We start from the raw sequence: 288,358 nt of genomic DNA on the forward strand, positions 1-288,358 counted from the left end.
AAGACAACATCCGCCCCGCTAAATGTCGTTATAGCCGTCTAATTTATATTTATTTTATTTTAGCTGAGAGAGGGATAGGCTCTATAGCCTAACCTAGGCCTACTAACGACTCAGCCAACTTCTATTTCCCCCTTTTTTATTATTATTTGTAGGAATCATTTGGCCTCCACCATATATAGGCTGTTGATTACGACACATTTACAGACCTAACGAGAAGCTCAATGTGTCAATTTCATGCCTATGGCCTTATCCTGTTGATATTACGTTTTAATAAAAACGAACAACTTATCCTATAGATCCCTCTTAACTTACCCCAACATTTCTGTTTTATTTGGTCCAAACGATTAGCCCTACGTCCTTTGGGGGAGGTATATCTAGAATGGGCTATTGATTTTATTTCCCCCCTCTTTTTTAATGTGGTCTGGACGGGGGCTACGTTGTCACTTACTCAATGCGGGGTGGAGAGGATGAGGCATTTATTTGGTGGGGAGGGGGAGACGTTGTGCGTTGCTAACTGTTCCCGGTTTTCTTTTGTTTTCAGAACACAGAATTGAGACCGAGCGTGGGGGTAATAGAACCAACGGGATATGTTGAGTTGTTTGGGAACTCAGCTGGGGTGTTCAGAGATTGTTCTTTCATGTACACCATTTATTTTTCTTTTATGTGATCACAGCTGTAACTATTATCCACCTTTACCCAGAGATGACTTGCATTAGAGTTCGATTACTGTTCGATGACGTTGACTAGTACCTTAAATATATTTACATGGAACTGCCATGGTCTAGGTCATGCAATAAAACAGAAAAAGATACTATGTCCTCTAAAAAAGGAAAAAGCAGACATTGCGCTATTACAAGAGACCCACCTCTGTGATGCCAAACATGCCACCTCCACAGAGCTTGGGTGGGACAGGTGTATTTCTCATCTTTCAAATCAAACAGTAGAGGTACAGCCATACTTATCCAAAAGAATGTTCCATTCATAATTGACAAAAACATATCTGACCCGGAGGGGAGATTTATTATGATAACTGGGCCACTGTATGGGCAACCAGTTACTATCTTAAATATATACGCCCCTAACACAGATACTCCTGCTTTCATGTCAAAAATGATAACCCTGTTCAATGACCATTGTGTTTCCTTTGGAGTGCTGGCTGGACATTTTAATTGTACCCTCAACCCAACCCAAGACAAATTAAGTCCCCACCACAAATCCTAGATCTGCAAAGATGTTGAAGTCTCTTACTAAAGAGATGGGACTGATATATATCTGGAGAGAGACTAATAGCTTGTCTATGGACTATACATACTACTCTAATGTCCATAACACCTACTCCCGTATAGACTACCTTTTTATCCCAAAGATTTTCATAAATTCAGCCATGTGTACAATCGGACACATAGCACTTTCAGATCACACCTTTGTCCACCTCCGTTTTGACCTCAGCAAAAAATAAACGAGGTCAAAGAGCTGGAAATTCAACACCTCCATGTTATCAAACGAAGCGTTCCATAAATTGATAACTACATGGATAGACAACTACACACAAGACAACAAAGACTCTCCTGTTTCTCCGGCCACAATGTGGGACGCTGCAAAAGCCACACTAAGAGGTCATCTAATTGCATATGCTTCCTCTAAGAAAAAGCAATGGAAGCACACAGGCTAGATCTTGAGAGGGAGCTGGAACGCTGTGAAAAAGTACATAAACAATCCCCAGACAGCACCTCCTGGAGTCAACTTAAAGCAGCCAAAGCCAAACTGAACTTGGACTATACTCGAGAACTTTTTTTTTTCTTTACTAAACAAAAATACTATGAGTATAGCAATAGGCCTAGTAGATTGCTTGCTTACCAATTAAAAAGAGCAGTCAGAGCGTACAATCATGGCCATCCGAACAGCAGAGGATGAGGTCACATATGACCCAAAAAATATACATTTAACTTTTCATGATTTTTACTGCAAACTATATACTTCTGAGAGAAAACATACGGATGCAGAACTTCATTCCTTCCTAGAGGGAATCTCGCTACCTAAACTATCAGGACTATCAACTAGTCATGTCATGCAATAAAATGCAAATTAATTACTTAAAAATCATACAATGTGATTTTCTGGATTTTTCTCTCACAGTTGATTTTTCTCTCACAGTTGAAGTGTACCTATGATAAAAATGACAGACCTCTACATGCTTTGTAAGTAGGAAAACCTGCAAAATCGGCAGTGTATCAAATACTTGTTCTCCCCACTGTATATTTATTTATTTATTTTTCATTTTATTTTACTATTGTTAGTTATTTTTTTAAAGTCTGGAATGTGTTTTGTTGGTTGATTGAAAAACAAGAAAACTTTAAATTGAAAAAAAACTGGACAAATCTGAGGGGGCATGTGACTTGGTGCCCCCTATGGGCATGACACCACTGTCTGTCTGATCCAGGAATGTGTGGCGGAATCTGGGCTATAGTGCAGCAGTATGGGAATTTCATCACCGTGTCAAACATTCTACTTATCTGTTGGTGGGGGAAATTGAAGAGGAAGTGTTTCTTTCCTCTTGTAGATATGGCATATTAGCTCTGACAGTTGATACTATGAGATCCTGAAAGATACATCTGTTAATCTCTCATTCCCAACAGTCTAGCATTTGGATCCCATGATTCACCCCATGATTCTCCCATGATTGTAAACTCTACATTTGGAATAGTACCAAATATTGTTTATGTCTCATTAATGTTATTGTCATACTTCATTTATGTGTGTTTAGTTTACCCAGGAAATGTTGTCTGTTGGGGTGTAATACATGTTGTGGCGTACAGCAGGTCAGCCACCAGGGGGAGACTCGTCGAGGCCTGGTGATAGACGGAGTATACATCACGAGGCGATGGCTCCATCTGCTGGACGTGCCAGGTCTCGACGGGCTCTCCGCCCAGGACTAATTGGGGCTGATTGGGGAGTTGGTGAATAATCAAGGGCTGTTTGCTCACGAGCTGTACAAGCCCCATAAAGCTGCCAGAAGGGACAGGAGAGGACTGGGGGAAGTAAGGTGACTTCCGTGTAGTTGAAGATGGTGCCCGAGCTAAGACGTTTGTATGCCCGACAGGATACAGCAAGACCCGGAGCCCAGAAGACGGTATCCCGGAAAGGGTCTCATGGGGGAGACATATCCTTTTCTTTTGATTTTATTATTTAATAAACACCCTTGAAACCGAGCTAATCATACTCTGTCCGTGTCTGATCTTTGTAAACATCTTGACCCAACCCCCTGGTCTGCCACAAGTGGTGGAGAATGCAGGCATTCTGATAACGTGGTCAGATCAAGGTTGACGTTTACGCAGCATCAGCATGGATGAGTTGATAGCTCAGTTCGTCCGGGCCCAACAAGCACAACAGGCGGTTCAGGAACGAACGCTGGAGGAACAGCGATTACAAAACGTCCGCCTCGTTGAGGAAATCAGGAAGCTGCAAGGAGGAGTGTCTCCTGAATCACATCCCAACCAGTTTTTACTCAAACTAACGGAAGACGATGACACCTCTGTACGTTTGAACGGACAGCTCTAAGGGAAGAATGGCCAAGGCCGAAGTGGGCCAGTCTGCTGGCCCCGTTCCTCTCAGGGAATGCCCAAAAGGCGTATTGGGACCTGAACGACGAACAGGTGGCTAATTACGACGGACTCAAACGGGAGATACTCAGCCGCCACGGGTACAGCCTGGCCCATCGGGCTCAACGGTTCCACGACTGAAGGTTCGTAGCCGACGCATCCCCCCGAACACAGATGCGCGACCTACTGCGCATCACCAGGGCATGGCTCCTAACCGACGTATCCACCCTCTCCATCCTCGACAAGTGGTCCTGGATCGCTTCTTACGGGTGCTACCCTACGACATGAAGAGGGCAGCGAGTCTATGCGCACCCCAGACCTTGGAGGGCCTCCTGGAAGCAGTGGAGACGCATCATAACACGCAGGCCCTGCTGAGTGGAAGCCAGGATGAGTCGGCGACCCGTCCGAGGGGACGGAAGGACAGCCCCACCACGGTGTACCCCGAACCGACAGTCGGCAGGGCCAAAGGACCGCAAACGCGTGGAGAAACGGCTGGGGTAGGGCCGATCCAGGTAGGAGACCAAAGGAGGTGTTTTGAGTGTGGCGCCCGGGGGCACATTGCCTGGAATTGCCCGGCTCGGGAGGAGTCGATGCCATCAGCTAGCCCCGGCGGCGAGGTGGGTCACGCCGTGAACTATGTCACCTCCTGTTGGGCGCACCCTGAATCAACTGCACCCATGGTCCTGGTGAAAGTTGACGGACACGGCACGGAAGCGCTATTGGACTCGGAAGTATGGTTACGCTCGTAACCACGAGCCTGCTGAACCAGGAGACCGAAAGGGGTAGGGAGATGTCCATTTCCTGGCTTCACGGTGACACAAAGCGGTATCCGACCGTATGGACCACCGTGACGCCACAAGGGAGATGCCAGATGACAGTGGGTGCAGTGCCAGAGCTGCCGGTACCTCTCCTAGTGGGACGGGATTGTTCGCTGTTTGCGGCCCTATGGGGCACGAGTTGAGGAAGAAGGTACAAGCCGGCCGAAGAAGAGAGCGGGGACGACCAATAGCCTGTGCGGCCCGGAAGCAACCAGTTAAACAGCATGGATCTACGGCTCCGGAGTCGGAGGGGGCGCCGGAACCCGAACCCCCTGGGGAACCCCTGAAGGAGGAGCCCATCCTAACCCTCCTCGATTTTGAGGGGCCAGTCGAGACCCCCACTGAGGGCCAACTGGGGGACAATTCGGGACAGCCCAGTGGGAGGATCCGAACTTGAAAGCTGCCGCAGCCCAAGTGATAGTGGTGGATGGACAGCTACTTCTGGGGGTGAGTGACTGGCGATACCCACATTTCCAAATCAAGAGTAACCTTTTGTATCGGGTGTCATGCCAACAGGGGTAACTTTGAGAGGTATTGTTGCTGCCCCAACGGTACGTGGGAACCGTTCTTCAGCTGGCCCACACCCACTTGTTGGGGAGCACCTGGGAATGGAGAAGACCCAGGAACGGATCGCCGCCCGGTTCCATTGGCCTGGGATGAGGAGGGCCGTGGAAGACTACTGTCGCAGCTGTCCGGAATGTCAACTCACAGCCCCGAAAACCCACTTCCGAAGCACATTGGTCCCCCTACCAATCATCGGGGTGCCCTTTGAATGCATCGCCATGGACATAGTGGGACCCCTGGTAAAAACAGCACGAGGACACCGGTACATCCTGGTGATAGTAGATTATGTCACCCGGTATCCCGAGGCCATGCCACTACGTGCGGCGGTGTCCAAGGGAATCGCCCGGGAGCTGTTCCACATCTTTAGCTGGGTGGGCATCCCGAACGAGATCTTGACAGACCAAGGTACGGAGTTTATGTCTCACCTCATGAAAGAGTTGTGTGCCCTCCTGCAGATCAAGCAGATCCGGACCTCCGTTTTTCACCCGCAGACGGATGGGCTCGTCGAGCGCTTTAATAAAACACTCAAACAGATGCTGCGGAAGGTCATCAAGCAGGACGGGAAGAACTGGGACCAGCTACTACCCCACCTAATGTTCTCAATCCGAGAAGTACCCCAATCCTCCACTGGGTTTTCCCCGTTCTAACTCCTCTATGGGAGGAGGCCACGCGGCCTACTGTACCTCGCAAAGGAGGTGTGGGAAGCCCAATCGACCCCATTACGCAACGTGGTAGAGCATGTGGAGACGATGAGGGAGCGGATGACAGCCATATGGCCCGTCGTGAGGGAACCAATGCCCAATGCGCCCAAGCCCAGTTCTACAATCGGGGAGCCCAGCCCCGAGAATTCCACGTGGGAGACAGGGTGCTGGTCTTAATCCCCATGGCCGAAAGTAAGTTCCTGGCAACATGGCATGGACCATATGAGGTGGCCGAGAAGATGGGACCTGTCAATTATCGCGTACGGCAACCGGGGAGATGGAAACCTCAACAGACTTACCACGTGAACCTGTTGAAGAAGTGGCACGAGAGGACAGCCTTGGCCGTGTTATGGTCGGGACCAGTGGTCGTCCCGAGCAATGAGGACCTCGACCCGGCCCAGAAGCAAGAGCTCAGGGAGCTTGTCGATCAAAATACGGCGGTGTTCTCCGAGAAGCTGGGCCGCGCAACACTCATTGAACACCACATCCATACCCGGCCCGGCGAAACGGTAAGAAAGAGGCCATATCGGATTCCGGAGGCCCGAAGGAAGGCCGTGAAGCAGGAAGGGGAGGCTATGCTGAGGATGGGGGTCGTTGAAGAGTCCCACAGTGCATGGTGCAGCCCCATCGTATTGGTGCACAAACCGGACGGTAGCCTCCGCTTCTGTAACGATTTCCGGGGAGTGAACGACATCAGCTTGTTCGACGCATATCCCATGCCGAGGGTGGACGAGCTCATCGACCGACACCAGACAGGTTGTATCAGTACCGGGTGCTCCCGTTTGGTCTCCACGGAGCCCCACCCACATTCCAACGGCTGATGAACAAAGTACTTCGACCCCACCAGCAGTACGCAGCGGCCTATTTGGATGACATCATCATCCACAGCCAAGGTTGGGAAGAGCACTTGATGCGCCTCCAGGCGGGGCTGGACGCACTCAGACAAGCCGGGTTGACCGCGAACCCCAAGAAGTGCAAACTAGGTTTCGAGGAGGTGGAGTACCTGGGGTATTTGATCGGACGTCAAGCCCCAGGAGAGGAAGGTTCATGCGGTTCGTGACTGGCCCGTTCCACGCACCAAGACACAGGTCAAGGCCTTCCTGGGACTGGCAGTATACTATAGCCGATTTATCCCCAATTTTGCGGCTATAGCTTCCCCCCTCACCGATCTAACCAGGGCCTGCCTCCCGAAAACAGTGAAATGGACGAACGAGACAGCAGCACCGTTCTGTTCCAGATCCACGATGGGGAGGAGCACCCCATCATGTGCATCAGCAGAAAGCTGGTTCATAGAGAGAAAAGGTACTCCATTGTGGAGAAAGAGTGTCTAGCGGTGAAGTGGGCGCTAAACACTCTCAAGTATTACCTGTTGGGTACCCACTTCACCCTGGTCACGGACCATGCTCCCCTGATCTGGATGGCCAGGGGAAAGGACACAAACGATCGGGTTACCAGGTGGTTCTTGTCCCTTCAACGCTTCTCCTTTTCTGTTGTGCACAGGTCAGGGGCGAAGCATGGATACGCGGATGCCCTATTGATAAGGGAGACGCACTGACGACAGCACCCTCCCCGACAGAGCTATGGGGGGAGGGGGGGGGGGGTGTACAGCAGGTCAGCCACCATGTTGGTCTGCCACAATGTCTTCATAGACAATTTGTCTAATACAAAAGATTTGTGTAGGAAAAGTACCAGTTTAAAGAACTTGTACTCTGTTAGATTCCATTTTAAGGTGTCAAGTCTCACAGAAGTCATTTCCCAGCAGCCACACACCAATTTCTATAAAACAAAGTACATGTAGTACTCACAGAGAGTTGCCATCCCTTTGACTCAGGGAACAAATCAAGGAATATTTGCACAAATATGAATATTATATAATATTTGTACAGTATGTAGCCTAGATGTTAGAGAGGCGGAGGGTTGCGGGTTCGAATCTCTGTGCTATACTGGTGCTGACCATGTGCTCATCTGAATGTGTGTGTGTGTGTGTGTGTGTGTGTGTGTGTGTGTGTGTGTGTGTGTGTGTGTGTGTGTGTGTGTGTGTGTGTGTGTGTGTGTGTGTGTGTGTGTGTGTGTGTGTGTGTGTGTGTTGTCGAGACACGTGGCCCCCAGTATCTAAGTCTGACAGAGCTCATCACAGCCCACGCTGATGTTAATGACTGACAGCTGTATCCACGCAGCATTTCCATACACATTTGCCATATTTCCCTATCAGATAATTGACCATCCACTCATCAGCCATGCCCCGGTGGCTTTAACGAACACCTAAGCCACTTTATGGAGTTAGCGATAAAATCCCTCTTGATTAACCTGACTAATCTGAATGTGTGGGGAGATTAACGCCGCAGTTCATTTGCATGAGTGAGTGCTACCATTTGGCTATCTGCATGGCAGTGGTAAGGTTCCCCCCTTGGCTCCTGGGCCAGTCACTCACTGGGCACTGTGTGGGTGGCACAATGCACTGGGGGCACCAGTACCCTCAGGCAGGGAAGAGAGCTGTCGGTTTATCTGTGCATGGGCTAGTGCCAGCCATCACGGAACAAGAGACGAAGGAAAAAAAATATCTCTGGAATGCACCAAGAATATTTTGGTCAAATGTAATTCCAGAAACAGTTTAGCAACTTCTTTGACAGTGCAGTTGTCAAAACAATCATAACGTAATAGCTGGCAATGGTAGTAGAGATATAGCTGTTGGTCTGTAGCTTTCATTTTCAAAACACTGCTTCTGTATTGCATAAGATGTTTTGTATTGTACGTTGCTGACTTTGAGGTAGTGTGTCATAAGGGTTGGCTTGTGATGTACTGTGAGTATTGTACCTTGGCCTTAGCCTAACATCTAATGTCTGACTCTCTTCAGCCCAATAACCATTATTAGATGAAGTGTTCATCACTACCACATCCTTTAGAAAAATTGATAGAATTGATTGGATAATTAAAAGTAGTAGGCTGCTCCAGCTGGAGACAAAATTCAACACATCAAAAATGATCGAGGATTAAAACACAAAGCCCAGGGCCTTATTTCCATTCTGGTATTCAATTTCCATTGTACCCCATTTATCTTGTTCAATGACTAATCAGATGAACGTAATACTCTCAGACCTCAATAACGCATCATGCTCTCAAAACACATATTGCCTGACTCATTTATTGTACAGTGCCTTTGGAAAGTATTCAGACCCCTTGACTTTTTCATATTTTGTTACGTTACAGCATTATTCTAAAATGGATTAAATACAAAATTTTCCTCAGCAATCTACACACAATACCCCATAACGACAAAGTGAAAACAGGTTTTTAGCAATTAAAAAACAAATACCTTATTTACGTAAGTATTCAGACCCTTTGCTATGAGACTTTAAATTGAGCGCAGGTGCATCCTGTTTCCATTGATTATACTTGAGATGTTTCTACAACTTTATTGGTGTCCACCTGTGCTAAATTTAATTGATTGGACATGATTTGGAAAGGCACATACCTGTCTATATAAGGTCCCACAGTTGACAGTGCATGTCAGAGCAAAAACCATACCATGAGGTTGAAGGAATTGTCCGTAGAGCTCCGAGACAGGACTGTGTCGAGGCACAGATCTGGGGAAGGGTACCAGAACATTTCTGCAGCATTGAAGATCCCTAAGAACACAGTGGCCTCCATTCTTAAATGGAAGAAGTTTGGAACAACCAACACTCTTTCTAGAGCTGGCCCTCCAGCCAAACTGAGCAATTGGGAGAGAAGGGCCTTGGTCAGGGAGGTGACCAAGAACCCAATGGTCACTTTGACAGAGCTCTAGAGTTCCTCTGTTGAGATGGGAGAACCTTCCAGAAGGACAACCATCTCTGCAGCACTCCACCAATCAGGCATTTATGGTAGAGTGGCCAGACGGAAGCCACTCCTCAGTAAAAGGCACATGACAGCCTGCTTGGAGTTTGCCAAAAGGCACCTAAAGACTCTCAGACCATGAGAAACAAGAATCTCTGGTCTGATGAAACCAAGATTGAACACCCTGGCCTGAATGCCAAGCGTCACGTCTGGAGTAAACCTGGCACCATCCCTACGGTGAAGCATGGTGGTGGCAGCATCATGCTGTGGGGATGTTTTTCAGTGGCAGGAACTAGTAGAATAGTCAGGTTCAAGGGAAAATTGAATGGAGCAAAGTACAGAGAGATCCTTGATGAAAACCTGCACCAGAGCGCTCAGGACCTCAGACTGGGGCGAAGGTTTACCTTCCAACAGGACAACGAAGCACACAGCCAAAACAACGCAGGAGTGGCTTCGGGACAAGTCTCTGAATGTCCTTGAGTGGCCCAGCCAGAGCCAGGACTTGAACCTGATCGAACATCTCTGGAGAGACATACATTTCTGTGCAGCAACACTCCCCATTCAACCTGACAGAGCTTGAGAGGATCTGCAGAGAAGAATGGGAGAAACTCCCCAAATACAGGTGTGCCAAGCTTGTAGCGTCATACCCAAAAAGACTCAATGCTGTAATCACTGCCAAAGGTGCTTCAACAAAGTACTGAGTAAAGGCTCTGAATACTTATGTAAATGTAATATGTTTTTTTATATATATAAATTAGCAAACATTTCTAAACTGTTTTTGCTTTGTCATTATGGGTATTGTGTGAAAGCTTGATGAGGGGGGGGGGGGGAACAATTTAATACATTTTAGAATAAGACTGTAATGTAACAAAATGTGGAAAAAGTAAAGGTGTCTGAATACTTTCTGAAGGCACTGTAGACCCACAACTGCGTATGAATGAAAATCTTACTCTGTGGCGCCCATGTGGCCTGACATGTTACAACTGCAATCTTCTGCACTGTCTATAGAGCTTGAGAAAATAAGTATCGTAAGGATGGTGGAATTCCATTCTTCTTTAAAAGAGAAAACAAATTAAATAATATTGTTCGGTCAACACCACATCGGGAATTAATTTGTTCTGTCAATCAATCCCGAATTGAGTCAATTGTCACCCAATGCACATCTGCTCCACCACCACAATCTGCCAACCCCCCTGTATTGGATAACGTTCCCCCTGATCATTGTTTCCACAGCACCCTGGCCTTCCCTTGCAGACTCCATGCAAAGCAGGCAATCAGGAGCCATCTCTCTCCTTTTCCACATGGTCTTCCACTCCCTCCCTCCCTCTCCTTCCCTCCTACCCTCCTCCCTCAGGCTCTCGCCATATGTCAAACATCCCTCAAAATATGACAGCAAAAGTACATGTCACACAACCAAATTGCATGTGGAAAGGGAATGCAACATGCTACAGGTGATAAGTGAACTGTTGTCTGCCCATTGACCTGCAGGCTGGAGGGTTGGTGAGTTGTGGTGGGGTGGAGTGAACATAGATTCCTATGATAATAGGAATCTCAAACCCTCTGAAGGAGTTGTGTAACATTGTAGCAGCAAGGGGCAGGACTTCCAGTGTGACATTATGGGGAAAGAGGACTATAAATTGAGGGCCACCTCTCAGGCACCTGCAAAGAAACAAGCAAGCAGCAGCTGGGATAATTTGCCAAAGTGCATTTAAGGATATTCTACTTCACCGTGAGCTCTACAAACAGACCAACAGCAACCATGACAGCACACACCAGCCTGCTCCTTCTCATCACTGTGTGTGTGTCTATGCAGGAAGGTGAGTACTACAGTGCTATTACTATAATAAATTATCTTAGGAATTGTTATGTCTTCCACAAGCAAAAATAGACTTAATCATGTCATTGAAGTATTGAAAAATAATGGTCAAAAATAACTGATCATTTTCTGAATGCATAACTAAATACAAAATAACATAAAAATATTACTTTGGAGTGACGCACTATAGAAAAAATTATGCAATTCTATTGAGGTTCTGTATCAACAAAACACTGGCTGACTTTCCATTTAAACAAATTAATATCCCTGTACAATGATGACATGGTGCAGCATTGAAAACATGTTTTTATTGTCCAGAGCAATGTAAAGACTTACTCATAAGCACACTCATTATATTCAGTGACAAGATATTTAAAGCAACAATCCAGTGAAAGCCCCGTTCCAACTGTCCCATCATCAATGAAGGTTTATTGTTAACACATTAGGACCAGTGTTACATCTCACTTCAACCTTGCTGACTAGCTCAGGGGTACATATTCTCAAATGTTGATTCTCTGGAGAACCTTCATCTCACACAGCAAATGGATTATATAGTATTTGAGTGATCTTGGTTGTCAAAAGCACCTTAAAACTTCTTACGGCTGAAATCCCGTTAACGGGATCGATTTGACAACATCCAGTGAAAGTGCAGGGCGCCAAATTCAAACAGAAATCTCATAATTAAAATTCCTCAAACATACAAGTATTATACACCATTTTAAAGATAAACTTGTTGTTAATCCCACCACAGTGTCCGATTTCAAAAAGGCTTTACGACGAAAGCATACCATGCAATTATGTTAGGTCAGCACCTAGTCACAAAAACACAGCCATTTTTCCAGCCAAAGAGAGGAGTCACAAAAAGCAGAAATAGAGATAAAATTAATCACTAACCTTTGATGATCTTCATCAGATGACACTCATAGGACTTCAAGTTACACAATATATGTATGTTTTGTTCGATAAAGTTCATATTTATATCCAAAAATCCTAGTGTACATTGGCGCGTTATGTTCAGTAATGTTTTGCTTCCAAAACATCCGGTGATTTTGCAGAGAGCCACATCAATTTACAGAAATACTCATCATAAATGTTGATGCAAATACAAGTGTTTTACATGTAATTAAATATATACTTCTCCTTAATGCAGCCGCTGTGTCAGATTTCAAAAAGGCTTTACGGAAAAAGCACACCATGCAATAATCTGAGTACAGCGCTCAGAGACCAAAACAAGCCATACAGATACCCGCCATGTTGTGGAGTCAAGAGAAGTCAGAAATAGCATTATAAATATTCACTTACCTTTGATGATCTTCCTCGGAATGCACTCCCAGGAATCCCAGTTCCACAATAAATGTTTGTTTTGTTCGATAAAGTTCATCATTTATGTCCAAATACCTCCTTTTTGTTCGTGCGTTTAGTTCACAAATCCAAATTCACAAGGCGCAGGCACTTAGTTTAGACGACAGTTCCATTACAGTAGAATCAATCTTTTGGATGTTTTTATTCAATAATATTCCAACTGGACAAATCCTTTGTCTTTAGAAAGGAAAAGGAACAGAGCTCGTGCTCACAGCCGCGCGAGACTTAGCTCATGGCATTCTGCCAGACACCTGACTCAAACAGCTGTTATTCGCTCCCCCTTCACAGTAGAAGCCTGAAACAAGGTTCTAAAGACTGGTGACATCTAGTGGAAGCCTTAGGATGTGCAATTGAACCAAATTTTACACTGTATATTGGATAGGCAAAGACTTGAAAACCTACAAACCTCAGATTTCCCACTTCCTGGTTGGATTTTTTCTCCGGTTTTGCCTGCCATATGAGTTCTGTTATACTCACAGACATCATTAAAACAGTTTTAGAAACTTCAGAGTGTTTTCTATCCAAATCTACTAATAATATGCATATCTTAGCTTCTGGGCCTGAGTAGCAGGCGGTTTACTCTGGGCACCTTATTCATCCAAGCTACTCAATACTGCCCCCCAGCCATAAGAAGTTAAACTTGAACTTGTGAGAGCATGACAATGTTTGTTTGCTGGTTGTAGACTTATCATTGTACAGTCAGAAAATACCAGAGGCTGTGTTTCTCCATACTCTGGTCATCTCTGTATCGGGACAAATGAGATGTACTGACTCCACTGAAACACTAGTACATATTCCCTTCCTATCGAGGGACCCAATAACTTACTTAACACAGTCAATAAAGAGGTGAAGTCTCCCCAAAATGTCTGTTTGCCTTTCACTATTGGCATTGGCACTCCCTCCAGAATGTTTGAACAGACAGATAACAGAGATTACAGATGATTACTAGCTTTCCACGGAAAGGACTGGTGTGATAGATCAAGGCAAATAGCGGAGTACCGGTAATAAAACATTTGTCTAGTGTCCCTTTATGCTGGTGACAGGGTTGGGGAGTAAGGGATTACAAAAAAACTGTAATCCGTTACATTACCAGCAAAAATATTGTAATCAGATTACAGATACTTTTGAAAAACTAGATGATTACTTTGAGGATTACTTTTAAATTCAAAAAGGATGTTTGCGAAAAAAATCTTTGACACTTCTCTGTTTTCTCAATGACATTCAAATCAGCATTGAAAAAAGGCACGAGTTTAAGTTTGTTCCATCTGAGCGAGTCTGACCACAAGTCAGAGACCACTATGATGACACACCAAATGTGTTTGATGGATCGCGGGAAAAGAGCAGGAACAGGCTTTTGTAGGTTACAATCTAAGCTATGCTTTCTAATGGTGCGACTGCTGTCGGCATCCAAAGATTATCCAACTTGAATAAACGCTTGGAGGTAAGGTTGACAGCAGTGGGTTAGTCTACAGTGATACAGATATCACTTATTATTTATATCTGCATTGATGTAATTGTGAATCACACTTCTGCTCTCTCATTTAGCTTTTTGCGTGTTATGGATTGTGGTTGTTGTGGATGGCTGTTCACAAATCTAAATGTGTATTTGAACCCAATAATGGTTGAATTCAAGAAGTTTAAGCTGCCTATCAATCATAGTGGACAGCCAGTGAAAAATGCGCTCTTGCAACAGCTGCATAGTGCGGATCCCAGCCTATGGAATAAAAGTGGGGCTTTTATTGCTCAATCTAATTCAGGCTGATTTAAAATAAAAAATAAAAAAAATCCATAGGCCTAATGGACACATGCTCAAACTCGCACACTTTTGATAGATTTAAAGGGGCAATCTGTAGTTGCTACATCCATTTTTGGATTTATAAATTATATATATCTATCCATTTATTATTGAGAAATATAACTTATAAATGCCTCATGAGCTTAGTTCAAATGTCACACTCCATGAGAAACCAAAATATAAGCTTGTTTTTCTCCAATGTTTGTAAACATTCTAAATGTAATTAAACACTGTATAGCCTCATAACATGGTTAAAACAATACTTTTAATATCATGGATGGTCAGTCCTTGCATCCATAGCTCTGTCTATTAATCTGAGAGTGATTACATTTCTCCAGGCCCATCCCTCAGCTTTTTACCAAAACAGAGGCGGGGTGTCCGTTTTGTTATTGTTTAATCTGTGGATTTGCCCTTTAAACAGCTGCATATTATCAAGATATCGAAGTGTCACCAACAAAAAGGTAAATAGGCCTATAGAAAATGCAGCATATTGCATTGATTTTTCACATGTAAATACCACTTTTCAGTAGTGCTCAAAACATGCCATTTAATGAGCGCAGCATTTATTTTTCAACTCGAATCAATGAGCACAATCAGTACTCCATGAAAACAAAATCATAAACAACAGAGTAGGTGTAACGTTCGTCATATTCCTCCTCCTCGGACGAGGAGGAGCATGGATCGGACCAACACGCAGCGAGGTATGTAGACATAATGAATATTTATTAAAGCAAAGACGAACATACGAAGAACACTTGAATAGAAACAAAACAACAAAACGACGTAGACAGACCTGAACTTGAGAACTTACATAGACACGAAGAACGCACGAACAGGAAAGACTAGCCAAACGAACGAACAAACGAAACAGTCCCGTGTGGTAGACACAGACACAGGAACAATCACCCACAAACAAACAGTGAGAACAGCCTACCTTAATATGGTTCTCAATCAGAGGAAACGTCAAACACCTGCCCCTAATTGAGAACCATTTCAGGCAACACATTTAACCCAACATAGAAACACATAACATAGACTACCCACCCAGCTCACGTCCTGACCAACTAAACAAAGTTAAAAAACAACAGAAAACAGGTCAGGAACGTGACAGTAGGGCTGGCTAATACGTCCTTAGTTTGTTTTGGGGTTATGCTCAGGTAAAACAATTTGGCTAATCAATAATAACCATGTTTCCAAGTCCTATTCTTGAAGATCAAGGGGTATAACATTTATTGGAATAACTGGAATTCTGATAGACTTTGTTTTTTAATGTAAATTGAATCGTATTATTTGTAGCTGAAAGCAGAAGCCTACATAACGAACCCATAAAGTTAAATGTAACATCCATATATGGCCAGCTATGTAAACTTTAACATTGATTTATCCTGCAATAGATGTCGTTCAATTGGTAACATACATTTTTGTATTCTTCTAATGCCTCTTAAGGGGGAAGTAATCTAAAAGTAATGGAATGTAATCAGATTACGTTACTGAGTTTGGGTAATCCAAAAGTTATGTTACTGTTACAAATGTTGGACAGGTAACTAGTAACTGTAAAGGATTACGTTTAGAAAGTAACCTACCCAACCCTGGCTGGTGGATTGTACGGTCTTGATGCACCAAGATTGGTTTCTTAGCTATATCCTTCTGTCTGTCATGTAGGATTTGGACTTCCACTGTCAGAGAGGCCTAAATCCAGTGATCTGGCTCCACCTCACAGAGTGAGGACCAAACGCTGTGCCTGCAACAATCAGCTGGACTCTGAATGCCACTACTTTTGCCATCTCGACATCATTTGGGTCAACACACCAAGGTGGGCAAACACACCTCACAGAAATATATGCATTCACAGAGAGAAACACATGCTCATACACTTACTTACACTACACACCATCAAAGACGTCAAACAAATACCTACTCAGCTTTGCAGACATATACTTGAGCAATTCACTTATGTGGGTCAATTACGTCACAGTGTGATGATATCAACATTAATATTTGCACCGTTTTTTATTTTAGCTGTGTATCATTGGCATCAATATGACATTATTCTGGCAATCATCCCTGTCTTGCAACACTGCATTTTATTAATGCCAAGGGACAAAGTCTATAAACATTGTGGTTATATCTTGAGGGTGACTGATAAAACTGATATTCCCTTTCTCTCTTTCCCTTTCTGTAGTAAGACCACTGTTTACGGCTTGGGCAGCCCCCTGTCACGTCGCCGTAGGTCTGCCAGTCGCTGTGTGTGTGCCGACTCTGACGACCACACCTGCACCAGCTTCTGTCAGGACAGGTGAGTTGGGGTCAAAACAATGGCCACCATCACACACACACCACCACCACCGCAGACAGACAGATACTCAGAGACTGTGGAATGTTCTCGTTTTATTAGTTAGCCATTTGAGTACACAGAACAAGGACTCTCTGTTGAAGCTCTTCAAGGTGTGGTCTGAGAGCATAGCTCACTTCTCTGGGATGCTATTATTATCTTGAGGGAGTGTTGTTGTGTGTCTCACACAGGCGTTCCCTCTCGTGGTGGAATGAATCTGCACCACAATGTTACGGAGTGCCCAAAGGGGCAGTGTCATCCCAGGCTGTGTAATCCCCACTGCATGTTTTGATTGGCTGAAGGGACAGGGGAGTGAAGTGTCTAGGAGTCTCAAGAATTGAAAGGCTGAGTTTGGGATTAATGGTACCTAAGGATGATAGAGAAACAAATACAGGCACCTGGAGACACCTAGAGACTCATTGCATTCATTGTTCCTCATTGGGAGACAAACAGGGGTCATTTTTCACTTAGGGAGACATAGGGCTCTATTCAATCCGTATCGTTACAGCGGGATTGAAATTGAAAGGCAATGTTCCTGCATTAACGGAGACTGCATTCACAGTAAACGCTGCATACAGAATATCGGCTCAATCACAAATTACCTTTACATTTCTAGCGTGCAATCTGTAACGCCACACACTTGGATAGAGCCGTTAGACATTATATTGTAAAGACATTATTGTTTGGTCTATGACCTTGCAATGATGTCAGTAAAACTTTTAGTGTACAATAAAGTTGTCTTTAGATTGCAAAATTGGCAAAAAAAAAAGAGGCAACAGATCTTTACACACCTGATTCTTTGATCAAAGGTATTGTGAGAATTCACTGATCTTAGTTTGTTTGAAGGGTATCTACAGTGCCTTCAGAAAGTATTCACACCCCTTGACTTTTTCTACTTTTTGTTGTGTTACTGCCTGAATTCAAAATGGATTAAATATTTTTTTTTTTCACACATCTACACACATTACCCCATAATGACAAAGGAAAAACATGTTTTTAGAGAATTGTGCAAATTTATTGAAAATGTAATACAGAAATATATAATTTACGTAAGTATTCACAACCCTGAGTCAATACTTTGTAGAAGCACCTTTGGCAGTGATTACACCTCTGAGTCTTTCTGGGTAAGTCTCTAAGAGCTTTCCACACCTGGATTGTGCAACATTTGGCCAGTATTCTTGTCAAAATTCTTCAAACTCTGTCAAATTGGTTATTGATCATTGCTAGACAACCATTTTCAGGTCTTGCCATATATTTTCAAGTAGATTTAAGTCTAAACTGTAACTTGGCCACATTCCCTGTCTTCTTAGTAACCAACTCCAGTGTAGAAATGGCCTTGTGTTTTCGGTTATTGTCCTGAAGAAAGGTGAATTAATCTCCCAGTGTCTGGTGGAGGGCAGACTGAACTAAGATTTCCTCTAATATTTTGCCTGCGCTTAGCTCCGTTACGTACATTTTTTTATCCTGAAAAAGTCCCCAGTCCTTTAACGATAACAAGCATACCTATAACATGATACAACCACCAGTATGCTTAAAAATATGGAGAGTGGTACTCATTAATGTGTTGGAGCAAATCCAATAACACTTTGTATTCAGGCCAAAAAGTTAATTGCTTTGCCAATTTTCTTTGCAGTATTACTTTAGTGCCTTGTTGCAAACAGGATGCATGTTCTGGGAATATTTTTATTCTGTACCGACTTCATTCTTTTCCCTCTGTCAATTAGGTTAGTATTGTGGAGTAACTACAATGTTGTACATCCATCATCAGTTTTCTCCTACCACAGCCATTAAACTCTGTACCTGTTTTAAAGTCACCATTGGCCTCATGGTGAAATCCCTGCGCGGGTTTCCTCCTCTCCAGCAACTGAATTAGGAAAGACGCCTGTATCTTTGTAGTGACTGGGTGTGTTGATACACCATCCAAAGTGTAATTAATAACTTCACCATGCTCAAAGGGATATTCAATGTCTGCTTTTAATTTTAATTTTACCCATCTACCAAAAGGTGCCCTTCTTTGCGAAGCATTGGAAATCCTCCCTGGTCTTTGTGGTTGAGTCTGTGTTTGAAATTCACTGCTCGACTGAGGGACCTTACAATTATCTGTATGTGTTTGGTACAGAGATGAGGTAGTCATTCCAAAATCATGTTAAACACTATTATTGCACACAGTGAGTCCATGCAACTTATTTTGACTTGTTAAGCACACTTTTATTCCTGAACTTATTTAGGCTTGCCATAACAAAGGGGTTAAATACTTATTGACTCAAAACATTTCATTTTTTCATGTTTTATTCATTTGTAAAAATCTTCACTTCAACGTTATTGTGTGTAGGCCAGTCTGCCCCCATCTATCTCTCTTCTTGTGTGCAGCTCAGATAACTCTTCACCCCAGAGCTCAATTAAGAGCTCCCCAACCTTTTGACTTTCCTTAGGTGAGCTTGGAACAGCTGTTTGCTATTCTGGTTATCAAATGAAGCATAGGCTGTACACAGAATTATTTCATATTGTACCACAAGATGACCTTTGTTATTATGTTGCTGACCAATGTCTCTTTCCTCCAAAGATCTATGGTCAGAGCCTCTGAGAGAGCCAGGGGATGGGCCTTTCCACCCAGGAAGGAAGCAGCCAGGGCCCCTGGGCTTAATGAGCGCTAAACGACATTGTGTGGCAGACGGAGTGAGGAGTGAAGAGCGAGTACCAGAACAAATGACACTCTAACATGGAGAGGAGCAGAACAAAGGGCTGCTGATAGAGAGATGTGTCACATGCAGGAAGGCCGCAGACCGGTGGGACTGCCTGTCTGTTTGTCGGTTTGCACCCATAAAGAGAGGTTGGAAAACAAAATGTGACAGAGGCCTGAAGACAGACGCTAGATCCAAACCTTGAGGGATGGACCAGGCATGATGCATACAGGCTATTTGTGCAGCAAAATGTTTATGTTAGGGGCAGGAGGGACAAGGATGGTCCATGCTACTGGCAGACTCTGGCCAGGTAGCCGTAGAGGAGAGAACAGTTGATGTGTTTATGCTGGTTGTCTGTGTTCAAAACAGTGGCAGACCATTGCTGTCATGATGGAAAGAATGTAACAGGGAGAATATGACTGATACGATCATCAAAATGATGTATGAGATAACCACTGTGTTTTTCTCATTATTTTGCCAAACATATTTAATCTCTCCTTTATTTGATTTGTATAATAACAACATATTATGATTGCTATACAGGTTATTCATCAAGGGAAATGACTGAGGTCATTTAAAGGTGCAATGTTTAGGATTATACACTGAGTGTACAAAACATTAAGAATACCTTCCTAATATTGAGTTGTAAAGTTGACTGGATGTCCTTTGGGTGGTGGACCATTCTTGATACACACGGGAAACTGTTGAGTGTGAAAATCCCAGCAGCGTTACAGTTCTTGACACAAACCGGTGAGCCTGGCACCTACTACCATACCCTGTTCAAAGGCACTTAAATCTTTTGTCTTGCCCATGTACCCTCTGATTGGCACACATACACAATCCATGTCTCAGATGTGTCAAGGCTTAAAAATCCTTCTTTAACCTGTCTCCTCCCCTTCATCTACACTGATTGAAGTGAATTTATCAAGTGACATCAATAAGGGATCATAGCTTTCACCTGGATTCACCTGGTCAGTTTATGCAATGGAAAGAGCAGATGTCCTTAATGTTTTGTACACTCAGTGTAGATGTGTGTATGGTTGGGTGGGTCAGGTGGGTGGGAGTAAAACATACATAACATTGAAACATACGGTATATTGTTGTATTCAATTCTTGACATTTTGATTTCGACCACTTCTGTATTGAGTGACTGTGTGAAGCAGTGTGTAATAATAAACAAATTAATAGTTGAATTATACAAAATACTTGCCTGACTCCTTATTTTACTGCTTTGACTAGATGATGAACTCGACGTTTACCTACAACACAGTGTAATAGTTCCATTACAAATATTCTGATGGGTCAAGGAGTGCAGGCAGAATGGAGTTGTCAGTCTTCTTTGGTTAATAACCCTGCAACAGAACATATTATAAAGGAAATGTGAAGGGACGAGGAATTGCACCCAAGTCATGTGGCCAATTCTCCCGTGTTATTGTTTTATGGTGTGATACAGAACACGTCTAGCCCATGGGATAAGAGACAGGAAGCATATTCAGTCAAACAAGTTGCCTGGATTTAAAAAAGAATCCTGGTGTATACTTAGATCAATAACTGGGACAGAAAGGGAAACACCTAATAAGCAACGACTGAGCACTTTGAATTTACTGAATCATATAAATCATTATCACTCCACATCATACTGTATGTATTGTTAATTGATGAGGTATGTGTGGAAAAGCAAAAGGTAACTTTAGAGTTGTGTGAAGAGTGGACTTTATTATGAGAACTCCCTGCACTGCATGCAGGAATAGGTGAGATTGAATAGGCCATTTCTAAACTATGAATGTACAGTATATGACTGTTAATTTGGCAGTGGTGTAGAACAACATTTTGAACTGTGTCCTGAGACACCAAGCCACTGAATCTCACCAGAATGTGAAACATTGAAAGGATACTATTGAAATTAGCTTATGATGTAATATAGTGAGGAAGAAAATGCTGTAATATTGAATTGTTACGTAAATATGGTACATCTTAGCTCTCCAACAGACCTATACATTAGGATTCTCCATTCACTTTACTAGGAAACAAACTAATAACAATAACTGTTTTGAAAAATACTCTCACATGCTGATGTATGCCACATGGAGCAAATAATCGAGAAATATGATTTTTCTGTTTGTGTATAGTAGTTTCACCTTCTCCCAGTCTCTTAGGCCAATGCAAACACTGATCTTAGTTCAAACAGAGGCCCAAGGTAGATAAATGGCCGAGGAAATCAAAAGCTCAAATTAATAAAAAAAAAAATAGATTTTCCCTTCAAAAGCAGGCCAGTTTCTGTTGTCATAAGGATCTCTTGGCACATTTCCTATGACCAAATGTGTCATTGCGGTAGTGTCCTGCACCACCCATTCTTAGTTACCATGACCCCTCGCTGACCTCTTGGACATAGGCCTATTGCTGAAACGATGAGTAACACTGGGAATCGTCTCACTGGGGTTTTTAATGAGATGACTTTCAAATAATCGATCTCCCCTTTGGCAGTGTGATGCAATCAGCCCCATTCCTGTCATACTTGTTGTCATACATCTAATGCAGAGTACCCCTGCGGCCAGGCTCGCCAGACAGGCCCCAACATAGTCATCCTTCAATCAAGAGCAGGGCCGGGTGCCATTTCCTCATGTCACCACAACGACAATAGATCAGAGGGCAACAAGATCACACCATGTCCCATAATGTACTCTTATACTGTACATTAGGCAGATAATTGTTGATCCACCTACAGTTCTGCAACTGAAATCTATCATTTGCCAAAACCCTGCTCCATTTAAAGTAACCTGCTATGCTCAAACCTGTTCTACTGCAACAAGGGTCACAAAACTCAGATAATTCTAATTCCTGTAATTCTGAAAGTGACGCAGGAAGTGTTTAAAATGTACCCTGGATATTTGATTCCCAGTGTTACTCATCGGCTGGGTAAACCTTCCGGTTTGCTATGTGATGGTGTTGGGTTCTGAGAATATGAAATATACTTATTCATGTCACTGAGGGAGAGAGGGTAATGTATAACGTTTACATTCTGTCCGGATATGTTATTGTTATACATCAGCGATCCGATGGGAGGAGAAAAGACATAGTCTGGTACGAGTCAACATGACAGCCATGAGTTGGGGAGGAGTGAGCACTTTGGGGCAGAGGTCAGGTCGGATGAAGTGAGGAAGAACAGATATCACTTAGGTTCTGTCTAGCAACAGAGATGCATTGGCTGTTCAGATGTGTAGGAGACTCAGCATAGGAGAAAGGGTTAAATATCAGTGATTGTGTGAATATGTATTTTGTCCTATGCAGCTGTATCAATCCAATTGGTGAATAAACTTGGTTTGTGCTTTGTTAAGCATCCGTGAGTTTTAATAGGTTAATTTAGAACCTAACAATGGTCATATTGGTTCTACACAGAAAAACAGGATGCTTTCTCCAATTCCTTTTCATCCAAAGTAGAAATTACAGGAAGTAGCAGGCGAGTTGTTGTTCAATGAGAGGAAGTGATATGAAGTAGCGGAGGGTTGATAATGAGGTGAGTAATGTTTTCTCCCCGTTTGGCTGTTGCCAAGGTGCACATTTGTCATACCCCAATACGATCTGTAAGCAAAAGTACCCAACAATATTTATATGAAAACAGCATGCCACTCACTGGGTATAGTTTATGTTAACCCACTTCTACATTCTATTCATTAGTAACAATGAACAGCTATACTGTGACCTTGTGAAGTGATTTCCTATGAGAACCTGCATTACCCCAGAATGAGATTCTGAAAGAAATTGTGGCATGAAGGTTCATCATGGAAAAATTATGAATGTTTCATGACTGCAATGATGAGTTAGAAAACAGTGACAAACTATTGGTAATCATTTTAGATCCTCCAATATAATCTGGTTTCAAAGCTTGGATAAGGGAGCCTGCAGTAAAAGAAAATTGTAATTTTTTTGTAACAGCTTGTATACTGTTACATGCCAGCGTACATACAATATATGGACACACTAGTTTGCCTGACTGTGAGACTAGTATACAATACACTCAGTATAGAGTGTACAGTTGGCTATCCACCTCCTATCCAACCCCAGACAACCTCTGTAACTCTTTGCCTTTTGTGTAGTGGTCTCCAAAACAGGAGGGGCTGTTTCCTCAACAACCCAAACAAACAAACAGTCACTTTTTCCCCCGTTCTACTCCCCCTGATAAATGCCTCGCACTCCTATTGTCCCCGATTTGGCTGCTTTGCAAAGCGACCCCAATAACCCCGTAGAAAATCTTCTGTAGCTGCACAAGTGCACTTGTTGTCCCTGTGACTGTGTCGACGTTGGCTGAATTACAGTAGGTAAGTCATCAGTGCAGAGTATTTAGAAAGGCGGTATCCAGTTGTTTGCTATGTCTTTCAGATGACTGTGTGATCTCGCTCTCTGTAACCAATGTAAGTAAGACCTTTAAGGTACAGGCCGAGAGAAGGCTTATAAAATTACAATAAAAATTCAAAACAGTTTAATTAAGGCCCTTAACCCCCTACTGTATAATTTCAGTGTTTGACCTGATGGGGATTGGATAGGTGTCGCAATATGGTGATGACTCCACCCAGCTGTATAATGGGCTCTTGGACACTTCTGCCATATTACTTACACAAATCTAGAACCTCCAGATATGCAAACTCCAGATATCACTAAACTTCTGACCCACTGGAATTGTGATACAGGGAATTATAAGTGAAATAATCTGTCTAAACAATTGTTGGAAAAATGACTAACTAACTAACTAGAAACAAATGTCCAATTCCAAACCAACCATGCGCTAAAGTTTGATTTGTAATTGGGCACAAAATATTAATTGCCAGGGAGAAGGGGTTTTAAAGACCAGTAAGGAAATGAACAGTCAATTTCAGTCAATATTTTTTTACTTCCAATAAATATATTTACGATGCAAATGTGAACATTTACAGCCAATTTTTTCAAATATTCACCAGAAAGCAGACTCATTCAACTCAGAAAAAATATACAAATATTTACATACTTGAAAACCTTACTTACAATACAAGACCTGTGCTATATACAGTTGAAATCGGAAGTTTACATACACTTAGGTTGGAGCCATTAAAACTAATTTTTCAACCACTCCACAAATTTCTTGTTATCAAACTATAGTTTTGGCAAGTCGGTTAGGACATCTACTTTGTGCATGACACAAGTCATTTTTCCAACAATTGTTTAGACAGATTATTTCACTTATAATTCCCTGTATCACAATTCCAGTGGGTCAGAAGTTTAGTAAGTTGACTGTGCCTCTAAACAGCTTGGGAAATTCCAGAAAATTATGTCATGGCTTTAGAAGCTTCTGATAGACTAATTAACATAATTTGAGTCAATTGGAGGTGTACCTGTGGATGGATTTCAAGGCCTACCTTCAAACTCAGTGCCTCTTTGCTTGACATCATGGGAAAATCAAAAGAAATCAGCCAAGACCTCAGAAAAGAATTGTAGACCTCCACAAGTCTGGTTCATATTTGGAAGCAATTTCCAAACGCCTGGAGGTACCACGTTCATCTGTACAAACAATAGTATGCAAGTATAAACACCATGGGACCACACAGCCGTCATACTGCTCAGGAAGGAGACGCGTTCTGTCTCATAGAGATGAACGTACTTTGGTGCGAAAAGTGCAAATCAATCCCAGAACAACAGCAAAGGACCTTGTGAAGATGCTGGAGGAAACAGGTACAAAAGTATCTATAGCCACAGTAAAACGAGTCCTATATCGACATAACCTGAAAGGAACAAGGAAGAAGCCACTGCTCCAAAACTGCCATAAAAAAGCCAGACTACTGTTTGCAACTGCACATGGGGACAAAGATCGTACTTTTGGGAGAAATGTCCTCTGGTCTGATGAAACAAAAATAGAACTGTTTGGCCATAATGACCATCGTTATGTTTGGAGGAAAAAGGGGGAAGCTTACAAGCCGAAGAACACCATCCCAACCGTGAAGCACGGGGGTGGCAGCATCATTTTGTGGGGGTGCTTTGCTACAGGAGGGACTGGTGCACTTCACAAAATAGATGGCATCATGAGGTTGGGAAACTATGTGGATATATTGAAGCAACATCTCAAGACATCAGTCAGGAAGTTAAAGCTTGGTTGCAAATGGGTCTTCCAAATGGACAATGACCCCAAGCATACTTCCAAAGTTGTGGCAAAATGGCTTAAGGACAACAAAGTCAAGGTATTGAAGTGGCCATCACAAAGCCCTGACCTCAATCCTATAGAAAATTTGTGGGCAGAACTGAAAAAGCGTGTGCGAGCAAGGAGGCCTACAAACCTGACTCAGTTACACCAGCTCTGTCAGGAGGAATGGGCCAAAATTCACCCAACTTATTGTGGGAAGCTTGTGGAAAGCCACCCGAAACGATTGACCCAAGTTAAACAATTTAAAGGCAATGCTACCAAATATGAATTGAGTGTATATAAACTTCTGACCCACTGGGAATGTGATGAAAGAAATGAAAGCTGAAATAAATAATTCTCTCTACAATTATTCTTACATTTCACATTCTTAAAATAAAGTGGTGATCCTAACTGACTTAAGACAGGGAATTTATATTCTGATTAAATGTCAGGAATTGTGGAAAAACTGAGTTTAAATGTATTTGGCTAAGGTGTTTGTAAACTTCCGACTTGAACTGTACTTGCCAACCAACTTACCAACTTTCACACTGCCAATGTCTGCAAGAAAACACATATTTAAACAAATGAAAAACATTATTATTACAACATGATTAAAGTTATTTACAATAACATGCAAATGACAAGGCATGTAAATGTTGTAAAATACCTATCGCCTTGAGATGGGGAGCCGGCCAAGGAGTGACAACAAGAGTGGGGAAAACAACAGACAAAACAGATTACGGACGACGGACACCATGGACAGACAAATTCATGGACATTGACGACATGAGACAAACAAGACACATGAAAATGCTTGCATCATCTCCTGCACCAGCATAGGCGGTAGATTGATGCAGCACCCCTGATAAATCACAATTTAAAAATGATTCATATTTAAAATAAATGTCCATCAAATTAGTGTAGGGCTTTATTATGCCTGTATGAGCAGAGAAAAATACTCCTCAGCAGAGCAGGGAGAAAAATACCCCCATGGATTTCTGATGGTATCGTGCCATAGAGGGTTCCTCACCTCTGCAGAGAGTAAAACCGTTTCCAATAGCAAACAATCTGTGCCTCCTTTCTGCTGCTGGACGGCCGGCAACATGTACAGTACCAGTCAAAAGTTTGGACACACCTACTCATTCAAGGGTTTTTCTGTATTTTTACTCTTTTCTACATTGTAGAATAATAGTGAAAACATCAAAACTATGAAATAACACATATGGTATCATGTAGTAACCCCAAAAATGTTTTACAAATCAAAATATATTTTAGATTCTTCAGAGTAGCCACCCTTTGCCTTGATGACAGCTTTGCAAAATCTTGACATCCTCTCAACCAGCTTCACCTGGAATGTTTTTTAAGAGTCTTGAAGGAGTTCCCACATATGCTGAGCACTTGTTGGCTGCTTATCCTTCACTCTGCGGGTGAAATTTGGACTCATCAGACCAAAGGACAGATTTCCACCGGTCTAATGTCAATTGCTCATGTTTCTTGGCCCAAGCAAGTCTCTTCTTCTTATTGGTGTCCTTTAGTAGTGGTTTCTTTGCAGCAATCCGACTGTGAACGCCTGATTCACGCAGTCTCCTCTGAACAGTTGATGTTGAGAGGTGTCTGTTACTGTCACGTCTGCTCCCGGTCCCCCTCTCTGGCGCTCGAGGTCGCCAGGCTGCTTATCATTACTTACACCTATCACCATCTTTACGCGCATCCGAGCTTCATCGGACTCACCTGGACTCCATCGCGTTATTAATTACCTCCCCTATATCTGTCACTTCCTTAGTTTCTTTCCCGAGTCAGCATTAATGTCGTTGTGTCCCTTGTCCAGACGCGGTTCGTGTTTTGTATCCTGTCTGTTTATTCATTAAATATTCACTCCCTGTACATGCTTCTCGTCTCCCAGCGTCTGTTCTTACAGTTACTTGAACTCTGTGAAGCATTTATTTGGGTTGAAAATGAAGTTATCCTCTGCAGCAGAGGTAACTCTGGGTCCTCCTTTCCTGTGGCGGTCCTCATGAGTGCCAGTTTCATCATAGCACTTGACGGTTTTTGCGACTACACGAAGTAACTTTCAAAGTTCTTGACATTTTCCGTATTGACTGACCTTCATGTCTTAACCCTTTCACAAGTACCATTCTACAGTGGTCCCTGAACGCAACAATCAGCATTTGAGCTGGCCACACTTTTTTCAGAAACTATTTACACAAACACAGTCCTTACAAAGTTATGTCCAGAATTGAGCAGTTTATTTTTGGATGCAATGTTCAGATATTCACAGAAGTATCTATAGCATAACACAATCATCCAAACTGTAAAAATGTAGGCTACATTTGTCCTAGCGCTAACTGAACACAAGCGATCATATTTGCTAACTCTCGGCTGACATACACTACAATATGAATTAGCTAATAGCAATTACTATATATAATTAATCACATCACGGGTGAGCTCACCATTGATCGAAATAAATGAGTAAAACACTATCTAGAAATCAAAAGTAATCCGACGATGATTAGTTTCAGCGCGCAGCCATGCTTTTTCCACTCAGAAACCAAAGATAATAGAAGACAAGATGAGTTTGGTCTGTTTATAGTATGCATGTTGAAGGGGTGTGTCGTCTACCATCGTTCACATCCCACCATTCACTTCCTGAAGTTCCCAAAAAATGAGTGAACCCTTACTCACCTCATTTTGTTATAGCATCCTTGGTCTGACAGACGATTACGTGAAACCCAGAATGCATTGTATGTCAACAAACATGGCTCCACACAGCTGGAATTAGCTTAGCTCATCATAATCAGTATAACCTTCAAAAACGTATTGTAAACACATACTATGTGCCCATTACAATCTATGCAAGAATCGGAATGCATGATTTAATACTGGTAATTGAAAAACGTGAATAAAATAGTAAATATATCAATAATTACCACAAAACATTTTCTGATAGTGATTTATTGATACAAATGGCGCGTGCAGGCAGTCAATCACGTAACCTCTCACTCCCACTCTCAGCCATTCAGTGTTGTTGTTTATGTGTGTGGCTAGTGAGCTAAACTGGAGCATTAGCAATGTCTTTCAAAAGAAGTCAACTTCTGGAGATTTAAAAAAAAATCTGACAATGAGTCTGAAAGTCAGGAATCAGATTCTGACAGTGAGGAGCTGTCCCCCCAGCCATTGAGAACCCTGAATCTGAGGACCCCTTGTCCACTGACAAAGTCCCAGTTCCCTTTGAAGATGCTGGTGGTGATGGCGGTAGACCGACAGTGGATGAAGTATAGGAGTTCTGTGGTAGCTGGAAGGCTGCCAGCCATTTCACCCCTCCTGGCCCTGCTGTTTGCTTTGATGAGTCCCAGTCTGGAGTGCAACACCCTTGCCATTTCCATCTGAGGCAGAGTGCTTCAAGTTGTTTCTAACAGAGGAGCTGGTGGGAGACATAGCAGAGATCAATGCATTGGAGCTACAGGAATAGAGAGAGCAGCCAGGAGTGGGGGGGACAACCACAATTAGAGAAATGTATACCTTCCTGGTGACAGTCCTTCTCATGGGGATAGTAAAAAAGAACTCCCTAAGAGAAAACGGGAGCACAGATCCTATGTTTGCAACTCCCTTCTTTGCGACCCTTTTTTCCAAAGACTGCTTCCTAGTTCTACTGCAATGACTGCATTTCATTAACAATGCTACTGCCATCCTAAATGACTCGTTATACAAAATAAGAAATGTCAACAGCTGGCAGTGACAAGTGGCATGACAAACGAGACACCCATGTCCTTTCCACTGTCCATACAGCAACCATGTCGGCCACAGGGAAGGTGGACCAGAGAAAAATCAAACCAGACTGCGTACTTGACTAAAACCTCAAAATGGGGCAGTGGATATGGCGGACATGATAAACAGCTTTGTGGAATGCACTCAGAAAACGAACAAGTGATATAAGAAGATATTTTTCTATTTTTCCATGGTAGCTTCAAAATACAACAAGCCAATACTTCTCTGACGCAATTAGCATTGTTTTACAGAGCTAATAGAAGAATGTAGCTAGCTACATAAGCACGATTGAATATAACACCATAAAGGTTATGAAATGAGTAACGTTAGCTTGCGTGTCCTTGGTTATAAGGAATATACACAAAAATATTATGCTACAGTATAAACGACATAACACGACATGCAGAAACTATTATAACGTAATAAGGCACTTACTTTGATAGAAACGCACACATTTCCGAAGTTACTATTGCTAACGAAAATAACTATGACTGCGATGTAGGCAACAGACGGAAAATGTGAACACGTGTGTGCAGGACGAGAGATGAGCAAATGTCTGCAGACTTGAACTGCACAAACAATTGGGAAGTGTTTGGGGAATTTTGTCCGGGTCAGAAATGTCCAAAAAATGTATTGGTCGGCAAAAGTAAAAATGACTACTTTTATGTGAATGAATGAGGTCAATTCAAACTGTTCTTAGAAAATAAACTTGCTAGAAAATAATTTTAAATTGACAAGTTGAAAACAGCCTATAAATAAAAACAGGCTGAGTGCTTTGGTTTGAGGGTAACGCAGATTAAATGTACTGTTGCATAACAATCACATTCTGGAATGGAGAGAACGTTCTAACATCACATGCATAAAAAAACTCACGCTGGGGCGACCGTGAGAGATATTTGGAACTCACGCATGAAAGGGTTAAAGTAATGATGGATTATTGTTTCTCTTTGCTTATTTGAGCTGTTCTTGCCATAACTTGGACTTTGTCTTTTACCAAATAGGGCTATCTTCTGTATACCACCCCTACCTTGTCACAACACAACTGATTGGCTCAAATGCATTAAGAAGGTAAGACATTCCACAAATTAACTTTTAACAAGGGACACCTGTTAATTGAAATGCATTCCATGTGACTACCTCATGAAGCTGGTTGAGAGAATACCACGTGTGCAAAGCTGTCATCAAGGCAAAGGGTGGATACTTTGAAGAATTTCAAATATAAATAGATTTTGATTTGTTTAAGACTTTTTTTGGTTACTACATTATTACATATGCGTTATTTCATAGTTTTGATGTCTTCACTATTATTCTACAATGTAGAATGGTAAAAATAAAGAAAAACCCTGGAATGAGTAGGTGTGTCCAAACTTTTGACTGGTACTGTAAATTACCAACTTTTATTTTATTTATATTTTTTTTATTTAACTTTTATTTTAGAAAACATATTGAGACCTAGGTCTTTTTTACAAATGTGCCCAGTATATACAATATAAATAAATATACACATTATACCCAAACATATACATATTAAAATACCAAAATACAGTCATGGGAAACACAAAAAAACCGTCACAAATCACCCAGAAAAAAAGTGACATTCCTCCACAATCAATATTTAAATTGCCCGAATGGCACCAGAACATCAAGATTAAATGTATTTTGAATTTTGTTCCAGCAATTTGGTGCATTAAAACTAAATGCAGATTTACCTAGCTCGGTGGAGACCGAAGTTTTGAAAATTGGTTGTACAATAAATCCTTCCAGTGATATAATAGTAGGTAACTACTTAAAGTTAACCTGAATTGTGATATTCTCTGCCCCCTTAGGAATGGTGCGCCTCTTGTCAAGATCAGTGGTGTCTTCATAGTACTTCGCCTGGTTGGAAAGATAAAATAAAATCTCCTCGAGGGATGTCATTAAAGTGCAAGCTACATACAAACAGAAAGCTACAATAACAGTTAGCTAGCTAGCTAATGTTAGCTAAATAAAACTGTCTGGCTAGCTAGCTGGCTATGCAAGCTGAGGTAAAAAAAGTATCTAGCAATGTCAATCTAAAATCAACCTAAAAAGAGCTTGAATTATTTATTCCTATTTAACAATATTTTCTTATATAAAGACAAATATATGGTAGTCCTTGGAGAGTGATTCTGAGGTAATAAATTAGTGCGGACCAAGCAAGCGTTTAGGAGGTGAAATAGAACCAGAAATGCCTGCATCCTCCATCCTCCGCGACTGCTACAGGGTAAAATAGAGCCAAGTGACCAGCATAGCAACGGACGCTTTGGTTAATTACGTAGGCCGGTCATAATTTTGCAAGTTCTAGCAACAGCCCTACAGAGGTGAGGGACACACACACTTTTTGGCAAATGGACACAATTTGGCACTATTTGGCACTGCGTGCCAGGTCGGTATTCGGAAACGATTATTAAAGGTTTACAGTAGATAGATGGCTAGACTAACTTATCTATCAAAACATTGTTAGCTGACATGGCTAATTGAGTGACTGTCAGTGACTAACATAACAAGAGAAATACTGCTGATGCACATCCACATTTTGAAATTGCACCTTGTGTATTCTACTATTCTAAATATAAAGAATACATTGAGATTCCGACTGAGTTCCTAAAAATATAAATAAAATGTTTTTGGGTCGGGGGACCCCTAGCGCCTGGGGCCTCTAGGCGACCGCTTATGCTGCTTAAGCCTGGAGCCAGCCCTGGTTGTCCTGCTATCCAGCTGCAACCAGTGATCAAATCCTGTGCAGCTGGCCTGGTCCCCGAACATAGACATTCCTGCCTAGATTATGGCCTAATCCATTCTACCCGCTGCATACTATTATTGGTGCAAGTATGTAGGAGGACCACTGGAAGAAATAATGTCTCATAACATGCAAAGGCAACCTGATACAGCACAAGAACACCTGAAACAACCAACACCAACACATATCTGTCTCTGGCCTTCACTATGTTCTGATGTTTTTCTAACACCAGGGAACCAGATCATGTTTTGTTATGTTGGACAAAACATCTGGCTGCAGTGTTCTATCAACACCTCAGACAGACAGAGTTCTGAAGAAATAAGAAATACAGTAGTGAGCCTAACTCTACTATGCTGTACCTTAATGTTGCTGTTGTTGTTGTTAGGCAAAGAGAGGCATGGCAATGTTATCAGAGCAAAGGGCACATGCTCATATCTAAGGAGGTGTAATACTGTCCAATGCCTGATTACTTTATAATGTCTCAATCTAAGAACAACCATCAAGCTGGAATCAGATTTCTAGACTTAAAAACGCTTCTTGGAAAAGTTGTTGACACATGATCGGGCAATGATTTAGTCAAGTGCATAACGGGTTTCAAAATACTAGAATATGTATTCAAAAAAACGTCCTCCATTCAGTTCTAGCTGTGGAGAACCTATTAGAGAGTACCAACAGAGTAGTACATTTGATCAGATGTGCATGTTGTAAAGGTCAAACATTTTGTTTTCAGTAGTCATCATTGCATTCCTTTGTAAAAACAAAAATGAATAATTTATTTTTAACTAAAGGAAAAACATGTTCACGTACGATCTGTTTTCAATTCAGTGTCCTACCATAAACCTTCCAATAAGAAACATGGCATTTAGGCAAAAAAATATATATATACATTAAATTGTGATTATGGAAAATGATGAGTTCTGTTATGCCAAAAGTTATTCCCTCTGAAATCTATTATGGTCAATAAAAACACTTGTGTATTTGTTCTGCCGCAGTTTCCAGCTGATCCAACACTTTGTTTCATACTCTGTTAGTCCTTCCTGCCTTCCCTTCACATCACATGCCACTGGCACAAGATCATTCCTCGAGTATGACTACAACATCAAGAAAATAAGCAGCATGTTCAGGAGGCAGTAAATTATTTACTACCATTCAGCCACTAGATGAGGCTGTATGTCCAATGTAAATTGAAGCTGAAGCTTGCAGAGAGTTTACAGGCTTTAGCTATTCTGTACCCTACTTGGTCTGATTCAATCCAACGTACCTTCAATCTAAAAATTCCCTTCAATATGATAAACTGACTTAATATATATTTGTTCTATTCATGGCAACAATTAGGCTTTTCCAGTTGATATGACACATTCTGTATATTTGTTACATATAAAACAAGAATACAATTGTTCGACATAAAGTAAGACTTATGCCGACACCTGCACACTCTTAGAAAAATAGTTCAAAGCAGGTTCTGCAGTTGTCCCTGTAGGATAATCATTTTTTGGTTCAAGGTAGAAAACGTTTAGTTCATATTAGTGAAAAGGTTCTACCTGATACCAAAAAGGGCTCTACCCAGCTCAAAAAGGGTTCTATCGTAGAACATCTTATGGTTCTAGTTAGCCCCCTTTCCCCCCATAAGAGTGCAGTACATCGAGAGCTTTGTCTTTTGCTAAAAAAAAGATTTCAAGCTTGAATCATCAAAAGATCTTAAAACACATTTATCTTTAGAGTTGTCCATGCTCCATTTGTGCTTAAGTTGCTCTGAAAGCTTATGAGACCAGTTACCAGCATATCTTAATGGTCATTTGTGATGATAAACATATGAAAGTATTGAATTAAACATCACTGACATTGAAACAAAGAATACTGTCTTGTAACAGTCAGCTGTAATGCATTATTTCATTGAGGAACATCATAATGATTTTAGATTACGAAAACAGTTATAACAGTGCGCTTGGACTGTTTTCCTTACAATGCTTGCTGGGTATTGAAGTCTTTTTAATCCGAGGCAGATTCGATTTGCGACTACCATCCATAGTAGGCCATTGGGATGCCCTGGCTGCGGTTTTACACAAGAACTACTACTACCAAAATGCCCTTCAGGTTGTTTCCGGTCATTCCGGTAAAAAAAAAGTTTCGATGGGGGCCTGGGAAAAAGTGATGAGGAAATGGCTGAGTAGCCTAGCAATATTAAATCGATTGTAACCGATTTCCAAACAAGAGGAGGGCAATTCATGAGTCAGGAGAGAAGGTATGTGAGGTCTAAAGTAACATGGTAGAGTAAACAGAGATGGAATAATTTCCTGCAAAACACAATGAACGTGGTTTTAACTTGGCAATCACTAAGACACTGCCATTGGAAATATAGATTTGTAACAACTTTTTTCCAAATGTAATTTTTTATTAGTTTTCGTACATATTTATTTTGTTTTTACCGCTTAAATCAGTGACGGTGTATTGTCCACCTTGATCTCCATTGATGCTCTTGTTGGCGTTCAAGCACAATGGATGCGCGTGATGATGCTCTCTAGATATTATCAGTGGGATGGAGTGGTGATGTTACACTGGGTAGCAATTAGCAAACCTCTTTTTCCTACAAAGAGGTGAGCTACAGGCTACGGTTTGATTTTTAGATATGTTGTGACTATTCTTCATCCCTGTGGGACTACTGCGTAGTCTATTCAATTCGTTTTTTGGCAATAATATGATAGGCTACAGTTGACGAAATAGCCAGTTGCTAAGTGGGCTACTTAATAGTTCGAAAACAGCCGCTATAGCTATCTATGCGGTTGGTTTCCTAAAGGTCCATCATTTGTTAGATTTGCCCACTGTTCAGCCATAAGCAACAGTTAGAAACGTTGCTGCGGCTTTCTTTGATATGCACAATAGGCTAAACTGAGTCTACGAATAGACTATGCATTTTATTGAACACCCATTTGATGGTTTACCTGTTCCGTTATTCGCGGGAGAATGTTCTCTGCATAGTTGCCTTTACATGTTGCGCTGCAGCAAACCGCTAATCTTTCATGCATTATAACCAACAGTGTTAACGTTGCTTCAATGTTGCATTGTAACAATTCCACCCAACCGCAACAATGAGTACGTTTACATGCACACAATATTGTGGATGATCAGATTCATGTAATATAGTTCGATTAAAACGTGTACATGCTTTGCAAGAATAACGATTTTTTGTATGCGAAAACTACTTCTAAAACGCATACACTCAGTTATTCAGAACTCACTTCACTCGTGCTAAAGATGCTGATGCTAGCACATGCGCAGATAGATCAAATACACCACTGGAACGCCAATTAAGGTGTGTACATGTCCTAATAATTCGAAAGATTTCTCAGAAAACCAGGTGTTTTAATCGATTTATGCTTACTTCGATTTTGACTTTACACAGATTAAGATAAACAGAGTAGGGTGTTTACATGACTATTGCATAATCTGCCTACTGCCATAATCATTAGGATACTAGGGCGGCAGGTAACCTAGTCGTTAGAACGTTGGGCCAGTAACCGAAAGGTTGCTAGATCGAATCCCCAAGGTAAAAGTCTGTCGTTCTGCCCCTAAATAAGGCAGTTCCCCATGCCACGTGTTCATTCAAATACAAACTCTACTGGCTCGATAGCCTATGCATAGACACATTCTATATTTTCAGTGTTGACATTGTTGTTTTCAAAGGATACACAAGCGAAGTTGTCTTACATTATTATTATTATTATTATATATATATATATATATATATAAATATTATAATATTGTTTGTAGCCAAAATATGCGTCCAAACAGAGCAAGATAAACTAATGGGTCATTGTCGATTTGGTTTTGCGAATCGAGAGAGGAATATTAGCATTCCTGTGACCTCAAGTTAGCTTGCATTAACTTGTTTATGCATGATTTATGTCTCTGTGCTAGAGCAAATATGGAGACATGATAGCCTAATATGGATACTACTCGCTCCTGCATCATGGCTCAGCTGTAGGATAGTTTATGCTAGCGCTTGCTTACAATTAGATTATACCGACAGTGTTATTGCGCAAAATGATATTTACATTTACATTTAAGTCATTTAGCAGACGCTCTTATCCAGAGCGACTTACAAATTGGTGCATTCACCTTATGATATCCAGTGGAACAACCACTTTACAATAGTGCATCTAACTCTTTTAAGGGGGGGGGGGGTTAGAAGGATTACTTTATCCTATCCTAGGTATTCCTTAAAGAGGTGGGGTTTCAGGTGTCTCCGGAAGGTGGTGATTGACTCCGCTGACCTGGCGTCGTGAGGGAGTTTGTTCCACCATTGGGGTGCCAGAGCAGCGAACAGTTTTGACTGGGCTGAGCGGGAACTGTACTTCCTCAGAGGTAGGGAGGCGAGCAGGCCAGAGGTGGATGAACGCAGTGCCCTTGTTTGGGTGTAGGGCCTGATCAGAGCCTGAAGGTACGGAGGTGCCGTTCCCCTCACAGCTCCGTAGGCAAGCACCATGGTCTTGTAGCGGATGCGAGCTTCAACTGGAAGCCAGTGGAGAGAGCGGAGGAGCGGGGTGACGTGAGAGAACTTGGGAAAGTTGAACACCAGACGGGCTGCGGCGTTCTGGATGAGTTGTAGGGGTTTAATGGCACAGGCAGGGAGCCCAGCCAACAGCGAGTTGCAGTAATCCAGACGGGAGATGACAAGTGCCTGGATTAGGACCTGCGCCGCTTCCTGCGTGAGGCAGGGTCGTACTCTGCGAATGTTGTAGAGCATGAACCTACAGGAACGGGTCACCGCCTTGATGTTAGTTGAGAACGACAGGGTGTTGTCCAGGATCACGCCAAGGTTCTTAGCACTCTGGGAGGAGGACACAATGGAGTTGTCAACCGTGATGGCGAGATCATGGAACGGGCAGTCCTTCCCCGGGAGGAAGAGCAGCTCCGTCTTGCCGAGGTTCAGCTTGAGGTGGTGATCCGTCATCCACACTGATATGTCTGCCAGACATGCAGAGATGCGATTCACCACCTGGTTATCAGAGGGGGGAAAGGAGAAGATTAATTGTGTGTCGTCTGCATAGCAATGATAGGAGAGACCATGTGAGGATATGACAGAGCCAAGTGACTTGGTGTATAGCGAGAATAGGAGAGGGCCTAGAACAGAGCCCTGGGGGACACCAGTGGTGAGAGCACGTGGTGCGGAGACAGATTCTCGCCACGCCACCTGGTAGGAGCGACCTGTCAGGTAGGACGCAATCCAAGCGTGGGCCGCGCCGGAGATGCCCAGCTCGGAGAGGGTGGAGAGGAGGATCTGATGGTTCACAGTATCAAAGGCAGCCGATAGGTCTAGAAGGATGAGAGCAGAGGAGAGAGAGTTAGCTTTAGCAGTGCGGAGCGCCTCCGTGACACAGAGAAGAGCAGTCTCAGTTGAATGACTAGTCTTGAAACCTGACTGATTTGGATCAAGAAGGTCATTCTGAGAGAGATAGCAGGAGAGCTGACCAAGGACGGCACGTTCAAGAGTTTTGGAGAGAAAAGAAAGAAGGGATACTGGTCTGTAGTTGTTGACATCGGAGGGATCGAGTGTAGGTTTTTTCAGAAGGGGTGCAACTCTCGCTCTCTTGAAGACGGAAGGGACGTAGCCAGCGGTCAAGGATGAGTTGATGAGCGAGGTGAGGTAAGGGAGAAGGTCTCCGGAAATGGTCTGGAGAAGAGATATGTGAAGCTGATATGCAGCATCATCTGGATATGTGTGCAACAAAAGTTCAACATTCACCTTCTGCTACCATTTCTGTCAAGCTGTCTACACATACATTTGCATGTGCACATACATTTGCATGTGAACTACAATTCCGAGGCTGTGTTTTAACATTTAGAAAAGTCACTCATCACTTTCAAACCGGTTTTCAAAACATATGCTGATATGCCGCTTATATTTCATATCAGTGAGAGAATCTTTCAAATAAAAAATCTACACTTACTGTAGTAGCAGTTTTTCACAGATCCACAAGCTGTGTGCGCCACCAGTTGACGAACTACACTTCCTCCCCATTTATGCTTACACGCAGGTGTTCGGAGCATGCAAAATAAATAATTAGCACTATGTCTTCTGTCTGCCTTCCGTAAACAAACAATGTAACATGGCAATATGGCCTTGTGGGAACACTAACCCTATAAAAGGTGTGTAGTAATTTAATCATTTGTTTTCTAAAAATGAATTCTCGCTGATATGAAAGATACATTCCTTATGGTTCCGAAAATGTAACACAAGCGATGCATGTTAATATTTAGAGCAAGCGCCGGGTCCCCGGGCAGAAGATACTATCTTTGATAGGCGCTCAAGCAGTTAGCGTCTATGAATGGAGTAGAGTTGGACAGGCTTCTTGTGTAGATTAAGACACTGCGGAGCTGACACGAGATATGTCTCTGAAAAAGTACCTCAGTCCAGGGATGAGAAATGCATTGTACTTCGAATTGTCCCAGTAGCCCAACTGTTACACTGAGAAGATTGAACGACGGCTAGTTTTTAAGTAAACTAACGTTTTCGTTCTCATTCATAACCCGCGGTTATATCCATGGGGAAGACGGGTTCAGGGTCATGAATTATTGTGTGGATGAAAAGCGGGCGGGTTGAATAAAGAAAGCAATACCTTATATTCATAAATGTATAATTCTTGTGCAGTTTATATTTATAGGCTACATTGAGGTTTTTCTTTCATTATTTTAGGCTAGATATTTGGAATTCGTGCTTAACCCTAAACTGTGGTGCCTAACCAGTGGTGGGAGAAGTACCCAATTGTCATACTTGAGTAAAAGTAAAGATACCTTAATAGAAAATGACTGATTGAGTTGCGTTTTCCGAGTCATATCTCGCGCCATCTCCGCAGTGTCTACATAGGAAGTCTCAGACTCTAGTGCAGCAGTAAGCAAGCGGGTCGGATCTGCTGGCTAAGTCTATACCTGAGTACCATGGGGTGTGCCACAAAATACTGATGAGAATAGATTGTTATGGTACAAAAACTGAATGGGGACATTTGATGGAGGATACATTTTCATGGAATGTTTATGTATGAATATTTAAATTGTCATAATTTTATTCCCTTAACTAAAGGGGATTTGATGTTTTCAAGGTCATGATAAAGTAGAGGACATTGGCACATTGTTTGTGTTTGAGCAGAGTAGTCTGTGTGAGGTAGGTGCCAGTGTTTTTGTAGTTAGGCTATGTTGAATGGAGTTACTTGCAGTTCTCTTAATGCTGGACAGTCAGTAATACCAAAGAAACCACAAACTCTGTGGTAATACAGTAGCAAAAAACCGCTGCCTGTTTTGCCAATGTAGTCCTGTCTTACAGAGACTACTTCAAGCAGGATAGTGCAGAGGTGTTGGATGCATAGTGTATCATTATATCAAATAAAATGAAATGTTCTGTCGCATGCGCCGAATACAACTGGTGCACAGTTAAACAAAAATGAAAAAATACAATAAAATAGTAACACAAGGAATAAAAAATGTGATACACAGTGTATGTTTACAGGGTGTTAAACTGTTAAATCATTTCTGTAACAGAACTATAATATAAAAGCAACATGGAACAATTTCAAAGGTTTTACTGAGTTACAGTTCATACGTATAAGGAAATCAGTCACTTTAAATAAATACATTAGGCCTTAATAAACGCAGCAAAAAAGACACGTCTCTTTTCAGGACCCTGTCTTTCAAAGATAATTCGTAAAAATCCAAATAATTTCACAGATCTTCATTGTAAAGGGTTTGAACACTGTTTCCCATGCTTGTTCAATGAACCATAAACAATTAATGAACATGCACCTGTGGAACGGTCGTTAAGACACTAACACCTTACAGACGGTAGGCAATTAAGGTCAGTTATGAAAACATAGGACACAAAAGAGACCTTTCTACTGACTCTGAAAAACACCAAAAGAAAGATGCCCAGGGTCCCTGCTCATCTGCGTGAACGTGCCTTAGGCATGCTGCAAGGAGGCATGAGGACTGCAGATGTGGCCAGGGCAGTAAATTGCAATGTCCGTACTGTGAGACGCCTAAGACAGCGCTACAGGGAGACAGGACGGACAGCTGATCGTCCTCGCACTGGCAGACCACGTGCAACAACACCTGCACAGGATCGGTACATCCGAAAATCACACCTGCGGGACAGGAACAGGATGGCAACAGCAACTGCCCGAGTCACACCAGGAAAGCACAATCCCTCCATCAGTGCTCAGACTGTCTGCAATAGGCTAAGAGAGGCTGGACTGAGGGCTTGTAGGCCTGTTGTAAGGCAGGTCCTCACCAGACATCACCAGCAACAATGTCGCCTATGGGCACAAACCCACCGTCGCTGTACCAGACAGGACTGGCAAAAAGTGCTCTTCACTGACGAGTCGCGGTTTTGTCTCACCAGGGGTGATGGTCGAATTCACGTTTATTGTCAAAGGAATGAGCGTTACACCAAGGGCTGTACTCTGGAGTGGGATCGATTTGGAGGTGGAGGGTCCATCATGGTCTGGGGCGGTGTGTCACAGCATCATCGGACTGAGCTTGTTGTCATTGTAGGCAATCTCAACGCTGTGCGTTACAGGGAAGATATCCTCCCTCATGTGGTACCCTTCCTGCAGGCTCATGCTGATATGACCCTCCAGCATGACAATGCCACCAGCCATACTGCTCGTTCTGTGCGTGATTTCCTGCAAGACAGGAATGTCAGTGTTCTGCCATGGCCAGCGAAGAGCCTGGATCTCAATCCCATTGTTCACATGTGGGACCTGTTGGATCGGAGGGTGACATTCCCCCCCCAGAAATGTCCGGGAACTTGCAGGTTCCTTGGTGGAAGAGTGGGGTAACATCTCACAGCAAGAACTGGCAAATCTGGTGCAGTCCAATAGGAGGAGATTAGAGGTCGACCGATTATGATTTTTCAATGCCGATACCGATTATTGGAGGACCATCGGCCGATTTTATTTATTTATTAATGAATTCATTAATTTGTAATAATGACAATTACAACAATACTGAATGAACACTTTTATTTGAACTTTATATAATACATCAATCAAATCAATTTAGCCTCAAATAAATAATGAAACATGTTAAATTTGGTTTAAATAATGCAAAAACAAAGTGTTGGAGAAGAAAGTAAAAGTGCAATATGTGCCATGTAAAAAAGCTAACGTTTAAGTTCCTTGCTCAGAACATGAGAACATATGAAAGCTGGTGGTTCCTTTTTACATGAGTCTTCAATATTCCCAGGTAAGAAGTTTTAGGTTGTAGTTATTATAGGAATTATAGGACTATTTCTCTCTATACGATTTGTATTTCATATACCTTTGACTATTGGATGTTCTTGCAGGCACTTTAGTATTGCCAGTGTAACAGTATAGCTTCCGTCCCTCTCCTCACCCCTACCTGGGCTCGAACCAGGAACACATCGACAACAGCCATCCTCAAAGCATCGTTACCCATCGCTCCACAAAAGCCGCGGCCCTTGCAGAGCAAGGGGAACAACTACTCCAAGTCTCAGAGCGAGTGACGTCACCGATTGAAACGCTATTAGCGTGCACCCCGCTAACTAGCTAGCCATTTCACATCAGTTACACCAGCCTAATCTCGGGAGTTGTTGGCAAAATGCACGAAAGTGCTGTTTGAATAAATGCCTGCTGGTGCCTACCATCTCTGTCAGACTGCTCTATCAAATATCAAATCATAGACTTAATTATAACATAATAACACACAGAAATACGAGCCTTTGGTCATCAAAACAAAACGTTCACTGAAAGAACGTTTATTCTTTCAGTGAAAGAAAGTCTAAATATTCCTGTTACATTGCACAGCCTTCAATGTTATGTCATAATTACGTACAATTCTGGCAAATTAGTTCGCAACGAGCCAGGCGGCCCAAACTTTTGCATATACCCTGACTCTGCGTGCAATGAACGCAAGAGAAGTGACACAATTTCACCTGGTTAATATTGCCTGCTAACCTGGATTTCCTTTAGCTAAATATGCAGGTTTAAAAATATATATTTCTGTGTATTGATTTTAAGAAAGGCATTGATGTTTATGGTTAGGTACAGTCGTGCAACGATTGTGCTTGTTTCGCAAATGCGTTTTTGTTAAATCATCCCCCGTTTGGCGAAGTTGGCTGTCTTTGTTAGGAAGAAATAGTCTTCACACAGTTCGCAAACGAACCAGGCGGCCCAAACTGCTGCATATACCCTGACTCTGTTGCAAGAGAAGTGACACAATTTCCCTAGTTAAAAGAAATTCATGTTAGCAGGCAATATTAACTAAATATGCAGGTTTAAAAATATATACTTGTGTATTGATTTTAAGAAAGGCATTGATGTTTATGGTTAGGTACACGTTGGAGCAACGGCAGTCCTGTTTCGCGAATGCGCACCGCATCGATTATATGCAACACAGGACACGCTAGATAAACTAGTAATATCATCAACCATGTGTAGTTAATTAGTGATTATGATTGATTGATTGATTGTTTTTTATAAGATAAGTTTAATGCAGCTAGCAACTTACCTTGGCTTCTTACTGCATTCGCGTAACAGGCAGGCTCCTCGTGGAGTGCAGTGTAAGGCAGGTGGTTAGAGCGTTGGACTAGTTAACCGTAAGGTTGCAAGATTGAATCCCCGAGCTGACAAGGTAAAAATCTGTCGTTCTGCCCCTGAACAAAGCAGTCATTGAAAATAAGAATGTGTTCTTAACTGACTTGCCTAGTTAAATAAAGGTAACACCAGATACTGACTGTTACTTTTGATTTTGAACCCGCTTTGTTCAGGAACACATTATTCAATTTCTGTTAGTCATATGTGTGTGGAACTTGTTCAGTTTATTTCTCGGTTGTTGAATCTTGTTATGTTCATACAAATATTTACACATGTTAAGTTTGCTGAAAATGAACGCAGTTGACTGTGAGAGGACGTTTCTTTTTTGCTGAGTTTGTATGGATTTCACATGACTAGGAATTCAGATTTGCATCTCTTGGTCACAGATACCTTAAAAGAAAAGGTAGGGGCGTGGATCGGAAAACCAGTCAGTATCTGGTGGGACCACCATTTTCCTCATGCAGCGCGACACATCTCACTTGCGTAGAGTTGCTCTTTCTGTTGATTGTGGCCTGTGGAATGTTGTCCCACTCTTCTTCAATGGCTGTACGAAGTTGCTGGGTATTGGCGGAAATTGGAACGCGCTGTCATACAGGTCGATCCAGAGCATCCCAAACATGCTGAAGGGGTGACATGTTTGGTGAGTATGTGGGCCATGGAAGAACTGGGACCTTTTCACCTTCCAGGAATTGTGAACAGATCCTTGCGACATGGGGCCATGCGTTATCATGCTGAAACATGAGGTGCTGGTGGCGGATGAATGGCACGACAATGGACCTCAGGATCTCATCATGGAATCTCTGTGCATTCAAATTGCCGTCGATAAAATGTAATTGTGTTCGTTGTCAGTAGTTTATGCCTGCCCATACCATTACAATGCCTAAATGCAGTCAGATCAAGATCCTGGTGAGGACAACGAGCACAGAGATGACAGTTTGTGCAGAAATTCTTCGATTGTGCAAACTCAGTTTCATCAGCTGTCTGAAATTAACATTAAATTCTTTGGCAACAGCTCTGGTGGACATTCCTGCAGTCAGCATGCCAATTGCACGCTCCTTCTAATCATGAGACATCTGTGGCATTATGTTGTGTGACACAACCGCACATTTTAGTGTCCTTTTATTGTCCCCAGTACAAGGTGCACCTGTGTAATGATCATGCTGTTTAATCAGCCTCTTGATTAAACTTTGCCAAACCTTTCAGGTGGATGTATTATCTTGGCAAAGGAGAAATGCTGATTAACAGGAATATAAACAAATGTATAAACAACATTTAAGAGAAATAAGCTTTTTGTGCGTATGGACAATTTCTGGGATCTTTTATTTAATCTCATGAAACATGGGACCAATACTTTACATGTTGCGTTTTATATTTTTGTTCAGTATATTTCCCTCTTCAGTGCACATGATTTAAAAAAAAAAAGAATCTTATCTATTTTTTTTAAAGAATATTTTTTTACACCTTTTCTTTCACCCCAATTTTGTGGTATTCAATTGGTAGTTAGTCTTGTCCCATTGCCGCAACTCCCGTATGGACTTGGGAGAGTGACAGCGCCACTCAGGAGGCACTTTTTCATATTTTCTACACCTGTTACTAGGCTACTAGTGTTCCTGTGTGTCTGTACTGTCTGTTTTGGCCACCTCCAATACTTGCCCCATAAAACTATCTCATTATCTGATGCTGACTATTTGTTGCCTGAGAGGTCTTGAAGTTCATTTGCCTGTCAGAGAAAACGCTGTCTCAGTGCTCTTGGAGTGCTCGCCACATCCTATTGGAATGCACTGTAATGGGTAATGGGCCATTATAAGCTGAGCAGGATGCTTAACCCATCAGTTGGGCATGATTCAGTTATACCAAAGAGGAGACCGGTCTCTGACAAGCTACTTCAATAGCTCTCAGCCAGGGTTTCCGTCAGGAAAATGTTGCGCCGGACAACATGATCGGGAAGATTTTAATTTACCGGCCATTTTGAGAAATGTACCTGACCCATATGCATTGGGTGCATAACCCATTAGGGTGTCCACACATGGTTCTCAGAATGACAGAAATCACATTTAGATTATGGTAATGCATCTTAACAGAACATGCAACTCATGTAATGAAGCAGCCAATAAAACGTCCTTTACAAAAATTGGCCACAATGCAATTCGCTGGAAAACCCCATTCTAAACGGCACACCAGGGAAAACCCCATTCTAAACAGCGCACCTGATAGCAGTTCCATGTGACAGAGATGAAAATGTCTGTCAGAAACTTTGAAAGAGGTTGAATCTAAAGATACAACAACTCAAATGGGTTGCTAATATGAGTAGGATTGTGCCTTTAAATTGAAAACCAATAGAACTGGAGAGAAATGGCATAGTGGTTGGTCCAATGGGGAAGTAAATGGTAATACAAAATTCAATAATTTCTCCTATCTATACAGGGAAGTGATAAAAGGCATCGCTGATTTATTGAATTGCGGCTGTCAGTAAAAAGCATCTAAAATATGTGTGAAGATAATGTGTCTTGATTATCATTTAAAATGTTGACAAGAAGTGTGTGGCGACGATATAGGCGTCTCTCCAGAATGGCATTCATTGTTTTATTGATTCTCCATTTACATATGTCACCAGTAGTAAATGTACCGTTAATCCCTGTCATTTGGTTGTCACTCTATAGCTAAGGAAGAAGCTAAATGGAAGAGTGATTGGGGAGTTTGTACAGTGCATTCGGAAAGTATTCAGACCCTTTCCCTTTTTCCACATTTTTTTTTACGTGACAGCCTTATTTTAAAATAGATTAAATAATAGTTATTTCTCATCAGTCTACACACAATACCCCATAATTGTCACGCCCTGGCCTTCGTTATCTTTGTTTTCTTTATCATTTTAGTTAGGTCAGGGTGTGACATGGGGGATGTATGTGTTTTGTATTGTCTAGGGTTTTTTGTATGTTTATGGGGCAGTGTCTAGTCTAGGTGTATGTATGTCTATGGTTGCCTAGATTGGTTCTCAATTAGAGACAGCTGTCTATCGTTGTCTCTGATTGGGAGCCATATTTAGTCAGCCATAGTCATTAGGTAGTTTGTGGGTGATTGTCTATGTCTATGTGTAAGTTGCCTGTGTCTGCACTTGTCATTATATAGCTTCACGTTCGTCGGTTTGTTGTTTTGTTTAGTTTGTAAGTGTTCTTCGTCTTCGTTGATTAAATATGTGTTCATTTCACGCTGCGCCTTGGTCCTCCTCTCTTTCACGTAACGACGATCGTGACAGAATCACCTACCAAAACCGGACCAAGCAGCGTGATACAAGGCAGCAGCAGCGATCGCAGGACTATTGGAATTGGGAGGAAATATTAGACGGTGGAGGACCTTGGGCACAACCAGGGGAATATCGCCGCCCCAAGGCAGAGCTGGAGGCAGCGAAAGCAGAGAGGCGCCGGTATGAGGAGCTAGCACGGCAGAGCGGCTGGCACCCCCAAAAATGTATTGGGGGGGGGCTCTCGGGGAGTGTAGCTGGGTCAAGTAGGAGACTTGAGCCAGCTCCCTGTGCTTACTGTGAGGAGCCGAAGATGGAACCAGAGCCAGTCGAGGTGGAATTGGAGGTGAGCAAGGGGAGTGAAGCTGAGACTGTGGATGAATTAATGGGGAAATTGGAGGAGAGAGAAATGAGGGATTTGCTGGTGTGGAGCATAAAGCACCGCATCCGCTTGAAGGAGCGTGTGCGGGATTTGATGTCACCTGAGTCAGCTCTCCATACTCGTCCTGAGGTGCGTGCTAGCAGTCTGGTGAAGACTGTGCCAGCACCACGCACCAGGCCTCCTGTGCGCCTCCCTAGCCCTGCACGTCCTGTGCCAGCTCAGCGCACCAGCACTCCTGTGGCAGCCCCTCGCACTCGCCCAGTGGTGAGTGTTCCCAGCCCAGTACCACCAGTGCCAACACCACGCACCAAGCCTCCTGTACGTCTCCAGAGCCCTGTACGCACTGTTCCTTCTCCCCGCACTCGCCCTGAGGTGCGTGTCTCCAGTCCGGTACCACCAGTTCCGGCACCACGCACCAGGCCTACTGTGCGCCTCAGCAGGTCAAAGTCGGCCGTCTGCCCAGCGCCGCCTGCACTGCCCGTCTGCCCAGCGCCGCCTGCACTGCCCGTCTGCCCAGCGCCGCCTGCGCTGCCCGTCTGCCCAGCGCCGCCATGCTGCCCGTCTGCCCAGCGCCATCTGAGCTGCCTGCCTGCCCAGCGCCATCTGAGCTGCCTGCCTGCCCAGCGCCATCTGAGCTGCCTGCCTGCCCAGCGCCATCTGAGCTGCCTGCCTGCCCAGCGCCATCTGAGCTGCCTGCCTGCCCAGCGCCATCTGAGCTGCCTGCCTGCCCAGCGCCATCTGAGCTGCCTGCCTGCCCAGCGCCATCTGAGCTGCCTGCCTGCCCAGCGCCGTCAGAGCCGCCCATCTGTCCCGAGCCGTCAGAGCCGCCCATCTGTCCCGAGCCGTCAGAGCCGCCCGTCTGTCCCGAGCCATTAGAGCCGTCCGTCAGTCAGGAGCCGCTAGAGCCGCCCGCCAGTCAGGAGCCGCCAGAGCCGCCCGCCAGTCAGGAGCCGCCAGAGCCGCCCGCCAGTCAGGAGCCGCCAGAGCCGCCCGCCAGTCAGGAGCCGCCAGAGCCGCCCGCCAGTCAGGAGCCGCCAGAGCCGCCCGCCAGTCAGGAGCCGCCAGAGCCGCCCGCCAGTCAGGAGCCGCCAGAGCCGCCCGCCAGTCAGGAGCCGCCAGAGTCGCCCGCCAGCCATGACCGGCCAGAGTCGCCCGCCAGCCATGACCGGCCAGAGTCGCCCGCCAGCCATGACCGGCCAGAGTCGCCCGCCAGCCATGACCGGCCAGAGTCGCCCGCCAGCCATGACCGGCCAGAGTCGCCCGCCAGCCATGACCGGCCAGAGTCGCCCGCCAGCCATGACCGGCCAGAGTCGCCCGCCAGCCATGACCGGCCAGAGTCGCCCGCCAGCCATGACCGGCCAGAGTCGCCCGCCAGCCATGACCGGCCAGAGTCGCCCGCCAGCCATGACCGGCCAGAGTCGCCCGCCAGCCATGACCGGCCAGAGTCGCCCGCCAGCCATGACCGGCCAGAGTCGCCCGCCAGCCATGACCGGCCAGAGTCGCCCGCCAGCCATGACCGGCCAGAGTCGCCCGTCAGCCATGACCGGCCAGAGTCGTCAGTCAGCCATGACCTGCCAGAGCCGTCAGTCAGCCATGACCTGCCAGAGCCGTCAGTCAGCCATGACCTGCCAGAGCCGTCAGTCAGCCATGACCTGCCAGAGCCGTCAGTCAGCCATGACCTGCCAGAGCCGTCAGTCAGCCATGACCTGCCAGAGCCGTCAGTCAGCCATGACCTGCCAGAGCCGCCAGTCAGCCATGACCTGCCAGAGCCGCCAGCCAGTCATGAGCTACCCCTCAGTCATGAGCTACCCCTCAGTCATGAGCTACCCCTCAGTCATGAGCTGCCCTCCAGTCATGAGCTGCCCTCCAGTCATGAGCTGCCCTCCAGTCATGAGCTGCCCTCCAGTCATGAGCTGCCCTCCAGTCATGAGCTGCCCTCCAGTCATGAGCTGCCCCTCAGTCCGGGGCTGCCCCTCAGTCCGGGGCTGCCCCTCAGTCCGGGGCTGCCCCTCAGTCCGGGGCAGCCCCTCAGTCCGGAGCTGCCCCTCCGTCCAGTGGCGCCCTCTAGGATGGTCTTCAGTCCGGGACTCGCTGTAAGGGTCCTCGCTCCAGAGGCGCCACCAAAGCGGGTATTGACTATGGTGGAGTGGGGTCCACGTCCCGCACCCGAGCCACCGCCGTAAGAAGGCCCACCCGGACCCTCCCCTTCTATGTCAGGTTTTGCGGCCGGAGTCCGCACCTTTGGGGGGGAGGTACTGTCACGCCCTGGCCTTAGTTATCTTTGTTTTCTTTATCATTTTAGTTAGGTCAGGGTGCGACATGGGGGATGTATGTGTTTTGTATTGTCTAGGGGTTTTTGTATGTTTATGGGGCAGGGTCTAGTCTAGGTGTATGTATGTCTATGGTTGCCTAGAGACAGCTGTCTATTGTTGTCTCTGATTGGGAGCCATATTTAGTCAGCCATAGTCATTAGGTAGTTTGTGGGTGATTGTCTATGTGTAAGTTGCCTGTGTCTGCACTTGTCATTATATAGCTTCACGTTCGTCGGTTTGTTGTTTTGTTTAGTTTGTAAGTGTTCTTCGTCTTCGTTGATTAAATATGTGTTCATTTCACGCTGCACCTTGGTCCTCCTCTCTTTCACGTAACGACGATCGTGACAATAATGACAAAGCAAAAACATGTTTCCCGAAATTTTTTCATATATATTTTTTTTTTATGACAGAAGTACCTTATTATTCATTAAGTATTATTAAGTATTCATACCCATTGCTATGAGACTTAAAATTGAGCTCAGATGCATCCTGTTTCCATTGATCACCCTTGAGATGCTTCTACAACTTTATTTATCCACCTGTGGTAAATTGAGTTGATTGGACATGATTTGGAAAGGCACCCACCTGTCTATACAAGGTCCCACAGTTGACAGTGTGGGACCTTGTATAGACAGGTGGGTGCCAAGAGAAAAAACCAAGCCATGACGTCGAAGGAATTGAGCTCCGTAGAGCTTAGAGACATGATTGTGACGAGGCACAGATCTGGGGAAGGGTACTGAAAGATTTCTGCAGCATTGAAGCTCCCCAATAAAACAGTGGCCTCCATTCTTAAATGGAAGAAGTTTGGAACCACCAAGACTGTTCCTAGAGCTGGCTGCCCAGCCAAACTGAGCAACCAGGGGAGAAGGGCCTTGGTCAGGTAGGTGACCAAGAACCCAATGGTCACTCTGACAGAGCTCCAGAGTTCCTCTCTGGAGATGGGATAATCTTCCAGAAGGACAACCATCTCTGCAACACTCTTCCAGACAGAAGCCACTCCTCAGTAAAAGGCACATGACAGCTCGCTTGGAGTTTGCCAAAAGGCAACTAAAGGACTTTCAGACGTTTAGAAACAAGATTCTCTGGTCTGATGAAACCAAGATTGAACTCTGAATGTTGAGCATCACGTCTGGAGTAAACCTTGCACCATCCCTACTGTGAAGCATCAAGCTGTGGGGATGTTTTTCAGCGGCAGGGACTGGGAGACTAGTCAGGATCGAGGGAAAGATTAACGGAGGAAAGTACAGCGATCCTTGATGAAAACCTGCTTGAGTGCTCAGGACCTCAGACTGGGGCGACCGTTCACCTTCCAACAGGATAACGATCCTAAGCACACAGCCAAGGCATCACAGGAGTGGCTTCGGGACAAGTCTCTGAATGTCCTTGAATGGCCCAGCCAGAGCCCGGACTTGAACTCGATCAAACATCTCTGGAGAGACCTGAAAATGGCTGTGCGGTGGCGCTCCCCATCCAACCTGACAGAGCTTGAAAAATGGGAGAAACTCCCCAAATACAGGTGTGCCAAGCTTGTTAGAATAAGGGTGTCACGTAGCAAAATATGGTCAAGGGGTATCAATACTTTCCGAAAACACTGTATGTTCTTTAATCATGGCTTAAGCAACAAAAGAGGGGTTCTTATTCTTATTGGTAATCAGATTAGCTAATATCCATGTGACTATAGGAGATTCTCACGGGAGATGGATTATGTTAGAAATATCAGTGGACAATTTACGTTTTTTGTCTCATCAACCTCCATGCCCCAAATGTGTACAATTCATTATTCTTTGAGAGGAGACAATACAGAAATTGAAGGATTGTAACAAACAAATTATAATGGTTGGAGATTTTAATACAGTGATAGATTCAGTAATCAATAGAACTGGGAGCCGCATGTCAAATTATCACCTACAAGCTCTTTCAGCAATCAGGGGAATATATCCTCTCTGGATCTAGTAGATATCGGGAGATTTAAAAGTCCCCAGTCAATTAGATATACTTGGCGAATAAGGGAGAAGGCGAGACTAATTTATTATTTTTTTATTTGCTTTTTACTCAGTTCTACGGTATAAAACTGTTATTGCAGAACATTTATGTTCAAAGTACTCTGTTATTACAATCCAACTTGCAGTGAGGAATTCCCAAGAGGTCCAGGGTTTTGGAAGTTTAACCAATCCTTACTGGAGGATGTGAATTTTATTCATAACAATTTATTTTAAACATAATTTCATTATTTAACCACAGTACAGACGCAGATGATCCGCATATTGTATGGGATGCCATCAAATGCGCTTTCAGTGGGCATGTGATAAAACATGCCTCTTGGAGAAAGAAAAGGTTTTTGCCAAGGAAAAGCTTTTTAAACAGAGGACATCATTGCTCTAAAACAACAAATTGACAATTATTTTAAAGATTTAAATTACAACATTACAATTACTCAATGGAAAACAAAGAGAGCTAGAGAGACTTCATCAACAGGTCGTTGGTGGTATCATCTATACTGTAGGTCTAAAACCACGTGGATGGAACATGGTGAAAAATACTCCATATATTTCATGCATTTACAGCAGAGAAATTTTGCCTGAAAAAATATCAACTCATTTTAGAGAATTGCATTATTAATAGAAGGAACAAATTATTTCAAACAGTTGTTCAAACAGAAGCTAGCCCTACAATCTCACAAGCATTCACAGACAAGCATTTCGCTACACCCCCAATAACATCTGATAAATATGTGTATGTGGCCAATACAATTTGATTTGAGATTTTTTTTGTATTGAATATCACCCACCTGAAACGTACAGATGAGCAGCAGCTTTTAGGTGAAGGTTTGATCACAGAGGAGGAATTACATTATGCCATTGAGTCATTCAAAAGGGGGGGGGGGCCCCAATTCCAATTGAGGTAAGGAAAATGTTCTTCACAGAACCTAAGAAACCCTTACTATTCTTTCGATGCTGTAAGCCAATCCGACACCCAACAGGAGGGAGACTCCTCACGTTACTTGGTTGTAATGTCCGTATACTGTCAATGTATTTCCTTGAGAGTTAGAAACTTCAAGTTGTAGAAACATCTCAAGGATGATCAATGGAAACAGAATGCACCTGAGCTCAAGTTCGAGTCTCATAGCAAAGGGTCTGAATACTTTTGTAAAAAAGGTTTTTGTTTTTTTGTTTGTAATACATTTGCAAAAATAAAAAAATAAAAACAGTTTTTGCTTTGTCGTTATGGGGTATTGGGTGTAGATTGATGAGGAAAATATATTTTAGAATAAGGCTGTAACCTAATAAAATGTGGAAAAAGTCAAGGTGTCTGAATACTTTCCTAGTGTACTGTATATCCCAATCCAAACTGGATTTCAGCGAAATGTACTAAATTTTCACACACAACCTCCAACCTTTTCATCAATTTAAACATTTCTCTACCAAAATAGCACAATTTATTTTTAGCATTGCATCTCCATTACTTCAGGAGGCAATGGTTACACTTCCAATTCTATTCTCCCGTATACCCTGAGGAAGTTCTTCAGCAACTTATTTAGTACAACACAAATATTGATATTAATGGCTAACCTCTTTTGTTGGCAATCTTATTGAAAAACATTTTCTAAATGACATTGTGGACAAGGACAGAAAATGGTTTGATTTTGGAACATTGTGTAGAACCTACAGGGATATTTGTACCAATCATACATGTGCTCAATTAGTGTCTGCTATACCCCCCACATGGAAAGTTAAGATGAAGAAAGGAAAGCACAAGTTAACTATGCTGTCCTACTCTAAAAAAACTATAAATGGATACAAAATGATAAATATAACTTATCTGCAATGCCATAAAAATTAGGAAGATATCTTTGACAACCCAATACCATGGAAGCAGGTCTGAGCCTTTCAGTTAAAGGTATTTTATAAAATTCTGTCAACAAAGACAATGTTTTGTATTTGGTTTATTGAGCAAGACTTGAAATGCAGATTCTGTCATAATGAGGAGGACATAATGCATTTGTATTGGTACTGTTTGACAGTAAGCTTATTTTGGCTACAGATTCAAGGCTGGCTTTCCCATCGCTCCATCAAACTACAGTTGAAGTCGGAAGTTTACATACACTTAGGTTGGAGTCATTAAAACTTGTTTTTCAACCACTCCACACATTTCTTGTTGACAAACTATAGTTTTGTCAAGTCGGTTAGGACATCTACTTTGTGCACGACACAAGTTATTTTTCCAACAATTGTTTACAGACAGATTATTTCACTGTATCACAATTCCAGTGGGTCAGAAGTTTACAAACACCAAGTTGACTGTGCCTTTAAACAGCATGGAAAATTCCAGAAAATGTCATGGCTTTAGAAGCTTCTGATAGACTAATTCACATAATTTGAGTCAATTGGAGGTGTACCTGTGGATGTATTTCAAGGCCTACCTTCAAACTCAGTGCCTCTTTGCTTGACATCATGGGAAAATCAAAAGAAATCAGCCAAGACCTCAGAAAAAAAATTGTAGACCTCCACAAGTCTGGTTCATCCTTGGGAGCAATTTCCAAACGCCTGGAGGTACCACGTTCATCTGTACAAACAATAGTATGCAAGTATAAACACCATGGGACCACGCAGCCGTCATACCGCTCAGGAAGGAGACGCGTTCTGTCTCCTAGAGATGAACGTACTGTGGTGCGAAAAGTGCAAATCAATCCCAGAACAACAGCAAAGGACCTTGTGAAGATGCTGGAGGAAACGGGTACAAAAGTATCTATATCCACAGTAAAACAAGTCCTATATCGACATAACCTGAAAGGCCGCTCAGCAAGGAAGAAGCCACTGCTCCAAAACCTCAAAGCCAGACTACGGTTTACAACTGCACATGGGGGCAATGATTGTCCTCTGGTCTGATGAAACAAAAATAGAACTGTTTGGCCATAATGACCATTTTTATGTTTGGAGGAAAAAGGGGGAGGCTTGCAAGCCGAAGAACACTATCCCAACCGTGAAGCACGGGATGGCAGGATCATTTTGTGGGGGTGCTTTGCTGCAGGAGGGACTGGTGCACTTCTCAAAATAGATGGCATCATGAGGTTGGAAAATTGTAGATATATTGAAGCAACATCTCAAGACATCAGTCAGGAAGCTTGGTCGCAAATGGGTCTTCCAAATGGACAATGACCCCAAGCATACTTCCAAAGTTGTGGCAAAATGGCTTAAGGACAACAAAGTCAAGGTATTGGAGTGGCCATCACAAAGCCCTGACCTCAATCCTATATAAAATTTGTGGGCAGAACTGAAAAAGCGTGTGTGAGCAAGGAGGCCTACAAACCTGACTCAGTTACACCAGCTCTGTCAGGAGGAATGGGCCAACTTATTGTGGGAAGCTTGTGCAAGGCTACCCAAAACATTTGACCCAAGTTAAACAATTTAAAAGCAATGCTACCAAATACTAATTGAGTGTATGTTAACTAGAGGTCGACCGATTATGATTTTTCATCGCCGATACCAATTACGCGGACGATTTTCATATATATATTTGTAATAATGACAATTACAACAATACTGAATGAACACTTATTTTAACTTAATATAATACATCAATAAATGAATTCAGTCTCAAATAAATAATGAAACATGTTCAATTTGGTTTAAATAATGCAAAAACAAAGTGTTGGAGAAGAAAGTAAAAGTGCAATATGTGCCATGTAAAAAAGCTAACGTTTAAGCTCCTTGCTCAGAACATGAGAACATATGAAAGCTTGTGGTTCCTTTTAACATGAGTCTTCAATATTCCCAGGTAAGAAGTTTTAGGTTTGTCCCGTTCTGACCTTAGTTCTTTTGTTATTTCTTTGTTTTAGTATGGTCAGGGTGTGAGTTGGGTGGGTTATCTATGTTTGTGTTTCTATGTTGGTTTTTTCGTTTGGCCTGGTATGATTCTCAATCAGAGGCAGGTGTCGTTAGTTGTCTCTGATTGAGAATCATACTTAGGTAGCCTTTTTTCACCTGGGATTCGTGGGTGGTTGTCTTCCGTGTCTGTGTGTTCCACATGGAACTGTTTCGGTTTTTGTTCGTTCAATTTATTGTTTTGTATTTCAGTGTTCAGTTTGTTCTATTAAAGTTTCATCATGAACACTTACAACGCTGCGCTTTGGTCCTCCTCTCTTTCTCCAGACGAGGATTGTTACAAGGTTGTAGTTATTATAGGACTATTTCTCTCTGTACCATTTGTAGTTCATATACCTTTGACTATTGGATGTTCTAATAGGTACTTTAGTATTCCCAGCCTAATCTTGGGAGTTGATAGGCTTGAAGTCATAAACAGCGCAATGCTTGAAGCACAGCGAAGAGCTGCTGGCAAATGCAGGAAAGTGCTGTTTGAATGAATGCTTACGAGCCTGCTGCTGCCTACCACTGCTCAGTCAGACTGCTCTATCAAATCATAGACGTAATTATAATATAATAACACACAGAAATACGATCCTTAGGTCATTAATATGTTCAAATCCGGAAACTATCATTTCAAAAACAAAACATTTATTCTTTCAGTGAAATACGGAACAGTTCCGTATTTTATCTAACGGGTGGCATCCATAAGTCTAAATATTGCTGTTATATTGCACAACATTCAATGTTATGTCATAATTATGTAAAATTCTGGCAAATGAATTACAGTCTTTGTTAGGAAGAAATGGTCTTCACACAGTTCGCAACAAGCCAGGCGGCCCAAACTGCTGCATTTACCCTGACTCTGCTTGCACAGAACGCAAGAGAAGTGACACAATTTCCCTAGTTAAAATAAATTTATGTTAGCAGGCAATGTTAACTAAATATGCAGGTTAAAAAATATATACTTGTGTATTGATTTTAAGAAAGGCATTGATGTTTATGGTTAGGTACACATTGGTGCAATGACAGTGCTTTTTTCGCAAATGCGCTTGTTAAATCACCCGTTTGGCGAAGTAGGCTGTGATTCAATGATAAATGAACAGGCACCGCATCGATTATATGCAACGCAGGACAAGCTAGCTAAACTAATAATATCATCAACCATGTGTAGTTAACTAGTGATTATGTTAAGATTGATTGTTTTTTATAAGATAAGTTTAATGCTAGCTAGTACCTTAACTTGGCTCCTTGCTGCACTCGCATAACAGGTAGTCAGCCTGCCACGCAGTCTCCTCGTGGAGTGCAATGTAATCGGCCATAATCAGTGTTCAAAAATGCTGATTACCGATTGTTATGAAAACGTGAAATTGGCCCTAATTAATCGGTCATTCCGATTAATCGGTCGACCTCTAATGTAAGCTTCTGACCCACTGGGAATGTGATGAAAGAAATAAAAGCTGAAATAAATCATTCTCTCTACTATTATTCTGACAGTGGTGATCCTAGTGGTGATCCTAACTGACCTAAGACAGGGAATTTTTACTCGGATTAAATGTCAGGAACTGTGAAAAACTGAATTTAAATGTATTTGGCTGAGGTGTATGTAAACTTCCGACAGCTGTATATATGAATCCTCAGCTTATCTTTGGTGACCTCATTGTCCACAGTCCTTAAATTGACAGTACAATACTTCTGCTAGGTAAAATATTCATATTCAAAACACAAAATTCTACATGTCTAACACCAACTTTTTAAAAACATTTTGTTAAGACACCGATTCCTCCTTGAAATTATAATTGCTATTAGAAATCAGAAAATTCAACAGCATTAAAGAAAGTGGGAGATGCTAAGCAATGGGAGTATTGAGAAACTCTTTAGGCATATTGTTTTGACCAAGTCGATTAGAGTTCTATTGAACAATATTAATTAAAGCAAATATATGTTATTAGAATGGTAAAATTGTCCAAATGCCATGGAATGTAAGCTACTGTACTTATTTATTTTTGTATTAGGCTACACCATGGCATTGCTAATAACTGTTGTCCAAATCAAATCAAATGTATTTATATAGCCCTTCTTACATCAGCTGATATCTCAAAGTGCTGTACAGAAACCCAGCCTAAAACCCAAAACAGCAAGCAATGCAGGTGTAGAAGCACGGTGGCTAGGAAAAACTCCCTAGAAAGGCCAAAACCTAGAAAGAAACCTAGAGAGGAACCAGGCTATGAGGGGTGGTCAGTCCTCTTCTGGCTGTGCCGGGTGGAGATTATAACAGAACATGGCCAAGATGTTCAAATGTTCATAAATGACCAGCATGGTCAAATAATAATAATCACAGTAGTTGTCGAGGGTGCAACAAGTCAGCACCTCAGGAGTAAATGTCAGTTGGCTTTTCATAGCTGATCATTACGAGTATCTCTACCGCTCCTGCTGTCTCTAGAGAGTTGAAAACAACAGGTCTGAGACAGGTAGCACGTCCGGTGAACAGGTCAGGGTTCCATAGCCGCAGGCAGAACAGTTGAAACACGGCCAGGTGGACTGGGGACAGCAAGGAGTCATCATGCCAGGTAGTCCTGAGGCATGGTCCTAGGGCCAGGTCCTCCGAGAGAGAGAATTAGAGAGAGCATACTTAAATTCACACAGGACACCGGATAAGACAGGAGAAGTACAGACTGACCCTAGCCCCCCGACACATACACTACTGCAGCATAAATACTGGAGGCTGAGACAGGAGGGGTCAGGAAACACTGTGGCCCCATCCGATGATATCCCCGGACAGGGCCAAACAGGCAGGATATAACCCCACCCACTTTGCCAAAGCACAGCCCCCACACCACTAGAGGGATATCTTCAACCACCAACTTACCATCCTGAGACAAGGCCGAGTGTAACCCACAAAGATCTCCGCCACGGCACAACCCAAGGGGGTGCCAACCCAGACAGGAAGATCACATCAGTGACTCAACCCACTCAATTGACGCACCCCTCCTAGGGACGGCATGGAAGAGCACCAGTAAGCCAGTGACTAAGCCCCTGTAATAGGGTTAGAGGCAGAGAATCCCAGTGGAGAGCGGGGAACCGGCCAGGCAGAGACAGCAAGGGCGGTTCGTTGCTCCAGAGCCTTTCCGTTCACCTTCACACTCCTGGGCCAGACTACACTCAATCATATGACCTACTGAAGAGATGAGTCTTCAGTAAAGACTTAAAGGTTGAGACCGAGTCTGCGTCTCTCACATGGGTAGGCAGACCCATTCCATAAAAATGGAGCTCTATAGGAGAAGGCCCTGCCTCCAACTGTTTGCTTAGAAATTCTAGGGACAATTAGGAGGCCTGGGTCTTGTGACCGTAGTGTACGTGTAGGTATGTACGGCAGGACAAAATCGGAAAGATAGGTAGGAGCAAGCCCATGTTATGCTTTGTAGGTTAGCAGTAAAACCTTGAAATCAGCCCTTGCCTTAACATGAAGCCAGTGTAGGGAGGCTAGCACTGGAGTAATATGATCAATTTTTTTGGTTCTAGTCAGGATTCTAGCAGCCGTATTTAGCACAAACTGAAGTTTATTTAGTGCTTTATCCGGGTAGCCAGAAAGTAGAGCAGTGCAGTAGTCTAACCTAGAAGTTAAGCATGAATACATTTTTCTGCATCATTTTTGGACAGAAAGTTTCTGATTTTTGCAATGTTACATAGATGGAAAAAAGCTGTCCTTGAAACAGTCTTGATATGTTCGTCAAAAGAGAGATCAGGGTCCAGAGTAACGCCGAGGTCATTCACAGTTTTATTTGAGACGACTACAACCATCAAGATTAATTGTCAGATTCAACTGTGTTGTATCGTGTGTGTTTGTTTGTCTGAGTTTTGATATGTACATTGTCCTTAGTTCTTATGGTTGTCTTATCCTATCATCATTTTAAAAAATCTGTTAATTTATGTATTAATTACAGGCATTTACCTTTCTCAATCTCGGAGTGGAAACGTTGTTTGCAGAGTTCACAACCTGCTACACTTGTGAGAAACATTGTCTTTTGTTTGGGGTGCTCCATATGAGCATGTGTCTGGTTTCTCTTTCCTGATAATGTTGAGGTAGTGTGTGCGCACCTGAACACGCATAGAAGTACCTGTCCTGCTGCACAGGAAATGTAGGGAAGTGTTTTTTATTTATTTTTTATATCCATTGCGAATTATAATATATTAACTATAGTTCCTCACAGTAAGCTATTTGAAAAAGGTTTTAAGCATGTTTTCAAAATGCATACTGCCTCCAGCTCACATTGTAAAGTGGTGGCTGATGCACTAATAGGTTGTTGCCTGCACTTGAATGTTGAATGGGAGGCGTGCTTCAATTACCAGTTTAGAGGAAACATTTTGTAGCTCTTTTTAGTTGCACTAAAACTGTTTTAAACATGCGATTTGCATTGGGATTTGTGGCGCAATGAATGGGCTTATAAAAGCCCATTTTACTCTAGCAGCAACCAGCTGAGGAGCTGCAGGAGAAATCCCGCTCAAAATATGCTCTGTATGCTGTGCGCGTATAATAGTTGTTGGATAAATAAGATGCATGATGACTAATGAATACACAGGCCAATTTAATTACACAAAATTATTCAAATTAGCCTATAGACCGATAAGCATGACAGTGAATTGTATTTCCATGAACTGGTGTTTCCACCAATGAATTAAAAAGTTATTTTTTTATATTTTTTTTGCCAATTGCCGGCTAACGGAAACCCTGTTGGTTAATGTACTCTGCTCTCTCCTCATCTTAGTCCACTAGCAGGGGGTAGGGTGGAGGGTGCGGAGACTGTGGACTCCATGCATGAGGATGGAAATATGGGATGCAGAGTGCTTGGGAGATGGGTGTGTGAAAATACTGACCATGCAAAAGGTGTGGGTTCAAGCTAGATTATGCTGATACCTGACAGCTGTCCAAGCCAGTGATCTTGTCTACTGTATGTAATCAGGAACTTCACTTCCACACACCACATTGGGTGGAGTCCTTACTTCTGCCTTTAGGACAGAGGATAAAAACACATTCTCATTGCTCATAGTGACCGAAGAACAGTGAGTTTCAAAGGTCCATTTGCACTAGCTTCCTGTTGAACAGTGCTCTAAAACAGGTGGAGAGATTTTTAAAAAGTTTTTCAGAGGAGAGGAGCGTTTTGGGCTCCTTGGGAAAGTGGGCCACAAGTCCCTGCGGTGAGTGGTGCTATTCTGGGGTAGGCGCGGTGATGACGTGTAGCCGACCCGGATTGAGAACAGACTCCCATCTTCTGTCCGTATCCGAGAGGGGGGGCTGAGGAGCGTGCTGATCGGAGAGATTCGCACGAGAGGGACTAGAGAGGCTGTAAGTCTGCCACTGCGCACCCAGCTCCAAGACACCTTTGGCGGGGGAGAGATCTGGCATAAAGACCCTTCTGGAGCAGTGAGTATGGCACTGGGTCCACCTGCTTTAGGCTCTGGTTCTGGACACCTGCAGTGCTTATCTTCTAGATGTGTCGTGCTAGATGCATGTCATAAGCTGAGAGTGTTGTCTTGGTGAAGTTTAAAGAACTGGGGATAACTATTTTTCCTCCACTTTATTGGTGGCTGTTTGTGCCCAAAACCCAAACAGCCCTGCAGTGAGAGGAGGTGGGCTGGGCTGCTATTAAAAGATCCCATAACCAAGCCAGCTGCTCCCGTTTCCGCTCTCATCTTAATTGAATCATTGCTAGTGGAGTGCGCCAGCCAGTGAGAGTGCACTCTACAAATTATTATACAGTAGTGACTCTAGCAACAACTAGTTTGTGATTCCTCCTGACCTGTGCTTTCTGACCTGTGCTTTGTGATGCCTGATCTTTGGTGACTGTGGAGGGGGGGATAGGTGTGTGTGTGATTGGGGGGGGGGGGGGGGTGCAGGCAATAGCAGGACTTAAAAGTACCCTCCGAGGAAGAGTTGTTGTAGGTTTAGTCTGTGTTGGTTGTAAAGAGTTGTTGTGGGTTTAGTCTATGCGTGTCGCCTCAGGTTGTTTGCTACGGCAAGCGAATCTTTCATATCAATCGGAGCTGATCAGAATGAGTTATAAGACGACCACTGACTCTATGTTCATCAGGATCGATTCAATCGGCTACTCACCACAGTGGAAATCATTACGATCTCTAATTAGTCAGGACTATCACTGACCAAGGTGTGTGCCAGGTCTCGCACCCTCCTGCTTGACAGTCAGTGTGAGGTGTTATGTGAGGTCAGGTGTTATCAGCTGTGGTCTGGACTGGAGACTGACATGTTATGATGTGTCAAAGGCAAGTGGAGTGTATATCTGGCATCGCTATGGTGGAAAGGTGAGTGATTGAAGTCTCTGGACTGTTTGACTTTGACACAGTGAGACTTGTGGTGGTGCAGAAAAGCATTGATTGAGCACAGCGGTTTCGCCCAGCAGTGAGACGGTTAAAAACTCAAAAGGGAACTAGGCCATGTACATCCCTTTTTCACAAGCACCATCCAGAGGGTGTGCTGTCAGCATGAGAGGGAGAGAGAGCGAGGGAGGGAGAGAGCACATTTCTTTGAATGCATCACTGCATGTCATTTGAAACAAAGGCTGAGCACAAAGATGAGGGCATGACGAGATGTATAAGATCACAAACACACACACACACACCTTTCTAAGATTGGGAAATGCTCGCCACTCTACTCCAGATTCTGCTGTGACTCACCAAGCAGTGGTACTAGGCAGGTCGGGAGTGTGAGAAACTTATCTGCTGCCTCTGTGGTGTGTGAGCGCTCGCACCTTGTCCAATAATTCAGTGACTACTTGTCTTTCAATGCTCAAAGTCCAGTACATTTAGCCCAGGCTCTGAACTCAAGGAAAGGATGGGGCTTATTTGGTGTCACTGCCACTTGTTCAGTTCGGTTTCATTCCTTTACCCTTTTAGCATTCTTTTGTGGTTGAAAAGCAAAGCTTTGTTCGCACACTCATAAAGCAAGAGAAACTCATAAGTGGTGACGATACTTCTGAAACAGAGCAATCAGTCATATTAAATGGTAGACTGATGATGGGAAGTGCGTGTGTGTTTGTGTGTGAGTGAGAGCAGTAGAACCCTGTGCATAGCTGAGTCCTAGATAGACTATTAGCCTAGGTAATGGCTGTGTGTGTGCGTGAGTGTGTCCATGCATTTATGATTGTGTGTGTGTAATAGAGCAGTAGAACCCTGTGCTTGGCTGTGTCCTGAACAGAATTATTAGGGCATTGATTGGACGGTGTGTATTTATAGCTCTGGTCAATGGGGCCTCTCAGGACAACAGCCATCACATTGTTTTAACTTCTTTAGGGTAGGGGGCACTATTTTCACCTCCGGGTGAAAAGCGTGTCCAAAGTAAACTGTCTGCTACTCAGGCCCAGAAGCTAGGATATGCATATAATTGGTAGATTTGGATAGAAAACACTCTAAAGTTTCCAAAACTGTTGTAATAATGTCTGTGAGTATATCAGAACTGATTTGGCAGGTGAAAACCTGAGAAAAATCCATCCAGGAAGTAGGATTTCTTTATTTTTGTAGTTTTCTATTCAATGCCATTACAGTATCCATTGACTTAGGACTCAAATTGCAGTTCCTACGCCTTCCACTAGATGTGAACAGTCTTTAGAAATTGTTTCACGCTTGTATTCTGAAAAATGAGGGAGTAAGACCAGTCTGAATGACTGGACCCTAAAGTGTCACAGAGCTTTTTCATGCGCAATCCCGAGAGCGCGCCTTTCTTGTTTACCTTTTATATTGACGACATTATTGTTCAGTTGAAATATTATAGATTATTTAGGCTAAAAACAACCTGAGGTTTGAATATAAACATCGTTTGACATGTTTCTATGAACTTTACGGATACAATTTATTTATTTTTTCTGCCTGTTGACTACGTTTGAGCCTGTGGATTACTGAAGATAACGTGTGAACAAAACGGAGGTTTTTGGATATAAAGAGAGACTTTATCAAACAAAACAAACATTTATTGAGTAAATGAATGTCTTCTGAGTTCAACCATATGAAGATCATCAAAGGTAAGTGATTAATTTTATCTCTATTTCTGACTTGTGTAACTCTTCTACTTGGCTGGTTACTGTTTGTAATGATTTGTCTGCTGGGCAATGTTCTCAAATAATCGCATGGTATGCTTTCCCGTAAAGCCTTTTTGAAATCTGACACCGTGGTTGGATTCACAAGAAGTTCATCTTTAAACCTATGTATAACACTTGTATGTTTTCTGAATTTTTATCATCAGTATTTCTATTTTTGAATTTGACGCTCTGCAATTTCACTGGATGTTGGTCAGGTGGGGCGCTACCGTCCCACGTACCCTAGAGAGATTTTAACAGGCTTTTGCCCATGTAGTCATGGGTTAATAACACGGTTCATTAAAGAATAGTGATAGTCATTTGTAGGGCTGGAAATTGCCAGGGACCTCACGATATGATATTATTACGATACTTAGGTGCCAATACAATATGTATTGTGATTCTCATGATTCTATATGTATTGCAATTCAATACTATGATTTTATTGCAATTCAATGTTACAAACATATTGCTCTCCATGTCTGCTGCAGAGACGAGAGCCATGAGAAGTTTTGATCAGTTGCTGAAAACAAATTGGCTCCCTATAAAAAAGAAGATTGAGAACAAGCTATGACGTTTTGGTGCAGGTAAAGCAACTAGCACAAAAATTATATTGTGATATTGTCAAAATGAGGTCTTGACGGATTTGTCCAAAATCATGTCAGAACTTTTCTGGCCTTGCGTTTATGGCAGTGTAAGTTGTTGTTAAATCATATATTAAGCATTAATCAGTTAAATTAGAGATTGAACTTGAACCCTGTAAGAATCCTGGATCTAGCTGTCGGACAGTTTTTTATATAGAGATCTCAAAAATGCAGTCTAAGTAACATTTTGTGTCTCCTTATGTTACAGGGTGAAAAAGGTTTTCATGAGCACACAAATCCAAAATGATGTATGCGATTACAAAATCAAATGCTTCTAACTGAAAGAGTCACCTTACCTTGTATTTGTATTTATTATAGATCCCCATTAGCTGCCAAGGCAACAGCTATTCTTCCTGGGGCCTGGCAAAATTAAGGCAGTTATACAATTTTAAAGACATTACAATACATTAATTACAGAATTCACAATACACTGTGTGCCCTCAGGCCCATACTCCACTACCACATATCTACAACGCAAAATCCATGTGTACGTGTGTGTATAGTGCGTATGTTACCGTGTGTGTGTGTATGCATGTGTCTGTGCCTATGTTTGTGTCATTTCACAGTCCCCGCTTTTCCATAAGGTGTATTTTTATCTGCTTTTTAAATCTGATTCTACTGCTTGCATCAGTTACCTGTTGTGGAATAGAGTTCCATGTAGTCATGGCTCTATGTAGTACTGTGTGCCTCCCATAGTCTGTTCTGCTGCATGTCTTGTGGGGTATGCATGGGTGTCTGTGTGATAGTATTTTAAACAGACAGCTGGGTACCTTCAGCTTGTCAACACCTCTTACAAAAACAAGTAATGAGGAAGTCAATCTCTCTTCCACTTTGAGCCATGAGAGATTGACATGCATGTCATTTAATGTTAGATCTCCGTGTACTTTTAAGGGACAGCCGTGCTGCCCTGTTCTGAGCCAACTGCAATTTTCCCAAGTCCCCCTTTGTGGCACCTGACCACATGACTGAACAGTAGTCCAGGTGCGACAAAACCAGGGCCTGTAGGACCTGCCTTGTTGATAGTGTTGTTAAGAAGACAGAGCAGTGCTTTATTATGGACAGACTTCTCCCCATTTTAGCTACTGTTCTATCAATACGTTTTGACCATGACAGTTTACAATCCAGGGTTACTCCAAGCAGTTTAGTCACCTCAACTTGCTCAATTTCAACATTTTTCATTACAAGATGCAGTTGAGGTTCAGGGTTTACTGAATGATTTGTCCCAAATACAATGCTTTTAGTTTTGGAAATATTTAGGAGTAACCTATTCCTTGCTACCCATTCCGAAACTACCAATAGCTCTTTGTTAAGTGTTGCAGTCATTTCAGTCACTCTAGTAGCTGACGTGTATAGTGTTGAGTCATCCGCATACATAGACACACTGGCCATACTCAAAGCCAGTGGCATGTCTTTAGTAAAGATGGAAAAAAGCAAGGGGCCTAAACAGCTACCCTGGGGAATTCCTGATTCTACCTGGATTATGTTTGAGAGGCTTCCATTAAAGAACACCCTCTGTGTTCTGTTAGACAAGTAACTCTTTATCCACATTATAGCAGGGGGTGAAAAGCCATAACACAAGTTTTTCTAGCAGCAGACTATGATTGATAATGTCAAAAGTCGCAGTGAAGTCTAACAAGACAGCCTCCACAATCATTTTATCATCATCAGCCAATCATCAGTCATTTGTGTAACTGCTGTGCTTGTTCCCTATATGCGTGCTGAAAGTCCTTTGTCAATTTGTTTACTGTGAAATAGCATTGTATCTTTTCCAGAAGTTTACTAAGGGTTGGTCACAGGCTGATTGGTTGGCTATTTGAGCCAGTAAGGGGGGGCTTTACTATTATTGGGTAGGGGAATGACTTTAGCTTCCCTCCAGGCCTGAGGGCACACACTTTCTAGTAGGATTAAATTGAAAATGTGGCAAATAGGAGTGGCAATATCGTCTGCTATTATTCTCAGTAATTTTCCATCCAGATTGTCAGACCACGTTGTCTTGTCATTGTTGACAGACAACAATAATTTCTTCTCCTCTTCCACACTGACTTTACGGAATTCAAAAGTACAATTATTGTCTTTCATAATTTGGTCAGATATACTTGGTTGTGTAGTTTCAGCATTTGTTTCTGGCATGTCATCCCTAAGTTTGTTTCTTGCCAATTAAAAAGTAATTAAAGTAGTTAGCAATATCAGTGGGTTTTGTGATAAATGAGCCATCTGATCAAATCAAACTTATTTATTTAGCCCTTCTTACATCAGCTGATATATCAAAGTGCTGTACAGAAACCCAGCCTAAAACCCCAAACAGCAAGCAATGCAGGTGTAGAAGGCTTGGAAAAACTCCCTAGAAAGGCCAAAACCTAGGAAGAAACCTAGAGAGGAACCAGGCTATGAGGACTGGCTGTGCCGGGTGGAGATTATTTAAAAAAACATGTCCAAGATGTTCATAAATGACCAGCATGGTCAAATAATAATAATCACAGTAGTTGTCGAGGGTGCAACAAGTCAGCACCTCAGGAGTAAATGTCAGTTGGCTTTTCATAGCTGATCATTACGAGTATCTCTACCGCTCCTGCTGTCTCTAGAGAGTTGAAAACAACAGGTCTGAGACAGGTAGCACGTCCGGTGAACAGGTCAGGGTTCCATAGCCGCAGGCAGAACAGTTGAAACACGGCCAGGTGGACTGGGGACAGCAAGGAGTCATCATGCCAGGTAGTCCTGAGGCATGGTCCTAGGGCCAGGTCCTCCGAGAGAGAGAAAGAAAGAGAGAATTAGAGAGAGCATACTTAAATTCACACAGGACACCGGATAAGACAGGAGAAGTACAGACTGACCCTAGCCCCCCGACACATACACTACTGCAGCATAAATACTGGAGGCTGAGACAGGAGGGGTCAGGAGACACTGTGGCCCCATCCGATGATACCCCCGGACAGGGCCAAACAGGCAGGATATAACCCCACCCACTTTGCCAAAGCACAGCCCCCACACCACTAGAGGGATATCTTCAACCACCAACTTACCATCCTGAGACAAGGCCGAGTATAGCCCACAAAGATCTCCGCCACGGCACCACCCAAGGGGGGTGCCAACCCAGACAGGAAGACCACGTCAGTGACTCAACCCACTCAAGTGACGCACCCCTCCTAGGGACGGCATGGAAGAGCACCAGTAAGCCAGTGACTCAGCCCCTGTAATAGGGTTAGAGGCAGAGAATCCCAGTGGAGAGAGGGGAACCGGCCAGGCAGAGACAGCAAGGGCGGTTCGTTGCTCCAGAGCCTTTCCGTTCACCTTCACACTCCTGGGCCAGACTACACTCAATCATATGACCTACTGAAGACCCATTCCATAAAAATGTAGCTCTATAGGAGAAGGCCCTGCCTCCAACTGTTTGCTTAGAAATTCTAGGGACAATTAGGAGGCCTGCGTCTTGTGACCGTAGTGTACGTGTAGGTATGTACGGCAGGACCAAATCGGAAAGATAGGTAGGAGCAAGCCCATGTAATGCTGTGTAGGTTAGCAGTAAAACCTTGAAATCAGCCCTTGTCTTAACAGGAAGCCAGTGTAGGGAGGCTAGCACTGGAGTAATATGATAAAAAAATGTGGTTCTAGTCAGGATTCTAACAGCCGTATTTAGCACTAACTGAAGTTTATTTAGTGCTTTATCCGGGTAGCCGGAAAGTAGAGCATTGCAGTAGTCTAACCTAGAAGTAACAAAAGCATGGATACATTTTTCTGCATCATTTTTGGACAGAACGTTTCTGATTTTTGCAATGTTACGTAGATGGAAAAAAGCTGTCCTTGAAACAGTCTTGATATGTTCGTCAAAAGAGAGATCAAGGTCCAGAGTAACGCTGAGGTCCTTCACAGTTTTATTTGAGACGACTGTACAACCATCAAGATTAATTGTCAGATTCAACAGAAGATCTCTTTGTTTCTTGGGACCTAGAACAAGCATCTCTGTTTTGTCCGAGTTTAAAAGTAAAACGTTTGCAGCCATCCACTTCCTTATGTCTGAAACACAGGTTTCTAGCGAGGGCAATTTTGGGGCTTCACCATGTTTCATTGAAATGTACAGCTGTGTGTCATCCGCATAGCAGTGAAGTTAACATTATGTTTTCAAATGACATCCCCAAGAGGTAAAATATATTGTGAAAACAATAGTGGTCCTAAAACGGAACCTTGAGGAACACCGAAATTTACAATTGATTTGTCAGAGGACAAACCATTCACAGAGACAAACTGATATCTTTCCGACAGATAAGATCTAAACCAGGCCGCAACACTTGTCCGTGTAGACCAATTTGGGTTTCCAATCTCTCCAAAATAATTGGGTGATGGATGGTATCAAAAGCAGCACTAAGGTCTAGGAGCACGAGGACAGATGCGGAACCTTGGTCTGACGCCATTAAAAGGTAATTTACAACCTTCACAAGTGCAGTCTCAGTGCTATGATGGGGTCTAAAACCAGACTGAAGCATTTCGTATACATTGTTTGTCTTCAGGAAGGCAGTGAGTTGCTGCGCAACAGCTTTTTCAAAAACAATTGAGAGGAATGGAAGATTCGATATAGGCCAATAGTTTTTATATTTTCTGGGTCAAGGTTTGGCTTTTTCAAGAGAGGCTTAATTACTGCCACTTTTAGTGAGTTTGGTACACATCCGGTGGATAGAGAGCCATTTATTATGTTCAACATAGGAGGGCCAAGCACAGGAAGCAGCTCTTTCAGTAGTTTAGTTGGAATAGGGTCCAGTATGCAGCTTGAAGGTTTAGAGGCCATGATTATTTTCATAATTGTGTCAAGAGATATAGTACTAAAACACTTGTCTCCGTTGATCCTAGGTCCTGGCAGAGTTGTGCAGACTCAGGACAACTGAGCTTTGGAGGACTACGCAGATTTAAAGAAGAGTCCGTAATTTGCTTTCTAATGATCATGATCTTTTCCTCAAAGAAGTTCATGAATTTATTACTGCTGAAGTGAAAGCCATCCTCTCTTGGGGAATGCTGCTTTTTAGTTAGCTTTGCGACAGTATCAAAAATACATTTTGGATTGTTCTTATTTTCCTCAATGAGGTTGGAAAAATAGGATGATCGAGCAGCAGTGAGGGCTCTTCGATACTGCACGGTACTGTCTTTCCAAGCTAGTCGGAAGACTTCCAGTTTGGTGTGGCGCCATTCCTGTTCCAATTTTCTGGAAGCTTGCTTCAGAGCTCGTGTATTATCTGTATACCAGGGAACTAGTGTTAGGGGTGCAACTGCATCTAGGGTATTGCGCATGGTTAAATTGAGTTCCTCAGTTAGGTGGTTAACTGATTTTTGTCCTCTGACGTCCTTGGGTAGGCAGAGGGAGTCTGGAAGGGCATCAAGGAATCTTTGGGTTGTCTGAGAATTTCTAGCACGACTTTTGATGCTCCTTGGTTGGGGTCTGAGCCGATTATTTGTTGCGATTGCAAACGTAATTAAAAGGTTGGTCCGATAGTCCAGGATTATGAGGAAAAACATTAAGATCTACAACATTTATTGCATGGGACAAAACTAGGTCCAGAGTATGACTGTGGCAGTGAGTAGGTCCAGAGACATGTTGGACAAAACCCACTGAGTCGATGATGGCTCCGAAATCCTTTTGGAGTGGGTCTGTGGACTTTTCCATGTGAATATTAAAGTCATCAAAAATTTGAATATTATCTGCTATGACTACAAGGTCCGATAGGAATTCAGGGAACTCGGTGAGGAACGCTGTATATGGCCCAGGAGGCCTGTAAACAGTAGCTATAAAAAGTGATTGAGTAGGCTGCATATGAGAACATGACTAGAAGCTCAAAAGACGAAAACGTCATTTTTTTTTGTAAATTGGAATTTGCTATCGTAAATGTTAGCAACACCTCCGCCTTTGCGGGATGCACGGGGGATATGGTCACTAGTGTAACCAGGAGGTGAGGCCTCATTTAACACAGTAAATTCATCAGGCTTAAGCCATGTTTCAGTCAGGCCAATCACATCAAGATTATGATCAGTGATTAGTTCATTGACTTTAACTGCCTTTGAAGTGAGGGATCTAACATTAAGTATCCCTATTTTGAGATGTGAGGTATCACAAGCTCTTTCAATAATGGCAGGAATGGAGGAGGTCTTTATTCTAGTGAGATTGCTAAGGCGAACACCGCCATGTTTAGTTTTGCCCAACCTAGGTCGTGGCACAGACACAGTCTCAATGGGGATAGCTGAGCTGACTACACTGACTGTGCTAGTGGCAGACTCCACTAAGCTGACAGGCTGGCTAACAGCCTGCTGCCTGGCCTGCACCCTATTTCATTGTGGCGCTAGGGGAGTTAGAGCCCTGTCTATGTTTGCAGATAAGATGAGAGCACCCCTCCAGCTAGGATGGAGTCTGTCACTCCTCAACAGGCCAGGCTTGGTCCTGTTTGTGGGTGAGTCCCAGAAAGAGGGCAAATTATCTACAAATTCTATCTTTTGGGAGGGGCAGAAAACAGTTTTCAACCAGCGATTGAGTTGTGAGACTGCTGTAGAGCTCATCACTCCCCCTAACTGGGAGGGGGCCAGAGACAATTACTCGATGCCGACACATCTTTCTAGCTGATTTACACGCTGAAGCTATGTTGTGCTTGGTGACCTATGACTGTTTCATCCGAACATTGTTGGTGCCGACGTGGATAACAATATCTCTCTACACTCGCCAGTTTTAGCTTTAGCCAGCACCATCTTCAGATTAGCCTTAACGTTGGTAGCCCTGCCCCCTGGTAAACAGTGTATGATCGCTGGATGATTCGTTTTAAGTCTAATACTGCGGGTAATGGAGTCGCCAATGACTAGGGTTTTCAATTTGTCAGAGCTAATGGTGGGAAGCTTCGGCGTCTCAGACCCCGTAACGGGAGGAGTAGAGACCAGAGAAGGCTCGACCTCTGACTTGCTGCTTAATGGGGAGAACCGATTGAAAGTTTCAGTCGGCTGAATGAGCGACACCGGTTGAGCATTCCTACAGCATTTCCCTCCAGAAGCCATGAGAAAGTTGTCCGGCTGCGGGGATCCTGCGAGGGGATTTATAGTAACGTTACTATCTGTACTTACTGGTGGCACAGACGCTGTTTCATCCTTTCCTACACTGAAATTAACCTTGGCTAACGATTGCATCTGAAGCTGGGCTTGCAGCCCAGCTATCCTCGCCGTAGAGCGATCGTTCTCCTGTATATTATGAGTACAGTGACTGCAATTAGAAGGCATCATGTTAATGTTACTACTCAGCTTCGGCTGTTGGAAGTCCTGACGAACCATGTCCAGATAAAGCGTCCGGAGTGAAAAAGTTGAATGAAAAAAAAGTTGAGTGAGGGACAAACTAAAAATATAAACGGTAATTAAAAAGTAAAAAATGTAAAGTTGTCAGGTAGCAAAGTAAGGTTGGCAACAAAACGCACAGCAGCATGTAAACAAGTCTGCAAGTTGTGACCGGAAATGATGCTATGTCAGATCTCCCTCTAATGAGAGAGTATTCTCTCATTATTCAATGAATGATGGAGCTGAGTTGGCTTTTTTCCCCAAAATGTAATTTAAAGTGCTCCAAAACTTTTTACCATGATTCTTTATATAATTTATCTTTGTTTCATGATTTCTTAATTTGCAGTATGTTTGCCAATCAGTTTGGCTTCCAGACTTATTTGCCATACCTTTTGCCTCATCCCTCTCAACCATACCATTTTTTAATTCCTCATCAGTCCAATGGAATTTAAGTTTTTACAGTCATTTTCTTAGTGGGTTCATGCTTATTAGTAACTGGAATATGCAATTTCATAAATGTGTCAAGTGCAGCGTCTGGTTGCTCCTCATTACACATCACAGACCAGCAAATATTCTTTACATCATCAACATATGAATCCCTACAAAACTTATTGTATGACCTCTTATACACTATATTAGTCCCAGCCTTTGGAACCTTGATTCTTAAAACCTAAACCAATACTGTCATTAACGTGGTTCTTCAATAATTATGCATATTACTTGTTGGATGTGCATTTGGTATCAAGCTGATTTAGTTACGCTGTGATATTTTCATACTCATCATCTTCATCTTCTGATCCAGGAAGGAATTTTCAGAATGACAGTCAAGTGACGAATAGCTGTTGTGATAGTGCAATGCAACAAACGTGCTGGAAAAAAGGTGTTTGCAAGGAATATCCAGAATATTTTGGTGTCTCATTCATTACGCTGGTGAAATCGTTGGATCTAATATCCCTAGCAAATTGATGTTGATCATCTGTTGTTGTCTGCTTGATTAACCGAGAATTTCATGTTTTCATATGTTATTGTGCCTCGGATTGGACACCAAGTCTATCGTGCTCAATTGTATAGGATAGACTATTGCGCAACACCCAACGCTAGTCCTATTAATTATTCTAGATATAATGACAACAAATTACATAGCCTAGTGGGCTTATTCACAATATGATTTGGTAATGAAATAACATTACATACATTTTTCTTTCCATGTTGCACCTGCAATTTGAAACAATACAATGGTGTCACGACTTCCGCCGAAGTTGGCTCCCCTGCCCTTTCGGGCGGTGCTCGGCGGTCGTCGTCACCGGCCTACTAGCCGCCACCGATCCCTTTTTCGTTGTCTGTTGGTTGTGTCTTATTAGTTTCACCTGTGTCCTGTTCTATGTGTTTGATGAACGTCCTTTTTTATAGTATGTGTCCCCGCCCTTGTTTTGTGCGGGATTGTTTCGTGTTACGTGTGTTGTTAAGGTAGAGGTGTTTATGTTCTGGACCTGCACCCTGTGTTTTGGGTGGTCCAATTTATTTAACCGCGCCCTGTGTTTGGGCTTGTGGGTTTTTGTGTGCCATATTAAAGTGCACTTTTTTCCCTGTGGAGCTCTCTGCGCCTGATTCCTTCCTCACCCGCCTAGTCCCTCGTGACAAATGGGCCAGAAGTAGCCTACTTGAATTTGGAGCTCAGAAATTCAGTACTTTAATTTTTCCTGAATTTGGTGCTTGAAATGTCCTTGTAATTTTTGTAGCCAATTTATGTTCCCCTGCTCCTTTATAATTATCCGTGAATTCATTTTTGATCGATTTTGGTGATAAATGTGGCCACTTTCGTTTGTTTCCATTCAAATCCTTCCATTAAAAGGAACCTGTTTTTTTGGTCACGTTCTCATTATAAAAACAGCGATGGTGAGATTAATGCTACCTCTATTCATGGCTTCATTATATGTGCCTCCGTCGGCCACATAGGCAGCAGAAAAATCACGATGCATGCATCCAATCTATTTGTCAGGTAAGGTCCACATTATTGTCACAGATTTTGAAATGTAATAATAATTCAAATATCAATGCATTGGCAAGGCCCAAAAATGTATTATTCTTAAAGTGGTAATGGCCTACTTTTTATTTAAAAAATTATATATACATAATTTTTGGTGGGGGGGGGTCAATATTAGGCCCTGTGTGTACAATTTATATCAAATATACAATTACACAACATTGACGTCCTTGAAAATTACAATTAAGTGCATGAAAATTTCCCTGAAAGTCCTTGAATTTGACTTGCCAATGTCTGTGTGAACCCCGCTTAAAGGATGTATAGTCCTATGTTGTTGTATAGGTGGAGGAGTTATGTACCAATCTGCATATTCACTTTTATTCCTCTAAGTACACATGTGGAAATGCATGAAAATATATATATATATTTTTTTTTTTACCATTTAGAAATATTTATCCCAGTGTCACACATTGGCCCCATTATTAATAGAAAGACCCTTACCCCGGTATACAGTATATTTCAACGCCACTGTTTATACAGAAACGGTTGGACGGTATGAAAATCTGGATACCGCCCAACCCTAGAATGAGTCCTACATTCACCTGTGATGCAGAAAAACAAACTGCACAGCTATTGAGCGCTAGCCCTGCAATGTCCGTTTTTTTTACCGGATTTACAAAAATGACACTTGGATCTAATGTATTCATAGTTAATAAAGTACTTATAGAATACCTGTTTTAAACCATGAAGAACTGCATGAAGAACCTGTTTCAAGGACATATTGGCAGGTTGTTTCTTGATAGCACACAGCTTGTTGGACTCTCAGGCGAAGCAGCGCTGGCTCCCTCGTAGATCAGTAGATTATCTTTTTATAGAATGCTTCAACAGAGCAGACTGATTCAGGGTCAAACCTTTACATTGTTACATACCATAATTACAATCCAAACACCAACATACATTACTGGGATGGAGCATCATTCTTATGTGTCTCTGCCATGAGGTTAATTTTTGTTAACCACTGTACCTGTAACTTTGTGCCTTAGCATAAGTAAAACTTTAGCCCAAAAATTCTCAACTATAAGCAAGTCACAACTATTTCATGGTGGGAGGTTGCAGGAAGTTATCTGATGGTAGTAATATAAGGCCACTGAGTGGGCAGCAAGTTAGGTTGTGTTGTAAGACAGAACGGTTGTAACTATTACTGTCCCTACACCTTTTTCATTACGTTCTCCTTTTACCTCTCGCTCTCACTCACTCATTCACTCACTCTCACACACCACACACAAAGACTTTACGCCTAACGTGGTCCCTGCAAATTCATTTTTGGTACCCTCCCCCAGATTTGTGCCTCGACACAATCCTGTCTCTGAGCTCTACGGACAATTCCTTCGACCCCATGGCTTGGTTTTTGCTCTGACATGCACTGTCAACTGTGGGACCTTATAAAGACAGGTGTGTGTGTGCCTTTCCAAATCATGTCCAATCAATTGAATTCACCACAGGTGGACTCCAATAAAGTTGTAGAAACATCTCAAGGATGAATGGAAACAGGATGCACCTGAACTTAATTTTGAGTCTCATAGCAAAGGGTGTCAATACTTCTGTAATTTATTTTTTATTTTTATACATTTGCAAACATTTCTAAAAACCTGTTTTCGCTTTGTCATTATGAGGTATTGTGTATAGATTGAGGGGGGAAACTATTTCATACATTTTAGAATAAGGCTGTAAACAAAATGTGGAAAAGTCAAGGGGTCTGAGTACTTTCCAAAGGCACTGTACCTTAAATAATATTTCCCCTAATGTTATTACTCTACCCCTTTCTCTTACCTCCTGTTGCGTCATTCCTTCCTCACTTTCAACAGTTAAGCTAAAGGAAATAATTTTTGTTGTTCTTATGTTCATCATTCTAATGACATGCTTGAATAATATAGTACTAGAGTTAGATGCAGATGGCTTTCACTTCCCGTCACAAAGATTGAATGGTTATGGGTCTGAATAAATAACTGCTATAGCCTACCGCCATCACGTGTTCCCTCCTCTTTCAAACTACCCATCAGTTCTGTTGACTGTTGGATTTAACATTCAGCAAACAAGAGCTTGCGTCCCTCTTCAAATAGTCTATTCGTATAAAAAAAAATCAAAAAATATAAAATGTCCTGCAGGCTATTCTAGTCTAGCTTTTCCTGACTGGGACTCCAAGACCTAAGGAGCTTTTTTTAACGGGAGGCCAGCAGAGCACAGGTGCGTGCGTATTGCAAAAGAGACAGTGGCTATAAGTTAGAAGCTTATTATGAATAACCCATCATTCATTAGCTAAATATAAGGCTAATACTGCATTAAATGTATTACCTGAAAGAGGTAGGCTAGGATGTCTTGAACAGGATGATCTATTTTGATGCAATTTGAATGGAATTGATGGAGAGTCTGCTCACGCATGCTCTGATTTAAAGCAACGATATTTGAGTGATAGGCTTTTTTTAAACTCCAGCTGCAATAAAAAAAATCTTTACAATTCAAAAATATGCTTACCCCCGAAAGCCAGGTGGAAATGTGTAAATTAGACGTGCATTCGGACCTTATATTACTGTAGCAATATGCTATGCTGCAGCAAATGTAAGCATACCTGTCACAAGTGAAAAAGTTACCATGATGAGATGATAGGTCCATACCGAAATGGTCTGTCCACACCATGAGCGTTTCTGATTGATCATGCAGAAAGAAGGCCGTAGAGAATCCAGGTTTCGACATTGCATATTAACAGTTCACGTCATGCTGTTAAAATAAATAATTTATTATAATTTATCGGTTTCTCGCAGTTATTTAACCCAGGAAAAGGGAGTGGTTTTGTGTGGTTAATCTTGGTAACCGGGTTCCCGCCATTCAACCCTAACCTTCACCGACACTTTTTCACCTCTCCCTTGACCCTTCACCATCTCTCCCTTGACACACACACACACCATTCCTGTGCTCATCCTTCATTCTCCCTGTTAAAGGTCCCTGTTACAGCAGATCTGCTCGAGTTGGCGAAATGTGCTCACGCTCTGTTCCCAGGATTTAATATTGTCCTCTTGGCTATGACACTGTCACCCCGAGCTGCAGCTAGAGTCAGTGTGCGTGTGTGTGTTTCAGTCAAGATGGACTGTAAATGAGCATGTCTTTTGGCTCTCTTTAATATTTAGTTACCACACACCACAATGTGTTTATTGCAAATAGTTAATAAAAACAATCTTAGAATTTAGATTTGGGTGTAAATCTGAAGAGGAAAAATGCAGTTTTCAAACAGTCGTTAAGACAGTGTGTGTTTGGGTGTCATAACGATGCCATTACCCTTCTCCTCACTCTAAATCCTCTAAATATTTAAGTGTTGTTTTATGTGGAATGTCACTTGAGTTTATCGATCCCCATTAAAACTGGTTAAATGCTCTCCCCTCCCAGCTGTGTGTAACTGACTGTGTGTTTTGCTCTCTCTGGACAGAGGGACTGAGCCGAGAGGGCAAATCCAGGGAGGCCTGAAACCTCTCCCCACAGACCTACTGCTGCTGAAGACCACCACCTCCCAACACCAATGACCTTCTACAGTGTACATCTCTTCAGTTTTTACATAAATACTACTCATGAAAGTTGACCTTTTTGCCATTTACCTCTGCAGGCTAATAAATAAAAATGTTGCCGCTTCTTTTTCAGGAACCGTTGACTGTTGCGCCTCAGACCTTGTAATGGAAAATCGTGGTAAGTTTAGCTTCTTGTTCATTGTGGTTTGTGTAGTAGTGCAACATAGACCTGGGTGTGTTTATGGGGCAGATTGATTTTGCTGCTACTCAGCGCACAGCAGACAGCTATGGCGCCCTCTGTAGGCTAATGAGACAAGCTCCCTCCCTTTCTTGTTAGAACCAGTCTGTGTGTTGAGCTTCAGTTCCATCTGCCTGCTGAAGAGGCCTGGCCCAGTCTGTTTTCCAGGTCGACAGGTTCTGGGCTCATGCGGATTGGCCCAGCTCTCTGTCTCTCCCGCTCTCTGGAAGCCAGCCCATTTTGGAGGCTTTATGTGGGGCAGTGAGAAAATGCCGTACAACTACAGACTCCATCTTTAGAAGCAGAGAAAGAAAGGGAAGAGGAAAAGGGTCATACCTAGTCAGTTGTAAAACTGAAATTTGTCTTCTGCATTTAACCCAAATGGAGGGCTGCCTTAATAGACATCCACTTCATCGGTGCCTGGGGAAGGACAGACTGTTTTACCTTGTCGGCTCTAGGATTCTTTAGCTGTGCTTGATTGAGCTTGCCTGGCACAATGGAACCAATAGAATAGTCCCCAAAGTGACAGCTTTGCAAACCTCGCCCACCTGGCACTCCAGACAGGCTCAATCAAACGCTCAAAGTATTTGAGGGGAAACAACTATTTAAACCCAGGAGCATGTTCAGAATAGAACTTTCAGATACTGTAGGAATGTATTGTGTAGAACCGATATGATTGTCTGTCAGATCATGCCAGCTCGATTCACTCTATTCCTATATGCGATGTCCAGAACGTTTCACATCACTGAATACACCCCACGTCCGTTCAGTGCCCTGTGTTGTCATGTTGCATGTGACCCCAGGTAGTGGGTTTAAACATGCCCTTTGTTCTAACCAAAACAGCCTGGCTGGCTAGCCTTCCTCCTCTTCTGCCGATCTCTCTCTCCACCCTCTCCTATGAGAAGGAGTCGTTTGTGTTGGTCCCTTCACACTCCTTTCTCCCTCTGTCTCTGTATCTTGCCCAAACAGTTTGCCCCTCTCCTTGGCAAGCATAGGTTCAAAGGCATGCTAATCCCTCGGAGCCTGTTCAGATTCCGACAAGGAACCAGGCCCAGGATGGACAGAAAACAGCAGCCAGCCAGCCAGCCAGCCAACCAGCCAGCGTTGAAAATTGAGAAGTAGGGTCGTTCCACCTCAAAAAGCACAAGAAAGAGGATTTCGACACCCACCGTTTCAAATTGTTCTGAAATCTTTTCTGATCAGATTAGCATTCCTTCAACATTATTTTGTCAAAATATAATTTGATCTCTGAGACAATAAGCTGATTGATTGTACCCGAATTGTCCATTTTAAATTAGAGGATTCATATAATATTCAATAAAAATATAGTACGTAACATTCAATTTGGACCCCAACAAAAAATCTTACAATGAGTAAGATTCCAACGATTCCAAGATTCCAGTTTTCTATGTTTGACAAGTATACTGAACAAAAATATAAACGCAATAATTTCAATGATTTTATTGAGTAAAATCATTGAAATTGTTGCATTTATAAGGAAATCAGTCAATTGAAATAAATAAATTAGGCCCTAATCTATGAATTTCACATGACTGGGTAGGGGTGCAGCCATGGGTGGGCCTGGGAGGGCATAGGCCCACACACTGGGGAGCCACGCCCAGCCAATCAGAATGAGTTTTTCCTCACAAAAGGGCTTTATTACAGACAGAAATACGCCTCAGTTTCATCAGCTGTCCGGGTGGCTGGTCTCAGACGATCCCATAGGTATAGAAGCTGAATGTGGAGGTCTTGGGCTGGCGTGGTTAGACTTGGTTTGCGGTTTTGAGGGCGGTTGGACGTACTGCCAAATTCTCTAAAATGACCTCGGCTTATTGTAGAGAAATTAACATTACATTCTCTGGCATTGTTACCGGCCTCAGTCTGTAGCTGAGGTGGCCTGTAATAGTAAAAAGAATGGACACAAGTTTACATCTACAAAGTTCTGGTGTTTTATTTATTCTAAAGAATGTTTTTTTCTCATTTTCAATTGTCTATTTTCTTGTTCGCACTTTTAAAACATTCACATCAAACAAGTGCACACTTTAAATTACACAGCATAAATGCACTTTACCTAAATCAGAATTTAAAAAAATTCCACTAATAACCCTGTCTTACTGTATGATTGCACATGAAAACCACAATGTATTTTACATTCATACAATATAAACACTTTTATATATGAAGACAAAAATAACTGAATGTTTTTCTACATACCACTACCAATAAAGAAAACTGACAACAATACATTCAGCTTTAAGATAGTGGCACCTCCGTAAAATCGTCTCTCTCTCAACCACGCTCCAGACTGAGCGTGCGCGGCCAGTTTACCAGCTCGTGAACACAATTTTACACAAAACCAATAACTTGTAAAACGAACTCAGAAATCCATAACAAATGGATTCTTAATAAAATCTCCCAAACAAAATCCAGTACAAGTAAGCTACTCAGTAAAGTCTCTGTGACTTTTTACCTCAGCTAGCATCAAGCTAACATATACTCTCACTCATTGTAAATCACGTTCTTCTCTCACTCAGTTCGACACAAAACCAACACAAAACCTTTCCTAAAGTGATAATACCTTGACAAAGTTGTTAAATAGCATGTTTTACATGTTCTTTCAATATTAGAAAGTTTGGAAGTTCTGTTACATACCTGCAATAGTAAAAAGAACAGACACAAGTTTACATCTGCAAAGTTAAGGCGCTTTCTTTATTCTGAAGAATGGTGCGCACACTTGGCCAGAACTTTCTGTTTTTTCTACTACCACAGTGCAACACCGCCATCTATTGGCCTGATGGACTACTAACGCATGTAGAATATACACATTTAGATTAATTCAGACAAATATATAAACAAATAGGTTTTTAGTGACTTTGTTTTCAACCCATTACAGCAACAGTTCTGGTGGACATTCCTGCAGTCTGTATACCAATTGCACGCTCCCTCAAAATCTGTGGCATTGTGTTGTGTGACAAAACTGCACATTTTAGTGGCCTTTTATTGTCCCCAGCACAAGGTGCAACTGTGTAATGATCATGCTTTTTAATCAGCTTCTTGATATGTCACACCTGTCAGGTGGATGGATTATCTTAACAAAGGAGAAATGCTCACTAACAAGGATGTACACTAATTTGAGAGAAACAAGCTTTTTGTGCGTATGGAACATTTCTGGGATCTTTTCTTTCAGCTCATGAAACATGGGACCAACACTACATGTTGCGTTGATATTTTTGTTCAGTATAGTATGAAGCTGCGGCTCAGAGTAATGTTTCTTCATATCCTATGTAATGCTAAAAAGTTAGCATTTAAAACAGTGGCCAGGTAAACATGGGTGTCATGGCATGCTGAAATAACATGGAATGAACCAGTACCGTCTCAATGAAGTAGATAGTTGTAGCTCTGTCATGAGTGCTGACTGGAAGTGAATGTGAAGAAGGCTTTTGTGAAGCGTACGTGGCCATTTTGAATGACTAGTCATTGTGTATTCATTTTTCACATTTACATTTTAGTCATTTAGCAAATGCTCTTATCCAGTGCGACATACAGGAGCCATTAGGGTTGTGCCTTGCTCAAGGGCACGTCAACAGATTTTTCACCTAGTAAGCTCGGGGATTCAAACCAGCAACCTTTCTGCTCTTAACCGCTAGGCCACCCCATGACCTCCTCAGCAGTACTAGCGACATCTCTGCTGATGGAATGCTGTGTGGTCTCAGAGCAGACACTTCCTCCTCTCTCTATCTGAACTTCATCTCCATTGATAGAGGACACAGATAGAAATAGATCTCTCTCCTAAAGGACAAGCTAGTAGCTTTGTACCTGCTCTGGTTTTCCGACTTTAAGCAATTTAATTTCTATGTCGGAAGTGAGTTAGAGAAGGTACTACTTTCTATATTTTTTTATTCAATTTTTCTCTCTCGGGCCCCACTGCCCATCCTTTCAGTTCTCTGTGAATACTCACACCTCTCAGCCCTACTGGCAGAGTTGCTGTTAGAAGCCCCGTGCTCATGCTGTACATCCATATGGTGGCTCCATAGAGACAGAATATGAATACCTCAGTGAGTGTCATTATTTAACCTTTGACCTGGATCTGGCCACTGTCAGGTAACATGAGCAGTCAGAGCCCACCGCTGCTCAAGAAACGACTTTCGTTACTGCTGGTTTTGGTCTATTAAGCCTCATTCAAAGTGGAAAGAGATCATGTGCAGAACTGTGGTGGGCATATATGAAGGGCTAAAGCCCGAGAGGTTAGCCAGAGAATGTTGGTAAATTCTGTTGTGGTAAATCTAATCTTCTCACTCACTATAACACACACACACACACGAAAATACAAACACACATTTATACACCACCAGTGCAGCTCAAAGGAATGATTGGCATCCGTCTGTGAATGCTGACCGGAGGGAGGGTCAGTGAGAAAGGGAGAGGGTGGGGAGCACTTCAAGGGAGCAGGGAGGGTAGGTCTTACGGAGACCGAAAGAGGGAGGGAGAGTGGGAGGAGTAACCGAAAGAGGTAGAGGGGAAAGAAAGTTGCAAAGAGTTGCTGGCGAAGTAGACAGAAAGAGGAGACTAGTGAACTTGGTTGAACAAGCTGTGGACCAGGTGTGCTCCTCCTCTGCCCAGCACGGCGTGCCTATTCCTGGGTAGAAAGAGCAAAACAGGCCCCTCTGGGGCTGGATCATGGGACAGAGCCTTCCTCTGGAGACCCCAGCTCAGGACCAACACCAACACATCCACCGCAGCGGTGAGTTTCTAGCTTACTTACTCACTCACTCAGTCACTCACATACACCTGCTCTATAATCAGTCTCACAAGTACACATTTATAAATAAACTCAAACACTTTCACTCACTTATGAAAAGATCCTTAGTGTTCAGTTTTTCAATTTCTTTTCAACATCTTGGCTGCTGAAAAAAAGGAGGGAGGGCAGAGGAGAGGCGGGGGCTGGAGATTGTGTAATCAACAATGTTGCACACTTTATTTATCTCTCTTTACCACAGGGAATGCTAAAAGTCACTGGGACCAGGTGGATGAATATCAGCTGTGTGTGTGCGTGCACCCACATTACTGAGTGCAGGATACCCTTCTGACATTCTGTATGCAAAACAAAAAGATTAGCCGCACAAACACATGTCTCACTGTTTGCGGCAGTAAACTGTGAGATATTGAAACATTTTCTGAGAGATTACTGGAAATAGGATTGTCTGTCTGAATGTGTAGTGTGTTATTATGTGCTTTCTTTGGAGCCATTCCATCCAGCTTTCCCTCAGTATTGTTGTGGTCTGTTATCCCATGGAGGTTAAGCCTACGAGGTTGGGTCGTCTTGCTAGGTTATTGTATAGAGATGAAGTTAGGCAACCAGCGAGTAATCGGCCTAGTGTGCCACTTGTGTAACAAGTTAAACAAGCACACCAGGCAAAAAATGGTCCAGCCCATCTTGCATTTGAAATGCCAGATGGCCAGTTCGACCCTGTGTGTAGGTACTAGTACACAAAACAAGGTTGAGAAATGGCTATCTTTTCAACCGAAAACTTTAGCTATTGGAATTACCTCTCTGTACCACCCACTAGTGACAAATCAAAACTTATCTAGGCTCCATTTCAAAACATGGAAGGTGACTAGTTTAGGGTTGAGGAGGGAAAGGGTTGGCTTTCCTTGCGGAAGCAGACTCGTATGTAAGTGATCAGGCTGCTCGAGGCAGTGGGCTTGCTGCTGAGGCCCTTTAAAACAACACTATCTGCTCTCCACCACATGCTCACCTGACTGCTCCTGCTATGAGTCAATGAGTCATGGGCCTGAGGTTAAACCTGGATCATAGTTAGCTACAGTTTTTTACGCAAGATATGTGATAACTATGTTTCCATACTCAACGTTACAGCTTAGCTTATACAAAACGGCGCCATAGATTTTTCAACTAACCTGTTCTTGGCGATACTATCTTCTAGAGGTTGACCGATTATGATTTTTCAACGCCGATACCGATTATTGGAGGACCAAAAAAAGCTGATGCCGATTTAAAAAAAAAAAAAAAAAATGTATTTGTAATAATTACAATTACAACAATACTGAATGAACACTTATTTTAACTTAATATAATACATCAATAAAATCAATTTAGCCTCAAATAAATAATGAAACATGTTCAATTTGGTTTAAATAATGCAAAAACAAAGTGTTGGAGAAGAAAGTAAAAGTGCAATATGTGCCATGTAAGAAAGCTAATGTTTAAGTTCCTTGCTCAGAACATGAGAACATATGAAAGCTGGTGGTTCCTTTTAACATGAGTCTTCAATATTCCCAGGTAAGAAGTTTTAGGTTGTAGTTATTATAGGAATTATAGGACTATTTCTCTCTATACGATTTGTATTTCATATACCTTTAACTATGGGATGTTCTTATGGCACTTTAGTATTTAGTATTAGTATTGCCAGTCTAACAGTATTGCTTCCATCCCTCTCCTCGCTCCTACCTGGGCTCGAACCAGGAACACATCGACAACAGCCACCCTCGAAGCAGCGTTACCCATGCAGAGCAAGGGGAACAACTACTCCCAAGTCTCAGAGCGAGTGACGTTTGAAACGCTATTAGCGCGCACCCCGCTAACTACCTAGCCATTTCACATCGGTTACACCAGCCTAATCTCGGGAGTTGATAGGCTTGAAGTCATAAACAGCGCAATGCTTGAAGCACAGCGAGGAGCTTCTGGCAAAACACATGAAAGTGCTGTTTGAATGAATGCTTACGAGATTGCTGGTGCCTACCATCGCTCAGTCAGACTGCTCTATCAAATCATAGACTTAATTATAACATAATAACACACGGAAATACGAGCCTTAGGTCATTAATATGGTCGAATCCGGAAACTATCATCTCAAAAACAAAACGTTTATTCTTTCAGTGAAATACGGAACCGTTCCGTATTTTATCTAACGGGTGGCATCCATAAGTCGAAATATTCCTGTTACATTGCACAACCTTCAATGTTATGTCATAATTACTTAAAATTCTGGCAAATTAGTTCGCAACGAGCCAGGCGGCCCAAACTGTTGCATATACCCTGACTCTGCGTGCAATGAACGCAAGAGAAGTAACACAATTTCACCTGGTTAATATTGCCTGCTAACCTGGATTTCATTTAGCTAAATATGCAGGTTTAAAAATATATACTTCTGTGTATTGATTTTAAGAAAGGCATTGATGTTTATGGTTAGGTACAGTCATGCAACGATTGTGCTTTTTTCGCAAATGCGCTTTTGTTAAATCATCCCCCGTTTGGCGAAGTTGGCTGTCTTTGTTAGGAAGAAATAGTCTTCACACAGTTCGCAAACGAACCAGGCGGCCCAAACTGCTGCATATACCCTGACTCTGTTGCAAGAGAAGTGACACAATTTCCCTAGTTAAAAGAAATTCATGTTAGCAGGCAATATTAACTAAATATGCAGGTTTAAAAATATATACTAGTGTATTGATTTTAAGAAAGGCATTGATGTTTATGGTTAGGTACACGTTGGAGCAACGACAGTCCTGTTTTGCGAATGCGCAATGCATTGATTATATGCACCGCAGGACACGCTAGATAAACTAGTAATATCATCAACCATGTGTAGTTAACTAGTGATTAGGATTGATTGATTGATTGTTTTTTTATAAGATAAGTTTAATGCTAGCTAGCAACTTACCTTGGCTTCTTACTGCATTCGCGTAACAGGCAGGCTCCTCGTGGAGTGCAATGTAAAGCAGGTGGTTAGAGCGTTGGATTAGTTAACCGTAAGGTTGCAAGATTGAATCCCCGAGCTGACAGGTAAAAACCTGTCGTTCTGCCCCTGAACAAGGCAGTTAACCCACCGTTCCTAGGCCGTCATTGAAAATAAGAATGTGTTCTTAACTGACTTGCCTAGTTAAATAAAGGTGTAAAAAAATATATTTTAATTTATATTTAAAAAATCGGTGGACACCGATTTCCGATTGTTATGAAAACTTGAAATTATTCGCCCATTCCGATTAATCGGTCGACCTCTACTATCTTCGTTCTCGTGTCAGGTACAAGGTTATCTTCTAAATGTCCGTGTCCAGTTGCTGGTGGTTCTACAAAAAAATATATGAAAACCATGTTTTGTATCGAGCGGGAAATGCCTCTTGCATGTGTGTAGATCTTTGTTTTGCCCGCACTGTGTAACTTGCTGTCATCTACTACTAGAAACAACTAGTTCCTGCAAAGATGCTGGGAAATGCTAGATGTGCGTTGGCGAAGAACCTCCCAGCACGGTACAAAACATGGATTTAATAACTTTCAGATTTTTCCCCCTGATTTTTTTGTAGAATCACCTGCAACTGGACACAAACATTTCTAAGAACATTTTCCCTAATGCCTATTACCCAGGCCTCTTTCTTTTTGTGGTGGGAGACTTGGTGTGAGATAATGATGTGTAGTTCGAAAAAAACAACATATGACAACTCTTTTTATTGACTCAAGTTGACTCGAGTCATGATTCGTTTTTCGGAGTGACTCATTCATTTTTTGTCGTTCTTTTGAACTGCTGGCCGCATTAACTCTATAGCAGGATTAATACGTGCTTTTCCGGCTCATCAAATGTGCGCCGACCAACAACTGTCTGTCATATATGCGTGCTGGAAAATATATCATGCTGCAGGCAGCATAGAGAAGAAAAATACATGTTTAGAACTGATAACAGCCTCTGCGCAACAAACTCGAACTTGAGAACGAATTGTTTGGGGTGCTGCAGTTGACGAACAATATTGTGCTTGTCACCCTCACTGCAGTCAAGCAATGCATTCCGCCAAGAGCCGTTCACAATCTAGTCTGGTTGCGGCCACAACTAGACCTCGTTTCAAGTATATCAATAAATAATATTGTTTGTATTCCTAGAAATCTGGGCGTTACTGACTCAAAATAGTCAAGATTCGTTCTTTTGACTATTTTTTGACTAAGATCATAGTCAGTAAAAATAGCTTAGCTTCCCATCACTAGTCTGAGGTGTGGAAGATGCCACCAGGTGTGGCTATTAGCATTGCTTTGAGGTCATCCCAGTCTGGCGGTTTCCACTAGATAGTAAAGCCACAATGTCGAAATTGGCTATATCGTAAAAATGGGAAATCACATTTTAAGTAGATAAATTGTAGAAATAGGTGGAACTTAGGACTTTGTGGCTGTGGTAACTGTTACAGGCTTTGGTTTTTGAGGTTGGTTCTATTTAGTTGTGGATGCGCACTGATTGGAATTATCCTAGTTGTTCAGGATGTGTTGCACCTGTCGCCTCGTTAGTCAGTCGTTAGTTTCAGGTGATATTTAAGAGCTACAGAGCCAATGCTTCAGTGGGCATCTCTTATGTGAAACAAAGCCTTTTATCATGTCTCACCTGTTTGGTTTGTGCCACATTTATTTGCATTCCCTTACCTAAGTTGGTGTGAGTTGTCTTTTCCTTTAGTTTGTCTGCTATCAGGCAAATCCAGTGGGTGTTTGTTTGGCCAGCACCCAGTCAGTAGGCACCCCCTTGGATGCCTTTTAAAACCCCACCTGTTTCGTTCTGGTTGTCAGAGGCTCATTTGTTAGTTCCCTATTTCTATTGAGCAGCGATTTAAATTTTGGGGGAATGTAACATAACTAGTGACATCCAAGTCTGACCCTGATTCCTTATTGGCAAGCTCTAGATGGGCAGGATTCCTGATTGGACAGCACTGTCTAGCCTGGTATCCTTGCTGTCACTGCATCATTCACTTTGAACTTGTCTTCCAGACCTCTCTAAGGTCTTTGTTTTTACATAAAATCATTGTACACAACACTTAAGGATTCTTCAAGAGGTCTGGGTGATTGATGATTTTTAGAAGGGAGTGATGATGATGGAGGGTTTATGGTATTGTTATACAATGGGTGGGTCTAATCCTTAATACTGATTGGTAAAAACCGCATTCCAGCCGGTGTCTATTCCACAAATTACCACCGGCTAAATCTATGATGTTAAAATGCCTATTTACTCTGTTCCATCTGACTGCACAATCCACTGTCAGCCCAGCATATAAACTTGATCTCCATTATAAAAAGCATCTAGACATTATCTCACTTTTCTTTTACTCTAACATTTAGTTTTCAACAGCAGAGATTTGTGTAAACCTTACAGAACAAAAAGACTGAACAACTGGATCGCGTCTCTAGCAACCGAACCGATAGAACGAACGACCAGCCAGCTTGGGTAGCAACCAGTGGTGGGCCGTCAGGGCCAGCAAGGCCTTCTATGCTGGCCTAAACATAATCAGAATATAAAAAAATTTAAAATATATTTTCCCACAAATATGTATTAAATTATTCCCCAGAGTAAGAGTTATACTCTTCATTTCATAGCTTTCCTCTTGGTTGCACTGCTTCCAGCCCCAGGTTGAGATTTGGAGGGCTGGTCTTTATGTTAGATCTTTTATCCAATCATATTCAGCCATCATGTGTTGCCAGGGGTCTAAAATCTGCCCTCAGGCCTTCAGAATTAACAGTGCGGGCGCTTGTAGCTTAAAGTGAATGGAAATGAAAATTTAGTGTCAACCAATCAGCTTTAGAGTTGGCTATTGTACGCCTGCTGGCTGGCTCCAGTGTTACACAGGAGCCAGCTAGCAGGCGTAGTGCGTGCACGTCTTTTGATTGGATTACCAATATTGAGAGGCAGGTCCTATGGGCAGGTCTATGCAGAACCTCAGAACTAGGAAACTGAATTTGATAAACAAATTAATTTGCGTACTACTAAGCTGTTTTTTCAACCCACAATGGCGGAAGGAGGAGAAGATATCGATTTGGTCGAGGATATAATTATAACGCCATTCTCAAGACTAACTTTTCAAGAAAAGTTAGACATTATAAGGAGAGGTCGCCCGACGCCGACGCTACAAAGCCTGTCACAGGCGGGAAAGGGGTTCGTTCGCCACTTTCAAAGTTCCAACTACGAGCGCTATCAATGGCTCACAGGCTCCGAGAAGCACTGCAAACTGTACTGCTGGGAATGCCTATTATTTGCAAGTGATCGATTTGGTGTTTGGAGCCACACTGGCTTTGCAAACTTGAGTTGTCTAACCAAGGCAGCAACGAGACACCAAAGTACGGCTGGGCACTTACAAGCAATGGTGCTTTTGAAAACTTTTGGGGACACCCGAGTGGATCTACAGCTCAACGAACAAGCGCGCAGGGCAACGGAGCTGCACAATGAAAAGGTGAAGAAAAATAGGGAAATATTGAAAAGACTCATTGATTGTGTCATGTTTTTGGGTAAACAGGAACTTTCATTTAGGGGACACGATGAAAGTGCTGACTCCACAAACAAAGGGAACTACGTGGAGCTTCTTTCTTTTCTTTCTGAAAGCAACACAGATTTACAATACCACCTGTCCACTAACAAAGTGTTCATTGGGACGTCAGGCAAAATACAAAATGACCTAATTTATGCTATTGCTGAAGTGATGGGAGAAGAGATCAAAATGGAGATTAAAAAAGCTCCCTTTGTTGCTGTTATGGTGGACGAGACAACAGATGTGGGAAATGCAGCACAGCTCGCACTCGTCCTGCGTTATGTGACGGACACAGGAGTCAAGGAGCGATTCATCCGATTTGAAGATGTGACAAGCGGCAAGCGAGCTGATGACATTGCCGCTATGATTTTCCGTTTCTTGGAGGAAAATGAATGTAGTCTGGATAAAGTTGTGGCACAGTGTTTTGATGGCGCAGCAGTCATGGCATCTGGACTCAATGGGGTGCAGGCTAAAGTTAAGGAGAGGGCACCGATGGCCTTATTCATTCACTGCTATGCACATCGACTAAATTTAGTACTGTCTCAAGGAGCCTCAAAGCTTAAAGAATGCAAGGTCTTCTTTGCCAACCTCAATGGCCTTACAGCATTTTTCTCACGATCCCCTAAGCGCACGCAACTGCTCGTTGACATCTGCAAGCGTCGTCTTCCTAAGGTTGCACCAACGAGGTGGCAATATACATCTAGATTGGTCAATGCAGTCTTTGAAAAGAGAGTTGCCCTAAAGGAGCTGTTTAACCACTTACTGGAACATCATGATGACCATGACGGGGATACTGTGCTTATGGCTGATGGATTTAATGCACGTTTGGATGATTTTGAGTTTTGTTTTTTGCTTGAAACATTCAATGGGATTTTTAATTATTCGGATGTGCTTTTTGGAATTCTACAGAAACAAACTTTGGATGTACAATTCTGCCTGACAAGGGTGAACGAGTTTTGTGACACAATTGAGCGAGAGAGGCGCAGATTCAGTCAAATCTACGATGACACAGCGCGCATCTCAAGTTCACCCAGCGAACCCAGAGGCCCAGCACAAGGAGACCCTCGCACATACTACCAACAACTCCACAGCAATATTCTGGACAACATTCTTTGCCAGATACGAAACAGGTTTCAAGACCACGAAAAATGTATGTTTCTCTCCCTCCTGGACCCCCAGCACATTCAGACCTACCGGAAAAAATTCCCGCAAACAGACTTCTCCAGCTTAACAGAGAGTCAGGGAACACTGTTCGACCTATCCAAGCTAAAAACAGAACTGACTGAAATGTATGCTATGACTGATTTTGAAGGGAAAAGTCCCTCTGATCTCCTTGATTTCCTTAAGGCATGTGTGACAGTGACTATCCCTGTGTCCACGGCTTCTGTCGAGCGGTCATTCTCGGCCTTAAAGCGAATCAAAACGTATTCCAGAAATGCTACTGGACAGACTTGGCTTTCAGCATTAGCCTCCATGTCGATAGAAAAGGACTTATTGGTGGAACTAAAACGCACAGATAGACTGTACAACAGAGTCATTGAAGTCTTCTTGAGGAAAGAAAGGAGGAAGGATTTTGTGTTCAAATAATCAGTCTTTGGTGAGTAGGCATACAATGCATTTTATTTTTTATTAAATGTGTATGTATGTTTCGCATTTTATTTCGTTAATATTAAATAGCCTATATATTAACAAAATAAAATGGCAAATAGCCTATGTTGCAAATTATTTGTTTTCTTTCTTTTATTTTCAGTGAATAGTTATGTGTCTATCATCATGGTGAAACTGCTTTGGGTGCGACAATGCGCTGTTTAGTGAACACACTGTATTTTATTTTTTTGGGACTTAAAGCTCAAAGTTTGTGGACCAGAAATGGATAGAAGAAGAATATTAATATAACTCTGTTGCACTCGACTATGTTCTTGCCTATTAGTTGAACTGTACTGTATTGTACTCTTCCCCTGCAATTCTCTGAATAAAAATGTCAATTTCAAGGTGACGCAACGCCTGGTTATACTGGGTTTCTGTCTAAATGTATAGTGTCTAGAGCCATGGCATCATAATGATGGTAATAAGAGGTGGATTCATTCAAGTGGGACTGTGTAGGACCTCACTGAAGGCCCAGGCCCACGGCACGCCACTGGTAGCAACCCTAGATTTGTGTCAGGACTATATCTTGTGGAAGGATGAAATGGTATGAATAAATTCATCAAAATAATGTTTTTAATGAAAATATGTCAATCATTATTTGAATATGTTGGTAACCTGTTGTATAAAAGTGATAATGCCCTCGAAGCCGGTGTTTTGAAGGATATATTGGCACAATTTGCTAACACCCCTGCCAATATACCGCCTTCTCTGGCATTATCACTTAATATTATGTCCTGTGTGCTTTATAGCCTACAGTATAGCCTACAGTTGAAACAGGCTCTCTGTTTCCATGTCCAGTACAGTAAGATGTGTGAGTGGTGGAGGTTGACTTTGTTCTCTGTCACAGTAAGGATCAGGGTGGAGTGCCGTTTCCTCCGTTGTTTCCCAGACCCCCTCCCCCCTTTCCTCTGTCCGAGTCACACAGCTGCAGACAGCCTACACACACCGGACCTCCACTCACTCTTCAGGCACGCTTTTGACAAGAAAATGGGTATAGGAAGGATCCATTTGGTCACCTTTCGAATCTCCGGGATAAGATCAACTGTATTTCTTGCTACCAGCTGAATGGAGTGAATGTGCTGCCTTGTGTTTCTGGTAGTATCAGTCAGTCAACCCACTGTGGATCTGGAGTGTGTCGGCCCAGCACAGCCAGCATTTATCCTGCTTGAGTGGATTTTAACTAACCTGCCTGCCTGCCTGCTCTCCTTGTCAGAGGCAAACCGTTCTGCCAGAGGCTGCTGTGTCTGTGTGTAGGAGAACCAGGGGAGTGTATGTGTTACAGACAACTGCGTTTAGCAACTCATTCTTTGGACATCATGAACTGAATCCACTGGTTTTTGTAACTTCCCGAGGAGATGGATGTACATGGTTTGGACCTGGCCTCTGGACTTTGATGTTTTGTCCGTATGTGACTTAGCAGCCTTCTGTGGGTCTCTGCGCTGTCACAGCCAACCCCCGCCCCTCCCTACCTAGGGTGTTGTGATCGACTAGGGACAAGTGTTTGGGTTTTTGAACACAACCTTCTGCTTCCTCATGGCATGCTGCCTCAAGTCCCACCACCATGGAAGCTGGACCCTGACCTCTCACCCAGGTGACTAGCTCTGTAATATAACCTCCACGACCCTGCTTTGGTGCCCATTTCCACCTTTTGACATGTTTCCTCTACATCCACTTCTGGTGTTTTGAAGGAAGGTATTGTATAGTATTATTACATCTGCCCATCAGCAGCTGGCAAATATTATAGCGTTTTTTAAGCGTGCGTTGTTGTGTGAACCGAATTGCTGGGGCAGTGTTATTGTCAGGACATCCTGTGTTTGTGGGACTGGTTGGTTGTTTTGCCCCAGCCCTTCTACACGGTAAATATTATGTCTGCTGAATTAATACCTCAACCTTAGAGGAACCTGGCTCACAGAGATGTGAAGCTCAGCACCTTGTCAGTCAGCCTGTCAATCACCTGAGCTGTTACCATGGCAGCTGGATGTCTGTACGTGTCTCGGAGAGAGACTCACTCAGGCCAAAGAGAGAGTCCTACCTCCAAATATTTTTTAAAGGTGTATGACTCCACATTGTTAGTGAAAAAGCATAAAGAGTGCAATGTGTGTCTGTGTGCTTCCACGTAGCCTGTTGGTGTTGAAAGGCTTATAACAATATTCTCCCAAGGGGAGGAATGTGAGACTCTTGACTGTGGGAAGCTATAGATGGAGGCTAGTGCAAGAGGGACTCTCCCATCTCATAACTGTTGGTTACTTGGTTGTGAATGTGTGGAGGAGTACATGCGCTTTCACCATCACCCTGCCAAAGCACACACAGTCCCAGAGCTCTGAGCTAATGTTAATGGTGGTCCCGTGTGGCTCAGTTGGTAGAGCATGGCGCTTGCAACGCCAGGGTTGTGGGTTCAATTCCCACGGGGGGACCAGGGTTCAATTCCCACGGGGGGACCAGGATGAATATGTATGAACTTTCCAATTTGTAAGTCGCTCTGGATAAGAGCGTCTGCTAAATGACTTAAATGTAATGTAAATGTTAATAGCCTTCCTAATGAGCCTGGCCCTCCCATGTTCTTTAATCACGGTGCATATGGGTGTCAGGCTAGCATAGCTAGGCTAATGTTCCTCTGCACTTTACTCTGTGTGCATATGGGTGTCAGTCTATCTCAGTTAGGCTATAGGTTAATGTTCTAAAACTACACTTTACTCAGAGTGCATGGGCCAGGCTAAACAGCAGCTGGTGCACAAGGTTTTGCTCGCCTGAGTTAGAGCTCAGCTAGGCTACTGTAAAAATGTCTGGGCAAGGGTTACCTCTGCTCTCTGCTGTTGTTATGTTGCAGATGCCCAGTTGTGGTTGTCATATTTCAACAGTGTTTCTTGACTCTCTATTCTTGTCTCTCTGACGCCATTTCTCCAGTTGATGAAGTTGACCACCTGCACACCACGACGGAGGGAGATGGGGACAGCACCCCTCTCCCATGCAAGGGCAAGGGCAAGTTCTCTACCCTTGGCAAGATCTTCAAACCATGGAAGTGGAGGAAGAAGAAAAGCAGCGAGAAGTTTACAGAAACTTCAGAAGGTTTGTCTTCCGGTTTCATTGTGTTTGTTAGTTTTTATGTGTTGCATTCAGTCTTTATCAAACGCCTTTTCAGTGTGTTTTCCTGTCTCCTGCTGATATGGCCAGTTTTCCAGTGTATCAAGTTCAGTCTGCTTTAACAAGACGATTGTTATAGTGGTTAGAATTAAATCATTTTTATTTGAAGATCTGTAAACTTACATCTTTGACTTCTGGAACGTGAAATGACACTAAAATTTGAAGTATTATCTTTGGTTTTATATGCTATCTGGAAGAAATCTGAAAAAAAACATCAGTGCATTAACGCACTGGCTTAAATTCTGTGTGTTGACGGCAGTTCTGGAGAGAAAGATGTCGATGAGGCGACCGAGGCAGGAGCTTATAGAACAGGGAGTGCTGAAGGAGCTCCCGGAGAATGGTAAGAGTGCTGCCACTGGTGATGTCACTCACTCACCTGATCCCCACATGACTCAATCAGCCAGTTCCAGTTGGCTCACTAACCCTTCCACTTGCCCCTAAACTTTGAATGTTTGGCGAAAGATTGCGCCGGAGGGCGAAAGATGGCGCCGAAGGGCAGGGCTGCCGTCTTATCGGCTCTTAACCAACCATGCTATTTTGTTAGTTTTTTCGCGTTGTTCGTAACTTTTTTGTACATAATGTTGCTGCTACAGTCTCTTATGACCGAAGAGCTTCTGGACATCAGAACTGGGAATACTCACCTCAAATTGGTCGAGTCGGACGCGAGGGATATACTACGGACACCCGACCATGCCCAGATCCCCGTGATTCGCTGGAAAAGTAAACGTAGGTTTCACGGAAAGAAATCAGGATGCCTTGTGAGGGTCAGGCGACGAGTGGCTAATCTGCCCTTGCCTTCCGTTCTGCTAGCTAACGTTCAATCGCTGGAAAATAAATAGGAGGAGCTGAAAGCACGTATATCTTACCAACGGGACATTTAAAAACTGTATCTTATGTTTCACCGAGTCGTGGCTGAACGACGACATTAAGACCATAGAGCTGGCGGGTTATACACTCTATCGGCAGAACAGCAGCCTCTGGTAAGACACGGGGCGTGGGCCTATGCATATTTGTAAATAATAGCTGGTGCACAATATCTAAGGAAGTCTCAGGGTTTTGCTCGCTTGTATCTCATGATAAGCTGTAGACCACACTATCTACCTAGAGAGTTTTCATCTGAATTTTTCGTAGCTGTCTACATACCACCACAGACCGAGGCTGGCACGAAAACCGCGCTCAATGAGCTGTATTCCGCCATAAGCAAACAGGAAAACGCTCATCCAGAAACTTGCAAACTATTACAGACTACAAAGGGAAGCACAGCCGAGAGCTGCCCAGTGACACGAGCCTACCAGACGAGCTAAATAACTTCTATGCTCGCTACGAGGCAAGTAACACTGAAACATGCATGAGAGCATCAGCTGTTCCGGATGACTGTGTGATCACGCTCTCCACAGCTGATGTGAGTAAGACCTTTAAACAGGTCAACATTCACAAGGCCGCTGGGCCAGACGGATTACCAGGACGTGTACTCCGAGCATGCGCTGACCAACTGGCAAGTGTCTTCAATGACATTTTCAACCTCTCCCTGTCCAAGTCTGCAATACCAACATGTTTCAAGCAGACCACTGTAGTCCCTGTGCCCAAGAACAGTAAGGTAACCTGCCTAAATGACTACCGACCCGTAGCACTCACTTCTGTAGCCATGAAATGCTTTGAAAGGCTGGTCATGGCTCACATCAACACCATTATCCCAGAAACCCTAGACTCACTCCAATTTGCATACCGCACCAACAGATCCACAGATGATGCAATCTCTTTTGCACGCCACACTGCCCTTTCCCACCTGGACAAATGGAACACCTATGTGAGAATGTTATTATCTATTCTTTAATAACTCTACCTACATGTACATAATAACCTCGACACCGGTACCCCCCGCACAATGACACATTGACTCTGTACCGGTACCCCCTGTATATAGCCCCGCTATTGTTATTTACTGCTGCTCTTTATTTAGTTTTTATTCTTATCATTTAGTTTTTTAGAGATTTTCTTAAAACTGCATTGTTGGTTAAGGGCTTGTAAGTAAGCATTTCACTGTAAGGTCTACACCTGTTGTATTCGGCGCATGTGACAAAAAAAAATGATTTGATATATGTAAAGTGTAAGCAACATGGTGGACGCTCCACCACTACCCTACATATACCTATCCAGACCCTTCAGATCTGCAAACATTTAAGGGTTAGGGCAGCCAAGGGGGAGGGAGCAAATTGAAAATGACTTTATCTTTATCAGACGAAAGTCCAGGGCTATCACACCTACACAGACAGCATTACTGTCGATGACAGTAACAGCTTCAAATTCAGCACACTCAATGGCAGTTGAAGAAAGGCAAATTCACTCTCATGCTCCCTTTTAAACAGTATAACTGTATATTTTGGTAAGAAAATGACATATCGTTTTTCTTGAGCTGGGGAAAGTGGAACGAATTGCACCCTGCAGCGAAATAGCTTTTAAAGTCAGTGTGTTCTGTGCTTTTACTCTGCCGGCATCAGTGTTGCAGAGGCCCGTTTATTAAACATATTTCACTCCATGGGCAGAGCTCTGTTCCAGAGCTGTTGGCAGTTAGGACACCTTTCTCAAACCTTACATTCTGAATAGGGCTGCGAAATCATGTCCAGATGCACCGAGGGAACAAATCCAAAAGTCCATCCTGTGCCCTATTTCAACAAGCCAATTAAATTTGACCATTTATACTCAAATATGCAGAACATTTTGAGTAGAGATGATGGCTTTGTTAGATTTCTGGCTAACCCCTCCCTCACACTTGGTTGGCGACTCAAAGTAGTGTAGTTTATAGATCTTCTCATGTGTGAGTGATGATTGTCTCTGTATGGAAAGTCTCACTGCTTGTATCCATTTTTGTGACAGAAGGGGACGATCCTCACAGCCCCAAACAGCCCTACGTGAAGAATGGCCACACCCTGCCCGTGGGTGGAGGTGGTGGAGGGGGCAGAGGGCAGGAGAACCAGACAAGACCCCCCTCAGACTCTGGGATGAACCCCTCAGACTTTAAGATTAACCCAGCCTGGCTGCCCCAGCCAGAGGACCGCAGGGTCCGCTTCCCCCCGGACGTAGACCGCCATGGGGACCAGGGTGGCCGCAGAGGCTCCGGACATCAGGAGGAGGGACGGCGAGGAGGTGGAGGAGGACTGTCCCAGGGGGAGGGGAAGTCGAACATGGTCTGGCAGGGCCAGATGATGGGCCAGGTGCAGGGGATGGGACAGGAGGAGGGTAGACGTGGGGGCAGACTACACCCTTCTGACGGAGAAAAGCGGCCGGGCCTGCAGAAGGCGCCATCAGAGGACGGAAGGAGGAGTCGCCCCGCTGAGACAGCATGGAAGCCCACCCTCCCCCGGCACGCGTCCGCAGAGGAGGGAAGGGCCCGTAGAGGTGAGCTATTAACACTGGCACATTCTTTTACTTTTAGATTTGTATGTATTGTTGTGATTTGTTAGATATTACTGCACTGTTGGAGCTAGGAACACAAGCATTTCGCTACACACGCAATAACATCTGCTAAATATGTGTATGCAACCAATCAAATTTGATTTGACACACACACACCCTTATTCTGTGGAGTAGGGTGAAGCTGTCCCTAGACACTGATCTAAGGTTTGTGTTTACCCCCTACTACCCTACATTTGAAAAGGATCAGCTGATCCTAGATCTTTGCATAAAGGCAATTTCTACCTGGAGCCTGGTTTTCTGACTGCCCCCCTCCCTCCCTCCTTCCAGTCAGTCTTCCTCCTCTTCAGTCCTCTGGTTTGGGCCCAGATATAGACAGAAGTCTCGGAGCCTCTTTGCTCCCCTGAGTCCTGCTCCAGCTATGCGTCTTATTCAGGAACAGAAGGGAATAGAGGGAATAGCTCATCCTCTCCTCCTTTCGTAATTAATGCGGCACTATCGTTTTAACCATTCCTGCCCTTAAAAGCTAATGCCTCTCAGCTCAACCGTAACCCTGCTGAAGAGCTAAAGCTAATTGATACCATTCCAGCTATTACACACTGAGCTAAATGCCATTTAGTGTCTGCTGTTTCTTTTCGATATTATGCTGTTCCTGATTTATCTTAATCTTCTCGCTTTCTCTTTCTCTCTCTCTCCCTCTATTGTCTATTTTCTCTCTCACTCCTGACACTTCCATTTCATCCCTCTCCCCCTCTCCTTTTCTCCCCTTTTCTCTCTCCCTCGGTTTTCTCTGACCTACAAGTGCCTTCAGAAAGTTTTCACACCCATGACTTTTTCCACATTAGTTGTTACAGGCAGAATTTTTAATTTATTCAATTTAGATTTTGTGTCACTGATCTACACACAATACCCCATAATGTCAAAGTGGAAATATGTTTTTAGAAGTGTTTACAAATTAATAATAAATGAAAAGCTGAAAAGTCTTGCGTCAATAAATGTTCAACCCTTTTGTAATGGCAAGCTTAAATAAGTCACTACAAAGATACAGGCACCCTTCCCAACTAAGTTGCCAGAGAGAAAGGAAACTGTTACAGAGTTTAGAGTTTAATGACTGCGATAGGAGATAACTGAGGATGGCTCAACAACATTGTAGTTACTCCACAATACTAACATAAATTACAGAATGCAAAGAAGGTAGCTTGTACAGGAAACCTGTAATCCAACACAACACACCACGGAGTACCACTCTTCATATTTTCAATTGATTAAACTAATCATGTAAATTTAATTAACTAGGAAGTCAGGGCACCATGGAAAATCTTCAGATTACAAAGTTATAATTTTCAGAATATAACTCTTCAGATATTTTAATATATGATCAATTAGTCTTCTATTAATGAATTATTCTTTACCTCACACCAGTCATCTGAATGTCGTAAATTGTTGGTTATCTGCACAAACCCAGCCTTTACTATAAATCATCCATACACCAATTTGCTTAATCATTTATTTACTAACTAACTAAATAATCACAGAAATGCATAAACAAACAAACCGTAGATATTGGTTACTAACAATGATAGGGAAGATTCCCTAGTGGGCTAAACCGATATGACGGCTTGGTGGACAAAGGGAAGGGGGTGTGAACTGAGAAAGAGCGGGAAAGACAAAATGGATTCATTACACAGTCTATAATTATATACATTGAAATGCTAATCCTTCGCACATGAACGCTCACTCATTTGGGAATAATTGCAATCAATATATATTTACGCCCATATGTCGTTGTGATCTTCTCTGTTGGAATCATCAGTCCGTCTGCGGGAGAGTCAGTTCATCAGAGAGTCTCTGGTTACTCATGGTGGTAGCTCTATCGGCGGCTCCTGATAATGTCGGTTGTAATGGATACATCAGGCGTCCTTTGTTCTTAGAGTAGATGTTTCGGCGGTTGTCGGTATTCGCATCCCAAGTTTACATAATTTCTAGCTGCAGACTAGTAATTTGTATCTAAGATTTGCTCTTATTCTATAGGGATCGATAGTCTCAGAATTTAACAATTTCCAGGCGTGTAGCCAATGCTCCACATGGTATCGTTTTCTAATCTTGGTACTCAAACCTGTGCCACCTCAGCTTACACCGAGGTATGCGTGGTCTTAACTATTCGCAATCAAAGCTCACACTGTGGGTTTGCTTAGTCTGAAGAGGATTTTCTTAGGAGGGGCTTTTATTCGTAACAGTAGAAAAGGCGGTTCCATGACGCCAGATCATGTCTGCGCTCACGGGGGCGTGGCCGCTGACTAGTTAAACAGGGACAGGGAATACAATTCTATCAAAATGAAAGGTTAACATCACATTACATTATTTCACAAAGAGTTTCATCTTTACTCATTCATTTTATACAAGAATTAGATGCAAACACCATAATTGAGAAATGTACGCATTCAGATTAGTAATGTGTGTTTCCTGTACTCCATGAAGTCACCAAATGAAACACACTCAACATAACTGTCCCTTAAGTGTCCATTGACCCTTCCCACATTCTCACAAGTGGACATATAGTTTCATTTTCCCATTTTGGGGATTTAGGAGTTCGGCCACGTGAAATCCTTTGTTCACTCTGTGGTCTCTCTATCTGCATGAAAAGGGGAAGAGAGTCTCCACCAGGAATTTACGACCTGAGATAATAGAACCTGGGTGTAGGAGAGAGTGAGAGAGGGGGAAGCCACTATCTACACCCAGAAAGGGCCACGTCATGACTGAGACAAATTCACCTTTCATCAGGACAATTACCTAAAACACAAGGCCAAAATATACACTGGGGTTGCTTACTAAGACAACATTGAATGTACCTGAGTGGCCTAGTTACAGTTTTGACTTAAATTGGCTCTATGGCGAGACTTGGAAATGACTGTCTAGCAATGTTCAACTTGACAGAGCTTGAATATTTTTTAAAGTATAATGGGCAAATATTGTCCCATCCAGGTATGCTAAGCTCTTAAGAGTGTCAGAGCTGTAATTGCTGCCAAAGGTGATTCTAACATGTATTGACTCAAGGGGTTGAATACTTATCTAATGAAGATATATTGCGGATTTATTTTCATAAATAAAAATAAATAAAAACAATTTACTTTTTTTTCCACTTTGACATTGAGCATTTTGTGTAGATCATTGACAAAAAAAGGACACATTTTAATCCCACTTTGTAACACAACAACATTTGAAAAAAGTCAAGGAGTGTGAATACCTTCTGTGTTTCCTCTTTTCTCTGTGAAATCAGCATGTGATAAAGACTTGTCTATAAATAAACTTCAGCTTTGAGAAATGGCGTGGGATAAGAAGCAGGGTTAGGGGAATGGGGGGAGGGGGGAGGGGGTTTGGTAATTACAGCACTGTTTGTCTACACAGCTGATCCCCTGATAATGACAATACACACCGACACACGCACACACACACACACACACACACACACACACACTAGAGTGGCTGAGTGAATGGCACAAATTGTCTCAGTGCTCCAACCCAAGACTGAAACATTTATGTTTTTTAGGGAGATGCATAATGTGATGAGATAGTATCTTTTCCATTATTGAAAGAAACAAACACGCTCCAAAAAGCCTAGCAGTGTGTAGCGAGTTGCTTTGTGTACGGTCTTTGACACGAATGCGCCCATGTGTCTCTTATGATGATGATTAGTTATTAAATGTATAGTGCTCTTTAACACATGTATGTTATGTAACATATGTCTTGTGTGCTGTGTGTTTTGCAGAATCAGATAGCCATTTTGTTCCTGACCCAGATTCGCTGCGGGATACTCTCCGAGAGTCGCTGCCACCCAAACAGTCCGTTATGCCCCCCAAGTGGCTGATGAGCTCCACCCCCAAGCCCGGCAGCGAAGGGTCACCCTCACCCCACACCCTATCCAACCACCCTGCAACCACATACTCTTCCTCCTCCTCTTCTTCCTCTGCAGTTGCAAAGCCTGCCCGAACTGTCTCCTCTGCAGGCGCCAACACCCAATCTTCAGCAATAGTGTCCCTTGCTCCATCCTCCACCCCCCAGGCGACCAAGCAGCCACCCCTCCCCCTGCCCAAGCCTGTCAACAGGGGCGTTAATGCTGCCATGTTGGGTGAGTAGTAGTACTAGTTGTGGTGGTTGTAGTAGTAGGGGCCTGTTTAATCACAGAATGACAGAATTAGCCAATGAGATGCCAGGGGAGACCAGGTGCAGCTTGCATCAATGCACACACACATTCACTCATGTGCACGTGAGCACATGCACAATCAGTGGAGCTTCCACGTGTAACTTCTAGTCACGTGTCATATGCATACATGTCTGCAGAAGACTCATGTTACATGCATAGGGGTTACTACAAGGAACACGTGTGCACGTTGCACCCATTCTCTCACACACACACACACACACACACACACACACACACACACACACAGACACACACACACACACACACACACACTTTGCCACTCTCATCCTTATAATGATGTTATCCCTGCGGCTCCAGCAGCTGTTCCCCAGCCGATGACTTAATAAGACTGAACTATTTTAGACAGCAGCAGCAGAGCAGATTTTCCCTGGCATTGTACTCTCCCAGGACCCCACTGACTCTGGTGGCTCTGAGCCTGCTGCTGCTCAGCTCCATGCGAAGACAATATTGTTGTTTTTGTTTTTACCAGGGGCATTTCTCGTCAGGGGAGTCTGACTTTATTCACTGTTGTTCTCTTTGAGATCTGATACGCCTATTTCCTTAGGACTGTTTAAACACATTTTTTGTATATAATTCCTGTATCATTATTACATGTAGGTTGGTTGGTTGGTTTAGCCTGGAGCTAGTAGGCTTGGAAGTCATTTGCCGTGCGCTCGTTTGTCACCTGTTCGCCATCTATAGTCTGTCAAGCTATTTCATATGTACGTTCTAGAATGTGTGTAGACATTTCAGCTGTCATATTATGTAAACAATTCCGATGTATTAAACCATGTCGGATATGTTAAAAAATGGGGCATAGAATACTCTGAAAAATGGGGGCTTTTCATGATGTAGTCATGTAGCAGGAAGGAGAAATGACATTAAGAAGTTGCTTCGTTGATAAACTTTCTGCATTCTTAATTTGGTAGAATTACAATACGTTCAGTTATTGTCTACAATTCATTTTAGCCAGTGCATTTTGTTAGGTAATGTTCAAACCAAGGTTATCATAAACTCCTGGGAAAAGATATGGGATACTTGTAGGTTTTGTAGATTTAAAATCTCATCCGGCATGGTACTGAATATGCAATCATTGCTTCCCCAGCTGTTGTTGAAACATATCAAACTGTATATGAATGCTAGCTGAGCCTGTAGTGACTGTTTTCAAAGGTATTTCAAAGGTATTCCACTAGTTAGTTAGGAATATTCCTAACAGTTAGCTAGGTACAGAGTGATTACTTCCAACGGCTAACCTAGAGGGCCCGAAACGGAAGGAGTTTTGATTTCCTCTCTTCACTTTCCCCACTTGGTGCCCCTCTCACAGCCCAGACAAGCCCCTCAGACACTTAGCGTAACACTCTAATTACACAGACCCTCTTCTTCTGGGTGCTGGTAGTGCGTTCAGTGTAAGCATATCCACCTTGGTCGTGTTCATTAGACACCACACGTTTTAAAAAATGTCTGAAACCAGGAAGGACTACCTGGACTGTTTTTAAAATGGTGTGCTACGGTGTGCCCTAATGAACATCACCCTAGTGTATGTGTAGTTATGGTGACCAGATATTGGAAATTAAAATCTGGGATTTTTTTATATGGGGCTAGTTGTGCAAAAATGTAGAAAAAACAATGGCATGGAACTATTGTTAACTATGAATTTTCGAAATATTCCATTCAAATACCTGTATTAATTATAACACAGACATTGATTACCCCTCCACAGTTTTCTTAGGCTAGTCATTTTACAATCACCTGTTTAGTAGCCTGGGCCCTCATTTATCAATGTTGCATACGAACAGAAATGTTTGTAAAACATGCGTGTGATCATTTCTATAATTTCTAAGCAAGGTGTGGGATTCAACAATTTGTACTTAGTTGAAGTCGGAAGTTAGATTGGAGTCATTAAAACTTGTTTTTCAAACACTCCAAAAATGTCTTGTTAACAAACTATAGTTTTGTGCATGACACAAGTAATTTTTCCAACAATTGTTTACAGACAGATTATTTCACTTCCAGTGGCTCAGAAATGTACATACACTAAGTTAACTGTGCCTTTAAACCGCTTGGAAAATTCCAGAAAATTATGTCATGACTTTAGAAGCTTCTGATAGGCTAATTGACATCACTTGAGTCAATTGGAGGTGTACCTGTGGATGTATTTCAAGGCCTACCTTCAAACTCAATGCCTCTTTGCTTGACATCATGGGAAATTAAAAGAAATCAGCCAAGACCTTAGGAAAACAAATTGTAGACCTCCACAAGTCTGGTTCATCCTTGGGAGCAATTTCCAAATGCCTGAAGGTACCACGTTCATCTGTACAAACAATAGTACGCAAGTATAAACACCATGGGACCACGCAGCCGTCATACCGCTCAGGAAGGAGACACGTTCTGTTTCCTAGAGATGAACTTACTTTGGTGCGAAAAGTGTAAATCAATCCCAGAACAACAGCAAAGGACCTTGTGAAGATGCTGGAGGAAACAGGTACAAAAGTATCTATAGCCACAGTAAAACGAGTCCTATATCGACATTGCTCAGCAAGGAAGAAGCCACTGCTCCAAAACCGCCATACAAAAGCCAGACTACGGTTTGCAACTGCACATGGGGACAAAGATTGTACTTTTGGGAGAAATGTCCTCTGGTCTGATGAAACAAAAATAGAACTGTTTGGCCATAATGACCATCGTTATGTTTGGAGGAAAAAGGGGGAGGCTTGCAAGCTGAAGGACACTATCCCAACCGTGAAGGATCGGGGTGGCAGCATCATGTTGCTACAGGAGGGACTGGTGCACTTCACAAAATAGATGGCATCATGAGGCAGGAAAACTATGTGGATATATTGAAGCAACATCTCAAGACATCAGTCAGGAAGTTAAAGCTTGGTCGCAATTGGGTCTTCCAAATGGACAATGACCCCAAGCATACTTCCAAAGTTGTGGCAAAATGGCTTAAGGACAACAAAGTCAAGGTATTGGAGTGACCATCACGAAGCCCTGACCTCAATCCCATAGAAAATTTGTGGGCAGAACTGTAAAAGCGTGTGCGAGCAAGGAGGCCTACAAACCTGACTCCGTTACACCAGCTCTGTCAGGAGGAATGAGCCAAAATTCACCCATCTTATTGTGGGAAACTTGTGGAAGGCTACTCGAAACATTTGACCCAAGTTAAACAATTTAAAGGCAATGCTACCAAATACTAATTGAGTGTATGTAAACTTCTGACCCACTGGGAATGTGATGAAAGAAATAAAAGCTGAAATAAATAATTATCTCTACTATTATTCTGACAATCTGACATGATATACTTGAGAATGTGCGTACATTTAAGCACACCTCTGACCATGTGTACACACAGCACCTTGTGGTAGAAAAGTCAAACTGCTAATGAAATACCATCTGCCAAATGGTGGAGGAAGGATTGACATACTGGACCAAATTATAAACTATGAAGAAAAAAGATAATACATGAATAGTTTATTCATGTATTTCTTTTATAGACACTTACGTTACTAATCGTTTTCTCAGGATGCTATCGAATTCATAAACATGAAACCATTTCAGCCTAATTGAATAATAAAGTCAATTAGAAAGAGTTGAATGTAAGGTTGAAGGCAATTTAGTTAAACCAGTTAAATAACATAAAAGGCAACACTGAGCATTTGTGACTTGTTCAAAACAACAAATCTTGCATTGCTGGAGGATCTGGCACAAGCTGCATTACGCAGGGAGCGTGTTTTCAGTGAGTGTGCAGTTTTTTTTGCTGAGAGCGACGCTTGGCTTATTAGTAGATTTTGTTTTCCAAGGCATATTTTATTGTATCTCTGCAACCAACTCTCTCCAGTATTAGAAAGGGAGACGAAACGCACCAATGCCATCCCAGTGCGTACCCAAGTCCTCTCCACCCTGGGATTTTTGGCCACTGGAACATTCCAACGGGATATTGCGGATCGGTCTGGCATTTCCCAACCAACCATGAGCCGACTATTGCCTGCAGTCCTTCATGGCATTATTTAATTGACCCCACAATACATACAGTTTCTGTACACTGCTGTGCAACAGGCCAGAGTGAAAAGGGATTTCCATACCATAGCTGGATTTCCCAATGTCATTGGAGCAATTGGCTGCACCCACATCGCAATTAAAGCACCATCATTGAGCAAATTCAACATCGTCAACAGAAAAGGTTTCCATTCTGTCAATGTGCAGGTCATCTGTGATTCACATTTGGCTTTGTTGAATGTAGTGGCCAAATGGCCAGGTGAGACACATGATTCATTCATTGTGCAGAACAGTTCAGTCGGCCTTAACCTCCAGGAAGGAGCTGTTGGGGATGGATGGCTTATTGGTAAGTGACTTATGTTTTATTTGCCATGTTAGACCTCTACTGGGAAACAATATCTGAATGTTGTGTTCATAATTGCAGGAGACCGGGGCTACCCATTAAAAACATGGCTGATGACTCCCCTCACAAACCCCTCAAACCAACAAGAGGCAGGGTACAACCAAGCCCACGTACGCAGAAGAACAGTGGAGCGCACCATAGGCCTGCTGAAAGGGTGTTGGCTGTACTTGTCAGGGACAGGAGGCACACTGTAAGATTTGCCGCTGAAGATTTGCCGCTAGCAAGATTTGCCGCTGAAATGATGTGCCTTCAAATGCCATTACGTGAATGTAATACAATGTGCAAATTCCTTTTTAGGTTTGCTACATTGTCAAGGATTGCAGTGTGCTCCACAACATTGCAATCAAAATTGGCATTACACTGAATGATCCACCCAGACTCGATGAGCCCATGCCTGACAGGGAGTGTTTCCCACCACCCATAGCTCTGGCACTGAGGACAAGAGTCAATATCACACAAAGGTTTTAGGTATCTGTTCTTCCAAATATTGTAATCAAATCGACAAGGAAAACATATTTACATTGCACCAGTATTTGTCTCTCAGGCCGTTGCATACATCCTCCATCTGCTGTTTGAATCTAAGAATTGATGTATTGATCTCGTTGTTTCAGGACTGCGTCAGTCAAAATATGCGGCACAGCTGAAGCGCTTGCCAAAGAGGACACCCTTCTTGTAGGCCTGGGGATGGCTGAGGGGTCAGGCAAATCACCCACGTCTGTAAAGATTTCATGTTTTGTAATTTTGGTTATATTCATTTTGTTACATTTATTTTGTTATATTTATTGTCAAGAAAAAATATTTAGATGTGGGCCATGTCTGAATATGGTTGCGAAAATAAAGCTTGACTTACCAGCAGTTGATGTGTCTGGTATTCCTTCAGGGTCTGGGAGAGGGTCCTCAGTATCACCTTCACAAATGATGCCAGACACTGAGGTCTCTCCAATTATGCTGCCAATGCGCTGGACAATAGCAGACAGTGAAGAGTCACTCTACCCTTCTCCTGTTACACTTATATCTTCCACTTCGGTGATGAAAAGTTATATTTCTGATGTTTTTTTTCTTTGTTTTCTTTGATTTCTCCATGTTGGCGGACAAAAATTAGTGACATTTCTTGCAGATTTGAAGGGAAGGTTTGTGACCATAAATTGTTATTTAGGGCGGTTATTTATGTAAATGAGACTTCACGTGCACTAGCAGAGTGTTTTAGAACGTGTCTGATTTATCAAGGCCTACTTACAGGTGTCTGTAAATCAAGCATACGAGCGATTGATAAATACCAACTTTTTTGTATTTGTACGAGTAAATTTAGAAGCTTTTCTACGCAACATTGATAAATGAGGGCCCTGGTGGGCATGGTTGTTCATGCGGTGGTTACATGTTTGTATCAATGATCAAACGTTCTCATGAATGGTCAAACAAGTTTGGTACAGGGAGAGACAATTTGTACATGCAAATCTGACTGGATACAGCATTTTGATTATTGAAATATCAACCTCAATGTAACTTCACAGTTGCATCTTTCTTTCTGAGGGATAATCGGGGATATTTTCAGGGACAGCTCTAGCCGGGGACAGGCCACTAAAGTTGGGGACTGTCCCTGTAAATCAGGGACGTCTGGTCACCTTATACACACTGTATACATTCAGCCAGCCTATATGAGAGCTGAAGGCCTGCGTGTCGTACCTCTCGTCCCCCGCCAGCCTCCACTCTACAGGGGGGTGTGAACCAGAATGACTCCCAACTGCCCCTTTACTGGTCCTGCTGGAAACGCGAGGGCGACTATGACGTCTACCTGTCCCTCCCTGTCTACCTGTGTCGGCGGGACGGCAGAGGCCTGCGGTCAGGTAAAACAAAGGATGCCCACCAATGCCCCTCTTCACTGGCATCGACGCAGCAATGGTGCCCACCCTGTCTCTCTAACGTCTTCCCGAGCCTGCGTTGTGTGTGTGTGGCTGTATGCCCCCCCTGTTTACGTCAACCTTCTGGTCACCTGCGTCATCATATTGCATCATCCTGACTTGAAATGCCTCATGCCAAATGCTACCTGGATGCCACTGCTGGACTAACCTATAACGGCCTGGATTGAGTGCTCTCTTATGATCATGCCACGTAAGGGTAAATGAGAGTGAGGTGTGTGTGTAAGTGGGTTTAAGTGGGTGTATGTGGGTGTCTGAGCACCATATGTGTACTACCACCTCTGGCATGTGAATGGGGGAGTAACTGAGTCTCCCATGATGGCTAGCTGTGGCTGCGCAGCGCAGACAAGGCTGCCCCATAAAGGCTAATCCACACATCTGCTCTGGAGCAAGAAAGGAGAGAAGGGCAGATGAAGGGCTTGACTCTGTTTAAAGCAGATGTTATAGTCCAATCCAGTATACTGCATGCTTCATGTCTGGCGCTTAAATCGGTCTGCTGCTGTGATCTATTGTACTCCAATGCAGTATGTGTCCATGGCTTTGTATTATAATGCTATTTCATGCTGACACATCCGTCAGCAACTGCATCAAGCTTACATATTTAAAGGTTTGCATGCAATCGCAAAATGTCTATTCCAGCTTGGTTGAACAGGTTTTTTTTCATAATTCTCAGTTCAGAGATGCTAAGAAGCGATGGATGCATACTGGCCAAATCAATTTGTGTATGATCTGTGTGTGTTCTAGAGCATGTGTACTCACTGTAACCTTGATGGCCACATGCACCCGTTTGTAATGTAAGACCCTGTCGGATGCACTCATGTGACCTGGGTTTGTGGATCTATGCATTCATGTGGACTCAGTCATGTGATCTGGGTGTGTATATCCATTCATGTGCACTCACCCATGTTACTTGGGCTTGATCTTACATGTAAATGGAGACGTAAACAAGCATGTGCACTCACTTGATCCGCAGTTGAAAGCCCAGATTTAGGTTAATAAAGTAAGTGAACATGTGTTTTTATCAGTGTGTGTGACACCTTCAATAAACTGTGTTTCTCAATCCCACAGGCAACCTCACCCAGGCCGGTACCAGCCTTGTGCCAACTAAGCCCTCCCCACCGATGCCCCCCAAGAGGACCACCCCTGTCACAAAGCGCAACCCGGAGGACCCCTCTGCGTCCACCCAGTCGGTCCCCACCCCCTCCCCCTCCCTGCTATCTCCTGAGGACCATCATAACCACTCAGTCGGCTTCCAGATGCCTCCCCCGTCCCCGCCCTTACCCAACTACATCCCCCCTTCTCCCTCCCGCCAGCATCTGCACGCTCACTACCTCCACCACCAGCACTCCTACCAACATCCCATCCCCCAGCCCTTGCTCTTTGACCCCCCCAGCCCCACCAGTGAGCCCCCCCAGCGTCCGGCCCCCGTCCCCCTGCACATCATGATCCAGAGGGCCCTGTCCAGCCCCGGCCAGGCCCAGCCACATCCCGACGGCTCCCAGCGTTCAGCCCACTCCCTGCTCTTTGAGACGCCGCCCGAGTACCAGGGGGACCGCGGCCGGCCCCTAGCCGTCAGCATCCAGCCTCTGAAACTGTGAGTCCTGTGGATATTTCATCAATGTTCTAGACTTGAGTAAAACACACACCTCAAACATTAGGTGTAAAGTTGGCAAGACCTTGTCTAGGACTTATGAATGAATCTAGCCACACAATGTTTCTGTGATGCCAATTATTTATTATCAGCTCCGTCAATAATATGTGACTGGCGGCTTTTCCTATTTCTGTTGAAAACTCATCTGATCTCCATCGCTCCATTTCTCTCTCTTTCCCTCCTCTCTCTATCAGGGCTGAGGATGACTACTCTGAGGAGGATGACGATGAAGATGATGATAATGATGATGATGATGAAGAGGAGGAGTACGATGGGGAGCTTCCCCAGCCAGAGCTGGAGCCACGAAGCAGGAGGTGCATGGTGGGAGAGCCCTGCATCAACGTCATCCCCGAGGGGCCCAACAGCAGTGAGGAGGAGGAGGAGGAAGAAGAGCAGGACCTGCAAAGGGAAGACAGCGACTCGGACGGGCCAGTGCTCTATAAAGATGAAAATTCAGACGAGGATGAGGAAGATGAGCCTCCACCCAGTATGTATCTCTGTCTCACTTGAATTGGGTTATGGATAAACATTTATACTCAGATACAGCAGCGTCTTTAAAATACTGTCAAAATAAATATGCCACCTAGCAGACTCGGTGGCATATTAGAAGTGACTTACAGTAGAGTGAGCGCATACTTTTTGTATGTGACTATAATCCCTGTGGAAATTTACCCCCGATTTGGCATTGTTAGCACTGCACTCTTACCAATTGAGACACACAGGATACCTACACAGTACCAGTCAAAAGTTTGGACACACCTACAGTGGTTGCTCCACTAAATGTTTTGCGATTATGCTGCCGGATTTAGAGGTAATTTGTGGTTTAGTACGGTACCCTGCGTCACTACTTCATTGCTCCAGACCAGCGCAAGGGGGAGTTAGAGCACTGATTATGCATGAGTAGGTGTGTTCAAACTTTGGACTGGTATTGTATATCTTTGTATACCTGACTACATCTCTCTGTGGTTCTTGTTCAGGTGCTTTGGCCAGCAGGGTCAGAAGGAAAGACACGTTAGCTTTGAAACTGAGTAACCGACACGCCCCAGAGAAACATGCTCGAGAGGACAAGTCCAGCTGTCACACCGAACGACGCACTCCGGGACACACACCAGGTCACACACACCAAGGGTCAACAGGGCTGACATGGCAGAGCAGGGAGCAATGGGAGGCCATACGCACACAAATAGGCTCTGCACTCACAAGGTAATAGATAAAGCCACACAGTCTCACTATCGTTTTCTTCTCGCTCTTTCCTCTTCTCTCCACATATACACACACCAAATCTAACACAAGGTTGATGTGAACTTCTATCCTCTAGGCGTCTCAGCCAGAGACCCAGTGCAGAGGAGCTGGAGCAGAGAAACATCCTTCAACGTAAGTCTTTCCTACTCCCCATCACATTTTTTCTGACCGGTGAAAACTTTGTGGTGGAGGCATGGAGCGCTTGCCTTCACCCGTCCGATCATGTCTAATCAGAGAACTTAAAGGAAGGGAGGAAGGAATAATGCACTTTTATGGAATTAGAATGGGGCCTAGGTTTTCACCTAATCACAGCTCAATCCCCACTGGTATTTCTCTCTCAGTAAGGATTCTTGTTATTTATATAAATGAGGCCACATTCCAAGAGCATGAGGCCACTTCTTATCAACGTGGATTAGATTTTTTTTATCTCAGTCGGTGTACTTGTGTATTTGTACCTAGTACCTTTATTAAATCCCATTGTAAAATCCTATTTTTGTGAAATAGACAGCAATTGCACAATTTGGTTCATGTCTGTACAGGGTTCTAAACATTGGCTTGACTCTCTCCTTTCCAGCCAAGAACCAGGTAGACAGGCAGGCGGAGGTCCGAGAGATCAAACGTAGACTCACCAGGAAGGTAAGACCAGTGACACACACACGCACTACTGTTACCTGTAATAATATATTTCTCTCATTTAACAGAACATTTACGTACAGAGGATTAACGAGTGAATTGATATAAAACAAGCTGAGAGAAGGTAGTCTTCTTCAAGGGAGACTGGCAATGAGGCCCTTTATCTACTTCCCCAGATAAAGATGAACTTGTGGATACCATTTTGGCTTTCAAAACTACCTCTAACTTCTTTCATACAGAACACAAATTCATCTGACTCTGGGGAAATAGATAAAGGGCGTCATCCCTTTAAACTCTTCATTTAACTCCTCCTCTAGCTGAGTCAGAGGCCCACGGTTGCTGAGCTACAGGCCAGAAAGATCCTGCGCTTCCACGAGTATGTGGAGGTCACCACAGCCAATGATTACGATCGGCGAGCGGACAAGCCCTGGACCAAGCTAACACCCGCCGACAAGGTACAATCAGCTGTCAATGCACTTACTTATTGACACCAGTATATCTTATTGCCCAGTAATGGAAGTATATATTTCAGTCTTTACTTTAGCAGTTAGATGCTCTCTTATGCAAGTCTTAACTGTATTAACTTTCCCACCTTCGTCCAGGCTGCCATTCGGAAGGAGCTCAATGACTTTAAGAGCTCTGAAATGGAGGTTCATGAAGACAGTAGGATCTATACAAGGTACTTCCTCAGCCTATGGACAACATGAAGTTACAGTGGGGCAAAAAAGTATTTAGTCAGCCACCAATTGTGCAAGTTCTCCCACTTAAAAAGATGAGAGAGGCCTGTAATTTTCATCATAGGTACACTTCAAAGTGACATACAAAATGAGGGAAAAAATCCAGAAAATCACATTGTAGGATTTTTGATGAATTTATTTGCAAATTATGGTGGAAAATAAGTATTTGGTCACCTACAAACAAGCAAGATTTCTGGCTCTCACAGACCTGTAACTTCTTCTTTAAGAGGCTCCTCTGTCCTCCACTCGTTACCTGTATTAATGGCACCTGTTTGAACTTGTTATCAGTATAAAAGACACCTGTCCACAACCTCAAACAGTCACACTCCAAACTCCACTATGGCCAAGACCAAAGAGCTGTCAAAAGACACCAGAAACAAAATTGTAGACCTGCACCAGGCTGGGAAGACTGAATCTGCAATAGGTAAGCAGCTTGGTTTGAAGAAATCAACTGTGGGAGCAATTATTAGGAAATGGAAGACATACAAGACCACTGATAATCTCCCTCGATCTGGGGCTCCACGCAAGATCTCACCCCGTGGGGTCAAAATGATCACAAGAACGGTGAGCAAAAATCCCAGAACCACACGGGGGGACCTAGTGAATGACCTGCAGAGAGCTGGGACCAAAGTAACAAAGCCTACCATCAGTAACACACTACGCGGCCAGGGACTCAAATCCTGCAGTGCCAGACGTGTCCCCCTGCTTAAGCCAGTACATGTCCAGGCCCGTCTGAAGTTTGCTAGAGAGCATTTGGATGATCCAGAAGAAGATTGGGAGAATGTCATATGGTCAGATGAAACCAAAATATAACTTTTTGGTAAAAACTCAACTCGTCGTGTTTGGAGGACAAAGAATGCTGAGTTGCATCCAAAGAACACCATACCTACTGTGAAGCATGGGGATGGAAACATCATGCTTTGGGGCTGTTTTTCTGCAAAGGGACCAGGACGACTGATCCGTGTAAAGGACAGAATGAATGGGGCCATGTATCGTGAGATTTTGAGTGAAAACCTCCTTCCATCAGCAAGGGCATTGAAGATGAAACGTGGCTGGGTCTTTCAGCATGACAATGATCCCAAACACACCGCCCGGGCAACGAAGGAGTGGCTTCGTAAGAAGCATTTCAAGGTCCTGGAGTGGCCTAGCCAGTCTCCAGATCTCAACCCCATAGAAAATCTTTGGAGGGAGTTGAAAGTCCGTGTTGCCCAGCAACAGCCCCAAAACATCACTGCTCTAGAGGAGATCTGCATGGAGGAATGGGCCAAAATACCAGCAACAGTGTGTGAAAACCTTGTGAAGACTTACAGAAAACGTTTGACCTCTGTCATTGCCAACACAGGGTATATAACAAAGTATTGAGATAAACTTTTGTTATTGACCAAATACTTATTTTCCACCATAATTTGCAAATAAATTCATTAAAAATCCTACAATGTGATTATCTGGATTTTTTTTTTCTCATTTTGTCTGTCATAGTTGAAGTGTACCTATGATGAACATTACAGGCCTCTCTCATCTTTTTAAGTGGGAGAACTTGCACAATTGGTGGCTGACTAAATACTTTTTTGCCCCACTGTATATACACAATTACATAATATAGATCTTGCATTAACATACCAAGACATTTGTTTCGATCCCTTTAATTGGCTGCTCTTACAGCCTTGGAAAATACCTTTTTGATATGTTGAGTTGTTGTGATTGATCAAATTATCATTGATGTTCTTTTCTTTAGGTTCCACCGGCCTTAGCATCCACCCCATGCTGGAAAGCACTTACTTAACCAGTGGCCGGCAGAGTCTCTGGAGAGGAGTCGCGGGGTCTTGGTGCTCCCTAAACAGACTTCCCTTTTATGTTGCTGAATGTACTGTACAGATCATCAAGGAAGGCCCTGGAATTGACTGAACGGAAAACAGGGGGACTGAGGACCAGATGCAGTATTTCTATCGGACAGTAGGGGGTACCAAGTGCCAACAAAGTGAAGAGGTGGCAGAGGGGCTTGACCGAGAGGGCTGACTAGGAGCCACTCTGCAGATGTGTGTTATCCTTCAGGGTTCCACTGACAACGACCTTTTGCCACCTCTTTCGATGTTGCCTTTTTTCTGGTTTTACTCTGTATGGCACAGTTAACCCATGTTGCAGAGATGTAAATGTAATAACATTACAGTAATAATAGTCATAATAATGACAGCTACAATAATAAACACATTAATAATAAATGTTAGAGACGAAGCTGCAGAAAGAGAATAAGGAGGAAGACGACTGTGGGATTTGCCATTCCCAAAACTGGAAAAGCTCTGGGATTTTTGTGTACTTGTGTATAGATTTCTGTTATTTCTTAGACTGAAACTTGAGAGTTCTAATAATGACAACTGTAATGCATAATATTTTGATCACATCAGAAATTACTGCTTTTATTTGAACCTGTTTTATAGTGTGCATTTTTACATTTGAATCATTTAGCAGACGCTCATCCAGAGCGACTTACAGGAGCACTTAGGGTTAAGTGCCTTGCTCAAGGGCACACCGGCAGATTTTTCACCTAGTCCGCTTGGGGATTCGAACCAGCGAACTATTGGTTACTGGCCCAACGTTCTTAACAGCTACCCTGCCTTGCCTGTATTTATATTTGGCTGTGACGTGGGGTGAGCATTTGAGCTTTAACTAGTCATAGGAAAGAACACAATGAGGAGGTAGTTGGTGTGCTATTCTTTTTTTTATTTGTTTCGTAATTTTTTTTGCCAGACTGATCCCCATGCTGACAGTAGAATGCTGTTTTTTCATATCACAGATTTCTTCATTTCGCTGCATGAGCCAACAACACACAGTGCAATTATTGAATCAACACTTTTTTTAATTTACGCTTTTTTATTTGTGTTTTTTGTACTTCTCTACATAGGTCAAACCATGCAATGCTGCAAATAATAGCTGTTTTGAAATGCTAAGATTATGATGATGGCATCTTAAATAAAACAAAAGTTAAAATGTTATAAATCTTTACAGAATGTATCAAAGTGCAGTTAGCGTAGATCAGGATTTGATGAAAAAAACACAATTAGTGGATTTTACGGTTGACAGGGAATCATTTCGGCAGGAAAATACTTTTTTATCTGGAGAAATGTTACATGCGTTGTATTCTGGCCAGTAGATTACAGAGTCCTTTAATGTACAGATGCATTTAGGTTACTGTTGTGTATATATTGTTCTTCCTTATTATTTGAAAATAAATGTTAACTATAATAGTATTATAGGTTGCTATTTTTCTAAGCACAAAATATTACTGTATGATTAAACACTGCAACAATGGGAATCTTTAAGTGTTCGGTTTTACTTCGTTTTTTTACGAAATTTGGAATTTTAGTAACTGCCTGTAAATAGTCACCTATAATTAAAAACCTTAAATCACTCTTTGAGTCTTGTTGTTGGACTTATGCCGCGTTCACGTGCTAGTCGGAACAAGGAAACTAAAAAAATTCCACTTGCTAACTGTTTGCAGTTACACGTGCCGCGTTCAAACAATTAGCAAGTCTAACATCTTTGAGTTTCCTACTTCCGACTAGCACTTGAATGCAGCATTAATAGCTCACTTATGTGAATAAATATATGCGTGCAGGGTAAAGGGATTGTTCACTCCAGAATGAATTGCCTAATTTAGATAGCGTCCCCGTCCCACCTCCCATCTTCAATAGTGAAGATCCAGCTAAATCCTGTAATTCCAAATGAATGGGACAATATCTAATTCACCTGGGATTCAGGCATATAGCTGAATCACAAGAACCTACAAGTTGATCTGGACTAGTTAATATTTAAAAATAATAATAATAATTTCTGGGTAACTAGTACCTTACTGTAGTATATTTCCATTAAAATAGTTTAAAAAAATTACTTTCTAGCAAAACAATATTTCTCAAGCAAGAACATTTTTGCAAGGACTAATCACGTTTCCATCCAGTTTTTATGCGAGTAAGTCATACCGTATAAAAAAAATCACAACGTGTGATGGAAACAGGAAGTTTTGGAACAATTTTATAAATGCTGCCAAAATTTGCAGCAGGTCAGCTTGGTGGAAACACCTCTGTTGGGAAAATGTGCATATTTTCATGATGCGTATTTTAGATATTCACATGAAAATGTGTCTCCAATTTCATGGAAATCTAGCTATTATCTGGGTAAGGAGGGGAAAACTGAAAACTAGCTCTTATTGGCAGAGGTTTGGAACTCTCTTTGTTATTGGTCTATTAACCAATTTACTGCATGGTGATGTCACCATCGAAAGCTGAATCTCCCACTCATGCAAACCTGCTGATTAGAAGGTCCTGTGTAGATAGCAACTATCAGGAAATGACACTGAACATGTTTTTTCACTCTAGTGTTTGTTTCATCAGCTGATAAAATTTTGACAAGCTGGGCCTTTAAACGCCCACAACAGTAAAAATCCACTTTTTCGAGATGAAAGACGATAGCCAGAGTTTACCCATGATGTTGCACAACGATGTAAGTCAATGTTATCGTTTAAGTCAATGTTATCGTTGGGGGGGATAATTTGTTGAACACGGCACGTGATTAACTACAACCAGTTTGCAAGTCAAAAATATCAGTCTCCTAGTTCTGACTAGATGTGAACTCGATGTTATGCAGTAGTGTGGTGGAGGGTATACAGTTGAAGTCGGAAGTTTACATACACCTTAGCCAAATACATTTAAACTCAGTTTCACAATTCCTGACATTTAATCCTAGTAAAAATTCCCTGTCTTAGGTCGGTTAGGATCACCACTTTATTTTAAGAATGTGAAATGTCAGAATAATAGAGAATTATTTATTTCAGCTTTTATTTCTTTCATCACATTCCCAGTGGGTCAGAAGTTTACATACACTCAATTAGTATTTGGTAGCATTGCCTTTAAATTGTTTAACTTGGGTCAAATGTTTCGAGTAGCCTTCCACAAGTTTCCCACAATAAGATGGGTGAATTTTGGCTCATTCCTCCTGACAGAGTTGGTGTAACGGAGTCAGGTTTGTAGGCCTCCTTGCTCGCACACGCTTTTACAGTTCTGCCCACAAATTTTCTATGGGATTGAGGTCAGGGCTTCGTGATGGTCACTCCAATACCTTGACTTTGTTGTCCTTAAGCCATTTTGCCACAACTTTGGAAGTATGCTTGGGGTCATTGTCCATTTGGAAGACCCAATTACGACCAAGCTTTAACTTCCTGACTGATGTCTTGAGATGTTGCTTCAATATATCCACATAGTTTTCCTGCCTTATGATGCCATCTATTTTGTGAAGTGCACCAGTCCCTCCTGCAGCAAAGCACCCCCACAACATGTTGCCACCCCCATGCTTCACGGTTGGGATGGTGTTCTTCGGCTTGCTAGCATCCCCCTTTTTCCTCCAAACAAAATGATGGTCATTATGGCCAAACAGTTCTATTTTTGTTTCATCAGACCAGAGGACATTTCTCCCAAAAGTACGATCTTTGTCCCCATGTGCAGTTGCAAACTGTAGTCTGGCTTTTTTTATGATGGTTTTGGAGCAGTGGCTTCTTCCTTGCTGAGCAGCCTTTCAGGTTATGTCGATATAGGACTAGTTTTACTGTAGCGGTATAACAGCTGCGTGGTCCCATGGTGTTTATACTTGCGTACTATTGTTTGTACAGATTAACGTGGTACCTTCAGGCATTTGGAAATTGCTCCCAAGGATGAACTAGACTTGTGAAGGTCTACAATTTTTTTCCTGAGGTCTTGACTGATTTCTTTTGATTTCCCATGATGTCAAGCAAAGAGGCATTGAGTTTGAAGGTAGGCCTTGAAATACATCCACAGGTACACATCCGATTGACTCAAATGATGTCAATTAGCCTATCAGAAGCTTCTAACGCCATGACATCATTTTCTGGAATTTTCCAAGCTGTTTAGAGGCACAGTCAACTTAGTGTATGTAAACTTCTGACCCACTGGAATTGTGATACAGTGAAATAATCTTTCTGTAAACAATTGTTGGAAAAATTACTTGTGTCATGCACACAGTAGATGTCCTAACTGACTTGCCAAAACTATAGTTTGTTAACAAAAAATGTGTGGAGTGGTTGAAAAACGAGTTTTAATGACTCCAACCTAAGAGTATGTAAACTTCTGACTTCAACTGTATGTATGTATGTATGTATGAGTGTATAACGTGTATTTTTATAATGTATTATACAGGGTACATTTGGAAAAGAGACCTACTGTAGGGTCTCAATATATCTTCCCTGTCAAAATAAAGGTTAAATAAAATAACAAAATAAACCACGGCCAGTAGAGAGGAAAGGAAGAAGGAAAGGAAACTATGAATGGAGGAAAGGGTTAGAGGAAAGAAAAGGAGTTCACATGTTTGTTGTAGGGATTAACCATGGTCAGTAGATGGCAATAGTATTGGTTTTAGTGACAGGCTAGTTTTAGTCACAGGCTGCTGCAGCTGGATACTATTGACAGTGCATCCCCTCAGCTGATTATCAGCTGTTGTCAGACACAGGTGGGTCTTGAAATACCATTCTCTTCCTCAATAGTGTGCACTGAATTCTTACAAAGGTTGTCTATTATATTGACAAGATATTCGACTGACTGCTCTAACAATGGAAATACATGTTCTCAGACATGGAAGACAGACAGGTGGAGGCGAGATCAGGTGGAACCATTCTAGCCAATGAGAGGGCAGATACGCATGTGAACAACAGACCATAGAGATAGATAGAGGACTCATCTTTGTATCTTGTGAGAGCAAATTTGCAACATGATGTTATAATACTGTAATTGCATCAAATGGTTGTTTTATGCACTTATAACTCTATTGTGTCTGTGTGAACTGAAAGAGGGCCTCTGAGAGATTTAACACTGACAGCAAATTTACGATATCTTTGGGTGATACCGCATTCCAGACCATGAGTTAATGTTTCTGTTCTATAAGGTACCAGGGAGAGATGGCTTGGGGCCAGACCCTGGTTTCTACACAATGAGAACAGTTTTTACAGCAGATACTGTCTGCTGGGAATTATAAGTAACTTTCATGAAAATCTTAACCTTGTGACCCATTCCATACATCTGTTGTTCGTCATGTAGACTGAAGGGGGAGTATCTTGCCTATATAAGACCTGTGTACCTTTGTCTCGGGGCTCTCAACAAATCATCTGAGGGTGATTCGTCGACCAGCCATCATTATCGTAGAGCACTCAATCGATTCACTTAATATGTGTGTGTTGTATTGACCTGCTCCTTTATTAATAAGTGAATAAAGATTTAGTTTAAGTATTACTCTGACTTGTGTGATAAGTTTGCTTCTCCTCATTTGATAGTAAAGAAATTAACCAACACAATCCATGCCATCATAGCGTCTGTGACAGCCACAATGGCGCAGCCCATGCCATCTCCATTTTAAAGTAGTACATTTTTCTTCTTCATTGGCTGATGCGCCCAATTCATAGGAAAGGGAAAGGGGATACCAAGTCAGTTGCACAACTGAATGTATTCAACTGAAATGTGTCTTCCGCATTTAACCCAACCCCTCTGAATCAGAGAGGTGTGGGTGGCTGCCTTAATCGACGTCATCGGCGCCAGGGGAGCAGTTGTTGTTGGGGGTTAACTGATTTGCTCAAGGGCAGAATGGCAGATTTTTCCACCTTGCCGGCTCTGTGATTCAAACCAGTGACCTTTCGGTTACTGGCCCAACGCTCTTAACCGCTGGGCTACCTGGCGAAAACCCACCCAGTTGACTACATTAAAATGGTGGAAGCCCATTAATGGCAATGTATATCCATAATGAGTCCTTCATCCATCTCTGACAACTTTGCTGAAATGCCAAATGCGTCCACTTATATCAGTGCATTCGTAACAACCTGACCATTACGAAACTTGTATTCAATCGAATAAGCCTTAGATGCAAATTATCAATAAAACATTTTGTTGACCAAATTCGACACTATCTCATTAGCTAGGTTTCCATCCAATTGGAGGCAGATTTTCATGCGTTCTAAAATCTGTATAAAGAAAAGATGGGCATTTTCCCACCAGTGGTGTGTCCTAACGGACTTGGTGTGAATAAAAATGACATAGTGCACACCCCAAAAGAATTTGCTTCAGTTTTCATGTACGGAAAAAAACTCTAAAGTTCAATGTGTTTCCAGTGCAATTTCCACTCTACAGATCACAAAAACTGTTGCATTATACAATAAATCTATGTTTTGTTCGAAAAATGTGCATATTTGAGGTATAAATCAGTTTTACATTGCAGCTACCATCACAGCTACCGTCAGAAATAGAACCGAAGCAGCCAGAGTAATTACAGACACCAACGTCAAATACCTAAATACTCATCATAAAACATTTCTGAAAAATCGATGGTGTACAGCAAATTAAAGACAAACATCTTGTGAATCCAGCCAAGTGTTTTACAGCAAAAACACAATATAGCATTATATTAGCTTACTACAATAGCCTACCACACTACCGCATTCATTCATCAAGGCACGTTAGCGATAGCAATAGGCACGTTAGCGATAGGGAATAAACCAGCAAAAGATATTAATTTTCACTAACCTTCATAAACCTTCATCAGATGACAGTCCTATAACATCAGGTTATACATACACTTATGTTTTGTTCGAAAATGTGCATATTTAGAGCTGAAATCAGTGGTTATACATTGTGCTAACGTAGCATCTTTTTCCCAGAATGTGCGGATATTTTTATGACACTCAACTATTCTGACCAAATAACTATTCATAAACGTTACTAGAAAATACATGTTGTATAGGAAATGATAGATACACTAGTTCTTAATGCAATCGCCGTGTTAGAATTCTAAAAATAACTTCATTACGACATCCAGCTTAGTTATAGCGAGAGAGTACCCAAAATCTGGGCGCAAACGACTATTTCACATGTTCGACAGATATATGAAATAGCATCATAAAATGGGTCCTACTTTTGATGATCTTTCATCAGAATGTTGTACAAGGGGTCCTTTGTCCAGAACAATCGTTGTTTGGTTTTAGAATGTCCTCTTCTCCAGTCAATTAGCACGGAAAGCTAGCAAAGTAGCGCGAAGCTCTCCTTCCTGAACAAAGGCACACAACGCAACACGCCTAACGTCCCAAATAAATTTCAATAATCTAATAAAACTATATTGAAAAAACATACTTTACGATGATATTGTCACATGTATCAAATAAAATCAAAGCCGGAGATATTAGTCGTCTATAACGGCAGCTTTTCAGAAGGCAAAACCAGGTCCCTTCACGCGCTCTCCAGAAAACAGAAAACTGGTGACACGTCATGCCGAGAGCTTTTATTCGACCCCAGATCAAGTTATACACTCCATTTCTTCTCTCACTGCCTGTCGACATCTAGTGGAAGGTGTATGAAGTGCATGTATACTGATATATATGAAGGCCATTTATAGGCAGGCCCTAGAACAGAGCATCGATTTCAGATTTTCCACTTCCTGTCAGGAAGTTTGCTGCAAAATGAGTTCTGTTTTACTCACAGATATAATTCAAACGGTTTTAGAAACTAGAGAGTGTTTTCTATCCAATAGTAATAATAATATGCATATTGTACGAGCAAGAATTGAGTACGAGGCCGTTTAAATTGGGCACGATTTTCCCCCAAAGTGAAAACAGTGCCCTCTGTCCTCAACAGGTTTTAAATAGCAAACGTGCCTACTCTGGTCTTGGCATGTGAGTTCTAGTCAATAACAGACACAGTGAGAGTAGGCTGTGGGGTTAGGCTAGTCTACATGATGAGATTATTATGGCTAAAAGCAATTCATATTTGCATTTGTCAAACAGCAGTTAAGCATCGATCATCATGTCAACAGAATAAGACCCTCGATAATTATTGGAAAGGAGCATCAAGCTCATTACCTTGCCCTTTCATCACCATGTGAAGTTCATAATTTATTTAATCTGTAGTCTAATAAATTGCACGCTCTCCCGACAAGTCATAGTGGGAGGACCACACATTGCATCACATGACTCCAAGTTTACTTTAATAGTTATTATATCAATATTTGTGCATAAAAGCATTTCCACTAACAATTCTCTCATAATACATTTAACTGACACAAAAATATCCCACCATGTCGAATGAAAGAATTAGCTGTTGACGTTTTATATAAAATCACGTCGTGATTTTTTGAAAATACAGTATGACTTTTTATTCGCATAAAAACTGTGGATCTAAACATGGTTACTAACTTCCATACAAAAATTCCTCACTTTGTTGGCTTATTTTTGTGGATAGATTTTGGGCAGTAAAACCTCTCGCTTCGCCTCTTCCTCTTTGATTCTACTAGATGAAACGTGTCTACTCTTAGGAAAATGGGTTCTTTGGGGTTCTATATAGAACCTTTTGATTCTTTGGATGAGATTAAAGAACCCTTTACTAAGCAAGGTTCTATATACACTGAGTATACAAGTCATAAGGAACACCTGCTCTTTCCATGACATTGACTGACCAGGTGAAGCCAGCTGAAAGCGATGATCCCTTATTGATGTCACTTGTTAAGATCACTACTATCCCCGCCCTTATGAAGAGGCAGCACGAGCTGATTTCCATACTTTTGGAATATTTCATGATAACAATGTTGAATAACAAATATGGGTTTTTGAGCGAACAATGATGGGTGCAGCACACTTAAGCAGACCAGGGTCCAATTTATCGGCTCCTGTGGATTTCTGGTTGTCTATTGCTAGCAAAGCATCTAGGACTTGCATGTATTTTTCTGTAAATAACCTTAAAGAAAAGCTTTGACTACTGTATCATTTATCTGATCATTCATCAAGTTTCCCCTATTTGCATCCAGAAAAGAAAGATGTTTTGCCGAGGCTGAAGACTTCTATATTGGTCTGCTAATACAGGCAGTGGCGACCCATCATTCAGTTCAACTGTTTAGCAACAAAAAATATATATAATAATTTATTCTGTATATATATATATATATATATTTATTATTTTGTATGTTATTTTGGCATTAATACGTGTCACATATTAGTTTGCAAACAATGTAAAAAATTTTTTTTTTTAAATGTAGTTAATAAAGCCGCATACAAACATGGTCTCTTTTTTGATTTCTTGAGTAAGGCAGCTCCAAAATGCAGGTGTTTCAGCCCAGCTCAGTGCTTTCTGTGGTGGTGGGGTAGCCAGCGGAAAATACGGAGCGTAGGGGTTGGTAATGTTTAGTTGCGCCGTGATTGGCTCAGTGTTGTGTCACTCATGGGGACACTACCTCACTGCAAAATCTATGGGGAGAGCTTTAAAATTCAATCTCTAACTGGGAATTCGAAGTAGGGAACTCGGGCCTCTTTCTGGGACTCTGACCTGAAGATAACTGACGTCATGATTCAACCTTGTTTTTTTTCCAGAGTTGCCAGTTTTCTTGAAAGCACCATAAATCCAGAGAATGCCAGACTTTGATGAAAGTTTGACAAAATTTGCCAACAAGGACCACTGCGCCACTTTCCTGTTCAAGTGAGCACTTCACAACAAGGTGAGTTCAAAAATGTATTGTATGCATAAATTATGTAATACGCCAGGGAGATATGTATACTGTAGCTAAGAAAGTAATACTAAGTGTATGTTGTGTAGTAAGCTGTTAGTTGCCCATGTGCCTCACCCTAATAATTTGGTCCCTTTCCCCTCATAACTTAGCTTACTGTTCTGACTTGGTGGTGCTCATGTAGCCTATAGCCTGTTTTGGAGAAATGTAATCATTGAATATTGTAAGAGCTTTCATTGTTTGCTTATTTGCCCTATTTATTTATCCTACGGTTCTGACTTGGTGTACAGGGAGAATACTGTAAGAACGGCCCATGTTCTGAATTCTGTCACTGCATTTCAAAAGTCCTGAACAAATAGTTATATTGATTACTGTCAAGTGTCAGTGTGCAGCGTTGAGGACGGAGTCAGGCGCATGACACAGAACTGAGTAAAATAACGTACTTTACTCGAAAAGAAACAACCATAAAATTCCACGCAGGGAAAACACACCATAACACAGCAGTCTAATAACACTCAACAAGGAACAAACACGCACAAAACATATTGGGAACCAGAGGGTTAAATAGGGAAAATAATTATAACGTAATGGGAACCAGGTGTGTACAATCAAGACAAAACAAATAGAAAAAGAAACGTAGATCGGTGGCAGCTAGAAAGCCGGTGACGACGACCGCCGAACGCCACCCGAACAAGGAGAGGCACCAACTTCGGCGGAAGTCGTGACAATTACGTCCTTCCTAGCTCGCTCATTAATTTCTTAATCAAAATTACGGATTGCCTCTTATCCGCTTGTCGTTCCCTTATGCCATAGTTTGTACATCTCAATTGTCAGTAGAAACCACATTTGTTTAAGCAAGTCAGCCATATCAGCTATGGTTTTTTTAAAGGCAGTAAATGAGGCTGAATGAACTGTTTCGCTGCCAGACAAGGCTCTGCCAGGTGTAGCGGTGGTAGGGATTCACTCCATGGTGCTAAAAAGAAAGCTCTCTCTTGCGACATCTTTATGTAGACCCTAACAGTTTGTGGGCACCGTTTGATGCCTTTATAGTGCAATTAATGTATTGTTTAGTGTTGTGAAGTGGCTTTGCTGGCATGCATCACACATTATTTAATTTTTTTTGCCCCACCATGATTTACATGTTAAAAATCGCCACTGAATACAGGACTAGTAAAGGCCCAGTGCACTACTTTTCTGAAAAAAATATGTGTTTTTACCAGCATTTGTAACTTGGGCTGGGTTTCTGTATAACACTTTGTGACATTGGCTTATGCAAAAAAGGGCTTTATAAATGCATTTGATTGATTATTATCTGTACAAAACAGTTATTAAAAAAACAAACAAAAAACTTTATTTAACCAAGAAAAGCCCATTGAGACCCAGAGTCTCTTTTTCAAGGGAGACCTGGCCAAGAAGGCATGAACAATCAATACATTACATAATTAAAACATACAGTACAACAACATGATCCAGCCTAAAAAAAAAAGCATTTACACTCCTCTGTAACAGAGTCTCCCATCAATATTTTAAATTTGTTCAGTGGCACTAACATATCTAGATGAGGCATGGATTGTAGATTATTCCACGCGTTTGGTTCACAAGAAGAGAAGGCAGTCTTGCCTAATACTGTGAATGTTCTGGGGACTTTAAGTAGCAACCACCTAGCAGACCGGGTATGGTAACTGCTGGTGGTGAAGGAGATCAGACTACAGAGGTAAAGAGGGAGTTTACCCAAAAGGGCTTTGTAGATGCACACATACATTTGTATCTTTCTGCGCATATAAAGTGAGGTCCAATCTACCATTTGGTACAAGGTGTAATGGTGGGTGAGTGACTTGGCATTTGTAATAAAGCGCAAGGATGCATGATAAACAGAGTCCAGTCTCTGTAAGATGGAGGAGGTTGCGTGCATATACAACAAGTCACCATAATCAGTTACAGAGAGAAAAGTGGCCTGAACAAGCTTCTTTCTAGCCATAACCGGGAAGCAAGCCTTATTACGAAAATAAAAACCCAATTTCAATTTAAGCTTTGTCACAAGATTACCGACAGGAACTTTAATAAATCTTCTTCGGGATCGGTGTCCCTTCCACGGGATGGTTGAGCTAACGTAGGCTAATGCGATTAGCATGAGGTTGTAAGAAACAAGAAAATTTCCCAGGACATAGACATATCTGATATTGGCAGAAAGCTTAAATTCTTGTTAATCTAACTGCACTGTCCAATTTACTGTAACTATTACAGTGAAAGAATACCATGCTATTGTTTGAGGAGAGTGCACAATTTTGAACATGAAAAGTTATTTAAGGACAACTTGTCATCCAAACAAATACCTAGGTATTTGTAGGATGACACTTTTTCAATGGATAAGCCACCAGATGTGACAATGCAAACATTCTCTGGCAGAGTTCTAGCTCTGGTAAAGGTCATGAATTTAGTTTTTTGTACATTCAAGACCAGTTTGAGACTGTAAAGGGAGGCCTGAAGTGACTGAAAAGCAGTCTGGAGCTCTTCAACAGCCTGAACCAGCGAAGGAGCACATGAGTATATAATTGTATCATCTGCATATAGATGTAACTTTTCTGGTTGCATCCCATTTCCCAAATCATTAATAAAAATTGAAAACAACAGAGGAGCTAAAATGGAACCCTGGGGCACACCTCTATTAATCTCAAGAAAGCTACAATTGTCAGTATTTACACATTGTGTTCTGTCAGAAAGATCGTTCCTAAACCAATTTACTGAGACCAATGTTTCTGAGTCTAGTTAGCAACATTTCATGGTCAGCTGAATCAGAGGCCTTTGATAAATCCACGAACAGAGCAGCACAATGTTGCTTTTTATCAAGTGCATTAATGATGTCGTTTGCCACGGCCATAGCTGCAGTTGTGGTGCTGTGCCCCGATCTAAAGCCAGACTGAACCCGCTTAGTATGTTTTTTTCAATTAAGAAGTTTTTTAACTGAGTTCACTAGGGATTCATAGACTTTGGCCAGGATAGGGAGTTTAGAGATAGGACGATAGTTATTAGCATCTGAGGGATCTCCACCCTTTAGCAGTGGGAGGACATAAGCTGATTTACAAATGCAGGATAGATATTGGTCAAGAAACTCAAGTTGAAAATGTGAGCCACAGGTTCAGTAATAATACCAGCTGCTATCTTTAAGAGGTAGGGGTCCAGGTTGTCTGGACCTGCAGACTTTTTAGTGTCTATTGCCTTTGGTGCTTTATGGACCTCAGTATAAGAAACAGGCTCAAAGTTCAAATGGTTCACATGAGGGCCTATATCATAGTTGACTGTAACAGAGCTTACATTTGTATCTTGGGCCCCACCATTATCAAAAACTGAACCAGCAGATATGAAGTGCTTGTTAAAAAACCCTTCAATATCAGCTTTATCCTTCACTTAATTTGAATCGATCATTAAATGGTCAGGAAGGCCAGAGGATACGTTAGAAACTGACACTGATTTGATTAGCTTCCAGAACTTGGTAGGGTTGCTTAGGTTCTCTGTGACTGCATTGAAATAGTAATTTGATTTGGACTGCCTGATCCATTTGGTGCATTTTTTTCTTAGCGCTCTGAAGGAGGCCTAGTCAACAAGAGCAGTTGTATGTCTCGCTTGAGCCCAATATATATTTATCTTTCTAATTAATTATGCGAAGTTATCTGAAAACCAGAGATTATGTCCCTTCCACTGATTCTAAATTTCCTCAGAGGGGCATGCTTATCACAAATCGACACAAATGTCATAAAATAGTCCCATTCAGGGTCAACATCGGGAATCAGACTTACTCTGTCAATATTACTGCACAGATCATGTAAGAACGCTTCATCATCAAACTGTCTAAAATGTCTTTTAAAAATATAACGGGGTTTGGCTTTGGTCATTTGTGTATTTCTAACACAAGCAATTGCACAGTGATCACTGACATCATTGCAGAATATCCCAGTCGATGTGTATTTGTGAGGGGTATTCGTTAGAATAATGTCCAATAGCGTTGATTTGTAAGGTGCTCTGGGATTCGGTCTTGTAGGCGGATTAATGAATTGAGATAGATTCAGAGAGTCACACAGTTCTTTAAGAGTCCGATACAGATGTAAGTATGTCCCAGTTCAAATCTCCTAAATAATGAATTCAGAGTAATTTAGCTTGTGTAGGACATCAGAGAGTTAAGTGCGTCTCCCGAAGCCTGTCTGTAGCAGCCGACTAATGTGATGCGGGAGTCCTTATATATGTTCACTTTAACCGCAAGCAATTCCAAATGTTTGGCTATGATATTCTAGAAAATTTCAGAGGTGTTAAACTCGGATTTCACATAAATTGCAACCCCTCCTCCTTTACTCATCCGATCCGTTCTATAAAAAAAACGGGTACCCATCAATAGAAATCGAGTTATTTGACACAGATTTATTTAGCCAAGTTTCTGATAAAACCATTACGTGTGCATTTGTCGTTTTGGCCCATTTTCTAATCATGTCTATTTTTGGAAATGGACTTCTGACATTAAAACATGTAAGAGGCCAAAACCTGCTGTGTTTTTAAAATCCTAGTGAGTCGGTTGAGATTGCATGGTATCTACCATCCCAGGGTTTGGTTGCACATTACCATCAATAAAAGCGTAACAATATATCTCAGTTGCCCAATGCGTGAGGACTTGGTGGAGCCAGCACAATTGTCAATAAAACGAACTGTCTTTCGACACAGAAAAAAAGTCATTAAATAGTTTGAGATTTTGGAAGTATGCTATCAAGTGTAGGTCCAGTTGCGTTTGAGAGTGGTACAAATGTAATTGCAGAGAGACACCAAGTTCCTGGTGGTATTGACATGATGGTATCGTCGGAGTGCTTGCAAATTGTATGGCATAAAGCATTCAGCCTGTTTAATCCAGGATAGCATTGAATAAAGAGCAGGCAACAGTAACCGATACATAATGCCGGTTTTTAGAGGTATTTCAGCACTGGTGTGCAACGACCAGTAGACGTGTAGAACAAGGTAGGTTTTCTAATTCGATAACCGCTTCTCCGCTCCTAGCCTTCAGTGCGCACCTGCGTTCGCGTAGCAGGTATTGCGCGCAGACGACGGTCCTGACACCGCAAACTCCAACTCCAGAAAGGTGAAGAAAAAAATAAAGGCCTTCTCAATCTGAAATATTTGTAGAAGTAAAATAGAGACTGAGATCTAAAAATAATAGTTGTTATATACAGCATCTACCTTCACATAAAAAGTATTTGCTTCTGTAAACAGGATCAGGGTCATTAAAACATGGAAACTCTTAACTCTGATCTCAAGGATCACACATACAAACGGACAGACGGATTGGCTACCAAATCTGATAATACTTTTGGAAAATAATAATACTTGCTTGGTATATGATTTCCAGTCTCTTGAAATACTTTGCAAATGCAACTTATTTCGATGTGAAACTGAAATGGTCCATTCATTCCTTTTCCATAGTCGCTCTTATCCTGAACAATTGCATACATTTTCGTATTGGTCTCATGTTGAATTGAACCCACAACCCTAGCATTGCAAGCGCCATGCTCTACCAACTGAGCCACATCATCACAATCCACTACTTGTCTCAATGTACTCAAATACTGTATTGTGCATTGTTTTTCTTCATGGTGATGGAAAGTCTACATGTACAAACCTAGATGACCAGCCTATGTACAATACAGTAATGTACATTTACATTAAGTGGGTTGTAAGAATGGTAAATTAATACCCTACTAAAGGTGTTTGTTTTCCATGTTATTTGATCAAGAAAAATATTTAATTTGATGTGGATGTTTTGTGTCTTTGCCCATAACTTTTCACCTTTTGATGTAAATGTTTGAGGACAGGGTTTTGTTCTTTCTGGATGCCATTAGAATGACAATTGCAGAGAAAGGAACAGGGCAACAACTTTTACAATTCCAACTATTGAATCCTGCAAGATACTGTTCTAAATTATACAACTACCCTTTTCGCCAAAGCTGAGATGCTGAATTTTTTGGGGGGCCAGCCTTGTTGCCCAAGTCTACATTGGTAGCTAATACTAGTAAAGGCCCAATGCACTACTTTTGTGAAAAAATAAAAAATAATAATATATAGCATTTATCAATATAGCTAATACAGTATATATATATTTGATATCGTTTTTTTGGGGGGTGCTGCAGCACCATCAGCACACTTTCTTCCCACAGCTATGTGTAACGGTCATTCTTCTCCTCTTCGTCTGAAGAGGAGGAGTAGGGATTGGACCAAAGCGCAGCATGGAATGTGGACATAATAATGTTTATTAAAGTAAAGACGAAACACGAAAACACTTCAACAAACTACAAAACAAATAAACGATGTAGACAGACCTGGACTTGAGAACTTACAATATACGAAGAACGCACGAACAGGAACAGACTACATACACGAACGACAACGAAACAGTCCCGTGTGGTGCGACATACACAGACACGGAAGACAACCACCCACAACAAACAATGTGAAACAACCTACCTATATATGGTTCTCAATCAGAGGAAAACGTCAACCACCTGCCTCTGATTGAGAGCCATACAAGGTCAATTAACACTGACACTTAACATAGAACAAACACAGACTGCCCACCCAGCTCACGTCCTGACCCACTAAACACAACTATACAAAAGGAAAACAAGGTCAGGAACGTGACATTACCCCCCCCCCCCCCCCCCCCCCCAAGATGCGGACTCCGGCCGCAAAACTCAACCTCAAGGGGAGGGTTTGGGTGGGCATCTGTCCACGGTGGCGGCTCCGGCTACGGACGCTGTCCCCACACCACCATAGTCACTCCCCGCTTCCGTATCCCCCTCCCAATGACCACCCTCCAAATAAACCCACCTAAAATAAGGGACAGCACCGGGATGAGGGACGGCAGCTCCGGACTGAGGGACGGCAGCTCCGGACTGAGGGACGGCAGCTCCGGACTGAGGGACGGCAGCTCCGGACTGGCTGACGGCTCTGGCTGGTCATGGCTGGCTGACGGCTCTGGCTGGTCATGGCTGGCTGACGGCTCTGGCTGGTCATGGCTGGCTGACGGCTCTGGTCATGGCTGGGCTCTGGCTGGTCATGGCTGGCTGACGGCTCTGGCTGGTCATGGCTGGCTGACGGCTCTGGCTGGTCATGGCTGGCTGACGGCTCTGGCTGGTCATGGCTGGCTGACGGCTCTGGCTGGTCATGGCTGGCTGACGGCTCTGGCTGGTCATGGCTGGCGGACGGCTCTGGCTGGTCATGGCTGGCGGACGGCTCTGGCTGATCCTGGCTGGCGGACGGCTCTGGCTGATCCTGTCTGGCGGACGGCTCTGAAGGCTCATGGCAGACGGGTGGCTTTGAAGGCTCAGTACAGACGGGCGGCTTTGAAGGTTCAGTACAGACGGGCAGTTCATGCGGCGCTTGGCAGACGGACAGTTCAGACGGCGTTGGGCAGACGGGCAGTTCAGGCGCCGTTGGGCAGACGGGCAGTTCAGACGGCTTTGGGCAGACGGGCAGTTCAGACGGCGTTGGGCAGACCAGGCGCCGCTGGGCAGACGGCAGACTCTGGCCGGCTGAGACGCACTGTAGGCCTGGTGCGTGGTACCGGAACTGGAGGTACCGGGCTAAGGACACGCACCTTCAGGCTAGTGCGGGGAGAAGGAACAGGGCATACTGGACCCTGGAGACGCACATTAGGCCTAGTGCGTGGTGCCGGAACTGGTGGTACCGGGCTGGGGACACGCATCTCAGGGCTAGTGCGGGGAGCAGCAACAGGACGCACAGGACTCTGGAGACGCACATGAGGCTTGGTGCGTGGTGCCGGAACTGGTGGTACCGGGCTGAAGACACGCACCATAGGGCGAGTGCGTGGAGGAGGAACAAGGCTCTGGAGACACACTGGAAGCCTGGTGCGTGGTGTTGGCACTGGTGGTACTGGGCTGGGGCGGGGCGGGGAGGTGGTGCCGGAAACACCGGACCGTGCAGGCGTACTGGCTCCCTTGAGCACTGAGCCTGCCCAACCTTACCTGGTTGTATGCTCCCCGTCGCCCGACCAGTGCGGGGAGGTGGAATAACCGGTGCGCCGGGCTATGTAGGCGAACCGGGGACACCATGCGTAAGGCTGGTGCCATGTAAGCCGGCCCGAGGAGACGCACTGGTGGCCAGATGTGTTGGGCCGGCTTCATGACATCCGGCTCAATCCTCAATCTGGCCCTGCCGATACGAGGAGCTGGTATGTACCGCACCGGGCTATGCACACGTACAGGCAACACCATGCGCTCTACTGCGTAACACGGTGTCTGCCCGTACTCTCGCTCTCCACGGTAAGTACAGGGAGTAGGCGCAGGTCTCCTACCTGACTTCGCCACACTCCCTTTTAGCCCCCCCCCCAAGAAATTTTTGGGGTTTCTTTTCGGGTTTCCAGCCACTTCTCCTTGCTGCCTCCTCATACCACCGCTCCTGGGCTTTAGCTGCCTCCCTCTCTTCAAAAGAGCGGCGATATTCCCCTGTCTGAGCCCAGGGTCCTTTTCCGTCCAATATTTCCTCCCAAGTCCACGAGTCCTGGTTTTTTGGCCGCTGCTGCTGGTTCCTCTCACGCTGCTTGATCCTTGTTTGGTGGGTGGTTCTGTAACGGTCATTCTTCTCCTCTTCGTCTGAAGAGGAGGAGTAGGGATTGGACCAAAGCGCAGCGTGGAATGTGGACATAATAATGTTTATTAAAGTAAAGACGAAAAACGAAAACACTTCAACAAACTACAAAACAAATAAACGATGTAGACAGACCTGGACTTGAGAACTTACAATATACGAAGAACGCACGAACAGGAACAGACTACATACACGAACGACAACGAAACAGTCCCGTGTGGTGCGACATACACAGACACGGAAGACAACCACCCACAACAAACAATGTGAAACAACCTACCTATATATGGTTCTCAATCAGAGGAAAACGTCAACCACCTGCCTCTGATTGAGAGCCATACAAGGTCAATTAACACTGACACTTAACATAGAACAAACAACACAGACTGCCCACCCAGCTCACGTCCTGACCCACTAAACACAACTATACAAAAGGAAAACAAGGTCAGGAACGTGACACTATGCCTCAGTTGCCAGTCTGGGCCTAAGCCTGTGTTCCTGGTCTCGACCCAGTATCTCTTTTATGAATGACTTCGGATAATTCCAGAGTGTACCAGGCATTAGATTTACCTTTAACCCTTAATTTTTTTAAGGGATTATCATTATCCACAATAGTATTGAAGACATCTGCAAAGAGGCTCAAAGCTAAATCTGGTTCAGGGACAGCTGACATACAATCAAAGTCACTAAAATAAAGATTGTGTAAAAAAGCCTGTTCACGGAAGTTTTTGAAGTTTCTTTGTGATGACACAAGGCTTAGATTTTTGTATTCTCACATCTCTAACACAAACAACTGGGCAATGGTCACTAATGTCTTGGGGGCGAAGACACCAGTAGAAACATATTTCTCCGAGGTATTCGTTAAAATACAATCAATCAGAGTTGACTTTGAAGGATCTTTAGGGTTGGGCTGTGTAGGCTTAGTCACTAGCTGGCCTAGGTTTAGAGCCTTAATACCTACCACATACATATGTACTCCTCCTTTTATTTCCTAGATTCCTGTCCTCCCATCCTCTCTCCTTTTCTGTTCCTCCTTTTCCTCCTTTCGTAGCGTTCTTTCCTTTCCTACCTTCCTTCCCAATCTAAATGTTCTCTCCCCCTTCCCTATCCTTATCTCCTTACCTTTCCTAGCTCATTTTCTCTGTTCTCTTTTCCTAGCTACCTTTCTTTCACTACATCCCTTTCCTCACCTCCATCCCTATCTACCTTTGCTATATTAATTTAATTATTCATTTTATTTCCTCCTTTTCTTTCCTATATTCCTTTTCTCGCTCTCTTTCCTTATCTCCTTTCCTACCTGCCTTTCCTTTCCTAGCTTCCTTTAGAGAAGCACCTGCTATCAATATGCTTTGTATCCCACATTTACTCAAGTGTTTCCTTTTTTTTGTGGCAGATATCAACCACGACCAGTAGGTGAAAGGAAAGGAAGAAGGAATGGAAGTTAGGAAAAGAGGTAATGAAAAGAAGCTAGGAAAGAAGGAAATTAATATAGGAAAGAAAAGGAGGTCACGTGTATGTGGTAGAGATTAACCACAGCCAGTAGATGGCGATAGTATTTGTTTTAGTGACAGGCTAGTTTAAAGCTGCAATATGTAACTTTTGGGGCAAACTGACCAAATTCACATAGAAATATTAGTTATAGATCTGTCATTCTCTCATTCAAAGCAAGTCTAAGAAGCGCTAGATCTATTTTATGTGCGCTATTTCTATGAGTTTTTGCTTCTTTTACTTTGAGTTTTGTACATCGGCTTCAAACAGCTGACAATACGATATTTTTTTTGTTATGGAAAATATATTTCACAGCGGTTTAGCTCGTACAATGATTATCTACACTAGAAGTCCTTGTTTTGTCACATAAACGTATTAGAACTATTTTAATTTTAGCAACCAGGAAATGGCGGAGCGATTTCTGTGTAGCAGCTTTAAGACCTTGATCAGACTGACAGCCATTGCAGCATAATCGATTCTGCAGTCAAACTGTTTTTAATGGGTATGTGTGCAACAAAAGTTCAACATTTACCCGTTGCTACTATTTCTGTCAAGTCTATGCATACGTTAAGACTGCATTCGTTTTTACTTAACGGTACGTTCTAAATAGTACATACAGTGTGCAGTAATAGGCAAGACAGATGTCTAACACGGCCGCTGTCTCTTTAAAAATTGATGGGGCGTGGTCTGTGTGGAACAGTTGTAGACTGGGATAGCATACAGTACACCGCACGAGTGTTGCTTCGTCTCTGTCAGCTACCAAAGTGATCCACGGTACAGGCAAGTATGTCGGTATTTAATATTTGTACTTGGGGGGAAACGCGTATATCCCGTTTATCTGCGAGATGTTTAGTTATTTTGATTCGTGTTGTCGGATATGTTCATCCATGTACCAATGAATCAGCTAGCAAGCTAACTTTCAGATAGCGTTAGCCAACTCCTGTTAAATGTTTGCTAGCCTTCCCTTTCAAAATGTAGCTAGATAGTGTTAGCCTTGTGTTAAAATAGCGAACATGATAACACACTATGGTTTAAACAAACACATTTTCCAAATGTTAGCCAGCTAACGTTAGCTAGATAAGTTAACGTTGTCATTGCAGTCACTGGCGCTTGTATGCGAACATTAGCTTAGTTCTAGCTGACTAAGTTCTGTATTTACTTTAACAATGTACGTTACACCAGTATAACAAATGTACCGACAATTGAGGTCAGTACTAGCTATAGCCATCACCATATTCTTGGGACATGTATCAACCACATGGCTAAAGTTAACAGGGTGGTTGTTTGCAGCCGGGAACAACTAGCTATATTATTGTGCGCCTTTTCGGTTGTAACGTTGCATACCACCCTACTCTTGTCCAAGTCTCGCTGCACGTACATCTTGTGGAACAGCTGTCCGCACTGGTTAGGCTAGCCATTGAATGAATAATAGATAGTCCCTGACATCTGTTCAAGTCCAAAACCACACTGCCCTCTTTCATAGGTCACATTTATTTTGTAACTGATATCCTACTGCAGCAATATTATTGTACCCCAGTATTGGAACTGTTATCTGGAATAGTTCTTCCTCTAATGACCTTCCTAAAACAACTGTTTGCTATATTAAATGCAGTCATTTTCTGTCCCTACAGGCTTGTTTCCCCCAAGTCTTCTCACACTAGTTTTGTGCAGGGTCTGTTGCAGCCATGCCTGCAAAGAAGGCTCCTAAGAGACAAAAGGAAAGTAAACAAGAGGAAGTAAAGGATCCTAAGAAAGTTAAAGGTAAGCCACTGACTAACTCCATTAAGCCAATGTGAAGTCTATTGTGAGATGTTCGATCTTTGTCAAGCCGACTACTTGAACACACCCTAGTATGAGTCCTTTTGAAATAAAATCTTCATCAGTGTCTCTGCTTGTTCATTTTGCCGGTTTCATAAAGATACTACAGTTTGGATTAAACAATACTGTTAGTGTCAGTTTCCCACAGCAGCCATGGGGAGGAGAAGGGTCTGGTTCTAGTGCTGGGCCAAGGGGACGTAGGACAGCTGGGTCTGGGAGAGGACATAATGGAGAGGAAGAGGCCAGCCCTGGTGACACTGCCTGAGGGTGTGGTGCAGGTGGCGGCGGGGGGCATGCACACAGTCTGTCTCAGTGACACTGGAAATGTGAGTGAAGGCGGCAGATACAACTACAACTGTCAAGATACTGCATCCAATTTCAGTAATCCAGATTAACCATGCTACTGGTCTTTAAAAGCATGCTCAATTGAGAATATTAAGTGCTTTTTAGTTCAGGCCCTGTATTCATGAATTGTCTCAGAGCCATGTTTATTTCTTCAACAATTACAAAAAATACTCGTCAATGACTTATTTTTCCTGACAACCAAGTGACGATAACGAGATGCGATGCCCTGAAGAAAAACAATAACTGTTGAAAAATATTTTTCATTTTAGATGACATTTGTAACGAGATCAGAATTCCACGAAATCTTATGATTGTGTCCAATCATGAGCATGCATGCCTTTGTGGAATTTAATGCAATTCTCTGAGGTCTTTCAGTTGCGCTGGCTGATTTAAGCTGATCTGTCTGTCTCTATCACACACATCTACCAGGAGGTCACTCCAGTCACTTTTCTCTTGAGAACCCTTCAATTGTAACTAACCTCAACTAGAACCACACTCTTACTTTCATATAGGCTATTTTTGCTTTGATCACATCAGAAGCTCTTATTTTGTGCTCTGTTATTCATCTGTGATGCTCTCGCGTGCAGCAAATGCGAGGACCGTTGCTTTTTCCTGATTGGAAATGCTAAGGCTATTTGCTAAAATGTTAGGAGTACATTAATCATTTTGGCATTGTTGGAAAGCTCAGGTTTTCACACTTAAAAAAAAAAGAAGGGGATTACTGTTATTTACCCACATCACAAGGTTGTGATGGGGAGAAAATGTGAGTTGTATGGGCCTAAATTGTTTAACCTGTAGGCAAGGCTTTGTAGCCAATATGATAAATAATGGCTGGCATTGTAACCAATCTGCCACAAGCAACGTTGCCAGCTATGTGGGAATAGTAGGCCTATTTGGACAAGGCTATCTTAATGTGAACATTTATTGAAGTTGGAGGTAAATATGAATTCTTTCATGGGGGAAGAAATGTAGAGTAAAATGTGACAAACTACGAAAGAGGATATTTCTAAACTGCCTGATAGCTAAGACTACAAAGCTAAATCTAAAATGGCTGTCAAAATTAACACTGGCTCATAGTGCTGATCTAGGAAAAGGTCACCTCACTTTTATTTAAAAGGCAAAACTGATCCTAGATCAGTACTCCTACTTGGGAGATACTTTGAATATACATGCTGTACTAAGATTAATCTGGGGCTGGAAACCGTATCTTAATGAAATATGACTTAGTAACAAGATGCTTGTCACTGGTGTAGATCTACACGTTTGGCTGCAATGACGAGGGTGCTCTGGGTCGAGAGACTACAGATGAGGGCTCTGAGATGGTGCCAGGGAAGGTGGCCCTGGACAAGAGGGTGGTTCAGGTGTCTGCTGGGGACAGTCACACAGCTGCACTCACAGATGACGGTGCAGTATACATTTGGGGCTCCTTCAGGGTGAGTAGGGGACAGGGTTTAACCGCTGTCAAACACCCTGGAAACTGTTGCGCCATTCCGTTACTCAAATAATCTTAAATTGACTTGCATTTGCATCTGCCTTTAACTAATCAAATGGAATACAATTTTATTTGTCACATGCTTTGTACACAACAGGTGTGGACTAACAGTGAAATGCTTACCTATGGGCTTTTTTCAACAATGCAGAGAAAGAAATGGAAAAAATAATAGAAATTAACATGTAAAAGTAACAATAAATACACAATGAGTAATGATAACATGGCTATATGCACAGGGTATCTACCGAGTTGATGTGCAGGGGTACGAGGTAGGCATGTACAGTTGAAGTCGGGATGTTTACATACACCTTAGCCAAATGCATATAAACTCAGTTTTTCACAATTCCTGACATTTAATCCTAGTAAGAATTCCCGGTCTTAGGTCAGTTATATCACCACTTTATTTTAAGAATGTGAAATGTCAGAATAATAGTAGAGTGATTTATTTCGGCTTTTATTTCTTTCATCACATTCCCAGTGGGTCAGAAGTTTACGTACACTCAATTAGTATTTGGTAGCATTTCCTTTAAATTGTTTAACTTGGGTCAAACGTTTCGGTTAGCCTTCCACAAGCTTCCACACTAAGTTGGGTGAATGTTGGCTCATTCCTCCTGACAGAGTTGGTGTAACTGAGTCAGGTTTGTAGGCCTCCTTGCTCACACATGCTTTTTCAGTTCTGCCAACAAATTTTCTATGGGATTGAGGTCAGGGCTTTGTGATGGCCACTCCAATACCTTGACTTTGTTGTTTTGCCGCCATTTTGCCGCAACTGGAAGTATGCTTGGGGTCATTGTCCATTTGGAAGACCCATTTGCAACCAAGCATTAACTTCCTGACTGATGTCTTGAGATGTTGCTTCAATATATCCACATAGTTTTCCAGCCTCATGATGCCATCTATTTTGTGAAGTGCACCAGTCCCTCCTGCAGCAAACACCCCCACAACATGATGCTGCCACCCCTGTGCTTCACGGTTGGGATGGTGTTCTTCAGCTTGCAAGCGTTCCCCTTTTTTCCTTCAAACATAACGATGGTCATTATGGCCAAACAGTTCTATTTTTGTTTCATCAGACCAGAGGACATTTCTCCCAAAAATACGATCTTTGTCCCCGTGTGCAGTTGGGAACTTTATGGCGGTTTTGGAGCAGTGGCTTCTTCCGTGATGAGCGGCCTTTCAGGTTACGTCAATATAGGACTCGTTTAACTGTGGATATAGATACTTTTTGTACCTGTTTCCTCCAGCATCTTCACAAGGTCCTTTGCTGTTCTGGGATTGATTTGCTCTTTTCGCACCTAAGTGCGTTCATCTCTAGGAGACAGAATGCGTCTCCTTCCTGAGCGGTATGACAGCTGCGTGGTCACATGGTGTTTTATACTTGCGTACTATTGTTTGTACAGATGAACGTGGTACCTTCAGGCGTTTGGAAATTGCTCCCAAGGATGAACCAGACTTGTGGTGGTCTACAATGTGTTTTCTGAGGTCTTGGCTGATATCTTTTGATTTTCCCCTGATGTCAAGCAAAGAGACACTGAGTTTGAAGGTAGGCCTTGAAATTCATCCAATTGACTCAAATTAGAAGCTTCTAAAGCCATGACATAATTTTCTGGAATTTTCCAAGCTGTTTAAAGGCACAGTCAACTTGGTGTATGTAAACTTCTGATCCACTGGAATTGTGATACAGTGAAATCTGTCTGTAAACAATTGTTGGAAAAATTAATTGTCATGCACAAAGTAGATGTCCTAACCGACTTGCCAAAACTATAGTTTCTCAACAATAAATTTGGAGTGGTTGAAAAACGAGTTTTAATGACTCCAACCTAAGTGTATGTAAACTTCCGACTTCAGGAGTACATGCACTGTATAACTAGGAATAAAGTAACAGATAACAAACAAAAGCAGCAGCATATGCCACCTATCATATACCAATTTCAGGTAACCTGCAATTCTCACTAATTTCACACATTGTCCCATTTGCGTTAGGATAACAGCGGAGTCATTGGTCTACTAGAGCCCCTGAAGAAGGTTACTGTGCCTGTCAAGGTCCCCATGAAAGGGCCTGTGATGAAAATAGCATCAGGTGAGAAAAGGGAGATCTGTCCCTAAGCTTTAACCTTTCTAGGACACACATTCTGCTAGCGAACACCCCCCCCACAACATTCCGCTGAAAAGGCAGTGCGGGAAATTCAAAAATATTTTTTAGAAATGTAACTTTCACACATTAACAAGTCCAATACAGCAAATGAAAGATAAACATCTTGGTAATCTACCCATCGTGTCCGATTTAAAAAAAAATAAAATAATGCTTTACAGCGAAAACACAACATATGATTACGTTAGATCACCGCCAAGTCCAAAAAAAACAGCCATTTTCCCAGCTAAAGATAGCAGTCACAAAAAGCAGAAATAGAGAAAATTAATCACTAACCTTTGATCTTCATCAGATGACACTCATAGGACATCATGTTACACAATACATGTATTTTTTGTTCGATAATGTGCATATTTATATCCAAAAATCTTAGTTTACATTGGCGCCATGTTCAGAAATGCCTCCAAAATATCCGGAGAAATTGCAGAGCCACATCTAATAACAGAAATTACTCATCATACACTTTGATGAAAGATACATGTTTTACATAGAATTAAAGATACTTGTTCTTAATGCAACCGCTGTGTCAGATTTTTTAAATTTACGGAAAAAGCACACCATGCAATAATCTGAGACGGCGCTCAGATATAAATAACATTTCTCCGCCATGTTGGAGTCAACAGAAATACGAAATTACATCATAAATATTCCCTTACCTTTGATGATCTTCATCAGAATGCACTCCCAGGAATCCTAGTTCGACAAAGTGTTGTTTTGTTCGATAATGTCAATTATTTATGTCCAAGTAGCTACTTTTGCTAGCGCGTTTAGTACACATATCCAAAGTCCCGCATAACGTCGGACGAAAACTTCAAAAAGTTATCACAGGTCGAATAAACTTGTCAAACTAAGTAGAGAATCAATCTTCAGGATGTTGTTAATGAACTTATCCAATAACGTTCCAACCGGAGCATTCCTTTGTGTCTGTAGAAGTAATGGAACGCAAGGCGACATCATGTGGAATGCGTGTGACCAGGAACTGGCAATCTGCCAGACCACTGACTCATTCCCTCTCATCCGGCCCCACAACACAGTAAACTTCATTCAACATTCTACAGACTGTTGACATCTAGTGGAAGGCGTAGGAAGTGCAAACAAATCCATATCTTCCTGGGATTTGAATAGGCGACGAGTTAAATCAACCAGCCTCAGAATTTCCATATCCTGTTTGGAAGTTTGCCTGCCATATGAGTTCTGTTGTACTCACAGACATAATTCAAACAGTTTTAGAAACTTCAGTGTTTTCTATCCAAAAGTAATAATAATATGCATATATTAGCATCTGGGACAGAGTAGGAGGCAGTTCAATTTGGGCACGCTTTTCATCCAAAGTGAAAATGCTGCCCCCTATCCCTAAAAAGTTAAGGTTTCTCTGCAGAAGTTCTGCTTTCCCGGAGGTCTTGACCGCATTCAATAAAAATATAATGATTATAACTGACTTGATTCCTTATTCTGCAGGTCAGAGGCATGTTTGTCATACAGCTACCATATAGTTTCTTGCTCAATGCTGCCCTGGTTATAAGACAATATTCATAACCTCTGACCCCCAGGTAATGACCACTTGGTGATGCTGACCGCAAGCGGTGACCTCTACACATCTGGCTGCGGAGAGCAGGGGCAGCTGGGAAGGGTGCCGGAGCTCTTTGCCAACCGAGGGGGCAGGAAAGGGCTGTGTATGTACCAACTGAAACCATTTACTTCTGACAGTATTCATTCAGCTGTAGTTTGGGTGTGAGCACTTGTATGATAAATGGATATCTGCACAATTATTCTCTGTTTTGACTGCTGTGGGTGACAGGACATGTGTTTCTGTATGATTACAGTGCGGTTGCTGATACCTCAGATTGTGAAGGTCCAGTCTAGGGGCAAGGTTCACTTCACAGATGCCTTCTGTGGGGCTTATATGACCATTGCTGTGTCAAAAGGCCACGTCTATGGATTTGGACTGTCAAACTACCATCAGCTTGGTGAGGGTTAGATAAAAATGTATTTGATAACCTTCAGATATACTGTAACAGAACTTGGTTTATCCTTCAAATTTATCATCCAATTTGAGCTTATTTCATCTTCAACTATAGGTTTCCATCCACTTGGCAAGGTTTTCATGGGAAATTTAAAGATCTTTATAAAGAATATGCACATTTTTACTTTATGGTTATATCAGTATATGCGCATAAAGGAATTCCCATTGACATTTTTTTTTTAATCTGACACGATACTTGCATAGAAAAAGGTTGGCTGGAAACCTGGTTATTTATGCACACTGAGTCTCTATGCTCTAGAATTGCAGTTGGGTGGGTTGGAGAGTGTCACACAGTAACCGTTGACCAAAGACTTCTGTACTGTTTCCAGGGACCAAACTCATCAACACATGCTTTGTTCCAATAAAACTTACCTCCTTCAAAAACTCCACCATTAACTGGATTGGCTTCTCAGGGGGACAGCACCACACAGTCTGCCTCGACTCTGCCGGTAAGCGCATTGGGGCCCATCTTTTATTTTAAACACTCCTGATCAACTATGTCAGAACTTGGACTGTTCAAGAATCTGTCAACTGCATAGTGCAGCACAAATTGGGAAGATGTCTCTGTCCCCCTATAGGGAAGGTGTACAGCCTGGGTCGGGCGGAGTATGGGCGTCTGGGTCTGGGCCAGGGGGCAGAGGAGAAGAGCGAGCCAACGCCTGTGGAAGGACTGGATCTAGCCCAGGTGGTGGCATGTGGGGCGTCGGTCAGCTATGCTGTCACCAAACAAGGTGAGGTCATAGCTAGTGTGTTTCTTCTCGTTTATGAAAAAATAAAAGAATTAGCCGGCTGATGCTGTGCATGTCTACGTTATGGTGTGTAATTGTGATGGGAATGACTCCAAGGCCATTGTCTGTATATGGTCCACTGATGTGTGTATCTATTGCAGGGTCTGCATATGCCTGGGGTATGGGCACTAACCTCCAGCTTGGCACAGGTGAGGAGGATGACGAATGGAGCCCTGTAGAGATGACGGGCAAGCAGCTGGAGAACCGCATAGTACTGATGGTGGCCAGCGGCGGGCAGCACACAATCCTACTGGTCAAAGACAAGCAGGAGAGTTGATGTATCCTCAGGCAGGGGAAGGTTGCCCTTGTTGGTCTGTACCAGAAGGATCTGTGTTAAATACCTACATGTGGGGGATGGTTTTTTGGCTGAATCTGACTTCCTGTGTTGAGCCAGGTAAGCCGGAGCGGGAACGTGGTGATGGGAAAGGGGCTAGTCTATGTTAGAGGGCTCTGATCCGTCCCGCTCAGTGCAAAAATCCCCTAATGTATTTGGATGTGGTTCAGTAGATCGTGATCAACAAGCAAGAGAAACCATTATTATTATTTTTTAATCTAGTTTATGCTTAATTTTTTTTATGAGAATCTTTAGGATGCCAGTCTGTATGTTTGCGGGGGAAATAATGGACAAGCCTTTTAATGAAATCCAAGTCACAGCCTTTTAAGAATCCCATTTTTGTTCCAAGCAATAAACCCCTCCACGGCATCCGTAAGATGAGTACTAGTATTTCTTGTCAGCAAGGTCCTTTCATTTGAAAGTCTGGCCTAAGGTGTCTTGAACCATGCAGTTTAGACAGCTGTTCACTGTACCCCCTTGCACAATTATTTGCTGGTCCAATTTGGAAATAAAAGTACAATTTTACTGTTTTGATCTTTCTTTTGATTTGTGTACTGCAATGACAAACTTTGTTCAGGGGTTGGCGCTCGCAATACAGTGAGGGCCCACTTAGTAGATGGCCATAGAGATGACTTGAGTACAACAGCCACACATTTATCAGTCCGCCAACATATATTTCTATAAGGCAGCCAACGTAAATTGAAATCACTTGAAGTTGCAAATGATTGTTCTGGGGCATAGATCAAAGCTACAGGCTACCTTTGTGCTAGTGAGAAGGGAAATGTTGCGTCCTTGGATTTTTCTACTGGCTTTCATCTGACTTAAGAAGTATGTGGAATTTCTTAAAAAGCCCAGGTAGCTGCCATTTTTCTCAAAGCTTTGAAATGCTAAAGAACCTCTTCTATGCACTTAATTGACGAGCATAGCCTCATCCCACTGTTTGTATCAAATGTATTTATATAGCCCTTTGTACATCAGCTGATATCTCAAAGTGCTGTACAGAAACCCATCCTAAAACCCCAAACAGCAAGCAATGCAGGTGTAGAAGCACGGTGGCTAGGAAAAACTCCCTAGAAAGGCCAAAACCTAGGAAGAAACCAGGCTATGAGGGGTGGCCAGTCCTCTTCTGGCTGTGCCGGGTGGAGATTATAACAGAACATGGCCAAGATGTTCAAATGTTCATAAATGACCAGCATGGTCAAATAATAATAATCACAGTAGTTGTAGTCAGTTAAGAACAAATTCTTATTTTCAATGACAGCCTAGGAACAGTGGGTGAACTACCTTGTTCAGGGGCAGAATGACATATTTTACCTTGTCAACTCAGGGATTCGATCTTACAACCTTTTGGTTACTAGTCCAACACTCTAACCCCTAGGCTACCTGCCACCCATATTTAGCTATCATACTCTAATTCCACTGATTTCAAAACTTGATCCTCCAGAAAGTGGAGAACAACACTTATGCAGCTTCACTACACAATACATTTTAAAAAAGCCGTGTTCGACAGGATTACCAACACAGACTGACGAGCTCAAATAGCCAGAAGACTTCTATATGGCAGACCAATCTGAACTCATCTCTCGGCATGTCCAGCCCACTCATTATCTCAGCCAATCATGGCTAGGGGGAAGGTTGCTCACTTTTTCTGTGGCTTAACCAACAAGGCTCTTTAACAATTTTATTCGTATTACTGATGGCATACTAGTTTGTTATTAAGGCACATGAAAGTTCACGTTTGAGAAGGCATTTCTGCCAAATAAAACGCATTTTGATTTAAAAAATGGGACTTGCGACATATGCCTGGGTTCCTGAATCAGGTCACATGCTCTCAATGCAATTTGATAGGAGTGACGCCAAATCCAAAGTGGCTTCCCTTGACACTTTTTTTGGTGAGCCAGGATCATTTGCTGTTGAGCACACTCAGTTTAGCTCAACGCTGATTGGCAATTATTTTATACTTTTTTTTATCAAGGGAGGCCAAATGCTTGCTGACTTCCTTTGCTTTCAATGCTACACGTGGCAACAATGTCATACTCTTTTGGACCAGACAGCATCAGATAGATGGCCTACAGAGACAGAGGGGCACCGTTTTACTCGAATGCTTTCTCCGGTGAGATACAGTACATTCAGCCTCTTGTGAATTGAAGGAAAATTATGAAACACAGAGAGACGAAAGATATTTGTTTTTTTCTCTGTAAATGTTTTGTGGAAGCCTGGCTTCCCTTGGCATCCATGAATACACACCACTGAGGCTATGTGAGAGATTATAGACCTGCAGTCAGTGTCCAGATTTCAGTTTCCATTTAACACATCGGAACAGCAGGCTACAGTTCCCATGACGTGCCATAGGTCTATTTGAAGTCCCCATCTTGTGACTGTCAAATTTGTATAGCGCCTCACAATCATCACACATAACACTGCTATCCGTCTTTTACCACTTCACCAAATCTTTCCAAAACATTACTTTTCTGGCCCTCGTTTTATTTTCCACTCTCTGTATACACCCTGTATTACATGCCTGTATTTTGTTTGCCCACACTAGAGTTGAGCTTACCCCTCTATTCTGCCCTCAGTGATGTCCAGCCCCTAATACACACTCATCGACTTGGTTAGTTCCCACACAGACATGTTAAAACACAACTGAGACTTTTGCGTTAATCATGCATTGATGTAATTTCGAAAGAATTTGAGCTACACGGATTTTAAATTGGGATTAAACCCTTAGACTTCATACTACTAATTCCATTTCCTGTCCTCTATAGATTGCGAGAGAGCAATTTGAGAAATTGAGAGTGAAAACTTGACAAAGACATGTAACTATTGTTGGTGGACAATTTGATGCTTTCAAATACATGTTTCTTAGCTCATGGTTCTATATTTTTTTATTCATTTTTATTTGTGGCAATGATATTCTGCTCGACCAAAGTCACAATTGCAAGCCCTCAAGTTTGGCCTGTCCGCTCGCGGGACACATCCTCTGCTCTCCGCAAAATTTCTGTGCTCCCGACTGGTCTGTATTCTGTCGGCTCTCATCCTCTGCTCTCTCGACTCGAGCACCATTGAGCAAGCAAACACTTGACAGCACCATCTCGCTCACAATAGACAGGCTGCTTTGAGGCTATACATGTAATGTTTATAACTACAAGGGGCTGTAGAAAGAATCTGTGAACAACATGATTTCTTATATTTGGTCTGTTGATATTTCATGTCTGTCTCCTAATCCTGTCATGTCCTGTCAGGCTACCTTCCAATGTCGTACTTAGAATGCATGACTTCATTCTATGTACTGTAAATATTGAAACAGAGCCTCAGTGAATTTGAAAATATTGTTTTTCCTATTAATGATAAGAGACATTACAAAGAGTCAATGATTTAAAAAGCCTAATTTCACATAGCTGGAAACGTAAAAAAGGCCAGATAAAAAGGGATGGATCAAAATGTACATAATGGGTACCTGGAGGAAAATGGGGAGGGTTTAGTAATTTTTTAAATTTCAGTCAATGGGAGGGTTTAGTATTTTTTAAATTATAGTCCAGGGGAGTGTCATGTAACTTGTAATAGATGAATTGTCAATATTTCTCAGTGTTTAAGAATTAGTTGCTTATTAGGTTTTATATAGATGTGTGCCCGATGCCGCCCATTATCTCCGATTCTCAGCTTTGGTCAGCGATGCTATTTAGTATGGCTTCAATCAAATGACCCATAGCCTACAGGCTACAAAGTGCATGCTCGGAGAGGCACAAAGCAAAGTTATATTTCTAAGATTTCTGCTGGGATGGTGTAAATACAACTAGGCTGCATTACATACTGCAATGGATATTTCAACCCTGAGCCCCAGCCTGCTCTGCTTTTGCTGATCAAAAACGTTGTATGCTGCCTAACCAATGGTTGTGCTGTGTAGACCTACGGCGGCAGTTCAGGAGGCGAGTCAAAGGTTCTATATATTTGTTCATTTTATTAGGCCTATTCCAAAAAATGCACGCAGACTAGCCTATAGCCTGTTCAGTTTGAGAAGGAGAGCGCAAAGAGAAGGAGGACCAGAGGTCAACTTTGCCAGCTTGCTACTAGTATAATTGATTTTATTAAAAACAATAGGTTTCTCACCCATGATGTATTTATCAGACATATTGACCTCACAATAAGCCAGATTCAAGTAACTTAAAATGTGGTGCTGAAATGGACAGCTCATGGTGCTGAAAGTAGGTAAATTCGAGTAAGCATAATTACTTTAAACCGTCTTCATTTTAATTAGACTTTACTAACAACAAAAGGGCTTTGTGTTGGAGCCTCCTCCTTCCTATTTAAGAAATAAGAGTTAGGCCTACTTGTTTGACAGATGAAATTAGGCTAGACTGCTATATCCATAGATTTGTCAGTCAATTCCTCTAGCCACCATGTACTCTTTAAATAGCTTACCTCAGTGCCAGTGAAGGGCTGTTAAGTTAAGACTAGAATTGAGGGGGTATGACAGAGTATACCATAGCCTTTCATTAAAGAAAATGGCATAAAGCACAGGCCTACTCTTTGTTTAACTTAAGATTTTGAAAATAAAACTGATCTGATTAAATAAAGTGATCTAAAACAACGCTTTTGTCAGCGATGCTTTGCTAGAAACAAGCTGTAAAATACACGAGAAAGAAGTGACTCCGATGCATGTGGGGATATCATTGTTTAGTTTATTTAACATTCAGAGGCTGATCTACAACCTTCTATAGCCCAGGAGACAACATTTACTTTGCTTGGGAAGTAATCTAATTCTGTCACTATCAATTGATTAAGCTATTCACTTTCCGTACAATAGAAGATGTTTAAACATAGGCAGCTTTTAGGGAAACACTTGTGACCTTCTCTCATTGGGTTGAGCCAAGGAAGAAGAGTAGCCAGCATGTAAAGCTTACATTTTTCTTCATTGGTAGGCCTACTTTGTCTGGGTTGGAAAGGTAGGCTTAACTTTTGAAAGTACCATCCTCAGATTCCAAAGGATATCTCAGATTTAATTATTATTGTTATTATTATATTCATTGCAAACAAGACACACTGATTTGGCATTGGAGAAATACGATAAGATGAACACATAGGCCTAGCTCGGTAATTTGTGTGGTATTAAAGATTCTGCTAATGTGTGAAATGTCTATAAAATGCAATTTTTTTGATAGATTCATGCAATGTTTTTACTATGAAGGAGATCTTTCCACCCCTACTCTTGTCCATGGTGGTCTGCGAACCCACAACCTGCAGCCCTGTGAGCTATCAAAATTCCTGCGATGCCATGGTTAAAGCACAAAGAAAAGTTTCTAAAACTGCATATCTAAAGCTCTGTTCTGTCCAAGAAGTGAGGGTAAACGGTAGACATGTTCTCTGCTATCCACTTTATACTTTAATTATTATTTTGGGTATAGGGGAGGGTCACTTGTTTGTTTTTTTAAGCGTTAAGTAAAATATATTTTGCTGAAGGGCTATCCATTTTCATTTCAGAGGTCCATTTCTCTCCATGTAACCCTCATTATACAGTACCAGTCAATAGTTTGGACATACCTACTGATTCAAGGATTTTTCTTTATTTTTTTACTATATTCTACATTGTAGAATAATAGTGAAGACATCAAAACTATGAAATAACACATATGGAATCATGTAGTAACCAAAAAAGTGTAAACAAATCAAAATATATTTTAGATTCCTTAAAGTAGCCACTCTGCCTTGATGACCGCTTTGCACACTTGGCATTCTCTCAACCAGCTTCACATGGAATGCTTTTCCAACAGTCTTGAAGGAGTTCCCACATATGCTGAGCACTTGTTGGCTGCTTTTCCTTCACTCTGCGGTCCAACTCATCACAAACCATCTCAATTGGGTTGAGGTCGGGTGATTGTGGAGGCCAGGTCATCTGATGCAGCACTCCATCACTCTCCTTCTTGGTCAAATATCCCTTACACAACCTGAAGGTGTGTTGGATCATTGTCCTGTTGAAAAACAAGCGCAAACCAGATGGGATGGGGCATCACTGCAGAATGCTGTGGTAGCCATGCTGTTTAAGTGTGCCTTGAAATCTAAATAAATCTCAGACAGTGTCATCAGCAAAGCACCCCACACCATCCCACCTCCATGCTTCACAGTGGGAAACACACATGCAGAGATCATCCGTTCACCTACTCTGCGTCTGGAACCAAAAATCTCAAAAATTGATTCATCAGACCAAAAGACAAATTTCCACCAGTCTAATGTCTGTTTCTTGGCCCAAGCAAGTCTCTTTTTATTGGTGTCCTTTAGTAGTCGTTTCTTTGCAGCAATTCGACCACGAAGGCCTGATTAATGCAGTCTCCTATGAACAGTTGATTTTGAGATGTGTCTGTTACTTGAACTCTGAAGCATTTATTTGGGCTGCAATCTGAGGTGCAGTTAACTCTAATGAACTTATCCTCTGCAGCAGAGGTAACTCTGGGGTCTTCCTTTCCTGTGGCGGTCCTCATGAGAGCCAGGTTCATCATAGCGCTTGATGGTTATTGTGACTGCACTTGAAGAAACTTTCAAAGTTCTTGAAATTTCCGTATTGACTGACCTTCTTGTCACAACACAACTGATTGGCTCAAAGACATTAAGAAGGAAACAAATTAAACAAATTACCAAGGCACGGCTGTTAATTAAAATGCATTCCAGGTGACTTCCTCATCAAGCTGGTTGAGAGAATGCCAAGTGTGCAAAGCTGTCATCAAGGCAAAGGGTGGCTACTAAATGTTTATATTTTTTTGGTTTACTACATGATTCCATATGTGTTATTTCATAGATTTGATGTCTTCACTATTATTCTACAATGTAGAAAATAGCAAACGTAAAGAAAAACCCTTGAATGAGTAGGTGTGTCCAAACTTTTGACTGGTACTATAAATAACATTCACTCTCTAAATGATATGTCATTTGCAAGTGGGTGCTGTTACAGGATACATTTTTCTTCCTCGCCACTTAGTGGTACAGTATATTGACATTCCATTTCACCTGTTGTTCAAACACAATTTGACAATTACATAATTTGATAAATTAGCATAATTTCAATACTGTTTACTCATTCAATTATGCTGCAAAGCAATACATATGAAAATAACCAACTCCACTTATTCATAAATATTTAGACATTTTAGCTGCTCTTTGAAATGTCAGAGCGAAACCCACAAATGACAAATTGTTTTTTGGTCTTTAACTTATCTAGAAAAATGAATTACAGTAATCCCTCGTTTATCGCGGGGGTTACGTTCCGAAAATGACCCGCGATAAGTGAAATCCGCGAAATAGAATTTTTTTTTTTTTTTACAATTAGCAACTATTACATGTATACAAATACAGTGACTCACGTGTAGGCCGTTTCGTCGACATTATGGGTTTAGGAGATGTTCGAAATTACAAGATAATTTGGCCAACTTAATGTAAATTTGCCAAGCTGTTTTATGTACGTACACATAACTGCACGAGACGACAAAATGGTAGCATGTTTTGATACAAGAAGCGGGAGTGAGTTTTTAGCGAATCAGAATGCAGAGCACAATGCACCAAAAAAAAAAAATCATTATGAAAATCCGCGAAATAGCGAATCCGCGATAAGTGAACCGCGAAGTGGCGAGGGATCACTGTATATTATTCCCTGAAGCCCAAACTGAAGACCAAACGGTGACAATAAAACCTCAGAAGTTGGGGCTTGAGATATTAACAATAAATATGTCTTAATTGAAATGGGTTGCATGATAAGCTTTCATACTGTATTTCTGATTTGTTCTGTGGTCTTTGCAGATTTAAATAGAATATACCCCAAAAAATTAAGATGCATTTTTGTTGTCTGTGAAATTCATAAAAGGCATCTCCTCAGCACCATTGAATTACCTGTGTTCAACTAGGACAGATTAAATGACACAGCCATCAATCTGGAGACTCTCAACAAGTCTCTTACACAAATGTTTTCAACTCCCATTAATTTATCATTATTTTTTAAATGTAAACTTTATTTAACTAGGCAAGTCAGTTAAGAACAAATTCTTATTTACAATGACGGCCTACCCCGGCCAAACCCAGATGACGCTGAGCCAATTGTGCGCCGCCCTATGGGACTCCCAATCACGGCCAGATGTGATACAGCCTGGAATTGAACCAGGAACTGTAGTGACGCCTCTTGCAATGAGATGCAGTGCCTTAGACTGCTGCGCCACTCGGGAGCCCATCTTAAAAAGTCAATTATAAATCGTAAGTATTCATTTTTGTAAAATTACTCATTGCGAAACATTATAACCCTTCATAGAAAAATGTGGTCTGCAACATCGTCATTGGAGCTGGGCCACATCAGCAGAACTGGAATAGAAAACAAATTAATATTAGTAAATGTATAGATTATTTATGTCTGTGGACCATTGTTATGCCTCAGAGACACCACTGTATGTGCTGGGCTATCTGAATTGGTGAGGGAAATGTCTCACCTTCCAGCGGTTCCCGCACTCGTTACACAGAACAAAAGTAGTCATAGGCTCATCAGCGCTGCGGGTCTGCATCTACACACACACCCCAAGAAATACGAAGGCAGCTTTCATACAACAGCATAGGCTGTATCCACTGTATCTCACTGTGTAAAATGGAACTGGAACTGGTGGAGCGAACAAAATAAAACTGATATTGGGTCAGTATGTAGAGCATATGTATGTTTTCAGTGCAGTGAGCAGTGAGCCGTGTGTATCTGTTTAAGTAAAATACAGTATATACTTGGTAATAAGCAGAATAGGGTGTGAATGCAGAGTATGGTAGGTTTACCTGGTTGTAGGTGCAGTTCTTTTTGTTGCACTTGCTGCACTGAAACAGGTCAGAAATGGTACCGCTGGTTTTGGACAGCTGGTGTTCCCTAATGGCCTCCTTAGTCAGATTGTTCCTGAGCTGCTTCAGCTCATCACTAGCCATCTCCTAGATAGATAGATAGATAGATAGAGAGTTGAAGTAAGAAGTTTACATACACCTTAGCCAACTACATTTCAACTCAGTTTTTCCACAATTCCTGACATTTAATCCCAGTAAAAATTCCCTGTTTTAGGTCAGTTAGGATCACTACTTTATTTTAAGAATGTGAAATGTCAGAATAATAGTAGGGAGAATGATTTATTTAATATTTTATTTCTTTCATCACATTCCCAGTGGATCAGAAGTTTACATACACTCAATTAGTATTTGGTAGCATTGCCTTTAAATTGTTTAACTTGGGTCAAACGTTTTGGGTAGCCATCCACAAGCTTCCCACAATAAGTTGGGTGAATTTTGTCCCATTCCTCCTGACAGAGCTGGTGTAACTGAGTCAGGTTTGTAGGCCTCCTTGCTCGAACACACTTTTTCAGTTCTGCCCCCAACTTACTATGGGATTGAGGTCAGGGCTTTGTGATGGCCACTCCAATACCTTGACTTTGTTGTCCTTAAGCCATTTTGCCACAACTTTGGAAGTATGCTTGGGGTCATTGTCCATTTGGAAGACACATTTGCGACCAAGCTTTAACTTCCTGACCGATGTCTTGAGATGTTGCTTCAATATATCCACATAATTTTCCTCCCTCATGTAGCTACCTATTTTGTGAAGCGCACCAGTGCCTACTGACTGCTGCGTGGTCCCATGGTGTTTATACTTGCGTACTCTTGTTTGTACAGATGAACGTGGTACCTTCAGTCGTTTGGAAATTGCTCCCAAGGATGAACCAGACTTGTGGAGGTCTACAATTTTTTCTGAGGTCTTTGCTGATTTCTTTTGATTTTCCCATGATGTCAAGCAAAGAGGCACTGAGTTTGAAGGTAGGCCTTGATACATCCAGAAGTACACCTCCAATTGACTCAAATGATGTCAAATAGCCTATCAGAAGCTTCTAAAGCCATGACACCATTTTCTGGAATTTTCCAAGCTGTTTAAAGGCACAGTCAACTTAGTGTATGTAAACTTCTGACCCACTGGAATTGTGATACAGTGCATTATAAGTGAAATAATCTGTAAACAATTGTTGGAAAAATTACTTGTGTCACGCACAAAGTAGATGTCCTAACCGACTTGCCAAAACTATAGTTTATTAACAAGAAATTTGTGGAGTGGTTGAAAAACGAGTTAATGACTCCAACCTAAGTGTATGTAAACTTCCGACTTCAAATGTAGTTGGATAGACGAAATCTCTGAGGGAAATTTGTCTACGCTACTCAATATTTTGGTAGGTGCTTGACTTTCTTGACTCTCTCTCTTTGATACAACATCTTAGGAATATGTTAGAGGCAGGAGTGGGTCATGGGTTGATATGACAGAAGTTTACAGTACCTCAGCAGACATGATGGCGAAGCATCTCAGCTCGATGCCTCCAGCCAGGACGTTCCTCCGCAGTCCAGGGTTTTTGGGGTCCTTCAGGTTGCTGATGCGGCTCCGCACCCTGTTTTTATACTTCATATCTGTGGATCCCATCTCTGTGTAAATATGTGCAGCGGAGGATAGTTAAGGAAGCTTTCATCACCGTCTGACTGATATATCTAACGGTGACAATAAAATATCAAACAAATATAACATTTGTTATATTCAAAGCCAAGAGAGCAAATGGCAGCTCTGCAAACACACTGCAACCTGAAACCAACCCAAATTGGTAAAATACTTCAGAAACACATGCAGATTTAAAAGGATATGATCTTCAATCTCTGCTGCCATGGAGTCACAGTTTGTCCCAAATTCTTTGAAGTTGTCTGAGGAGATAAAACTGAGGATATTACGTTTCCTCCTTTTCATCTACAAAATCTATCAAGCTGTGTGTAATGTAACCATTAGTAATTTCCATACTGTATGTGTGAATGAATGTGCATTGAATGAGTCACTTAATGTGTAGATTGATCTCTTTTATCTCTGTGAGTGTCTGTACTTGTACTCCGAGTCATTCAGTTAGTGGCTGGTCTTTTCCCCACCATCTGTACGTAGAGCAGCAGCCAGCATCTCGATGCACTTGTCCCTGATGGTTTCTCCAGTGGCAAGGCAAGGGGACAGGGGAACCCCTGCTGAGCTGAAGGAGGGGGACATGGGACTGGTGGGGGTGGAGGGGATCTTTGGCATCTCTGGTTTCCCTCTCCTGGTCATCGTATACACAAGCCAGATAGCATATACGTTAATCAAGAGTTTAAAATCTGATCCATATTGATTTCAGTAGTACAGTAGATAGTATTTTCCAGTTAAAAAGGGTACCGTTCAATACTGTCCGTTGAGGACTTTCTCTGCAGAGGGCCAGGGTGAGAGGACTTGGAGCCATGAAATTCTTTCCTGAAACAAACACAGAGACAGAAAAAGCAATGGAGTGAACTAACATCCTTATCTTAATGTGCTCCATTATGCAATAAATAAAAAGGCCTTAATGAAGCAGTAAAATAAATAAGGAATGGAAATTTGCTTTTCTATCTGCATAAGAAAGGGGCCCTCTTACGTCTCGCTAGAGAGCTTCTTAGCTGAGGGTGAGTTGCTAGTCTTGGAATCCACAGAGTCCCTCCTAAAGAGAGGTAGTAAATGAGGAATGATTTGAAAGTGAGAAAAGGGGGTTACTACCCACTGATTGATTCAATGTAATTTCAACAAATAAAATTAAAAATCCATGTGACAACTTTGTCAAGAATGTGGAAAAAGTACACTTTTTTTTCATCCACATTTTAACTAAAATGCAATGACATGGCTCACTTGCAGTGGTGTAAAGTACTTGAAGGAAAAGTCCACCCCAAAATGTGTCTTTTAGTATTTGTTTCATTAGTCCATTGTTGATAGTCCCAAAATATTTTAATATTTTAATATAATATTTAATAGTCATAATATGACACAGAATGCATCATACAGGCAAGATTGGTTTCAGAATAGAGCAATTCAGAATAGAGCAAATCAAGTTACAGAACTTTCAAAATGCAGAAATGCATTTTGCTTCATATGACGCAAGATTGCTGTATTTTGAAAGTTGCAAAACGCAGCATCACATGATGCAAAAACCATCATACAGGCTAGATTTCTTAGTCCATTGTTGATGTAGACCCAAAATAGTTTGTATGTCAGCAATCAAGATTTCAAGATGCCTGATTATTGTATTTTTCAAGTTACGTATCTTGAAAACTTGATTGCTGACATACAAACTATTTTGGGTCTAGATTAACAATGGACGAAGAAATCTAGCCTGTATGATGGTTTTTGCATCATATGATGCTACTTTTTTCAAAATACAGCATTTTCTGCATTTTGAGTTTTTCTTTAAGTAAAAATACATAAGTAGTTTTTTGGTGGTATTTATACTTTACTATTTATACACTGAACAAAAATATAAATGCAACAATTCAAAATATTTTACTGAGTTACAGTTCATCTAAGGAAATATGTCAATTGAAATGAATAAATTAGGCCCTAATCTATGGATTTCACATGACTAGGAATACAGATACACATCTGTTGGTCACATATGCCTTTAAAAAAATGTTGGAGAGTAGATCAGAAAACAATTCAGTATCTGGTGTGGCAATCATTTGCTTCATGCAGCGGGACACATCTCCTTCGCATAGAGTTGATTGTGGCCTGTGGAATGTTGTGTGGCCTGTGGAATGTTGTCCCACTCCTCTTCAATGGCTGTGTGAAGTTGCTGGATATTGGCGGGAAATGGAACCCGCTTTCGTACACATCGATCCAGAGCATCCCAAACATGCTCAAATGGGTGACATGTCTGGTGAGTATGTAGGCCAAGGAAGAACTGGGACATTTTCAGCTTCCAGGAATTGTGTACAGATCCTTGCAACATGGGGCCGTGCATTATCATGCTGAAACACGAGGTGATGGCGGCAGATGAATGGCACGACAATAGGCCTCAGAATCTCGTCACGGTCATTGATAAAATGCAATTGTGTCCGTTGTCCGTAGCTTGTGCCTGCCCATACCATAAACCCACCACCACCACCACGGGGCACTCTGTTCACAACGTTGACATCAGCAAACCGCTCACCCACACAATGCCATACACGCTGTCTGCCATCTGCCCGGTACAGTTGAAACCGGAATTCAGCCGTGAAGGGCACACTTCTCCAGCGTGCCAGTGACCATCGAAGGTGAGCATTTGCCACTGAAGTCGGTTACGTTGCCGAACTGCAGTCAGGTGAAGACCTTGGTGAGGACGACGAGCACGCAGATGAGCTTCCCCGAGAGTTTCTGTGCAGTAATTCTTCGGTTGTGCAAACCCACATTTTAATCAGCTGTCCGGGTGGCTGGTCTCAGACAATCCTGCAGGTGAAGAAACCGGATGTGGAGGTCTTGGGCTCACATGGTGAGACTTGGTCTGTGGTTGTGAGGCTAGTTTGTTGTACTGCCAAATTCTCTAAAATGACTTGAGGTGGCTTATGGTAGAGAAATGAACATTCAATTATCTGGCAACAGCTCTGGTGGACATTCCTGCAGTCAGCATGCCAATTGCACGCTCCCTCAAAACTTCAGACATCTGTGGCATTGTGTTATGTGACAAAACTGCATATTTTAGAGTGGCCTTCTATTGTCCCCAGCACAAGGTGCACCTGTGTAATGATCATTACTTCTTGATATGCCACATGTCAAGAGGATGGATTATCTTGGCAAAGGAGAAATGCTCAGTAACAGGGATGTAAACAAATTTGCGCACAGAATTTGAGGGAAATAAGCTTTTTGTGTATATGGAACATTTCTGGGATCTTTTATTTCAGCTCATGAAACATGGGGCCAACACTTTACATGTTGCTTTTAGATTTTTGTTAAGTATATTTTTGGCAACTTAATCCACTACATCCCTAAAGAAAATAAGCACTTTTAACATACATTTTCCCTGGTACCAAAAAGTACTTGCTCAGGCAGGACAGAATAATGGTCCAATTCACACACTTATAATGCGTTGTCATCCCTACTGCCTCTGATCTGGCGGACTAACTAAACACAAATACTGCATTTTGTAAATTATGTGAGTGTTGGAGTGTGCCCCCGTCTGTCCATAAAATTAAAAAAATCTACTAGCATTTACTTAAGTATGACAATTGAGTACTTTTCCCACCACTTTTCGCTTGTTATGTAGATTTCATATTGATGTCACGTTATTTGGCTATTCAATCGAATATCAATTAAAACTAGATGCTGACGGATGTACTTCGCCCACTGGGTAGCTCATGGCAACGTATTATGGCATTTAGCAGTAATGACCAGAGAAGTGTCAGTCATAGTATTGAATCTGAATGAGAGCCAGTACCTACCTGTCTGATTTGGAGTCAGTCGAATGACGTTTCACAGAATGGCTGGGCTTCGAGTCAGTGGAGTCCTTTCTACAACAACGAGAGAGAGAGGAAAACATGTCACCTTGTGACACTGCTGTCTGTTCATCTGAGTGAGTGTTAGATATTGAGAGTGACGAGGTAAAGCTTTAAATTATATCCTGTTTTTACTTTCATTTGACCATTTTACTACTACTACTCCCAACTGATCAGCAACAGCAGTGGTAACTCCCAGGTACTGTTCTCTACTGTGAGCAAGCTCCTTAAACCTGTGAACAACTCTGCTACCTCAGCCTCCCCAGAACGGTGCAATCAATACCTTCGCTTCTTCCAAAGCAAAATTGAAAACATCAATGACACCATCCTGTCCTCTCCAGCCCCTGTAGTTGATCTACACAGTCCTACGCTCCCTGAGTCAAGGTTCTCCATGTTCACCACAGTCACTGCAGCTGATGTAACCAAGCTGGTTAGAACAATAAGGCTCATCACTTGCTCACTTTACCCTATCCCCACCTCATTTGTCAAGACCTAGTTACCTGCTCTGGAGCCTTTTTTCACAGACAATCATTAACAAGTCCCACAGCTCAAACTCGCCACAGTCACAACAGTACTTAAAAAGCCTGGATCTGACCCTGACAACCTCCAGAACTACAGGCCTATCTCCAACCTGCCCTTCCTGAGTAAGCTCCTCAAACGTGCTATGTCTAGCCAACTCCAACAACATCTTGCCACTCACAACCTACTCGAGCCCTTCCAGTCTGGTTTCAGACACAGATACTGCCTTGGTAAGGGTCACCAATGACCTCCTCATGAATGCAGACTCTGGGGCTGCCAGCATCCTCATACTGCTGGACTTCAGTGCAGCATTTAACACGGTCAGCCATGCCATTCTGCTGGACCGCATGGAGAAGCTACTGGGCCTGTCAGACACTGTCCTGGACTGATTCAGGTCCTAAGATCACTGATCCGCCAGGGGGATCCCTGAAGGCTCGGTCCTAGGGCAACTACTGTTTTGGATCTACATGCTGCTACTGGGAAACATGGACTGGGCTTTAACTTTTATGCTGATGACACTCAGCTGTATATCTCCACAAACACTTCCAATGCCACTGCATTCCTCGTCAGTTGCCTGTAGGACATCAAAGTGTGGATGCAGCGGCGTTTCCTGCAGTTAAACTGCAAAAAGACAGAGGTCGTCCTGATTGGCACTCGCATCATCGACTAAATAGGCAGCTACAGTCTCAATATTGATGGTGTCAAGGTCCTCCCCTCCAGTGAGGTTTGCAATCTGGATGTGATATTTGACAGTCAGCTCTCGTTTTAGGCCCACACCAAAGTGTTTCCAAAGTTACATTTTTCCATCTATGGAACATTGCCAGGTTACGACCTATACTTTTACAGCCTCCAGCTGAGCAACTCATCCACACCTTTATCTTATCCCGTCTGGACTATTGTAATACCCTGTTTGTTGACAAATCTGACACGTGCCTAAGAAGGCTACAATATGTCCAGAACTGTGCTGCATGCATCCTCACCCACAACTCCCCCATGAGCACATCACTCCAGTGCTGTTCAACCTCCACTGGCTCCGCATATGCTCACACATTGACTTTAGAATCCACATCTACCAAGCTATCCACAACTCTGGACCCAACTATCGGTCTGACCTCACACTCCCTTCGCTCCTACAGGTCCATATCCCTTCAGCAGTCCCACAGCAGACAAAACAACTATGGGTGACAGGGTTTTCAGTGGTGCGGCTTCTCGGCTGTGGAACGCACTTCCAGCTTCCAGTCACTGTCAGGGCTGCAGCTTCTGGCCTTGCTTAAGGCACAGCTAAATAACTGAGCTGTTCACAAAAGCTTTCAATAACCTATGTTAATTCTGTTCACCGGATCGGACGACACCTGTATATAGCATTGATTGTTTTCTGCTTTTATTATAATACTTTTTTTTCAGTGCCTTGGGTGTGTGAAAAGAGCTTTACAAATTCAAATATTTCTTTAATTATTTTCCTTCAAAGTTCACATCATACAGGTTTAAAAGTGAGGTCAATAAGTGTTTTTAGAGTGAAGTTCACTATATCCACCAATTAATGTGTACAGAATATGATCCTGCTTATGCAGACCTGTCTTTCTTGCCATCCAGACTTGGCCTTTTAGAACGTTTTGGATTGGAATCTGAGGAGTCCAGACTCTGCCTTTTAGCAGGTTTTGGTTTGGAATCTGACAAATCCTTTCTGAAACAGGAAACATTTGTATGTATGTAACATTTGCATGTATTGCAGCCATAGCTGATTGGCAAAAAGCACACAGCAGTCAGGGAGCAGGCATGCTTGATCAAACAGCTTCACCAGCAGAGGGCAGACTAGATGACAAGGTGGCGAAGCACTGACAAATATACATATATTATTTCCCTAATGAAGACCTCTGCTCCAATGAAGGGGTTAACAAACAATTCTCTAATATCACAAAATACACAACCACAACTCATGTCAGTGGGATTCAATTTAAACAAGCACATAGGCCCACATGCAGTGTATAATTATGCATGCACCTGTGGACTATGGCTTGCCAACCTTTCTTTCTTGGCATCAACAGATGTTTTTTTGGGCACTTTGCTATCGGAGTCTTTTCTGCAAACGGAGAATGGTTAGCAGTGCTTTGCAACTGTTGTCATAATAATCTTAATCTAATTTAACAAAATTACATCATTATCATCATCCTCATTTACAGAATGTCATGATAAATACAGTGCCTTCGGAAAGTATTCAGACCCCTTGACTTTTTCCACATTTTGTTTTGTTACAGCCTTACTCTAAAATGGATTAAATAAAACAATTTCCTCAGAAATCTACACAGAATACCCCATAATGGCAAAGCGAAAACAGGTTTGAGAAATGTTTGCAAACTTAAAAACAAAAATACCTTATTTACATAAGTATTCAGACCCTTTGCTATGAGACTCGAAATTGAGCTCAGGTGCATCCTGTTTCCATTGATCATCCTTGAGATGTTTCTACAACTTGATTGGAGTCCACTTGTGGTAAATTCAATTGATTGGACATGATTTGGAAAGGCACACACCGGTCTATATAAGGTCCTGCAGTGGACAGTGCATGTCAGAGCAAAAAACAAGCCATGAGGTCAAAGGAATTGTCCGTAGAGCTCCGAGACAGGATTGTGTCGAGGCATAGATCTGGGGAAGGGTACCAAAACATTTCTGCAGCATTGAAGGTCCCCAAGAACACAGTGGCCTCCATCATTCTTAAATGGAAGAAGTTTGGAACCACCAAGACTCTCCCTAGAGCTGGCCGCCCGGCCAAACTGAGCATTCGGGGTAGAAGGGCCTTGATCAGGGAGGTGACCAAGAACCCGATGTTCACTCTGACAGAGCTCACGTCTGGAGGAGACCTGGAACCATCCAGCGGCAGGGACTGGGAGACTAGTCAGGATCGAGGTAAAGATGAACGAAGCAAAGTACAGAGAGATCCTTGATGAAAACCTGCTCCAGAGCGCTCAGGACCTCAGACTGGGGTGAAGGTTCACCTTCCATCAGGACAACGACCCTAAGCACAAAGCCAAGACAACGCAGGAGTGGCTTCGGGACAAGTCTCTAAATGTCCTTGTGTGGCTCAGTCAGAGCCCAGACTTGAACGTCTCTGGAGAGACCTGAAAATAGCTGTGCAGCAACGCTCCCCATCCAACCTGACAGAGTTTGAGGGGATCCGCAGAGAATACTGGGAGAAACTCCCCAAATACAGGTGTGCAAAGCTTGTAGCGTCATACCCAAAAAGACTCGAGGCTGTAATCCCTGCCAAAGGTGCTTCAACAAAGTACTGAGTTAAGGGTCTGAATACTGATATATTTTTTTATTCTTAATAAATTAGCAAACATTTCTAAACTCGTTTTTGCTTCATCATTATGGGGTAGATTGATGAGAGAAAAAAACAATTTAATTGATTTAAAATAAGGCCGTAACCTAACAAAATGTGTAAAAGTCAAGGGGTCTGGATACTTTCCGAAGGCACTATATAACAGGAACTATTAACTGACTGTTGAGTACTATATTTATCATGATATTAGGAACTGAGCACACTCAACAATTGAGCACACTCAACATGAATGAGGTAGTATAATTTACAGATCCCAGACCTATCTTTTTTCACATGGTCAGAGGACGTCACCTTCAGAGAAACGGGTTTGTAATCTGACGACTCTTCTCTGGGTAGCAAACAGCAAAGAAAGTGATGTTTGAAACAAAAAAATGCATTGTATCGAAATGAATAGAATCCATTAAGCATATCTGTCAATAGGAGCAGTTCAACAATGTCACAGAGAACAAACATCGCTGACACTCAAAAGTAACCACACAAAAAAAAAAACATGCAACATCACAGCGACCTCTCCTTTTTGACTTCCACTGACGGGCGCTTCACATGAGGAGGAGGATGGAGATGGAGAGGAAGAGGAGCAAATGGAGCATTGGGGTCCAGAGGCTCTTTTCGAACCACAGAAATCCGCAGAGGCTCTTTTCTAAATGTAAAATATTATTTTCAATCACTACTATTCATCATTACTATCAATACTATAGTAGCAAACTCATGTTTCAAGTTTTATTAGTCGTATATAGGGAATACACATGCACCATCCAACGAAACGCTTACTTGCAGGCAGTGGTGTAAAGTACTTAAGTAAAAATACTTTAAAGTACTACTTAAGTAGTTTGAGGGTATCTGTACTTTACTATTTATATTTTTGACAACTGTTACTTTTACTTCACTACATTCCTAAAGAAAATTATATACTTTTTACTTCATACATTTTCTTTGACACCCAAAAGTAATTACATTTTGAATGCTTAGCAGGACAGCAAAATGGTCCAATTCACACACTTATCAAGAGAACATCCCTGGTCATCTCTACTGCCTCTGATCTGGCAGACTCAATAAATACAATAGCTTCACATGTGTTGGAGTGTGCCCCTGGGTATCTGTTAAATTATTATTATTTTTAATTGGTGCCGTCTGGTTTGCTTAATATAAGATAATTTAGGATAATGTATAATTCAACTTTTGATAACTGTTTTATTTATTTAACTAGGCAAGTCAGTTAAGAACAAATTCTTATTTACAATGATTGCCTACCGGGGAACAGTGGGTTAACTGCCTTGTTCAGGGGCAGAACGACAGATTTTTACCTTGTCAGCTCAGGGATTCGATCTAGCAACATTTCGGTTACTGGCCCAACGCTCTAACCACTAAGTTACCTGCCACCCCAAGTAAATATACTTTAGTATATTTTTGCAATTACATTTACTTTGATACTTAAAGTATTTGGTTTTAAATATACTTAAGACTTTTACTCAAGTAGTATTTTACTGGGTGACTTTTAGTTGAGTCATTTTCTATTAAAGTATCTTTACTTTTACACAAGTACGACAATTACGTACTTTTCCATCACTGCTTGCAGGTTGCTTCTCGACAATGCAACAACAATAAGAAGTAATAAAAGATACGAATACGAACGAACATAAAGTAGAATAAAATACACATTTGTAGCATAAGTATAATACAGGAAGCACAATATATACTGTAGTCCAATATGTCTTATGAAATAAATCTAGATTACGACAGAAGAGAAGCTGACTCTAACCTCTCCTTCTTGACCTCTGCTGCAGTGGGCATAGAAGGATGAGGATGAAGAGGAGGAAGCGGGGAATTAGGGTCAGGAGGATCTTTTTTCCTAAATGAAAAACCAACAAACTAAATAATCCATTGCGATTCTGAAAACTTTAGTCATTTTCTGTGTATCGCTGACAGTTTTCACCAAAAAAGGAAGAACATGCACATAGTTGCAATGTTTTTGACTTTGCTGTGCTGTATAATGTTTAACCTATGATAACAAAACAAAGAGTAAAACAGGGATTTCAGGGCAGTTTTCACTGTGTCTGATAAAACAGAGGTAGGTGATGATCGAACACAAACTATGGACCATAGTACACAACTCAGTCTATTCACAAACAGCATGCACTCTGACCTCTCTTCCTTCCCCTTCACTGAGGAACGTCTGGACGGAGGGGTGGGACGAGGATGAGAAGGAGACAGAGTGTCTGAAGAATCTCTCCTGAATGGAAATCGAAATATTCCAAATGAAATCTGAGAAGAAAAAAATCTATCCAGAACTAATACAACTAGCACAAATCGAATGATTAAGGAAAGCATGCATAATTTACCATGATCACACTGTGCACCATGCAGAAGTGGGTGCTGGGTAAGTCACTCTTCAAGTCACTACCCACTGGGCACAAACTGATTTAGTTGTATTCTTTAACGTTGATTCTTGGTTGAAATTGAGAAATGAATCTAACATCAATTATTCATTTGTAAACAAACTGGAAATAAAGCCAGACTAAGTCAGTGGCACAAAATACACATGTTGATGTTCAAATGTTGATATTTGGTTGAGTTGACAATCAAACGATTCAAGATCACTTTTGCAATACAGTTAAGGCATTTTGTCTCCAACTAAATAAAAAGTTAAAGAATAGGATTAGGCCAGTGGCTTAGATGAAACTATCCAAGCATTATATATCCTTTAAATGTTGATATTTGATTGTGTTGACAACCAAACAATTCAATATGACTTTTGTAATACAAACTAAAGTAACAGTATTTATTCAACCGTTTTACTGCAGTGGGCAAAACAGGGTCACACAGAGTGTTTCAAATCTACTTTGAAACAAAGGTATACACCTCACACACATGGTTATGGGCTTAAAAAAAGAAGACACCTGTACCATGTCAGATATATACAGTTGAAGTCGGAAGTTTACATACACTTAGGTTGGAGTCATTAAAAATTGTTTTTCAACCACTCCACAAATTTCGTGTTAACAAACTATAGTTTTGGCAAGTCGGTTTGGGAATCTACTTCGTGCATGACACGAGTCATTTTTCCGACAATTGTTTACAGACAGATTATTTCACTTATAATTCACTGTATCACAATTCTAGTGGGTCAGAAGTTTACATACACTAAGTTGACTGTGCCTCTAAACAGCTTGGAAAATTCCAGAAAATGATGTCATGGCTTTAGAAGCTTCTGATAGGCTAATTCACATAATTTGAGTCAATTGGAGGTGTACTTCTGGATGTATTTCAAGGCCTACCTTCAAACTCAGTGCCTCTTTGCTTGATATCATGGGAAAATCAAAAGAAATCAGCCAAGACCTCAGGAAAAAAATTGGAGACCTCAAACAAGTCTGGTTCATCCTTGGGAGCAATTTCCAAACGCCTGAAGGTACCAGGTTCATCTGTACAAACAATAGTACGCAAGTATAAACACCATGGGACCACCCAGCCGTCACACCGCTCAGGAAGGATATGCGTTCTGTCTTCTAGAAATAAATGTACTTTGGTGCGATAAGTGCAAATCAATCCCAGAACAATAGCAAAGGACCTTGTAAAGATGCTGGAGGAAACCTGTACAAAAGTATATAAGTCTATATCCACAGTAAAACGAGTCCTATATCGACATAACTTCAAAGGTCGCTCAGCAAGAAGCCACTGCTCCAAAACCACCATAAAAAAGCCAGACTACGGTTTGCAACTGCACATGGGGAAAAAGATTGTACTTTTTGGAGAAATGTCCTCTGATCTGATGAAACAAAGATAGAACTGTTTGGCCATAATGACCATCGTTATGTTTGGAGGAAAAAGGGGGAAGCTTGCAAGCCGAAGAACACCATCCCAACCGTGAAGCACGTGGGTGGCAGCATCATGTTGTGGGGGTGCTTTGCTGCAGGAGGGACTGGGGCACTTCACAAAATAGATGGCATCATGAGGAAAGAAAATGTGGATATATTGAAGCAACATCTCAAGACATCAGTCAGGAAGTTAAAGCATGGTCGCAAATGGGTCTTCCAAATGGACAATGACCCCAAGCATACTTCCAAATTGTGGCAAAATGGCTTACAGACAACAAAGTCAGGTGTTGGAGTGGCCATCACAAAGCCCTGACTCTGACCCTAAACTTCTGACCCACCGGGAATGTGATGAAAGAAATAAAAGCTGAAATAAATCACTCTCTACACTATTATTCTGACATTTCACATTCTTAACATAAAGTGGTGATCCTAACTGACCTAAGACAGGGAATTTTTTACTTGGATTAAATATCAGGAATTGTGAAAAACTGATTTTAAATGTATTTGGCTAAGGTGTATGTAAACTTCCGACTTGAACTGTAGATGTATAAAAAAAAAATGTTTGCATCCCAATATGACATCACAGAAGACTGAAATATAACAAACCCGTTTGACATAGAATTATATATACGGTGTTTCAATTTGTTTATTAATTTTGAAATTATGAAAAATATTAATAACATTCCACCCATGTGGCCACTAGGTCATTTGACTGCATGAAAGGGCTACGATGAGTAACACATCTATGGCCACATGTTGAGACTAGCCTACTGTAACTATAAATGTCTTCTTATGTAATCATAGAAAGTGTGCATGTTCAAGATAGCGTGCAAAGGTTGCAGTTCTGTGGAGGTCTTCACAATTGCTATAATAATCTGTGCAGAATCTCTACAGCATTGAACACTTGCACTATGTACTTGTAATGTTATCTCAACTGCAATCCAGGTAATTTGGTAGTGCAATTAGATGAAGCACAGTGATAAAACATGAAGTTGTTTTATAAATACCTGACATTGTTTTCACCTTTTGAACTTTGTTGTGCTTTTAAAATGGTTGAAAGCACACTGATAACACATTTAAATGAGAACTAAACCAATCTAACATTGTTTTCCCATTGGAATTGAGATATGCTTTTAGATGGTTGCAAGCATAGTGATAACGCATTAGTAATTCAACAAACTTCCGGCTGACGTTTTGAGTGGGTGAATAAAGTTTGAAATCTCAATGATCAACGTCTCCACCAAATATTACCCACATTTCCACGTTGAAATGACGTGGTGTGCCCAGTGGTATGCTGTATGAACAAGTCAGTTAAACAACAAGGTTAGTGTGCAATCCATCTCAAGGGCGTCCAATATAAACATCTCAAACTATACCCTTATATCTGTACAAACCACTCATCATTCAGTAATGCACCAAAGCATCTGAAAGTAATACAGTGTTCTCAGAAAAGTTCCATGCGTAGACACCAGAGTATCTAACCATCCTGACCTCTCTCTCTCCTTCTTCACCTCTTTTTTCACCCCTTTATTCACCTCCCCAGACATACGTCTGACAGGGGGAGGAAGGCGGGGTGGTCGGGGGGGGCGAGGAGGAGAGTAACAAGCGGGGTAAAGATCATCCAAGACGCTTCTCCTGAAAACACAACACATCCCTGAGGCCCAGCCTTTGTCCTCTCTAGACTGTATGGAATCAAATTAACAGAGGCATCTCTCACCTCTCAAACCCTTGTCTGTGGTTTTCAACAGGTCTCTCTTGTCGGGGTTCGTACATTGGTATCTCCTTTCTGCGTTCCTCTGTGTGTCTTTCCTTTCTCAGTTCATCTGCGAAACGCTCCCTTCTGGGTTCGTCTGTGTGGCTCTCATTTTTGGGTTCTTCGAGATTACTTTTTTTCTTGGGTTCTTGCACATGTCTTTCATTTTTTGTTTCATGTATAGGTACATGTCTTTCTTTTCTGGATTTTTCGAAGTGTCTCTCCTTTTTGGGTTCTTCTAAGTGTTCTACATGTCTTTCTTTTCTGGCATCTTCTGTATGTTTTCCATTTTTGGATTGTTCTGCATGCCGTTTGTTTTTGAATGCCTCGGTATTTCGCTCCTTTTTTAGGTCAACAGCTCTCTCATCTTTTTTGTGTTCAACATTGTGCTTCTCTTTTTGCCGTTTGTCAGAGTATTCTTCCTTTTCAGATTCAGGATCTGAATCAGAAACATCCAGCCTCTTGTGACTATAGCAAAAAAACACAGACCACACCAGATACCGTATCTTCCCCTTTTCTATGTTTACATTTTTGCCTTCACACGCAGGCAATGGTTTGAGTGAGTGTGTGTGTATGCACCTACCTGGTGTCTTTCTCTAAGGGGGACCTGACTGGAGACGCTGTGGATTTGTTGGAGTCAACCCCATTCTTCATCTCATTGGGCCTCTCAGTACTCTGAGTACGTGCAGCATCTAGGGGGCAAAGAGGGTTGAAAATGATGTCTCTACATACTGTGTATACTGTAAAACACAACTCCAGACAGCTCCACTTTCTAAAAGACAGTCTCCTACAATCCTACCCAGCAGTCTCTTCCAGTCCTTGATGAGGATCTTGGCCAGGGAAACGACCTCGTCGTCTGTGCAGTGCTTCCTGATTCCATTCACAGACATGCCGATCCTCGTTTCCTATTCAGCGGAAAGAATGGTTTGTTGCATGTGATCCTTGAAATAATGAGTTTACACTTTTATAATGAGTTCACACTTTTGGAGTAGGCATAACTATATAATCCATTCCCTGTTTGTGGGGAAATTGCACTGACTGCACTGTATTCCCCATGCATTTGATATTTAATATTGAATGTAGAAGTAGCCTAAAATATTAAACTTCTGTACACCTAAATAATACATAACAGGATATTCCTGGTCCTCTACCTGCAGAAGTTTCAGCGTCATGTTGAAGCTCTTCAGTTCATTCAGCAGGTCCAGGGCACCCTCCTATGTACACAAACATGGAGATGATGGTATTGGAAGTTGTAGCCAACAGGGAGAGGAGCTGAATTATTTATTTTCATTACATATATAGTACCAGGGGTGCAACTTTCACTGGGAACGGGGGGGACATGACCCCCTCATTCTGAAATTGCATTTTTGTTACCCCCTAGTTTTATCATTGCATTGTGATACAAAAAGCGGCATCGGTGTGCTTTAGAACCATGCGGACGACTCAGAGTGGTCGGGTAGCCTGTTTGGTGGTTTTAACCAGCTGGATTTAGGACCGTGCGGAGACAACAAAGCATGCGAACAGAGGCAGCTGTTGTATGTGTGTGTTGTGCTTTTTTTCTTAGTTGTAAAAGCAAGCAGAGCAGAAACTGGCTACTCTTTATTTGACTGATGTAGCTGGCAAGGTAACTGCTGTTTGACTTAACAGAAAAAAAAGTATTTATTCCCAGAGCTGAGCTAGTACTGTAACTGACATGTAATGTTAGCTAATGTTTCATCCCCTCTCGACTGAAGTTCTGTCTGAAGTGAATGAACTAACTTAGCTAACTTGCAAGCTATCTAGCTAGCTAGTAGCTACCACAGCCAGTTCAGCCTAGCTACCTGTCAGGTAGCAATATCTAACAGCTGTTGTGCAAAAATGTTTTCTAGCTTTTGTTTTGTCTCGTTTCAACAGAAGTAAATTAACTTGGCTCGTTTTCGCCAGTTGATGTACCATTAGAGCCAGCCAAAAGTTGGCTAATGTTAAGATATTATTTTCCCCCCAACAGTCAGTATACAGCAGCAATGAAACATTATTGATCTGTCAGTTTCCCTAGGTAATTCCCTACTTTTCACACTGACAATAATAAACAGCTCTAGAGGCTTCACTGTCATGGTGCACAGTTAGGACACAACACTATTCTCATCATGTCTTAGCAGTATCAGATGGTGACAGATGTCCCAGCAGGGTCAGACAACCAGGGACGACCAGTCTATGGAGCTCAGGTGAATTTTACAGTATATTATAACAATCAATGAATGGATACAAAGTTCCATCTTGAGTTCATGGGTAGTCTACAGTCTGGGATCTGGGAATAATGGTAATTTAAATTATTGAACCATTGATTCTATTCTTGGATAATATAATGTATGAATGTACACCAAGTTAATTGTTTGTCATGCCTCATCTGAGCAGTATCAAATGGTGACAGGGGTCTCAGCAAAGTCAGGCAACCAGGGAAGACCAGTCTGTGACGGCGCTAGAGGTCGACCGATTAATCGGAATGGCCGATTAATTAAGGCCGATTTCAAGTTTTCATAACAATCGGAAATTTGGACGCCAATCTTTTTTTACACCTTTATTTAACTTGGCAAGTCAGTTAAGAACACATTCTTATTTTCAATGACGGCCTAGGAACGGTGGGTTAACTGCCTTGTTCAGGGGCAGAACGACAGATTTTTACCTTGTCAGCTCGGGGATTCAATCTTGCAACCTTACGGTTAACTAGTCCAACGCTCTAACCACCTGCCTTACATTGTACTCCACGAGGAACCTGCCTGTTACACGAATGCAGTAAGAAGCCAAGGTAAGTTGCTAGCTAGCATTAAACTTATCTTATAAAAATCAATCAATCAATCATAATCACTAGTTGACTACACATGGTTGATGATATTACTAGTTGATCTAGCGTGTCCTGCGTTGCATATAATCGATGCAGTGCGCATTCGCGAAAAAGGACGGTCGTTGCTCCAACGTGTATCTAACCATAAACATCAATGCCTTTCTTAAAATCAATACACAGAAGTATATATTTTTAAACCTGCATATTTAGCTAAAAGAAATCCAGGTTAGCAAGCAATATTAACCAGGTGAAATTGTGTCACTTCTCTTGCGTTCATTGCACGCAGAGTCAGGGTATATGCAACAGTTTGGGCCGCCTGGCTCGTTGCGAACTAATTTGCCAGAATTTTACGTAATTATGACATAACATTGAAGGTTGTGCAATGTAACAGGAATATTTCGACTTATGGATGCCACCCGTTAGATAAAATACGGAACGGTTCCGTATTTCACTGAAAGAATAAACGTTTTGTTTTCGAAATGATAGTTTCCGGATTCTACCATATTAATGACCAAAGGCTCGTATTTCTGTGTGTTATTATGTTATAATTAAGTCTATGATTTGATATTTGATAGAGCAGTCTGACTGAGCGATGGTAGGCAGCAGCAGGCTCGTACGCATTCATTCAAACAGCACTTTCGTGTGTTTTGCCAGCAGCTCTTCGCAATGCTTCAAGCATTGAGCTGTTTATGACTTCAAGTCTATCAACTCCCTTGATTAGGCTGGTGTAACCGATGTGAAATGGCTAGCTAGTTAGCGGGGTGCACGCTAATAGCGTTTCAATCGTTGACGTCACTCGCTCTGGGACTTGGAGTAGTTGTTCCCCTTGCCCTGCAAGGGCCACGGCTTTTGTGGACCGATGGATGGGTAACAATGCTTCGAGGGTGGCTGTTGTCGATGTGTTCCTGGTTCGAGCCCAGGTAGGGGCGAGGAGAGGGACGGAAGCTATACTGTTACACTGGCAATACTAAAGTGCCTATAAGAACATCCAATCGTCAAAGGTATATGAAATACAAATGGTAGAGAGAGAAATAGTCCTATAATTCCTATAATAACTACAATCTAAAACTTCTTACCTGGGAATATTGAACACTCATGTTAAAAGGAACCACCAGCTTTCATATGTTCTCATGTTCTGAGCAAGGAACTTAAACGTTAGCTTTTTTACATGGCACATATTGCACTTTTACTTTCTTCTCCAACACTTTGTTTTTGCATTATTTAAACCAAATTGAACATGTTTCATTATTTATTTGAGGCTAAATTCATTTTATTGATGTATTATATTAAGTTACAATAAGTGTTCATTCAGTATTGTTCAGTATTGTTGTAATTGTCATTATAACAAATAAATAAATTCGGCCGATTTTAGCTCTGACAGTGCTGTGATATCTAACAAATTACACAACATATATCGGCTTTTTTGGTCCTCCAATAATCGGTATCGGCGTTGAAAAATCATAAATCGGTCGACTTCTAGACGGCACTGAAGTGAACTTTTGCAGATGCAAAAAAAAAATACAAAAAGGTACAAGATCAAATTTACCTACTTAGGACATCCCCCAAAATATATTTTACTAACAAATTCCAAGAATCCTTAAATAATATAAAGTCAACTTGGAAAATCATCAATCAATTGTTGAATAAGAAAAAGTAATCTACAACTATCCCATCTCAATTTATTGTTGGAAATAAGACATATAGTGATTCTGAGTTAATATGGTTTTAATAACTTTTTTTGTGAATGTGGGTTCCTCTCGCTCAAAGAAAATAGAGAAAACTGATGTAAATCCCTTGTTAAGGGACATTTCCCTTCTCCGTTTCAGTTTGATCCTACTGATATAATGGAGGTAATTGGTAACTTAAAGATATCAGCAGCAGGTCATGATGAGATTGGTGCCTCTGGTGAAATCAGTGTCTTCTTCGATTATTGAGCCTCTAACGTACATCTTCACCAAATCTATGCAAACTGGTATTGTTACTAAAGTTATCCCCTCTATAAATCTGGGGATCGAAGATATTTTACAAATGATCTCCCATTATCTGTACTACCAGGTTTTTCAAAAATCCTACAAAATTGGTGTATAAGAGAATGTTTAAAATCAACACTGTATTCTATATGAGCACCAATATGGTTTTCATAAAAAACTACTCCACAGATATGGCTCTTTTGCAACTTGTGGATAAAATCTTTACAGCCCAGAACAATAATGAATACACTCTTGGCATCTTTTTCAATTTATCCAAAACGTTTGATCATGAAATATTACTTTCTAAATTGCAATATTATGGTTTGATCATGATTATGGTTTGATCATGATTATGCATATAATTGGTTACTTAGTTATGTTTATGATAGAAAACAAATTGTTTATGCTAACTGCTGTGCATCAACCAGGGTTAAGACATCCTGCCACATGCCACAGGGTTCGATAATTGGATCTTTGTTATTCCTAATCTATATCAAATCAAATTTTATTGGTCACATACACGGGATTAGCAGATGTTATTAAATTACACAACATATACCCAATACACACAAATCTAAGTAGGAATGAATTAAGACTATATACATAAGGACGAGCGATGTCAGAGCGGAACGGACTAAGACACAGTAGAATAGTATAGAACACTGTATATACATACGAGATGAGTAAAGCCAGATATGTAAACATTAAAGTGACCAGTGTTCCATTCCTTACAGTGGCCAGTGATTTCTAGTCTATGCCTATAGGCAGCAGCCTCTGTGCTAGTGATGGCTGTTTAACAGTCTGATGGCCTTGACATAGATGCTGTTTTTCAGTCTCTCGGTCTCAGCTTTGATGCACCTGTACTGACGTCGCCTTCTGGATGATAGCGGGGTGAACAGGCAATGGCTCGGGTGGTTGATGTCCTTGATGATCTTTTTGGCCTTCCTGTTACATCGGGTGTTGTAGATGTCCTGGAGGGCGGGTGATTTTCCCCCAGTAATTCGTTGGGCAGACCGCACCACCCTGTGGAGAGCCTTGCGATTGCGGGCGGTGCAGTTGCCGTACCAGGCGGTGATACAGCCCGACAGGATGCTTTCAATTGTGCATCTGTAAAGGTTTGTGAGGGTTTTAGGTGACAAGCCAAATTTCTTTAGCCTCCTGAGGTTGAAGAGGCTCTGCTGTGCCTTTTTCACCACACTGTCTGTGTGGGTAGTCCATTTCAGTTTATCAGTGATGTATACGCCAAGGAACTTAAAGCTTTCCACCTTCTCCACTGCGGTCCCGTCGATGTAGATAGGGGGGTGTGCACCCTCTGCTGTTTCCTGAAGTCTACGATCATCTCCTTTGTTTTGTTGACGTTGAGTGAGAGGTTGTTTTCCAGGCACCACACTCCCAGAGTCCTTACCTCCTCCCTGTAGGCTGTCTTGTCATCATTGGTAATCAAGCCTACTACTGTTGTGTCGTCTGCAAACTTGATAATTGAGTTGGAGGCGTGCTTGGCCACGCAGTCATGGGTGAACAGGGAGTACAGGAGTGGGCTGAGCACGCACCCTTGTGGGGCCCCAGTGTTGAGGATCAGCAGAGTGGAGGTGATGTTTCCTACATTCACCATCTGGGGGCGGCCCGTCAGCAAGTCCAGGACCCAGTTGCACAGGGCGGGGTTCAGACCCAGGGCCTCAAGCTTAATGATGAGCTTGGAGGGTACTATGGTGTTGAATACTGAGCAATAGTCAATAAACAGCATTCTTACATAGGTATTCCTCTTGTCCAGATGGGATAGGGCAGTGTGCATAGTGATGGCGATTGCGTCGCCTGTGGATCTATTGGGGCGGTAAGCAAATTGAAGTGGGTCTAGGGTGGCAGGTAAGGTAGAGGTGATATGATCCTTGACTAGTCTCTCGAAGCACTTCATGATGACAGAGGTGAGTGCTACGGGGTGATAAACCATTAAGTTCAGTTACCTTTGCCTTGGGTACAGGAACAATGGTGGCCATCTTGAAGCATGTGGGGACAGCAGACTGGGATAGGGAGAGATTTAATATGCCCGTAAACACACCAGCCAGCTGGTCTGTGCATGCTCTGAGGATGCAGCTAGGGATGCCGTCTGGGCCGGCAGCCTTGCGAGGGTTAACACGTTTAAATGTTTTACTCACGTCGGCCACCAAGAAGGAGAGCCCACAGTCCTTGGTAGAGGGCCGCATTGGTGGCACTTTGTTATCCTCAAAGAATGTGAAGAATGTGGTTAGACTGTCCGGAAGCAAGACGTCGGTCTCTGCGACGTGGCTGGTTTTCCTTTTGTAGTCCCTAATTGCCTGTAGTCCCTGCCATATACGACTCGTGTCTGAGCCGTTGAATTGCGACTCCACTTTCTCTATACTGACATTTAGCTTGTATATTCTGCCATATTCCCAGTCACCTTGCCATGGTTAAATGAGGTGGTTTGCGCTTTCAGTTTCGCGCAAATGCTACCATCTATCCACGGTTTCTGGTTAGGGTAGGTTTTAATAGTCACAGTGGGTACTACATGTCCTATACACTTCCTTATATACTCAGTCACCGTATGCGTGTATGCGTCTATATTATTTCCGCAAGCTACCTGAAACATATCCCAGTCCATGTGATCAAAACAATCCTGAAGCGTGGATTCTGCTTGGTCAGACCAGCATTGAATAGTTCAAAGCACGGGTACTTCCTGTTTGAGTTTCTGCCTATAGGAAGAAGGAGCCAGATGGAGTTGTGGTCAGATTTGCCGAAAGGAGGGTGGGGGAGGGCCTTGTAAGCATTCCAGAAGTTTGAATAGCAATGGTCGAGAGTCTTAGCAGCGCGAGTAGTACAGTCAATATGTTGATAGAACTTTGGCAGCCTAGTCCTCAGATTTGCTTTATTAAAATCCCCAGCTACAATAAATGCAGCCTCAGGATATGTGGTTTCCAGTTTGCATAAAGTCCAATGAAGTTCTTTGAGGGACGTCGTGGTATCGGCTTGAGGGGGGATGTAAACGGCCGTGGCAATGACAGAGGAGAATTCTCTTGGGAGATAATACGGTCGGCATTTGATTGAGAGGAATTCTAGATCAGGTGAACAAAAGGACTTGAGTTCCTGTATGTTCCTAGAATTACACCATAAGTCGTTAATCATGAAACACACCCCTCCGCCCTTCTACTTCCCGGAGAGATATTTATTCCTGTCTGCGCAATGTACTGAGAATCCTGCTGTCTTTACAGACTGACAGAGTATCCTGAAAGAGCCATGTTTCCGTGAAACAAAGTATGTTACAGGCCCTGATGTCTCTCTGGAAAGAAATCCTAAGCTCATCAACTTTGTTATCCAAAGACCTTCCTACTGTGTCTTCTACTGTACTTCCCATTCTCTTTGCTGATGATACCAATTTGATTTTATCATCACACAGCCATTTTTATGAACTAATTAATGAAGCCAACTCAGGCATGGCCCAATTTTCTGAATGGTACAGATAAACAATTCAATCTTCAAAATGTAAAAAAAAAAATCTAACTTCATTGTATTCACTAGCAAGAATAAGAAATATTGTAAAGAAAAAGAGCCAGAATCTCAATTGGTGGGAATGAAATGAAAAAAGTCACATCCACTAGATTCCTTAGAGTTCTAATTAATGAAAAGTTGAATGGAAAGATCATATTCAACTTTTCAGCAGCAAAGTGAAAAAATCTGTTGGTATCTTCAGAAAGATTAGTGGTTTGGTTCATCAGGCTTGCTTCCTAACTCTATACTATAGCTTAATTTACCCATATCTCGTTTACTGTAATATTGTCTGGGCCAGTACATAGGCCATTCACACAAATTACTCATCATATTCTTCCAGGTTAATTCTGAAATCCATCTATATAATGGTGTATGGTGAGAACCTTGACCCTTCCCACTGCCGCACCTCACATAGTCAATTCTCTATCAGATACAGAGGTACCATACTCTGGATTAGCTGTCTGAATCGCCGTGTCTCCAGCTCGCCCAGCTACTCACTGGATCCAATGATCACTCGGCTACGCATGTCTCTCCCTAATGTCAATATGCCTTGTCCATTGCTGTTTTGGTTAGTAATTATTGCGTTATTTCATTGTAGAGCCTCTAGCCCTGCTCAATACACCTTAGTAAACCCTTTAGTTCCACCTCCCACACATGCGGTGACCTCACCTGGTTTAAAGGATGTTTCTAGAGACAATATCTCTCTCATCGTCACTCAATGCATAGGTTTACCTCCACTGTATTCACATCCTACCATACCCTTGTCTGTACATTATGCATTGAATCTGTTCTACCGTGCCCAGAAACCTGCTCCTTTTACTCTCTGTTCCGAACGTACTAAATGACCAGTTCTTATAGCCTTTAGCCGTAACCTTATCCTACTCCTCCTCTGTTCCTCTGGTGATGTAGAGGTTAACCCAGGCCCTGCAGTGCCTAGCTCCACTCCCATTCCCCAGGCGCTCTCATTTGTTGACTACTGTAACCGTAAAAGCCTTGGTTTCATGCATGTTAACATTAGAAGCCTCCTCCCTATGTTTGTTTTATTCACTTCTTTAGCACACTCTGACAACCCGGATGTACTAGACGTGTCTGAATTCTGGCTTAGGAAGACCACCAAAAACCCTGAAATGTCCATCTCTAACTATAACATTTTCTGACAAGATAGAACTGCCAAAGGGGGTGGAGTTGCAATCTACTGCAGAGATAGCCCGCCTGTCTTACTGTCCAGGTCTGAGCCCAAACAATTTTAGCTTCTACTTTTAAAAATCCACCTTTCCAGAAACAAGTCTCTCACCGTTGCAGGCTTACTATAGACCACCTTCTTCCCCCAGCTGTGCCCTGGACACCATATGTGAATTGATTGCCCCCCATCTATCTTCAGAGCTCGTGCTGTTTAACACCCTGGCCATCCTACAATCTAAGCTTGATGCCCTCAATCTCACACAAATGAATCAATGAACCTACCAGGTACAACCCCAAATCCGTAAACACGGGCACCCTCATAGATATCATCCTAACCAACCTGCCCTCCAAATACACCTCTGCTGTCTTCAACCAGGATCTCAGCGATCACTGCCTCATTGCCTGTGTCCGTAATGGGTCTGCGGTCAAACCACCACCCCTCATCACTGTCAAACGCTCCCTAAAACACTTCAGCGAGCAGGCCTTTCTAATCGACTTGGAAGGATATTGACCTCATTCCGACAGTAGAGGATGCCTGGTTATTCTTTAAAAGTGCTTTCCTCACGACCTTACATAAGCATGCCCCATTCATAAAATGTAGAACCAGGAACAGATATAGCCCTTGGTTCACTCCAGACCTGACTGCCCTTGACCAGCACAAAAACATCCTGTGGCGTACTGCATTAGCATCGAATAGCCCCCGCGATATGCAACTATTCAGGGAAGTTCGAAACCAATATACACAGGCAGTTAGGAAAGCAAAGGCTAGCTTTTTCAAACAGAAATTTGCATCCTGTAGCACAAACTCCCAAAAGTTCTGGGACACTGTAAAGTCCATGGAGAATAAGAGCACCTCCTCCCAGCTGCCCACTGCACTGAGGCTAGGAAACACTGTCACCACCGATAAATCCATAATAATTGAGAATTTCAAGAAGCATTTTTGCATGGCTGGCCTTGCTTTCCACCTGGCTACCCCTACCCCAGTCAACAGCCCTACACCCCCCAAAGCAACTTGCCCAAGCCTCCCCCATTTCTCTTTCACCTAAATCCAGATAGCTGATGTTCTGAAAGAGCTGCAAAATCTGGACCCCTACAAATCAGCCGGGCTAGACAATCTAGACCCTCTCTTTCTAAAATTAGTCGCCGAAATTGTTGCAAACCCTATTACTAGCCTGTTCAACCTCTCTTTCGTATCGTCTGAGATCCCCAAAGATTGGAAAGCTGCCGCGGTCATCCCCCTCTTCAAAGGAGGAGACACTCTAGACCCAAACTGCTACAGATCTATATCTATCCTACCCTGCCTTTCTAAGGTCTTCGAAAGCCAAGTTAACAAACAGATCACCGACCATTTCGAATCCCACCGTACCTTCTCCGCTATGCAATCTGGTTTCCGAGCTGGTCATGGGCGCACCTCTGCCACGCTCAAGGTCCTAAACTATATCATAACCGCCATCGATAAGAGACAATACTGTGCAGCTGTATTCATCGACCTGGCCAAGGCTTTCGACTCTGTCAATTACCACATTCTTATCGGCAGACTCAGCAGCCTTGATGACTAGTTATCAGACAGAGTTCAGTGTGTCAAATCGGAGGGCCTGTTGTCCGGACCTCTGGTAGTCTAACACAATTTTTTTCAAAGGTTTACTAAGGGTTGGTAAAAGGCTGATTGGTTGGATATTTTAGACAATAAAAGGTGGCTTTACTATTCTTGGGTAGCATAATGACTTTTGCTTCCCTGCAGGCCTGTGGGTACACACTTTCTAGTAGGCTCAGATTGAAGATCGGGCAAATAGGAGTGGCAATATCGTCCCCTATTATCCTCAGTAAATTTCCATCCAAGTTGTCAGACCCCGGTGGCTTATCATTGTTGATAGACAACAATAATTGTTCTACCTCATCCACACTCACTTTACGGAATTCAAAATTACAATCCTTGTCTTTCATAATTTGGTCAGATATGCTTGGAAGTGTAGTGTCAGCATTTGTTGCTGGCATGTCATGCCCAAGTTTGCTAATCTTGCCAATGAAAAAAATCATTATTCTATTTCGCAATATCAGTGGGTTTTGTAATTAACCTTCTCACACATGAGTTCCAAATATTTCTAACGGTCACCCCAGCGCGAGTTGTTTTATGCACGTGATGTCAGAATGCACTCACTGTTCCAACATGTGATTATTACGCAACAGGACAGTTAACACGCGCTGCCTGCTAATTATCTATAGGCTGTGTTTCAACTTGTCAATTTCAAATGATTCTTTAACAAGTTGTACCTACTAACAACAGTTTGTAGTGAGGTGTGTTCCGCCTCCTCTTTGATTCACATAGAAGTAGTACATTTCAGCGTTGCGGACAATTTATGTTTGAGGCTTTACTGAGCCGGATAAAATTCTCTCTTCCAGGAGAACCCACCGCACTTCACTTATGTTTGAACATTTTCTTGCTGGCGCTCGCTTTGCCTTCCTTGTTGTTTTCCTTTCACATAATAACTTTGGACATGTGTGCGTTCCTATCAAAAGTAAGTTCCTTATTTTCTGTACATCGTGTTGTCGTTTCGACTGTAGGTGCATACAGTATGTATATCCTCATTACACACCACAGATCAGTATGTATGTATGGAGCATAATGTATTTACAGTTTTATTCACATGTTTTCAATTACTGGTGACAAATAATGCATTCCGATTATTGCATATATTGTAATGGACACCTATGATCTGTATAAAATACTTTTTTGAAGGTTGTACTGATTATAATGAGCTAAGCTATTTGCCAGCTATGTGTGGCGCCATGTTTGTTGATATTATACAATGCATTCTGGGTGTCAAGTAATCTGCCAGACCAAAGATGTTATAATGAGGTGAAGGAATAGTTCACTCATCTTTCAGGTAAACTTCCAGAAGTGAATGAAGGGAAGTGGAGGATCGTAAACGACACATCCCCTTCAACATGCATACTATAAACAGACGAAAACTCATCTTGTCTCCTCTTATCATCTTTGGTTGATGCGTAAAAAAACAAGCATGGCGGCGCGCACATACTACCCATCGTTGGATTACTTTTGATTTCGAGAAAGTGTTTTACTCAATTATTTTCAATCAATGTTGTGGTAACCCGTGATGTGATTAATTATAAATAGTAATTTATATTAGCTAATTCATATTGTAGTTTCTGTCAGCCGAGAGATATAAAAATATCACCGCTTGTGTTATGTCAATCTTTCCTCAGTTAGTGCTACGACAAATGTAGCTTACATTTTTCCGGTTTGGATGATTGTGTTTGCTGTAGCTACTTCTGTGAATGTCTTAACATTGCATCCAAAAATAAACTGTTCACATTCTGGACATAACTTTGTAAGGACTTTGTTTGTGCAAAATGTTTCTGAAAAAACTGTGTGGCCAGCTCAAACGCTGATTGTTGCGTCATTGGAAACTGGCCTTTCAAAATAAACTTTCTAAATAAGTGTTCTAATCACACCGGTGTGATCGTCCGCTACAGGGACCACTGTAGAATGATCACACCCGTGTGATGGTACGTGTGAAAGGGTTAAATGAGTGGTTACTCCTCATTACGCACCACAGACCAGCAAATATTCATTACATCATCAACCTAAGAATCACTACAGAACGTATTGTATGACCTCATACACTATATTATGCCCATCCTTTGGAACTTTGGTTTTTCTAGATATGGCTTCTATATTGTGATCACCACATCCACTGGATTTGGATACTGCTTTAAAGCAAATTTCTGCAGCATTAGTAAAAATGTGATCAATACATGTTGATGATTTCATTCCTGTGCTGTTGTAGGTTGACTGAACCGGAACCAGGTTGCAGGCACTGGTTACAGTTTGAAGCTTTTTCTTCAGTGGGCAGCTGTAATGTTGTCAATCACTTGTTTTCTTTGGTGCAAATAAACTAAACTAAAACATAAACATATTATCTATGTGCAGCAAACACTTGACAAGCCAGAAGCTTCAAGTTGTAAAACACAACAGGAAACATATTTCAATATGTTATGCTCTTGTGAAGGCTGGCTGAGTTCTGGCATAGAGTATGTTCTTTTATGTCTACAGATTCTCTCTTCTCCCTGTTTTTGTTGGCTTGGAAATGTTGATAATTGAGCCTTATCAGAAGAAATTGTGTAACCTAGCATTTATAGTGGCTAAGAAATGCATTGCCATTAAGTTATGTATTACTAGATTTTATTTTTTACAAGATTAAGGCTATACTGTGCAACTTTCAAAAGGTCTGAATGCCTTATATGGAATACTGTATGACAAAAGGAGTCTGTATTGAAAACATGCCCACATCAGGGGAGATACCTATTTAGGCAATCCCTAGCTACTGGGCTGCTCAGTCCTGGGGTCTGCCGTACTGTTGGTTGTAACAATGGCCTTGGCCTAACACACCTGAAACCAATAATGAATTTTTCACTAAGATCTAAAGCTGAGTGGGGTGTGTTGGGTTGGGGCTCTGCAGGGCCGTGGACCCCTAGGGGCAGGAGGGGGCGATCCAGCTATATTGTGTGCAAGTAAAAAGAGCTCTACAGTACTATTAGGCCATGATATGAATTATAGTGCCCTCTGTAATTATTGGGAGAGTGAACAATTTTTTATTATTTTGGCTCTATACTCCAAAAGCTTGGATTTAAAATCAAACAATGACTACGAAGTTAAAGTGCAGACTGACAGCTTCCATTTTAGGGTATTTTCATCCACATGGGGGAACCGCTTATAAATTACAGCACTTTTTGTACATATCCCCCCAATTTTGGGGGAGCAAAAGTATTTGGGACAAATCCCCTTATATGTGTATTAAAGTAGTAAAAAGTTTGGTCCCACATTCATAGCATGCAATGACTACATCAAGCTTGTGACTCCACACATTTGTTGGATGCATTTGAGGTTTGTTTTGGTTGTGTTTCAGATTATTTTGTGCCCAATAGAAATTAATGTTAAATAATGTATTGTGTCATTTGAGTCACTTTTATTTAAATAAGAATATGTTTCTAAACACTTCTACGTGAATGCTGCCATGATTATGGATAATCCTGAATGAATTTTGAATAATGATACATGAGAAAGTTAGATGCACAAATATCATACCCCCAAGACATGCTAACCTCTCACTATTTTTGGGGGGGTATGATATTTGTGCATCTAGAACTTTCTCACTCATCATTATTCACTATTCAATTAGGATTATCCATTCATGGTAGCATCCACGTTCATGTAGAAGTGTTTAAAAATATATTATATTCTTACAATGAAAGTGACCGCAAAAGGGTCATATTAGATTGTGTAAAAATGCAGGAAATGAGCTCTAGATGCCTAAAAATTCTGAGGGAGGACCTCCAGACCCCCCACCAGGTTATGTCCCCCTACTTCTAAAACCAAAGTTGCACCCCTGTGTTGACTTGGAAGAGCAGTGTGATGGTGGGACCATAGTATTCTTTCATTCATGCTGCAAGCAGGGTTTGTACTGTAGTTAGTAGGTCTACTGTAGCTGCTGCACATGTTTCTACAGTCTGTTTTTAAGGAGCATGGTATTATTGAATTCATGCTGCAGGCAGAATTTGTACTGTAATTAGTAGGCCTATTGTAGTTGCTGCACATGTTTCTACAGTCTGTTTTTAAGTGATCACACTTAAAATTACAATTGACGTGTAATCAATGTAATCAATTGTATTAATCATAATTACAACCAATAACAAACTGTGATATTATAATAACTACTAAAAAATATTGTAATAGTAATGTAGCCTAATTGTCAAAATAGTTGTGTTTATGTAGTCTACAGCAGGCGCTGTTAATGAGGAAATTCATTCAAATGTATCAGTGAACGACTTGCATTCTACAATCCGCAAAAACAGCACTGCACAATTGGCCCATACTAACAACAAACAGGCCCATAGTACGCCACTGTCACGACCTTGCGTTGTTTACGTTCGGTTCCATGCATGGAAGTTGTCGAATACCAGTATGCTTTAAGTCTCACACTTTTGCATTAGTAGTTTTATTCAGTGTGTGTGTATATCGCACGGTCTTGCTTAATAGGCTAAATCTGGACAATTCTGTGCCAAACACCTGTTCAGCATTTGCTACTTGAACAACTGTTCCTCTCGGGACAGTGCACAACTTTTTAAAGCACAACCTCGAAATGTAAAACTTTGTATTAATGTAGATAACTATAAAATGGAATACGTCATTGCAAATTCAAAATAAAGCATGTATCTACACATGATTTCATAGATTTGACTGCACGAGGTGACAGAAAAACATGCGACATAAAGAAAGGTGTCAAAATACATTCTCACCGTGTTATTTCTAGACACCATCTTGTCCAGCTTTTTTGCAATCCGAATTAACTCCTCTTCTCGCGTCATAGTTTATGCATGCATTAAACGTACAATAATATATATTATGTAAAATGCTATATAATAAAAAATACGAAATGTAAACGTTCATCCTACGTAGATAGAACTTTACGTTATGGCGCGATCCATGCCATTCAGCGAAGGGGCGTGTCCTCAAGTTACAGGCAGAAGGACAGTTGTCGGGTCGTCTGACCATCAGGTCAAAATGCTCATGAGACACATGGCAACAGCTAAATATAGACGTTGCTATGGGTCTGACACTAATATCGTCTTTATATGAAAAATATTGAATAACTTCAAAACGTACTTTAATACAGTGGGCTATGCAAACTGTTTCAGAGGACTTTGGAGTGAACCCCAATGACAATGGGCCTTGCGCAATAGAGCTCACCAGTCTGTAGTCCCAAACACCTGAAATGAGTTACTCTGGTTCGTTCAGCAATTCTTATAGGGGAATTAATTGGGGTTTTGGGATAAACGTCGAAAATAAGGTCTAAGGTTAACACATCTTATATGTGTTGTTCTATGAGATAAAGTATATAAAGCCTTCATAATTCATAAATGTCATGATATTATGTGCTTGTTTTGATTACATACATGCTTCAAAATTCACAAGAAGTGACGTTAGCTGATGACATTATCTCACAGAACAAAACGTATATGATCTCTTAAGTCTGTGTTAACCACAGACAATTTCTTTGTCTTTTATCCCCCAAAAAACATCAACTTTCCCATTACTATTGCTCTCTACAGTTGCGTATCCAACCTCACAATAAAATATCCCACTCTGTGTGTCTACACTTTAGTTTGAAGATATAATAAATAATTGTTATATGATATACTTTAGAAGTAAACCATGTAGCCTAATGTTTGATTAATACAGTGAAATATGGCAATCATTTATATATGTTTTAGATGACTGACAGGGGGCGCTGTTTTGAAGCCACCGCGCCTCCATCTTGGCAATCCCCCCAACCAGGGACGTCACTTGAGATTCATGGATGGGGCTAAACCTCTTTTAGGGGTGTCTGGCATACTCCCTGTCCGTTTATTGTTAGCTAGCAGTCTCAAGCCACAGAAGTAGCTAACATTAACTGAAATGTTAGCTACACGTAGGCCTAACGATGCATGTACACTAGATAGTGGTAAATTGACGCGTGCCGCTTGCCATTGTGACTCGGTTGTGGGCGTGCTGGCAGCATATAGCAGCTTTTCGATTGTGCGTCAAGAATTCAGCATAGCAAGTATGTATGAAGGTCTGGTTATTAAATGGGTACATAGCTCAATAGTAATATCCTCTAAAACGCTCTGGTGACAAACAAACTTTGCTGCCCTGTTTCCAATTATCTACATGGCTGGGATAACCTAATGTAAGTAAATACATTTTTTAAAAATTAAACGACGTATTATTAGCAAACTAGCTACAGTGCAGGCTAACTCAAATGAGCTGCTAAATGAACAGCTAGTTATCTAGCCAACGTCACATACTGTATAGATAGCTGGCCAAGTGAATTAAATATCAACAGCTACCTAACCTCATATTAGCTCAGTATCTTGATGTATTTATCACTGTAAAAAACGAACTCAAAATGCATTTGTAGGTAACTAGCTAACAGCCATGGAGGGTGAAGGGATAGCAGCCCCAACTGTCAAAGTGAGAGGGTAGGCTATTCTGGATAGGGCAGGTACTTTTGTGTAGTTCCTGTCCCTAGAAGTGAGGACAGAGATAATAGTAACATAATATTCAGTACGGTATAATTTGACTATAATGAAGTCTGTTTCTTGTCCTCAGATAAAGAGAGCTATGAAAGCCTGTCTACATATGAAGAACAGTGGTTCTCAGTCCTGGGGTCTCAAAAGGGGTGTACATTTTTGTTTTTGCCTTAGCACTGCACAGCTGATTCAGTTGATCAACTCATCAAGCTTCGAGTGGTATTTATGTATTAATTTATTAATTCTTTGATATGATCCTGTTATTGTCACATGCTATACATGCACATGTGTGTGCCCATGCATCTTGATATCCATTGTTTTCATGAGTTGTTATAAGGTATATTATACTTTAGTAATCCACAATGACCCGGTGATGTAAAAGTCTAATATTTACATTGTCTTCCATATTACTACAGATACCTTGTAACTGGAGATTCCTTCAAAACGATTGCCTACAGTTAACATATAGGGCAGCGCAAGGTTGGGTGACCAGGGGCATCTGGGACTGCCTCCTGGGGGAATTCAGGTGTGTGAAGGCTACCTGTGTCCTGCATAACTCAATGAGGATGGACACGAGGACCAGGAGGGGATCTGCAGCTTGCCGCCGTGTGCCAGAGTAGAAGTCTGCTGCTCTGCGGGATGTTAAGGATTGGGTCCAACAACGCAGCAAGAGAGGCAATCCATGTGCGGGAGATCTTCACCTCCTACTTCTTCGAAGAGGGTGCTGTTCCCTGGCAACACCATAGACTACACGATGCACAACCAAAGGCTCTTAAGAGCCATTCACATTTCAATAAGAGTATTCTTCCGTTTACTTAGCTATGTCAACTGCTGTTATTGAATTCACAGTTTCTCTCCCATTGATTTGTACTTAGGTGAGGGTGCTGTTTAGCTAAGGGTGTGATGTCTGTACAAAAACAAAACAGGCTATTTTAAATCACCCATATTGATTTTTTTTTTTTAAACAATTAGACACCCTATAACCCACACACTCATGTATCAATCTGATTGATGGATGGTGTTGTGCAGTAAACAGACTCGGGTGTATAACTGTAGCTTCTAACACCTTCAAAGAATAGGCAAGAGGGCCAACCATAGAGAATAGTAAGACACTTCATTATTTCTATAACTACGCTATATTGTTTGTCCTCGTGTGTCCGTTCATGTTTTTCAGCATAAAGTACTCTGCAGCCACTTAGTGTGGTGTGGACACCAGGTGAGGCCACACCAGGATTCCTGTTGAAAACTGTCGCTTTAAATACCTTATTTTCTCAATAAGTCACTCTCCTTCACTTCATCCCTTTCTCCTCTTCTCGCTAAATCCTCTAGGTTATATCAGCTGTGTCGGTGAACCCCTCCTGCATCTGAACTGGCTACATAAGAGGGCACAGCATGATCAGAGGTGAGCGGTCACTTGGTCAGGTCAACAGGAAGTGTTGTAAAAGAGATGCTTTACATTGAAATATAGATAAAGTAGTCCCAGAGTTAATGATCCAAGGTCAGTTTTGCATTTCACCTCCTGATTGATGACTAACAACATTAGATTAAAAACAAGGCTTAAACATGCTCTCTCTCCATCTGTCTCTCGTCTGCAGATATGTTTTGATGTGAGAGATGTTGCCAACCCCCAGTACTATCATTGCCATCTCACCCGCTTTTAAGATGAGTATCTCTCGGCAGCCCAAAGGTTATGTAATTGTGATGAACTGAGAATATTTAGGTAGCATTGTGATTCATTAATCATATGCTGCCTTCCCTGCTCCTATGTTTTACCTCTTTCCCTTTGTCTTTTACACCTCTCCCGCCACCTCTTTCTTCCTCTGTTTGTGCATTGAGATGTGCAGATGTGCATTGAAGTACAGATTGAACTTGTATTTATAATATTACAATTATAATATTTATAATGCATGTATTTATAACACTTGGATAATGAGCTTTTCAATAAAGCATTTTACATTCTCTACTGGTTGAAATTAAGTCTCATTTGATGAAATACTACACCTATTCTGTGTTTATCAGATCAATGCAGATGAAGGGCATTAGATATTGAGATGAACCGGTTTTAGACTATTTACATGATGCATAGGAAGTGTAGTGTACTGTTTTTCTGTATATATGAATTACAAATCAGCTTTTAACTATTTAAATCCTGTTTCTAGTCTATTAGTTTCAATGTGTAACCATTGATGTCCCAGGACCAAGATTGGTAAACCCTGTTGAAGTGTATAATTGTAATACATACATGCAGACACAGTCATTCAAAGACTGGTAGTTGATACTCCTGGTATTGGATATGACTGAAAAATAATCTCAAAGACATTCATATCTGAACTGCACATTTATTTGCCAAGGTAGAGTACATGATCAGTGAATATATTAAAATGTACGGGCTACAATGTGGGGATCTCATGTATGGTAATAACTACATGTATATACGACTTGCATCCTTGGCACAAAGTTATATTCTACTCAATCCATAGGCTTCATTGATGTCATTCAGACTGTTATGAAGTTGATACAACTGGCTATGATAGCTGAGGTTCATAGCTAGGTTCTGAACTAATATGTATACTAAACGTTTGGGTCAATACACAGATCAGCTAGATAGCTAGCTACACATCCATAGGCATACAGGTATTTGTATCCTCCACTGCACAATAAGCAAGAACATAGCTAGCTACGTTTTTTAATATATCTGCATGGCATATCAGCAAGGCAAGCTTACAAAATTGTACATTCAATTTGCAGTAAATACTTAAGCTAGCTAGATTCTATACATCCACTGTTTCACAAGACGACAGCCTGGTTTGCTGGTTGTTTCAGGAGTCCCTAAAACATTAAACAACCAGAATTACAATTTCATACTCTTGTCACAACACCCATACATCTAGTCAGCTAGCTGGCTAATGTTAGCTTGCTAAATCGCGATTTTCGTAAATGAACTTTTTTAATAAAAAACGTATGCATAATCGTTTGTCTCTACATTAACATATTCCTGTTAAATACATTTATTTTTGCATGATTCGTTATGACGTTATAATTACATGTGCTTCCATCCTAGTATTTTTGTCAGCCATCTTTGCTGAAGAAAGAATAACATTCACTAGCGCGTGCAGCAGCCTCTGCAGCAGCAGCCTCCCCCAGGTCCTAGTGCCTGCTCTTTAAGATGCGATGGAACGGTTGACGGGGGGGGAAATAAATCAGAAAATATATTGATTTATTTAGGGCGGGCTAATTAATATTTTAGGTGGCTAAAATAGGCCTAGCACGTTGTAAAACATATTTTGGAAGCTTTAGAAATGCATTTATTAATGTCTACATTTTGTTTTGCCATGTTTATTCTATTAGACACCTTAATGCATTATTATAAATTATATTATGTGAGCTAAACATACAAATACAAAATATATATAATAAAACAGTTTCCTTAAAGTATCATTTTTAGATAGAAAGTGTTTGACTGTTACTGTCCCCACTACAACAAGAAAAATACTTAAATACATGTAATTTTGTCCTTACATTTAATTGAAATACTGTAGCCAATAGCAATCCAGTGTTTATATACATCATCGAATATGGCATAGGGTGCTATTCATGTGGTGATACACCTCCACTTTAACAATCTACACAGCTCTGACAGCTGAAAAAAAAAACCTAGTAGGTAGTACACAAGTGTACACACAAGTTGGAGCTTTTTCTAGTGTTCTCATGAATTTACTATGGGGGAAAGTTGGAGTCACTTTATTGCGCAGGAATGTTGGAGTCCCTTTATTGTGCAGAAGATGTTGCTCTGGTGTTGGGTTTCTTATCATGAGGACTATTTTGACAAAGTTGTGTGAGATGGGGTTGTATCTTTAGTGTTCTTTACAAACCTTTTCTGTCATCCAAATTAGTAGTTTTAGAGGATTTTACCTTAGATTGGCTTACCCCGGCCTCAGACCATTTTTAGAATATTTGTCTTCGCTTTAACCTGACTCCAGTTGCTTTGTTAAAGAGATGCCTCTCTCTAAACCGCTTCACACAAAGTGTTGATCACTGTCATTAAGGGAGAAATTGTCTGTGGTCAAGCCAATTCCAGTCTATTGTATTGAGGGAATTAATACATAGCATACATCCCAATGTAAATTTAATTTAACTATGTTCAAATCGAAGCCACAGACAATGTTGCAACTTGCAATATAAATTTCAATGAATAGCCTGCACTGCTAAACTTTAGGATCCATAGCCATTTAATTGGGGGGATATCAGCCTTTTGAACTGTGAACACACATAGTAGAGGGTAAACTCGAACTACCCCCCTTTTACCCTCCTTTGCTAAGTAAAGTTATTTGCATTAGATATACAGTTGAAGTCGGAAGTTTACATACACCTTAGCCAAATACATTTCAACTCAGTTTTTCACAATTCCTGACATTTAATCCTAGTAAAATTCTGTGTCTTAGGTCAGTTAGGATCACCACTTTATTTTAAGAATGTGAAATGTCAGAATAATATTAGAGGGAATTATTTATTTCAGCTTTTATTTCTTTCATCACATTCCCAGCAGGTCAGAAGTTTACATACACTCAATTAGTATTTGGTAGCATTGCCTTTAAATTGTTTAACTTGGGTCAAACGTTTCGGGTAGCCTTCCATTTTGGCCCATTCCTCCTGACAGAGCTGGTGTAACTGAGTCAGGTTTGTAGGCCCCTTGCTCGCACACGCTTTTTCAGTTCTGCCCACAAATTTTCTATGGGATTGAGGTCAGGGCTTTGTGATGGCCACTCCAATACCTTGACTTTGTTGTCCTTAAGCCATTTTTCCACAACTTTGGAAGTATGCTCGGGATCATTATCCATTTGGAAGACCCATTTGCGACCAAACTTTAACTTCCTGACTGATGTCTTGAGATGTTGGTTCAATATATCCACATAATTTACCTCCCTCATAATGCCTTCTATTTTGTGAAGTGCACCAGTCCCTCCTGCAGCAAAGCACCCCCACAACATGATGCTGCCACCCCCGTGCTTCACGGTTGGGATGGTGTTCTTCGGCTAGCAAGCCTCCCCCTTTTTCCTCCAAACATAATGATGGTCATTATGGCCAAACAGTTCTATCTTTGTTTCATCAGACCAGAGGACATTTCTCCAAAAAGTACGATCTTTGTCCCCATGTGCAGTTGCAAACCGTAGTCTGGCTTTTTTATGGCGGTTTTGGAGCAGTGGCTTCTTGCTGAGCGGCCTTTCAGGTTATGTCGACGTAGGACTCTTTTTACTGTGGATATAGATACTTTTGTACCTGTTTCTTCCAGCATCTTCACATGGTCCTTTGCTGTTGTTCTGGGATTGATTTGCACTTTTCGCACCAAAGTACGTTCATCTCTAGGAGACAGAATACGTCTCCTTCCTCAGCGGTATGACGGCTGCGTGGTCCAATGGTGTTTATACTTGCATACTATTGTTTGTACAGATGAACGTGGTACCTTCAGGTGTTTGGAAATTGCTCCCAAGGATAAACCAGACTTGTGGAGGTCTACAACTTTTTTTCCTGAGGTCTTGGCTGATTTTGATTTTCCCATGATGTCAAGCAAAGAGGCACTGAGTTTTAAGGTAGGCCTTGAAATACATCCACAGGTACACCTCCAATTGACTCAAATTATGTCAATTAGCCTATCAGAAGCTTCTAATGCCATGACAATTTTCTGGAATTTTCCAAGCTGTTTAAAGGCACAGTCAACTTAGTGTATGTAAATTTCTGACCTGCTGGAATTCTGATACAGTGAAATAATCTGTCTGTTAGCAATTGTTTGAAAATGACTTGTGTCATGCACAAAGTAGATGTTCTAACCGACTTGCCAAAAGTATAGTTTGCTAACACGAAATTTGTGGAGTGGTTAAAAAGCGAGTTTTAATGACTCCAACCTAAGTGTATGTAAACTTCCGACTTCAACTGTACATAGACTGTAGCAGCCTATGATTTATACTCTCCTACAACTTTTCCAAAAGAGAGATGCACACTGCTTACAGGAGGTGCCGGCACCTCTTAAACCCTCACAGAAGAAGCCTGAAAGCCCAATGTCATCAACAGGAAGTTAGTAACCATCCTCCCTCAAACACTGTAGTAGCTATAGAAAAAATGGCATTGGTAGGCTTTTGGAACTAAAGAACAGTTAAATTGTTTGTATTTTCCACCACCGAACATTTTGAAATACTGAATATACACTAGCGGCACACTTGTAATCTAAAGATACATGGAGTACCAATTCGCTGGACTGAATTTTGAATCATGTTGTCGATGTAAAAACTTGTCGGAGATGGACCTCGTTCTTTTTAGAATTTTTTTTTTTCCCAATACATTTGAATATGTTTCTTGTTTTTAGTTTACTCATCTGTTCATGCACTAGATTGGAATGCAAAGTCTGTTGCAAGTGGAGAAGGTAAGGAACATGTCTGTCCGCCCTGAATTAAAGACCAAAGCTGGTTCAAGAAAATGGTGATGAATAAAAAAGTATACCAGTTTCATTTAACGACCAAAAAATTGGCAGCTGTGCCATACAGGTTGCAAAATAGTTGGGAAGAGATTTTCAATGTACCGATTCCATTGCACATGGTTTATGAACTAATATACATATTGACGCCGAATTCAAAACAATTTTTTAATTTAAATTATTACACAAAATTCTTGCAACCAATAATATGTTATATATTTGGGAGATACAACCATCCCACTTCGGCAGAGAAGAGACAGAATCATTAGATCACTTGTTTTGGTACTGCCCATATGTAGCTTGTTTTTGGTCGCAAGTTCAGGAATGGCTGAAGAATTGCAACATTTACCTGGAGCTAACTCTGTAAATATCACTGCTGGGTGATATGAAAAGGCATAGTCAATTGATTAATAATACTCTGAGCAAAACATTTTATCTTTAATTTACGATCTGTACAAACTATGCCTAAATTTACAAATACAAAAGGTGTTTGTTTGTGGAAATGCGTGCTGTGTTCACAATACATTTGGCATGATATTGATCCCATAGACACCAGCCTCCCGATTTGATAATTGCTAACTGTGTGCCTGACCCTGAATTATCTATATAATTATTCTCATCCATTTGTATTGCTCTGGCAGACAAACAAGCCTTAGAGTAAAAAATAACAAATCCTTGGTTCTCTATAGAACTTTCAGATCTTGTTATAACAAGAAATCAGGCCTCATCCAAGGCTAGAAAAACGGATGCTGTAGCTGATTGGCAACTTTTCAGGCAATTGAGAAATAGATGTACTTCCTCAATTAAGAAAGCTAAATCATGCTACTTTCTAAGTTCTGTCTCAGACTCTGCTGGTGATCTGTCTAAACTTTGGAAAACAGTTTATGCACTGAAAACGCACAGAAATTAATCTCCCTCCCTGCCTAAGCAAGTTATGTCAAGGTCTAGCATCTTTACTGAGAAATGAGATAAGTGATGCTTTTAATCAACATTCTCTCTCTGCAGGACCTTTTATTTTAAGTAAATTGTGGTTTAATCGACCCTGGTCAGTCAATCAGCTGTTCTTCCCTCTCCCAGCCTCTAGTTAGCATGATGGAAGATGAGTCAACTACTAGTGAATCTTTGTTTTCATTTCAACGACTCTCTACATGTGATGTGCTACATGCCCTGCTTAAAATGGATGAAACAAAATCCACTGGGGCTTATTTGCTTGATCCTTTCCTGCTGCAGCTTTCTGCTCACCTAATTGTAGAAGCATTGACACATACTGTATTTTTAACCAGACTGTAAAACTGGTTAGAGTTGTGGTTGAATAAAGGACTGTATCTGTGAGAAGGGGATTGGACAGAGATGGTGGTTGGAGATAGGATGAGTAGTGGTCCCGTGTGGCTCAGTTGGTAGAGCATGGCGCTTGCAACGCCAGGGTTGTGGGTTCATTCCCCACGGGGGGACCAGGATGAATATGGATGAATATGTATGAACTTTCCAATTTGTAAGTCGCTCTGGATAAGAGCGTCTGCTAAATGACTTAAATGAGTAGGACTGATAGTCAGTGTAGGGGCAATTCGACAGCCACCCAAATGGAACCATATTTTATTTCTATCCTCTTAAGAATTTCCACTGTTTGATGGTGCCGGAGGGGAAGGCTGCCGTCCTATTGGCTCTTAACCAACTATGCTATTTTGTTTGTTTTGTCAAGTTGTTCGTACGACATTAAGAACATACAGCTGGCGGGTTATACACTATCGGTGGGACAGAACAGAATCATCTGGTAAGACACAGGGCAGGGGCCTATGCATTTATGTAAACAACAGCTGGTGCATGATATCTAAGGAAGTCTCAAGGTTTTGCTCACCTGAGGTAGAGTATCTCATGACAAGCTATAGTCCATACTATCCACCGAGAGTTTTATCTCTGTATTTTTCGTAGCTGTCTACATACCACCACAGACCGATTGCTGGCACTAAAACCACACTCAATGAGCTGTATACCGCCATAAGCGAACAGGAAAATGCTCATCCAGAGGCGGCGCTCATAGTGGCCGGGGACTTTAATGCTGGGAAACTTAAATCAGTTTTCGCAAATTTCTATCAGCATGTTAAATGTGCAGCCAGAGGGGAAAGAATTCTAGACCACCTTTACTCCACACACAGAGATGCGTACAAAGCTCTCCCTCGCCCTCCATTTGGCAAATCTGACCATAATTCTATCCTCCTGATTCCTGCTTACAAGCAAAAATTAAAGCAGGAAGCTCCAGTGACTCGGACTATAAAAGAACTGGTCAGATTAAGCAGATGCTAAACTACAGGACTGTTTTGCTAGCACAGACTGGAATATGTTCTGGGATTCTTCCGATGGCATTGAGGAGTACACCACATCAGTCACTGGCTTTATCAATAAGTGCATCGAGGACATCGTCCCCATAGTGTCTGTACGTACATACCTCAACCAGAAGCCATGGATTACAGGCAACATTCGCAATGAGCTAAAGGGTAGAGCTGCCAATTTCAAGGGGGGGCCCTCCGACTAACCATCAAACAGGCAAAGCGTCAATACAGGACTAAGATCGAATCGTGCTACACCGGCTCCGACGCTTGTCGGATTTGGCAGGGCTAGCAAACTATTACAGACTACAAAGGGAAGCACAGCCGAGAGCTGCCGAGTGACACAAGCCTACCAGATGAGCTAAATAACTTCTATGCTTGCTTCGAGGCAAATAACACTGAAACATGCATGACAGCATCAGCTGTTCTGAGTGACTGTGTGATCACGCTCTCCGCGGGCGATGTGAGTAAGACATTTAAACAGGTCAACATTCACAAGGCTGCAGGGCCAGATGGATTACCAGGACGTGTACTCTGAGCATGCGCTGACCAACTGGCAAGTGTTTTCACTGACATTTTCAACCTCTTCCTGTCTGAGTCTGTAATACCAGCATGTTTCAAGCAGAGCACCATATTCCCTGTTCCCAAGAACAGTAAGGTAACCTGCCTAAATGACTCCCGACCCGTAGCACTCATGTCTGTAGTCATGAAATGCTTTGAAAGGCTGGTAATCGCTCACATCAACACCATTATCCTAGAAACCCTTGTCGCCTATACCTGGAAGTGGTCTTCAACAGAGCGGCCCAGGCTCTCTTCCAGGTACTGTGACAGCGGCGGATGAACATCTGGGCAGAGGGATTGCTGACTTCCTCCTCTTGCTCGGGAAGAGCGGAGGCTGATATCCCAAGGAACACTCGAAGGGCGAGAGACCCGTGGCAGAGCAAGGAAGGGTGTTGCGGGTGTACACAACCCATACCAGTTGCTGACTCCAGATGGTAGGGTTGGCGGAGATTAGGCACCAAAGAGTCCTGGTTGGCTCGCTCTGACTGGATGTTGGACTGGGGGTGGAATCCGGAGGACAGGCTGGCCGACGACCCAATGAGCGTGCAGAACGCCTTCCGGAACCAGGATGAGAACTGCCGACCCCGGTCGGAGACCATGTCCACCGGGAGTCCGTGGATCCGGAAGACGTGCTGCACCATAAGCTGGACCGTCTCCTTGACCGAGGGTAGTTTGGGGAGAGGAATGAAGTGAGCGGCTTTGGAAAACCGATCAACGACAGTCAGAATGGCAGAGTTGTCCTCAGATGGGGGGAGACCCGTGATGAAATCCAGGGATCCAGGGACGGTGAGGGACAGGCAGTGGTTGGAGAAAATCCTCCGGAGCTTGCCGAGGAGTCTTGTTCTGTGCGCAGACCGTGCAGACGGCGACAAATGCGGCAACATCCAGAACCATAGTAGGCCACCAAAAGCGTTGGGGCACGAAGGCCAGGGTCTGACGAGAACCCGGGTGACAGGCAAGCCTGGTGGAATGGGCCTACTCCAGGACCGCGGAACGGAGAGCGTCAGGCACAAACATCCGGTTATCAGGGTTCGGCTGGGACCACTGTGCCTCCCGGACCTGTTTCCGGTTATAGCGGCGAGAAAGGGCATCTGGCTTGACGTTCTTGGACCCTGGCCGGTGGGAGAGGGAAAAGTTGAACCGGATAAACAGCAGGGCCATCTTGCTTGCCTGGAGTTGAGGCACTTGGCGGTGCGGAGGTTCTCCAGGTTTTTGTGGTCGGTCCACACAATGAATTGATGTTCCGCCCCTTCCAGCCAGTGCCTCCATTCCTGCAACGCCATCTTCACCGCGAGAAGCTCCCGATTCCCCCACATCGTAGATCCTCTCTGTGGTGTTGAGGCGGTGGGAGAAGGCAGCGCAGGAATGCAGCTTATGGTCCAGCCCCCACGCCGACATCCGAAGCATCAGCCTCCACCACGAAGTGACAGGAAGGGTCAGCATGAACCAGGATAGGAGCAGTGGTGAAGCGGTGTTTAAGGTCCCGGAACACCCGTTCAGCGGCAGAGGACCGCATGAACGGAACCTTGGTAGAGGTGAGTGCAGACGGGGGAGGCCAGGGTGCTAAAACCCCAGATAAAGAGGCGATAAAAGTTGCCGAACCCCAGGAAGCGTTGCAGCTGCACCCTGGACGTAGGCTGAGGCCAATCCACCACCGCTCTCACCTTCTCAGGCTCCATCTGGACACTCCCAGCAGAGAGGATGTAGCCCAGAAAAGGAATGGTGGAGCAATGGAAATCACACTTTTCCACCTTAACAAACAACTGGTTCTCCAGAAGGTGCCGGAGAACCTGTCGGACATGGAGCACGTGTTATTGGGGGAGTGGGAGAAGATGAGGATGTCATCAATGTAGATGAAGACGAACCGGTTCAACATGTCACAGAGAACATCATTCACCAGAGCCTGGAACACGGCAGGGGCGTTGGTGAGGCCAAAGGGCATGACCAGATATTCGTAGTGGCCGCTGGCCGTGTTGAAGGTGGTCTTCCACTCGTCTCCCTCTCATATCCGCACCAGGTTGTAGGTGTTTCGTAGATCCAGCTTGGAGAAACAGTGGCCCCCTGGAGCGGCTCGAAGGAAATGAGTGGTAGCGGATAACTGTTCTTCACAGTAATGTCATTGAGTCCCCGGTAGTCAATGCACGGGCGCAGGGTCTTGTCCTTTTTCTCCATGAAGAAGAACCTGGCGCCAGCGGAGAGGAAGAGGGACGGATAAATTCTGCAGCTAGGGAGTCCCCAATGTAGGTCTCCATAGCCTTGGTCTCTGGTCCCGACAGAGTACAGACGTCCCCGGGGTGGCGTTGTGCTAGGGAGCTAGGTAACAAAAAGAACATGATGACAATAACTTAACTAACCATTTACTTTATTCTGTGTCATTTCCATGTAAAAGTACCCATGAGCACCAACATGTAAAGTTCATAGGAGCATGTCAAATTGTTCTGGAACGCTGTTTGGGTCTTTGCATGTCAAAAAGGATACATGTCAAATAACACTATTTGATGCGTCAAATAAGCTTGTTGACCAAGCAGGACCTGAATATGACTGCACATCAAGTAAAAATTTAACACGTTCATGAATTTGTACGTAGTTATTACACATTGATTAAACTATCACTCGTATTTCCTATGTCACAACGATTCACCGATACGTATACTATGATGCTGGTAAAGTTGTCTCGCGCACCTGCTGCTGCCGCACGAGCGCAGACATACTTCCCCAAGCTCTGGACAGTGCTGGTTATTATTTTAAAAAGCTACCTAGCTGATGGATGCAAACAATGTTCTTCCCCAAAAACATAGCAAAACGACATCTGTTTCAGTAGCTAGGTGTCATCATCTAAAATACCCATAATTTATAACACAGTTCTTATTTTATTAATGGTGGTCGGACCAACCTATGTGAAGCTATCCACAATAAGGATTAGCCACAATAGTGAAATGTGCGGTTTGTCTTCAAAATAAAAGTCATTGAAAGTGTGGCAAATGAATACAAATAGTGGAATCATGCCATAATGGAATAGATCATGCTAAATGAGTTTGGTATGTTCTTAAGTAAATTCAACAAAATACAATAATTTGTTAATTTTACAAAAATGTGTTAATCACACTGGATGTATTAGACTTTAGAATTGCATTGGGGGGATACTTATTTCACTGTACAGCCTTACCTATGGATTGTGGATCAATGACATCGGGTATCAGTCTACTCAGTGACACCCAGAGAACATTAGCGTTGTAGCTCTTATTGCCGGACTCTGAAACCTGTCATGGAAATATTCAGTCAATAATATTTCTCAAAACCGGAACTTTTGAATTCAAATAGACTATTACAAAGTAACAAAGCCGAGCCGTCCCATGGACCAACTGAACTTTCCAGTCTCAGCACTCTCCTTTTATACAGTTGCTTAGTTTCCATTCTCTTATTGGCTCAGACATTAGGGTATAGGTTATATTGGTGGTATGATAGCAATGACACAAAAATAAACAGACATGCACACTCCTAATGTAAGTGCATGTCTAATGGTGACTATAACTGATTAACTAATGTGCCTGTCCAAACGCCTTCACAAGTCCAAGCCTATGGTGCCCATAAATGATTAACCAATGTTCTTGTCCAAAGGCCTTCACAAGACCCAGAATGACCAGGCCTGTGTTGATCCAGCTTTGCACAATCACATGGATTCTGCTTACATTCTGCTTACGCATGTCTAATGGTAAACCCTATATTGATTCTGCTTACTACTTCTAAGAAAACAGGATAGGTACTGGAAAATGTCCAATAAACCACTGTGAATTGAGCCACATTTATTGTGCCAGTCAACCTACTATGTGTATTGAATACTATTCCAGAGGAAAAACCATACGACCTGGATGTTTTGGAGCCTGATAACTCTGAGGAGGACTTCGGGGAAAAAAGCACTTGTGTACTGAGTAGACTGATAACCCATTTCATTGATCCCCAATCCTTAGGTAAGGCTGTACAATGCAATATAAATGTCAATACAGACAATAGGCTGACTGGAGAGGTGAATTCCCACAGACAAAGTCCTGCAATAAGAGCTACTACGAAGCTAATATTTGCGTAAACTTTTCAGTTGTGTTCTGTAGGTGTCACCGAGTAGACTCATACTCCATTTCATTGCTCTACATTTCAACACTCCAACCTTGTTTAAGAATATCTAGTCTAAATATGGCATGACTCCACCAATTGTAACCTTCTGCATCGCTTTCAAATATAGACTTTGCTTTCGAAGGCGAAACACAAATTCCACTCTTGTGGCTAATCCTTGTTGTGGCTAGCTTCACAACACATAACCCGGTCCGGTCAAGCCATACTAGCCAGATGAAGGTAGCTGGCTGTTTATAATTGTCAGGATTTGGCCAGGATTGTTCAGGTTTTGGTCACTAGATTTCCCCATTGCACCTTTTTTGAACCTTTTGTTTTTTCCTTGCTCTAATTATTGTTTGCACCTGTGTGTCGTTTCCTTGTTGGTATTTAAACCCTGTGTGTTCCTCAGTTCTTTGCTCAGTGTTTGTATGTTAGCACCCAGCCCCAGCCTTGCTGTGAACATATATTTCTCTTGTGGATTTTCCAGAGGTTCTCTGGTTTAGTTCTTGTTTATTTTTGATTAGTCTTTTGAGGTTTGTTTTTTTCCAGCTGTTTTTTCCACTTTGTGGAGTTTCTTTGTATTTTGGAGGATATCCATTTTTGCCTCTTGGCTTTATTTTGGACGTTGTGGATTTATATTCTTTGCCTGTAGATCTTTTTCTTTTATTAAACCACCATCTCTAGTACTGCTGAGTCTGCCTCATCTTCTGGGTTCTGCCGACTATTAGTGACTGTTTCTCACACCGGGTCCTGACAATAATGTTTGTTTTGGGCAACAGGGCAACAGTAGCTGGCTAGCTAGTTTATTTCAATAGGAGAACAACAAGTGGCTACCTAGATAATACTGACTCGCATGGATTCCTAAACCATTGCTAAGAATAATGGAAATGACTGCAGTTTCTACAGGTCGTTGTTTTTTCCGGCTGGTTGCATTGGTGCTATCTAGGTACCACGCTAAAACTAGCTAGCTACTCCAGAAGTTGCTAATTACATCTGTGTCAAAGATATTTGCAAACATTTTTGTTCCTGCTCGTTTGATCCTAATCTAATTTCAAACTATCACACAGACGTTTTCCCATTTGGTCAAACAAATAATGCCTTATTACCGATGCAGTATTGTACAGCTTTGACAGTGTTCGTAATGGTGGCGCTTGGCTTGCATGTGCAAATTTGGCACACACAACATTCTATAATAGAATTGTGTTATTTGAGCGTCAAGTGTATATTGTTTTTGACATGCAAAGACCCAAACGCGATCCATATTTGACACATCAAATAGCACTATTCGACTGGTCAAATAAGCTTGTTGACCAATCAGGACCTGAATATGACTGCACGTCACATAAGAATTGAACGCGTTCATTACTTGTTTACGTAGTTATTACACATTGATTAGCGATTCGTATGCTATGATGCTGGTAACGTTTTGTCTTGCGCACCTGCCACTGCTGCACGAAGCAGACACTTCCCCACGCTCTGGGACAGTGCAAACAATGTTCTTCCCCAAAAACATAGCAAAACGACACAATCTGTTTCAGTAGCTATAGTTAGTTAGCTAACTATCTAGCTAGGTATCATCTAAAATACCCCTAATTTATAAAAGTGTTCTTATTTGGTTAATAATGATCGGACCGACCTATGTGACGCTAGCAGCAATAAGGATTAGCAACAACAGTGGAATTTGAACTTCACTTTCAAAATAAAGGTCCCTCATTGAAAGTGATTCAAATTAATACAAATAGTGGAATTATGCCATATTTGGAAAAGATCATGCTAAAGACTGGAATGTTGTTATATAAATTCAACAAAATACAATAATTTGTTAATTAAAAAAAACATCTGTAGAAATCACACTGTGTCTTTATTAGACTTTAGAAGAGCCTTACCTATACAGCCTTACACAATTTCATTGATCCACAATCCATGGGTATCAGTCTACTCAGGGACACCCACATAACACAACTGTCAAGAGATTAAACACATATTTGCATTGTAGCTCATATTGCGGTACTCAGAAACCACTGTGAAATTAGCCACATTTATTGTACCAGTCAACCTACTATGTGTATTGAACACCATTCCAAAGGAAAAACAATACAACGTGGATGTTTTGGAATCTGATAACTCTGAGGACTTTGGTGGAAAAAGCACTTGTAGACTGATACCCCATTTCATTGATCCACAATCCATAGGTATGGCTGTATTGTACAGTGAAATATGTATGCCCCCAATGCAATTCTGAAGTCTAATACATCCACGGTGCGATTTCAACAGATTTATATTTTTTGTTGTCAATTTAACTAATTATTGTACCTTGTTGAAATCATATAACAACATTCCAAGCTTGTTTGTCTCCCAGTCTCCACTGAGTAGAATTGTCATGTCAGTAGTGTTGCTACTGCAAAACCTCTCAAATGACAACTGAAGTGGAAAACGATCAGAACGAGACTCCTCTGAGGCAGGGGGGAAAAAACTAACAGAGTAGAAAGCTAATGACTTTTAAATGAGCAATGGTGCAGTTCCTACGTTTAATCCTCACAGGAATGATCTACAGAATACAAAACCAAATCAAACAGCCCATAATAGTACAAGCACAGCTTATAGTCATAATAAGTTGTAGGAGCGCTGAACATCTTTGATACAACTGACCTAGCTATAAGAAGTTTCAAATGAATAAATACACAAATGGTTGACTACCACACAGCGGTCCTCCACAACTACACACACGGTTCATTTAAGTATATTGAAGGAAAAGTAGGCATCAATGGACCTACCCCAATTGCTCTACAAACTATAAAAAGGTAACTAGAATGTACTAATGGTGTTATGTGGAAGTAGATAACACCCCCTTGTGGCCAACAGCATTACCTTCAGTGTAATGTCATGTTACAAATAGTAGTCTATGATAAACGACCAGTTCAAGGGATATATGGTTTCATGCCACTAGTAGCACAGGCAAAGGTCACTTCAAGGCAAAATGACGTCTTGCATTGCCTGCAAGCAGTATCATCTTACACTTCTAGAAGTTCTGTGCTTCAAACATGATGTAAATCGTTACATATCACATTAATCTGTACCTAACTTCTCTACAAAAAAAAACAACATGTGACATTACAGTAAATATACATGAGGAAAAAGAGGGAACCAGGCATCACATTTCAAAATCCAAAGCTAATTTTAAGTTAATTGAACAGTTAACATTGTGTTAAAATGTATTAACTGGCCTCCAAAACACAGAAGAAACTCAGCAGGCAGTAGTGAATTTGTATCAGTGCTTAAATGAGAATAAATGTAAAAGGAACATTCAAAGGCCAATCAAAAATGCAAGCTCACGATTAATTATTTTCCTAAAGCACATGGTCATTTAGCTTGGAAAATCAAAGTCTAGTACCATTCAGTTCAAAAAGAATACCAGAATAAATTCATTATCACATTTACACCCTCTCTCTGCCTCACTGACACTCTCTCTTAAACATAGTGAGAAATAAATATACAAAAGCAAGTCTGAGTTTAAATCCAACAATCAATCTGAACACTTTTTGTGCCTAAGAAGAAGAAAAAAAAGAGGTCCAACAGATTACGATGTCTGTAGTGGGAAACAGCCCACCACACCCGGCCAAACACACAGAAATACAAATCATAGAAAAAGGAACATAGAATGCCCACCCAAATCACACCCTGACCAAACCAAAATAGAGACATAAAAAGCTCTCTACAGTCAGGGCGTGACAAATATTTTGATTTGTTTAACACTTTTTTGGGGTTATTATATGATTCCATTTCTATTATTTCATACTTTCGATGTTTTCACTATTATTCTACAATGTAGAAAATAGTCAAAGAAAAACCCTTGAATTGTCAGGTTTTGGCCAGGACTATTCAGGTTTTGGTCACTAGATGCCCCCATTGCGCCTTTTTGAACCTTTTGTTTTTCCCTTGTTCTAGTTATTGTTTGCACCTGTGCCTCATTTCCTTGTAGGTATTTAAACCCTTAGTGTTCATCAGTTCTTTGCTCTGTGTTTGTATGTTAGCACCCAGCCCCAGCCATGCTGTGAACATATTTTTCTCTAGTTGGATTTTCCTGAGGTACTCTGGTTTTGTTCTTGTTTATTTTTGATTAGTCATTTGAGGTTGTTTTTTCCCTGCTGTTCTTACCACTTTGTGGATTTTCATTGTATTTTGGAGGATATTCATTTTTTCTCTTGGCTTTACTTTTGACGTTGTGGATTTATATTTTTTTGCCTGAAGATCTTTTACCTTGATTAAACCCCCGTCTCTAGTACTGCTGTGTCTGCCTCATCTTCTGGGTTCTGCCGACTATTAGTGACTGTTTCTCACACCGGGTCCTGACAGAAACACAGAGCCATTAAAATGAACCCAGAGGCAGCCAGTACCCAGGATTTTTTTTCCATGCTGTCCCACCACGAGGGGACTGTCCAACGCCACGAAGCTGCTCTGGTTCAGCAAGAGGCCTTATTGGCTAGACATTCTCAACTTCTGTCGGAGATGCTGTCTTCCATAAAGCAGATTTCTGATCGACTTTCCCCGGCAACCGCTTCTGCCCCAGTACATCAGATTCAAGTGCCCGTGGCAGTTAACCCCCTGGCTGAACCTCGTCTGCCGCCTCCCCAACGGTTCTCAGGTGATCCGAGTGTTTGTAAGGGGTTTTTCACCCAATGTTCTCTCTCCTTCGAGCTGCAACCCTCGTCGTTTCCCACCGACCGGTCCAGGCTAGCATATATCATCACCCTGCTGTCGGAAAAAGCCCTAGCCTGGGCTACTGCTGTGTGGGATGCCCAAAGTCCCTGCTGTGCCAGCTACTCTACCTTTGCTGAAGAATTCAAGCGAGTGTTTCAAGGTCCTACCAGCGGCCCTGACTCAGCCAAACAGCTCCTGACTCTCCGCCAAGGTCGGCGCAGCGTGATGGACTATGCCATCCAGTTCCGCACGGTGGCAGCAGCGAGTGGCTGGAACGACGAGGCGCTCACAGTGTGCTTTTTGAAGGGTCTTTCCGACACCATCCAAGATGAACTGGCCACTCGGGAACCTCCGGACAACCTCGAGTCCCTGATCAAGTTGGCCTCGCGCATAGACCAGCGTCTGAGAGAGAGAGAGCTCAACCGTAGACCTCTCACCCTAGCTCCTATCGGTCCCAGCTCCGAGTCTCCACCTTTATCCTCGCTGGCTCCACCGGAACCCATGCAGGTTGGACGCATCTCCCAGGCTGAGAAAGACCGCCGGATGAGGGAGCGATGCTGTCTATATTGCGGCAAACCGGGCCATTTCCGCTCCACGTGTCCCGGGCTCCAGGGAAACGCACTGTCCCGTGCAGGCCTGGGAGGACTGTAACGGGAAACATAACCTCCTCCCATCCATCCAACTCCCGCCTGCTCAATCCAGTCACCCTTTCCTGGGACAACCACGAGCTTCCCCTTCAAGCCTTGGTAGACTCTGGAGCCACAGGTAACTTCATGGATGGTGTCTGGGCGAAGGAGAATGGCGTTCCCTCTGAACCTCTAAGTGACCCCATTAGGGTTACTACGTTGGATGGAAGCCCTTTGGGATCTGGACTTGTCACTCGTGTCACTAACCCCTTGCGACTTTCAGTTTCCCAACACCAGGTAGTGATGAACTTTCATCTGATCTCCTGTTCCGAGTTCCCTCTCGTCCTTGGATACCCCTGGCTTCACAGCCATAACCCTCACATCGACTGGTCTGTGGGTACTATCAAGCAGTGGGGTCCTACATGCCAAGCCACTTGTATCTTCCCGAGTTCCCCGAGTTCCCCTCCCGAGTCTCTAGAATCCATCGACCTGTCCCGAGTTCCCGAGTGTTACCATGACCTCAAACCGGTATTTAGCAAACAGAGGGCCACCAGACTACCACCCCATAGACCTTACGATTGCCCCATCGACCTGTTTCCGGGCACCTGCCCCCCCAGGGGTCGGATCTTTTCCCTATCTCCTCCCGAACGAGCTGCTATGGATACCTACATCAAGGACGCTCTGGCAGCAGGCCTCATGCGTCCATCCACCTCGCCGGCGGGAGCAGGGTTTTTCTTTGTGGCCAAAAAAGACGGTGGATTACGTCCTTGCATCGACTACCGGGGACTCAATGCCATAACCGTCCATAACCGCTACCCACTACCCCTTATGGCCACAGCCTTTGAGCAGCTCCAGGAAGCAGTTGTCTTCACTAAGCTTGACCTGCGGAACGCATACCATCTTGTGCGGATAAGACCCGGTGATGAGTGGAAGACCGCTTTCAACATGCCTACTGGTCACTACGAATACTTGGTAATGCCCTTCGGCCTGACCAACGCCCCGGCTGTGTTCCAAGCGCTCATAAACGATGTGCTTAGGGATATGCTTAACATCTTCGTGTTTGTTTACTTGGATGACATCCTCATCTTTTCGAGCTCCCTTCAAGAACACACTAAGCATGTCAGACAAGTACTCAAACGCCTCCTAGACAGCCATTTGTACGTTAAGCCGGAAAAATGTGAATTCCATTCCTCCCGAGTACAATTCCTGGGATTTGTAGTGGAACCCGGTCGAGTCCAGATGGACCCCAGGAAGGTAGGGGCGGTAGCGGATTGGCCCACCCCCAAGTCCGTTAAGGAAGTTCAGCGTTTCCTGGGCTTCACTAACTTTTACCGCAAGTTCATCAAGAACTTCAGCTTGGTGGCAGCCCCTCTCTCAGCTTTAACCAAGGGTGGCAACGCAAGGTTTCTATGGGGAGAAGAAGTTGAGACGGCCTTCCAAGGACTCAAGCAGCGCATCCTCTCTGCTCCCATCCTGACACTACCGACGGCGGATGAACCTTTTGTGGTGGAGGTAGACGCATCAGAGGTTGGTGTTGGAGCTGTCCTGTCTCAGAGGGGTGAAGACAAGAGGCTTCACCCTTGCGCCTTCTTCTCTCACCGGCTTACCCCGGCCGAGAGGTACTACGATGTGGGGGATCGTGAACTCCTAGCGGTTAAGATGGCATTGAAGGAATGGAGACACTGGCTCGAGGGGGCTTCTCAACCGTTTCAAGTGCTTACGGACCACAAAAATCTGGAGTATATCCAGCAGGCGAAGCGGTTGAACTCCAGACAAGCTCGATGGTCTCTTTTCTTCAATCGATTCCAGTTTATCCTCACCTATAGACCCGGGTCGAAGAATCTCAAACCGGACGCCTTGTCACGAGTCTACGCTCCTGCCGTTTGAGAAGATGCTGACATGCCTGTCCTTCCTGCCGCTAAGATCGTGGCTCCGATCTCGTGGCAAGTTGAGGATACCGTGAAACGAGCTCAAGCCATCGAACCGGGTCCTAAAGGAGGTCCTGCCAATCGGTTGTTTGTTCCCAAGGCAGCGAGGACCCAGGTCCTTCTGTGGGGGCACTCCTCTCGCCTCACCTGTCACCCAGGCGTAGGTCGCACCTTGGAGTTCATCCAGCGTAAGTTCTGGTGGCCCACCATAAAAGAAGACGTTGCCACTTTCGTCAAGGCCTGTCCCGTGTGCTGCCAGGGCAAATCTTCTCACCTCCGCCCTCAAGGACTCCTTCACCCTTTATCTATTCCCCACCGACCCTGGTCCCATATCTCATTGGACTTTATTACTGGCCTTCCTCCGTCCCATGGTAATACTACTATCCTAGTCATCATCGACAGGTTTTCTAAGGCGGCCAGGTTCGTCCCCTTGACTAAATTACCTTCTGCCAAGGAAACGGCTGAGTTGGTGATTAACCATGTGTTCCGAGTCTTCGGCATTCCGCAAGATATGGTTTCCGACAGAGGTCCCCAGTTTGCCTCAAGGTTTTGGAAGGCCTTCTGCCAACTCATAGGGGCCACTGCCAGTCTATCTTCAGGGTACCATCCGGAGTCCAACGGCCAAACCGAGAGGATGAATCAAGAGCTGGAAACCACCCTCAGATGTATGGTCTCCAACAACCCGTCCACATGGTCGTCCTTCATGGTTTGGGCCGAGTACGCGCACAACACCTTGTGCTCCTCCTCCACTGGTATGTCCCCGCACGAGTGTCAGTTTGGCTATGCTCCTCCATTGTTCCCGGACCAGGAGGCAGAAGTCAGAGTGCCTTCAGCCTTGAGGTTCATCAGACGCTGTCGGCTTACGTGGAAGAAGGCCCGTCTTAATCTTCTGCGTTCCTCACAGCGGTACCAACGACAAGCCAACAGACGTCGCCGTCCCGGGCCTACCCTGCGCCTCGGCCAGAGAGTATGGCTCTCAACTAAGAATTTACCGCTACGGGTGGAGTCTCGCAAGCTGTCCCAGAAATTCATCGGTCCCTTTAAGGTTGCCAGGAGAGTGAACCCCGTTACTTTTCGCCTGCACTTACCCAGATCCCTTAAGATTCAATCAATCAATCAATTTTATTTTATATAGCCCTTCGTACATCAGCTAATATCTCGAAGTGCTGTACAGAAACCCAGCCTAAAACCCCAAACAGCTAGTAATGCAGGTGTAGAAGCACGGTGGCTAGGAAAAACTCCCTAGAAAGGCCAAAACCTAGGAAGAAACCTAGAGAGGAACCAGGCTATGAGGGGTGGCCAGTCCTCTTCTGGCTGTGCCGGGTGGAGATTATAACAGAACTATGCCAAGATGTTCAAAAATGTTCATAAGTGACAAGCATGGTCAAATAATAATCATGAATAATTTTCAGTTGGCTTTTCATAGCTGATCAAGAGTTGAAAAACAACAGGTCTGGGACAGGTGGCGGTTCCATAACCGCAGGCAGAACAGCTGAAACTGGAATAGCAGCAAGGCCAGGCGGACTGGGGACAGCAAGGAGTCACCACGGGCGGCAGTCCCGACGCATGGTCCTAGGGCCCAGGTCCTCCGAGAGAAAGAAAGAGAGAAGGAGAAAATTAGAGAGAGCCAAGATTTTCAAAATGTTCATAAATGACAAGCATGGTCAAATAATAATCAGGAATAAATCTGTTGGCTTTTCATAGCCGATCATTAAGAGTTGAAAACAGCAGGTCTGGGACAGGTAGGGGTTCCATAACCGCAGGCAGAACAGTTGAAACTGGAATAGCAGCAAGGCCAGGCGGACTGGGGACAGCAAGGAGTCACCACGGCCGGTAGTCCCGACGTATGGTCCTAGGGCTCAGGTCCTCCGAGAGAAAGAAAGAGAGAAGGAGAAAATTAGAGAGAGCCAAGATTTTCAAAATGTTCATAAATGACAAGCATGGTCAAATAATAATCAGGAATAAATCTCAGTTGGCTTTTCATAGCCGATCATTAAGAGTTGAAAACAGCAGGTCTGGGACAGGTAGGGGTTTCGTAACCGCAGGCAGAACAGTTGAAACTGGAATAGCAGCAAGGCCAGGCGGACTGGGGACAGCAAGGTGTCAGCATGCCCGGTAGTCCTGACGTATGGTCCTAGGGCTCAGGTTCTCAGAGAGAAAGAGAGAACGAGAGAATTAGAGAGAGCATACTTAAATTCACACAGGACACTGGATAAGACAGGAGAAGTACTCCAGGTATAACCAACTGACCCTAGCCCCCCGACACATAAACTACTGCAGCATAAATACTGGAGGCTGAGACAGGAGCGGTCAGGAGACACTGTGGCCCCATCCGAAGAAACCCCCGGACAGGGCCAAACAGGAAGGATATAACCCCACCCACTTTGCCAAAGCACAGCCCCCGCACCACTAGAGGGATATCCTCAACCACCAACTTACAATCCTGAGACAAGGCCGAGTATAGCCCACAAAGGTCTCCACCACAGCACAAACCAAGGGGGGGCGCCAACCCAGACAGGAAGATCACGTCAGTAACTCAACCCACTCAAGTGACGCACCCCTCCTAGGGACGGCATGAAAGAGCACCAGCAAGCCAGTGACTCAGCCCCTGTAACAGGGTTAGAGGCAGAGAATCCCAGTGGAGAGAGGGGAACCGGCCTGGCAGAGACAGCAAGGGCGGTTCGTTGCTCCAGAGCCTTTCCGTTCACCTTCACACTCCTGGGCCAGACTACACTCAATCATATGACCTACTGAAGAGATAAGTCTTCAGTAAAGACTTAAAGGTTGAGACCGAGTCTGCGTCTCTCACATGGGTAGGCAGACTGTTCCATAAAAATGGAGATCTATAGGAGAAAGCCCTGCCTCCCGCTGTTTGCTTAGAAATTCTAGGGACAATTAGGAGGCCTGCGTCTTGTGACCGTAGCGTACGTATTGGTATGTACGGCAGGACCAACTCGGAAAGATAGGTAGGAGCAAGCCCATGTAACGCTTTATAGGTTAACAGTAAAACCTTGAAATCAGCCCTTGCCTTAACAGGAAGCCAGTGTAGGGAAGCTAGCACTGGAGTAATATGATCAAATTTCTTGGTTCTAGTCAGGATTCTAGCAGCCGTATTTAGCACTAACTGAAGTTTATTTAGTGCTTTATCCGGGTAGCCGGAAAGTAGAGCATTGCAGTAGTCTAACCTAGAAGTAACAAATGCATGGATTAATTTTTCTGCATCATTTTTGGACAGAAAATTTCTGATTTTTGCAATGTTACGTAGATGGAAAAAAGCTGTCCTTGAAACAGTCTTGATATGTTCGTCAAAAGAGAGATCAGGGTCAAGAGTAACGCCGAGGTCCTTCACAGTTTTATTTGAGACGACTTTACAACCATCAAGATGAATTGTCAGATTTAACAGAAGATCTCTTTGTTTCTTGGGACCTAGAACAAGCATCTCTGTTTTGTCCGAGTTTAAAAGTAGAAAGTTTTCAGCCATCCACTTCCTTATGTCTGAAACACAGGCTTCTAGCGAGGGCAATTTTGGGGCTTCACCATGTTTCATTGAAATGTACAGCTGTGTGTCATCCGCATAGCAGTGAAAGTTAACATTATGTTTTCGAATAACATCCCCAAGAGGTAAAATATATAGTGAAAACAATAGTGGTCCTAAAACGGAACCTTGAGGAACACCGAAATGTACAGTTGATTTGTCAGAGGACAGACCATTCACAGAGACAAACTGATATCTTTCCGACAGGTAAGATCTAAACCAGGCCAGAACTTGTCCGTGTAGACCAATTTGGGTTTCCAGTCTCTCCAAAAGAATGTGGTGATCGATGGTGTCAAAGGCAGCACTAAGGTCTAGTAGCACGAGGACAGATGCAGAGCCTCGGTCTGACGCCATTAAAAGGTCATTTACCACCTTCACAAGTGCAGTCTCAGTGCTATGATGGGGTCTAAAACCAGACTGAAGCATTTCGTATACATTGTTTGTCTTCAGAAAGGCAGTGAGTTGCTGCGCAATAGCTTTTTCTAAAATTTTTGAGAGGAATGGAAGATTCGATATAGGCCGATAGTTTTTTATATTTTCCGGGTCAAGGTTTGGCTTTTTCAAGAGAGGCTTTATCACTGCCACTTTTAGTGAGTTTGGTACACATCCGGTGGATAGAGAGCTGTTTATTATGTTCAACATAGGAGGGCCAAGCACAGGAAGCAGCTCCTTCAGCAGTTTAGTAGGAATAGGATCCAGTATGCAGCTTGAAGGTTTAGAGGCCATGATTATTTTCATCATTGTGTCAAGAGATATAGTACTAAAACACTTAAGTGTCTCTCCCGATCCCAGGCCCTCGCAGAGCTGTGCAGATCCAGGACAGCTAAGCCCTGGAGGAATACGCAGATTCAAAGAGGAGTCCGTAATTTGCTTTCTAATGGTCATGATCTTTTCCTCAAAGAAGTTCATGAATTTATTACTGCTGAAGTGAAAGCCATCCTCTCTTGGGGAATGCTGCTTTTTAGTTAGCTTTGCAACAGTATCAAAAAGAAATTTTGGATTGTTCTTATTTTCCTCGATTAAGTTGGAAAAGTAGGATGATCGAGCAGCAGTGAGGGCTCTTCGGTACTGCACGGTACTGTCTTTCCAAGCTAGTCGGAAGACTTCCAGTTTGGTGTGGCGCCATTTCCGTTCCAATTTCCTGGAAGCTTGCTTCAAAGCTCGGGTATTTTCTGTATACCAGGGAGCTAGTTTCTTATGACAAATGTTTTTCGTTTTTAGGGGTGCAACTGCATCTAGGGTATTGCGCAAGGTTAAATTGAGTTCCTCAGTTAAGTGGTTAACTGATTTTTGTCCTCTGACGTCCTTGGGTAGGCAGAAGGAGTCTGGAAGGGCATCAAGGAATTTTTGTGTTGTCTGAGAATTTATAGCACGACTTTTGATGCTCCTTGGTTGGGGTCTGAGCAGATTATTTGTTGCGATTGCAAACGTAATAAAATGGTGGTCCGATAGTCCAGGATTATGTGGAAAAACATTAAGATCTACAACATTTATTCCATGGGACAAAACTAGGTCCAGAGTATGACTGTGGCAGTGAGTAGGTCCAGAGACATGTTGGACAAAACCCACTGAGTCGATGATGGCTCCGAAAGACTTTTGGAGTGGGTCTGTGGACTTCTCCATGTGAATATTAAAATCACCAAAAATTAGAATATGATCTGCTATGACTACAAGGTCTGATAGGAATTCAGGAAACTCAGAGAGGAACGCTGTATATGGCCCAGGAGGCCTGTAAACAGTAGCTATAAAAAGTGATTGAGTAGGCTGCATAGATTTCATGACTAGAAGCTCAAAAGACGAAAACGCCATTTTTTTTTTTTGTAAATTGAAATTTGCTATCGTAAATGTTAGCAACACCTCCGCCTTTGCGGGATGCACGGGGGATATGGTCACTAGTGTAACCAGGAGGTGAGGCCTCATTTAACACAGTAAATTCATCAGGCTTAAGCCATGTTTCAGTCAGGCCAATCACATCAAGATTATGATCAGTGATTAGTTCATTGACTATGACTGCCTTTGAAGTGAGGGATCTAACATTAAGTAACCCTATTTTGAGATGTGAGGTATCACGATCTCTTTCAATAATGGCAGGAATGGAGGAGGTCTTTATCCTAATAAGATTGCTAAGGCGAACACCGCCATGTTTAGTTTTGCCCAACCTAGGTCGAGGCACAGACACAGTCTCAATGGGTATGGCTGAGCTGACTACACTGACTGTGCTATTGGCAGACTCCACTAAGCTGGCAGGTTGGCTAACAGCCTGCTGCCTGGCCTGCACCCTATTTCATTGTGGGGCTAGAGGAGTTAGAGCCCTATCTATGTTGGTAGATAAGATGAGAGTACCCCTCCAGCTAGGATGGAGTCCGTCACTCCTCAGCAGGTCAGGCTTGGTCCTGTTTGTGGGTGAGTCCCAGAAAGAGGGCCAATTATCTACAAATTCTATCTTTTGGGAGGGGCAGAAAACAGTTTTCAACCAGCGATTGAGTGCTGAGACTCTGCTGTAGAGCTCGTCACTCCCCCTAACTGGGAGGGGGCCAGAGACAATTACTCGATGCCGACACATCTTTCTAGCTGATTTACACGCTGAAGCTATGTTGCACTTGGTGACCTCTGACTGTTTCATCCTAACATCGTTGGTGCCGACGTGGATAACAATATCTCTATACTCTCTACACTCGCCAGATTTAGCTTTAGCCAGCACCATCTTTAGATTAGCCTTAACGTCGGTAGCCCTGCCCCCTGGTAAACAGTGTATGATCGCTGGGTGATTCGTTTTAAGTCTAATACTGCGGGTAATGGAGTCGCCAATGACTAGGGTTTTCAATTTGTCAGAGCTAATGGTGGGAGCCTTCGGCGTCTCAGACCCCGTAACGGGAGGAGTAGAGACAAGAGAAGACTCAGACTCAGACTCCGACTCGCTACATAATGGGGAGAACCGGTTGAAAGTTTCTGTCGGCTGAATGAGCGACACCGGTTGAGCATTCCAACAGCATTTCCCTCCAGAAGCCATGAGAAAGTTGTCCGGCTGCGGGGACTGTGCGGGGGGATTTATACTAACGTTACTATCTGTACTTACTGGTGGCACAGACGCTGTTTCTTCCTTTCCTACACTGAAATTACCCTTGCCTAACGATTGCGTCTGAAGCTGGGCTTGTAGCACAGCTATTCTCGCCGTAAGGCGATCGTTCTCCTGTATATTATGAGTACAGCGACTGCAATTAGAAGACATCATGTTAATGTTACTACTTAGCTTCGGCTGTTGAAGGTGTTGACGAACCATGTCCAGATAAAGCGTCCGGAGTGAAAAAGTTGAATGAGGGAAAAAAGTTGCGATGGAAAAACTAAAAATATAAACGGTAATTAAAAACAAAAACAAAACAAAAAACGTAAAGTTGTCAGCTAGCAAAGTAAAGTAAAGTTGGCAGCAAAACGCACAGCAACAAAACGCACAGCAACACGTCTGCAGATTAATCCCACGTTTCACATTTCTTTATTAAAACCTGTTGTTTTTTCTCCCCTTATCCCGGCAGGCAGACCTCCCCCTCCGCCCCGTGTCATCGGAGGCCAGTCGGCTTATACCGTCCATCGGATACTGGATTCCCGCCGGGTGCAGCGGTCCTGGCAGTATCTGGTGGACTGGGAAGGCTACGGTCCCGAGGAGCGCTCCTGGGTTCCGGCCAAAGACATACTGGACCCTGACCTCATTCGTCAGTTCAGGGCCCTCCACCCTGAGAAGGCTGGTAGGAACGTCAGGAGCCGTTCCTAGGAGGGGGATTCTGTCAGGTTTTGGCCAGGACTATTCAGGTTTTGGTCACTAGAGGCCCCCATTGCGCCTTTTTGAACCTTTTGTTTTTCCCTTGTTCTAGTTATTGTTTGCACCTGTGCCTCATTTCCTTGTAGGTATTTAAACCCTTAGTGTTCATCAGTTCTTTGCTCTGTGTTTGTATGTTAGCACCCAGCCCCAGCCATGCTGTGAACATATTTTTCTCTAGTTGGATTTTCCTGAGGTACTCTGGTTTTGTTCTTGTTTATTTTTGATTAGTCATTTGAGGTTGTTTTTTCCCTGCTGTTCTTACCACTTTGTGGATTTTCATTGTATTTTGGAGGATATTCATTTTTTCTCTTGGCTTTACTTTTGACGTTGTGGATTTATATTTTTTGCCTGAAGATCTTTTACCTTGATTAAACCACCGTCTCTAGTACTGCTGTGTCTGCCTCATCTTCTGGGTTCTGCCGACTATTAGTGACTGTTTCTCACACCGGGTCCTGACATGAATGAGGTGTTCTAAAACTTTTGACCAGTAGTGTATGTCAATGCAACAGGTCAAAATGGTAAGATTACAAGAAAGGGGCTCTGAGATTGTTTACTTTACAAGGTGCTTATTCCACTTAACGGGACACTGTATAATTTGATGTGTTTGAAGTATGATTCTGTATACTCATGGTTTTATGAAAACTTCCTGCCCAAGTTGCAGGAAGCTCGATTAAGAATTTTTAGGACTAAGATGTAGCATTGTGAAAACTAAGTACATGTTTATTTATTTCTTCCAGGACTGATGAATGTCCACTACCAAGTTTACCAATGATTATGTATCTCTCCCTTTGAAAGTCTTTCTGAAGCAGGAGAGCAGTTATTGAGACTGTGTACTATACAGTATAAAGGTACCTGGATCCGGCTGTTAAGGGAGCTCCCAAATTAAGTAAGGCCCGGACATCTTTTTGTTTTTACCCAACATTTTACCACACAAACTCACCTGTTATGGTGTTAATAGTGCGTTTGATTTGTGTGGGGTCTTTTTATTTTGGTTTTAGTGGATTTTTCACGGGTTAGAAAGGATGCAATTCTCTTGAATTTAAACCCAATGTAAACCTGGTACACTAAATGTTTGAAGTGTCTTTAAATAATGAGTCTGAGGTACAGGGAAAGAAAAGGGAAATAAACAGTCACTTAATGGGGTGGAACTTTGTTTCCATTGAACATGTCATACAAATAAAAGCATTTTAATTAATTATCTGAAGAGTGCTTTTTGATGACCTCTGTTCTGACTTTTTGGTGAGGTCTGATCACCCTCACTAGAAAGGCTAGAGACCGGGGGGTTGACTTGAATATAATATGTAAACACTGATAATTAGGAAGAAGTTTATCATTTATCAATAGTCCTATGTGTGATTCTGATCAAGAGATGGACCGAGAGAGAGCGCTGCCCCTGAATGAGGGACACCTGTCTCTAGTCTATTTTACAATTACTTGAATTACCTTATGGGATACAATTATTTAAAGATGGAGTTATAAAGGGTTGTAGCTATCAACTGCCTTTTCTTTCATGCTTTTTCCTCTCAGGAGCGACATGGGTCCATGTAGAGTGAGCATGGAGAGAGATCCAGTCCAAACTTCTCTCATGCTGCTGGGGTACTGGTAGGGAAATGGACAAAGACATAATGACTGTAAAGGACAGTGGCGGCTCAGATGAGAGACATTATCAAGGGCCATCCACTTTGAGCATGTGCCATTAAAAGGAAAAACTGAAACACTATCTGAAGATGAACATGAAACGGCAGGAAAGGAAGAATGAGTGCCGTGAAGGGGGGTGGTCAATTGTGCCCGTAATTGATTTAGGCTTGTCCAAAATTGATTATTTGGGTTAATCAGGTTGATTGTGGAGGTCTGCATACTGCGAAATTTATAGTAATTTAGACTAAGAATGCATTGAGATACCAATCTGTCATTACCACAACTGATGAGAAAAGGGAGGGGCTTAAAGTGATAGAACCAATGTGAAGCACTAAGAATTGTCCTTCTAAATTTGGGTTAGATAATTAATCAATAGTTATAATTATGATATGGAAAGGCAAGGCTTCAAAAGACAGAGCTATGCCCTAAAAATGTGAGGAGAGACACTAGATTGTAGCTTGGGCTAACCTTGCCCCAATCTTATTCGTAGAAAGGTTGGTGTGAAACTGTTATAACGTGTTTTCTTTCTTGTGAAATATTATTAACATGCTGTAAGGCGATCTGTGCCTCTCTGGCTGATAAGACTTCAGCAGCTATCATGTTTTCTACTCCTCCAGAGGATGGTGAAACAGTTAGATGCAAACTCTGGATGAGCACCCATTTCCCCCTGTAGATACAGACGATGAGGTTTTCATAATGATTGAAGGTTTTCTTTTAACAAGTTGAGGGTAAGGTCATCTAAACCCTTAACGTGTTTGCATTATGTGGAACACTGAGCTGATGAGCCAGCACCAACCTTTTGAAGGTCTTAGTAGAATTGTTAAACAACAGGGTTTTATATTTTGACTAGGTGGATGTCCCAGGGACAGTTAGGACATCCACATAGGTCAATGCAACCTGACTGTGGTAAGAAATATGGAGACAATGGTTAACATTGAGATTTATTCACCTCTGAATCTACAGATCCATTGTGTATGTGTGTGCATTTTTGATACTCACTCCCATGAATAAAGTATTATGATTATAGTATTACCATACTAATTGGATTGTACAACCCAGAATGAAGGGTTTGATATGAAGTGTCTTTTTGGATGGATGGAGTATAAGGGGAATTTTAATGTTTGTGCTTTACTTATAACTCATTTCTTTCTTCTATTCATGTGCTGTTCCAATAACCAATTTCTGTGTTCATGTAAGTGGTTGACTGTACAAATCCTCACTATCAGTCGCTGAAATTTGGCAGTACGCCCAGACCGTGTTTTGAGAACGAACGAAAGATATCTCCGTTTCAAGGTCTCAGCTTAGAGAGAAGCCTCGTGAGGTATTGGTCGGTCACATGAATTAAACGGTTATGATTAATTAACAATCCTAAATCATGCAAATATAACTTGTCTGTGTATAGCCGTATATAAGACAACTGCTGGGTCTGCCCAGGCGCGCTGACAATAAACAATGATTCATAAGATTCACTTCGAGTGTCCCTGTGTAAGAATTTCCACGACAGTAGCACAAGACGTGTTCACAATTTCTTACACCTGTTCACTACTAATACTGTAACACCACAATAGAAAAGGAAATTATCATCACACAAGACTGTCCTGAATTTAAAAAATATCACCCAGTTTCTTCGGCATCTTTCTTAAAAAATATGAACTTACCGGTAACTGAACTGGAGGTCTGGACAGAGGGATCTGTTGGCCAAGGTGAAGATAGTCCTCTCTGTACTCCATCTGCAGGCTGTATTGCCAACTATTTTTCAGTGAGATCCGCTCCTTGATTTGTTGCTAGATGACACCCCAGCACCAATTTACCTTGCTTTGGCATAGCTGCGGTCCCCGACATAGTGGTTTTGCCCCCTCTCCCGCCGCACACCCCTCCCCTTGTGCACCATTTATGTAGACGTCCCCGTTTTCCGGGGACAGTTCCCGTTTCTACGGGCCTGTCCCCGGCTGGAGCTGTCTCCGGAAATGTCCCCGTTTTTAACTGTGCGTTAAAAACAGACTGCAAAGTGAAATAATATTTTACGTGGCAAGAAAGACCGGGCAGCAGAGTCTACCGGTTGACGTCTCAATCAAGTTTTGCTTGTTTTGTCCAGCAGAGGGGGCTGGTAGCTATATCAGCTCCATTCACTCTTCTTCTTCTTCTAACTACTTGCTCGCGCTAGTTTTAGAGAAAACTGCTGTGGAAAACTCGGCCAGAAGCTAGCAAGTGTCAAGTGAATCCATAACATCACCACAAACATCTTTTCAAGCCAGGTAAGCTACACTCGTTTGAGATACTAGCTAATGATGTTATGTCACAACTTATTATATAGATAAATGCTCTGCTTTATAAGGTTTTAAATAGGTTATGCTAGCTAACATTAGCTATGTCGACTAAGTTATCTAGCTAGGTTAGCCAGCTGCTGTCATGGTAGCTAGGTTAAAAAACGTTCACATGTAAACATGCAGTGGACGGGCTATTTTGAAAATATGATTATATTAAATTAATGCACAATTATGAGAATATTTGTAGATTACAATTTTAATGGTTTGGCATTATAAGTAGTGTGCAGTGGCGTGCCGTGGGCCTGGGGCCTGGGCCTTCAGTGAGGTACTACACAGTCCCACCCGAATTAATCCACCTCTTATTACCATCATTATGATGCCATGGCTCTAGACACTATACATTTAGACAGAAACGCAGTATAACCAGGCGTTGCGTCACCTTGAAATTGACAAATTGACATTTTTGGGTAAACAGTGTTTACCCAAAAACATGACACAATCAATGAGTCTTTTCAATATTTCCCTTCACCTTTTCATTGTGCAGCTCCGTTGCCCTGCGCGCTTGTTCTTTGAGCTGTAGATCCACTCCGGTGTCCCCAAAAGTTTTCAAAAGCACCATTGCTTGTTAGTGCCCAGCCGTACTTTGGTGTCTCGTTGCTGCCTTGGTTAGACAACTCAAGTTTGCAAAGCCAGTGTGTCTCCAAACACCAAATCGATCACTTGCAAATAATAGGCATTCCCAGCAGTACAGTTTGCAGTGCTTCTCGGAGCCAAGGAGCCTGTGAGCCATTGACAGCGCTCGTAGTTGAAACTTTGAAAGTGGCGAGCGAACGAAGCCCTTTCCCGCCTGTGACAGGCTTTGTGGCGTCGGGCGACCTCTCCTTACAATGTCTAACTTTTCTTGAAAAGTTCGTCTTGAGAATGGCGTTATAATTATATCCTCGACCAAATCGATATCTTCTCCTCCTTCCGCCATTGTGGGTTGAAAAAACAGCTTAGTAGTACGCGAATTAATTTGTTTATCAAATTCAGTTTCCTAGATCTCCATAGGACCTGCCTCTCAATATTGGTAATCCGATCAAAAGACGTGCACGCACTACGCCTGCTAGCTGGCTCCTGTGTAACACTGGAGCCAGCCAGCAGGCGTACAATAGCCAACTCTAAAGCTGATTGGTTGACACTAAATTTTCATTTCCATTCACTATAAGCTACAAGCGCCCGCACTGTTGATTCTGAAGGCCTGAGGGCAGATTTTAGACCCCTGGCAACACATGATGGCTGAATATGATTGGATAAAAGATCTAACATAAAGACCAGCCCTCCAAATCTCAACCTGGGGCTGGAAGCAGTGCAACCAAGAGGAAAGCTATGAAATGAAGAGTATAACTCTTACTCTGGGGAATAATTTAATACATATTTGTGGGAAAATATATTTAAAAAAAATATATATTCTGATGATGTTTAGGCCAGCAGAGAAGGCCTTGCAGGCCCTGACGGCCCACCACTGGTAGTGTGAAAATATATTTTGACATTTTCATGGATAACATTTGCATAATGTTTTCTGTTAGAGAGTGGAGAGGAGGAAGACTGGTTAGGAAGAAGAGTGAAAGAGATAGAGGAGGAAAGATAAAGATATTATTACAGAGCCTGCCAATTTATTATTCCAAACAATGTTTTTGAGATAAAATACAAAAATGAGGCAAGCAATGGGAATCTGTTAACCAAAGTATTTGATCTAATAGTGTACTATTTATTATTAAAGATTGGAGAAGAAGGAAAAATTAAGGGAGTAAAAAGAGTGAAGTAAGGAGAGTGTGGAAGAGTGAGGTAGAAAGGTAAAGAGAAGGAAAGGAAGAAAGATCAGAAAGACGATTGGAGGAGAAGAAAAAGTTGAGAGTAAGAAGAGTGACACAAGGAGAGTGAAGAAGAGCAGACAGAGGAGGTACAATGGCTCTTTCCAAGAAACGGAAATGCCATTTTAATGACAACATGATGAGAGAATTTCCATTTATACGCTCAGGTCAAGACGATAGAATGGTTAACTGCATCCTTTGTAATTCCTCTTTTTCAAATTGGCAGCGGGGGAAGAACGGCAGTGGTAGAACATCAGACAAAAAAGCATAAAGCCTCTCTGATTGACCGTGTTGGTATGCCCTCTGTCACCACATTCTTCAAGAAGGTAGAGCCTTCCCAAGAATAATATGATTTAGTTGTGCAGGAGGGTGTCTTTGCATACCACACTATGCGACACAATCATAGTTACAGATCTATGGACTGCACAGCACAACTGACACGAAAGCTTTATGAGCCGAAGTTTACATGTGCTAGGACAAAATGTGACGCCACAGTGAGTAACGTGTTAGCACCATGGGCAACTACTTTGGTAACACAGGACCTAGACCAGGTTGAATTTGTGTCCCTCGCCATTGACGTGTCCAATCATGGACATGTAAAGCTGCTGCCAATAGTAGTCAGATATTGTAAGATATATGGTGGCAACACATCTGTGGAAACAAAACTGCTTGATTTTGTTGAATTGAAAGGAGAAATAGCAGAGGAGATTGCAGCTGAAGTCCTGGTGGTCATCCAAAAATGTAACCTGCAAAACAAACTGGCATTCTCTGCCGACAACACAAATATCAACTTTGGAGGACTGAATAGGCTGGGGAGGGTCAATGTTCATACCAAAGTTAAAAATGCTCTGCAGCGGGAGGTGATTGGCTTAGGTTGTCCTGATCACATCATTCATAACACGGCCAGAATAGCTTTGGATATGATTCCCCTTGATGTTGAGTACCTGCTCAAAGATATTTTCATATTTTCACCGTCAGAGTAGAAAGACTGAAGAGCTTTTGTGAGTTTGTTGGCCAGGAGTACCATAACATTTTAGGACACAGCAATGTTCGCTGGATGTCCATGCTCCCTGTTCTAGAAAGAGTGCTGAAAGGGTATGTGCCATTTGAAATCCTTTTTTCTTTCTGAAGACAAATGCCCTGTTGTCCTGCGAACAATGTTCGAAGATCCACTGACTGAACTTTGGCTGGACTTTGTCCATAGAAACTTGACCGTATTCAGTGACACGATCAAGATGCTTGAAGGCCAGGACCGCTGTGCTGTGAAGTCAGCTGCAATTCAGAGAAACATTGAGGCAAAATTGACTGCAAGACGTGATGACAACTTCATTCCAGTTTTGGTCAGAGGACTTCTGAAAGAGCTAGAGGGAAATGGTGCAATGTCTAAAGAGAGCTTTCTCAAAACATCCCAATCATTCTTCACTACGGCTGTGAACTACTTGCAGGCATTGGGAAAGCACACAGATAATCTAAATGATTTCTATTGTCTCCTTTTAAAAAGGCAACCTCAGTGCGAAGAGATCCAGAAGGTAACAGCCACACTGCAGGAAAAATGCCCCAATGTGACCATCAATGAGGATGCATTGTTTGACGAGGTTACTCGGAGACACCGCTTAGTCAGAGATGGAGCACGGTGGTTACCCACTTCAAAGAGAACGACATCCCACACACTAACCTGGCTAGATTAACGTCTGTTGTCATGTGCTTACCTGGAAGTAATGCACCAGTCGAGTGTTCTCCCAAATGAATGATATATGGACAGCAGCAAGAAATAGGTTCACTGTTCCTACCATCAAGGCCATGCTTATTGTGAAGACAAACTTCAACCTCCCCTGCCAGGAGTTCATGGAGAAGCTGGCCAAAGACAGAGCAATCCTGAATAAGATACATTCTTCCGAGAAATATACAGATTAGGTTGGTATAAGTGGTGTCATATATACATATATTCATATACCTAGCTCATATATCAAGCACATATATTAAGCATTAATTAGGAGGCTTTAGGGTTCTAGAGCCTGCTTGTGACCATAGGATTAAAAGCTTGCACAACACACCCCATGACAAGGCACAAGACTGATCTTGCACAACACAAGGTTCCCCATTGACACAATGGTTCTTCAGTGTCTCAAGGATGCTAGAGCGCCAAAACTAAACCGCCTGACTTAAGTAATTGCTCACATCCCTCTAATCAGGAAACCCCCTAGCCCCAGATAGTAACGGCCAGTCACAGTTCCCCTTATCTCATGACTCCTGGACACACACAAATATTTCATCTCGCACGAACACACACACCTCACTCCCATCTCTACTGGTCGGGTGCCAAGAGCAGAGGACTCTGCTGTGCACCAATGGGGCTACTGCTAAGGCCAGAGCAGACCCGCCTCCAACTCTTCAGGACCAGTCAGAAGACCGACACGAAGAGATTCTACCTACATTGTTCCATGTATAAAATCTGCTGTAATCTCTGTTTAGGTTATCCTTTTCAGCTGACTCCTTAAGAGCCATATGAATAGGTCCGTGTCACGCTAAACTGCCGGACAAGATATCTTTGACTCAATAAACCTGCCATTTTGCTACAAATGAAATCCACTCTGTCCAGTGTCCATGATTTGGTCTCACTCTCCAGTAAATGAAACACCAACAAAACTTGGTAGCAGAGGATGGTTGTTTCCTGAATTAGATCCACGATAGGTCGGTGTGAGAGACGAGACCAGTCACCCGGTTCAAATCAGACGGAAGAGTGACCTGCAGTCCAGGAGATCTTCAACCATTCGACTTGCCTCAGGAAACTGATCAGAGCGCTCAACTAAAAGGTAGCAGAGCCTGTTAAATCAAAATCTGCATATTATATTTTAGTACGACCAAATTATGATCAGTAGTACTGAGTGTGAGTATGAATCGTTGCTAAATTGTTACTAAACTGTTGTAGGCATAGTTCAAAAGATATCTTGTGCTGAATAGATAGACCGTCCTGACACTGAATTGATCACAGTGGGGATTGGTGCGGTCTGTGGGGGTGAGGGGCCAGGGTGACTGTGTGTTCTGTGTGAACATTTTTATATCACTAGGTATTATTTTTATACCGTTCTGTGTGAGCGGGTTAGGATTACTCTGTGTGAGTATTTTGTTTATTTTTATACCGTTCTGTGTGAGCGGGTTAGGATTACTCTGTGTGAGTATTTTGTTTATTTTTATACCGTTCTGTGTGAGCGGGTTAGGATTACTCTGTGTGAGTATTTTGTTTATTTTGATACCGTTCTGTGTGAGTGGGTTGGGTTGACTCTGTGTGGGTAACCTTTTGATTATGTTCTGTGTGAACATACCGTTCTGTGTGAGCGGGTTGGGTTGACTCTGTGTGGGTAACCTTTTGATTATGTTCTGTGTGAACATACCGTTCTGTGTGAGCGGGTTGGGTTGACTCTGTGTGGGTAACCTTTTGATTATGTTCTGTGTGAACATACCGTTCTGTGTGAGCGGGTTGGGTTGACTCTGTGTGGGTAACCTTTTGATTATGTTCTGTGTGAACATACCGTTCTGTGTGAGCGGGTTGGGTTGACTCTGTGTGGGTAACCTTTTGATTATGTTCTGTGCAAACATTGGAACGTTCTGTGTGAGCGGGTTAGGTTGACTCTGTGTGAGTAACCTTTTGATTATGTTCTGTGTGAACATCTGACCAATCCTATGTATAACTGTTATTTGTGTGCTAAGATAGCAAAAGTATGTGCAGGTTCGAAGTTGACATGGGTTGAAGCCCTGCCTCTGGCGTTGATGGCCATGAGAGCCTCTCCAGGGGCAGGCACCCATCTCTCTCCTCATGAGATAATGACTGGAAGAGTCATGCCTGGTCCACCAAGAGAGGGAGGTCATATGCCCGCTCTTGATGTCTGATTATGTGAAACTACTGACGGAACTCTCTGCAGCACTCTCTACCCAGGTTCGCAAGGTCCAAGAGGGGGAGCTGCCGGGAGACACGCCACCACTGAAGGTAAAAGTTGGTGACTGGGTGAGGGTTAAAGTCCACAAGAGAAAGTGGCTGGAACCCAGGTGGACTGGACCGTACGAAGTGAAGGAGGTTACTTCACACTCAGTTCAGGTCAAAGGTAAATCAGGCGCACCTTGGCACCACCTCACACATTGCACTCCAGCTCCAATTCCTTCCAGAACACTGACAGAAGTCAGAGCTGATTTGAGCGGCCTAAATTCGATTCCAAATGAAGACACTCCTGACTCAGGTGATGCGGCATCAAACTCTGCCTCCCCTGAAAAAGGAACCTTGCCCAGTTAGAGGGACATTTCTCCCTCCCTGGGCAAGGCTAGGGATATCTGGCCCCTTATTTGTGATATTCCTACTGATATTTGGGGTGTCCCTGGGCACTTTCACATGGTTAATAGAACAACTATAACCGGATCCCCATGGCGCTTTATGATTGTATCACTATGTATGAATTGTATCAGGCTTTTATGCAAGAAAAAGTAAGGACATGTATATAAATTACATAACCATATATACTTAAGTTACATATTAACCACATACTATAATCTCACATTATTTGTCACGGACACTAGTCTAACTAGGTAATAACAGATAAAAACAAAAATTATAAAACAAAAAGTTATAATAAGAAACTAATATGGCTCAAATTGAGAAGGTTGAATAGACTGAGTGGAGAGCTGTACAGAGAATGGACAGAAGAGGGCAGTATTGCAGCACTCAACGGTCTCCCAGCCGACGGGGAGCCTGTTTAAATGCTGGTGACAGAGAAAAACTTAAAACCAATTCGGAGTAGAGAGAATACATTTAATAACTTATTTAGGTTAAATTTACAGACTAATGTTATTATTGTTATGGATTGGCTAACATGCGATATAAATTTAGCGAAGTATATGGTAAGTTTACACTTTGGAGTGGAGAAAGTTGAGAAGTTGATTTTACTTATACGATAGTTTTGCTGCTAAACTCAGTTGGAGTAACTAGATGTTTTGCCTAGAGGCATGAATAAGACAGTTATTTTTGGTATTGTATTGGCTAGTTGCTGCGTTCTGAATCCAGGTTGAGCGCTAGTAAACGCATATCTTTATTTGAACTATACTAATCTATTTGATAAAATTACTAAACCGGTATATTTAACATTTGATAATGATTGGCAAATCCATAAATTTAACCACAACTTTGAATTTAGCATTGGGTATTATAGGAGGAACGGGATACAATTTGTACTTTCCCCACCGGGTGTGGCCGTATTAAATGCTAGAGAAAATTGGTTGTGTCATTTAGAGGGAAAAGGTGTGCATTATAACTTTGAGTTACTTTTCAAAAGTTGCTAAAAGTTATTGGTTTTTGTTTAGGTAACACCAGAGAATTCGAACAATAAGTAAACGTATTCTAAACGTGATCTGTTTTCATTATGGTGAACAATAACCGGCCCGCAGAGTGGAATGGCGGCCTGGGAGTTTTTAAAGGGACAGTACACGTTTATCACAGTTGTATGATTAGTACATGAAACATCGGGGAAATTTAAAACGAATGATTTGAGGGTATTATCATAATTATTAGGTTTTGTTTTTGTGGTAAACGTTTGGGTTAAGGGGTTTTCCGTGTTCCGAGAGACAAGATAATATTAGGAGTTTTACTTTCTGAGTTTTATTTAGACAAGGGACTTTTTTAAGATAAAGGGTTCTTTTGGTATGTCTAGATATGGTATGGAACACGAATGTAAGGGGGAGGTGTAACCTTTTGACCTATTTTCATTGCATTTTTCCTGTGGTTTGATCACCCACGGGGGGGGATGTAGTGAGGATAATGAATTTGTGGTCATTTGGGATACTAGTTTTGAGGTAAATTGATTATAATAGAGTTTATAACTCTTGACCATAATTGTAGTTTTAACCACAGAGGAGTCAGGATTCTGTTTTTTTAAACATTGGCTATGACGGTTTTGAATGGGCTGTTATTGATTTGGTATTACAACAGAAAAAATCCCATTTGTCATTGATAATAAATGAGGGAAGATATGATACATTGAGGTTTGAACAGGAGATATTTTAAGCCTATAGGGCAGGAAAGTACATAAGCATTTAAATTCTTAATGTAAAGAAATAGGTTTCAGTTCTTAGAGGAGTGATCCTGGGGGGAGAGAGCTTATTAGTAAAGAAAGGATTTTATATGGTTAGCATTTGTTTTGGCCATTAGAAGATTTTTATTTAAATAGTATTAAAATTGACAGGGGTATATGACATATGTGATGATTTAGGATTATTGTTAGGATAGAGATAGGTTTATTAAGGTTATGTAAGGACTTTAGAGATTGACACTATAAGACATGTTGTTATTTTTAAATCCATGATTTTAGATAAAGTCAAAACAGTGAGACACTTAGTTAATATTGCAAAGGAACACATAGTTGTTATTGACTATTATTAGAAAAAGGCAGACAGAGGGGTCTACCCCGCACTGTTGAGACCTTGAAGGTTTGAGAGCTGAGTGGGGAGGGTGGACCAGGAAATGAGCAAGGTAGGCTGTGAAATAAGATAGGAGAGAAAGGGTTTAACATATATAAGCAGCACGGATACATTTTAAAGTAGATAAGTCACTTGACAGATAATTGGTAAAAGATAGATATGAATGGACGCCCAAGCCCAAGGGAGAATTGGACATGTGGAAAATGAAAGGTGCGTTCCTATATTATAATGTAGAACATAAGAATATTTTACTAATCTTACCTAAGTCATTATTTAGAGTAGGTAAGGTTGATACCTGGCCAGAGCCAGGTATCAAACGGGGTATGGGTACATTGGGGCCTATTGGATAATAAACTAATTTAAAATTAAAAATTTCTAGCTAACAAATAGGCATAGAAGTTAAATATATAATCAGATAGAACAAATGAGAAACTGTTTGTTAACCAAACCTGTATGTCCAAGATTTTATGCATTACAGGTGAATTAAAGGAGAAGGTGATTCACTCGACCTGGGGGCATATCGCACTTGGAGGGTGAGACACACTGACACTGCCGAATGATCACAGAGTTAAGGAGAAGAACCGTTGCTAATAGAGCTCGGGGATCAACTCCTTAATGAAGAATCCCTGACCCCGACCTTTCATCACTGTGTACGTTCATAGAAGTGAAAGTGTTGCTTGATCTCTGGCTGATGATGTGTTCTCTGGGAGAGGATGGGGCTTTACAGGACTGCTTGTAGTCCTGAGCTGTCTGATTAGGATACGATGGGGATGTTACCATCGCAGTACTGCCAGAACCACCACCAGTTCCAACGGACCAGGGTTCAGCCGGCCTCCTCCACCACTTCAAGACCAAGTCCCACGCCATCACCTAAGCTCTCCAATCTGGTACAGGTAATAAATGTAAAAGACATCTCAGATAGTGACAAATTGGGAACTGAAACTGGTTAAGAGGGTAGGGAAAATATGTGGTTGGCCTATATGAGATACACAGCCAAAACACTTAATAGAAAAGACTGTGTGATCTGTGGACATGCCAGACCTATTCTGGCTGCTCACCCATTTGCCCTAAGTAATGGGGAAGGTTGGATGTGGATATTGGAAAGTTTAAGCCAAATTCAACCCTGTGTAAAACTCTGAGTCTTGTGTTCCCAGAAGTCCCTCCCCAGAAGGCACCGTGGGGAGTTAAGGCATATGGGGGATATTACAGCTGTAACACTGGTGCAGGTAGAGGTATAGACTATGGGAGGCTCCCTACTACTGCCTGCATCACTAATGTCACTATTAACTAGAGGTGTTGCTGATGTATGGTGGATGTGTGGACCTGCCAGGCGGTTGACCCCCATTTTGAAAGGAGATTGTCAGGGCACATGTGCTTTGGCCAGTCTGATAACACCATTGCCTATTATTGAGGTTACAGCTAACCAACTTCTGGGAGCTGCACATGACACAGAGGCTCGGGACCAAACCAGGAGACGGCAGAACCGTGACGCTCCTTGGTCCGAGGGTACAGATAACATCCACACCAGCCTGTTTGGGGTCCCAATAGGGGTCCCCCACGAATTCCAGACATTAAACAGGAATGATGGCCTGTGGCATTTATTGCCCATTATTGGCCCAGCTATTGTTGATGCTAAGCAGAATGCCTGGATCAATTATATCTACTATAATTAACAATGATTTGTTAAATACACCCACACAGCACTTACGGGGATGGCTGAACAATTGGATGCTACCTCTCAAACCAGTAGACAAAATAGACTAGCACTGGACATGATTCTGGCCAACCAGGGAGGTGTATGTAAAATGTTTGGAGAACAGTGTTGCACGTTTGTCCCTAACAATACTAGTCCGGATGGGAGCATTTCAAAAGCTCTGAGTGGGTTGGCAAGGTTATCAGTGGAGATGAAGGGTCTTGCAGGTGTGGAGGAGAGTGGACTGTTCCCCTGGCTGGGTGGTTGGTTTGGTAAGTACACTGCAATGATGATTACTGGATTTCTGACCCTAGTTGTTGTTTTTCGTATGCTCATGTGCTGTGCTGCCTGTATCATACCTTGTTTGAAGAAGTCTGTTACAGATGTGGCAAGGGCCTCTGGTATGATGCCGTTGCTTGATGCTCCAGTTGGAGAGGCTGATACGAAATCAAGCTTTCGCAGGAGAGTGGGCCTGACAGAGGAGGACCCTTGGTTTGCTGTAGTTGATGTTGTCGAATGAATAAAAAGTGATGTTTGTCCTCCCTGTTGTGAAGGTTTGAAGTTCCCGGGTGGCGACGAGCCCACCTGGTACAGGTTGTATAGAGGGATGGACCTGAGGGTTTAACATGTTCTCGTTTTTTGGTTACTAATGTGTGATTGGCCACTCCAGGTGTAGCACTTGGAGTGGTCTCCTTTTTGTCCTTGCTCATTTACCTCGCTTCGCTGCATACTTGAGGGGGCTTCTTGTTTTCGTTATATCCTTATTTTTTGTCTCTGCTATAGTTTTCACGTCTTAAAAGACGTGAAGAGGGGGACTCAAAAAATTTGGTTTCTACCAAATTGTTTGGTTGCTTTTATTTTTCACGTCTAATAGACGTGAAGAGGGGGATTTGTCATATATACATATATTCATATACCTAGCTCATATATCAAGCACATATATTAAGCATTAATTAGGAGGCTTTAGGGTTCTAGAGCCTGCTTGTGACCATAGGATTAAAAGCTTGCACAACACACCCCATGACAAGGCACAAGACTGATCTTGCACAACACAAGGTTCCCCATTGACACAATGGTTCTTCAGTGTCTCAAGGATGCTAGAGCGCCAAAACTAAACCGCCTGACTTAAGTAATTGCTCACATCCCTCTAATCAGGAAACCCCCTAGCCCCAGATAGTAACGGCCAGTCACAGTTCCCCTTATCTCATGACTCCTGGACACACACAAATATTTCATCTCGCACGAACACACACACCTCACTCCCATCTCTACTGGTCGGGTGCCAAGAGCAGAGGACTCTGCTGTGCACCAATGGGGCTACTGCTAAGGCCAGAGCAGACCCGCCTCCAACTCTTCAGGACCAGTCAGAAGACCGACACGAAGAGATTCTACCTACATTGTTCCATGTATAAAATCTGCTGTAATCTCTGTTTAGGTTATCCTTTTCAGCTGACTCCTTAAGAGCCATATGAATAGGTCCGTGTCACGCTAAACTGCCGGACAAGATATCTTTGACTCAATAAACCTGCCATTTTGCTACAAATGAAATCCACTCTGTCCAGTGTCCATGATTTGGTCTCACTCTCCAGTAAATGAAACACCAACAGTGGTAACTACATAATATAATCTCATCATCGTCTTATTTCTTTATTATGTTGTTAAGTATTTCACATAGACTATTGTCTGTTTTTTCAATTTTTCTCATGTTCTCTTCTGCTCTTATTCTACCCAGACTACCAGGACCAGGAATGGCTGTTCAGATCGGACAGTTCTGTGTTTCTGTAATATAGTTGTTTTCTCTATCACAGTGTGCCTGTTAGACTAAATACATGAAACCGGAATTGTCCCCCTTTTTTTATTTCATAGATAATAACATTGGATATTTTAATTATATATTGATCGCCGAACTGGAAATGTCCGCGGTTTTAATTTCAGAAATCTGGTCACCTTACATTTATGTGACATATGTTGCAGAGACAGCTTCTCCCGCTCTCGTTTGGCAACTTTTCCCACTCAATTCTGCCACAAATGAAACCATTGGTGTCAACACTCCCTAAGGGTAGCTTGAAACGTAGCTGAATTTGTCACTAGAATCTTTTACTCCCCCAAAAATGGCTGAAGGGGTCTGAACTCACTAAATAGGCTATAGGGGGCTTGCAGTTGTCACAAATCACCTAGCAACTGCACCAGGCGCCATGTTGGAAGACCAGAGTCAGTATGTTCGATGCCTCCAATTGGTCCACTTGACTAGCTGCGTTCTGCTACCACTGTAAACTTCGGGAAGATTGCACATTTTTTCTAAGGACCCAGAAAACTGAGGCAGTGGGAGAACCTATTCAAGTAAGTAAATATATTTAGAAAATTATCAAAAAGTATGTATTATTAGCTAGCTTCGGCTACCGTAGTTAGCTAACTGTATAGCTAGCTAAGTGAATTAAATATCACCAGCTTGCTAACTTCATATTAGCTAGTTAGCTAGCTATCTTGATGTATTTATCGTTGTAACTAAATGCATTTGTAGCTAGGTAGGTAGCTAGCTAACAACCATGGAAGAGGATGAAGGGATTAGCTAGCAGTTCCAGCTGTCAGAGAAGGGAGAGTAGGCTACTCTGGATAGGGCAGGTACCTATGTGAGAGGACATTGTAAAAATATTCTCCAGTTTCTAGCGAGAAAAACTGAGGACATAGTGAGATAGCAACATACTATTCAGGGCTGTCTAATTTTAGTATAATGCTGCCTGATTCTTTGTGATGTTTTCTGTCCTCAGAGAGCTGTGAAACCCTGTCTGCAGATGAAGAGGTCGCAATGAATGTCCCAAGAGAATAAGGCTACATCCTTGTATACCATGGATTATATGTGTACCTATGTTGGCAAATTTTGTGAACAAAAAAAACTGTTTCAAAGTCACACACAATGTATAAACCTATTACAACTGGAGCCGGCCAACCCTGCTGGGTGTGCACACTTCTGTTCCAGCCCAGCACTAACACGCCTGATTCAATATATCAAACTTAATAATCAAGTGTGCTATTGCTGGGCTGGAATGTAAGTCTGCTCACCAGGAGATCAGGGATCAGTGGAGCGAGGTTGGTCACCTCTGGTATTGACTTCTTGGGTATGATGCTACAAGCATGGCACACCTGTATTTGGGGAGTTTCTCCCATTCTTCTCTGCAGATCCTCTCAAGCTCTGTCAGATTGGATGGTTAGCGTCGCTGCACAGCTATTTTCAGGTCCCTCCAGAGATGTTTGATCGTGTTCAAGTCCAGGCTCTGGCTGGGCCACTCAAGGACATTCAGAGACTTGTCCCGAAGCCACTCCTGCATTGTCTTGGTTGTGTGCTTAAGGTCATTGTCCTGTTGGAAGGTGAACCTTCGCCCCAGTCTGAGGTCCTGAGCACTCTGGAGCAGGTTTTCATCAAGGATCTCTCTGTACTTTGCTCTGTTCATCTTTCCCTCGATCCTGACTAGTCTCCCAGTCCCTGCCGCTGAAAAACATCCCCACAGCATGATGCTGCCACCACCATGCTTCACTGTAGGGATGGTGCCAGGTTTCCTCCAGACGTGACGCTTGTCATTCAGGCCAAAGAGTTCAATCTTGGTCAGTGCTGGGGCCTATCCTGTTTTTAATTTACACGCTCCTTCTCGGGCCAAATCCTCAGACTATAACAACTGCTACGCTAACAATACCCAGGTTTACATTAACACCAAACTGGACACCATCTCCAGTAAAACTCAGCAGCTGCCTAGGGCATGGATGAGAGAGAACTTCCTCCAGTTGAACTGTAGCAAGACTGAGGCTATGCTTATTGGGACACCCAAGCAGGTCACCAGTGCTAGAAACATTTGCCCTACAATCAACGGCCAGGCCATTGATCTGTCCTCTCATCTCCAACCTGGGAGTCAAGTTTGAGCCTTTCCTGTCTTTAGATGCCCACATAAAAAAATATGTAAAGTATAATTTTTCCTTCTAAAAAACAGTGCACGAGTCATACCATCACTCTCCCAGCCAGATGTATAGAAACTTATCCACGCCTTTATCTTCTCGCCTTTTATCTTCTCTCAGAACGACTAAGGCAACATGCTGTTTTGGGGGGGCCACACTACAGAGGCTCCAACTAATCAAGAACAGTGCTGCCAGGGTCCTGACTAGGACCAAGAAGTCAGACCATATCACCCCGATCCTGGTCCAACTCCACTGGCTACCGGTCAACTACAGGATCGACTTCAAAATCCTCCTGCTTGTATTTAAAGCCTTGAACGGATTGAGCCTTCTGCTCCCTTTACCCTCGCCTTTGGAATACTCTTCCTGTCCATCTGAACTTTTAAAACGGGCCTTAAAGCCAAGTTCTAGACTCTTTCTCATAGTCCTAGTCCCAATCTGAAATGTATTTAGTGCCATCCCACTATTGCTATTTTACTTGCCTTGATTCTGAATGTGTTTTATTGGGGAATGGCCGTGGATGTCCGGCTTTTTCTGTGCCTCCTTGGGGACCAATGGGGGACGGAGAACCCACATCAATAGAAACCCTCCGGGCAGGGTGGGATGCTGTAGCCTCAGACACCCTCGAGGCCTGATGTGAGAGGGAGCCCAGGGGTAGCGGCCTGTGGTAGAAACCCCCTGAGCTGGACCCTCAGGAGACAGGGTAGATGATGGAGCAGGAATCTCTGGAAGCAGGTGGGCGAAATGGTTGGTCAGCAGGATGTCCAGCTCAGACATATTCCTCAATAAGCTGAGTTTTCACATTGGAAATTTGGCTAGTCAATTTTATCCCGGAACTGTGCAAAATCGGTGCAGCTCCTACATGGGATGAAACGTTCACCGTAGCCTCGGAAGGCGGTAGCCGCCTACCTGGAAAAAACAGCATGATCATTATACAGGTGCACCTTGTGCTGGGGACAATCAATGGGCCGTTTTGACAACGCCACAGATGTCTCAGGTTGAGGGAGCGTGCAATTGTCATGATGACTTCAGAAATGTCCACCAGAGCTATTGCCAGATAATTTAATATTTATTCCTCTACCATAACGTAGTTTGAGAATTTGGCCGCATGCTTAACCGGCCTCACAATCGCAGACTACGTGTAACCATGCCAGACCAGGACCTCCACATCCAGCTTCTTCACCTGTGCATCGTCTGAGACCAGCCACCCAGACAGCTGATGAGTGGGGGTTTGCACAACCGAACAATTTCTGCACAAACTGTCAGAAACCATCTCAGGGAAGCTCATCTGCATGCTCACCATCCTCAGCAGGGTCTTGACCTGGCTGCAGTTTGGCATCGTAACAGACTTCAGTGGACAAATGGCCACTGGAACGCTGGAGAAGTGCGCTCTTCACAGATAAATCCCAGTTTCAACTGTACCAGGCAGATGGCTGACAGTGTGTATGGCGTTGTGTGGGCAAGCAGTTTGCTGATGTCAACGCTTTGAACAGAGTGCCACATGGTGGCGGTGGGGTTATGGTTTGGGAAGGCATAAGCTTCGGACAATGAACACAACTGCATTTTATTGATGGCAATTTGAATGCAGAGGCCCATTGTTGTGCCATTCATCCGCCGCCACCACCTCGTGTTTCACGGCCCCATGTCCCAGTTCTTCCATGGCCTGCATACACACCAGACTGCTACCACTTCCAATTCAAATGAGCTCGAAAAAAGTGAATGACATTTTTGTTTTGTGTGACTATAGACACGTTCTAATTGAGCGAGGCGTCAAAGTGGACAACCCGCCCGCCCGGCTTCATTTGGATCCTTATAATTCAAAACAATACATTCTAAAATAAACCTTGCACACTCTCCTTTGAGTTTAGACCGTTTGTTTTTAGACTATCCATAAAAAGGCTTGCTGTCTGTGGTGCTGAAATGCTGCAAGCAGAATCTATCAACAAAAAACGCTAATTATTTGTGATGCTTTATTACACAGTATCTCTTTAGTAAACAAAAAAGACAATGAAATGTTATTAACACATGCACTCAAAAGCACAATTTGAGACAATGGAACTTTCAAGTGAATGGAATAATCAGTGCATCAATGCTGGATTGCAAATCAATCCAATTTTTTGGGGGGGATATTAAAATAAGCAATTTTCTGAAAGTGAGATGGAGTGCAAATAAAACGCTTGAACCTTATTGCCTAACACTAACAGAGGTGAGTAGCCAGTTGCTATCTATTTATGAAGCAGGCAGAAAATATGGACACGCTTCAGCGCTATTATTATTGCCCTCAAATAGTATTTTGTGCACACATCAGGTCTTCAGTAGAAAGTGTCAGGTCAAGTCCATGGTAAGAAGTTACAGTGCAGTGCCAGGCCCATAAGCCAATAGGAGATGAAGTACCCTAGAATCCATCGCGTGGGGATAGAGCATGTCTTCCAGTGGGACAGTAGATGAACAATGGGGTTTTGGGGTAAGTACAAGAAGACAGTCCTGGGTGTCCCCCGCTGCTGCCCCTTATTGGATGTGGGTGGTGACCTTCGCTGAAGGAGAGGCTCGTAGAGTAAGAGCAGGTGGGCACTGATCCAGAAAGGTACAGGGGAGGAGGAAGACAGAAACCGGGTCAAAACCTGGAGAAATCAGTAAAAGAGAACATTAATGGACTAGATGAGCTGCCTGTACTTCATAAAAATCTTCAAACACGCAATTTGTTTAACATTGTGATTGTTGTTCCCCAACTAGACCTGTTAAAATCCCCTTACATATACATTTTCCACTGATTCGTTCCTTACCTGCACATGCATGCAGAATGTTCCAAATCCCAGGAGCATTGTAGCATGCACCACATATAAAAACACCCTGGGGCTGTAAAATCCAGGTGTGGGTTTGTCTGGCCGTTTGTTTGCCCCTCTGTCCCACAGCCCCAGTCTCAGACACCTGGCTAGGTTATCCCTATAGTACATGTAGGCTGCCACCATGCCCAGAGTTGCCATGGGCAGCGCCAGCAGGAAGTTGGGTATCTGCTTAAGCTGGAAGTAGCGCAGGAAGCCCACATCCCAATACACATCCTGGATATGAGAGTAGAGCAGGGGGAGGGGTCGCAGGCACCAGAGGGGTGGGGGTGCGTTTTCGTCAGGGACCCTGTATCCTTTATCCTCAGCAAGCTGGATGAGGGCAGGGGAAACCTGCTCCAAGGAGAGGGAGGGTGTACAGAACGCCCTGTACCCATAGTACTGGAAGACCAAGAAGGGGAGGGCAATAACTGCTGTGCCCAATGCAGCCGTGAACAGGAGACGAGCGATGATCCAGGTGTAGTGGAGGCATTTGTTGTGTCTGTTATTGTCCTTACGCAGTCCCCAGTACTTGTAGAGTGCCTGTTGCAGGGGCAGATACAGCAAGAATCCTACATTCACAAGTCCATTGGCTCGTGCAGCAGTGGCTATACTCAAAGCCAGGCAGGCTCGGAGGGTGTATCCTCTCTCCAGGAGAAAGAGGCCCCCGAAGGTCAGTGCAGCAAACAGGCTCTCTGAGTAACCAGCCATCATGAAGACATTGGCAGGGGTGAGACAGTAGAGCAAACTGGAGACTAGAGCAAGACGCCGGTCCTGCAGCACCACACGACCGAGTCCATACAGTGCTATCACACTCAGCAGGAAGAGGGCGCTGTTACCCAAGGCAACAGCCAGTAGCAGGCGTCCACGCAGTGTAAGACAGCCACTGAGGGGCAGTAGTATAGTCTCTGCAAGCCCCCGCAGTATGACAGGGAACAGGGGGAAAAAGGCATAGTTGTGCTCATACAGGTAGCCCCTCTCAGCAATGAAGAGGAAATGCTCTGCATCCCAGTGGGAAAGGCCCCCTAGAAACCATTGCACTGCAGGGTCCAGAAGCAGAGGCTCCTCCTCTGCACGTGGAGTGAATGCATCAGCTTCGTGATCTGGGATTGCAGCATTTAGGAGAGCCTGAAAGGGAGGCATAGCAAACATGAGATGATAAGCACACACCAATGATACTTTTCTAATTGACTAACATCCAAGTCTTTCAGTCTGTGGACGCCATGCTGTAGTTAACCAGCAACTATTGTAAATAAATAATAATTATTACTGACCTGTATTAGTAGTGACAAGCCTCTTGTGGTTGCGGCGAATTGCAGAACCGTCTTCACGTCCATCTGTCATTACTATGAACAGCCTTACCCATAGCAATATCTAGCGCGAGCTAGCTTGGTGTGGATGGAACGAAGGAAACACAATTTAACCTCTACAAACACTCGAAATAGACGGTGGCAAATGACAAAACGTTGACATTCATTTACACACGGCCTATTTTTTGCCTATTTTTTTTTTAACGTTACACATCTTTACCTTTTTGATTAGAGAAGCCAGGTCAGAACCATAGAACATAAGGTTGGAAACCTTCACAATATATTGTTGGAACCAGTTGGTCCGCAAAATGTTACTTCCGGGGGAATTCTCTATTTCAAAATAAAAGTTGAGTGAAAAAGCGATCGTCTCAAGCTGTTAAACAGAGGGGAATAATATTAGCTTTGAATGATGTTCAGTTATCATTATTGCATAATGAAATTCTACAATAACTTATGACCTTTCATAAATCAACTAATTATGATACCATATAAAGTATAGAGTTATCATTTATCAACAATGGACAAGTTTGTCTTGATTCAAATCCTAGAAACTAGTCAGAACCAAGGAAGCTGAGACAAAGGGGGATTGCACACAAGTGTGCAGGATTTTATCCCAGCCCAGTACTAACATAATAACCTGATTCAGTTTATCGATTAGTTGAACCAAGTATTATAGTACTGGGCTGGAATAAAAATACATGCACACCCAGTACATTCACACAGCCGGGGATTGTAGAAAAATTGTACATCTGAGAAAGACACTGCAAGTCCAATGGAACAAAACCAAACATCTTACGAAGATTTAATGTACATTTATTCTTACCACGTGGAACATATAGTATAAAGATTTCATACTGAATAAATGATATTCATTGAACCAAAAAAAGGGAAAAGGAGGAATTTACATGTTTTTAGCTACAGTCTGAAATACAAATATCCATATCGCTGGAGAAAAGAATTGTCAAATGTGTGTTTCTTCATCTAGAGTTTTTTTGTTGTACCAGGAGAGCAGATTTGATCCGAGTCTGCCGTACTAAGGAGCCGTGGAGTGAGAGGCCAGAGGGGAGAGGGTCTATCAGCAGGGACTGGATGACAGGAACCAAACTCATGGGTCACCTTCCATTCCTCATCAACAAAAAGTGTGGGAATAGTGACAGACAGAGACAGAGAAAGGAAGTGTAATGTACAACATCATATATATACACCACAGCAAAGCTGCATCTTAAATTGAAAACCAGTCCTAAGAGGTGATTTATTTTACAAGGGTCAATTCATACAATCAAGGGCTAAAGAGAGGAGGTAAGGGTGTTGTAGTAGGTTCTCGGTACTTTGGGGAAAGCCTTTTAGCTTTTAACGTCAAAACTAAAATTACCTTTTAAAACTCTAGTAGAGCTGCATTGTCAACGTTATTCTGTATGAAACTTGTTTACAGAATGCCTGACACTCAAGAGCAGTACGGTACAGAAAATGCCCTACAATCTACTGCACAGGCCTCCCAGTGAAGGTGTCTCAACAGCCAGCTGAGTTGTAGGCTGACTGGTAAGCATCCAATTAGACACTATACCATCAGATCAGGCTTTTCCTCAGCCTGCTTTACCTCCAAACATGGACCAGAGTCTGACTCACTCACTGTGCTCTCGAGGAGAGCGCAAGGGCACACATTATGCCCAAACTTACTGTAAACAAGACAGCAACTTTGGTTACAGTTTGTTTTTCAGCTATTTATTCATCTTTATTAAAAATACACCCCCCCCCCCAAACATGTGGAACACTCCTAAACCCGGGTTCCCGCTCTATGTCATCTAGTTGGCATTAATGTTACAAGTTGTGTCAGTTTGTGGAGTCTCTTGTTTGTAAATCCACCACTGCAGCTTTGTGACGTCCCTTCTCCTTGAGTGAGAACAGCGAGAGAAGGCTCAGAGAATGGAATCTGAAGGGTTTGCATAAATTAAAAACAGTCACTTGAACTTTCCCTGCCCCCTACACACATACAAGCCAGGTTGTAACCAGGGGGTGAGGGGGGGACGAAACCAAGAGGAGGTGGAGCCAAAGCTCCCTACAGCTGTCATGACTGGCCAATCAGAAAGAGTACATCGCAGATAACGTGAGACACCACCGAGTTCATGAGAGGTGACACTGAGAGGTCAAGGAGGCGTGACTCATAGAGTGTGAACTCTGAGTGGTTCTCCTCCACCTTGGCTAAGGCGTGCAGGGCCCGGGCCGCCCGCCGCATCATGTCATTACTGGTGGGCTCAAAGTGCATCCCCTGCAGGTGCAGCAGAGAGCTCTGGCTCTGCTGTAGCTGGGTGGCCGCCAGGCTGTCCTCCAAGAAGCCCAGGAGGTTACCCACGCTTCCCTTCTGCACGGCAATGGCGCGCGCTGCCATGCTGTCTCCCTGGGCCAGGTTGGCCAACAACACCACCGACATCTCCCTGCAGACGGCCACCTTTCTCTCCCCAACCAGCCGCACCAAGGTCCCATACAGCTTCTCTAACCGACCCAACGGCGGTGTGGCCAAGACCAGGTCCACATTGTTGTCTTGGATGCTCAGCTTGCTGAGAGTCTCCAGGACCAGTCTCTGGGGTGACATTGCGCTGTGGGGCCCCAACGTGGGGAAGGGGTCTTGGGCCTCAGCCGAAGGGCACACGGCCCAGTGGAGGAGGCCGTCCAGCAGCGGAAGGCAGATGCTCTCGGGGTAGATGGAGAGGTCCAGCTGGCCAGAGATGTTGGCAAGAGTGACCAGGCAGTTCTCCCTCAACAGCGACAGGCAGTCCCACCACCATTCGTCCCTCTGGCCAAGGCAGTCATCTGACTCCTCCTCCTTCTCGTAGGTGAGCGGGGCCTGCTTCCTCTCAGGGTGGCGGTGGTGCAGCAGCACTAGGCGACCCAGCAGCAGCATGAGGCCAGGGTGTTTGGACATCTCCTGGTCGTTGCCAGGCACGAAGGAGAGGCTGCGCACGATGTTGGAGACGCAGACGCAGCGGCGGGCTAGAGCGTCCTGCCAGTTGGCCAGTGTAAGCAGTGGGCCCTCGTCCTTGCTGTGAGGCTCGTCCTCCACCACACGCTGGGGGACTTGTTGACGAGGAGGGCCACTCGGTTTGTCGTTCTCCTGCTGGCTCTGGGGCTCTTCCGTCTGTGACGTTTCCTCTGTCTCAGCTTCCGAGTGCTCGGACTTTCCCTCCTTACCGTCGGCTGAGGTGTCGGTTGTTGTTGAGGCCTTCTCTGTGGATGATGGCTGGGAGGGCCTCTGATCTCCCCCACCTTTCTGCTTGTCTTTCTCTGTGGGAGTAGCATTGTCCTTGTCCCCCACCATCTCTGTTCCTAGCCTTTTCCTTTTGGCTGTTGGGACGACCAGCACTCGTTCTCGTGGGACCAGAAATTCCTCCCTCCTCTCAAAGTGGGTCTGGATGTGTTCTGTGCTGTCTCCCCCGCCGGCGCTCCAGTGGAGCAGCCCACTGTCGAACTCCTGCACTTTTCCTCTCTGGCTTGCCCTGCCTGCTGGAAACGGGTCCTTCTTCCGTACCATCTTCAGGGGGAGCTTGTCGAACTTGCTTGCCTGTTTGGGTCTCTCCTGGGGGGTAGCCGGGCCCAGGGCAGGGGGGTCCGATGAAGAGCTGGGCTGCTCAAAGTTAGAGAAGCTCTTCTCCTCATCTTCAGTGTCCTTCTCTTTCAGAGTGTCCCGTTCTGAGCACGACTCCTGCTCATCCTCTTGCTTCACCGGAGCCTGTCCCTCGATTGTCGTCCCGGCCGGCTGTTTTGAACGCTGCACCACCACCTCTTCTTCCTCATCGTCGTCATCCTCCTCTCCCTCTATGTCCTCCACCCCTGATTCCTCATCTTCCGTGCAGCTCCAGTCTCTGTCCAGGGTGTCAGGGTCCAGTAGAGTCCTCTGGCCGGGGTCGCCCACCTCGTACTCACGCAGGATGCCGAAGATCTCGATGAGGCAGCGCCGGAAGTACTCCACCACCAGCTCCAGCAGGCCAGGCAGCTGAGAACGAGGAAATGTAGAAGATCAAAAGTTTGTATTGTATGATATGATGTGCATGACAGAAAATATGCAAATAGGGTTTGGGAATAGGTGAAATTTTATAATTTGTGAAAGGATAAATGTAAAAACAAAAGAAGCCCTAAATAAGAAAATATTACACTTCTAGATTGTATGTAGTTTTGTAACTATATTGTATGTAGTTTTTTTTTGAAAACCTCTATCCCACATTGTGGCCAGTGTAATAATAATTTCGTGGGTGCTTATATGTCCTATTTCACACATGTACAAGTGTGTAAATTGTTAAGTGTTTTGCATATCCGACTATCCCCAAGACACCGTCAGAAAGTGGGGTCACAGCTAGGGTCTGGCAAAATTAGGTTTAAGCACCTTGCTCAGGGATTTGAACTAGCGACCTTTTGGTTACTGGCCCAAATCTCTAACTGCTAGGCTACCTGTCTTGTTAGCTCACCAAATTGAGGTTGAAGGTGGAGATGCTGTTGTCGTCATACAGGAGGATGTTGATGGTGTCGAGGGCCCACGTGCTCTCAGCCAACAGTCCAGACTTGAGGGACATCATCACCCTCCAAGCCTCTGGGGTCCCTATGGAGATATACAAATACAGTATTTTAACTTATGCTGATAACCTTCACAGTACTGATAGACCACACAATACAAACACTTTCAGAGAGCTGAAGCAACCTATCATTGTAGTGTCCAAATGGGATCACTAAATAGTTAACACTGTATACTGCATGTATAATAATATTGTGATTGTGGGTGGAGTTCTGGGTTGTGATAGCCATACCAATATCTTTCGTGGTGAGGCGTCGGCGTGGTTTTAGGACAGGGTGGGTGGCCTCCACTGAGCCTGGGGGAAAGGGCATGTCTCTACGGATCAGAGGGGACTGCACAGACTGGGACACTATGTGAGAGGCAGGGACCGGGGGCCCTGCCTTTTGCATCTTGACGCCACTGTGCATGTAGGGAGATTTACTGGGCGACGTCCGGCTCTCCATGGGGCCACCGCGGGGCATGGGGGAGGGACTGGACACCTGTGGAATGTGGTTCTGCATGGCCTGAGCGGATTGGTAGTTGGACTGCAGGGTGCGGGTCATGGGCGGGCCCGTCCCTCCAGGGACGTAGGGGGGCTGCCGAGGGCCCATCTGACCTGGCCCCCATTGGGCCTCGTGGTTCATGCGCTGCTCCGATGACATGATTTCCTCCGAACCGCGGTTCATGCCGGGGTGTCCGGGTCCCTGGGCTGAGCCCCCTGGGGGGCCACCTTGCCGGTTGGGGTAATTGCCAGGATAGTTCATCTCCCCGCGGCCCTGCCACACGCCACCCTGGGGGCCGTCAGGGCTTGGCTGCATCATCTGAGGGGGCATGGAGGGCTGGGCGTTGGGCCCAGTGGTGGCCTGCATGCGCTCTCTGTTGAAGGGGAAGGGGAACTGGCCCTGGGGACCAGGCAGGCGGCGGTCAGTGCCGGGGAAGGAGCCGCTGCTGTACTGTGGTTGGTACATCTCTGGCTGACCAGCAGGGGGTGCAGAGGTCGCCCCTGGCTGCTGCGGTTGTTGCTGCTGCAGCCCTGCACTGAAGGGCCCGCTGTACATCTCCCCCTCGTGTCTCTTCGCTGGTGGGTAGCCCCCTTCCACGGGACGCTTGTAGTTCTGCACAGAGCAAAGACGTTTAGGTAGGCGGTGCCATTACATTGCATCAGATGAATGTTGATGACTATTACTTTCCCCCTATGGCTATTACTCATCTATACAGTAAGTACTACTTTTTGGGGTAATAACACATTGCTACTGGTTACCACTTTACAATGACGTCACACTTCCAGTGCATACACAGTGAGTTGGAGCCATCACCTGTTGTTGCTGTGGGTACATTCCTGGCTGTTGATTGGGATAGGAACCACCAGGGGGAGTACCATGGCCAGGATATTGATTACCATAGGAATCGTTCCTGTAAACAACCACAACACATCAGCAAGACATTCCACATAAGCCAAGTGCCTAATATTGAAACAGTATACCGCTAGTGTGCCAATAAACCCTCATTGTGAAAAACAACCCCATCTTTACAATATTGCAGGACTATAAATGCTGGGACAGTCAGTGCATGGTGTCTGTCTGCACCAGACATCGCCTGAGATAGAGGGGTGCTGAACTGACCGTGGCTGCTGCTGTGATGGGTAGCGGTTTGGCGAGTACATCCCCGTGTCGGCGTTAGCGGGCATCAGGTTTGGCTGCGGTGCACCAGATCCCATGCTTCCCTCTGGGCCCATCCCCTGCTCTGGCCTGGTAAACACCACCATATAGGACAATGTTGGTTGACCACACTTAGTACAAATTATTTCCATTAAAAAAAGGATATGAGCACACTGCTACACAGTCATGATGGCGTCTATAGAATTAACTCAATATGGCCGCCAGTCCACCCATCGTAGACACATTGATTTGAATGTCCTTTCCAGTAATTATATTTCTACGGCTTATAAGCGTGTGTAGGGTCTTACCTCCTCTCGTAGCCTTGTCCGTAAGGGCCTGGTCCATACTGCTGTCTCTGAGCCATCGACATGTTCCCCATAGCACCCGGTGGAGGCCCACGGTTAAACTGTTGCTGCTCAGCCATCCCACTGTTAGGACCCTGACTGGCAGGCAAGAACTGCTCCCCAACTGGAAATAAATACACACTCCGTCAGCAAGGGACCAAGCTTCCCAGCACCATCAGTTTCTAGGGATCTTTCTTGTAACCTCTTCTACCCACCTTTCCGCATGGCACCAAAGGGGTCTTTGTTAGGCCCTGGACCCTCATAGGGCCCTGGACCCATGCGACCTGGCATCTCTGGGGTGCTCATGCCAGACTGGTAGCCAGAGTTAGAGGTCATGGAGTTCCTTCTGGGGAAAGTAGGGTCACTACCGTCAGCAAATGGGTCCTGCAGCGCCACATTGCTCCTAAAAGATAGAGGGACGTTTAGTGAGTAAATAGGGGTTTATCAAAGCGGATAGCAGAGTTGGGGTGAATTCCATTTAAATTCAATAAGTAAATTAAACGTCCAATTGAAGAATTGAATCTCCTGAATGCAATTGATAACTCAAAGAGGATGAGATTGAAGCGCTGCGACTCACCTGGCCCCGGGTGGCATCTGGGTGGGGTGTGGGGTGGAGGCAGGTGTGGGGGGCTTGAGGTCGCTGCCCTCGGCCATGGAGCTGCTGGTGGACTGTGGGGTCTGAGGGCCCTGGAGAGAACCGGATCCAGCTACCGGGGAAAAAAAAGAGGGACATTTCAATTAGAGTTGACTTTCATCGGGTGGTTCGAGCCCTTGGATGCTGATTGTCTGTAAGCCGTGGTATGTCAAACTATATACCACAGGTATGACAATAATTACTATTTACTGGTCTAATTACATTGGTAACCAGTTTATAATATCAATAAGGCACCTTAGGGGTTTGTGCTATATGGCCAATATACTAAGGCTACGCGTTGCGTCGTGGCTAAGAACAGCCCTTAACCGTGGTATATTGGCCATATACCACGCCTTATTGCTTAATTATACAGGTCATTCAATCGACATTTCTACCAATACTAGACTGTGGCGACATTATCTTTATGAATGCAGCTGCCACTTCATTAAAGTCGTTAGATACATTTAACATAGTGCACTTAGTTGTTATTATGGCGTCAGGTTCAGTACACGTCACTGCATTCTTTACCAGATAGTAAGCTGGTCCTCTGAATTCAAGTAGGTCGATTTATTGCTTTATTTTGATTTCTAAAGTTCTCTTACAAAAATACCCTATCTCAAGGATGGCTAACTCTGGAAATCTCTTCAGTCTCCTCAGAGTTAGGTAAATCTCTGTTTATTTTCTTTGCACCCCATGTATGGAACAATCTACAGTGTTCCCTACAACTGGATGTTCTGGTGCCTCTCAGGCAGTTCAAAATGTTGATTGGGAACCTCTTTCCTGATGAATGTGATTTATGACATAAATATATTTTTATATTGTATTTTGTAAATTATGCGTATGCAGGGCTCCCTTGTGAAAGAGATCTCGGTCTCAATGGGACTCCCTGTTCAAATCAAATACATTAACTTCACAACAAAACAAAAAAATTAAAACATTTTTACAACGAAAATGAGCGTTTCATATGGGACAAGATCAGTTGGTCCCAACCAGTTTCAGTCCGTTTTCTAACGTTTGATGCCTAATAATTACGACCCAGCATAGTGTGGATAACCGTCTGCACTGACCTGGGGAGGGTGGCTGGACCTTCGCCTGGTTGGCCTTCTTGTTGTCAGTGATGATCTCAGGAGGGGGGTCCTCCCCGCGTTCGATCTTGCACTCGAAGGCGTACAGACACTGGATGTACTGCTTCTTCAGGGAGCTGGCGGCGCTGCTTGACGTGCCAACGTTCAGGTTGGTGGACAGCTCACGCCACTTCTTGTTCTTGTTCACCTGGACATAGAGCATGAAGATAGGGAAATTAAAACAGGGACCAGAGAGAAGGGGATGAACAAATAATAACCAAGAGATTGTGCATGGTGTGTTTATACGTGTTCTAAGGTGTGTTTGTGCATGCGTTATACTTATTTATTGAACCTACACTACCGTTCAAAAGTTTGTGGTCACTTAGAAATGTCCTTGTCTTTTAAAGAAAAGCACATTTTTTGTCCATTAAAATAACATCAAATTGATCAGAAATACATTGTAGACATTGTAAATGTTGTAAATGACTATTGTAGCTGGAAACGGCAGATTCTTTATGGAGTATCTACATAGGCGTACAGAAGCCTATTATTAGCAACCATCACTCCTGTGTTCCAATGGCACGTTGTGTTAGCTAATCCAAGTATATCATTTTAAAAGGCTAATTGATCATTAGAAAACCCTTTTGTAATTATGTTAGCACAGCTGAAAACTGTTCTGATTAAAGAACTGGCCTTCTTTAGACTAGTTGAGTATATGGAGCATCAGCATGTGTGGATTCGATTACAGGCTCAAAATGGCTAGAAACAAATAACTTTCTTCTAAATCTCGTCAGTTTATTCTTGTTCTGAAAAATGAAGGCTATTCCATGCGAGAAATTGCCAAGAAACTGAAGATCTCTTACAACGCTGTGTACTACTCCCTTCACACAACAGCGCAAACTGGTTCTAACCAGAATAGAAAGACGAGTGGGAGGCCCTGGTGCACAACTGAGCAAGAGGACAAGTACATTAGTGTCTAGTGAGGCGGCTGTTTCTCAAACAAGTCCTCAATTGGCAGCTTCATTAAATAGTACCTGCAAAACACCAGTCTCAACGTCAACAGTGAAGAGGCGACTTCAGGATGCTGGCCTTCTAGGCAGAGTTCCTCTGTCCAGTGTCTGTTATTTTGCCCGTCTTAATCTTTTATTTTTATTGGCCAGTCTGAGATATGGCTTTTTCTTTGCATCCCGGAGTCGCATCTTCACTGACGTTGAGACTGGTGTTTTGCAGGTACTATTTAATGAAGCTGCCAGTTGAGGACTTGTAAAGCGTCTGTTTCTCAAACTAGACACTAATGTACTTTTCCTCTTGCTCAGTTATGCACCAGGGCCTCCCACTCCTCTTTCTATTCTGGTTAGAGCCAGTTTGCGCTGTTCTGTGAAGGGAGTAGTACACAGCGTTGTAAGATATCTTCAGTTTCTTGGCAATTTCCCGCATGGAATAGCCTTCATTTCTCAGAACGAGAATAGGCTGACAAGTTTCAGAAGAAAGTTATTTGTTTCTAGCCATTTTGAGCCTGTAATCGAACCCACAAAATCTAATGCTCCAGATACTCAACTAGTCTAAAGAAGGCCAGTTTTATTGCTTCTTTAATCAGTACAACAGTTTTCAGCTGTACTAACATAATTGCAAAAGGGTTTTCTAATGATCAATTAGCCTTTTAAAATTCTAAACTTGGATTAGCTAACAACGTGCCATTGGAACACAGGAGTGATGGTTGCTGATAATGGGCCTCTGTACGCCTATGTAGATATTTGATTTTAAAAAATCTGCCGTTTCCAGCTACAATAGTCATTAACAATGTCTACACTGTACTTCTGATCAATTTGATGTTATTTTAATACCCCAAAAATGGGCTTTTCTTTCAAAAACAAGGACATTTCTAACGGTTGTGTATATTTATCCAGGAATTCCCATTGAGGTCAGAAGACCTCTTTTATAAAGGGAAACCTGGCCAAGAGGGCACCTCAATAGGGAAATAAATAGATCAAACACACTACAGTGCATGCATGCATAGTACAGCACAAACCTACACTGACCTGTGCGAAGCCTCCAATCTCCTTGACCGAGACGTAGAGTCTGAAGAGGTCTAGGGGCTTGCGGCCCACAGCAGGCAGGTTGGTCATGCCCATGGCTTTTTCCTCGATAAAGCCCAGGTAGCGGTCCACCCACATCTTCCTCTCGAGCTCGGGGCCCAGCTCGTACAGACGGGTGATCTTCTCGTTGGTTGTCGTGGAAGAGCTCGACTTCTGGAAGGGGGCAAGAGAGAGCCGTCATGAGGGAAAGGGTTGGGTTATAAACCCATTGGTCTTATTTCCCTTTAGTAGCTAGCTCATTGGCAACTGTAATAACCACGGAATAAAGTCAAAAGTATGATGGTAACATGTGTGTTAACAGTTTACAAACAATATGGTTTATAACGTAGTTTCTTTTAACGTACACACAAGCCCTAAACAAAATTGTCCCAAGTGGACAGACAAAGACATTATCTTATCACCTTGGATTTAGTCGGTTCCGCTTTCGGTGTTCCGTCCACTTTGTTGTTCATCTTCTGGCCCTGGTTCATTTTCCCATCCATACCAAACTCTGGACTTGGGGCCAAACCTAGGTACAAGGGTACATTGTGGGGTTGAGCACTGTTCAACAGCTTTTGAACAACAATTCTCGGGATCAGGAAAAACAAGTGCTGAACGACCAGAGGCAGCTGACATTTTTTGTATTCTAATTTCAGAGCATTACAGACTAACAAAGATTCCCCTATAGAACTTATTCATACCGTGGCCATTGTTCATTGACCAACGTTATCTTCAAACAGGATAGGAAATGCTCTGGTGAAACCAATGCAAAAACTTTCCTCAAGTGTGACTTAGATTAACAACGACTGCACTAAAACAATATTTGTTTTGGAAAACTCATCCGTCTATGCTAGAACTTTCAGATGAGAAAAAGGTCTATTGTGAAAACACTGCAGACAAATTGCATCAGGCCTTACTTACTGGCCACCCCAAAGCAAACCTATGCCACTGACCACTGTCCCAACCAAAGTCATCCTGCCATATCAGAAATACCTGGGGCACCATGGAGCAACAGTATTGGACAACAGTACTCACCACTGGAGTTATTGGCCATGTTGGGCCCCATAGGGAAAGGCGAGCCGCCCTGCGCGTTCATCATGCCAGGCATGTTGTTCATGGGAGGGCCATAGGGGGCGCCAGGGCCCATCATGCCAGGGGGCATGTTGGGGTAGCCAGGCATCCTGAACGATGAGGGACAACCACACTTTTAGCATGTAGCATGATTTCAGAGTGAAAAACATTCCTCTCCTGCTGAAAAAAAATCAGTTATGCAATAATATCACTAAATAAGCAAGACTGTTATGAGTGCCATTGCAAGGGGGAATTCCTTGTTCTTGATACAAACATGTCTAGTGACTTTGTACAACTGTGAAGACTGTAAAGCCTAAAGAGAGAGAAAATATGCTGAATCTGCATCTGAACTTTCCAATGCTTTTAATGTGTTTGGATGTAATGTGAGAGTCAGGTATTCCTCGTAGTGACAGGGGCTGGAGAACATCTCGTCTGCCTGTCTACCTCTCAGTGAGTCTGTCTTCAACTCATCTGCTTTCTCCTCTGTTCTTTATTTCCTGCTGCTCTAATCACTCCTCCTCTCACTGCCTTTACAGGACCTTCAACGTACAGGAAAATCTACTAGTTAGGACCAGATATCACATACTCAACACATTAACAATGATTATAAAAATAACATATTGGGTGGAGGTACACACCTGTCTATGTAAGGTCCCACAGTTGACAGTGCATGTCAAAGCAAAAACCAAGCCACGAGGTCAAAGGAATTGTCCGTATAGCTCAGAGACAGGATTGTGTCGAGGCACAGATCTGGTGAAGGGTACCAAAAAAAAGTCTGCAGCATTGAAGGTCTCCAAGAACACAGTGGCCTCCATCATTCTTAAATGAAAGAAGTTTGGAACCACAAAGACTATTCCTAAATCTTGCAGCCCGGCCAAACTGAAAAATCGAGGGAGAAGGGCCTTGGTCAGGGAGGTGACCAAGAACCCGATGCTCACTCTGATAGAGCTCCAGAGTTCCTCTGAAGATGGGAGAACCTTCCAGAAGGACAACCATCTCTGCAGAACTCCACCAATCAGGCCTTTATGGTACAGTGGCCAGACAGAAGACACTCCTCAGTAAAAGGCATGGCAGTCTGCTTGGAGTTTGCCAAAAGGCACCTAAATGACTCTCAGACCATGAGAAACAAGATTCTCTGGTCTGATGAAACAAAGATTGAACTCTTTGGCCTGAATGCCAAGCGTCACATCTGGAGGAAACCTGGTGGTGGTAGCATCATGCTATGGGGATGTTTTTCAGTGGCAGGGACTGGGAGGCTAGTCAGGATCGAGGGAAAGATGAACAGAGCAAAGTACAGATAGATCCTTGATGAAAACCTGCTCCAGAGGGCTCAGGACCTCAGACCGGGGGCGAAGGTTTATCTTCCAACAGGACAACAACTAAGCACACAGCCAAGACAACGCAGGAGGGGCTTCGGCACAAGTCTCTGAATGTCCTGGAGTGGCTCAGCCAGAGCCCGGACTTGAACCCGATCGAACATCTCTGGCAGAACCTAAAACTAGCTATGCAGCGACGCACCCCATCCAACCAACAGAGCTTGAGAGGATCTGCAGAGAATGGGAGAAACTCCCCAAATACAGGTATGCCAAGCTTGTAGCGTCATACCTAAGAACTCGAGGCTGTAATCGCTGCCGAAGGTGCTTCAACAAAGTACTGAGTAGAGGGTCTGAGTACTTATGTAAATGTAATATTTCAGTTCTTATTTGTAATAAATAATCAAACATTTCTAAAAAAAAAACGTTTTTGCTTTGTCATTATGGGGTATTGTGTGTAGCTTGATTAGGGGGGAAAAACAATTTAATCCATTTTAGAAAAACATGCTGTCCACACCGCCCGCGTCGCATGTGCGAGCGTTGCAAAATTAATATACATATACATGTTATTCAATCATTGCATCCAGACTGCGCGAGCGTCTGCATAGCCAGACACTAAAATAGAACTTGGTTCTATTTGTGACGCACTGCAAGTCCTGCCTCTCCCATCTCCTCATTGGTTTATAGGAGCATATACCCACATGGGTGATTGAAAGATGAACTGAGGTCCACACTCCAGTCCAGTTGGTAATGGTAATGCACCTTAAAGTTGGTTGCCAACCACCATATAAAGTCCAAAGAAGAAGCCTGAAGGAGGAGAGATTACTAGAAAAAAACCTTGGTTTACCCTTTTATCTGTGGATTAATTGTCAGAGTAGAGGACCTTGTGCATTTCAGGTAAAATAACAACCCAATGTTTATAGCCCAGGACTAATTTTTATCCTTTTCGACCTGTCCCCAAATGAATATTGTTGGTTCAGAGTTAGTTTTGATATTTCAACCTGCGTGTCAAAATCAACATGGACGCGAGCGAGCTGTCTGGTCAGCATGTAAGGCTGTAACGTAACAAAATGTGGAAAAAGTCAAGGGCTCTGAATACTTTCCGAATGCACTGTACATGTGTAATATGGTTTAGTAAAGAGTATAGCGTACCTGCTGTGTATGGAGTTGGTAGCAGCGTGTTGCATGACTACAGCTGCAGCCTCCTGGGCCTTCCGGTTGAGGCCGGGGGGAGGGCACATCCCTGAGCCCACCTGAGGTGGCATGTTACCCATGTTGGGTGGCATGTTGGGCCCCATGTTGGGGCCATAGGGACGCACTCCCACCTGGCCCGGAGGCATTCTACCAGGGGGGATGCCTGCATACGGCAGCCCCCCTTGCCCAGACATGGGGTTGCCAGGGCCAGGGTTCATGGGGTTACCCATGCCTGGGTAGTTGGCATTGGGCATGTTGTTGTATCCAGGTTGCCGGGGATAACCTGTAGTAGAATGGACAAAAACAATGTGTGTAAAAAATGTATGTTAAAAAATTTAAATAAACACTGCCCGGGTGACATTGGGAAGACTAGTTATATGCGCAAAACAACAAACTAAATCTTTAATCAACTTGGGGTTCTATTGTGAAATGTGTACATGACTGCTAATGTCTGTTGAAGTTGTGCAAGGCACTATACTGAGCTGGCAGTGGATTTGTGCACACTGAGCTATGAGCCTGCCATCACAGTGGCAGCTCTACTGACAGGGGGGGCTCTGCTATGTCAGCTGACTGTTCTCCATGGCTAAAAATAGCTGCGCTAGGCTCAGAAAGGGAGGGATGAGCTGATAGGAGGGAATTCCTATGAGGCAAAAATACATATTCCATTGATTTGGCTGGAGGAACAAACACGAAGCAACTTGACAGGATGGTGAGATAATAAAGTGGGAAGCATTTATACATTGTCAGTCAGAGGATAACCAAAATGTTAAAGATCAAAATGATTAAAAGTCTATTTGGTATATCAACTGAGTTGTTATTTTTAAAGTGCACCAAATGTTGATATTTTGCCACCAGCCCCTTCCCTTTGTTGCACAGTGTAACCCACAGAACTCACCTTGTGGGCCATACTGCCCACCCTGAGGTCCGTAGCCCCCCATGGAGTTGTTCTGCTGCTGATAAGGTCCCATCCCAGGGTGCACCTGGCCTCCAGAGGACTGTCGGGGTGACAGGGGAGAGGCAGACTGTGGTGAGCCGTAGGGGGGCATCTGGGGGTTTCTCTGCATAAACCCTGGCAGGGTCAGAGAAGAGAGAGTGAAAGAGATGTTAATCCTCCAACAAAACACTGGAAATCTCTCCTAAGACACATCAGAAGGCTTCGGTACATAAATTTGCCAGTATTTACTTACAACGTACATGGTAAAATGGCAATTACATGTAATATTATTTGAAGTACCAGAAAGTACCTATTGTTACCGCACAATTTGCTGGTAAGTACCAGGTACCATAAAAGAAAGTGCAGCCTAAGTTTCATTAAAACAGAACACTGTCAGTGATCCCTGCAGAGCGGGGTAGTACTGTGTGAGGGGATTCTCAGTTAGGGTGAACTCACCTCTGTCCTGGGTCATGGGAGACTGGCTCATGGCGGGGTGCAGACTCCCGTCAGACTGTACACTCGATGGTCTAGGGGGCATCTGGGTCCCTAAACAACAATATTTAAGGGACACTTAAGTTAATCCAACAAAATGACCATAGATTGAAACAGTGGAGCTACTGCAGCCAAGCACCTTTTAAAACTATCATTTTAAAAGATTATTGACTGCAGTAGCTCCACTGTTTCAATCTATGGTCATTTTGTTGTCATCATGTATATGTATAACAAATTGCATGTGTCCTAGTACATGTCAGAAAAACCCATGTATGTGTGCGCACTCGTGTACGTGTGTTCACCTGGCATTGTGGCGGGTGAGAGGGGTCCCGTGCGGGAGGTGGTGGCACTGGCAGGGGAGCCGGCGGGCGACGGCGAGGGCCCTCGGATGCCTGGCAGATGGGGAGAGGTGTGGGGCGAGAATGGCGACTGGGCCAGGTTGCTCTGCTCGCCCTGGCTGCTTGACACACCTGAAGTGCTCACGCCAGGACTCAGAGCGCCATCCGTGCCAGTGCGAAGGTCATCGATGGAGCCTGAGAGATCCTGCAGACACACAAGACAGGAGAGAACGGGACCTATGGTGAGGAGACGCTGTATAAAAACGCCGGCCTGATAGAATCGACATGACAGCCATTAGCTGACTGTACAGTTAGCAGTGAGATGTCTTGATAACGACTCCATGCACTTCCTGTAGCTCTGTCTACTAGCACAACAGAAGCACATACAGGATGCAAGCACAATTTAATCTCCTCAGTCTTGGAAAGCATGGCAGCACACTTTCTACTAGGTTTGGAGACATGTGACACACACAGTTATGGTTATTGATCTTGTCGAGGAAAAGAGATAGCATATTAGAGCAGGGGGTTGTCATGGTTACGGTGGATGTGTGCCGACTCAGCACGGAGCAACCCTGCCATGTAAATTTTATACAATCTGATACCTTCGCTTTCGCTCTCGTTTTTATCCAGGCCCGAGCTCTGCTCAAATTTACTAATATTCATCTCCCAGACTGCCACACAACATTTCTGCAAGTTCGCTATGCATGCCCAATGACATCTACAGACACACACACACACTCAAATGCCATACAAAATAAACATGGGTAGCATTAATTAACCACAACACCACACCCACCGGTTTGACTCTTTTTAAGACTAAAATGGGTCACATGGAATCACGCAAACATGTTTCAATGCATTATGATTTCAGAACAATGTAATAATTTGATTTATAGACGTATAGTATACCTTTGCACAGGTTGGGTGAGGACTCACGGGTAGGCTGGACGGCCGGCCTTGTACGCTGACGTCCTCCGAGCCACTTTTAGGCTGGTTGGAGGGAGGGGCGCTAGACTGGGAACTGAACGAGTCCTGGGATATCTCCTGGGGGAGAGAACGAGACAATCAGTATTGAAGAGCATTCACATAGATGTGTACATGAGAATACACAGTGACAATACCAATGCCTTCCATCTGCTGAGCAAGTATGGCAACCGGTACTGCACGTACTATGACGATATCAAAGGTACCTCAATCATAAAACATCAATTGCGCGCGCGTGCACGCACACACACACCAAATTCAGTTGTACCTGCTGTGGTGGAGGAGGGAAGCGTTGGTAAGGTGACTGCTGTGACTGTTGTTGTTGCTGCTGTTGTTGCTGTGGAGGATTCTGGGAGTAGGATGCAGGCTGGACCTGTGGATGCTGGCTGTGACCTGGTGGTTGCTGAGGGGGTTGAGCGGGTGTCTGGGGTTGCTGCTGCTGTGTGGGGAGCTGCTGTGGGCCCTGCGTGGGTGGATAGCTAAGCTGGGGCTGCGACCCTGCTGGGACCTGGGAGCTGGCCTGCTGTGGTGGCTGGCTGGGAGGCCCCTGCTGCTGGGTGTAAGGAGGCTGACCAGACTGGGTCTGAGCCTGGGCCGGGCCCTGGGAGTAGGGAGGCTGAGACAGCGGGGTCCCTTGGGATGGACCTGGCTGCGGGCCCTGGGACTGGGGGGGCATATGGGGCTGCGGATAGGGCGGCCCACCCTGGGCATGTGAGGATGACGTCTGGGAAGGGTGGGACTGCTGAGGGTAGGGTGTCTGACCACCCTGCTGTCCCGGAGGTGCCTGGGGGTAGGGCCCTTGCTGCTGGCCTGGGTGTGAAGCCTGGCCCTGTTGGCTGTAGTAGGGCCCTTGGCCCTGAGGCCCATAGCCTCCTGGTCCCTGCTGTCCATAAGATTGCATCTACACACAAATACATACCAAAGTTAGAAATCAAGCAAATGGGTAGGCATATGACAAGCAAGCCATATAGTAGTGTGTGAAGAGAAGGATGGCTGATTTCGGTGTGAGAGAATGTAAGAATAAGTCAGCTTGATGACACCACTGACCTGCTGCCCGTAGTGCATGCCTCCCATAGCCCCAGGGGTGCGGCCCTGAATGGCCACCGGGTATCTCTGGGAGCTAAGTGGACCGTAGCCTTGGCCCGGGTATGCATGACCCTGCTGGGCTCCTGGGGGAGGCCCCTGCCCAGGCTGTTGGGAGTATGGACTGCCCCCCTCGTACGGCTGGCCTCTCATTTTAGCCATCGGATCCATTGCACCTGGTGGCTGTGGAGCAGAAGATCAAATACATGAACAACACTTCATAACATGAACACTATAAAAAATTATGAGAGGTGCGGGTGACAGGATGTACCATAGATCACAAAATACTTGGATACGGGCAGATGACTACACTATAGTTTATAAGCACTTTAATTATCTAGCAGGGGTCTCTCATGCAAGCCAACTCACACATTTCAAGCTTCCCAACACAGCAAGAGCTATAGGGACGCATTTTCCCATCCTGACAGGCAAAAAAATAAAAAATATGACAGAAGGCAAGTCCATAGAACACATGAAAGCATTACAAGAGCAAAGGGAACGAGGGGAGTTTTATTTATAACATTTTTCCCACGGTCATTAACCTTTTTTGTGCAATAGTTATGGAGCGCTATATATATATATTATATATATATATATATATATATATATATATATATAGTTGAAGTCGGAAGTTTACATGCACTTAGGTTGGAGTCATTAAAACTTGTTTGTCAATCACTCCAATTTCTTGTTAACAAACTATAGTTTTGGCAAGTCGGTTAGGACATCTACTTTGTGCATGACACAAGTCATTTTTCCAACAATTGTTTACAGACAGATTATTTCACTGTATCAGAATTCCAGCAGGTCAGAAATGTACATACACTATGTTGACTGCGCCTTTAAACAGCGTGGAAAATTCCAGAAAATTATGTCATGGCTTTAGAAGCTTCTGATAGGCTAATTGACATAATTTGAGTCAATTGGACGTGTACCTTTGGATGTATTTCAAGGCCTACCTTCAAACTCAGTGCCTCTTTGCTTGACATCATGGGAAAATCAAAAGAAATCAGCCAAGACCTCAGAAAATAAATTGTAGACCTCCACAATTCTGGTTCATCCTTGGAAGCAATTTCCAAACGCCTGAAGGTTCCACATTCATCTGTACAAAAAATAGTACGCAAGTATAAACACTATGGGACCATGCAGCCGCCATACCGCTCAGGAAGGAGACACGTTCTGTCTCCTAGAGATGAACGTACTTGTGCGAAAAGTGCAAATCAATCCCAGAACAACAGCAAACGACCTTGTGAAGATGCTGGAGGAAACCGGTACAAAAGTATCTATATCCACAGTAAAACGAGTCCTATATCGACATAACCCGAAAGGCCACTCAGCAAGGAAGAAGCCACTGCTCCAAAACCGTCATAAAAAAGCCAGACTACGGTATGCAACTGCACATGGGGACAAAGATTGTACTTTTTGGAGAAATGTCCTCTGGTCTGATGAAACAAAAATGGAACCGTTTGGCCCTAATGACCATCGTTATGTTTGGAGGAAAAGGGGGGACGCTTGCAAGCCGAAGAACACCATCTCAACCGTGAAGCACGGGGGTGGCAGCATCATGTTGTGGGGGTGCTTTGCTGCAGGAGGGACTGGTGCACTTCACAAAATAGATGGCATCATGAGGAAAGAAAATGATGTGGATATATTGAAGCAACATCTCAAGACATCAGTCAGGAAGTTAAAGCTTGGTTGCAAATGGGTCTTCCAAATGGACAATGACCCCAAGCATACTTACAAAGTTGTGGCAAAATGGCTTAAAGACAACAAAGTCAAGGTATTGGAGTGGCCATCACAAAGTCCTGACCTCAATCCTATAGAAAATGTGTGGGCAGAACTGAAAAAGTGTGTGCGAGCAAGGAGGCCTACAAACCTGACTCAGTTACACCAGCTCTGTCAGGAGGCATGGGGCAAAATTCACCCAACTTATTGTGGGAAGCATGTGGAAGCCTACCCGAAACATTTGACCCAAGTTAAACAATTTAAAAGGCAATGCTATCAAATACTAATTGAGTGTAAACTTCTGACCCACTGGAAATGTGATGAAAGAAATAAAAGGTGAAATAAATCATTCTCTCTACTATTATTCTGACATTTCACATTCTTAAAATAAAGTGGTGATCCTAACCGACCTAAAACAGAATTTTTACTAGGATTAAATGTCAGGAATTGTGAAAAACTGAGTTTAAATGTATTTGGCTACGGTGTATGTAAACTTCCGACTTCAACTGTCTGTATGTATGTGTATGTATATATCGCTCATCTCAAATGGAGGGCAGTCTGCCCAATCTTAAATAAACACATCCCAGCTGTGCTTCTGTTTGGTTCGGGGGGGCAATTCTGGCTCTGAATGAATGACATAAATGGAGGGAAAAGTAGCCTACTCACTGTTCTCTGTTATGATCCGAACACAACTATGAGTCAGGTATCGTCTCAATGGAGAAAGTTTTCTTAAATCTCTAGGCCTCCATCTCCTCAACATTTTAATTTTACTCTATGTAAATCGCTACCCTTAGGCCTATCAGTTTAACTTGCTCAACTCAAAACAACCTAAACAAGGGTCGTCAAAAGATTCCATGTCGATAACAACATTAATAACAACAAATGGACAAGCTAATGAAAACATAAGCATTCATTTACCACAGTCGATTCTTATGGGCTTGGATTCTTTATCTGTACCATTGTCAATGCACACTGCTCTGAGACTTGAGACAGCTCTGGCACGTCACTGCTAAACAAAGGCCTTTAGAAATGGAGGGCAAAAAGCGTTTCTTGACATTTCCCAGCTTCCAGATAATTAATTGAAATAAATAAAAGCAGCACATGGCTAATCTGCATACGACAGAGTGGAGACTCCCTAGGCGGGGAGAGGCGGCTGGACGGTCTCTGTGATTGGCCAAGGGGGTTAGAAGGAATTCTTAGTCACACACAGAGACAGAGTGGCACATGAGATACAGCAGCTACTCATGCCACACACACGGCTCATGTTCACCTCGCTATGCAGTGTCAACACAGGAATACATCTGTATGTCATTGATAGATGAACCCATCAAACGGGACATAGTGGATGATGTCTCCCTAACATGTTAACATTGGCATGCATTACCAACCTAACAAAGATCCTATTGATGAACAAAACATTGTCAGGTAGAAGTTTGTTAGGGAGAAGTAAAAGGTGAGTGAGTATTACTGCTTTAATATGCTAGTGAGTTATGGCATGTAACCAAAGACAGCCGGGCATCCATCAGATAGGCCACACTGTAGTCTCGAAGCATGTATATATATATAATTTCCTGACAGTTGGTTAGTTCTGGGCGATATTCATGCGTAGATAAAACTGCTCTGACGACCTCAGCTTTCCATGATATTTAAAGTGGTCACGCCCAAATATGATTGCTCCAAATATTGTTCTCAGGTACTGCAGCAAGTTCTTGTTGTAGCCTACATAAGGGTTTCCCAAACTTGGTCCTAGGGTCCTATTTTTGTGATGGATTGCTCATCTGGCATCTAGTGTACACATCTCAACCACTAAGAGAAATTCCTTCGTTTCAGATTTGTAGCTCATAAATGCATGGTGCAGATACAAAAACTATTTAAAAGGACTGTAATAATACATTATTAACTTGAGTGATTTACCTTGCCATTTTACTTTGATCCAAAATGAGAGGAGATAGTGGATGCTTAACAATGAGGGTCAAGATACTATAGCCATTTTCATCTGCCTTTCTTTATAGGATGGTGCAAATACGGTTACTAACTTATACGTGTAGGCTACAAAGTTCCGTAAACTCTTCTATTTGCCATGTTGGTCGTGGTTGCGGTTTTGTTTATGAATCTAGAAATTCAACAGGTATGGGTTAGACTATAGAATGTAAAAAACTTCTTTTTTTTTTTAAAGTGGCACACAATATCAAACTGGATTGACAAAAGTTAAATGTGATTAACTTGATCAATGGGCCAAACTCTGACCATCTCTCCTTATTATAGAATGCATGTGGAATAGTGCAAACAGGCATGTCATACGTGTGGGAAACAGATGATTGCAAAGTAGTAATTTAGAGAAATTGTCAAAAATGTGTTAAGTATGAGCTCTCATGGATTTGTGCAGTGTGGAGGAGTGCACTTATCAGGATTTTTTTTGTTTGCTTTACAGCATATGCAATTATAAATGGCCAAGAGCACAGGATGAGGAGCCAATCAGATCTCAGCTAGCATGTCAAACCAAGACCAACTGTCTACTGGGTTTGACAGCAGGATTTTTACCTCCACAATTCAAATCCCAGAGCAAAGCAACCTGCACTCAGTCACTCAAATCACTAAGCCAATGTTTACAAGCAGAATGCAGTGGTGGAAGCAGTTCCTGACAACAGAGGCACCAAATGACACTCATAAATAAATAGGCCAGTGTGTGTTGATTAAAATGTAACATTTTACATAATTTAGTTATTAGTACAGTCCACTTAAAATCAGTTTCAAACACACGTGTACACTTGAGTCTAGGCAACATCAGTGTTCTGGGCTTGCAAATGTTGTCCATTGACTTCACAATTTCCATAATGATCAAAACAGACTTGTGGACATAAAAATGTATAGTCTATTCATAAACATTAAACTGTATTCCAAAACGACTGACGTTAGCAGTGCAAACGATAAGAAATAACCTATTAAGGAATAACTGTTTAATTACGTTATATACCGTCCTGCCGAGAAAACAAGTCTGAGTAATGAATATAGGCCTTAAGAGCTTTTTCACCTCTTTCAAGATTCGGGCCTCCATTCTCTGAACGTTCGAAGTTCAATCTCATAAGGAGGATTGCCGAAGAAGAGACGCTTGAAAGTGATAGAATTCATACAAACTAAATAAATACTGTTTAATGAGGTGGTGTTGGAAAAACGAGAGGCAGCCATTTTAGAGTGTCTTTGCAAGCGAACTGGCTCGCAACAATGGCTGGCCTGCTACGTTGTGAACTACATACATAAGATTACACCAAATGTACAGTAATAAAGATTCGGTGGAACATGGGCCTTTACCTGGCTTCTACCTAGGGGTTGCCCTGTACTTCCAGGGCTCATAGGCGGCGGATGATGGGTCCTTTGTTGCCAACCCGGATTCCCCCCTCCATACTGACCGCTACTGCCCGTGTCTGTTGGTCCCTTACTAGCTCCTTCCTGATTACTATATTCACTAGATGGGTAATTTGGATATACCCGCGTGGTGCTTGGAGAGGTTAGGAGCTGGTTGAGGGTTGGGGTAGACGTTGGCTGTGGATTCCCCATATTATATCTCTGATTGTTGTAAGATGCAGCCATTGCTGTGGGTCCTCCTGCTGGTTGCTGCTTAACGTTAGCTGGCTGTCCCCCAGCAGCCGGAGCCTGGGTATTACGCGAGGGGTTCATGCCGTATCCTTGGCCAGAATAGGGAGTTCTGTTCGGGAATGGATTGTAATTGTTAAACTGGTGGTTAGAAAAGCCATGGTCGTGCGAATTGGGTTGATATGGGTCCATCATATTGCTCGACTGCACGGCTGGACCTGCAGCAGCTGCCATGCCAGGGCTTTGTTGTCCGCCATGTTGATGAAAAGGGGCCCGGCCGTAGTGTTGACTGTATCCATAAGAAGGTGGAGGAAAACCGGACCCATGGTGGTGTACCATCCCGGGATGGTTATTCCCCTCGGATCCGATGGAATCATTCTGATTATTAATAGTCCTGGACGGGTTCCCGTTCCCGTTCTTCATCTCTGGTTCCCCTCCTCCCCCTGCATTTCCAACATCGGCCCCGTCCTGCAGATCCCCCCGGCCCGGAGATCCGCGCTCTAATCCCGACTGCTTGTTTTCCTGCTGCTTTTCCCCCAGTATAGAATCCTCATTTGGGTCTCGATCCGGCTTCTTTAGTTCGGAAGGCGGGCTTGTGTTGAGAGTGGCGGCGCTGGCGACCTGAGCGGCCATAATACCCCCCTCTCTCGGCGAGTCAGTCACAATCAAACGCTAGCATTGAATATAAATAATTGTTTATAACCATTTATCCTTGTCCCGACTCATTCCCACCCCTTTCACCGGACCGAATCCGGTTGTCTCCTGATTCCGATGTGAAAATAATTGTACACGTAATAATACACCTCAAGGATGCATAAACAGACATATATTCTGGGGGTTCTATTACTGGGCGAGAGTAGACGCAAGGAACGGAGCGAACCAGCACGAGGCTCCGCGAGATACAGCCATTTTACTGAGCCGTACAGACAGAAGTAAAGTACGGATTGGAGCTCAGTGGGAACACGGAGTGGATTCGTTCAGTTTTACATTGCATACGGGCACAAGAATGGTTGCATTTGTAAAGTGATGTTTGGGTTTTAAATGTTACTATTCTCAAAACATGCATCATTTCTTTGTTCCGTTCTATCGACAGTTTTTGAACAATTCAACATGCGACAGGCCAAGCAGGCACCTGATGATTGAGTGATTATGTTTCATGATTTGGAAGTCTGAATAATAATTACTATTAAATACATTGTTTCATTATGATGTATCCACGTTCAATGAATATCGTTTGGTTGAAAGACTCCTGCTCTGGGCAAGGACTGAGGGGGTAGCATTTCACCAGTGTCGATGTGTCATCGTGTGCGAACTGCGGAGCGCATACTATGGGATGAGGTCGCAAGAATGAATGAGGAAGTGAAAACAATTAATAAGATAGTCACACATATCAGCTACAATCTGGTCATGTTAGCATGTTCTAAATATCAAAATTCAGTTGGGCCTAAAATTAATATTAGCTCAGAATTGTAGGAGGGAAAACCTTGCCTGAACGAGACTAATGCACCCTCTCACTAATTCCACGCCCTCTCCCTACCCACCCCCTCTCTGTCTGTCTCTCTCTCCTAACGGCAGCCGCGCAAGCAGAAACACTCCTCTTGTGAGTGTGGGGGATGGGCAGTGAACACAGCTTTCTCAGCCGCCAACATTGAACTACGCTGGCCAACCCTGACCTTGCCCTGAGGTGGGGAATCCCACTCACAACAAGAGTTTGTAAAAAAAATAAATATATATTAACATGTTGCATCTTGTTTTTTGAATGTATCAAAATTCCTTGAGGGGTGGGGGGTGAATTGGGTTGTTGCATTTAAGCCATATTCGGATCAATGTGAGGTTAATCTACAGTCCCCCCATGCACACACAGACACAGTTATAAAGGGAGAGCTAATGAAAAAGGCAGTAAGTGGCAGTCAGGAGGCACAATCACATGTATAAACATTGACAACACACTTCATGAATGATGGTACTTTGCCCAGTACTCTAAAAATTACCAAAATCCCTTGAGCAAGGCACTTAACCCTAATTTGCTCCTGGGTTGGCGTACTACACTATGGCTGATCCTGTAAAATAACACATTTCACTGCACCTATTCGGTCTATGTGACAATAAAGCATCTTATAGATTTGTATACCAGACAAGCTAAGTTATTTCTATGCTTGCTTCGAGGCAAGTAACACTGAAACATGCATGAGAGCATCAGCTGTTCCGGACAACAGTGATCAAATCAAAAACTTTATTTGTCACATGCGCCGAATACAACAAGTGTAGACCTTACCGTGAAATGCTTACTTACAAGCCCTTAACCAACAGTGCAGTTCAAGAACAGTTTACCAAATAGACTAAAGTAAAAAATAATAATAAAAAGTAACCCTAAGAATAACAATAACGAGGCTATATACAGGAGGTACCGGGTCAGTGTGAGGGGGTACAGGTTAGTTGAGGTAATTTGTACATGTAGGTAGTGGTGAAGTGAATATGCATAGATATTCAACAACGAGTAGAAGCCATGTACATATATAGGGGGGGGGGGGGGGGGGGGGTGTAAATAGTCCGGTGGCAATTTTATTAATTGTTAAGCAGTCTTATGGCTTGGGGGTAAAAGCTGTTGAGGAGCATTTTGGTCCGAGACATGGCGCTCCGGTAACGCTTGCCATGTGGTAGCAGAGAAAACAGTCTATAACTTGGGTGACTTGAGTCCCTGACAATTTTATGGGCATTCCTCTGACACGCCTATTATATAGGTCCTGGATGGCAGGAAGTTTGGCTCCAGTGATGTACTGGGCCATACGCACTACCCTCTGTAGCGCCTTACGGTCAGATGCAGAGCAGTTGCCATAGCAGGCAATGATGCAACTGGTCAGGATGCTCTCGATGGTGCAGCTGTAGAACCTTTTGAGGATCTGGGGACCCATGCCAAATCTTTTCAGTCTCCTGAGGGGGAAAATGTTTTGTTGTGCCCTCTTCACGACTGTCTTGGTATGTTTGGACCATGATAGTTTGTTGGTGATGTGGACACCAAGGAACTTGAAATTCTCAACCTGCTCCACTACGCTGAGCTTTAGTCAATGAACAGCATTCTCACATAGGTGCTCCTTTTGTCCAGGTGGGAAAGGGCATTGTGGAGTGCGATTGCGTCATCTGTGGATCTGTTGGGGAGGTATGCAAATTGGAGTGGGTCTAGGGTGTCCGGGAGGATGCTGTTGATGTGAGCCATGACCAGCCTTTCAAATCATTTCATGGCTACAGATGTGAGTGCTACGCGCGGGAATCATTTAGGCAGGTTACCTTCGCTTCCTTGGCACAGGGATTATGGTGGTCTGCTTGAAACATGTAGGTATTACAGACTCTGTCAGGGAGAGGTTTAAAATGTCAGTGAAGACACTTGTCAGTTGGTCCGCACATGCTTTGGGTACACGTCCTGGTAATCCGTCTGGCCCAGCGGCTTTGTGAATGTTGACCTGTTTAAAGGTAAAGGTTTTGTTCACATTGGCTACTGAGAGCATTATCACAGTCATCCAGAACAGCTGGTGCTCTCATGCATGCTTCAGTGTTGCTTGCCTTGAAGCGAGCATAAAAGGCATTTAGCTCATCTGGTAGGCTCGCGTCTGGGTCTTCATTGCTTATGGCCTTATAGAGTTGGTTCAGTGCGGTCTTAGTGCCAGCTTCATTCTGTGGTGGTAAATAGACAGCTACGAATAACTGGGTAGCTCGCGTCTGGGTTTCCCTTTGTAGTCCGTAATAGTTTTCAAGCCCTGCCACATCCGACGAGCGTCAGAGCCGGTGTAGTAGGATTCAATCTTAATCCTGTATTGATGCTTAGCTTGTTTGATGGTTTGTCTGAGGGTATAGCTGGATTTCTTATAAGCGTCCGGATTAGTCTCACACTCCTTGAAAGCGGCAGCTCTAGCCTTTAGCTCAATGCGGATGTTGCCTGTAATCCATGGCTTCTGGTTGGGATATGTACGTACAGTCACTGTGGGGACGACGTCGTCGATGTACTTATTGATGAAGCTGATGACTGAGGTGGTGTACTCTTCAATGCCATTGGATGAATCCCGGGAAACATATTCCAGTCTGTGCTAGCAAAACAGTCCTGTAGTGTAAGCATCCGCGTTATCTGACTACTTCTGTATTGAGCGAGTCACTGGTACTTCCTGCTTTAGTTTTTGTTTGTAAGCAGGAATCAGGAGGATATAATTATGGTCAGATTTGACAAATGGAGGGCGGGGGAGAGCTTTGTATGCATCTTTGTGTGTGGAATAAAGGTGGTCTAGGATTTTTTCCCCTCTGGTTGCACATGTGACATGCTGGTAAAAATTTGGTAAAACTGATTTAAGTTTGCCTGCATTAAAGTCCCCGGCCACTAGGAGTGCCGCTTCTGGGTGTGCATTGTCTTCATTGCTTATGGCCTTATAGAGTTGGTTCAGTGCGGTCTTAGTGCCAGCTTCATTCTGTGGTGGTAAATAGACAGCTACGAATAACATAGATGAGAACTGTCTTGGTAGATAGTGTGGTCTACAGCATATCATAAGGTACTCTACCTCAGGCGAGCAATACCTTGAGACTTCTTTAATATTAGACATCACACACCAGCTGTTATTGACAAGTAAACACCTCCCCCACCTCTTGTCTTACCAGACAAAGCTTCTCTGTTCTGCGGTGAATGGAAAATCCCGACAGGTCTATATTATCCGTATCATTGTTCAGCCACGTCTCGGTGAAACATAAGATATGACAGTTTTTAATGTCCCGTTGGTAGGATAATCTTAAATCGTAGGTCATAGATTTTATTTTCCAATGATTGCATGTTAGCAAGAAGAACAGATGGCAGTGGGAGTTTACTCGCTCGCCTACGGATTCTCAGAAGGAAGCGGACCCTCCGCGGACCCTTTTATTCAAGCAAATTACTGGGATCTGGGTCTATTCCAGTGAAAGCAGTATATCCTACTCGTCGGACTCATTAAAGGAAAAAAAGTTTCTTGCAGTCCGCAGTGAGTAATCGCTGTTCTGATGTCCAGAAGTTATTTTCAGTCATCACACTCTCCGCAGCCAATGTGAGTAAGACCTTTCAAATAGGTCAACATTCACAAGGCCGCAGGGCCAGACAGATTACCAGGATGTGTACTCTGTGCATGCGCTGACCAACTGGCGAGTGTCTTCACTGACATTTTTAACCTCTCCCTTTCTGAGCTTGTAATACCTACATGTTTCAAGCAGACCACCATAGTCCCTGTCCCCAAGAACACTAAGGTAACCTGCCTAAATGACTACCGACCCGTAACACTCACATCTGTAGCCATGAAGTGCTTTGAAAGGCTGGTCATGGCTCACACCAACACCATTATCTCAGAAACCCTAGACCCACTCCAATTTGCATACAGATCCACAGATGATGCAATCTCTATTGCACTCCACACTGCCCTTTCCCACCTGGACAAAAGGAACACCTATGTGAGAATGCTATTAATTGACAACAGCTCAGCGTTCAACAACATAGTGCCCTCAAAGTTCATCACCAAGTTAAGGACCCTGGGACTGAACACCTCCCTCTGCAACTGGATCCTGGACTTCCTGATGGGTCGCCCCCAGGTGGTAAGGGTAGGTAACAACACATCCGCCACACTGATCCTCAACATGTGGGCCCCCTCAGGGGTGCGTGCTCAGTCCCCTCCTGTAGTCCCTGTTCACTCATGAGTGCACGGCCAAGCACAACTCCAACATCATCATTAAGTTTGCTGATGACACAACAGTGGTAGGCCTGATCACCGACAACGACGATACAGCCTATAGGGAAGAGGTCAGAAACCTGACCGTGTGGTGCCAGGACAACAACCTCTCCCTCAACGTGATCAAGACAAAGGAGATGATTATGGACTACAGGAAAAGGAACACGCCCCCATTCTCATCGACGGGGCTGTAGTGGAGCAGATTGAGAGCTTCAAGTTCCTTGGTGTCCACATCAACAAACTAACATGGTCCAAGCACACCAAGACATTTACATTACATTTAAGTCATTTAGCAGACGCTCTTATCCAGAGCAGTCATAAAGAGGGCACGACAAAACCTATTCCCCCTCAGGAGACTGAAAAGATTTGTCAAGGGTCCTCAGATCCTCAAAAGGTTCTACAGCTGCACCATTGAGAGCATCCTGACAGGTTGCATCACTGCATGGTATGGCAACTGCTCGGCCTCCGTCCGCAAGGTGTAACAGTTTAACTTTAGTCCGTCCCCTCGCCCCGACCCGGGCGCGAACCAGGGACCCTCTACACACATCAACAAGTCACCCACGAAGCATTGTTACCCATCGCTCCACAAAAGCCGCGGCCCTTGCAGAGCAAGGGAAACCACTACTTTAAGGTCTCAAAGCGTGTGACGTCACCGATTGAAACGCTATTAGCGCGCACCACCGCTAACTAGCTAGCCATTTCACATCGGTTACACTTTCGACCTCCTCCTTTTCCGCAGCAACCAGTGATCCGGGTCACGGCACCAATGAAACAGTTTAACTTTAGTCCGTCCCCTCGCCCCGATCCGGGCGCGAACCAGGGACCCTCTGCACACATCAACAAGTCACCCACGAAGCATCGTTACCCATCGCTCCACAAAAGCCGCGGCCCTTGGAGAGCAAGGGGAACCACTACTTCAAGGTCTCAAAGCGAGGGACGTCACCGATTGAAACGCTATTAGCGCGCACCACCGCTAACTAGCTAGCCATTTCACATCGGTTACAAAGGCACTACAGAGGGTAGTGCGTACGGCCCAGTACATCACTGGGGCCAAGCTTCCTGCCATCCAGGACCTCTATAGCAGGCGGTGTCAGAGGAAGGCCCTAAAAATTGTCAAAGACTCCAGCCACCCTAGTCATAGACTGTTCTCTCTGCTACCGCAAGGCAGGCGGTACCAGAGCGCAAAGTCTAGGTCCAAGAGGCTTCTTAACAGCTTCTACCCCCAAGCCATAAGACTCCTAAACATCTAACCAAATGGCTACACAGCCTATTTGCACTGCCCCCCCCCCCTCCCCCTCCCTTACGCTGCTGCTACTCTCTGTTATTATCTATGCATAGTCACTTTAATAACTCTACCTACATGTACATATTACCTCGACTAACCGGTACCCCCTCTATATAGCCTCGCCATTGTTATTTTACTGCTGCTCTTTAATTATTTGTTACTTTTATTTCTTATATTTTTTGTTATTTTTCTTAAAACTGCATTGTTGGTTAAGGGCTTATAAGTAAGCATTTCACTATTGTATTCGGCGCATGTGACAAATAACATTTGATTTGATTATAACGGCAGTCGGGATATGACCTTTCAAGGTACTACAGTCTGCCATTATTTTTCCAATGTTAGCACCATCTGTGTCTGCGCCTACATCCCCAACTGGTATGAGAAGAGGCATCTATATAGAGGTCCATACTAAATATCAATCTTAAACGGCCATTTTTAATACCAGGGAATAATAGCAGAAAAACCTGGAAGGATTTTGACCTTTCACTAAGGACAAAAGGTCTCAGAGATGGAAAGAATTGTCCCCGTTCTCTCAAAGCCACTATACTGTTAATACATAAGGGAAGAGGCAGGAGTTGTTGTCCCTTTGGAAGACATGCAGGGCCTTCCCATCCCAGAAAACAGACACAGGGCCAGTTGTGCAGAAACACAGATTTACTGTGGCTTCCTCTCCCCTCCTGACTTAGTTTTTTTTTGTTGCTTTGGCCACCTGTAAAAGCTGGAGTATAATTTTTTAAGGGATCTAGGGAAGGGGATTTGGATACACTGGTGCCATCTCCTGGTCAGAAAGAAACTTAAAACAATTACAGTACCCAAGATCTCCTATTTATACTTAACAAAAATATAAAATGCAACATTTAAAGTGTTGGTTTCATGAGCTGAAATAAAAGATCCCAGAATCTTTCCATACGCAGAAAAAAGCTTATTTATCTCAGATGTTGCGCACAAATTTGTTTACATCCCTGTAAAATAATATTTCTCCTTTGCCAAGATAATCCACCACCTCAACAGGTGTGGCCTATCAAGAAGCTGATTAAACAGCATGCTCATTACATGGGTGCACTTTGTGCTGGGGACAATAAATTGTCACTCTAAAATGTGCAGTTGTCACAACACAATGCCACAGATGTCTCAAGTGTTTAAGGAGCGTGCAATTGGCATGCTGACTACAGGAATATCCACCAGAGCGTTTGCCAGAGAATTGAATGTTCAGTTCTCTACCATAAGCCGCCTCCAACGTTGTTTTAGAGAATTTGGCAGTACGTCCAACCGGCCTCACAAGCACAGACCACGTGTAACCACGCCAACCCAGGACCTCCACATCCGGCTTCTTCACCTACAGGGATCGTTTGAGACCAGCCACCCGGACAGCTGATGCAACTGAGGAGTATTTATGTCCATAATAAAAAACGAATTCAGATTGGCTGGGCCTGGCTTCCCAATGGGTGGGCCTGGCTCCCAAGTGTGTGGGCAGGCCCACCCATGGCTGCGGCCCTCCCCAGTCATGTGAAATCCATAGATTAGGGCCTAATTAATTTATTTCAATTGACTGATTTCCTTATATGAACTGTAACTCAGTAATATCTTTGAAATTGTTGCATGCTGCCTTTATATTTTTGTTCAGTACACATAACTGTAAATAAAGGTATATTGTCACATTAGACCAGAGTTATGCTTGGCCCAGTCTCCTTCACCAGCCATGTGTTTTAATCAAATCAAATTTCGGGAAGCCATTTGATTACCTGTTCGGGAGTCTTATGGCTTGGGGGGTAGAAGCCGGTGCCTTTTGGACCTAGACTTGGTGCTCCAGTACCACTTGCCGTGCAGTAGCAGAGAGAAAGTTGCAGAGGGAGGTGTTTAGTCCCAGGGTCCGTCCTTAGTGATGAGCTTTGAGGGCACTATGGTGTTGAACGCTGAACTGTAGTCAATGAATAGCATTCTCACATAGGTGTTCCTTTTGTCCAGGTGGGAAAGGGCAGTGTGGAGTGCAATTGAGATTGGGGTAGTATGCAAATTGGAGTGGGTCTAGGGTTTCTGGGATAATGGTGTTGATGTGAGCCATGGCCAGCCTTTCAAAGCACTTCATTGCTACAGACAGGAGTGCTACGGGTCGGTAATCATTTAGGCAGGTTACCTTAGTGTTCTTGGGCCCAGGGACCATGGTGGTCTGCTTTAAACATGTTGGTATTACAGACTAGGTCAGGGACAAGTTGAAAATGTCAGTTAAGACACTTGCCAGTTGGTCAGCGCATGCTCAGAGTACACGTCCTGGTAATCTATCTGGCCCTGCGAATGTTGACCTGTTGAAAGGTCTTACATCAGCTACGGAGAGTGTGATCATACAGTCGTCCAGAACAGCTGATGCTCTCATACATGCTTCAGTGTTGCTTGCCTCGAAGCACGCATAGAAGTTATTTAGCTCGTCTGGTAGGCTTTTGTCACTGGGAAGCTCACGACTGTGCTTCCCTTTGTAGTCCGTAAAAGTTTGCAAGCCCTGCCACATCCAACAAGCGTCAGAGCCGGTGTTGTACGATTCAATCTTAGTCCTGTATTGATGCTTTGCCTGTATTGATGGTTCGTCGGAGAGCATAGCGGGATTTCTTATAAGCGTCCGGGTTAGAGTCCCACTCCTTGAAAGTGGCAGCTCTACCCTTTAGCTCAGTGCGGATGTTGCCTGTAATCCATGGCTTCTGGTTGGGGTATGTACGTACGGTCACTGTGGTGACAACGTCATCGATGCACTTATTGATGACTCTAAGTAGGGTTAGTTTTGACTGCCAATATCCTGACAGTGTATTGTTTTTACATGGAATAAAGGTTTACAAGAAAGAAATTATCCATGGATAAAACATAAACATTCATCTATTTATTGGTTTGCCAACAAGCCTCTGGACACTGCTGGTATGAACTGTTTTCTGAGCATATGAAAGTCAAGATTACTTCTACCTTTCTAGATGTACAGCAGCATTCATTCCATTTAAGCTACATCTTTGAAAGGTTAGCAGACAACAAATCAGGACAGTGTGACTAATACTTTGGAGATAGAACTCCATTCCATGTTTTGAAAACAGCTCTACTCTATGAGCTAGGTGAATTACCAAGTGTATATTTGAAACCTCTATCATTTTACATCCTTAAAGCGAGCATCCAAATCAGGACTGGTTAAGAATCTTGCCTACTACGTTGCACACGTCTATTGTTTTAATCCGCATGTGAGCTTCTTTCTGTTGGCTATCAGCTGCCACCTTTGGAGAACAAAAGGTTCCTGAATAGATTCTGGAGAGAAATGAAGGGAACAGCTGCATCCAGGGACCAGTACCTATGCTGCTGATCTGACTCAAGCTCCAATCTGAATTCTCCCTCTGCCTCTTCCTTATCTAAATGTGTCACAGGTCTGGGGTAGATAGGGAGATGATGCTCAGTTTGAGATAGTCCACCTCACCCTCTCCTGGTCTGCACCTATTACACAGAGCTATAGGTCCACACAAACACACAAGAGGGCACATCTGTAAATGTCTGTTGTACATGCATGTAAGACCAACTTTATTCATTTAAAAAACACTTATTAACAGTTGATTTTTCTGATCTGCAAAGGGATTCATACCCAATGTACAGACTGAAGGGCTGACCAAACTGCCCTCACACACCAGGGTATTTCTCATTACAAAATGTAAATAATTTTCTGTAGTCCAGAGCTCCTGGATTTGTCCATCTTTTTCGCTGGCAGAATAAGAGATGAGCATTTGCATCCAACTAAAAAACACACTGTAGTCTGTACTAACACTGGAATTATAACCCAGCCAAAAAGCCAAGGATATATCAATTCAAATTCTTAACCCAGATTGATCCAATTCTTGGATTGTGGGGTAAGAAGCAGTTGGCTTGGATTCTCTTTGCAGTCTGATGCTTCTAACCCTTTCTCTCCTCTATATAACCAGAACCAGCCATATCAAGCTAAAAGAGTGAACATTTACGTGTTCAGTAAAAGAGCGAAAGAAGAATAGCATTTGCTGCGTTTGACACACCACTTCCACTGGACAAATGTACTGTCAGTCCTTTGCTGGCACAGAGCAAGCAACATGGAGGTCAGCAGCATCCATTGATTGGTGTCTGGTGATTTACAGATCCATCACCACCTCCTCCACAGTCTTTTCACCATCTCCAACATACCTCTCTTGCACTCCTAGAGATCTAGGGGTAAAATTTAAGAAAATCGAATCAAAATTATATTTGTCACATGCACCGTAAACAACAAGTTTAGACCAACAGTGAAATCCTTAGGCGTGTAGACCAGTCATCTATGGTAAGCAGCACTCTACAGACAGATCTGTTAAGAACAGAACACACTATTCAAACTCAAATAATTGTCATCACTTGCTGAGACTGCTTTAAAAAAAAGGTCCAAATGCAACAGTTAGTATCACAATATCAAATCCTTTCTGGGTAACTATTAAGTACCTTACTGAGATCGTTTCTTTTTACAATTTTTAAATAAAAACAAAAATAGATTCTCAGCAAATTCTCATCAATTTCTCAAGCAAGAATTTTGCGAGGACTGTCTGGGAGTGGTCTAAGTGGGGAGGGGAAAACGGAAAACTAGCTGTTATTGGCAGAGAGGTTTGAAACTCTCTATTGGTCTATTTCAGTGATAATGCCCGAGAAGCCAGTGTTTGGATTAATGATAATGGTGCCGGAGGAGATGGCTACCTTTTTACGGTTCCCTTACCAATTGTGCTATTGTGTGTTTTTTCACGTTATTTGTAACTCATTTTGTACATCATGTTTCTGCCACCATCTCTTATGACCGAAAAGAGCTTCTAGATATCAGGACAGCGATTACCCACCCCGTACTTGAAGATTGTCTATTTAACAAGTCGGACGCAACGGATTTACTCCAGACACCCGACAAGGCCCTTATCCCCGTCATTCGCAGGAGAAAGGGACAGAGATATCAGGGACGTAGGTCTGGGTGCCTTGGAAGGATCAGACGGCAATTGGGTAATCTGCCTCTACCATCGGTCCTATTAGCCAACATACAATAACTGGATAATAAAATAGACGAACTACGAGAACGTATATCCTACCAACGGGACATTAAAAACTCGGTTTGAACGACGATATAAATAACATACAGCTGGCGGACTTTACGCTTTTTCAGCAGGATAGAACAGCCGCCTCTGGTTAGACAAGGGGTGGCGGTCTATGTACATTTGTAAACAACAGCTGGTGCACGGAATTTAAGGAAATCTGGAGGTTTTGCTCACCTGAAGTAGAGTATCACATGATAAGCCGTAGACCACACTATTTACCAAGAGAGTTTACATCTATATTTTTCGTAGCTGTCTATATACCACCACAAACCGATGCTGGCACTAAGACCGCACTCAATGAGCTGTATATGGCCTTCAGCAAACAGGAAAACGCTCATCCAGAGGCGGAGCTCCTACTGGCCTGGGAATTTAATGCAGGGACACTTAAATCCGTTTTACCTAATTTCTACCAGCATGTTAATGTGCAACCAGAGAGGGGGGGGGGGGGGGGGGGGGGGCGCACTAGACAACCTTTACTCCACACAGAGATGCATACAAAGCTCTCACTCGCACGCCATTTGTCAAATCTGACCATAATTCTATCCTCCTGATTCCTGCTTACAAGCAAAAAATAAAGCAGGATGCACCAGTGACTCGGTCAATAAAAAAGTGGTCAGATGAAGCAGATAATTACCTACAGGACTGTTTTGCTAGAAGACTGGAATATGTTCTGGGATTCTTCCGATGGCATTGAGGAGTACACCACATCAGTCACTGGCTTCATCAATAAGTGCATCGATGACATTGTCCCCACAGTGACTGTACGTACATACCCCAACCAGAAGCCATGGATTACAGGCAACATCCACACTGAGCTAATGAGTAGAGCTGCCGCTTTCAAGGAGCGGGAGACTAACCCGGAAGCTTATAAGAAATCCCGCTATGCCCTCCGACGAACCATCAAACAGGCAAAGCATCAATACAGGACTAAGATTGAATCGTACAGGGCTTGCAAACTATTACAGACTACAAAGGGAAGCACAGCCGCGAGCTGCCCAGTGACACGACCATACCAGACGAGCTAAATTACTTCTATGCTCGCTTCGAGGCAAGTAACACTGAAACGTAAGAGAGAATCAACTGTTCCGGACGACTGTGTGACCACGCTCTTCGCAGCCAATGTGAGTAAGACCTTTAAACAGGTCAACATTCACAAGGCCGCTGGGCCAGATGGATTACCAGAACGGTAATCCGTGCATGCGCTGACCAACTGGCAAGTGTCTTCACAAATATTTTCAACCTGTGCCTGATTGAGTCTGTAATACCAACATGTTTCAAGAAGACCACCTTAGTGTTCTTGGGCACAGGGACTAAGGTAACCTGCCTAAATGACTACTGACCCGTAGCACTCACATCTGTAGCCATGAAGTGCTTTGAAAGGCTGGTCATGGCTGACTTCAAAACCATTATCCCAGAAACCCTAGACCCACTCCAATTTGCATACCGCCCCAACAGATCCACAGATGATGCAATCTCTAATGCACTCCACACTGCCCTTTCCCACCTGGACAAAAGGAACACCTATGTGAGAATGCTCTTCATTGACTACAGCTCAGCGTTCAACACCAAAGCTCATCACTAAGCTAAGGACCCTGGGACTAAACACCTCCCTCTGCAATTGAATCCTGGACTTCCCGACGGGCCGCACCAAGATGGTAAGGGTAGGTAACAACACATCCGCCACGCTGATCCTCAACATGTGGGCCCCTCAGTGGTGCGTGCTCAGCCCCCTCCTGTACTCCCTGTTCGCTCATGACTGCATGGCCAGGCATGACTCTAACACCATCATTAAGTTTGCTGATGACACAACAGTGGGAGGCCTGATCAACGACAACGATGAGACTGACCTCTTCCCTATAGGCTGAGACCTGGCCGTGTGGGTGCCAGGACAACAACCTCTCCCTCAATGTGATCAGGACAAAAGGAGATGATTTTGGACTACAGGAAAAGGAGGACCGAGCACGCCCCGATTCTCAGCGACAGGGCTGTAGTGGAGCAGGTTGAGAGCTTCAAGTTCCTTGGTGTCCACATCACCAAAAAACTATCATGGTCCAAACACACCAAGACAGTCATAAAGAGGGCACGACAAAGCCTATTCCCCCTCAGGAGACTGAAAAGACTTGGCATGGGTCCTCAGATCCTCAAAAAGCTATACAACTGCACCAGTGAGAACATCACTGCCTGGTATGGCAACTGCTCGGCCTCTGACCGCAAGGCACTACAGAGGGTAGTGCATACAGCCCAGTACATCACTGGGGCCAAGCATCCTGCCATCCAGGACCTCTATAGCAGGCAGTGTCAGAGGAAGGCCCTAAAAATTGTCAAAGACTCCAGCCACCCTAGTCATAGGCTGTTCTCTCTGCTAACGCACGGCAAGCGGTACCGGAGCACCAAGTCTAGGTCCAAAAGACTTAACAGGTTCTACTCCTAAGCCATAAGACCCTGAACAGCTAATCAAATGGCTACCCAGACTATTTGCATTGCCCCCCACCCCCCTCTTTTACACTGCTCTTACTCTATGTTTATCATCCTTACATCCTCATTTTAACTCCACCTACATGTACATATTACCTCGACTAACCGGTGCCCCCGCACATTGACTCTGTACCGGTACCCCCTGTATATAGCCTTGCTATTGTTATTTTACTGCTGCCCTCTAATTATTTGCTACATTTACTTATCTATTGTTTACTTAACACGTTTCTTTTCTTAAAACTGCATTGTTGGTTAAGGGCTTGTAAGTAAGCATTTCACAACACCTGTTGTATTCGGCGCATGTGACAAATAACATTTGATTTGGAGAGTATAGTGCTCAGCATATGTGGGAACTCCTTCAAAACCATTGGAAAAAAATTCCAGGTGAAGCTGGTTGAGGGAATGCCAAGAGTGTGCAAAGCTGTCATCAAGGCAAAGGGTGGCTACTTTGAAGAATCTCAAATCTAAAATATATTTTGATTTGTTTAACACTTTTTTGGTTACTACATGATTCCATGTGTGTCATTTCATCATTTAAGTCTTCACTAATATTCTACAATGCAGAAAATAGTAAAAATAAAGGAAAACCCTTGAATGAGTAGGTGTCCAAACTTTTGACTGGTACTGTATGTATGTATGTATGTATGTATGTATGTATGTATGTATGTATGTATATATATATATATATATAATATAAATAACACATAGGAACATTTTGTTTTGGACTGAACTGGACCTTTAAAACCTTTTACATTTAAAATTGCTTTGTTTCATAGGTTGAGCATGTGAAATAGACTGGTTAATAACAAATACATAAATCAATATAGCAGCTGTGAGTAAAGGATACAAGGTGAACTGAAAGTCTGACCCCACAGCGGCTGACATCATTGCATGCCAGGTTCCTCTCCTCCAGGTCTCCGAAGCTGTAGCCGTTGGCTTTGTCCACTGTCCGCAGGACCTGCGTCATACTCTCCCTGTCCTGGAGATAGAGCAAAGTGCAGGATGTCAGTGGTTAAGTGGCAAAAAATGTAAACGCAAGCTTCATCCTCCAGGTTGAGACTACAATGTTTTACCCTTACCTCACCTTCTAAAATGGACCAGTATTTATTGAGTTTAGACAAAGTGTTATCAAGGTTGTGTTCACTAGTAGGCAAGAAGTGGAATAAAAATATCTGAAACAGAGAGGTACTGAACTTTATGTCCCATAATAAATATGACCCAGAACCAGCAGATGCCCAAGAACCAGTGAACTTCTAAAAGGTAGCAGCAAAGTCTCACCTGCACATTGAGAGGCACAAAAGAGACAAGGCCGTAGTCTTGTATGACCCCTGCAAGTTTCTCATTTAGTTTGAGGAACTTCTTAAAGGGTCAGCAGCCAAGTGATCCAGCAGTTATGTCAGGTCCATAACATCTGTGTAGAAGTTCAGGTTGAAGGCTATCCCAGAGACAAAGTGCAAAAATGAAACAAATCCCCCAGCTAAAGACAAACTGTCAAATCAAACACTTCTGAGGGAAACTGAGGGAATATAGCCATACAAAGCCCATATTCATCATCACTCAGGACGTCTTATCAAATCAAATGTTATTGGTCACATACACATGGTTAGCATCTCACCCAGTTTGCCGTACTGCTCGATGAGGTCCATCTTGGAGAGGATGTTGACGTGGGGTAGCTCCACGTGCAGCATGGTGGACAGGGAGGTGCACAACACCGAGATGAACTTAGCTGGGTCAGCGAGAGTCCACAAGGTGCACTGCAGTCAGCTGAGAGTGTTTAAAGAGGGAGTGTTAGTGAGACAGTGCAGGGATTCAATTATCTGGCCCAGGTTATCCCGGTGGGGCGAGTTTGCACCGGGTGAAATATGATGACATTTGTTTTTGAAACGGGTTGCCCCCTTGGAGGTGAGCCGGGTTGGCTTCTACTTTTATTAAAAGCAAAAGTGATTGCTTTTAATAAAAACGCTTTATCTGCCTTCCCAATGAAAACTAGTTTGAAAATTAAAACATATATTTTATGGAAAGAGATGCATTTCTGAACAATGAACCATGCTGTTCGATTTGAGAAGGGCGCTCCTCCCTCACCGATTTTGCCCGTTAACGTCACAGGCCATTGACTGGTGCACCGCTGCTCAGGTTATTAAAACTAACTCAGTGATATGAGCACAACCTATAGGCCCTATGACTCAACACTAATAAAGCACAAGCCCATAAAACATCAATACAAATAGCTAGGCCTACTTGTCAAAGCCCCAAATTCACCATCAATACAGCAAACAATACATTTCTTAAATTAGGCTAAATTATACTGAATGTGTCTTGCGTGGATTGACATACTACACAGTGTTTATTTTGGGGAATCATTCATACTAGGAATCACAACATTCCAGCACCAAAGGGCACAAACATCTTAGAATTCTGAAGCATCTCACCCTGAAGTTCCACTTGGCTAGCTGAGAAAATATGTTTTTCACTGAGTTCTGGTGGGTGTACAGCTCCACCTGACCAGGACAGTCAAACATGAAGTAACAGTCACTATGTTCCTCTAACTTGGATTCCAGACAGTCCAGATTGGCCTCCAGGTACTCCATGCAGTACAGGAGTCCACCATTGGGCCCCAGCTTCAAACCCTCCATCTAGGGTGACCAGCTCTGAAATATCCATGGCACAGGGGTATGGGAGCCCTTCATTTGCAGGGTCCATGTTCACCACAACTACCTTCCGTCCCAAGTGACTCAAGAACTCCTGCATCCCCCAGCAGTATGTGGTTTTACCTGAGCCAGGAGGTCCAATGACCACCTGGCCAAAGCGTAAGGATGGAGGCTGCGGGGGCTTAGTGGCCATGATTACTTCTCCAAAGCTCTGACTTGTTAGGTTCCCATCTGAGGAGAAAACAAATGGTACATGCCCATCACTGACCCCTGTCCTGAGCCACTAACCACCACATATGGTCCTTGCCTCAGGTTAGCCCATTCATAGAAGCTAACTACATTTAGCACCTATTAATGATAGTATCTTCTGCCCGGGGAAGTTTTGTTAGGTGCCCCGACACTCGTTCTGAACGTTAACATGCATCATTTACAGAACGGTTTTGGAAACATAAAAAGGTATTCATCTTTCATATCAGCAAGAAATTATTTAAAAAAAAATGTAAGGTTAAATTACTACGCACCTTTATAGGGTGGGTATAATTTGTGAAACGTTCCAACAGGAATCTGTTCCAAAAACTTCATAACAAGGTTGCCAACAAACAAAGCATACAAAGTTGTAGGGAGTGGGCTATTTAATTACGTTTTTCGGCAGCTAATTAGCTAGGTGAACTGATCATGCTACTTTGTATGCGTTGCTTGTTGGCAAACCATGTACTTTCCAAAGTTTTTGGAACAGATTCCTGTAGAAACGTTCCACAAATTACACCCACCCCCTTTATAGGGTTACGCTGCGAAAACACCGACAACGCCATTGCATTTTGGTACACCAGACTTACATTCATTCCCAATTAAACACTGCGTTTGCCTTGGAGCATTGCGTTGCAGAGGCAGTCGCAGTGCGTTCGGTGTAAATTGGATTTATCGAATGTATGCGTCAAACTGTATGCGTAGACGGCTTGACAAATGGTAGCAGAAGCTGAATGTTGAACTTTTGTTGCATACATATCCAGATGATCCTGCATACTATTTTGCGCAATGACGCTGTCGGTGCGTTAAATAGTCTATTATTGGGCTAGCTGAGGAACGCTGCTCAATTTCGTTCTCTTATATTGAGGCGGAGTTGAGTTTTGATAACTTTTGCTAGCAACAACAACATCCGCCTCGATTAAAGAGAACGGAGTTGAGCGTTCATCAGCCATTATGGGCCTAGCGCAGGGTTTCCCAAACTCGGTCCTCGGGACCCCAAGGAGTGCACGTTTTGGTTTTTGCCATAACACTACACAACTGATTCTAATAATCATCAGGCGTTGAAAAAAATATCAACCAATCATCAGGATTTGTATCGGCTGTGTAGCGTTAAGGCAAAAACCAAAACCTGCACTCCTTGGGACCCCGACCGAGTGGATATAATATGTGGAATGTTCCAACAACTTCGTAAATAACAAGGTTGCCAACAAACAACACAAAGTTGTATAGCGGCAGCATGAAATACCAGGTAGGGAGCTGGCAATTTCGTTGTTTTTCACACACCACGTTTATTCCGAAAAATGTTGGTCCTCACACTGGTAGCCTATGGACAAACAATAAGAATAAGCTACGTGGTGAGTTGATGCCTATTCGGCAGCTAGGTAAATTGATCATGCTACTTTGTATGCGTTTGTTGGCATCCTTAAAGTTTTTGAACAGATTCCTGATGGAACGTTCCACAAATTATACCTACCATGGGAAACTAGCCAGGTTAGCGCAGATACGTGTAAACATATTTTACGGACTAACATCTTTAAAATTAATGAACATTTTATAATTTTGCTAGTTAGCACCAGTGGTAGAAGTACACAATTGCCATACTTCAATAAAAGTAAAGCTACCTTAATAGAAAATTACTAAAGTAACAAGACTTACTCAAGTAGTAACGTTAAAGTATTTGATTTAAATGTACTTTTCAAAAGTAAATAATTGCTAAAATACTTAAGTATCAAAAGTAATTTGAAGTTCCTTTTAGTAAACAACCAGGTAGCACATTGTTTTTCATGTTTTTTTTTCTTTAGGAATGTAGAAGTAAAATGTGTCAAATCTAAAAAGTACCGATATCAGCCAAAACTAAGTAGTACTTTAAAGTTATGTTACTAAAGTACTTTACAACACTGGTTAGAATAGCATTCAATGCACAATGTCATGCGAAGTGATGATGCGCTAGCTAGCTATTCATATTGCAGCTAGCTTGCTAATTAGCAGCGTAGTAAAAGTATCACGACAATAAGCTAAAATAGCTAGCAAAATGCTACTCAAAAGACATAAGAACAAATAAGTGTTGTAAATGTACTAACCACCACCAACTTCGCCACCTGCCGCCGTTAAATTTGGTTATTGGAAAACCTAGACAACACTGCTGTGAAACAGGTAAGAATAAGTAACTACTTCCGTGTCACGGTTTCCGGAATCGTTCAGAACAATAGTCCCACCCTGTATACTAAGTAAAGGAATAGTTAGGGCCAAAATAAGCACAATTATCGATATCTTTGACTTATCATACAAAGAACTACGTATTTCTATAAGATACTATGTAAGAAAAAAATGTTCAAGCCTAAATGGTCAACGTTTTTTGTGTGTGTACATGTATCATTAATTGCAACTTAAAAAAGTGTATTGTGACCTGACTAGATCATAAAGGAACAATTGTCCAGACAGAGGTTTGAGTTTACGAATTGACGGTTTCTTAACCCAACTTTACACAGGCTACTGTTTGGCCGTAGCCCACGCCAAATAAATGAAAGATACCCCACAAACCAACCGTGACCTTCTCTTGTGAAGCCAAGACGTAAGAGAGAACAATGGCTAAACCTGGTCTTAACTTCCAATGCTTCATCCCCCTGTCCAACCCCCCCCTCCACGCCACTCCGCCAACCACCAGGATGCCCAGCATCAGAACATTCCAGGCATTTCCTTGATTGGCAGATAGCAGGTTGATTGGCATGTTGGACCCTGTGAACACTGGGTACTGGTAAGTACAATAAAACCAACTAATAGCCTAACACATAACACACAGCTGTCTGTACGGGTCGCTACAATATGTATGTTGTGTCGCATTAACTCTGAACTTACAATGGCTAGTCTGAAATCATAATATTTTTTTCTTGTGCTTTATGCTATTTGCCTCATGACTCCTGCGTGCTTTGTTAACTATGAACTTGCTTATTTAGCATCACTACTCTGGACGGTTCTGACCTAGAATATGTGGACAACTACAAATACCTAGGTGTCTGGCTAGACTGTAAACTCTCCTTCCAGACTCATATTAAACCTCTCCAATCCAAAATCAAATCTAGAATCGGCTTTCTATTTTGCAACAACGCCTCGTTCACTCACGCCGCAAAACTTACCCTAGTAAAACTGACTATCCTACTGATCCTTGACTTTGGCGATGTCATCTACAAAATAGCTTCCAATACTCTACTAAGCAAACTGGATGCAGTCTATCACAGTGCCATCCGTTTTGTTACCAAAGCCCCTTATACCACCCACCACTGCGACCTGTATGCTCTAGTCGGCTGGCCCTCGCTACATATTCATCGCCAGACCCACTGGCTCCAGGTCATCTATAAGTCTATGCTAGGTAAAGCTCCACCTTATCTCAGCTCACTGGTCACGATAACAACACCCATGCGCTCCAGCAGGTATATCTCACTGGTCATGCCCAAAGCCAACACCTGCTTTGGCCGCCTTTCCTTTCAGTTCTCCGCTGCCAGTGACTGGAACGAATTGCATAAGTTTATATTGTGTTATTGGGGCGGCAGCGTGGCCTAGTGTTTAGAGCGTTGGACTAGTAACTGAAAGGTTGCAAGATCAAATCCCCGAGCTGACAAGGTACAAATCTGTTCTCAACTAGCTTACCTGGTTAAATAAAGGTAAAATAAAAATAAATGCATTTACCCAGACTGTTTGTTCCTGACTCTATTCTAACCACCTCTCGCTGGCTTTGTCTTCATGTTACCTGATGAAATTGCTGTACAATATGATGTTGTTGCCATCTAATACACATTCAAATGTCATAAATCAACACTGCAGAGCTCCCTGTCCTCTGCAGTGCCCTGATTTGTATTACTGCTGATGATATCTGGAAATGTGCATCTACACCCTGGCCCATCTACTGTTGCTAGCCCCAATTATAACCTGTGCTCTGATATCTGCTTCACTGATTTCTGCTCTTGTAAAAGCCTGGGTTTTCTGCACGTTAACACTAGAAGCTTAAAATGTATCAATTGAAAGTGTGTGTTCACAGCTCCAGTCCAGATGTGTTGGTCATTACTGAGACGTGTTTTGAACACTGATGTTAACCTAACCTATAAACCTTTTCGGCAAGACAGAGTGGCAATCTTTACCAAGGAACACCTTCAGTGCTCGTTTGTCTCAACCAAGTCTGTCCCCAAACAGTTTGATTTGCTGGTTTTAAGTATAAACTTTCAAATAGCTCTTTGTTGACTTACGAACATAGTCAACCGAAAGCAATTTACCTACACATTATACTCTGTCCAGCATACATAGCAAGCACACATATGAATTGCCTGGTGTAATCACATTTTCAGATAAATATACATATACAAGATTTACACAATGATCCAAATCTACAGTAGCTTATACCTTTTGAATTAGTCAAACATGTATTTTCTGACGCTTCATTTGTTGTGGTAGCATATAGAAGAGCACAAACATACAGCATTTCCATCGATGCAATGACAAACATTCATCTGGTGAAATTCCCAGTCCACCTAAGTGCCTACCATCGCCACTAACTAGAAAGGATTAGGATACAATAAGAAATGGAAAGTGGTTTTAGTGGTGGGATTAAAGATGTTTACAACAATCAGGTGACATCTCACAATAATTAAAATAATGTATTAATGGCTACTGTTTCTTTTGTTAGCCAAGAATTGCGTAACCTCTATTAGCAAACAGATGTTCTGACAAAGGTCTCAGGAGCAGTGTTCAATTGGTGGTGTTTTGAGGTAGTGCTAATACCTGTGAATGTGAAATCATCATATTGGGTAGCCATAGCAATTGACATATAAAATGGTACAACCATAACATTAAGTTGTAGAATAATGGACTCCTTACAGCTATATGAAATGGAGATTGAAGACATTATGCACTGACTGCAAAAATACCTGACATGTCATGGAGTTGTGGTGGCTATTAGCCTGAACTATGAATTCTGTCATCGATGCCCTACATTTATAAAACAGACCGATGGCAGCATTTTTGATATCTATGAATGTTTGTTTTCCAGAGCATTCCTTTTGGAGGAAGTATTAATCGATTTTGTCTCAAGGGTATGAGAGGGTGAATGTTGTATGAGTTGACGTAAAACAAAGTACTTAGAAAGTTGGAGCTGAATAATGAATGAAAGCTCTATACTTTCATATGAATTTAAGATAACTTATTCATTTTGAATGACTTGAATGAAATAAGTCACCTTATGAATTATTGTTTTTACCTAAGTTATTAAAAGTATTTATTACTAATGAGTTCAAGGAAGTCATGAGTTTGAGGACAATCAAATTTTATGGAATGCGTTTTGTGTATTGAATGATGACTTAATTCATTTTATGCATCTTATCAATTGTATTGGAAGGTTTATTGAAAGACAATCTTTATGGACATATTCTGGATTTGAAATGATAATAATCTGTTAAATGTTATATGGTGCATGATTCTCTAAAATTCCATTTTGTCTTTCAGGAACTGAAAGCCTGGGACATTTGAGACGTGATGTGACTCGCCAAGGGCATTTGCTGAAATCAGAAAGAGAACCAAGTGGAAGTTGTTGATCTTTTTGTAAATATATTGTTTAAATTCATGAGTATTATTTTTAATAAATTAGCAAAAAATTCTAAACCTGTTTTTCAATTTGTCATTCTGGGTATTGTGTTTTAGATTGAAAAAGGAATTGAATCCATTTTAGAATAAAGTGGAAAAGTCAAAGGGTCTGAATACTTTCCAAATGCACTGTAATTTGTAATTGATGAAATGTCAGTACTTAAGTGTTTTGGAATTAGTTGTTTATTAGGCTATACACTGCTCAAAAAAATAAAGGGAACACTTAAACAACACAATGTAACTCCAAGTCAATCACACTTCTGTGAAATCAAACTGTCCACTTAGGAAGCAACACTGATTGACAATAAATTTCACATGCTGTTGTGCAAATGGAATAGACAAAAGGTGGAAATTATAGGCAATTAGCAAGACACCCCCAAAAAAGGAGTGATTCTGCAGGTGGTGACCACAGACCACTTCTCAGTTCCTTTGCTTCCTGGCTGATGTTTTGGTCACTTTTGAATGCTGGCGGTGCTTTCACTCTAGTGGTAGCATGAGACGGAGTCTACAACCCACACAAGTGGCTCAGGTAGTGCAGTTCATCCAGGATGGCACATCAATGCGAGCTGTGGCAAAAAGGTTTGCTGTGTCTGTCAGCGTAGTGTCCAGAGCATGGAGGCGCTACCAGGAGACAGGCCAGTACATCAGGAGACGTGGAGGAGGCCGTAGGAGGGCAACAACCCAGCAGCAGGACCGCTACCTCCGCCTTTGTGCAAGGAGGTGCACTGCCAGAGCCCTGCAAAATGACCTCCAGCAGGCCACAAATGTGCATGTGTCAGCATATGGTCTCACAAGGGGTCTGAGGATCTCATCTCGGTACCTAATGGCAGTCAGGCTACCTCTGGCGAGCACATGGAGGGCTGTGCGGCCCCACAAAGAAATGCCACCCCACACCATGACTGACCCATCGCCAAACCGGTCATGCTGGAGGATGTTGCAGGCAGCAGAACGTTCTCCACGGCGTCTCCAGACTCTGTCACATGTGCTCATGTGCTCAGTGTGAACCTGCTTTCATCTGTGAAGAGCACAGGGCGCCAGTGGCGAATTTGCCAATCTTGGTGTTCTCTGGCAAATGCCAAACGTCCTGCACGGTGTTGGGCTGTAAGCACAACCCCCACCTGTGGACGTCGGGCCCTCATACCACCCTCATGGAGTCTGTTTCTGACCGTTTGAGCAGACACATGCACATTTGTGGCCTGCTGGAGGTCATTTTGCAGGGCGCTGGCAGTGCACCTCCTTGCACAAAGGCGGAGGTAGCGGTCCTGCTGCTGGGTTGTTGCCCTCCTACGGCCTCCTCCACGTCTCCTGATGTACTGGCCTGTCTCCTGGTAGCGCCTCCATGCTCTGGACACTACGCTGACAGACACAGCAAACCTTTTTGCCACAGCTCGCATTGATGTGCCATCCTGGATGAACTGCACTACCTGAGCCACTTGTGTGGGTTGTAGACTCCGTCTCATGCTACCACTAGAGTGAGATCCCCGCCAGCATTCAAAAGTGACCAAAACATCAGCCAGGAAGCATAGGAACTGAGAAGTGGTCTGTGGTCACCACCTGCAGAATCACTCCTTTTTTGGGGGTGTCTTGCTAATTGCCTATAATTTCCACCTTTTGTCTATTCCATTTGCACAACAGCATGTGAAATTTATTGTCAATCAGTGTTGCTTCCTAAGTGGACAGTTTGATTTCACAGAAGTGTGATTGACTTGGAGTTACATTGTGTTGTTTAAGTGTTCCCTTTATTTTTTTGAGCAGTGTATATCGATGTGTGCCCGATACCACCCTTCATCTCTGATTCTCTGCTGGGCACACAAGATCAAGTGCGTCCATAGCCGTGGGAAGATGTTTGGGGATAGGGGTGCTGAACAATTTTTGACCCGTGCTATAGACGGCTATATCGGTCCGCTAATACAGGACTAGTAAAGGCCCAGTGCACTACTTTTGTGAGGAAAAAAAAGCATATATATAGTACCAGTCCATAGTTTGGACACACCTACTCTTTCAAGGGTTTTTCTTTATTTTTACTATTTTCTACATTGTAGAATAATAGTGAAGACATCAACTCTATGAAATAACACATATGGATTCATGTAGTAACCAAAAAAGTGTTAAGCAAAGCAAAATATATTTTATATTTCAGATTCTTCAAAGTAGCCACCCTTTGCCTTGACAGGTTTGCACACTTGACATTCTCTCAACCAGCTTCATGAGGAATGCTTTTCCAACAGTCTTGATGGAGTTCCCACATATGAGCACTTGTTGGGTGCTTTTCCTTCACTCTGCGGTCCAACTCATCCCAAACCATCTCAATTGGGTTGAGGTTGGGTGATTGTGGAGGCCAGGTCATCTGATGCAGCACTCCATCACTCTCCTTGGTCAAATAGTCCTTACACAGCCTGGAGGTGTGTTTTGGGTCATTGTCCTGTTGAAAAACAAATGATAGTCCCACTAAGCGCAAAGCAGATGGGATGGCGTATCGCTGCAGAATGCTGTGGTTGCCACAATGGTTAACTGTGCCTTGAATTCTATATTAATCACTGACAGTGTCATCAGCAAAGCACTACCACCTCATCCTCCATGCTTCACGGTGGGAACCACACATGCAGAGATCATCGATACACCCACTCTGCATCTCACAAAGACACGGCGGTTGGAACCAAAAATCTCAAATTTGGACTCATCAGACCAAAGGACAGATTTCCACCGGTCTGCGCAAGTTCTTTAAATTTTCTGTATTGACTGACCATGTCTGAAAGTAATGATGGACTGTCATTTATCTTTGCTTATTTGAGCTGTTCTTGCCATAATATGGACTTGGTCTTTTACCAAATAGGGCTTTCTGTATACCTTCTCACAACAAATGATTGGCTCAAACGCATTAAGGAAAGAAACACACCTGTTAATTTAAATGCATTCCAGGTGACTACCTCATGAAGCTGGTTGAGAGAATGCCAAGAGTGTGCAAAGCTGTCAAATCTAAAACATGTTGATTTTTTAAAAACACTTTTGGTTACTACATGATTCCATATGTGTTATTTCGTAGATTTGATGTCTTCACAATTATTCTACAATGTAGAAAATAGTACAAAAAGAAAAACCCTGGAATGCTACCCTTATTACGTCTTTCATATTGTTAAACAAAATTCTAAGTCTGCCAACATTTCCTCATAAAATGTTACAAATTTTGACCATTGGTATAAAACATTTTACCATCATTGCGGGACTTTATTTTGAAGGAAAATCGCTGAGGTCACGGCCTTATTCTTGCAGGCGGAAGGCAGGTCTAGCCAACTACTACTGGCTAAAATAATTACTTTTGGTTCAATCATACACATTTGTAAATTTGACCATAGTATTTCATTTAGGAGACAAGAAAATAATTTAAACAAATTCCATGTATGATAAATGCTTTAATATAAACAAAGCATGAATTCTAATGGGGAAAAAAGGTAATAATAGCAATAAGAAAAATTGTATCAACATGTAAATACAGTGTTGTCATCTTTTTGGCCCAATGCTGCTACCTGGCTGCCAGCCTCTGTACTTCATGCTCGTTTTGTGATGGCGTCTCAATAAGGGATCTCCTTGGTCAATGTCTTTGGGTTTATCATACACCGTGGATATGCACAAGTCTGGTTTGGCCTTTTCACAAGTAGGAGCTAAGCTTCTCTCCATGGTACCTGCACAAAACAGCATATTGTAATCAGGGTTTTTATTTGCCTGGATGTCAACAAGAATAACTTGTAATATCCCTTAACTGTTCGTTACTCCCCTACATATCCAAGTTACAAAGGCTATAGATTTAAATATTATTGTAATAGTAAATGTTGCACTCACCCAAAGCCCCTCTTGCATTTGGGATGCTGTCCTTCATTCTCCAGGGCTTCTGGAATCCTGACCCAGGCCCTTTCCCTCCTTCCAGCCCTGCTTCTCCATCACCCGGCGACCAACGCCCTAGACAACGACAACAACATACAAAGATCAGTACTAGTCCTAGTACCAGACTGTGGAAAAAGTCATTCCTGCTTTTATGAGGAATTCAGACCACGCCAGTTACATTCTGCACACTAAATGAGAACAGAGCAATAGGTAAATGGGTAGACATTCCAGCAAATGCCATTGGTAGACATTCCAGCAGTACCTGATGCGCCTTAAGGTCTCAAAATGGCCCCTGGAACATAATGGTTAAACAATGAGCAGATTTTTTTTTTTACATTTAAAACTCATCTCCTGCAATTCTACACAGTTTGACATGATTTATGTCTCAATGAGTATATGGAGGGGTATTTTCAAAACACAGTATAAGTGGAAAGCCCCCTCCCCCCTGAATATTGGACATATTCCCCTCAATCCCCCTTGGCAATTTCGCGTATGCTTCAGACACACTATGTGCTGAGTAAAAATGTTTTCAGGCCGAAAATGCAAACATAAGCTTTTCTCGGCATTGACTTTTCTACCAAAACCAAAGTATGGATTTCAGTCACTCCTTAGAGCAGTCTAATCTTGGTTTGCCGAGAAAGTTAGTTTGTCAATTTTCTGCTCTGCTAGAGCTGCCCTTTTAACTGTAAGTGCTGTTATTTAGAAGTCAAAACATCTAGGAGCAACAACGTCTCAGTCGCGAAGTGGTAGGCCACACAACCTCACAGAACGGGACCGCCGAGTGCTGAAGCACGTACAAATCATCTGTCAGTTGCAACACTCACTACTGAGATCCAAACTGCCTCTGGAAGCAACGTCAGCACAATAACTGTTCGTCGGAAGCTTCATGAAATGGGTTTCCATGGCAGAGCAGCCGCACACAAGACTAAGATCACCATGCGCAATGACAAGCGTCGGCTGGAGTGGTGTAAAGCTCGCCGACATTGGACTCTGGAGCAGTGGAAACTCGTTCTCTGGAGTGATGAATCACACTTCACCATCTGCCCCAATGCATAGTGCCAACTGTAAAGTTTGGTGGAAGAGGAATAATAGTCTGGGGCTGTTTTTTATGGTTCAGGCCACTTACTTCCAGTGAAAGGAAATATTAACGCTACAGCATACTATGACATTCTAGACAATTTTGTGCTTCCAACTTTGTGGCAACAGTTTGGGGAAGGCCCTTTCCTGTTTCATCATTACAATGCCCCCATGCACAAAGCAAGGTCCATACAGAAATGGTTTGTCGAGATTGGTGGGGAAGAACTTGACTGACCTGCACAGAGCCCTGACCTCAGCTTCATCGAACACCTTTGGGATGAATTGGAATGCCGACTGTGAGCCAGGTCTAATCCCCCAACTTCAGTGCCCGGCCCCACTAATGCTCGTGGCTGAATGGAAGCAAGTCCCCACAGCAATGTTCCAACATCTAGGGGTGTCCACATACTTTAGGTTATGTAGTGTAGTTCCTTTAACATCCTGAGGTGTGTGTTTTACCATTGATATGCTCTAGGCTATTTTTAGACCTTAAGGAGCATCAGGTACTGCTGGAATATCTTCCAATGGCATTTCCATTTTTTTTGTGAAAGATTACTGGTCAGTCAAAACATTTATAAAGTATAAATTGCCCACACTTTAGATAAGGCCACGCAAAAAGACTTAACTAATGATTAGGAAACCTAGATTAAACATCTTATGAATGGAGTAATCATTAACTTTTTACTAATCAATTATAAATGCTTTATTAAGTGGATTGGCACAAGGACTTCCCTACCTTAGAACTTCTCAAAGTTGCCGATTGGCTGATCTTGTCCTCCAGACCTGTCCTCCAGCCCCTCCCTCAGCCTCTTCTCATACCGCATGCGGATGTAGTCACAGGAGTCCATGTCACCCCAACTGTGTGGAGAGAGTGGCCCCCACGAGATTTATTCTCTATGTACACCATTACTACCTTTTTTCACTTTGTGCTGTTGTCTGTGCCTAACAATGTCTGTACCATGTTTGTGCCGCTGCCATGTTGTGTTGCAACCATGCTACGTTGTCATGTGTTGCTACCATGTGTTGTCGTTTTAGGTCTCTTTTAATGTAGTGTTGTCTCTCGTCTTGATGTGTGTTTCGTCCTAAATTTTGAATCTCAGCCCCGTCCCTGCAGGAGGCCTTTTACCTCTTGGTAAGCCATCATTGTACATAAGAATTTGTTCTTACATTGGACTTGCATAGTTAAATAAAGGTTAAAAATGTTCCTTCAAATGTCTTAAGACAGTGGGCCTACCTAGTTCACTCAGATTTCAAATCAGTCAACCACGTTTCCATCCAGTTTTGCCAGGAAAGTCTCAACAGCTGTGATGGAAACAGGAAGTTTCGGTACAATTTCATAAAATGCCAAAAGATAATTTTTTTGTGTTGGTTAAATGAATTATGCGAGAAATGGCGATGGAAACGCCTTTAAGCGCAAATATTGATATTGAATTAATCTTGGGAGTCACGCGAGGACATGGTGTGTGGTTCTCCCACTACGGTTCAAAACCATGAAGTTTAAGTTAGGATACAGATTAAATAAATTATGATGAATTTCACAGGCTGGTGAAAGTACATGGTATTAGCTTGATGCTCCGCTCCAATAAATGTTGAGGGTCTTATTCTTATTCGATGCTTGACTGCCGTTTTAACAAATCAAAACATTCTCGCTCTAATCTCATCATGTAGACTAGCCTACCCATACTGTATCTGCAAACTGTTGGCTTGTGCCAAGACCTGAGTAGGCGCATTTGCTATTTAACGCAACATTTTTGTGACAAAACTATGCGATAGAAAGACATTGAACGTTACATTTTTTATTCGGTACATGAACATTTAAGTGAAAAAGTAAATTTTGTGTGCACTACGTAATCACGCACTGATTTGTATCTGCAGTTTGGTGGAAACATGCTAAAATCGCCACTTAATACATTGTGGCCCAATTTTATATACACCATCCCAGCAGCGCAAAAACTCATGGAGGAAGTACATTTTCTTAGAAATATTTCTTTGGCCTGTGCTTTTTCCGAGCACGCTATTCATATAGCCTTTGCCTATAGCCTATAGTGTAGTCTATGAATCATTTGATTGAGACTACACTAGGCGCACTTGATATTGTGCACCTAGCAGAGAATCAGGGGGACAGCATCGGGCACACATCGAGATATAATAAGCAACTAATTCTCAAACACTGAGCAATATGACATTTAATCGATTACCAATTACATGATCCTCCCCTGGACTAAATACAAAAATACTAAACCTTCCCCCTGACTGAAATTGAAAAAGCATTACCCTCCCCCATCTCCTCCGAGTAACAAGGTAAGACCATTAGTCCCCAAACTACTAGAATATAAAAACGGCGAAGGGCCATGTTGCACATTTTTGAAGATCAGCACACAGAGGGGCAGTGTTGCTACTGTGATCCTGAGTTCATGGAGTGCCTTGTAAGGGTGAAGGAGATTGTGGTGGAAGGTCAGGATCTCCATCTCCTATGTGGAGGCAATTTAAAGGAGTGATACTGTATTAGAAGATAAGGTAGTGGAGGCCCCACAGCCCATTGAGAATGTCTGTTGCCAATCAAGAGAACCGGATGGAATTTTGGGGGGGGGGATTTTGTGGCGTTCATTGCCACAGTTCTAAACTATACGGCACAAGTGACAAATAAATAAATAAACTGGTGAGAAAAGTTTCTGGGCCTGCAAGAGTTTTCACCGGAAGATCTACAAAGTATACTGGCATCGGAAGATGTCCCACCCTCCAAGGCTCCTGAGCCTGAGTAGGGATCTGAGTTTTTAAAACATTTTAACAGAAGAAAAATGTTTTTATTTGTTTAGTGTATTTTGGTAGTTTGTATGAAGATACAATTTTACCCACAATGCTCCAGTTTTTGGGGGCTCTTATGTTTTCATCCTGCACAGTAGGTGATGACAATACACTTTTTTGGGTTGTAGTCTGCCAATAAACCCCAAAGAAGAAGATAATCATGCACTTACCACTGCTGCCACATGGTGCCACTGTTGTCCTTTTGTAAAGAGGTACTCTCAACCTTCAGAACTTGATGGGTATGGGGGCTTCAAGGCAGACTCATTTTACTTGTAGCATGATTGCATAAGTATTTGTTCCCTGTGGTAATGACATTGCATTTTCCACGTAAATGTTAAGTTGATCGATTAAGTGGGACATCTCTATGATAAGTTAGATGGCTTAGTGATCGGCAGCACCTCATGGGAGCTAAGTCCTCAATGCTCAGTTTCACAACCCCCACCATTTCACTCGATTCTGTGTTTATTGTTTCAGTTTTGGGCCAAAGCCCTATTGTGCAAGCATTAGTCCGCTTAGCCTACTCCCCAAGTGCACTTGGAGAGTCATTCACTCATGAACAATCCCTGTTTTCAGTTGGAACGCACACCGTACAAACAAATGCACATGTATACATATGCAGACCCACGCATTCATTCATACGGACACACGCACACACGCACGCACACACACACACCTCTCAATCTTTCGCCATCTTCTCCCCCTTATACACCCCTAGTCCTCCACTCTAGTTTCCTCTTTGCTGTCTCCTGTGTTATGTAAATGGAGAGTGAAATCTTTGTAAACATGAATCCTCAAAGTACTATGATACAAACATTGACAGCTGCTCACCCCTGACTGCTTATGTGATTAGGCTGAAATGTGTAACTAAATCGCGAACCGAACCTCTCTTGTGACGCACCCGCTGAAGACAAGTGTTTTTTATAAAGTCTCTCCTCTTCGCTGGCTCTTGGAGCTTTATCTTCAGCTTCGTCACCATGGCAGCCAATTCCATAAGTGATATATAACTCTGCAACACATACAGTAATCAAACGGCCACCCAGACTATTACATAGTCACTTTACCCCTACCTGCATGTACAAATTACCTCGACTAATCTGTACCCCTTCACATTGACTCGGTACTGTTACCCCCTGTATAAAGACTCGTTATTGTTACTTTATTGTGTTACTTTTATTGCATTTTTTTACTTTTGTTTATTTTGTAAATATTTTCTTAACTCTTAAACATTGTTGGTTAAGGGGTTGTAAGTAAGCATTTCACGGTAAGGTCTAACTACACCTGTTGTATTTGGCGCATGTGACAAATAACATTTGATTTGAGTATTTATGATACTGTACATCTAACAGTCGATGTATGACTGTACATACATATTGCATGTTTTCATTCAATTAACTCAATCTACCCTTGACTCACAACTGTTCTGTTCATGTTTTGTCATCATCCCCACCTGCCTCAGCTCTCAGTGGGGCTGAAGACGGATGGAGTCCCTGTGTTCCTGTAATACAATGATCTGTTCTGTTTTGGGGAGAGGCACGGCACGTGTGTTGGCCCTCATCGGGGTAGAGTCCTCAGGGGTTGACCAATTCCTGTGGCCATTCCTGAAATGCCCTGGATGAGAGTTACAGTATATGCTCTGACTCTTGTTTTTGCTGTAACGGTATGTTACTAAGATCCACTGTGGAGCTCAGGCAGTGATTGCTGTTTACAACTGGAGAGAGGCATGTTGCTGTGGGAGGTTGGCTCTGCTGGAAAGGAAACAGGATGATGAGTGGATGAAAACATCTTAAGGAAATAGTGAGGATAGGGGATGGCTGGATGTATGTGGTATGTTGTAGAGAGTGAGAGGGATGTGTAGATGAGTGCATTGTGTTGTAGAGAGGGGGGATGAGTGTGAGGTAGTGCTGCCACAGTTACTGTAT

The 288,358-nt window shown here is 43.0% G+C and overlaps 7 protein-coding genes, 2 long non-coding RNA genes and 1 pseudogene across 28 annotated transcripts; 5 read left to right on the top strand and 5 right to left on the bottom strand.

The window, feature by feature from the left end:
* Window positions 1-11,188: 11,188 nt before the first annotated feature.
* Window positions 11,189-19,222, top strand: LOC120047100 (endothelin-2-like). The gene is made up of 4 exons (XM_038992640.1): window positions 11,189-11,312; window positions 16,131-16,281; window positions 16,651-16,764; window positions 19,171-19,222. The coding sequence occupies exons 1-4, from the start codon at window positions 11,255-11,257 to the stop codon at window positions 19,220-19,222; spliced, it is 375 nt and encodes a 124-aa protein (XP_038848568.1). The 5' UTR covers window positions 11,189-11,254.
* A 61,795-nt stretch (window positions 19,223-81,017) lies between these two features.
* Window positions 81,018-113,908, top strand: LOC120047101 (phosphatase and actin regulator 4B-like). Its single transcript, XM_038992641.1, has 13 exons — window positions 81,018-81,081; window positions 92,172-92,333; window positions 92,668-92,748; window positions 95,283-95,804; window positions 99,586-99,945; window positions 107,404-107,929; window positions 108,181-108,473; window positions 108,964-109,189; window positions 109,305-109,360; window positions 109,803-109,864; window positions 110,179-110,316; window positions 110,464-110,540; window positions 112,334-113,908. The coding sequence occupies exons 1-13, from the start codon at window positions 81,018-81,020 to the stop codon at window positions 112,347-112,349; spliced, it is 2,583 nt and encodes an 860-aa protein (XP_038848569.1). The 3' UTR covers window positions 112,350-113,908.
* A 19,030-nt stretch (window positions 113,909-132,938) lies between these two features.
* Window positions 132,939-141,731, top strand: LOC120048249 (regulator of chromosome condensation-like). 2 transcript variants are annotated; one of them, XM_038994064.1, is made up of 10 exons: window positions 132,939-133,032; window positions 133,884-134,013; window positions 134,203-134,396; window positions 135,669-135,848; window positions 137,888-137,984; window positions 139,607-139,729; window positions 139,880-140,023; window positions 140,409-140,528; window positions 140,658-140,810; window positions 140,969-141,731. In XM_038994064.1, exons 2-10 carry the CDS (start codon window positions 133,938-133,940, stop codon window positions 141,142-141,144), a joined length of 1,263 nt encoding a protein of 420 aa, XP_038849992.1. In that variant the 5' UTR covers window positions 132,939-133,032; window positions 133,884-133,937; the 3' UTR covers window positions 141,145-141,731. The 2 variants fall into 2 exon arrangements, with proteins under 2 accessions (XP_038849992.1, XP_038849993.1); XM_038994065.1 differs by having other exon boundaries at window positions 132,960-133,036.
* A 7,576-nt stretch (window positions 141,732-149,307) lies between these two features.
* Window positions 149,308-180,980, bottom strand: LOC120048250 (transcription elongation factor A protein 3-like). Of its 18 annotated transcripts, XM_038994067.1 has the most exons (20): window positions 180,728-180,965; window positions 166,087-166,149; window positions 165,735-165,840; window positions 165,519-165,627; window positions 164,900-165,403; window positions 161,514-161,600; window positions 161,130-161,219; window positions 159,879-160,010; window positions 159,630-159,698; window positions 158,054-158,110; window positions 157,604-157,714; window positions 155,458-155,526; window positions 152,652-152,714; window positions 152,417-152,491; window positions 152,143-152,303; window positions 151,870-151,926; window positions 151,514-151,668; window positions 149,989-150,135; window positions 149,661-149,732; window positions 149,308-149,535 (listed from the first exon to the last, which is right to left on the bottom strand). In XM_038994067.1, exons 1-20 carry the CDS (start codon window positions 180,794-180,796, stop codon window positions 149,527-149,529), a joined length of 2,205 nt encoding a protein of 734 aa, XP_038849995.1. In that variant the 5' UTR covers window positions 180,797-180,965; the 3' UTR covers window positions 149,308-149,526. The 18 variants fall into 18 exon arrangements, with proteins under 18 accessions (XP_038849995.1, XP_038849998.1, XP_038849996.1 ...); XM_038994070.1 differs by lacking the exon at window positions 152,652-152,714 and having other exon boundaries at window positions 180,728-180,968; XM_038994068.1 differs by lacking the exon at window positions 158,054-158,110 and having other exon boundaries at window positions 180,728-180,964.
* Window positions 180,981-181,814: 834 nt separating this feature from the next.
* On the top strand, window positions 181,815-182,963 carry LOC120047524. The gene is made up of 3 exons (XR_005476899.1): window positions 181,815-182,157; window positions 182,580-182,719; window positions 182,917-182,963. It is a non-coding gene; the product is annotated as an uncharacterized LOC120047524 (long non-coding RNA).
* Window positions 182,964-184,969: 2,006 nt separating this feature from the next.
* On the bottom strand, window positions 184,970-195,228 carry LOC120048251. 2 transcript variants are annotated; one of them, XM_038994087.1, is made up of 3 exons: window positions 195,018-195,228; window positions 192,068-194,164; window positions 184,970-185,329 (listed from the first exon to the last, which is right to left on the bottom strand). In XM_038994087.1, exons 2-3 carry the CDS (start codon window positions 193,165-193,167, stop codon window positions 185,320-185,322), a joined length of 1,110 nt encoding a protein of 369 aa, XP_038850015.1. In that variant the 5' UTR covers window positions 193,168-194,164; window positions 195,018-195,228; the 3' UTR covers window positions 184,970-185,319. The 2 variants fall into 2 exon arrangements, with proteins under 2 accessions (XP_038850015.1, XP_038850014.1); XM_038994086.1 differs by lacking the exon at window positions 184,970-185,329 and having other exon boundaries at window positions 191,949-194,164.
* A 35,145-nt stretch (window positions 195,229-230,373) lies between these two features.
* LOC120047102 (GPI mannosyltransferase 2-like) lies at window positions 230,374-233,652 on the bottom strand. The gene is made up of 3 exons (XM_038992643.1): window positions 233,545-233,652; window positions 231,195-232,361; window positions 230,374-231,032 (listed from the first exon to the last, which is right to left on the bottom strand). The coding sequence occupies exons 1-3, from the start codon at window positions 233,650-233,652 to the stop codon at window positions 230,742-230,744; spliced, it is 1,566 nt and encodes a 521-aa protein (XP_038848571.1). The 3' UTR covers window positions 230,374-230,741.
* On the bottom strand, window positions 233,349-256,752 carry LOC120048253 (AT-rich interactive domain-containing protein 1A-like). Its single transcript, XM_038994088.1, has 20 exons — window positions 255,302-256,752; window positions 250,232-250,450; window positions 249,453-250,085; window positions 249,110-249,244; window positions 248,165-248,405; window positions 247,827-247,916; window positions 247,332-247,505; window positions 246,395-246,719; window positions 243,894-244,039; window positions 243,281-243,387; window positions 242,823-243,032; window positions 240,787-240,991; window positions 239,663-239,792; window positions 239,301-239,488; window positions 239,050-239,209; window positions 238,706-238,831; window positions 238,400-238,496; window positions 237,337-238,198; window positions 237,001-237,131; window positions 233,349-236,531 (listed from the first exon to the last, which is right to left on the bottom strand). The coding sequence occupies exons 1-20, from the start codon at window positions 256,214-256,216 to the stop codon at window positions 234,609-234,611; spliced, it is 7,017 nt and encodes a 2,338-aa protein (XP_038850016.1). The 5' UTR covers window positions 256,217-256,752; the 3' UTR covers window positions 233,349-234,608.
* Window positions 256,753-266,109: 9,357 nt separating this feature from the next.
* Window positions 266,110-275,212, bottom strand: LOC120048254 (annotated as a pseudogene).
* A 548-nt stretch (window positions 275,213-275,760) lies between these two features.
* Window positions 275,761-278,692, top strand: LOC120047525. Its single transcript, XR_005476900.1, has 2 exons — window positions 275,761-275,808; window positions 278,544-278,692. It is a non-coding gene; the product is annotated as an uncharacterized LOC120047525 (long non-coding RNA).
* Window positions 278,693-288,358: the final 9,666 nt, after the last annotated feature.

This window comes from Salvelinus namaycush, chromosome 5, assembly GCF_016432855.1.
Source record: "Salvelinus namaycush isolate Seneca chromosome 5, SaNama_1.0, whole genome shotgun sequence".
NCBI lineage: Eukaryota > Metazoa > Chordata > Actinopteri > Salmoniformes > Salmonidae > Salvelinus > Salvelinus namaycush.

Bases quoted from the DNA above. Each gene is read 5' to 3' on its own strand.
- LOC120047100 (XM_038992640.1), top strand. From the start codon at position 11,255: ATGACAGCACACACCAGCCTGCTCCTTCTCATCACTGTGTGTGTGTCT. The intron at 16,282-16,650 runs GTGGGCAAACAC...CCCTTTCTGTAG, and splicing joins ATTTGGGTCAACACACCAAG to TAAGACCACTGTTTACGGCT. The intron at 16,765-19,170 runs GTGAGTTGGGGT...TCTTGTGTGCAG, and splicing joins ACCAGCTTCTGTCAGGACAG to CTCAGATAACTCTTCACCCC.
- LOC120047101 (XM_038992641.1), top strand. From the start codon at position 81,018: ATGGGACAGAGCCTTCCTCTGGAGACCCCAGCTCAGGACCAACACCAA. The intron at 108,474-108,963 runs GTATGTATCTCT...GTTCTTGTTCAG, and splicing joins GGAAGATGAGCCTCCACCCA to GTGCTTTGGCCAGCAGGGTC. The intron at 109,865-110,178 runs GTAAGACCAGTG...CTCCTCCTCTAG, and splicing joins AACGTAGACTCACCAGGAAG to CTGAGTCAGAGGCCCACGGT.
- LOC120048249 (XM_038994064.1), top strand. From the start codon at position 133,938: ATGCCTGCAAAGAAGGCTCCTAAGAGACAAAAGGAAAGTAAACAAGAG. The intron at 135,849-137,887 runs GTGAGTAGGGGA...CATTTGCGTTAG, and splicing joins ACATTTGGGGCTCCTTCAGG to GATAACAGCGGAGTCATTGG. The intron at 140,024-140,408 runs GTGAGGGTTAGA...TACTGTTTCCAG, and splicing joins GTCAAACTACCATCAGCTTG to GGACCAAACTCATCAACACA.
- LOC120048250 (XM_038994067.1), bottom strand. From the start codon at position 180,796: ATGACGCGAGAAGAGGAGTTAATTCGGATTGCAAAAAAGCTGGACAAG. The intron at 165,404-165,518 runs GTAGGTGCATAC...TTTTTGCTATAG, and splicing joins CCCTTAGAGAAAGACACCAG to TCACAAGAGGCTGGATGTTT. The intron at 150,136-151,513 runs GTACTGTAAACT...CTATCTATCTAG, and splicing joins TCGCCATCATGTCTGCTGAG to GAGATGGCTAGTGATGAGCT.
- LOC120048251 (XM_038994086.1), bottom strand. From the start codon at position 193,167: ATGTGGGGGAATCGGGAGCTTCTCGCGGTGAAGATGGCGTTGCAGGAA.
- LOC120047102 (XM_038992643.1), bottom strand. From the start codon at position 233,652: ATGAGTTTGGTTCCTGTCATCCAGTCCCTGCTGATAGACCCTCTCCCC. The intron at 232,362-233,544 runs GTACAACAAAAA...CCTCCCTTTCAG, and splicing joins GGATCAAATCTGCTCTCCTG to GCTCTCCTAAATGCTGCAAT. The intron at 231,033-231,194 runs GTAAGGAACGAA...TGATTTCTCCAG, and splicing joins CATTCTGCATGCATGTGCAG to GTTTTGACCCGGTTTCTGTC.
- LOC120048253 (XM_038994088.1), bottom strand. From the start codon at position 256,216: ATGGCCGCTCAGGTCGCCAGCGCCGCCACTCTCAACACAAGCCCGCCT. The intron at 250,451-255,301 runs GTAAAGGCCCAT...TCTGCTCCACAG, and splicing joins AACCCCTAGGTAGAAGCCAG to CCACCAGGTGCAATGGATCC. The intron at 247,917-248,164 runs GTGAACACACGT...ATTGTTGTTTAG, and splicing joins CTCACCCGCCACAATGCCAG to GGACCCAGATGCCCCCTAGA.